Source organism: Dipodomys merriami, unplaced genomic scaffold (genome assembly GCF_024711535.1).
Source record: "Dipodomys merriami isolate MVZ:Mamm:240054 unplaced genomic scaffold, mDipMer1.0.p SCAF_2, whole genome shotgun sequence".
In the NCBI taxonomy this organism is placed as follows: Eukaryota; Metazoa; Chordata; class Mammalia; order Rodentia; family Heteromyidae; genus Dipodomys; species Dipodomys merriami.
In genome coordinates, this window is record NW_027203381.1 from 105,232,573 (window position 1) to 105,520,930 (window position 288,358).

Consider the following 288,358-nt stretch of genomic DNA (forward strand, 5'->3'; position numbering starts at 1 on the left):
TTTCGCTTAACATCATCTTATCTGACCTTTTCTGCTTGTCCCTTCTTTTGATCAAGGCTAGCATTCCTCCACTTGAGCCAGAGCACCACTTGTAAAGTTGTAAAGTTCACTTCCATTATATTGTCCTGTGGTGTCAGTGTTGCAATGGGTCATCCTGTGTCCTTGTTTCAGCATTTTGTTATTCTCCTTCCCCTTCCCAGATTAGACAAATGTATATACAAGATGCAGGGTATCTGAATCAAGTACAGTGTTAACAAGGGATATATCATGAGGGGAAGAACATACAAAGGAGACAAAAAAATCACATAGTACATTTTAAAAAATGACAACAAGGAAAGACCTCTGTGTCCATAGCTTGGGGTTCATTTCATTTAGCATCAACTTATATGGTCATATGAACATAGCTTTTGAGTTTTCCTGCTCATTTGATAAAATTATCCATACATATGCTAATTATTGCAAATGAGGGAAACTATGGGACCTAAATTTCTTTATTTTACTTAATATAATTTTTATTTCACTTAATATAATTTTTTCGAAGTCTTTCCATTTCCTAACAAATGGGACCATGTCATTGTTTTCTGATGGAATCATAGAATTCATACACACACACACACACACACACACACACACACACACACACACACACACACACACACACACAATTTCTTGATCCACTCATCTACTGAGGGTTGGTTCCATATCTTAGCTATGGTGAATATTACTGCAGTAAACATAGTTGTGCTGGTAGCTTTAGTATGGCCTTGTTTGTGATCATTTGGGTAAATGTCCAGAAGTGGGATTGCAGGGTCATATTGGAATTATATGTGGAGTCTTTTGAGGAACCTCCATACTGCTTTCCAGAGTGGTTGAACAAGTTCACACTCCCACTAACAATACAGTAGAGTTCCTTTTGGCCACATCCTCTCCAGCATCTGTTGTTATTAGAGTTCTTGATTTTAGCCATTCTAACTGGGGTGAAGTGGAATCTCAATGTTGTTTTGATTTGCATTCCTTTTATGACCAGTGAAGTTGTAGCTCTCTTTTTTTACAGTGCCAATATATAACACATAGGCATTCGACCATATATGTTTTCCAAAATACTTGGAAAAGAGAAGTCCTGAATAGCTGGAGGTCTGAAAGGCCCAGGCTAGCTTTCAACTTGGGTCCTCAGACCTTAGTTTCCTGAGTATCTAGGATTCTAGGTGTGAGCCACCAGCACCTAGCTCCTTTTTTATTTTAAAAATGACAACTAAGAGGCAAAAAGACTTAGCCGTAATTATATTACCTGAAAACTTGGATTTATATTTCTGCTAGCCAAGTAATCTATCCTGTTCACAATACTACTCAAAGTGGAATCTGTCAACTATAGCTCTAATGAGTAAGACCAGACACTTGAAGCAAAGATAAGTTTAGTTTATGCCATTTTTGATAGACAATCTCAACTTGTTTGGTTATAGTCATGCATATTAAGCCTAGATTTAGTAATTAATAAGCCAAGATTGATGTAACATAGTGAATAGTAAATTGGTAATGATAGCAATTGTGTAGTTTTAGTTTTTGGGTTTTTTTTTGGCAGTACTGTTGTTTGAACTCAGAGCTCTGCACTTGCTAGGTCAGCACTCTATCACTTGACTCACATCTCCAGTCCACATTATTTTAGGTTAATAAAGAAATACTAAAATGAAATTTTAAATTACTTGAGTTGATATTTAAATGTTCACATATACTCATATTTCTTCAGTTCTGATGAATTATGTTTCCATTAATAGAGATCCATAAATATGTATAACTTACCACTTGAATAGTCAGATCTTGCTACACTTAAAACTTCAAATCATAAGAAGGTATACATTTATAGTGTGAGAGTCTTCATTACTTTTGACCATTACTATGAATAATGAAGCTACTCAATCTAGCCCTACAAAAACTAAGCCATCTCCAGGGATTGCAAGAGTGGAACTGGCTCCGGAATTGGGAAGGTCACACATTCTATAGCACACACATTTTCAAATGAACATGTGTATTTCAGGAGAATTTTCCTGTTTTTTTTTTCTCTTGCATTTCAGCCAGTTGATGCTTGCATAGATATAGAGGAAGTCTCTTCTCTAAAAAATTGGGTGTTAAACTGTGCGTTCAATGCTCTCTTTCCTAAAGCAGGCAATAAACATAAGGAAGAGAAAGTTTGCTTTTTTGTTGTTTTGTTTTTGTTTTCATTTTTTGCATTTCCTGGAATAGTTATATATTAATCATTATATTTTCAATCTAAATATTTATTTTGTTAGGTTCCAATGAGGAGAATCATTAACTCTTTAAATAAAGTGTGATAAAATAATACTGGGTTCTGATAACACCTCAGTCATATTAATGTAAAATTACAGTATTTTTATACATTGTATCAAATCTTTGCTATAGACCATATTCATCACCTTCTGATCTGAAATATCTATGCGTAAACCCTGCTGTGATTAAGGCTGAAGCCATGGCCATAAAATTACCCAAGTGAGAAGCCAGCGACTGCAAATCAATGCCTGGAATTTAGGTTGTCTTAAAATATATTAATGGGTAGAGGAAGCAGATGCATATTGGGAATTGCAGACATTTGAAAATGATCAGGGAGAGTGAAGGATGTTATATATTTGGGACGTACAGATTCCATACTATACTATTAAGAGCTCAGATATCACATTTCACAACTTAGGATTTCGCATACTGTATCATACTGAAGTTTCAGAGCTTCTGGGACTTCATTGACTTACTTATTCTTGAGAGTTTTGGGGGACTACTCTTTTTGAGATTATCTTGTTCATTAAAGTTTGGCAATCAAGATAAATTTTGAATGCTGGATCATTGGTGATCTTCTTAGTCTATTCACTTTGAAATTCTCATTTAAAAATTTTATTATTTTACTTTCAAAAATATTAACATAAGAGGGAACAAATGATTGCCACACCCTGTTTCCAGATGATCTGTGTCCAGCTCCACACAGTTACAGACAATTCCTCACATGTCTTGGTCTTCTTCTGGCCCTTCAGGAAGCCTTGGATCTCCTTATGATCCATAGATTTTGTTTGTGTATTTTGGAACTAGATTGTGCTTGTCGTTAGAAAACCATTTACCTACCATGAACTCCTTATTTATATCCACTGTGGATGGAGGAAGGAATGAAAATCATTTGTTAACAAAATTAATTAAAATATCTTTTGCTAACTCCAGTAGCGGTGTAAAATATAGGAATTCAGGCATGTTAAAGATTTTGTTATCACTGTATTTGATTCTGGTGTCCTGCACCTTGTATATACATTTTTCTAATTTAGGGAGGGGAAGGGAAATAACAAAATGCTGAAATAAGAATACAGGATGACTCATTGTAACAATGAGATGTACAAGACAGTATGTTGAAAATGAATTTTACAGCTTTGGGGAGAGGGAGGAGTTGGGGAGGTGGAGAGGAAAGGGATAATAGGAAAAAAACAAGGGAGGGGGTAACAATGCTTGGTAGGAAATGGACTCATTACCTTATTCATGTAACTGTAACTCTTCTGTACAGTATCTTCACAATCAAAAATATACATAAAAATATTTTGTTATGTCCCTTATTATATTTTACACAGTTATAACACATATGTATATATAGACATGAGTATGTCTATGCATATATAGACATCATACATATGTATAGACACACATTTATATATATAACATGCATATATTTCCTGGTGCTCTCCAAAGAGAAAGCATAGTATTTAAGTTCTGTATGTAAAACTACCCAGATCAGGCTACCTAAATTTAGTGATAACCCATCCAGATGACTTTTTTTATTAATTGTACAAAAATGGGCTTCATTTTGACATTTTTGTATTTGTATACTGTTATGATTCAGTCAAGTAGATATTTTTGAGTGACATACACACATCACCCAGTCCTTTTTTAAGTCATCATATTGAAAAGGGGACTATTTTTTCTAAATCCATGAGCTACAAGAATCACTTCTGAGCAGTCTTAGTTAATAAAAATGTGGTTGCCTAAACCAATATAATCCTATCCTAAAGAAAAACGAAACCAATATTTTAGGAAGTCAGCAATATTATTTTGATATCATTTTGACTTACTATCATTTGGATTTTCTGAAGTCTAAATGTTTCTCTGCCAACAATGGTTTCTAGCATTTGCTGACATTTTACACATTACAGACATGCATGACATGGGGTCTACTGGAGGAAATGATTCAGAGGTTATGTATTATTCAACTGATTTTCCTTTTCTGAGATGGACTTTTTCACAATCACTCTGGAATATTCAAGAATCTCCAAGTAGGGTGACAGGAAAGCATCACCCAGAATTCTAGCTCAATAGGCATTTGAGGAAAGCACTCAGGTCATGAGCCAAAGGGAATAAGAACAGTTAACCTTGATGATTGCTGGAGAAATCCCACAAATACACTTCCAGATTAATTCCTTGTTCTACTCTAGTGGGAGTGGAAGACTATTCATTTGTTCTTCCATTGCAGAATTTTATACCTGGTCATGACTTTATTCTGTTTCTTTCTCCACATTGTTCTCTGTGTCGTAGAAAGGAAACTGGACCATGGACACACTCTCACAAACACGGTTTCCTAGATAGAATAACAACCTTCCATCTTCCACTTAAAATCCCTCCAGTGTCTGTGTCTTGTGGACATTTAGCTAGTAATAAAACTCACCAGTCTGCCACTAAATCCAGATTGGTTAATTGTTCAGGACCCTACAATAATGCAAGGAAAATCCTATCTATGATACTAGGAAATAAATACAATGGGAAGGTATAGTTAACTGTAATTCATTTAGAATATTACTACCATGAGTAGGGTCACCTTCATATTGGTTAAAGTCCTTGTGTTAAAATGTCAATTCTTCCACACATACTTACTGTGGCAATATTAATTGCCTTTTTCCCCACAGAAAAATCCAATGAATATTTCAACTATCCTTATGGCTTATGAAAACCAAAGACATGTTAAAAGAAAGTGTGCTACCTAGTAAGACAAAAGGATTGTATTTAAGCAGTCTTGGTGCATTTAAGCAGCAAAGCTAATTCTGCTGAAGATGATGGAAAACATTTTCAGAAGTCATATCATGGTCTAGCTAGAGGAAGAACTCTCTTGAACTTCTTTCCAGTCTTCCAGGAAACTGACGCCAACCGTGTTTGGGTAGATTGTTAGATTAAAGAGCAAATCAGGTTATGAAAAAGTGCCCTTGTCTGTTTAAAAAAAGTTTTGCTTCTAATGTGTACCATAGACTGACTAATGAATACAAAGAAATAATACACTTCATGTCCAAGAAATTATCGAGAATTCGGGGTATTTCTTTTACCTTGATGGTTTTCTGTGGAATTGCAAAAGAAGATTGAAATCCGTTGGGGGAAACCAGGCTTCCAATATTCTCTTCAATTTGCTTCTGTGGCAATTTAGTCAAACAACCTGCTTGGAAATCATCTATTTTCAGAACCTAGGTGGGGGAAAACCTGCCACATTATATAATTCACTGAGCAGGTTTTGGCCCCCATTCTGCCAATCCATCTTCAATAGTGGCTACTGCTCTGCATCTAGCAATACATAATGATCAAGAGAGAGATGGGGGGAGGGAGAGAGCCCCGCAACTTGGCAACCTCGTGGACATTTATCTTGGGGAAAACCAAATGGCGCCAACTTTTGCCAGAGTTTAATAGCAAAGCTGTCACATTTTACACAAATGAGCTCTGAAGTGCGTTGGCGATGGGAAGGTGGGGGTGGGGAGGAGGGCCGGGCGGAGGTGGGACTGCTGACTGGACTGTTTTTCTGTTCTGCAGGGAGGGCTGGATGGCCTTGGCTTGGCAGGAGAAACGAAGTAGTTAACGATTATTGCTAGCGAGGGCCCTGAGCCCGGGGTATATAAGACCGCGCCTCCTGCGCAGAGCGGCTGCCGTCACCTCTAGAGCCTCTACCAGCGCGCCCGCGCTCAGCCCCCAAAGTACCCCGAGGCCAGGGAGAGACGCCCAGGGGCATCCGGGGTGGTGGGGCCAGGTCCTGCTTTAGCTTTGTTGCATGCAGATCGGGATCCCCTCACTTGTGCCCTCTTTCCCGGAGGTTTGCGCGCTGGAGCCGGGCACACCCGCGCGCGGGAGCAGCGCGCTTGGCAGCGGGTGGTTGGTTGAAGGCGATGCGCCCAGAGGAAAGCGGAGCAGCAGGAGTGCGGCCGAGGCCATAGGGGTCCGAGGGGGAGACCGGGAGGCTGCGGGGTTCGGGGAATCGGGGACTGAGCCCCGCGCTCGTGGGAGGAGGCCAGGCCGCCTTCCTCCAGGAGACACCTGCTGCTGACTCCTCTCCTCTCCACCACCATGATCCCCGCGCTCTCCCTGCTGCTGGGCGCGGCGCTGCTCTGTGGCCACGGAGCCTTCTCTCGCCGCGTGGTGAGCGGTGAGTCCGGGGGTGTGGGGTGCCCGGACGAGATCAGCGGGATTGTGGGGTGCTGAGGGGCAGCCTGGCTTGGGGGGGGGGCACTTTCCGTGGTGATTTGGAACCCTATAGGAGTCCAGGGAAGGCAGGGACACTGGTGTGTGTGACTCCTGTCCTACCGAACACTCAGAGAAAAGTTTAATTTTCTTGTTTTTTCTCCGAGTGTCTGGTTAGCTACGGAGCTCTTGGTAAATGCACGGCAGCATAGGCTTTGCCAGGAGTCATTTCACTTTGGAAGACAAGGCAAGGCTGGGCACCTGAAAATAACAATAATTGTTATTTTTATAATTATTATTCATAATAATAAAGGTGGAGGAGGCGGAGGGGCCCAGACATGGAAGCGGCACTGCGGACATGTCACCCACCCCCTGGGGGGGTTGGCTCCGCGTCGGTCCTGGCACCATGTTTGTAGGATGTTTTCTGAGACTAGACCGGTTCACCGTGGGTCGCTGGGCACGGATGCATGCCTTTGTTCTCAGCAGGACTTGGGAAAAGAACGCCAGGGGACGGGTGCCTGTGTGGAATGGTCTTTCCTTGGCATATTCTGTTCCGCTGTCGAGACCTCTCAGAAGATGAAGTCAGCCAGAGCCCGGCTGAGGTGTACTTGGTAAACTCGTGCATACAGAGAGGGCACATAAACAATCCGTGGAATCAATGCAAAGGGAATTGATGAGCATTGGCACGTGTCCCAGCTCTCTCTCCGATTTTTCTTTATGTTCGTTGTCGTATTAGGCAGGAACTTATGGTGTCTCCTTTCTTACATTGTCTCTACCATTCCCCTCTTTTGGAAGTCTCTTAAGGATATCGACTCCCAACCACTAGGATTAATGTGAATATTGGCTCACAAGAACTCTCACAGAGCTCTATTATGCTCACTAAAATGTTCGTGTGTGTGTGTGTGTGTGTGTGTGAATGGACATGCTGGTTAATAGTAAAATGGTTTTCTTTAGATATAAAAGTCCACAGTGTGCTTGTCACATTTTGCACATCTGCACAACAGGTGTCCCTTGAGATAGAGCTAGATGGCAGATGACAGCAACTTAATCAGTTGTGAAGTCAGACCTTTAGAAGCTGAAATCTTAAACTTAATCACTACTGATCTTCCCTTTGGCTGTTGGTGGGATTCCACATCATCAGAATGTCATTCTTAAAGGGGTAGCTGCTAATCACTGTCTAATAACTTTTTTCAAAATTACACAAGTGTAGCTTTGCTAATTTAACTAAGAATGAAAAACAAGTTCTATACACAGCATTGATGGGTGGGTTACATACCTGACTGCCTTGATCAGAATTATCTATACAAATGGACAGCAGACAGCATGATGTTTTCTAAACAAATAGAAACACTCAGGGACCTTTATGATAGATACATTTGTATTTACATGCCTTAAAATTCAAGGGAGAAAAGAAAACCTCACATGAAAACAGAAATTAAGAACATTGTTGATGAAAAGTTTACTCTTTTCTGTTTGTACAATGATTCCAAATCTTTGGCTGTGCTTTCCTTTTAGTAATTTGCAGGCATCTTGACATCTGGAAAATTTCTGATGAACTAAACCTGAAATATTTGATTTAGCAGAAATAATGATGTTTACTTGATATTAAAGTAATTACTTAGTCATGTTTTTTCTTATGAATAATTTGATTGCCTTTAATCATAGAATTCACATTGCAATTCTACTGTTTCTAAAATGATTTGTGATTTTCATACTTTGAAGACTTTTTTTTTTTTGAAAAGATAAACTCCAATTATCTTGGGCTGTGTAGAGACTAGCCTAAAGCCTGACACCTTTGAAGAAATATTTCCTAACAGGTCCAGTGTCAGCTTGGTAGGTGGTAAGTTCCAAGTAGTACATCAAACTTTTTATGCCACTAGGGGCCATTTCCAAATGTCTTCTTAAGTGGCTGAGCAGAACTGAAATAGCATCTTGGATCCACTAGAACATACTACCCATGAAATAAAATGTATATGTATTAAATTTACAACAATTTTTATTTTTTATTTAACTAAAATTAACATTCACTCTCCACCCCAAGGAAAGATAGGCACTTACAAAATAATACAGCATAAGAGTTCTTTTAATTAATACTTAAATATTCAGGAAGACCATTGCTACTACTTTTAAATGCATTGTTTTAACAATCAGAACATGACGTCAAACAAGGTGAAAATATTTTAGCAAAAGGTAGCATTGCCAATATAATCACATGACCCATAAGATTTAATAGCATCTTCTAAATAGACTATCTTTATCTCTATCCTTATCTATCTACGTGCGGATAAAAATCTAAGACAGTTTTTTTTTTTTAGTTTAATTCTAAGTGGGAAACTTCTTTGAGGAACTTGATTTTTACCACATCTGTACGTAGTAAGAAATAAATAAGCCCCATATTGGGGCTGATAATTTAATTCTAGAAATAACTGGTAGGTGGCAACATTTTAAAGATAAAGATAAGTTTTCTTAACCTGTAGTGTATGAGTAAATTTGAAAAAGAAGAATTCAAAATTCAGGTCTCTTAGCTGGGGTGGGGAGAAGTTTGAAGACCAGTTGACATTTTAAACATTTGAATCATTTTAAAGTAATTTCTTTGCTTTTTTTCCTCTTCTGTTTTCTTTTCCTAGTGTATACAATGGTGTACCTGTCTATGCTGGAAATTACATTAAGTATACCTCCTAAATATTTTAATATTTACTAGTTTATCCTTATTACAACATTTTATAACACATATTTGGTAATTTCGAGACCACTCCTTTTATTGTGTAAATGACATAGAATATTGCAAACGGTTGGGCAGCAACTAGGAACCTCTAGATTAACACAACAGAAGGGATACACAAGGAAAATCTGTTTAGAGTATCCAAGCCTATGGAACAATTCCATGACATCATTAAAGTCAGAAAATGATGACAGCACAGACGCAATTACTTTAAGCATCCTTTATGAAAGAAGGGATGCAATTACTTTAAGCATCTCTTAAGAAAGAAGGGAATAAATTAATCCTATTTGCAGGCAGAAATAAACTATATTTGTCAGATAGACATTATTCCTTACTGCTTGCCAACATTTTATAGGGTGTTTTTACAACATTTGCCTGAAGATGGCAATACCTATGCATTGATGTTAGAGAAGATCTATCTGTCTGTCTGTCTGTCTGTCTGTCTGTCTGTCTGTCTGTCTGGATCCAAAGTGGAAAAATAATTGATGATTCACTAATAACTTCTCCTGTTTACAAAGATTTTTCTATCTATCTATATTTCTCTCTTTATTATATACAGATAGGTCTATATCTAAATATTATCTATCTGTATAAATCAATCTATATTTAATCTATCTGTACAGATAGATTTATCTAGCTAGCTATTTTCTATTTCCACAATTCTTATTTACAAATATTTTCTATTTACAAATCTCTCTCTCTCTCTCTCTCTCTCTCTCTCTCTCTCTCTCTCTCTCTCTCTCTCTCTCTCTCTCTCTCTCTCTCTCTCTCTCTCTCTCTCTCTCTCTCTCTCTCTCTCTCTCTCTCTCTCCCAGGAAGGAAATATAATTGATCATTCACAACTACCATTGCCAGGAACTCACACATAGGTAGATAGATGTGCACAAATTGGAGGTGAAGATATTTCTTCATTGTTTTAATGTATTACTGATGATGTAGCACAGCCTGACGACTTGACCACTGTTATAGATCTTGTATTTGGGAAAACATGTAAATGAGACCCCATTTTTCTTATTGGAAAAGTAAAATGGCTAGATTAAAAAAAACCATCAAGGACATATATAAAGGTTTGAAAACCTAATGTAAATGGTGTTCCAGTATTAAATTTGAGCCAGAAAATGTTCAAAGTTGGTTTAGAAACAATTTCTCAATGTATATACTTCTTTTACATATTAACCTCCTCCTAGTCAATAACTGACTGGTGCTTCTGATTGTAATACAGATAACATGATAATTGGATGTATTCATCAGTACCTTTGTTCATGAAGTATTGCTCAACTACAATGCATTGGAGACATATACAGAGGAAGTACAGAAATGAGAGTAAATGAACTACAGAGCCATCAGCCTAGTTCTATATCCTGGCATTGGTATTTGTGGCTTTGGGAGCAATACTAAGCTTTTCTCTGCCTTCTTTTCAATGGAATGAGAGTACCTACGACATGGTATCACTTGGAGGATTCAAAGTTTTGAACTCAGTCAATGTGTAACCTGCACCGAAGTTTTTGCCAAGAGGATGAGAGTGGCGTAGTTCGGCACGCCTATGCCAGTAGCTGAGGCTCCCTAGAGGCAAAAGGAACCTTTTTGAGTCGAATTATCTGGAAGGACTTTTCTTCTCCATCTGTTAGCTGGTCTATTGTTTCATCCTATTTACTCAAAGACATAGGTTTTACTATAAACAAAAGCCCTTCACTTTCTTGATAAATGTCAATCTGTAACCTCTCTCTTTTTAGGTATGGGAAATGAAAAGCAAATTCAAGTTACTTCATGTATCTGCAGTTCAGCTATTGAGTTGACATTAGTTAAACACTTGAACCTTCACGTCACACTATTATTTGGTTTGCTCGCTATTATTTTAAAATATTGAGTCTCACTTCCTTCTCAGAACCCTATGGCATTCCCAGTGCATGTTGTAGGGTAAGTTACACTCGCCATCATCTGTAAGATGTCCCAAGATTACAAGTTTGATTTTATTTCTCTGTACAAGAGAATGGGTTCTAACTATAATGTGCTCTGTAACTTGGTATAAGATTTCTTTCAAAAAAATAAAAGTTTAGCATGACAAATTTTTCTTATTTAAAACCAAATGTCTTTTGAGGGGAAAAAAAGTAAAGAAGTACAGCAAGGGAGCTCACTGGACAGGGATGAAAGTGGATTATATGACTCCTGGGTGGAGATGGGAGGGAGGGACTAGGAGCAGAAGACATTGTACTAAAGGAAAATGTATGGGGCTGGGAAGGTGGCTCAGTGGTAGAGTGCTTGCCTTGAATGCATGAGGCCCTGGTTTGATTCCTCAGCACCACATAAGCAGAAAAAGCCAGAAGTGGCACTGTGGCTTAAGTGGTAGAGCACTAGCTTTGAGCTGAAGAGCTGAGGGACAGCACCCAAACCCAGAGTTCAGGCCCACGACCGACAAAAAATGAAACAAAACAAAACAAAAATAAAAGGAAATGTATTCATTACCTGACTCATGTAATTGTAATCCCTCTGTATATCACCTCTGTAATAAAAACAAAAGGAAATTATTTTTTTAAAAGCAAAATATTTTAAGACGTTATACTATTGAACATTCAAAGCTGAAAATTCAGAATAAAAGCAGTCATTTTATTTTTAATTCCAAATCATTGGCATTGTTCTAAGAGGTCATATTACCATTCATCTTGTCTCAACATAAATTTTACTGTGATTTTTAAAAGAGAGTAAAAGGAATTATGGGAAAAATTCTTTAATAGGATCATAGTAAAGTGCCCAAAGTTTAGCTAATCTGGTTTAGAGAAGATTTGCTATGTAATACTTTCCTACAGAACTTACTTTTGGCAACAAAAGGTAGATCAAAATCTAAAAGTAAAACTGTATAATATATCAAAAGGTATTTAATGTCAGTAATACTGCTAATATATATTAGAGTATGAGGCAAATAAAATCTTTGCCACCTAAATGACATGAATAGTTAGAATATATATTTAATATACATCTGATACATTATATATATATACTAAAATATTGAGAAGAAGAAAGCAAACTGCCATTACTGCATGTGTTTGTCTTGCTTTTACATCATTGCCAAAGTTATTAAAACTCTGCCAATGTCATTGCTACATGGGTTTTTCACAATAAAGAAACAAGCGAAAACAATCCCTTGGGATGTTATCATAATAATAACAGCAATTGATATATTTTAATATTACTAAGAATTATTTCTCAATAAAGGCATATGGGTCTGTAGCTAGGTATATATAGACATACACACATGTATGTATAAAACAAAAATATTGTGAATGTTTCAGAGAAGAAAACTTGAACAGTTAAATGTATTTTATTTTTAAAATTAAGGAATTATGAAAAATAGGTATGAAGATATCTTGGACCTCATGTTCCTCAATGTTTTGAGAATTTTGAGTGGAACGCTTGTAGATACATCAGAAATTGAAGGATATTTTCAACTATTGATGGGTGGTGAGTTATGTATAGCTAGAGAGTATAAATGTAGCTCTAGTCTAATATAAAACATAAAAATATAATATAATATATAAAATGTAAATACATTGCTCTCAAAATTCTTACCTATGGAAGATGCTATTTGTATATGGTATTGTAAAGAACGACACAGGGAAAATCTTCATGTAACCACACAGGACAATGAGGGAGGTAATGAAAATGGCTCTCTAGAAAGATTAGCCTTTACAGAAATGGGAAAGTTGTTTCCAGAAGATCTACATTAACAGAACTTTTCTGGGAATTAGAGCAACATTTGTTTCCCAGCTGTTGGAGTTCCACTGTGACAGAAGCCAAATGGGATGAGCTGAAATGCAGCCAGGGGTTCAATAACTTCTGCTTCTGCTGATTTTGCTGCAACTCAGACCAGATTTGCACAATAAAGGAGAAAGTAGTAGTAAAATAGAATTAGATGTAATAGAATTCAGAGTATCATCAGTTTTAACTCATTATACATAGCCATAAATTCTGTACTATGTATCTATAATTTCCTGGAAACTGCCTTGCTAGATCTGAACTGCTAGTGTCTTCAACTCAAGATCCAAAGACACAGATGATAGTCACTGAATACCCTTTGCAATTAATAGGACTCTTCCAGTTAGTAATCGATTGCTAACCTGATTTGGTTGAGTTCCCACCCACTTCTGTGCAGCCATCACAGTCTACTTTCTTTTACCCAGGCCTTGTGGATCTTTCCACTATTCACCACCAAATATCTTTGGCATGTGCCTATGTCAGTTATTGTCCAGAGCATATACATAATAATTGATACTTATTTTAAGTATGATCTCTGCCTATACATTACTGATATTACTATTACTCTAAAAAACTAAAATAGTTTATGTGAAGAATTTCCACAGAATATTGGAAGCTATTCTATACCTTTTCCTTGCATTCCTGTCTTAATGTAATACATAGTTCATTCTGTCACCATATTTGTGTCCTCACTATGGATAAATCAATGATGAACTTATCATTTAATATATCAAAGATAATGAATAGTGACTTTTAGCACACAAAGCATACAGGCCTTCTCTGAATGAGTGTTGGTTTTTATATAAACAAATACATTTTATCCATTAAAACATCTGACTAATTTTTAACTGACCTCTTCTTTACATGTTGTAAAACAAGCTTGTTGGAAAAAATTATCATTTCAAAAGGGCTGGAAACCAACACAAGGCTGAAAGTTTGTACACATTGAAAACACAGGGGAATGTAATTAAGATATATTTGGAAACTGAGAAATATATGAAGGATATAGTAGATGCAAATGAAATCAGATCCCACTTTTAAAATGCAGAGGTAAAATATAGGCTTTCAGCATTGTCATAATACCACTGGTAACAACCATTTTAAACAATGAAATAATAACATAATAATGCATAAGAATATTTTTTCAATAGTATGTATTATTTGTATTAGAGTCAACCAGTGGGACGTCTGTGGGGAGATGACAAAAGTTCTCCCCCAAATCTCTAACTCATTTTCCATGGCCATTTTTATTAACATGTGATGTTAACCATTAGTTCAGCCACTCTACCAATTTGTTCTGTTTTTGAGGGGGGTTCTGCTCTGAATTCAGATCTCAGTGGATGAGACAAAAGAGACAACTGGCTGGCTGGCTTTCATTTCTTGAATCACCATTTATGTTCTCAGCTTGTGTCAGGATCTTGAGTATCTATCACTTAGGCGTGATGAACAGCCTTCTGCTGCTTTCACTCTCTTATGTGTCACAAAGGGTCTCTAATGACTGGAGGTCAGAAGGGATATGGTACTCTGGCTTAGTGTGACATTCTGTCATTAAAACCACATTTGAATTGTTTACTTTTTCCAGTATTTATCCTATCCTCCCAACCCCCTACCACTGACAATTTTCTTGATAGATCACAAATTAAAACACATAGTCCAAAGAATTTCAAACCCAACAAAGGTGATGTTCATGCAAATGAACTGAAGCAAACCAGTCAAACATCATCTTAATTTCTTACCATTATACAATCTGCTTAACTTTTAATCGAGGATACAGGGTCGCTGTTTTCCAAGATCAATCCTAAGCTAACATTAATGCAAGTCAAAGAGAGTAGTGGCAAGTATATTCATCTATTTGGCGACAAGGATGAGTAAGAGGTGGTGTCCATGGCAGAGAGTTTAGAGTTGAACAAAAGAAGACGCTAAGGAAAAGCAAGACAAGAAAGCATGAACTTTCTGGAAATTGTGTGCAATCTTTGTGTACATGCTTTATACAGAAGGAGGCAGAGGCGGGCTAATATAAACAGAATAATTAGGATTCGGTTGCTGTTAAGTAAATCCTGTCTACAGTGATAGCCTTGCTATAAACACAGCTGTACTATGACACAGTCAGGTCACTCATGTTTGCAATTATGTCACCAAATCATTAGGAGAACTGATTCTGCTTAAAATGTTACTACTCTCATATTATCTATAGTTTAATAGAGCCTATTTTAGATGAAAGTTTAAAAACTTATTATTATTTAGTACATACAATAAACAAATAGATTTTCTAAGGCTGACAGTTTGTGCCCAAGTCTAATTAATATTTATTACCTTATCTGTGTTAAGTTTACCTTTTGATTCGTTGAGGCCAAATTTCAACTTACCTTTCTTTCCATCTAAATGATTACAGAGGCAGTCCTCAGCCAGTACTAGATCTTTATGTCATGATGTTTTCATTCCAACTTCATTCTAGGCCATTAGGTAATTTTTTGGTAACATTTAAGATTCATTCCCTTTTAAGAATTTGATCCTCTAACTATAAATTTGAGAGTTTTTATTAGAAAATTATGACTTATTAGAGTTGCAAAGAAAGGATGTGAACCTTAGTACTAGCTTTCATACCCAGTATGCTTAATAAAAACAGAAAATATTCAGAAAATGACAATGAGATTGTTTTCAGAGATAGTACTTCAGATGTTCAACCTCACACTTCTGAGACAATATTAATTTTTCATTACTGTCCTTACATTTATTCTGGCCTCAGTTATCTTTCAATTCTGATAGGTTTGCACTCATACATAAAGTAAATATTTGCACTGTAAAATTTCCACTTTGAATCTTCTTCAGGATACCTTAAGCAAACCTACTTTGTTTTACTTTATTTGCTTTTCATAATTAGTTTTTTAATAAGGCATTGATCTTCACGAGCTTTGATTTTCTAGCTCACTTGGCTATACATATGTGAAATTTCTTTGGCTACTTTTTTTTTTTTTGCTATGATAATTGTCTTTTGGAGTCTAAGCCAGAAGAATTTTGACTTCCCTTAGCAGTTTCAACATCCCCTTGAACTACTGTGTTTAAAAGTTCACCTTCCCAATTTACCAAAGAAACAGTTTACTTTTACAAGTTGACAGTGATGGGGCAGAAAAACGATACACAATTATCTCATGAGAAAACAATTATTGACAATGTGTTTTCTGTTTTGACTGGTTCTTTTCTTTTCTTGATTAATACTAGAGTTAGGAATACAGTCCTAATAATCAATATATGGGTGTCGGTTCTATTTTTATTCCAGGCCAAAAGGTGTGTTTTGCTGACATAAAGCATCCTTGCTACAAAATGGCCTACTTCCATGAGCTGTCCAGCCGAGTGAGCTTCCAGGAGGCCCGGCTGGCGTGCGAGAGTGAGGGAGGCGTCCTCCTCAGTCTTGAGAATGAAGCAGAACAAAAATTAATAGAGAGCATGTTGCAAAACCTGACAAAACCTGGAACAGGGATTTCAGATGGGGATTTCTGGATTGGTCTTTGGAGAAATGGAGATGGCCAGACATCTGGTGCCTGCCCAGACCTCTATCAGTGGTCTGATGGAAGCAACTCCCAGTACCGGTAAGTGTCGACCTAGAAGAGTCCAGTGTGTGCTCTTGGGATACAGGGAGAGTTCTCTTACCTTCTAGGATGTCAGCATAGAGCAGGCTGCTAAATATATCTGTTGCTCTTTACTTGAAGAAACTGGTACACGGATGAACCTTCTTGTGGAAGTGAAAAGTGTGTTGTGATGTATCATCAACCAACTGCCAATCCTGGCCTTGGGGGGCCTTACCTTTACCAGTGGAATGATGACAGGTGCAATATGAAGCACAACTATATCTGCAAGTATGAGCCAGGTGAGAAATACCATCAGTAACATTAGTAGACTTTGTGTATATTTGTTCATACTAAGGGTTTTTTTCTTTTTATTTTTTATGCTTTAGTATCTTTGGCTCTTTTTATGTCTTTCCTGCTACAGAAGAGTAATTACTTAACAGTGATCCTGTCACTCATTGTTCAGAAGAATATTGTATATAAAAACTTCCCAATGAGCTCAATGGGAGTAAACAGAAACATCTTGAGACAAAATAATCATCATTTCTAAAATTAAGACCAAATTATGTTTTGGTAATAAGAATTTGAGAACATAAATATATACTTTAAAATATCTTAAAAGCTTAGTTAAATGTGTGGGAAGGAGGTATACGTTGCCAAAGAAACATGAAGATGTTCATGTGTCGCATGTGTGCAACAGTTCTTTAGATCATTCCTGGCAAATTCAAAGCAACAACATGATCGTCGTTAGGCATGCCAACATAATAAAAAACACCTGTTCTGCCTATTCGTTAAAGCTCTTTGCACTAGTGGAAACCCTTTGGAGCAGGTGACATATTTCCCTTCTGATTTCCATTCATTGAAACATACCATCTTAGTCACTCTTCTAAAATCTCTAAATATTTGCCAAATGCAGGATATGGGGAAATTTCATTGACCCATTGAAAATAAGGATGTTCAAATGCCTTTTACTAGCACACTTCAACGGAATTGATATTCGACTAAAAGAAGGACTAACCAAAACTATGTAAACTTATAGTTTTGTCTTCTGAGAAAGTCAAGTTAGAGACAGACTAGGAGACTGGGAGGGGGGTGTTTTTCTACTTTACAGTGTTTGAAATTGCCATTATCACACTTATGAAGAGCTGTCTGCTTCACCTCATAATCTGTGTTCATGGAAGGCAATTATAACTAAGTACCACTGCTTCCATTATACTCTTAAAATTACACCATTCCTTTTCTCTTAAGACTGTACCTCACAAGTATTATTTGGATTAGATTTACCTTTGTCTTATGTTTATCTTGCTCTTGAGTATATTAGCCAACTTTTTATATTCCTGGTGAGTTTGTTCTTTAATCTCTTTGGTTGGTAAATCCATCATTACCGTCCTGAAACCCTGGCAAAGCAATGCCTGTTACACAGTTATGTTCTTTCTTCTTTTTCTCTTAGAAAAATACAAACTTGATATCCTCTGATATTTTAAAGTTTCAGCACTCTTTGTCTGCTATAGACAGTATTTCAATCTCCTTAATAGTTTTCAGATAGCTGTTTGATCTTTCATTTTTATTATTTTATTAATTTATTTAATTTACATCCAAGCTTACACACTATTGAACACATGGTCAGCATTAAAACATCCTTTAATATTTTGTATTATTTTCTAGGCTTCTATTACTTATGTGAGGGCATTTGCTTTATTTTCTACATTCTACACTAGTCTACAAATTCTCTGTATTTATTAAATGATATATCATGTACATGTTGTGTGTGAATGAGTAAATGTGTGTGTGTGTGTGTGTGTGTGTGTGTGTGTGTGTGTGTGTGTGTGTGTGTGTGTGTGTGTGTTTGTATGGTGCCTATTCTGGAACTTATGGTCTGGACCTGGGCACTATTCCTGAACTTTTGGGCTTAAGGCTAGCATTCTGGCACTTGAGTCAAAGCTCCACCTTCAGTTTTTTGTTGTTTAGTTGGAGATAAGAGTCTTATGCACTTTTCTGCCAGGACTGACTTTGAACTGTAATTCTCTGATCTCAGCCTCCTGAACAGATAGGATTACAGGCGTGAGCATGCTTTTTTTTTTTTTTATCTTGCTTGCATAAGCTTGTATTTACCTATCTTAAAATAACCCTGAATGTTTGGTCTTTATTTTACTTGTTAGTTTTTGATCTTCAACTATTTCCTTAAGTTTATTTCTACTTTGAAAATGTAAATGACATAGATTTAATTAAATTTCCTGGTTCTGTGGTGAATGCTTGACTTTGACTGGTAAGATAAACTAGATTCCTGATTATTTTCATCCATCTCCAGCTTTACTGGAGCTAGCCTATGATGAGAACACCTACATCTCATCTAATAAAGAGTACAACCAATGACATCAGATGTATTAACACAGAAACATTAGCCTGGCAATGCAGACACTTAAGAATTGACCTTCATTTTCATCCTTTCCTCTTCTCCTTGTTCGGTTCCTGGCCTAGGAGCTGCATACCTTTTCTTTGGATCTACCACTCTTGTTTTTCATGGGGGTACTTCCTTTTTTTTTTGTTGCTGTTAAAATTGCCTTATACATTCTTAGATAGTAAAAACAGCCTGTGTAGAATTAGGTGTCTAAATTTTTATTTAATTGGTAATCACTTAAAGATTTTAAATATTATTGTTACAGTAACCATTTCAATGTTGATTTTTGTTGTATTTATAGTATTTATTCATATATTACTTAGTCATAGAATAAGTAAGTTCTGCAGAAGCACAGGCATATGTTAGGACTGAAGCTTAAGCCTATGAGAAGGTGTTAAATTGTCAAGGTTAATTTTGTATATAAAAATATTAATAAACATTATTATAGAATTGGTGTATGATTATATTTTCAATGAACTGAAATTCTATGACATATTAATAGGAAATATAAGATGTTACACATTATTTTTTTAACCTATGAGGTGACAAAAGTAAACTGTTATTTTTTGGAACAAATTAAAACAATCAACATACCCAGGGCCTTACTCAGCAGGGGCTCTACCATTTGATTCATACTCAAGTTCTTTTTGCTTTAGTTATTATTCAAAAGGACTTCTTTTGACCTAGCCCAGCTGGCCAAAACCCCATGATATTAATATATCTCTCTCCCACATACTGATGCCTGGCTTATTTGTTGAGCTGTGGTCTCAGTAATGTTTGGTCTGACTTGAACCCAAATCCTCCTATCCCTCCCCGCTCCAGTAGCTGAAATTATAGGCACTGGTAAATACAACTGGCCCACTTTTTTTTTCTTAATAACACAATTACTAACATAACAAATAGTTCCATAGGGGGAAATATGAGGTATGGTACTACCAGATTATTGTACAAAATTTGTCGGTCTTTTAAGGAGTTGTCATTTGAAGTGGTCTAATCTCATAAAACCAAAAAAGAAAAGGAGTTGCAAACTTTATTTTAATTATATAAAGTGATAACCAGTACTGAAAAGCAAGTCTAACAATGACATGTATTTTATAATATTGTTATGTCACTTGTTGATTAATATTACAAGGAGAAAATTACCTTCATCATCTTTCTCATCTGTGAATTGAATTGAACATCTCAGATTCTTATTTTCACAAATTTTTATCTTTCTCCAACTTGGGGTCTGTTTTTGTCATTCATGCTGATAATAAGCTTCTGTGGATTGTTAAATGAAGAAGGAATTCCTGACTTGTTAAATTCAAACATAATTAAAGATTGACTTTATAATTAGGTAACTTTGTGCAAAGTTAATTCAGTTTTTTGTGTAAGTTTCTTCAAAAAAATCACAAGTAGCATATCTTATTGTTGACATTTTTCATATTTAATCAATTGTTTATGTATTTATTTATGTATTTATGTATATATGTATGTATTTATTTATTGTCAGTCATGAGGCTTGAACTTGGAGCTTGGGTGTTGTCCCTCAGCTCTTCAGCTCAAGGGAAGCGCTCTACCACTTGAGCCACAGTGCCACTTCCTCATATTTAATCCTTATTTATGATCTAATTATTTACAGAGATTAGTCCAACAGATCCTGTAGAAAAGCCTTACCTTACAAATCAACCAGGAGACACCCCTGAGAATGTGGTTGTTACAGAAGCAGGTAATTCTTTCACTTTTCTTAGCTCTGCTGAATATAAAACTCTATTTTGAAACACTTATTTGTGTCAAACTCAATGAAATATTTCTTGTGGTATGTGGAAGTGGTGTTCTAAAAACCACCCAATAGAAATTCACTGTTGAATAGAACTATGCTATTTTTAAGTAGAAGAATCTGCTCTTTTAGATTTTTTAAACTTCAAATTGGTGTATCTGATACTAAACTAACCAATCCACATTAAACCCTGAATCGAGGTCCCTCAACAACTTTTAGGTGTCATCATTTTAGTTGTCATAGTTAGTATTGTTCTGCAAACACCAGTGTCCTGAAGAATGTTTAGAAATTGGCTGCCATAAAGGTTAAGACCAAATAAAAAACCTGTTTGTTAGCCTTGATTGATTTCCATAGTATAAACACTCTTTCTAACTAATTTCAGGCTACCTAAGTGACATTATTGCAGAACAATTTGGAAGATGCATAGTATGAGCTCTTGGTCTAGCTGTCCTTATAGCATACTACTGCCTACAAAAGGAAACAAAATGCAATCTCCAGTGCAAGTCAGATAATAGTTAGAAAACATCACCATTCTCACCCGTTCGGTTAAAGAGTATTTACAGCATGACCCTACATTGGCTGGATAGAGATGTTTATTTATCTTAGTTGCTTTGTAAAGACTGGGCCAAAAGACTTGCTATTTCAAAATTAGCAAATGATTTAAAAAATCTACAAAAGCATAGGAAACATTTTCTGTTTTTCTTCATTAATTAAAAATGGTAGCAGAAATTTTGAAAGGAATTATTGCATACACTCTAAAATGATTCAACAAAGCTCAAAAGAATAGGTAAAAATAGAAATATTCACAAATTACTAACTCTGTAACACACCCTCTCTTAACCAAGGCCGGGGTACTTGGGTAAGTGAATTATTGACCTGTATCTGGCTCACTTCGACCACAGATAATTAGATCAGATATAATCACAACTTTCAAGCTCTGTGCATAGCTCTTCAATATTCTTTTCTCATATATACAGAACAATAATAAGATTGTTTTCCAAGTTTGGTAGCTGATTTGAATATCATTCATAATATCTAACTTAATTAAAGATATCTGTAAAAAATTACATTAGGAATATTTTTCCTCCAATTACATTGAAAAATATTTAATAAAGTCATTTAGGATTTAAATGTTGCAGTGATATTTTTAAATTTTACTAAAAATATATTATTATCAAGTTTGATGGATCAGGATTAAGACATGATTCATTTTAGAATTTAATTAAGATCATGTCTTTGTGTCTCTGGAGTCTTATACCTCTGGGTTATTACTGCACCATCAGTTAATATTTACATATTGTGGATTAATCCCAAAGACTCGAATATCTTCATGACACTGAGATTTCTGACTAGGATAATTATTTATCCAACAAGTCAATAATGAGTTTAGTGCTCACTATTCTTAATTAATAAATACTTAGTTTTCAAAATAATAATGAGAGGGATTAATGAAATGAGATTGCTAAAATGATTAACATAATATAACATTTCTAATTTGCAAGTTTATTAGCACCATTAAACATGTGCATATTGAATTAAGCATGACCACCAGTGAAGTAAAAGTTGGTTTTAATTTCTTATTGAATCATGGATCTACTATTTCATTAGTCATTGGTATGTTGACACTACCTTTGACATCTAACAATTACTTATAATTCTGTTTTACTTTATATTTGGCCAAGTTCTTATGTAAATTTTGTGTTGGAATTCTCCTTCAGCTATCTTTATACACTATGACTGTTCTAATTTATAGGAATCATTCCCAATCTAATTTATGTTATTATACCAACGATCCCACTACTCCTACTGATACTGGTTGCTTTTGGGACCTGCTGCTTCCAGATGCTACATAAAAGGTAAATAATTTATTTCTGTCACACTAATTTGAAACATCTCAAATAGGATTTCAGAAATCTGAAACATATTATTATGCAAATAACTATATTTTAATTTGTCTCTAAAAAGTTCCTGTCTATCAGTGAAAATCTAGTATATGCAATCTCACAAAACCATCCATTTATTATACGTGTTGTATAGTACCAAGTAGGTGTCCTGTTTCTCTTTCTCAGCTGAGAAAATAGTGGCTAAGATGTGGTACTTCATTTGTCCAGCTATAGCTAACATAAGTGATAGATTTGGATCCAAATGCTCATAAACTTACTACAGAGGTCTGTACAATACTGACCTTTGTTGTATGTATATATATGTATGTATATAACATTTTTTAATCTGAAAATTAAGCTGAATGCAATACTTCATTTTTATAGATACATCCTGTAGTACCTTTTCAAGATTAAGTTGCTGGCTTCTGTTTTATTTCACAAAAATCTCTTAAGAACAGTAAATAAGGTACAGTGGTAAAAGTCAGTCATTACTTATTTAGTGTATACTTTGAAATAAAATGGTGTATCTTAACAACAAGATATCTAGGGAATATTGTCAGCTTTTATGCTGATTACTCATACTCTTCAGTCAGAGAAGTAAAAGTTTTTTTTTACGTGTATGTCAATTGCATCTTAAAAACAAAAAATAAATGTATGTCAAAAGAAAAACAGAAGATATTAAATTAAAGCAAGGGTATTTGTAAGAATAAATTTTACATCTTTTCTATAGTGCTTTTAGTAAGAATTATTATAGCAAGGAAGAATCTCTTTTAAGTTTAGCTTCTTTTCAGAAATAAATCCTAATCTAACAAAACCCCCAGAAAAATAGTTATATATAGTTTTAGAGACAAAAATAGCCTGGCAAATTGATATAGTTAAGAAATCTCTTGGCTTTCTAATAAATATGCAATATTGTCAAAAATTATTTTTCAATATTTTGTACAGAATTAATACTTCACTGAATAATTTCTTATCCTTTCCTTTTCAAAAGTCATTTTTATTTACTTATTCTTTTTTTTTTTTTTTGGTCAAGCATGGGGCTTGAACACTGTTTCTGAACTCTTACTCAAAGCTAGTGCTCTACCATTTTGACCTACGGCTCCTTTTCCTTCTTATCCTTTTTTTAAGGATAAGATGATTGTTTTCTCATTGTGAAATCAGTAATATAGAAGGAGAATTGGATGGTAATTCCCTGTTAGGTAAGCCCTGTAAGTAGCAAATCAACTTGATAAAAATGATTTGAAAATATGATTTAAAATAGGTATCATGGTTAATGCCTATTATGCCAGTCACTTTGGAAAAAAGAGATCAGGGAAAAGTGCCCAGGGAAAAATGTAAGTGAGACTCCAAAGATCAAAACAAAATGTCTGAGTATAGGCATTTCTTCCTGAAATCCCAGCTACATAGGAGATGTAGGCAGAACATCCTCTTTGAAGCTAACTGTGGACAAGATTTGATACCTTATCTGAAAAATAACTAAAGCAAATGGGGCTTGGCTTGTGTTGAGACCTATTTCATAAAAATCCCCCAAACACTAAAAAATAAAAATATAAGATGAAGACATTCTCATTTGTGAAGTAAAATGTGCTAAACTACTTAGTAACTATTTTCTCTAAAGCTTCTTTGGTTTTTGCAAAGCCATATGTTTCTCCCCGCCCTCCTTCCCCCCACCGCCGTGATTTGTACTTGCTCTAATATACCATGAGAATCTGAAAATTTCAGTGAGAAAAATCAGCCTGGAGCACTTCCAGATGCCAGATTTAGCTGTAGTACTTCATTCATCATTCTTAGCTCCTCCCCTTTTCCTTTCTTCCAGGAAAGCAAGGAGAAACTTCACCAAAGATTCAACTTCATTATCATCTGAGTGCCTTGCAGAAAGTTTAAATTCCAATCTGGTACACACGATGGTTTCTATCATTCTGGGTCATGTTCAAAATGACTTTTATTCCCTTAACTAGTAGTCACTCTTAAATCAATATTAATTTTATACACAAGCCACATTAATCATGTAATCCATTTTTCCCAGTTTTAAAAAGAGATGGGGCTTTTAATCAACTTTACTTGATTTATTTTCTATTCATGTTGGATAACTGTTGCATAAGGATATGTTGGTCTATTTATTGGAGGACATCTGCAAAGCTATAAAATCTGGATTTTATGGTCCAAAGACAGTGAAGTTGGAGTACATGAGATAACCTTGAAAATGTAATCTCCGGGTGTGTTTAGAAATCGCTCTTCTGCTTTGAAGGAGTCCTGAAGGTCTGCAGAAAGTCAGGATGGGAAGTGGAGGCATGTCCTCAGGGACTGGGACACTGATGGAGATGAAGAGATGTTCTGGACAAAAGTAAACTCAGAACACAGTGAATGAGGATAGACACAGAGAAGTCATCTAGGTGATAGATTGGCCTCAGAAAACTAGAACAAAGACATCTAGACCTTGCTATGTAATCTGGTACAAAATGACTTGGGTAAAATTTCAAATAGATTCTTCCACAACTTGCTCAAAACAGAAGCAGAACCTCAGGAACAGGCTAGAAATGTGGGTGGGAATTCCAGGTCTGACAAAACTAAAATTGTTTCTCAGTCTTGAGGGAGAAAATGATGTTCTTATATTACCAAAACCTGAATCAGCAGTTACTCTACATTGGTTTCAGAGACTGACATAATTGAGTCACTTCGTTCAGGTAACTTACATAAAGGGCAGGGAAGCATCGTACATAAATTTAGTATTACAGCATTTGTATTGATGATTTGAAATTAAATTCAAGATGGATTGCAATAGGATTCTCAAAAAGTATGCTTCCAAATATTTCTGTCAGAGAAATGGACAATTTTAGTATGGTATCTGTGTATTTGAACTCTAAACTAAGAAGCATCAAATAGAGAAAGATACATCTTTGTTTCTTGTCACTCCTAAGAATTTTTGTTATTTACATATGCTGAAATAATTTATAATTTCTTTTTATAGGAATGGAAAAGTAGTCTATCAAAGAAGGACTCTTTTATAAAAAAATGTCTGAATTACCTCCACTTATACCAAGAAATGAACAGTGTGACAAGAAAGATTTCACTACTGAACTTGTTTTTATGTTTTTCAGTAAAGGGAGAACCAAAACCAGCCCAAACCAGTCTACATTGTGGATTTCCAAGAGCACCAGAAAGGAAAGTGGCATGGAAGTATAATAATTCATTGACTTTGTCCCAAAAGTAAAAGTAGTTTTGTAATTCTGGATCAGTATAAGGAATGGCATCAGAACATAAGCTTGGAATGGCTTGAAATCTCAAAGGATTTGCAAGATGAACTGTCAGCTCCCCCTTGAGGGAAATATTAAAATAACTTTTGTATGTTTATTATTTCATTTACAAACTATGCTGTGCTATTAATGGAGTGAGACATGCTTATTTTGCTAGAGGTTGCACCCAAACGTCAAGTAAATGGAATGGACCATGCAGACAAAACTGCTGTCAACACATCAGAAGTATGTGTGTTAGAAGCAGTTGTTTTAATTGCTTTCACCTTTCATAATTTATGTCGTTAATGTAATGTAAATTGTATTGATATCTACAGTGTGCAGAAGTATTTTACCTTTGCATAAGTGTTTGATAAAAATGGACTCTTCTAATATTTATTTTTATGGCATTTCATTTTTCAATACATCTGTTTTGATTAAAGAAATATAATCACTATTGTCAACTAAATTCATACACACAGATATATTACCATAGGAAACATTTTTTTCTTTTCTATAATGGTTCAACTTCCCTCACTTTTTCTGCTTTTGGTAGGATAATGTTTAGGAACTTTCTTCAGAAATAAGAAGCTATTTCATTAACTGTGGTATAAATCTCCTGAAACATTTTACTTAGAGGCAAGAACTGTCTAATTTCAATTGTGCAAGACATGTGCCTTACTATGATTTTTAGTTTAAAAACCAAACTGATTTTGTAATAAAAGAACTTTACTAGTAGCTGTAATAGTTATTCAATAAATCTTGAACAAAATGTGGTATACACAGCATAAATTGTTATGTCTTCACATGTGGCCTATATAACTAACTACAAGTCGCTCTTGGAGGGTTGTAGACTCATTGTGGTCCCTCCCTTTCCAACCAAACAATGGGATTGTCAATGGATATAGATACTTGGAATTTTTCTCAGATTTCCCTACCTGACTTTAGCCAAGTTCTTACAGGAGGGACAAGGTGAATGGTTCCATCAGCATGGATCTAAACACAGCACAATGACATTTTAGGATGAGAAAAGAACTATGAATGACATGAATTGATATGACATGGGCCTGGAGGTCATCGATTATGGAACATTCATCGATGAGGGTTTGTTTGTGGCAGCAAACTTGGCTCCTTTCTGCCTAGATTCTTGAAGCTTTGGACTTGCTCTTCACAAGTTGTCAAATGTCCCTGTGTTCCTTGTAACCAAATAAAGAGTTCTTGTTTCTGAAGAATGGTTCCTGGTGTTGTCTAAGTCTCTTATGTAAACACCATATAGATAAGTGCATGATGACATGGCGATGAAAATATCGCTATTTAAGTATGGTGAGCATTGACATTATGGAGTGAACAGAGCAATTTAACCTGTCAATCCTCAGTGGCACAATGAAATGCTTTCATTAAGGCAATTAACTAAAATTGGTTGTCAAAGCTAAGAGGCAAAAGAGACATTAGTGGGCCTTAGAGCTAAAGACTCGGAAAAAGGGGCAGCAATATAACTAGTATTTGCAATAATCTTAACTTTGTCTGTAAAGCACACCTCCTACTTTGCTGCTCATCTTTCTGGGTTGAAGAGACCAGCTGCTGGGGATCTCCTCTGCCCTACCAGCTCCCACCATGCACAGCTTCTGCTATGCATTTCTTCTTTTAGTCAGGGTGGAGTGGAAGGAAGATTAAGTTGTTTGTTTGGTCTGTGCCACCCAGGACTATGACAGCTGCAAGACAGAAGCAGCCAAGGGATGGTGGGAGGCCTTTCATTTATTTATTATTATTACACAGGTCCGAATAGATTTTCTGGTACTAATGACAAACCCCTAAGTAACAAATGATGGAAAATCAAATAATTGTTCTTCTATTAGAGGATGGTTAGGATGCTGCTCCAGAGGTTTCTTCAAATTTCAGCAGATCTTTGGTAAATAAACTTCTGTATAGGGTCCATCTGTTGTGTTTTTATTCTCAGGACAAAGTTTTAATCTGCAATGATGATGAGATGTGGATTACTGTACTAATATTAAACACACACACACACACACACACACACACACACACACACACACACACACACACACCACCTGCTGCGTTATCCTCTTGTTGGGATAAGGTGATTAGAAAAGGATCTCCCATGTTTGTCTCAAGAGTACATTCCCAATTTTTAGTCTTCCATCATCTAGATGTACCTTCTTTACCTGAGGTTTTCACTTTGTCTGTTTCGATTGGGAATCTTTTCATACCATAACACAGGATTCTAAATCAACCCTTGCCCCTGAACTTCCAGAATACCTGCCATGTGTGTGTTTGTCCTCAATGCCCCACTTCCAGGCACAAACAGTCATCAGTACTTTCAGGATGAGCTCAGGCCTCCTTTATTCCATAGGCAAATTTGTACTGGTTGTCCATTCTTTCAATTCCACTAAACCTCACTCTTCTGCCATATTAGCTCCTGTAAGTGTGTGTGTGTGTGTGTGTGTGTGTGTGTGTGTGTGTGTGTGTGTGTGTGTGTATGCATTATATTTAGTATAAATGAGGTTTTGTTTCCCCAAGCAAATCAACAGATACTGTATTACAATCAGAATTGAAGCTGGCAATTTCTCTGGAAATGATTCAAGAGATTAAAGGAGTGAAGCAAATTCATTTATTACACATTTTTGGGCTCTAGTGGATAATCCAACTATACCCACGTAAGTATTTCACATTTTAGAAATACCCAGTATAACATATAAGAGAGCCAATAAAAACATGCTCAATGATTGAACTGTTTTTTTAATATGTGGGTGTTTCATTATGAGACTAAAAAATACTAGCTTGGAATAAGTGGGAAATGTGAATAGTGGAAGTAAACAGGATATTTACAGAAAGACCATATCTTTAGGTGAAATACACACCTGTGTGTTTGTTGTTTAGCTTTATTAAAGGGGAACAGAAAAACCAATCTGTTTACAATGGTTGGAAATAAAAGCTTATAATATGTTTATGAGTCATGAAAATGTTAAGTTTTCGTTTACATTGAAATAGCAATGCATTTTGATACAAAGTAAGGAAACAATTGAGCTTTATAAAATAGAAAGCTAAACTAAATCCACACAATTAATAGCATTTTATTTAAACAATTTCACATTTTTTCCTACTTTGATTCTATATTTCTTAACTATATGGTGTATGTCTTAAAGCAATATCTCTTTAAATAACAGAAAATGTTTAAAAAAAAGAAACGTTTTTAAATGAAGGAAAAATAATACCTGTGAAAGACAGTGGAGAAGGAAATAAAAATATAAAGTTATTTGAATTACAAAAATTAATTTTATTCGTTTTATCTCTCTATAACACTCCATTCCAGCATTTCAGTGACTTAGGCAAGAATAAAGGTTTTGAGTACTTTATGTCTCAGAAATCTGTTTCCATGATCCTGAGAGGGAAATAGGGAAATGTGACCAACCTTCACATTACATTTGATGTAGTGCTTAGTGTAGGAAACTCTGTATCCATTCGGTGAAGCCTGGGACCCGGGTGTAGACCCCTGGGCGATGAGGCCTGGCACACTGGTACCCAAATGAGGTCACACCAGCAAGGACCCAGCTGTTGTCATCTTGGCACATTAAAGGTCCTCCCGAATCTCCCTAAGAGTCAATAAAAAAGAAAGCTGTGGGTAGCTGGTCAGCTATATAAATATGTAGGATGGTTATGAGTTAACCGATCAAAGTTTAAAATAGAGATATGCACATCATTATATATAAACATTTATTAGCCTTCCATATATATACATATATACTTATGTGTATGTATATTCTCTTACTATTACTCTATACCATGACTGGCCGCTCATAAGTAGGACACGGGGCAAACCAATGACAGATTAGACACAATTTGTAATTTTTCTCGCACTTTTTAGCCATTGTTTCTTCACTTTTATGGGTAGGAAGAAGTTCTCTGAAGCATACAATGCAACATATCATAACTAAAATAAGATAATCATTCTGTTAAAGAAGATATGCTGGAGGTACTATGAAGGACCTCACAGAAAAGGCAAAATTATCTGCATGATGGCTTTACAACAAGTGAAGAACTGATGGATGAGGTTGATTTTATTCCTTGTGGGTAGCACTGAATGTTTGGCAACAATCGGATTGGAAAACCTTAACATTTCAGTGGAAGTAAGCAAATCTTTGGCATATTTTCTAATGATGAAGCTATGTGTTCAAAGATTTCATCTGGTTAGTTTGCACAAATATTAGTTATAGCTTATCATAGTAGATGGATTGTATTTGTGCATAGTGATAATGCAAATAAGGTCATGTAAATAGTGTCACTATTTACTAATGTAAAGTTGGCAAATATTTCTTCATATTAATCATGCAAATACTTTTTACACTTATTTGTGTTATTGAATTTGACCTTGTATGACTTTGCATTTGCTAAGCAGGCACTGTACCACTTGAGCCATATGTTGCCAAACTTTCAGCTGTTTTTCAGTAGACTCTCATAGTTTCGTCCAGAGCTAATCTTAGAACACTATTCTCCTTAGTAGCTGGGTTTATAATTGCAGATCACTATACCCAACTTATTTGTTGTGTTGGGATCTCTAATATTTTTTCTCTGCTAACCTTGAATGATGATCATCTACACCCATTCTCTGCCTCTTGAGTAGACAATATATATTTTTCATACATTATGAAATAATGTATACTGCATTTGGAATCACTGGTGTAAGGGAATATTTCACCCTCAGCTTAATGCTAGGAAATATCCTGAGAGACATTTGGCCTGATTCTTTATCATCTTTCAGTCATATTTTTAAAGGAAAAAATGTGGCCTATCAAAGCACATTTTTTTTCTTTTGAGTGGAGAGGAACATAAATTGCATTGGCAACTACAGCCCACCTTTATTCTAGCAAAAAATGTGCTCAAGCTGTTCAAAGGTAGGGATTGTGATTTGTATTTTTGTAGCCTAAGTCACTAGTAGTCTTCACACAAGTGTTTATGTTTATGGAACTGAATATATATATATATATATATATAAAATATACATATATGTGTCTCCAAATATTTTAGGTATGATTTAGAAATTATTAAAAGTAAACTTTAACAGCTCTGGTAATTTTAAAAGATTCACTGGGCTCTTGCTCTCAAAGCTAATTTACTTTTAAATAATAGATAAGACGTTGATTATATTGATCCAGACATTTTTATTATATGTACAAGGATTTTAATTTACTCACTCAACAACCGTGAGCAAAGCTTATTGCTTCTCTGCGGAGAGACCTAACTCTGTTTCTTCCACATCAGTTCTTTACATCTTGCCACAAGACTCTACTTTAATTAAGTAATCACCTTGATTTACTTTCTAGATTGTTCAATAAAAATACTCCTTCTACTATTTCAGAGATGAGTATGTACTTAAAAATATGAATGAATGGCCCATACCTAAAAGATCAACTAAAGAATATGGTTCACTTGGATCATATATTGATAAAGAAACCTTTGTCTCCTTAGAGTAAAAATGTAAAGGCTGGTGATCATTGTCCTCTCTGTGTATCACAATCTCCTGATTAGCAAAATAAAGCACACATCACTAGGCTCCAACTTCACATCTGAGATGTGTATTTCCAACTAGTTCTCAAGTGGTGCTAATCCGTCTGCTAGACTGGAGGCCATGCTTTGAAAGTCACTGGTAAAGAACCAATTTTGAATCATTAGGAGAATATCCATCCCTCAGTCTTATAAAGAGAAAATGTGTGCACAACTGGCTCAATACTGTGAGCCTATGGTAGGGCACCGGAATTTAATTATTTAATTATGAAGACCCAGAATGGCAAGTGTTGTCATTGAGGTTGACCATGTCCAAAAAAGAAATGTACTCATAATCTGAATTAGGAAATTAAAACCCCTCTGTAAAACTCCTTAATAATAATAATAATAAAGCTTTTAAAACAGCTTCACTGGGCACTGGTGGATTGCACCTGTAATCTTAGTGACTCAGAAGACAGATTTGGTCATCATGGTTGAAAGCCAGCCCAGGCAGGAAAGTCTGTGAAACTTTTATCTCCAATTAACTACAAATGGAAATGGAGCTGTGGTTCCAAGTGGTACAGTGCTAGTCTTAAATAGAAAAGTTGAGGGACAGCACCCTGATAAAAATAAAAATAAAATAATAGTAATAATTCTTCTAAGAAGAATAATATAATGCCTCTAAGAACGCATTCAAGAAGTGCATCAGTAAAAACAGCTTCATTATTGGTACTATTTCTTGATCCAAGAAATCATGTGACAATATAGAGAACTGATTTCTCAATTATAATATATTCTATTACACAACATATTTTGTTGTATGAGACATTTTTACTAGTGAATAACCTATTTGGGTTCTATAGAAAGCAGAGCCAACTGAGATTTTAGAGGTGTGGAATGAGTTATTGGCTGAATGTAACACTAAAATAAATGATATTAGCCATCATATTTTGTGCTTAGTGTGTGAGTATCTGCCACACAATCCCCATTAGCTATAATTGAAGTTGTACAGCTGATTTCCTTCTTGTGCAATAATCCTATAAATCTCCAGAAATGGCAGTATATCTACCTTTACCACACTTTTAGTTTTAAAAGGGAGTATAAAAATCTGGAGGTAAATTCTAAGCAAGTAGAAAGTTATTTGATTTGTCGTGAATTTGCCAGTTTTCATTAAAGCAGAAAAAGAATAATCTGAAAGTTGAACAAAACTGAAGATATTGAGTTAACTAAAAATTCATACACAGATTTATTTGCAGAAGTATTTGCTATTAAATTTTCAAATATATATCTATTTCAATATATATTTTTCTATTCATTTAAATATATGTATATATGAAACAAGTTGTTATTCTTAAACCATTTTCTCAAGATATAACTTCTTATGCCCATGCATAAATTTTTCATTTGATTTTTAATGCTAATAAGTTTAATTTAATGCAGGAGATGATGATGAATTAATATTTTATTAATTTTCATACACAGAAGTATATTTATGAAGTCTCATGATACAAATTAATATTGGAGGGGCTGAGAAAGTGGCTCAGTGGTAGAGTGCTTGCCTTGCATGCCAGATGCCCTGGGTTCGATTCCTCAGCATCACATAAGCACAAAGAAAAAAGCCAGAAGTGGTGCTGTGGTTCAAGTGGTAGAACGCTAGCCTTGAGATGAAGAGCTGAGGGACAGCACCCAGGCCCAGAGTTTAGGCCCCACGACCGGACCACCCAAAAAAATTAATATTGGAGAATATTTACTTGTTGCCTTACATGTATTTTCTCATGTATGCCTCTCCACAAATCCCGTTACTTGTCCAAACTCAGTTATTCCCACCAAGACTTATTCTTATCAGGAAGACCATGAAACTGGCTCTTCAGGAATATGAATTATCAGAATATTAAAACCACTCATGACTACAGCAAGACTTAATATATGAATTCAGTCAAGGTAACCATTAATGAATGGACAATGTGAGAAAAAGAGTAAGTCATTCACGAACCACAGACAGATCTAGAGTGCCACTGTGTTAAGCAAAATAAGCCAGACTGAGAAAAACCAATATCGCATGTTCTCTTTCACATGTGGAATTTAGTCCTTAAAACGTGCAAAAAAAGTCTCAACATGGAATTCAGGCTCTTAATGACTACTCCACCAATAATTATGATTCAAAAATTAGAGAAGTTCTATATGTTGAATAAATGTGTCTTTCATGGAGCTCATAGTTGGTTCCATTATTTCTAGAAGGTAAGATGCTGTTTTGGAAGGATAGTACACAGATAAGATTTCATTCAGGCCAAAGATTATTGACACTTCAAATGTGGTGCAGTGTTGGTATTCCTATTATAGTGAGCCCATCTCATTACATCTCTAAAATAACATTTAAAAATTAATAAAAATTTTTCAGTATAGAAAATTTATAGTTCTCAGAGTTATGCTAGGCTACACTCCCTTGATCACTAAGAAAAACTGGCACTATTAAGCTATTCAGAGTTTTTAATCTAGAGATTGTTTCAAGTCATTTGACATGGGGACATACTTTAAGTTCAGGATTGACAATTTTGGGGGTCTACAGATCAAATTAGCCCTCAGGCTTGTTTGATTTGTTTTCCATTGATAGTCTAAAAGTAATTAGAACATTGGCAACAAGGAAAAGGCAGTGTGGCTCAAAGTGGTAGAGCACTAGCCTTGAGCACAAAAGCTCAGGGACAGTTCCCAGGATCTGAGTTCAAGCCCCAGTTCCAGTACAAAAACAACAACAATAACTAAAGAAAAAGACAAAAGATATTTGAAATCAGATCTCTCAGCTGAGTTGCATATTCAGGCTCAAACCAAATCCATCACTCTTCTCTTCATTTTACCTTACCACCTCACACACTCTCTTATCATACCAACTCTTAAAACACATTTCTGCTTCTTTGTCATAAAACTTAATTTTGTCCATTTAGGAGTACTATGAAAATAGGTAGAAAAAATTCTTTTATAAAAGAAGAGCTGAAGTTCAAGGTTGATTTCTTTACTCAAATGAAATAATTAAATTGCAACGCTCCCTGAAAATGCAAGATAACCATATTTACATATTCACCTGACAAGAATCAATTCCTCCTTCCTCATAACCTGCGCATATCATATTTTCCGTAATGTTATATTCCGGCATCTGTTGCTGGCATTTCTCATTTGATAGAAGAGGAACATTAGCTTCTTGCAATATGTTTGCAGTTGGACCTGTTCAAAATGGATGAAGCAGACAGCCAGTGAGAAGTGATGTGCTCTCTTGAATGAAGCACCATCAGTCTTATTTATTCCAACATTTTCCTCTCATGATTGAGCACTGTGTGGATAGAAAAATGGAACTAACTACTAACCTTGCACTCCTAAGCACATACTAAATAAAACCCATCTGTGGATTTCAGCACACACAGAGCAGTGATGCACTTATTTCTTTCCCAAGGGCTATTCAGAATGGTCCATTGGACTAGAGTAGTCTTTAGGTATTTTCAATAATTTTAAACAGTTACATTATTTCTCATGGAAATAAAGCCCACTTACACAAAGAGTTTCATTCATGGAAATTAGCCCTGACTCAGAAATCCAGAAATGCTTTCATTTGGCACCTGAGGAGCCCCTCCCACGTCCCTCCCTCTTTCCTTCCCTCCCTTTCTCCCTCTAGTGTAAAGTTGTTCAGCTTCTCTGTGGTACTATGTGAGTGAGCAGGTGCACACTACAAGCTCCCATGAACTGTGCTTTGGTCCAGGGGCAATCAGTGTGCCATTCACATGTTGGTAAAGAGAAAAGAAGCATTTATTATCACAGTGTATTTACATTCTCCCTTTCAAGTGACTCATCTCCTGAAGTATGAATCTGTTTACTAAACTATGAACCCCAAGAGGGCTATGAAACAAACAGGTGCCAGGAACCCAGGATAGGTAAAGCATAAGCACTTTCTAATAATCAGCCTCGTCGACTTGCTTCCTCAAGAGAAGAAGAAAGTTAAAGAGAATTTCATGCCTTTGTCATCCAGTGCCACAGAAATGTACAAGATCATGTTTTTGATCTATGTTTCATTGATATACTAAAAATAATTAAGAAGAAAAATGTGCATATACAGAGAGAGAGAGTGATTTAGGTGGAATGAATACAGCATATCTATGACTCATTGGTGTGTTGATAAATGTGTAGCAACTGGTTCTCAGACATAAATAAAAGCCCAAAGCCTATTCTTTGCCTGTTGTAAATGGACTATCACAGCCGATTTAAAGGTAGTATCTCAAGAGTGCGGTTAGTGTTGGGAAGAGCACTTCCTGTGAATTGAGTAGTAAACCACCTACAATATTCAAAGTGTGATAACAGACAGTAAGATAGTGAGTTGGGCAGATTGAAATGGAAGAGAAAACTTCGAACCTCACTGTCATCTAGTCTATGATGACAGGTTGGTGGACATGCTTTACAATAAAAAGCAAAGCAATTTTTTTCCTTGTCAATGAGTATTTTGTTTGAGTAGATATGAAATTGTCTTGCTGTAGGAAAATATAAGCAACATACTTAGTTTTAATATTTATTTGCTAAGATGAGTTGCCTTGAGGATAACCTAGAAAACTCCACACAACAGATTTACCTACCTTAGAGACATATATAAAAATTTCAGGAAGTTATCTAGTATGTACATATAGGCTTAATTTAAACAACAAATATCACATCATGTCTTTGTAATGAAATAGAATATTCCTGGATTTCTTAGCTAAAAATGGTCAGGACAATATTCTCACAGAATGGAAAATTCAGATTCTATGAAATTAGATATGTAGAAATTATAAGACAAAGTTCATAAAGTTACAATTAAAATTTCAATTATCCAAGAAGCATAATATAGTCATGTATTTCTAAATCAATTTGATCTCAGATATAACTTTTGTTTCTGGCTCCATTCTTCTATTGGAGACTTTCTTAAGTCAATTAAACATGTTTCTGACTAACAATAAGTGAATGTGTGCTAAATTTCCACAGCTCAATTTTCCCCCCTATGGAATAGAGTCTCAAATTTCATTAGTACATAATTTGTTTTTGAAGAGTCTACACTGTGCCTGAAAATGTCTTTTAGATTGAAGCCTGAAAGAAAATATATCTACTTAGAAGTCATTTTTACTCTTTATATTTCCAATTTAATAAATCATGACATGTTTCAAATGGAGAAATATAAGAATATACAGTGTTTGACCTTAATATATTTTAGGGAGAACTGACATGAAAGTATTTTGAGCAATATAATGTAATTTCTGAGCAGAATCTTTGTTGGGATCACTCAGGCAAACATCTGACTCAGACCTTCCTGCTTTCTCTTATGAAATTAGGGTATTTTTCACTAGTTCTTGTATTCACAGACCCCCCCCCAAATCTCAGACTCTTAAGCATGATGGACATCATTTGTTTGTGGGAAAGAGGTAGGGGTTTTTACAATACTTAGGTAGGTTTCCGTTCTGCTTGGCATGCTTCTTGGATGGAGGCCTCCTGTTAGGAATTCTGTTAGGATGCTTGTTGTTAGCCAATGAGCATCGAGATTTTTATTGAAGGCCTTCAAAGTATGAGAATACATTAAAACTTCATTAAGTGAAATCATATGTATATACCTTTGAGAAACTATGTCACCATGTCATCTTTTGGTGCACTGTGTAACATTAATTGAGTTTAAGCAAATCATACCTTATGGTAAAAGAAAATAATTTCATATAGCTTTTTAAAACGTAATGCACAGAAAACTATCATTGCATCTAGGTACCCTACTGGACACTAATGCACACCAGAGCATCTTGTTTTGTTGGAATTGTAGCTTAGAACCTATGGATGGAGCTTCCCACATTTCTACTCTCCTTTGCCTCTATTAATCACCCCCTTTCCCCAGTCTTTAGTAGTTCAGCTTCTCCAGAGGCCACATGTAAGTGGGATTGTGTTTTCCTGTGCCTGATATGTTATCCTTAAGAAGGAGATAACCATGTTATCTCAAAAGACAAAATGGCAGTGTGTTCTCAGCTGCAGAGTGATTCATTGTGAAACATTTATCACATTTTTCTTACCTATTAATCACTGATTGATACTCAACTTTGTTTCCATTTCCTGACTCTTGTGATTAATACTGCAATGAACTTAAGAACAAGATGCCTCTTGGACATACTGATTCCATTTCCTGTCGGTTTAGAACTTGTAGTGAGGTTGCTAAATTGTATGGTAGTTCTATTTGTAATTTATTTGGGGCTGCCTTCCATGGTGAACCTTACAATGGTTGTATTAATTTACATCCCAACAAAAAATATGAAGCATTTTCTTTCCTCCTCATCTTCACCAGAACTTTTTTTAATTTTTTTAATTGTGAAAATACTATACAGAGAGGTTACAATTACATGGGCATGGTAATGAGTACATTTCTTATCAAGCATTGTTGCCTCCTCCTTTGTTTCCCCTTCCCATCCCTTCCCATCCCTTCCCATCCCCAGCCGCTCCCCCACCCACCGCCAAAGTTGTAAAGTACGTTTTTCTTTTTTCTTTTATTGTGAGAATACTGTACAGAGGAGTTACAATTACATGGACAAGGTAATGAGTACATTTCTTATCAAGCATTGTTGCCTCCTCTTTGTTTCCCCTTTCCATTCCTTCCCATATTCTCCCCCCCCACCTGATCCCCCCCCCCGCCCCCCACCAAAGTTGTAAAGTTCGTTTTTCGACATAATAACTTGTACATCTCCTGGATTGGAAGGATCAACATCATGAAAATGACAATACTTCCCAAAGTTATCTACAAATTCAATGTGATACCTATCAATATTCCAACCTCATTCTTCAAGGAAATAGAAGAGGCAATCCAAAAATTCATATGGAACAATAAAAGACCCCGAATAGCAAAAATGATCCTTAACAGAAAAACAATGGTGGAGGAATATCAATACCAAATTTCAAACTCTACTACAAAGCCATAGTAATCAAAACAGCTTGCTACTGGCACAAGAGCAGACCTCAGGACAAATGGAATAGAATTGAAAACCCAGAAATGAACCTACAGACCTATAGCCATCTAATCTTTGATAAGGGAGCTAAAAAAATAGAATGGAAGAAAGACAGCCTCTTCAGTAAATGGTGCTGGCAAAATTGGTTAATCACTTGTAGAAAACTAAAACTAGATCCTTATATCTCACCCTGCACCAGAATAGATCCAAATGGATCAAAGACCTTGGAGTCAAAACAGACACTGAAACTATTACAGGATGGAATAGGAGAAACCCTAGATTCACCAGAACTTTTTTTTTTGAGGGGGGGGGACGGTGTCCAGTCCTGAGGCCTGAACTCTGGGCCTGGGTGCTGTCCCTCAACTCTTCAGCTCAAGGCTAGTGCTCTACCACTTGAGCCACAGCGCCACTTCCGGCTTGTTTCTTTTTGCTTGTGTGGTGCTGAGGAATCAAACCCAGGGCATCAGGCATGCAAGGCAAGCTCTCTACCACTGAGCCACCTTCCCAGCCCTCACCAGAACTTTTTATTTGTTGTTTTTTGGGATCATTCATTCCTACTGCAGTGAAGCAAACTTGACTTTTGATAAGACTTAACCCATGTATTTTGTAAAATTAATTTTGGTAACTTTGAGTTAGATTCATTTCAACAGATACATCTTTTCTATTTCTCAGAATGCTTATATGTACTTACAATTAAATATTCAATTTGGGGGATACTTGAGATCTTTTCAATGGTTATACTTTTATAATATTTTCTATGTAATCTAGGAATGCTTATAAAATAAAATATTAATCTAAACCTGGCAAAGGTTTTGGGAAGTATGGCAAAATTGTTAGAGTATAAGTTGCCAAAATGTTAAAAATATTTCCAGGATTTCCAATATCATGTGTCCCACCAGCATGCATTTTCCCTTCTTTCAAATCCAATCATTTACCTTGATGTATAACTGTTCCCCAGCCAGCAATAGAACAATTTCTTCCTGGAAGAAAAACTTGATTTTCTTCTGGTAAACAAATAGGTTGTATATAATCTGGAAAAAAGCAAGGTGAATTAACAAAAACAATTACATACACATATGCATTTTAACCCATTTTAAAAGTCAATCACTTCAAAATTTAATCTATAAAGCTTGTACTTTTATATTTCATCTTAATGCAAACACCTTTTAGATATCAAGAAACAAAGGTATTTTAGAGCAACCCTTCTTTGACCATTTTTTGGATGTCACTGATGTCTTTTATTAATACTATACATTGTGCCTTTTGTGATGTGGAGTTTCTTGGGTCAGGAGTTATTCACTTATATTAGACTTTTAAATCATGATAATCATAAGTAGAGTCAATACTGTGAACTCTTGGTTAGGCTTTTTTCAGTATTAAAATACATTAAGACATTCTTAACATTTGTCTCCAATTATCTCCACATTAAAAAAAGTTATCTTACAGGTCTTGTATAGTGGCATTGACATTGCCCACTGCCCTTAAAGGCCCTTTGTATCAATTTATAAGTGGCTTGGAGTTCAGTAAGTACCCACTACCATAAAAACATAGAGAAGACACAAAAATTAGGATACCATGATAATCCTCAAAGTCTGGGCTATACTAGTAACCAAAGCAATAGTCTATTTTGATAAGTTCTGTAATACATGTACAAAGAAACTCCAGGCAAACAAAGAGGGCAGCACTCTCTTCGAACTGGGCATTGGAAAACATTTCAAAGTAAACCCTAGGATTGAGCAGAATCTTTTGGGACAAAGTTGACTTTCTCAAGTGAATTCTTGCACATTTTCCAAGAATTTAGAGGAAGTCATTCTTTTACTGTTCTGGTAGTATTATAAGTTCTCCCATAAGGTTCACTTAAATCAATCTTTATACTGTTCTCTCCGTTTATGTCTTACCATATCCTTCCTGGTAGATAGACTCACCTTACTATTGTGTAAAAAATGGAGAGGACATGTGTAATATTATGACATCTTTCTTTGTGCTAATATGGAGAGATCTAAGAGTTTTATTCTACACGTCCTTTCCAGATGTCTAGATTTAAATACTTCCATGAAGGTAATTTAATGCTCTGCATACACCAATTCCATATAAGTTACAAAGAGTTCTATAACAGATCATCCAATTTTATGAAGTAGTAATGAACTCATACTGATAATATTTCTACTCTTCTTTTGGAGCAATTTATGCAAATAAGATGATGAAAATGATTTTATTTTTACCTGTGTAATTCACCTTAAATTCAAGATGCATCATGGCAATATCATTGTTCTTTGTCCGTTTATTGTAATGAGGGTTTATGACAATTTGATCTATCAACCGGGTTACTATATGAGGAGAAGTCAGATTTGATTTCATATGCAGGCCTAGGAATGCTGTCCACCGCGATGGATCTACATTTCTCCTGCAGTTGGTAAATAAGGAAAGATGAGAAACTCTGTGGTTAAAACAGCTAGTTATCTGATCACATCTTATATGCAAATTTAAAACTATGCTTGCCTGTTCTATGATATTCTTATATTTGTACTAAGAATTCTTCAAAATATTTGTTTATTATTTTTAACTGACAATAAAATAGGACAAATTTATGGAAAAAGTCTTAACTAATGATAATCTTTAACATGTCAATCTCTTGATCTCCAATTTTAGCATGTGATTCTCTACTCTGGCTTTATCTCAGAACCAACTGGAATAATTTCAGATAGAAAAGATACCTGCTTTCATTATCCTGCCCATGTAATTGTAGCCCCTCTGTACAGTATGTTCTCAAATAAAATAAAATTAAATTTAAAAAAAAAGATATCTAAGAAGACACAAAAAAGTCAACAGTAAATGTAAATAACTTTTTCTTGAAATTTTTGACTTTGAGTGAATTTTAAGACAATTCAGTGCTCATTATCTTGCCCATGTAATTGTAACCCCTCTGTACAGTATTTTCACAATAAAAAAAGACAATTCAGAATGTCTATAATAAAAAAAAAAGAAAAGATACCTGCTTTCTCTTCTTCCTCACTGTGGTCTGATGTCTTTCTGGACTGGACCACCAGGCAATTATAAAAATATTTTCCAATTAAGACACTACACTTATAGCAATATACAGTGTAGTTTGAAAACCTTTATATTTGATTACATCTTACTCTTTTGATTATAGTCTAAGTTTTTTATCAGGCTTCTGCTGTATTTAAAATAATACTCAAAGGAAGTTCAGGTGAGTTTTTCTATTTAGAGGGCTAACCCTATCATGGTACTTACTTGAATAATTTCCTTACTCAATGTTGGCCTATGGATAATATACTTGTAATGGATAGCATAGGTGTTGTAAGACAGAACTTGGGTAATATATTATAATTTGAAAATGCACAAAGACACCCAGGTATATTATTGGCCCACAATAGCTTCATGCTAAGGAATTACCAGTGAACAACTGGAATTAAGCCAATTAAATCATATCTGCAAAGAAATCAAAATCCAATGTCTGCAATTATAGTGAGAAGCATTGATGATTTTGAGTCTTAGCAGTGGCAGACGTTTAGTTTAATGTGGTGTTTAGAATGTTAAAGTTCAGGGTACCTACAAATGCATGAAGTTACTTTCCATCTGTTTATCTTTTAATCCCCCTTTTGTTTTCTTTCCTGTATTGGATATTTGTCAAATAACAGTTATCAGTTAAGCTAATGAATATCTCAATACTCAGTGAACATCCACTAACAACCATACTACCTGCGCTGGTACTGGTTTGCTTTCATTGGCGTGGGCAGACATGGGTAGGCAGGGGCTAAGCCTGACTAACAAGCCTGCACTTGGGCCAGATCTGGGGCCCATACTGTGTTGGACAGGGTTCAGTGGGAGAAAGTGAAAACTGAGTGAAAAGACTGAGAGGGTGGGTAAGATCCCAGGTGTGTGTGTAGGAGTGTGTGTGTGTGTGTGGGGGGGTGTCTCATAACAGTTCTAGGCAGGGTTCCCTGGGAGGAAGTGAGAATTGACAAGAGGGAATTGAGGAAGTGGCAAAAAGAAGGGAGCACCATGCCTGGTTTTGGTTATCTGGGCCCAGTTAGGGCATGACATCCTGCTCCTAGCTCTTGCTGGCAGCTCTGGTGGTGTCCCGGATGCTAGGGGGAGAGTATTATGGTATAGCACAAGGCCTGTTTGCTTCTCAAGAGGCCTTGCTTTCCCAGTTCTAGGACAGAGGATTCAGTATTTCAGTCACACTCGAAACCCTGATAATTGCAGTTAACCTGACTACACTCTGTCCTCCCTATTCCCAGGTATTCCATATCTACCAGGGCCTTCTTTAAATAAAGTGAAATCTTTCCCTTTTTGTGCTACCTCTGAATTTCCTTCTCTGCCTATCATGTAATCATTTCATTTTCTAAATCTCAGCTGTCTTAATTTCACTTGATTACCTGCCTGTGATGACAGATAAATAACATGTACTTACACTATTTCAAAGACTGGTGTTTTAATTCAATATTTAATTCATAATTTGCTTGGTATTTGCAGTAAACTATTCCTAAAATTACTACCTCATGCGTTTCTTACTTTGTACTTAATTTTATTTATTTATAATTATATAACTCACGTATCACATTATATATATTTGTATTTCTGCACAGAAATTTTTATGAGAGTAAATTTTTTCTCTCAGTAATATTAGCCAATATTTGTTGAAGGGATAGAAGACCTTTATACAGATTGTGCTTTGGAATTAAGAGAATGTATATATCTCTATATACACATATATTATATAATATCTATTATTAAGAAAAATAAGTAAAATTTCTGCTTACATGTTTTTATACTTAATTTTCTTCAGAATCCGTCCTTTAGTTTAGATGGGCATGTGTGTTTTACTTGCTATAGATTTAAATCATTGTTGGATTAAAACAACTCAAAAGAAAGAACAGATAAGCTCCCAAATTCTTAACTAAATTTGTAAGTACTATATTTCATCTGAGATTTAATCATTATAATTACTGCTATGAGAGAGCCTGTAGGTAACACAGAGTGAAGAAATCACCACTGCCTCACATTATTTTAAAGTCTTCATTAGAATACAATACACAAATCATGAACTGTGAAGATTAAGTACAAAGGCTTCAAGCTACTGGCCTAATTAAATATAATTTACAAGGTTAATTTGACATATTCTTAAAGATTGTTATGATGCTGCTTGGAAAATAACATCTCTTTTATGTGTCTCTTGCTTCAGCACCAGTTTAAGTAGTACATGGTTAGGAAAATCACTATTCACATTTCTCCTCCAAATATTGCTGACAGTTTTCTGTGTCTGAACTTCCTCCACTCTGTATTTACTGCCTCTTGTCATTCCTGAGTCTTTTCTGAGTGGATGTAAGTGGAGAATACAAAGGTTATAGTCAATGTTTCTCAGATTTATGAACCACTGAAGACAAAATATTTAAATTCATAATCTTCATTTCGCTCTCGAGAACTGGTATTTAATCATGATGTGGTTACTGGACACAGGGAAATCTTTGATCAATTACCGAAAACTGAGAAACAGGGGAAAAAACCTTCAAGGATACGATTTTTGATGAAGGAAAGAGACTCAATAAGTTTAAAACATCTTGTCTGAAAGAATGTACATTCTAGTAAAGAAGACCCACAGGACAGATGGGTGTGGGGAAAATGTGGGCATATATGGGTAGGCATGCTGGATAGCCTGATGATAAATACAGCAGATATAGAGTATCTTTTGGTATAGAAAAAAGTCGCTTGAATATTGCTACATTCCACCTGTATCTTCCCTTTGCTAGCAAAAAAAAAAAAAAAAAAAAAAGGATCCTAATATGTAGAGAAAGAGAAAGAAGCTGTGAGGAAGAAGATATGTGGAAAAGACAAATGACTCTGAAATAAAACCACTCAACTATCATCTGTCAACTACCATTTTGACAGTGGAGCCAATACATTTACTACAGAAAAGACAACCTCTTCAACGAATGGAGAAGATCCCCCCCCCCCCCAGGGCTCCCATCACTCTCCTACTGTTTATACTAATTTCATGCTTCATTTTTTGTACTTATCTTTCCCTCAACTACTTATTTGAAGCTTTTCTGCCTTAACCTGTAATCTAAACATTATCAAGAAAAGGATTCAGCTGGTATGGGCGGTATCATAATTCTGAAAACGTAGATTAATGTTTAGCACAGGTTAAGCACTTAGGAAGTATCACTTGACTTCATGCAGGGTACAACCCAAGTTCAGGAAGGACTGAGGAGACCTATGGCCATGCACACTGCCTTGGAGCTGTGTGATAAGTTACACTATCACATGTGGTTATGCGAAGTTAAGAAAAGAGGGCTCAGCAGTGTGATTCCAGATGGTGAGATACTTCATAGATCTGATACTGAAACATCTAGAAAAGGAAAGTGAAGTAGATTGGTTATTTTATCTGCTTTTTTAAAAAAGTGTGTTGTGAAAATAGTTGTTAGAATGTGTCAGGGAAATAGACCAAAGGAGACTTTCAGAACACATCTGAATATATTTGAAGAGAAAACCAAGGTTGCAAATTGATTAAACATCTATCAGAAAGACATAAATTCTGAAAGTCTATCCTTCAAAAGGAGACTTTTAGAGGAAAGTGCTGAGGATCCAATCCAGGGGCTCACGCATATCAGCCATGGCCTCTACCACTGAGTGCTATTCTCAGCTGCTCATCTTTTAAATCTGAAAAATGTACTATAAACTTAGAATACTACTGTAGTATTACTATAAGCAGAAGGACATAATCTTCATCATCTTAATTCCTTAAAATCATAGACTAGGTTGATAAGAAACAGAGAAATGACATTGCACACATGATTTTATACTTTATATACAAGTACATATTATATTTATATAAATAAATATATACTATATGTTTATATTTTATATATAAGCAAATATATTAAAATTATCTTCTAATGTTGAGGCATTCAGAAGAATCTCAAATTTTCAACTGTTAGTGTAGTATCAGCTATGTAAGACTATTTTATAATCCGTGTTGAATTGCTTAAAAAGTTATTTTCTGAAGTTATATTAGATGCATCAGCTTATTTTAGTACTAAGCTATAAATAGCAGTGTGAATCTCTTACTGTATCTCAGCTATAACACATATAAGATTATATATTTCAGCATTTTACTTTTCTTACATTTTTTTTATTTTTATTTTTTGGGTCCGGTCGTGGGGCCTGAACTCTGGGCCTGGGCGCTGTCCCTCAGCTCTTCAGCTCAAGGCTAGCGCTCTACCACTTGAGCCACAGCGCCACTTCCGGCTTTTTTTCTTTTTGCTTATGTGGTGCTGAGGAATCAAACCCAGGGCCTCATGCATGCAAGGCAAGCGCTCTACCACTGAGCCACCTTCCCAGCCCCTTTTCTTACATTTTTATATCAGTGGTAGTGGATCAATATAAAATAAATCTGTTGACACTTTATTGAACAACACAGATTTTTTTTCTCCTGCTCTCCTATGTAAGAATGGAAATAACATTTTATTTCATACTTACATCATTCATAATACTCAAAGGCATCTTAGTTTTGTTGGGATAATCATCCTATAGGGTATATATCTTCCTGGTCCCTCTATCGATCAAGAGATTGAGACTTGATACTAAATTGCCTAGTCTGTAATCTCATGTGAACTCCTGTGAACTCAGTCATGTTTATGGGATCAAAAATTTGACCTTTGGCTCAACATCACCTTTGCACTTGAAGTCACAGGAAAGTTGCCCTGTAATTTTCTAAATTCTTCTTTCAAGATTTTAAAGGGGGCAACTAGGGGAATAGAAGAACAAAGTAAGGAGTTTAAAAAAAATATCATCTAGAATCACAGCTCTTAAGGTGCAAACAGGACTCCAAACACTAAGATCTGAGATAAGAGGACAATGCAACGATCTGCTAGTTAAAACTCTAGAATATGTTTGTCATGAAGACAAACCCTGTGTGTTGTACATGTCACAAAATGATTGATGGGGGCTATTCTTTTTATCAGGAAATTAAAGTTTTTACTATACAATTAGGTTTTCAGATGACAAATAACAGTATTCTAATACTAGTTAAAATATTTTAAAATCAAAGTGTGTAAACATTTTATCAGAATTTTTTTCTTTGCTAAAGACAGGAAGTCAATGCACAAAACATTGGGTAAATAGAGAAAAGTTATAATTCTATGAGTAGTAAAGGATCATCAAGTTCAATGTAAGGATAATTTTGAACTCATAATTTTAATATAGCTTACCTTTGTTCATTTATGTTTGTACTGAAGTTATTTGAAGATGTTTTATGTGTTACATGATTGGACACTTGTTTTAATTAAACTGCCTCTGTTTCCTTCATGAATGTATAGTTTAAAAAGATTTGATATCAGTATCACTGACTTATAAAAAATACATTTGTAGGCAGCTAATTAAAGGATTTCATTAGTATTGCTACAAGTATGGCTGGCATTCAGATAATAGATGTTCTGGAAGAACATCAAACATCAAAGAGTTTACCAGGTTCAAGATTAATTTAATTGACTAATGCCTACCTATGTACACTAGAAAAGACTAACTCTGTAGCTAGAAATATCTTTTACTTATAGCACAGAAATGATACTGATGTTACCCAGTGTGAGGATATGGGTAGATAAGCAATATAATCCTCGTTAACAGGGGAGGAGAAGATGCCTTGTGTCGGTATTTCTTATGGTATGACTAAAAACAGATAGCAGATACTTTTCAGGAGGCAGCAAAGTCAAGAGGGTGCATATTTACTATGAGAGACTATAATTCAATCACTGAGCTATAGCACCTAATATATAATATCAGAGAATGATATCATGGAATGAAACCTGGGATAGCTCCATTGATCAGTGTATTGACCAACATGATATCTGGCCAAGGATGCTGTCTCACCAGAGTCCTAGGATTTGGTTTTTGGCTTTATTCTCATTCTGTTCTATTAGATGTTTAGGTGTCAATTCAACCCTTCCATGCTCATTCTCTGTGTTTTTCCCTATCTTCTCTAAAACGATGACAACTCTTTGGGTCTAATGATTACTTGTCTTTACATGTATTGTCACCTTCTTTGTCTATATTAGTTGGAAGAGTTAAAATTTTGTCACTTGGTTGACTGCAGCTGTCTGCCCTACGTCTGAGCACACACAAGTCTTTAGAGACTGGCTTCTGGCTTCAAGCTTGGAGGCAAAACTAAACTGCACAGGCAAAAGTCTCTAGGGCATTACTTGCTAAATCAGAAGCAGGAATTAAGTCCTCCTTACACTCATAAACACCGAATGAGGAAGCTTGTATTTCTTGAAATGACTTAGAAATAACGGAATGTTCTATGTCATATGAAAGGAGATACTGACCATATTTCTGAGCCCATGACAATTTCTCCCTTTGCTTTGCTCTTCTTCATGTTCTCTATTCCTCCATGTGGCACTGAGTGAAGACAGGCTGATTTTAAAACGGAGAATGAAGTCCTAGGATTCTGTATGCATTTGGCCCTATTTCATTATGAAAATGAACTGTAATACATTTTATTTAACAAGTCTAACCTGAGATGTAGTTAAGTATTTCGATTCACAAAAAATGTACTTAAACTTCTAGAATGCACAAAATTGTTAACAAGGAGGCTTCCTATGCATGCTTTTCAGTGTTAAAAGTTTGTCAACAATAAACATTAGCCTAATTAAGTGGTAACAAGCATAATTTGTGTGATAAATATTAATTCTGAGGTTTAAAAACTGTTCTGAAATTCCAGCAGTTGGAGTGACCAGTGTAGGAAGATGATGAGTGCCAAGACCGACTGCGCAGTCTTCAGTCAACTAGAGCTACACGGTTAGATCATTTCTCAGAAAAGCAGACAAACAAAAGTAACACAAATATTCACTTTGTTACATGGTAAAATTTCCAATGCTGTGTGGGTACGAGAGTTGGTATATGTGATACTTGATACATACTTGATATAGGTAACAAATGAAGAATAATTTTTGATAGTGCTCATTTTTATCGGTGACTGTAGGGAAAAGTTATTGAAACTTTATCATTAGAATGTAGAAATATTTCCCTGATCAGGTATGAGGCTGAGAAATGAGAAAGGCATAGCAGTGTCTTCGATGGCAACCTTGATGGAGAAACGACCTCTGACCCCACACTCACCCATATACGCAGTGTGCGGCAGACACCAACCACTCTCTGCTTACAAGAGACGCGCCACAGACAAGCTGGTCTCTGTAATACAGGGCAGTGAGCCACGGCCAGGCTCCTGCTTCTGCGTTGCTTCCTCCAACGACTTTTGGGCTGACTTCTGGAGTCACCAGCTTTCTACCACATGCTATTAATATAATTGAAGAAAGAATATCTGTTTTACTTGGAGGATATTTCTTTGGATCATGAGAATTGAATGATGATAAAAGAAAAGTGCAGGTGACAAAAATCTCTATATAGGATTTTAAATTGAAGGCTTAAAGGGAAGGTGACCAAAAAAAAAAAGAGAGAGAGAGAAGGTGATCAAAAGGTTTACTTACATTTATGATTACATTGCAAGTAAATCAACGAATCTTGAAAGCACTGTTGACTATAAAAGAAAAACAATTACATTTCAAAATTTGTGCACTTGATATTTAATGTAATATATAGTGCAAATTATATTATTTATCTTTAGTTAAAGGGACCTTAATGGTATATATCAAAATATCTATTTGATACATGACAATACATAAAATATAAGTAAGCTAACATGCATAGAAGAAAATGCCATACTGTAATGATAAGTAGCAATGATTTTACATTCTTACTACCACTTACTTTTCCTGTGGTTTAGGATAAGTTCCTCAGTATTCTTGAAACTCAGTTTCCTAATCCACAAAATGGAGGTAATAGTACATAATGTATTTAAATTTTATGAAGATTGAAAGTAGTATTTATAATGCAATGATTATAGTGCCTTACACATAGTTAACATTTGGTCAGTGATAGATATTTTGCTATATTTGCTATTTTGCTTGAACTAACATTGCATGTCTTATTTTCTGATCTAATAGATCCTGCTTAATGGGAAATAGGTTCTAAGATGTCTAACTTATGCCTGAAAACCACACATCATATTAAACCCTACATTTAATGCCATTAAACCCTACATTTTAATGTTGCAATGGAGTATCTATTGCACATTGTAGTCATATATATATATATATATATATATATATATATATATATATATATATATATATATATAGTTAGGACTGTTTCAGAAAAATAACACTTTTATTGTTTACAATTCATGGATTAAAAACTTTATGATGAGTGTAGATCACAGATTTTAGGACCTAACTATATGACAGTTTTTTCTTTGCTTATTGTGACTTTCTGCTTTTCACATATAGGAAATACTGCATAACTACTACTTTCTTTGAGGGGCATTTATTAAGTGAAATAAGGCATGCTAACAATCATTAAAATATTGTAGTCAATGTCACCGAAGCAGAGATTCACTGTGAATGTGGGGCACAAAGAACAACTCATTCCTCTAAGAGATAAAATGAGGTCTGAGTCTCTGTTTAGACTGGGACCTAATTTAATAGTTATGACTTGCCTATTTTTGGAATTTCCATTGAATACTTTTAGACTGTGTTTGAGTCTAGGTATCTGAAACAGTGGAAAGTGAAACGAGTAAGAAAATACACCTCCAGAATATGTCTTGATATTCCTTCTGGCAAAGTATTCTCCGAGGAGCACTAGGAATGAGGCTCTGTGTTTCATTCTGGGAATGATGAATGATGAATAAATCACAAGTCCTGCTCAACATAGCACTTATAAAATAAGCGACTAACAAACTCATTATTTGTTAAAAATGTGAATACTATTTCTTTTCAAAACTACCCATTCTGTTTTGAATGAAAAAAGCCATTTTCATAATGTGTTATACCATCTAACCACTAGAGATCAGTGTAACATAAGAAATTATAGTACTTGACCATACCATTTCCTAACACAGCTACAGCACATTGTGGGCATATTAAAACACACTTATAACATATATCCATAACTTCAATGATTTACACCTATTTACTTACAACCATTTCTTTTTTCTCATTTTTTAGGTGCTTTAACTTTGAGAAAAGTAAGACAATAAAAACCAAACAATATAGGCTCAGTCCAAAAGATTCATTGATGCAGGAACATGAAATGACAAAGTATTTGAAATCGTATGCATCAGTTTTGTCTGGTTTCTTTAATGATTTCAATAGACATAAAAAGACATGTACTCATATTTTATTGACCACAAGAACACATATAGACATAGATATAGATATATCATTATATATCCATAGTATCCATAGGTGTGTAAATTAATTTCACTGCTGATACACACTTGTATTTGAGTAAGAAGTCATTTCTTGATGCTTCCTAGTCTATTTTGAAGTTTCATAGAAACTGCATTTAGAGTATTCTTTAATGAAAATCTATATTCAAAATGGTTCATCTTTAAGACATTTTCAATATTCTGGGACTAAACAGTGTTTCCTTTGGTATCAAGCTCAGAAATAGTTAATTATTAGTAACTAGAAAATTCAATGCAAGTTAACAATTTCACAGTGTGTTGTACACCATCTTATGCCTTCAGTGACTCAGGAATATAGAGAATTATGGTGCTTACTCTCTAGGCAGATTGAGGAGTAGAACTTATTTTGCCAAGATTTATTTATGGGGTGGATTCTGTAGTCAGAGTAAGGTTACCCCTAGTACCCAGAATGGCAACACCATGATTTTGTGTCTTTCTCTTGGCCCAATGGTATAAAAAAGTGTGATATAAAAGTGTGATATAAATGGATGGGTTACTCTGTCATTTAGTCTGGCTGGAAAATTCATACATCTTGATTTATTTCCTTTATAGAATTACTATTTATTTTATTTTATTTTTTTGTTGGTTGTAGGGCTAGGGCTTTAACTCTGGGCCTGGCACTGTCATTCAGCTCTTCAGCTCAAGGTAGCGCTTGAGCCAAGCACCACTTCCAGTTTTCTGCTGGTTTACTGGAGATAATAGTTCCACGAAGTTTCCTTCCTGGGTTGGCTTTGAACCACGATACTCAAATGTCACGCTCTTAAGTAGCTCAGATTACAGGCGTGAGCCACCAGCACCTGGCTTATAAAACTACTATTTAAAGTGAACTATTACCTTAAGGAAATTAAAAGGGGACATGTTAGAGAAAAGAAATAGAATGTTTTGGGTAGAATTAGACGGGGTTAAATGTATAATTTGGCTATAAGCTTTGAGAACTTGTAGAAGTCACTTATCAAATTCAGGCTTTCCTTTCCTCATATTTGTGGTGTATCAGTATTATCTAAGTTGTAGAACTTTTAATAGATTTCAAATTAATACTAAAATGTTCTTATCACAGTGTCTGTCATGTGATAGAAATTCAACAAAATATTCAATAAGTATTTCATTTTCCTTATCTAGTACTACATTTAAAACACAATATTGATCATATAATATTAAGTCTGATTACCAGTGATTTCTAGACTCTTACTGAAAACATCCAAAGATGTAATAAAGAAATCTTAGCACTGTTAGCTATTGTGTAACATTCTAAGTATTTGAGGTCAGATGGGTAATTTCTGATTGGGTTGCCATTATCCAGTGTTGGCAAGTGGAGAATTTAGTCTTTTAAATGCCTCAGAATAGTATAAATATGGGAATTGTGAGTCATTAGATTTTCACAGTTAAAAGATTCTTTTACTTATTTTTATTGAAACCAGGAGTGCAAAAGAACTAGTTTTCACAGAAAATAGAACCTAAAAATTATCTCTGCAATAATTATAATAGTGACATCAGTTTAAGCTGGCTTTATTTCTGTTGTTGTTGTTGTTGAGATTTTTGGAGTAATTTAATTGAACTTTCATTGAATTCAATTGAATAGTTTTAAATTTTTTCTTTTATAATTCTTATAGTTCTATAAAATATGAACATATAAAAATCCTTACAGTCTATGTGTTCATACCTAGTCTAAGAACAGATTTTAGGACTCACCTGGGAGTTAGTATTAAACCGCTATTAGGTGCTTTGCTTAATTTTACAAATGGTCCACCTCTGGTAGAGAATATAGGCATTGATGAGTTTCCACTCCTGGAAGTGGGGGAAGACATATAAGTAAAAAAGAAAATACAGTTAAAGACTCACAAACTATGTTGTTTTTTGTCATACTGTAGACACAGAAAGAAATGAAATTTCATATAGGCAGATGAACATTGTAGTATCTGTTTTCAAACGTTTTGCCACCTAAAAAGATGGTGCAGATTTTATATATATATATATATATATATATATATATATATATATATATACATATATATATATATCGTTAAAATAGGGATACTGGTGGACCCATTGCAACAAAGAGATGTACAAGTCGTTATGTCGAAAAACGAACTTTACAACTTTGGTCAAGGGTGGGGGGGTGGGGGAGAGAAATGGGAAGGGATGGGAAGGGGAAACAAAGGAGGAGGCAACAATGCTTGATAAGAAATGTACTCATTATCTTGCCCATGTAATTGTAACCCCTCTTTATGGTATTTTCACAATTAAAAAAATACATAACTACATATTTTGTGTTTATTTTTCAAAAATTGCTTGGTATTTCATTCAATTTCAGTCTAATTCCAAACTCTAATTTTAAAAGGTGGAAACTGTATGATTGCTCTTAGGAACATATCCTCTGGACCTGGAAGTATCAATGAGAATAATGGGATGAAGAAGGCCCTTGCTACTGACCAAGGGTATGAAATCGCCTATGCAAAAATCTGATATGTCCACATTCTCAGGTGTGAATCCTAATAGAAGGTCCATTTTCTTAAACTTAGACCGAGACTTTCTTCTACTGTTAAATAGTAAGATTATGAAGCTCTTATTTTTTGAAGCACCCATATGTTGCCTTTTCAAAAGAAGACCCAATGATTTCAGCTCTCAGTAAAGTGTGGACAATGTTAGTGTCAACATAGATGCTTTGTTATTTGTGTATAGAAAAATTTCAAGGAAAACTAAATGACTATGATCAATAAGAAGAAAAGAGCAGGGAGGAGCATTTTCAATGCCTGCCTGCCTGCCTTCCTTGCTTTCCTTCTTTCCTTCCTTCCTAGCAAATATATGTAATATATTTGCTAATGCTTAGAAAACATATTAGTCTGGAAGTCCTTAAAGGGCAGAAGGATATTTAGAAGTGCAAGGATGTTTCACTGAGGTCATGAGGAATTTACCAATGTTGTCCTTGCGATACCTAACGATACATACATTATAGAAGAAACAATGAGCCGCAAACAGGTTTTAAGGCACTTTGAATTGGTACAACTTGTGGTTATCACACAAATCTTGTCTTAAAAAAGTATGGGAATTCTAAAACTAGAAATAATCCCAGTTATTTTGGAGGAAAAGATGAGAGGTTCATGGATTGAGACCCTCCTTGGCAAAAAGGTTGATGAGATGGTAGCTCAAAAGTGAATACGGATGTTGTTGCATACACATTTGTAAAACAAGGTATGCACAGGCAGGGATAAGAGGATTACAGTTTGAGGCCAGCCCTGGCCAAATATATGAGACCCTTATATGAAAATTTAAAACAAAAGGGACTAGACATCTAGCTTAAGTGGAAGACCATTTGGTTAGTAATTGGGAGATTCTAGTTCAAATATGTTACTACCACATTTATATATGATGTGTGTGTGTGTGTGTGTGTGTGTGTGTGTGTGTGTGTGTGTGTGTGTCCTGTAGTTGGAACTGAGAATTATCCTTTGTTACTGTGGGGGCAAAGCTGGTGGGCTACAGTCACTTTTCAATCTCCATTTTAGACAATGCTTCTTGTTGATGTGTTTGATCACATTCCCAGTATCCATATTCTACTGAATATCTGCCATAAAGTAAACATTCTTCTAGGTAGTTTTCTATGTCCTGCTTGTCCATCCCACATTCTTACAGAATTAGCTATATCAGTGACTGCACTCAACATTCTCCAACCTTCTCAGACCACTAGAGTCAGAAACTCTGGGAGAGGGTCCAGAAATCTGTGTTTCAACAAGCTTTCTGGGTGGTTCTGGTGTCTACTATTATCAGAAAACTGCCATCCTAGCTAAATACAAGATTTTCTTTTCTACTTGTCTAAGGCACCAGACATTTTTATTCTGTAGTGATTTCTAGTTATCTGATCATCTGTTCTACAGCACTTGAGACTAAATGGGGAACATCTTCAAGATGCTCCTTTATTAAAATTTTCCATTAAAGATATATTTCTGGCATGTTGATTTAAGCATCATACATCTACTACTGGTGTGCAGTATGAAAGGATGGTTATTAGTGATTTTATATGATTAGTCTAGATGAAATCAACATATTTATGAACAATAGATATTCAGCAAATTGAAGAGAGGCTATTTTACATAAAGTTCTGTAATTATTCAGTTGATGTCCTTTTGGCTCCCATTTTCATTTCTTCAAAGAGAATTGTTACTAGATTTTAGAGAGGCATTCTGCAAAGAATACAGCTAAAGTGTCCATTTTCTAAATTAAAAAAAATGGCAAGATCTGAAGGTTTATCTAATGCTATTGTCCACTTACATAACTATCTAAATCGGTAAAAATTTAGTATAGCATAGAAACAACACATAGTATTACCTTGTTAACATATTAAAGCCTCCTGGAACTTGTCTTAAACCCTGATTACCATGTTTATGGGTAATATATCCTCAAAGGGTTCTTCTGACTTCAGAAAAACTTTATTCTATATGAAAAAAGGAGACTATATAGACAGACATGATTATTTTTAGGTCATAGTTGGAATATAAAAATATAAATGAATTCTACAGAGAGCACAAATGATAGCCTAAGGCTCCTTGCATGGTGTTAAATCTTCTGCCTCTCTTCTGAGGTCATTCTCAGGTTTTCTCTCCTTTGTCTAGTCACTCAGACTGCATTTGCTTGATAAGAATTCTTCCCTGAAGCAAAAGCTTAGGTAGAAATGTTTTAAGCCATTGGATACACTAAAAGCTAAAAGGAATAATGTGAATACTGCAGCCAGGCACTATAGGCTCATTTCACACCCCAAAAGGTTTAAGTAATGAATAGTTCCAGGTGGGATTAGCCTAAAAGGTTTTTGGAGAGGGATGGACCTTTCTTTTCAGATTGGAGAGAAAGAAGAGGATTGATTTTGTGGGACATTGGAGGAACCTTTTTATTGACAGGGGGAGGGTGGATTGAAGGAATTCCATAGCAAATCATCCCATTAGGAGATCCACTGTAAAGGGGAGTTGTAGAAATATCATTATTGAACCGACCACATCTCATCTACACCTGCTTGTTCATTTAGCACATTTGTGGGAGTACACTTACCATTTATTAGCCATAAAGTAACTCTTAGCAGATAAGATTCATTAAATTTAGATTTTTCTGACTTCAGACCTCAAAAGTTTGAGATAGTTACATAAAAATAAAGAAATGTCCATAGATTAGTTATCTTAACCTAATCAATGTCTTCCTTTGTAGAAGCTACTGTATTAAGGATAATACAGAAATCAGCTGATCTTTTTATCTATTATTTCATACTGAAATTCTAAGTATTGACGAAGCAATCCTATGGATTAAGTTAATTTTGGTAGAGTATTTAGATCTGTTTGGTTTGTTTGGTGTTTCTTTGTCTTGCTTCTATGAACAAGTGAAATCAAACCACCAACTCTATGCTTGTAGCAAAACAAACATGAAGTATTATGAAGATTATGAATTCCTTAAATGTGAAAGAGTTCCCTGTGAGGTATAGCTGGCTCTCATGGAGACAAAGACCTCAGTTTCACATTGCAACCAAAGACCTTATATCTTAGCCTGGATTCAATAGAGTCTCTGGTAGCCTATTATAACAGATACATTATTTCTTTTTATTTATTTGAAAAACTTAAAACAATATTTTACTCTCTCCAAGTATTTTCAAAACACCCTGAAATGAACAAGCATTGAAGTAATTTCATTTTTTTTAAATTTGGGTTTGTGAACAAGATCAAATTGATATATTTTATATATAAAGTAATATGGTGCAGAAGTATATTGGAATTTAAAAATTAACCCCAATTTCCTATAGGATTAGGAGGATTCAAATAATTACTTATTTTAGTACATTAGTATTTTTGAAACTTTGTGAAGTTTTTAAATAGCTGCTGACCTCCTAATTTTTAAATGGAAAATCAAGTAAGTTTCTCCTATGCTGGGTTAGGAACAGTACAGTGTTCTTTCCTAGAAAATATCGTGTAAAAATCACCACTCTAAGTTTCTGTGCCTTTATTTTTCCATCAGATTAAATTTTTTTCATACTTTGATAAAAGACATAAAATGTTATTCAAAATACTTTTTACTTATGCATGCTATAAATGGGATGGAATTAAATGCTTAATAGATAAGAAAAAGAAAGACTGATGAAATCTGCCTCATATGATTTATGAGAATCTGCAGGGAATTGCAGCTCATACTTCATCTGCATAAATAATCTTGAGAGACTACAATGCCTTTATAATAAGTTAACTCCTAAATTACTTTCCACTATGCTAAACACATATAATTTAAACTCATTGAGTTTTCTTTCAGTTAGCATCTACCAGTCTAGACCAATTCTCATTAAGGTTATAACTTTCTTTCCTTTATTAGAGCACTAAGGAGACTTTAATAAGCAAGCACACGGACAAAGATTGAAGGTCTTGGCATAAATTACCCTGACTCGTTTGAGAAGAAAACAAATACCTGGCCTTCACCAAAACCACTGTATGTAAGGCAGTGGGGAGTGCACTAGTTGTTTTATACACACTAAGAGACCTAGCTCTCATCCCTGTCTTCAGCTCGAAGGACTGTGATCCACAGAAAATGAGGTCAGTGAAACTCACTAGCTGGGAAAAAGAAAAACCTGTAAATAAACAGTACACGGTTGTATAGAGTCGATTTTCATCTACTCAGCTTATATTCAGCTTCCCTGATATGCCCATATTGAATTAGGTTCTCCTACCATCTTTTATTTATCTCAACACATTTTAATTCCCTATTTGTCTATATGCAGATATGGGTAAGTCAAATATTGCGTTTTTTTCATCCATGGATGAGACAAAATATCATGGCTAATCTTTATGTTTCTGACTCTGCTGTAATGAAAATGATATATTTACATTATGTACTGTTAAAATATAATAAAGATTTATACTTCCGTTCTAGTAAATTCTGGCATGCAACTGCAGGAATCAGCATTTTAACATCATCCCATATACTTCTTTCATACTCACTAAAAAAAACTATTTTCAAAGAAAAGTCTTGACCAATTTTTGTTTTGTGAACAATGAATTCCTCTGAATACCATACATCCTTCAGAAAGCAATTGAGTAAGAATTCACAAATCTCAATGGAACAACAATAAAAAAAAAACAAAAAAATTCTTCTGCTTAGTAATGTGGTAAACTGGAACACAAATTTCCAGGTTATTTGGGTGCACCTATTTAGAAATATAGTCAAAGTACCAATCTGTTCAGCTTCATCTTTAAACTGAGTCTATAAATCAGCTCCTGGGACATAATGACAATTTTGACAGTGGAACCACAGGACTTCCTAGAACCCTACTCCTCTGAAGTCACTATTCCAGTAAAATTATTATGGAAATAGGAACCTGGAGTCAATACCAGTTCACCAGAGTTTTACTTGATATGACAGATTAGCATCTGACAGTTTCCTTGTTTTGCTGATTACTCAAAACCATTATTCTTCCTACCACTCACTCTCTTTCACACTTTTGTCTGAAATGTTCCCAAATGTGAAAAACACTTTTAATTAAAACCTATAAAGTATTATTAGAAAGGATGATGTAAATGCAAACATATTAACAAATATGTACATATATCTAAAGGACAGGAAGTTTCTGACTAAGTTACATAGCCAAATTGATGGGTATTTACATAAAGTGCGTTAGGACTCACTTCCTTCTTTCATTCTTGATGAGAATAATGTTGATGAGTCTGACATTGGGTCTGTTTTGGGGACTTCCAATAATGAATCCACAGAATTTTGAAAAATAAGAAAAACTGGAAAGTTTCAGCCCAATTGCAGTAAGTTATGGAAGATTTCTAACACTGCTTGTGAGACTTTAGACCATTTTCTTATGGTAAAAAAATATCTTTATGTCGTGGTTGAGTATTATTTTGGCTCTAGTATATAGTACAGCTCTCTCAGTCTGCCAGAAGTTAACAGCTTGTGGACTAAGTACCCAAATACTGCAAACAATGTTATTTCTAGTGAAAAATACGTTTTAGGGTCTAAATGAAAATAAACAGGAAGCCATTTTGAAAATCTGTGCGTTAAGATTGTTTTATGAACTACTAGTTGGTTTGAGGAGCCTTGTATGTTAAAGGCAATCAACTGCATTTGATTTTGATGAATTACGAATATTTGGTGTTAGCTAAAATGTTGATGTATGCATATGAGAGTACATGGATTATTTTTCCTTTTTGACCTTGTAACTTTATGTTAGAAAATCAGGTACTAGTTCAGAACAGAGAAAAAATGATAATGCTTTCTAGTTAAATGACTCTTGGCATGCTTTTAGATAGCTAGATATATCCATATTTATATGTACGTATGCATGAAAACAATGAATAATTTATTTCCTCCATGAATATGTATTTTGTGCGTATATTCTTTTCAGACAAGGATTACTTTAGATGTGAGCAATAATATATAAAATAAAGAAGTGCTGTAGGTTGGACTTTAAATGTCTTCTAAATGTCTGCAAATTTTGAATCTTGGTGCTGTTGAAAGGTAATGAAAACTTTGAGGAACTATACAACCTACTCTTGCTTTCTCATATGTCCAAAGTGCCAGGAACAATTGATCATTGACTGGAAACTCCAAGACTGCAACAAAATGATCCTTACATATTTATAAGCTAGTTACCACAGATACATATTATAGTGATGGAAAATCAACATGCATCTCTTGCATTTAGAGAACTCATAGTTTAATATGACAAACAGTGAGAAGCACAATCATGTCAATGGTTAAAAAATAACTATATGTGAATATAATTGTGAATCTTCAGTCATAGAAGGCTGTGTCAGAATTGAGAAGAATTGCCTGGCATCAGTGGCTCAGGCCTGTAGCTACTCTGGAGGCTGACATCTGATGACTGTGGTTCAAAGCCAGCGTAGGCATTAAAGTCCATGAGACTCTTATCTCCAATAAACCAGCAGAAAACTAAAAGTGGTGCAGTGGCTCAAGTGATAGAGTGCTAGCCTTGAGTCGAAGAGTTGAGGGACAGCATCCAGGCCCAGAGTTCAAGCCCCGCAATCAACAAACAAACAAACAAAAAAGAAAACATTGAGAAGAATTGTAGAAGAATCAAATTATGCATATTCATTGTTTTCTATTTTTTGCTCATTTTTGTCTAGAAATATGAGGAAGTAAGGAATGAATAATGTGAACTTAGATGTCCATGTAACATATTATTACATTAGACTGTGAAGTATAATTAATTTTTGGTGATTCATTAATTATAAGTTTTACTTGTATTATCTTTCTTGGGTAAGTCTTAAACCTTCTCATGTGTAGTTCACATTGTACTTTAACAAATTTTCTCAAGCAACTATTGTGAATATTTTGAAAATATTTAGTAAAATAAATTTCTCTGAAGTACTATTGTGTTTTGTTATGCTTCTTATGGAAATGGAATATAATCAGTGCTCTGTTTCTGTAATTTCTATATCTTTACATATAAGCCATCTATCTCTCTAATCTATCTATCTTTCTTTCTATCTATCTATCTATCTATCTATCTATCTATCTATCTATCTATCTATCTATCTATCTATCCACACACAGAAATTACACCTATACTGGCTATTTACAATTTTTTTCTAGTTATGATTCCCTAGAATCACAAGTACTCATGTGCTATTTATATTTTAATGGCTCTTATAATAAATCTAGAGATGATGTAATATAAATGGGCAGAAATGCAGATTACTTGCAAATATTGTGCAGGTTTTTTTGTGTGTATGTGTTTGTCTAGGGCTTGAATCAGGGCATAAAGGCTGTGTCTGAGATTTTTGCTCAAGGTTAGCACTCTACCACTTGAGTCACAGCTTCACTTCTGTCTTTTTGTGGTTAATTGGAGAGAAGATCTCACAGCCTTTCTTGCACTGCCTGGCTTTCAACCACATTTCTTAGATCTCAGTCTCTTGAGTTGATAGGATTATAAGCATGAGCCATCAGTACCTAGCTATGCCATTTTTTAAATAAGGACTTGAGCATGCATGGATTTTATTACCCATTTAGGTCTAGGAACAAATTCTCCACAGACCACAACAGATGACTGTACTTTATTTTCTTTAAAAGGCATATGTACAACTATAAAAAATGCTTACATGTACAGCATATTTTATCTTGTATAATATTTGCATAGAAATATATTTCTAAAATAATTTTAGTCATAATTGCTACTATAGAAATGAGGTAATCAAAATTTTACTTTCTTCTTTTGTGCTCATACATTTTCTAAGTTCATATCTGCTTTCTAAACTCACAAATTATACATTTTAAATAAATTCAATGGAATATTGTTTAAAAAGTTAATTTCTTTAAAAAAATTACTTACCCCAGTCCTAGAAGGTGACAAACATCATTTGAAATTTCTGTGGTCCAGTTCTCAGCACAGGCTACATGCCATTTGGCCTGGATTCTGAACTGCACCAGCCCATTGTTGCTCATTGTGCCATTGGAAAGACGCACTGTAGATTCAGAGAACAGTGGTAGTTTCTAAAGACTGGAAGGTGAATACATTGATGTGTGGTCAATCAGAAGATACACTATTTCCATCAGTTGATAGGAATGAGATCTGTTGAAGAATATGCTGACTATACTCACTACTGTATACAATAATAGTGCATTGTATATTTCAAAAAATGCTATGGAAGTAAGTTTCAAAGATTCTTACTGCAAAGGAAATCATAAATATCTGAAGTGACTGATAGGTCAATTAGTTTATTCGTTACTGTTGTATACATATATCATAAAATCTCTATACTCTTTCAGTATTTACAATTATGCTTATTTATAATAAAAAATTTAAAATAATTAATCAACATCAGGACATGTATTAAAAATATCAGATTACACATGGGATCATTTTGACATAAGTTGGTAAAAGTAAATGAAGGCCTTAGGGTAACAGCAATGTTCTTAGTATTTAGAGTGTAGAAACTGATTATGCTTTCAATGTATGCACTTATTTGATTAGATATTGACTAATATAATATGTAACATACCGTATCATATATCATATAATATCTATTATATATACACTTATATATATACATTAAATAACATATATACATTAAATATTTCCTAGAAGTAAAAATGAGATTTAGTAAAGAATGAATTCTCAAATTGTTATGGAAACCCTGAAGGGGGGTAGGAGGCTAGACTAAAAAATAAGTAAGACAGAAGGAGTAAAATATATTAAAGAACCAAGAAAGACAAGGGCCAAGTCTCTGGAAGTCAGCACCTGATGTCTACTTACATTCTATAATAAGCACAACACAGTCAATGGCTAATCTGAGTTGTACAAAAATGGCTACTTTGGGCTCTTGCATCTTGTGTTATTTCGGTGATCAACCTGATGTTGGTTGTCCTAGACTTTTTGTTATTAAATGTATCTCCGTTTAAACAAACAAAGAAATGAGCAGAAACACATGTTAAATTTTCTTCTAACTAAGTAGCACAGAACTGTTGGGATCACTGTGAGATGTTCACATTCCAAAATTTCAGATGCATTGTAATAAAGACACACTTAGAATCTAAGAAATGGTGGTTAAAATAATATAAACATAAAAATAAGATTTACCACAATGTGCTTCATCTGAGCCATCCTTACAATGTGGCTGACCATCACAGAGATTCACAAGTGGAACACATTCTCCATTTTCACACTGAAAAGTGTCATCTTTGCAGGGATCTAGGGGGAAAGAAGATTATTTTATAGGATAAAGAAATAATGGTTTGGGAGTGTTCATTCCATTTCATTCCATTTGAACATCAGCCCTTTCTAAGGTACATGGTTGAACTGTCTTTGATATTGAAAACTGTGCTCTTGGTTACTCAGAAGGCTTCAGAAACAGAATCAAAGTCAGACATATAGCTTTAAAAAATTGTAGATAGAACTTCAGTCATATTCTTTGCAGAAGGATTCAAGGAAGTTCCAAGATGCCTATTGGTCTTTGAGTACATATATCCTCAATTTTTTTGTTACTGCCTCTTCAGCAAATTACCCCACTTCAAATGAACAAGCAAGTCACAGCCACTATAATGCTCCTCAAGCATCATCATCCAACTGATGCTTCCAGATGTTTATTAGATAACAATGTGGATGCTGTCTTTTGTGGAAGCAGTCAGGTCATGTAGGAAATAGTGCATTCAGCTGAAGCAGGGTCAGGCAATGCTGAGTAATCACATAGTAATGGAAACTACAGTAGAAGGTATGCGAAAGCAAGTCAAGGATGGAACTCTGAATAAGTAAAGTACTGTCGGAACATGAGAATGTAATTTTTTTGTTAAACATTAAGTATGAATGCATGTTAAATCATTGAAATGCTTCAAAAATAGGCATAAAACTTAATTACAGATTTGACAGAATAAAAAAGCACTTTTTAAAAAAGCATTATTTCAAAAAATATTTTAAAATATAAATTTATTAGTTGATGGGAATTTTAGTGATTATAAAATAACTTTTGATCCAGGTGCTGGTGAATCCCGCCTGTAATCCTAGCCACTCAGGATACTAAGATTTGAGGATTGTGGTTCAAAGCCAGCCTGGGTAGGAAAGTCCATAAGAATCTTATCTCCAATTAACTACCAGAAAACTAGAAGTGGCACTGTGGCTCAAGTGGTAGAACTCTAGTCTTGAGCTGAAGAGCTCAGGGACAGTGCCCAGGCTCAGAGTTCAAACCCCACAACTTTCAAAAAAGGCCAAAAACCAAACAAAACCCCACCTTTTAAAAATTTTATTTTACTTGAAATCATACTTTAGTTTTATGAACTATAAGACAAATTTTACTCATGTAAATTTAAACAGTGGTTGAATACTCTAGCACCATTTGCCTTTTATCTAAGCCATTTTGGACATTTTGTAATTTTTTTGTACAAATAAATTGGTCTGAGTTTAAATACTCAGTGCGCTTTACTGTTAAATGAAAGTAAGTACTTCTTTTTCATCTTAAGTGTATCAAAGTTGGTTTTTCTCTGTAAACTTTTATAATACCATGAGACAAATAAGTTACATATCTCTATAATATTGTTAGGGAAGTACTTGTAAATGTAATTATTTGGTTCATGAACACATTTTGAATCAGATTACTGAGATGACAAATGGACAGAGATAATTATATTTTGTTTCTCAGTCAAGAATTAATATTTTAATGGAAAGAATTATTCTGTCTTTAGAAATATTCCTTTTATTTTCTACTAGGAAATAAGAAGATTTAAAAATAGCAACACATAAAATCTATTTACAATTCTATCATAAATCTATATTTTAACACATATATATTTATTTTAAAACCTCACAGCACTAATTCTATGACCATAATTATATATTTTAATATTATCATAGAATATTAGTCATCATAGTTTGAAAATATCCATGATTTCATAGTTTATTAAAATCATTGGGTAAAATTAGGTCTAGACAATAATTTAATCATAGATAAAGTTATCGATAATCTTATTCTTGTTAATGTAGTCAGGCTATGTTTAATTAGAAAATCATAAGTTAGAAAAAATGGATAACCATATATACATTACTGAAACTAGATCTTTGTCTCTTGCTCTGTGTTGATATCAATTTCAAATAGATTAGAGACTGGACTATGAGACCTGTAAATCTGAAACTACTACAGGAAAACACTGGAACATATAGACATAGGCAATAACTTCTTAAACAGAATTTGAATAGTCCAGCAAATGAGAAGAGAAGGGATTGACAAATGTCTTGCATCCAACTAAATAACCTCTATACAGCAGAGGAAATAGTTTCAGGACTGAAGATACAGCCTTCAGAATGGCATAAAAATCTTTGCCAGCTATACATTTGACAAGGGATTAATAACCAGGATAAAGAGAGAGCTCAAAAAAATCATCTCCCCAAATCCTAGCAACTTATCTTAAGCAAGGGGCAAATGAACACAAAAAATTCCAAAAGGAATTTGAATAGCCGATAAATGTTTGAAGAAGTAACATTTTGCCCTGAAGGGTAATGAAAATCAAATGACATGGAGATTTTATACCATTCTGGTTAGAATGGCTATCATCAAGAACAGCAAATGCTGGAAAAGTGTGTGTGTGTGTGTGTGTGTGTGTGTGTGTGTGTGTGTGTGTGTGCGAGGTGTGCACACATGTGTGTATGTCTCTGTGTGTGTGTGAGAGAGAGAGAGAGGGGAGAGAGAGAGAGAGAGAGTATCCTTATACACAGCTGATGGCAATGTGAGTGAACATAACTACTATGAAAAGCTGTATGTATGCATCTTGGAAATATGAAAATAGAACTATTATGCAATCCACCCACCAATACCACTCTTAGACATATATCTGAGAAAAATGTAAGCCATGATACAAAAGTATTCACAAAAGCTAAGCAATATGAAAACAGCTAGACTCTGTTCTTCTGATGAATAGATAAATAAAATGTGTATATGTGTGTATGACTACAAGGAATGACTACAAGGAAATAGTTCAGATACAGTGCCCAAGTTCTAAGTTCAAGCCCCAAGAATGCCCTACCTCTCCAAATAGTACAGTTTCAGGAAAGTGGGTGAAACTGGATATTATCACTTTGAGTGAAGCCATGTTCAGCAGGATAAAGATTGAATGTTTTTCATCTATCTATCTATCTATCTATCTATCTATCTATCTATCTATCTATCTATCTATCTATCTATCTATCTATCTATCTATCTATCTATCTATCTATCTATCTATCTATCCATCTATCTATCTATCTACTTACCTACCTATATTAATTGAGGTAATTTGTATTTGGGGGGAGAGGACAAGAGAATGAGAGAGTGATGGATAAAAAGCATTGCTTCTAAGTAAAAATGTATTGCTTCTAAAATAAGTTATGCAATAAACAGGTAAAGGGGATGGGAGAAAACAATAAAGATGGATAATATGATTAGTTACAATGTATGCACATGAGACAAAGAACTTCATATCTCTGAGCGATAGCATGTACTTTACCAAGAAATGAGAGAAATGAAAGTAGATCCTGCTTAAAGGTAGGTGTCTTTGAAAGGAGGAAGAGTGATTAGAGAGAGTGAGGAAAGAGAAATAGAGTATGGACAAAGTACTTGACATACATGTACAAAAATTGAACCATGGAGTCTGTTGAAATTGTTTTAAGAAAAGGATAGGTGGAAAGAGGGAGGGTGATGGAGGAGGGTTTGACCAAATATATTTGGAAACTCATAATGAAACCCTCTTATACAATGGATATATGCCAGTACAGATGTTAGAAAGAAAGAAAATCACATATTAATTAAATATGATAAGTTTAAATATGAAAATTATAAACCACTGTTTGGCTTTAGCCAAAAGTATTAGGATTATACCCTAATATCTCATACTAATAAGTCCAGAAAATATAAACTGTTTCGAAAGATTGATGAATTAGAGAAAATCATGTTCAATGTGGCAAAGTGATCATTACTGCTCAATAGAAATTATAAGATCTAAGTAAATGCATAAATAAGCTGTTTTTAAATTTTCTTTCAATGCATAGACTTGATTTGGCTTCCATGGAATTTAAAATCCATCAAGAAAGGTTTAACACAACTGTCTCTCTCTGGACTCTTAAATATAATTTCTGATAGTTTTATGCCAACGGTAAGCAAGAGAAAAAGAAATATTGCTAAGAAGTGAATTTCTCTTTCTTCTTTTTATGAAGTCTCTGGTAGCTGTGCTTCATGTAGTCAACATAAAAAGCTTGGTTTTAAATAGACCTGGATTTGTCTCTGAGGCACAGGCCTGGAGGAGGGCTCAAAACCCTTAAGTGTATTCAGCTGCTACTTCCGAGTTAGCTCATACTACTGAGCTCAATGTATCAGAAAAGAGCAATGAGATTACATTTGTAGATACCTCTTAATAAATACTTATTATAACTTCTATTTCAATGAAAATGGGATCAAATGAAATGGGGTAAAGGAATATATAAAAGTATGCTACATAATTATATTTTAGTTGAATACTTTCAAAGCTGTCCCTACAGTATATCAGATACATCTATCTCAAGTAAAAGAGATAAATGCTAAAACCAGTGTATGATGTCCCTTTTGCACATGCTTTCTATAAGTGTCTCCGAAGTAGAGCACCAACATAAACAAATCTATGGGTCCAGCCTCACTTCCCAGTGCCAGCTCAGTTCTCCCCTGAAGTCCAAGTCTGTTTTCAAACTTTTAGTCTAAGAAATTTTGACAAGGACAGTGCTGGTGGAAGTTGGTTCTGTTTATTTGCCACTATTCAGCCACTTCTACACCAGGTCCAGGAAGAATGTGAACTCATACTGCCAGCAGATTCATCGCACAGTGATGATGCATCACACAGTGACGCTCATGGAGACTCCATCCCTGCTGCAATCAACGATTTCTTCTCAAATTACTGAAGGGGATTGGGTTACAGAAGGTGAAAGAGAATGAATAGGGTTGAAATAGATAACTGGAAAGTATGGCAACAGGGTAAGGAAATGTTAAAAATGTCTTTGGAAAAGGTGGTGGTCAAGGAAAGTGATAGGGAATGATTGATTGAAATACATGTATGCATGCATGAAAATATCAAAGTGAAATCTTCCTTGTATAGCTAATGTAAGATAATTTATTATATTCTACAAGTATTATAAAATGATTATTTTAAATCAAATGGTGAAACAAAATAAAAATGTCTCAAAGAGGAGACCCTAAAACAACAGATAAAATGTTCATAGAAAATGTTTGTTATTATGAAATAAGCAATCACAAAATTACTAAGGGATGAGATTATTGACTAAACTCCAGATTTAACTCGAGTTAAATTTTAACACACACACATACATATGTGAATATGTACACACTTGTGTGCATGTACACAGAACAGACCATAATTTTGTTCTTGTTAATGGATAAAGTAAAAAATACAAGTAAGGAGGGTGAGTGTCCAGTGAATATCAGCATTACATTCCTTCATTGTAGTTGTTTTATCCCAGATGTTTCTAATAAGTTGGTCATTTCATGACATTAAACTCTTTGATAGGATATTATTGGCATTCCCACAGATCACCTGCCTGTCTCCCAGCTGTCCCCTGAATGTGACCTTGGTGATAGAACGGGTTCTTCCTTACATGCTTGAAGTAGCCAAGTGACCATCTTTAAAGTGAGCATAATTCAAGGCCCTTTGAACACCAGAGAGGTGCAAGTAGATCTATGAAGAAGCATGCTGGATCAATACTTACTCTGACAAAAACTCAGGTCACAATTACCCAGATATAAAGCAGAAAAATCTTTAAGATGAGGAAGAATGGATATAATAGAAGCCCAGTATATATTTATATTTCTGTTTTTTTTTGTTTTCTCTAAATTGATGATGTGATCTGTAACGTTCTTACCTGGCATCCCCAAATGATACCCTGTAGTGAAGTTTGCTTTAAATCCTTTTCTGGTCAAACTGTTGTCAGTGATGAACAAGACAGCCATCTTATTTGAAGTGGAGAACACATCCTTCACTGGCCCTGGCCCTGTATACACGGCTGCTCCAAAGGAAAATTAATTCTCAGTAAGACCTTTAAATCTAGAAGACCAACATAGCCTTTAGCTCATATCCATTCTCTAGGAAAAGCATGTTCATCATGAAGCAGCCATAAGAAATGTTCATAGTTGCTTGGATTTTAGATGCTACTTCTACGAAGCCAACTTGTTTATTGAGCTCTTCAATATTAGTCAAGGTTCTGCAGCTCTATAACTTAATAAAGTGTTAATCATAATATTATCTGGATTAGCACTTCTACTGTGCAAGGTTCATGTTATTTCAAAGAAATGACTGCTTCCTTTTAAAGACCTTTAAGAATAAATGTGGGTAAGAATTTTTCTTACTCTTTTTTCCAAATGTATTAATTGATGTGTTATTAATTAATGTACTAATTAATTTTCCAAATGCATTAATGTTGCTTTCAAGTGAAATCATCAAACCAATTTGAAGAATGGATTAGAGACAGATAGTACAAACCGTAATAGTAACTTTTAAACTATTTTTCATGAATTCTCTTCTTGTGGGGATTGCATAGACACTCTTTACTGATAACACTTCAGCTAATTAAAGTATACTGTCATGTTTTAATTGCTTTGTATATTACAAGCAATGAAAATAATTCAATTTTGAAAGGAATTCATATCCACAAGAGCTCAAGGAAAATGGTATTTGTCACCAATGCCAACAAACTGACTATTTGCTAGTTGTAGAAGTGTTCAATCTCTGGTCTTGTATTCTATCCACCCATGTCTTGAGCTAGCCAGTCTTCACAGTAGGAAGACTACAGACTTACCTAGGAGTGAAGACTCATCTTCTCCACCATCTCTGATTTCAACTACATCTACCACATTTTCTAAGTCAAACTCTTGAAAATGGACTTGTATGTTCTTTCCTTTTTGTGCATTTAAATTCCAGACACCTTAGAGATAATCAGTAGTAAACTTAATTTGCAATACATTTCTTTGTATCTCATTTAAGTCTTCACTTTCTGAAGAACTTCAAATTACTTTTAAACATTTTTTTTCCATTTCATGAAAAATCAAGATTTGAAACAGGTGTTTTTTGTTTTTGTTTTGCTTTGTAAGAAAGTTATTTGTTTGGCCAAGAATATGTTTAGAAAGTAAAAGTTCAAACTTGAAATAATTTACCATGGGTGCATACTTTTATATAAGATATAATACTAGAATAAAATATCACAACTTTCAATTGAATCCAACAGCATAAAACTTATGAATAACAAAAAAGCTAATATTCTATTTCAATACAGTTAATTAGAGAATCAAGACATAGTTCTGGGCTCCTTGTTTACACATTAAGGACCCTCCATGAATTCCTGAATGAATGTCTTTGTCTTTATTTTAATGGCTTAAATATTTTTGTAATCCCGACAATTTATCTGAATCCTTGTTAAATTATGACCTTTAACATTTATTTCAGTGCCTAAAAATGTTTAGCATTTGAGCAAATTAACTAATTAACAAATTTCTCTGAATTGCTGGTATTTATTTATTTATTTATTTTTGGTTGGTCATGGGGCCTGACCTCTGGGCCTGGGCGCTGTCCCTCAGCTCTTCAGCTACCCCTTGAGACATAGTACCACTTCTGGCTTTTTCTGCTTACTCGTGGTGGTGAGGAATCAAACCTATGCATTCAAGGCAAGCACTCTACTGCTGAGCTACCTTCCCAGCCCCTGAATTTCTGTTTTGATATCATACTGTTGTATGAATTCCTACTTAATTCACATGACATTCTTTTTAAAATGTCCAAAGAAGTAGAGATAATAATCTGTTTCTCCATAAAAGTGGAATTTGATGAATGATTGCTTATTTATTTATTAGATCAGGTAAATCCCTATAATGGTCATCTATTTGCCTTTGAAAGTGGGACTTGCTCATCTCTAGATCACTGCAAGAAGAAAAGTTGGCATTTTCTTTTTGTTGTTGTTGTTTGTCATGGGGTTTGAACTCCAGGCTTGGGTGCTGTCCTTGAGCTCTTCAGCTCAAGACTAGCACTCTTAACACTTGAGCCACAGCGCCACTTCCGGTTTTTCTAGTGGTTTATTGAACATTAGAGTCTCACGGACTTTCCTGCCTGGGCTAGCTTTGAACCATGATCCTCAGATCTCAGCCTCCTGAGTAGCTAGGATTATAGGCATGAACCATTATAGGCCCGGCTAAAAGTTGACATTTTCTAACTCATTTTTTACAACCATTGGGGTGTTTCTTACACTGATAGAATTCCCTATCTGGGTTAGTAACCTTAACCAGGTAATGGTGATGGGAAGGACTTGTTTCTATACAAGTCTACTGATGTGCAAGCTTAGTAGGATGGACAAGACACTTGCTTTGCACCTTTAATACAATCTCTATAGTGAGTTTCTCATGTTAGTCAGGTTGGTGGAGACACAGCATTTGTACAGTCTTTGCTAACTAGTCTTTCTCAGTGTAGGTATTATAACATTCCTTTTGTTATTTTCTTCTTCATAGTTGGCCTAAAAATAACATCACTGTGGTATCTGCGTTATTGACTGCTATATTTGCAAAAGGAATACTAACTGACTTTTTACATTTTAAGCTTTCCATTCACTTTGTTCTATAAATTACAGACTATGTATAAACACCATAACACTGTATACATAAGCTAGAGGAGTATGACATAAATTGGCTGTCTTATGATTATAATCAATTATTTCATTTGGAATCATAATAATAGCAATTACCTTAAAGAACTATTAAATTGTGAGAATTGGCAGAAATAATATATTTTGAGGAATTACTTTGCCTAGTGTAATATTTTTATTGCTAACAAGTTAGCAATAATTTTGATTCTTGTTATATTAAAAATATTACAGGTATATACAGTAAATGTGTTCATGTTTGACAAATTTGTTCTCTACTTTGATATTTTATGGGAGGACATATTCTTGATATGTACATTCGGGGGGTAGCAACTGGGAAATGAATGACTTACAGAAAGCCTGATTAGGATAGTTGTTTGGAAAGTTTGGAGAACTGAATGTTGTGTTTGGTTCCCACAGTTCAAAAGGTCCACCACAGTCCGCTGAAAAGGAAAGATTGTTTAGAGACCCAATGTTTATTTTAGAGACATAATATCATATGCCAGCAAATTTGTCACTTGTAATTATAGTGGTTAGAATGCTAGGTTTTCACAGTGAGTGTGTTTGTGAGTATGTATATATATATTTCGAATTTGGATGAATACTCGACTGAGGTTTGAACTCAGGGTCACGTGCTTACAATGCATGCTTCTACCACTTGAGCTATGTTCCCAGCACCTTTGTCTCTGGTTATTTTTGACATACGGTCTCATTTTATGACTAAGCCGTCATGGACCACAATCATCCTGTTTACACTTCCTTCCATAGCTAGTATTACAGATGCCTGTCACCACATCCAACTTTTTCTATTGAGATAAAGTCTTACAGACTTTTAGCCTAGGTAGCCTTGGAATTCTGTCTACTGAGTAGCTAGGACTATACGTAAGAGCTGTTGACTCCAGGCTGGAATACTAGTTTTGACAGATCAATGTTAGGCTTTGTATAAGAAAAAATTCCACAACTTAAGATTGGAACAAATAAAAGCTAATGAATCACTTTACTCAAGAGCTTTTTAAAATACTTAGATTTTTTTTTATTGCTTTTGTGACTCTCGAAGGAAGCCTGATAGTGTGTAGCACTAATGAAAGTTATTTGAGTGAACATCTTTTATAAGTATGCGTCATGAAATAAATATTGAATCTATGCTGGAGATAAACTTATTTATAGAAGAAATTGTAGACCAAACACTTTTCTTTCAGAGGTGCTAGTAAGACACTAATCCAGAATTGTTCTTTTTCTTTACCCTCTCTTCTTTCTGAAGTATTAGGGGAAACTTCATTGGTCTTCATAGTGAAGCATTCCATAGTCAGATAAAGGAGACTAACTGAATCTCCCTCTACTTACTTACCAATTCCCCTGGACTGACTGGCAACTGGAATTTCCAGGAATCAAGTTAGGACTGTCAGAGCTTAATGAAAATATATTACCAAAATAATCATAAATCTTCTAATAAAGGCTATTATACTGTAGGTACATTAACTCCATGATATTTTAATATATTATAACTTTCTCCTTTATTATAAATTTTAAAGTAACATGAATTTATCACTACTTTAAATATCTTTATTCTAAGTGTTTACTGTTAACATATTAAAATCGTATCACATTAAAATAATCTAATCTGAAAAATACATGCAGATATTTTTTCCTGTTAGTAAAAGCAGATGATATTGAAATATCATCTGGTAGAGTTGCTGTGAAATTATGGGAAGGGTAATTATGTATCTATATTCATGAGAATGCCTTCAGTCTTGCTCCTTTCCTAAAGTACCATCTACTTTATTTACTCCGATTACTAAAATCCATGCTACTAGGCTAACTTTGTATTATAGGACTTACAAAATTGGATTTTGTGATGTTTATAATAGGACACTTGAGAGATCATTATTCTGACTTACTCATACTGGCCTGCTCCGTAAGGTGTTAAAGTGTACTCTTATACTCCTTTCTCAAATAAGCCAGTCCAGACCCAGATGAACTTATACAACTTATACAATAAATACACTTAAGATGTACCATCATTTAGAGAGGATTTCCATGTGAATTGTTTTTATCTGGGGAGAAATAGACTCAAATTATATAAAGGGCTGGTTGAGTACTTAGGATTTGTTTGTCCTGTACAGAGCATAGATGTTAAGAAGTTTTTTTGAGTTCTAAAAACTAAAGATAACCTGTAAAAAGTACCTATGCATTACCTAGAATTGTCAGTACTAGTTCTCTAAAAAATCCTTGTAGATTAGAATACTGGTATCATTGCTCTTTTGAATTCAGATAATCTGAAGTTTGGAGATATTCAGTTATTTGATTATGCCATTGATATTTACCTAAGACCAAGGGCAATGACCTCACACAGTTGATCCCAAGCTCTCCAAAGTACTGTACTGACTCACATTGACCTGATTAAACCAAAGCATTGTCTCTATTGGGACTAAGCTAATGGAGGTTTTGGACTGAGTCTTAGTAAGTGGTACTTAATAGAAGTATGGCAAAAACAAGGAAGGCAGGAAGAAACATGGGTGAAAATATTGGCAAGTAAGGTAAATGAGAGATCAATCTGAAATGAAGAAGTTAATGTCTCCAGAATGCTGCAGAAAGTACTTGAAATAATAGTTATTTAGGAACACAGGAAACTTCTCTACAAAAGACTAAGGATCTGGTTTATTACATGAATAAATGCAGTGTGAAATATGAAGAAGGATTGGTTATAATACTCAAACTTGAAGTACATATGATGCAGTTAATTTGAGTAATTCCCAGCTGCCAATTAGTGTTCCCATCAGAATACTGAGGAAGGTGAAGTGTGATTGGAAGGGGAAAAGCAAGACTGAAGAGTGAGGACTGGGCAAAGCCAAATTGACTCTTCCACAAATTTAGCCATGATAAACTAAGTGTGTGTGTGCTGTGTGTATGTGTGTGTGCACGTGTACGTGCATGCATGCATGAGTGTATGTGGGTGCGTATGTATGAGACAATGATTCTCAATATTCAAATAGGGAAATATAAAAATTTTAGACTGCCAAATGGTGTTTTGAGGATGCATCAAATTTTCACCTATCTGAGCACTTCATGTGATATAAAGAAGGATCAAGGATAAGACTTTAATAATATAACTCACACCCAAAACGAAAAGATTGCTAAGTGGTACTGTTAAGTCTGTTTAGGAGGACAGTTTACTTAAGATCTCTCTTCTAAGCAGAGATCTTGGGAAATTCATTCCTTTTAAATGCTTAAGAAGTGCATTGTAAAGTGCATTTGAATGATAAGTTCATATCAAATAACTGTCCCATAAGATAAAATATTTCGTTTACTCTCTAGGTGTAAATGACTGTAAGGAGTGAAATTAGAAGCCCTTTCCACCATTCTAAACAGGATGACACTATTTATATTAACGATGACATTGCTCTTCTTGAGATTTAGCACGTTTCTTAGCAGAAGGCCCAAAGACTCATGCAAAGGGATGGCAGAAATCACAGTCACGCTGTGTCATCAGATAAGTCAGGACCACTCAGGAAAAGAAAGTAAGTAGCTTGTCTACTGAAAAGAATTCTACCCATTCAGAGTGGTAAGTGCTTATGTTTTTCTTTTTCTGAGAGCTAGTCTCTCAAAAGCTTGTCCTCCAGTTAATTTCTGACTATGCCAATAGGGATTTTCACAGCATACACTATGCAAATAATATGCAGCGGTTTGCAAAATAGCTGTCAAGGATGAATAATTTTCTTCAAGCGTGTCATTTTAAATCCATGATTAAGCTGCTGAAGACCAGGACACACATGTCAGTGAGATGCCTTTAGTGTGGGGTGGAATAAAGAAGTATTGTATTCACTTACAGAGAGAGGGCTTAAGTTAAAAATACCCAGGGCAAAGCACAAAAATTGCGCATATAGTTACAAGCAAAAATAGGTTTGGGATTGGTGCTCTCATGTAAATGCAATAATAATGGAATCTGAGAAATGGCTGAGTATGTTAAAATGGTTAGCTTCAAAATATGCAATTAATGTTTAATATCCTAGTAATAAATGACAAATCATTTTTATATTAGAGATACATTAAAAGTTTAGGTTATAATATAAAGTGAAATCATCTATGAAGAGTATTGCATTCAGCTTGTGAAAAAGATTTTAATTGTGAAAATAGTTTATGAAAATTTGTATTTCCACTAAAAAGTTATTGTAACCACTCATGATGTAACTAACCATTTTGCATTACAATTTTGATACTTTTTATTCTTTGTGGCCTGAATTTCATTATTATTTGTAGAAATCAAACCAATGATAACTAAAAAAGTTAGGCTTCATGATGTAAAGATAAAATAAGTTAAATTTAAATAAAATAGTTAAAAATTGTTAATTAAGGAATTTAAGAATATAGTTGATATGGAAGTTATATTTGACTATTAATTCAAATAAGTGGTACAGAATGATGATATTGCAGGAGACAGCAAGGTCTTACCTTATTTCTGTGTAAAAAATTTGTTACTGAGTTCTCAGTATAATGTCATATATATTATACTTTTCAAGTTAACTTTATTTTGTATTTGGAAGTAGAAAATGGCTGAAATTATGACTAGATTGAGAAAAAAAGACATGTATATAGCGAATGTGGGAATGATTAAATATATATCTTTATCTAACCTACTTTTTCTTAATTCATTTTAACAGCCTCAGAAATAAGTTCAAGACCCCAAAATGTGGATTTCCTTTTGTACATGCCTCTACTTTTTAGTAGTTATCTCATTGTTAGAAGGTAAAATCAAATGAGGTCTGTGTAACAGAATGTATGCTTTCATAAAGCGTTTTCAGCATAGCCTCCATATTTAAATAAATGCATTCCAATGTCATGGGCAGACAGTGGCAGAAGCAGCAAGTGATTCATGTCACAGAACAGAATTCCTTTAGCTATGAAACTGAACTTACATTCCTTCAAACTAGTCACAGTGTTTATTCCTAAAAATGATGCTAGAGACTAAACTGTATTATTCATTTACTTGTCAGGGATTATTTTCTTACTTAAATGTTCTCTAAAGAGTGGAAATAAGGCTATTACCCAGTCAACCATGGTTTTATTTTTGCTTAAACAAATCAGTGATTTGGAACTAAAAAAACAAAACAAAAAACAACTCTGTTCGAATAAGACTGTCACTGAACCAATAGCAAATAGCATTAGAATAAAATTATTCAGGATGTGTTTGATGGTAATTAACATTTTCTACTGTGCTAAATATTGCCTTGAAGTGTATCATTTGGCAAGTGGAACAAATTTACTCTGGGTAGATTCTATGTCTGTATTCTAAAATCAGATCAGTTATTATACCATTATAATTTTTCTAATGCTAAAATATGCAGGCATACTACACTTCTATGACATCAGGGAATTAATTATCCTTTTTCCTTCTGGCTAGAATTGATATAATGTTAATATAGGTCATGTAGATAAATATGTAACATGGAAATCATATTTAAAGTTTATTTGTGTATATGATACTATATTCAAAAGTCATCTCAAATATTTTATTTTAGATTATCAGATTTTGCTATGTTTTAAACATAGAGCATATAAAGTTACATTATTTAACCTTAAGAATAGACTAATTGTTGACAAATACAGTGACAGACAAAAAAAAGCATTGAGAGAATCTATTTTTTGGTATGACCATAATATTTTTTTATTTTTTTGCCAGTTGTGGGGATTGAACTCTGGGCCTGGGCGTTGTCCCTCAGCTCTTCAGCTCAAGGTCAGTGCTCTACCACTTGAGCCACAGAGCCACTTCCAACTTTTTCTGCTTATGTGATACTGAGGAACTGAACTCAACGCAGGGCCTCATGCATGCAAGGCAAGGACTCTCAGCCCCCATAATATTGAATTAGGAAAATATTGTTACTATTTTGTCTGTAGAGAGTATTTTTCAATTGGCATTGATTGTTAAGGGCTTTGAATATGTATTTTTTGTAAAAAATATTGTGTATAATAAACATATAGTGCATCTACACAGAATGAAGGGAGCCAATTATTTTTCAATATGACAAAGCACAAACTATTGAATCCATATTAGCATTTTCTTCTACTTCTACTCATCATCATTTTTAAACTTTCGGGTGCCAAAATTGTGTTTGCCAAAGATAGCTGTGTCAGCAAAAATATATAGGCCAAAATAATAGAAGAGTTAAAGAGAGACTATTTAATCCATAGTAAATAATAACTATTACTTTTATGTGATATTAGGAACCAGCCAAACCCTAGTGGAGCAAACATGAAGACTAAGTTTGATCTCAGGAAACTAACTTCGTATTCTTGTCTAGCATGAACAAAGCTCTGGGTTCAATATCCAGCACACAAAAAAGAAAAATATCACATCCTATTAGAATGCTATAGCCAGACTTATCACACAAGGATTCTTGGTTCTAGTCCACTTTTTTTTTTTAACTTTCTGAATGTCATTATGTCTTCTATCTTGCTGTCTCCTTAATATTTTCTCCAATTCACGTTTTTGTTGTTTATGACTTTTTCACATAGTAGGCACAGATTATCTATTGATTTAGATGCTTATCTATTACTACTTTGTACATCAAATTTTATTACTACATTTCATTTTTGTTCTGCAGTGCTCTACACATAGTAGATATTTATAAGATATTTTTGCTTAATGATGATGCTAGTGAGAGACAGTGGCAATTTAATATATCATATCATTGTTGATGTTTTCTTCTTCTCTTTTTCTTCTGTTAATTCCCATTAATCTGAAAGTAATGTGAAGTGGCTGTCTCCTTTGACCCGGATATGATGAACAGTAATGAGTTTTCTTTGAAATGTCAGATTTCCAATTTGACTTGAGAGCATAGATAGACTTAGGCTGTACTTCGTATTTTTGAGGTAAAAATATCCCCTAAGGCTAAAAATCCTAATTAATACTCAGCTCCAAAATATTAGCGGCTTCATAAAGAAAATATATTGTAAAAACTTAGAAAGACATCATTTCAGAACAAAAATCTATTGTGTGAAGTAAATGTGTATGCTAAAATTTGAGACTCCATCCTTATTATTAAGTTATCCTCTAAGCAAGTTCAGGGGCTGAAGGCTTAATAGAACCATGAGATCTTAAAATCACTCCTTGAGCAAGTCATCGTAGCTAACTCAATAGGTTAGATCTGAAGATTATGGTTTCAAACTAATCTTGGAAGAAAAGTCTGTCCAAATTTTATCTCCAATTAACCAGCCTAAAGCTGAAAGTGAAGCTGTAGGTTAAGTGGTGTGGCACCACACTTGAATGAAAAAAATCAAGCGAGGACAGGAGACCCTAACTTCCAGTTCCAGTACCAGAAAAATAAATAAATAAAGGGAAGCTGAGAAGTATAAGGCCCTTCTTTATGACCACCAGCCATTTACCATGGTCAGTAGAATATTATTTCATATTTTAGGGAAACTAAAATGCAACTCAGCTACTTCATTTTATAACTGAGAAGGATATTTATGTGATTAAAACTATTATCCACAACTGAGGCATTGAAGATTTTTTTCTGAATTTATATGTAATGTCATAGTTTTTGAGTCTCCATTTTACTTACGGCTCTTCTTTATTCTTAAAATTTAGCCTTTGATGTTCATTGACAAAACAATTGTGTTTGGATAGCAAAGTAACCCAAAGCAAAAGCTATCTTGTATTATTAATGTTTTAATTGAAGGTACTTACTAGGGAGCTCTGGTGGAGAAGTTGGGACCAAAGTTGGTTCTGGATGAAGACTCTCATTGCATATCCCATATGTTAGGTTAATGTCATCCAAAGCTATATCACTCAGAAATGGATTTTTAATAGCATTAAAAGCAACCTGAAATTCAGAGATATGTGTAAAATAATTCCATTCTAGTCTTTTGTGTTCTAATAACCTCTCACATGTCAATACGACAATCTGCAAATATGTCATGATCAATAACTAGATTCTGAAATATTTATGGATCATGCTTTTTAAAATTCTTATGAGCAATCTAGCTTTCTTCTACTGTGTACTGATTCATATACTTAAATCATATCTACTTTCAGAGTTAGACTATATTGTTCTGGTTTCTGTTTCTCTTCCTTTCCATTTAATAATATTGTTATTCTACCATATTCTGTCATGTCATCTGGCAGTAGACAGAATTCTCACTGATTTCTTCCCCTAAAAATAGTAAAGATTCAGGTAGCTCTTTTTGTTTTTAAGGCATACCAGCTAAAAAGGGAAGAAACACTGATGAGATTATTATGAGAGGGAAAATAAGAGGACAAGCGATAACTATTGTCCTAAGATGACCATGCATAGCCAGTTGGTCCTACCTAGCCACTGCTCAGCTAAGGTAATCGGATGGGGATTTGTATGAGGTGCTGATGCTGGGGCACAGAACCAGACTTGGGAAATCTCATCTGTGTAAGAGGTTGCAAAGTAGGCTCAAAGAAACAATGGGTAGTTTTGGTCACCCTTTTCTGCAATCTCCCTTTTGTAGAAGAGACACATGAGCAGAATGATTGCTGAATGCACTACCTGCTATATTAGCAACATGGTATCATTGTCTTACCTGACTTTTCAATACTAGAGTACATCGTACATCTGCTTGTCCATTCATTCACTCTATCTATCTCTGGGGCATTTTCCAAATAAGTCCTATTCCTTTGTGTCATTAGATTCCAAAATGAGAATAATAATTATTGAAGATTTCACAATATTGTTCCAAATGTAAAGTACAAATACATAGTCCTCACTAACCATTAGGTAATCCATTATAAAACCAAAGGGTACCTGAAGAAATTGTAGATAATGTGGAGACAATGTGTATTATAATTTCCCCATATTGTGTAAATTAACCTATGAGGAAGTTTATGAAGTTTGGCACAGTAACTGATTAACGATAATAATATAATAAAGTAGAAAAATTGCAAGACTATAGTTCATAAAATTATCTAAAGCTTACAAATTATTGTTTCTGGAATTTTCCATGAATACTTTATGACTGACGTTGAACATGTATAATTGAAACATGGAAAATGAAAGTTGGCATAAGATGGGTCTACTGCAGTGTTTGTAGAACTTGGTGCTTATTCTGCTTATTGAGCTAACTACACAATAATTGAATCAAGTTCAAGTAGTTTACAAAAGGTGTTCAGTGAACTGAACCAAATTTGGCTACTGAAGTTCTTGTTTCTTTGTTTCTGCCATTGTACTGTTCCCACACTCTTACTTGAACTATCAATGGGCAAACAAAATTGGAAGAGTTTATGTAAAAATATAAATTCAAAAGGAAGAGAATTTTTTTAAAAAGAGGAAATAAAGGGAAATACACAGACAGAAAGAATAGAAATGTGAGCCCTTTCGAATATTACCTAGCTTACTTACAACTTGCCACAAAGAAAACAGAAGCCTTTGATACTGACAGTGTCTATCTAAACATACTTCTTGTTTGAAATTATGCAATTAGAGCCCTGTTGATTTGATTAAACAGATAACCTATATAATCCTATATTTTAATTTCGAAAACCCTCCAGGAAGCAAATATAATAAGCTGTTAGCTGAAAAACTAATTGATCTTAATGTGAAATAAATGATCAGAGACTTCCCAATAATACAGCTCATAGAACCTGTTTTTTAAGGAAATGTATGGAGTCGAAGCCAGAATGGGGTAAGTTGGTGTGTATAGATGGCCTTGGATGTTTTTGTAGGAAAAGATGACTCACAGGAAAAGTACAGGGGACTTGTGGAAAGTAGCAAGCCCCAGTTTTGATGTGAAGATGAGAAGATGTAGTTGACCAGTGTCAGAAAGATGCTGAACAAGTCCATGAGTAAATTTAAGTAAAAGTGCCAGTCATTAAAAAAGTAAGTAGATTAGGAAGATGCAGAAAGAGGTTTGTCTATTCTCAGAAATATATAATTTTTTTCACCCTATCCCTGCAAATTGTGTATGTAAAATGACCAGAAGGAAGAATATATCACAAAGTATTTTACAAACCTTAAATTCTATTGTTTCATTTAATGTTACTTGTCCATAATTCCAGTTTTCACCATAATTCCCCTCTTTTTGGAAAATGGTCTTCTCCAGGTTTTCGCCACTGGTGATATTAATGCTTAATCTATACACATTTACACCATACATAAAATACCTAGTTTGGAAATAAGCAGAAATGTTTGGAGTTCTATTTCATTATAGCTAATGCATTTTAATTTCTTCTAAATCCTGTACTGACTTTGAAACTTGCCCCTTGGGAAGTTATTGAAATGGGGAAGAGAGCATATAAGTACTTTACTGCTTTATCAAATAAAAAATTCATATTGCAGGAATTAAAATATTGTGCAACATCTTAATGAAATATGAGCCTAAAACATTGAGAAAGCTAATACTACCATTAAATAAAGCCACATTTAAAATGAGTTACACCAGAAATGAACAGAAACCCACCAGAAACTAAGGCAGACTGGTTCCAAGTTAGGCTTCAAGGGGAGGCTTAAAAGTCCAACTCGTTCTCTTCTCCCTCCTTGAAAAGTTGGTGTCGAAATATAAAATCCTATTTTAAAAAAGAGAAAGTTGTCATGGCGTAAGTCTTATTAAAATTTTTTGTTGTGTGAGCAATATTATTTGACGGGAAAATAATACATATGGTAGGAAGATTAGCAAACATTTGTATACAGTGTAGAAGACAATAGAATTGAATTCGGAAAGCATTAAGTAGGTTTTTTTGGTTATTTCTTAAATTGCTTTTAAGTCATTGTAAAAGAGTTGCCATTTACCAAAGCAGGTTCTGAATACAGTATTTCTTGATCAATGTCAGCCCCTTTCAATATTCTCACCCTTCCCTCCTGTACTTATCTTTTCCTTCACTCTTTAGGAAAATCATTTCACAAACCTTCCCCTCCCATTTTAGTTTCTTTTTCCTGAGTTCAAGACCTTTTACTTTTTTTTTGTATATATTTTTATGGTAAAAATACTGTACAGAGGGGTTACAGCTACATGAGTAAGGTCATGAGTACATTTCCTCTCCAGCATTGTTACCTCCTCCTTTTATTTTCCCTTACCATGCCTTCTCACCTCCCCAACTCCTCCTCCCCTTCCCTGCCCCTGTAAAGTTCATTTTCAGCATAGTATTTTGTACATCTCATTGTTACAATGGATCAACCAATATCCTTATTGTTATTTCCCTTCCCCTCCCCAAATTGGAAAATGTATATACTGGAATCAAACACTGAAAACAGGGGTTATGCCATGGGGGAAGAACATAAAAAAGAAACAAAAAAATCACATGGTACATTACAAGTACACTAAAAACAACAGCAAAAAAGATAAAACCTCCTGTGTCTCTATCTTGGGGTTCATTTCACTTAACATTATATTAAATGGCTGTATGGATATAGCTTTTGACCTTTTCTACGTGTTGTAGACATATACCAGTTATTGCAAATAAGGGAAACCATGGGAACTATGTTTCTTTGGGCCTGGCTTACTTCACTTAATATAATTTTTTCCAAGTCTTTCCATTTCCTAACAAATGTGCGCCTCCCATTTTAATCCAGTTTGTTATATACTTAGATGATTCCATGTCTTTATAGAACACAGTATTTAAATACACATGTGAAGGCAAGGTAAGCAGTTTCAAAGATCCTCAGTTTAATAGTCCATGGACTATACTGCACACTTTTAAATAAAATAAGTTACTTAATTTGATAAAAGTCTCGGGCTGGGAAGGTGGCTCAGTGGTACAGCGCTTGCCTTGCATGCATGAGGCCCTGGGTTCGATTCCTCAGCACCACATAAGCAAAAAGAAAAAAGCCAGAAGTGGCGCTGTGGCTCAGGTGGTAGAGTGCTAGCCTTGAGCTGAAGAACTGAGGGACAGCACCCAGGCCCAGAGTTCAGGCCCCACGACTGGACCAAAAAAAAAAAAAAAAAAAAAAAAGTCTCATCTTTCTATGTTTCTTTGAATGATAACTAATAAGATCACAGAGAAGCAAGCAACATACAAATCCCTATAAAAGTTTTCAAAATGGCCCAAGTGAATGCATAAAGTACTTTTTGGTCTAGAATTCATTATTCCAGCCAATGATTGAGTCATTTGATATGCAAAGTACTGTTAGGTAAAACATGCTGAACATTTTTTTTTGGAGAATTTTAATTTAATCTTAGTTTGTTACTCATATACTTATAGCAAGAAGTAGAAATCATACAATGAAACTGATATAAAATGAATGAAATATTGGATTAATCCAATTCAATTGCAATGCCTGTTTTTATGAAATTCCAAAATATAATGTTGGCTTGAAATCTCTCCTGTGACATCTAACAGAAAAAATATAGGTAATGTGGTATATAAAATTCAAAACCATTCATTTGTAATATTTAGAGTAAGATCAAGGAATGAATTATTAGCGCTGCCTATATATACACCAATGTATATATAATCAAGGTGAAGTAATGGCCAAAAGCCTTCATAAATATAGTATTTGTACATTTATAAGAAAATATTAAGTGTAAAATTATATGTGGTAATATTTTGTTTTGTTTAAGTATTGCTCATATTTTACATATGCTAGAATACTTCATAAATGCTCATGTTAACTTTTGATTTAGAGTTCAGTTACACAACCAAATAAATAAAAGTATCATAGTTATGGAAGTGAGGCTTCAGAATCCAACTCTAAATTCATGTTGAATTCACCTTAAGTTCTGTTATGACATAGATAGGGATAAAATAACTAAAATACCACTGAACACCATGGAAAAGTAGTAAAATGATTGAATTACTCAAACACATTTGTAATAAGCAGCAACTCTATCATACTAACACATAGCACATTTCCATTTATGTTTGACCATGTTCATAGTCAATTAATTACATTCTGAAACATATTGATTCTGTTATTCTTTATGTGGTAATATATTTGGAGATATTTTTAGTAAAATCAACACATGGATTCATGTCCACAATAAACAAAATTAATTAGATTATAGTTCCTTATGAATTTTGTAAAAATAAATAAAATACACAATCACTATAATAAATATCAGGTATAACTACACATGACTGAATATAGTAAAATGACATTTTGTATTAAATGATATATTAAATTATTATCTGTGATATTCATTAAATTCTTTAGCTAACAAATTTAAGTATGGAGAGCATTCTTTATGAAATTGTGAATTCTAACAGTAAACAATTTCAGTGCACCTGTAATTGGAGGCATGACTAAGTCTAGGCATCTAATTCTTTTAAATGTATCTATGACATTTTGCCTGTACAGGTCACTTGATTTATGCAAAACATGCCAAATGCAATGAGAATCATTTCATTTGAACAAAACTCATTTCATTTTAACATGACTATAATTCATTTTTTTCTTTTTAAAATTGAACTATTATGCACTCATTGTTAATCATTTTAATTTCTAGGATCATATAGTTAAGATGTATTTGCTAGCTCTACTCATGTTTAAAGTTTCTATGATGTCCTCTCCTAAGTCTTCTCAAGATTTGGTATCTTTTTTGATCTTCAATAATTCTAATGTAACACAATTCCAGTTGGTATCTTCTGAAAAACTCTGTTGCATTCAGAGTAATACATCCGAACTCCAAACTGGATTTTCATAGAGTATCTCATCAGTGGAAGAGAGATTTAGGTGAGAGCACTGTTGTTAATATTTTTTTTTGGGGGGGGTCTAGTCGTGGGGCCTGAACTCTGGGCCTGGGCGCTGTCCCTCAGCTCTTCAGCTCAGGGCTGGCGCTCTACCACTTGAGCCACAACACCACTTCTGGCTTTTTTCTTTTTGCTTATGTGGTGCTGAGGAATTGAACCCAGGGCCTCAGGCATGCAAGGCAAGCGCTCTACCACTGAGCCACCTTCCCAGCCCCTTGTTAATATTTATTTATAAGTATGGCACTCTAAGCTCCTACCTCAGAAACTATGCCTCATATTTACATTTCTTGATAATAATTTTTGTGTGCCATCAAATGAGTCCTTAATTCATCATCTTTATCTCTTGTTTTCCTATTCAAGAAACAGAAATTCAATCTGAGATTTGCATCCTGCATACTCTAATGAGAATATCTTCCACCTTTGGTTCTTATAATTCATCTATTTACGCAGACCACTTCACTGATTTAGAAGAAGATCTGCAACGTTATGACTCTTACGTTGTTTTATATTTTCTTGACTTTCTACTTTTTCCAATTGTGTTTTGTTAAAATCTTACTTATCTCTGTGAAAAAAAATGTTATCAAAATGTCTGCATCTTCAGAAAGTTTTCCAGTTAGTTATATTTATCTACCTAGTAGTGTGCTTTTGAATTTTCTGTGATACATTTTCCTTCTCTGCTGTTGCATTGTATATTAAATTATTTGATATAAGTGAACTTTCTAGAACCTTGGAAAATAAAATTGTATTGTATTTTCTATAAATATTATCAAAATATTTGCTTGGCATATTATCATTACATTGCTTTCATATTTATTAGAACTCTACACCAGTGTAATGATTAGGTATTTTCTATAAACCTATGGAATGTATATGGTCAAATAATAATAATAATGTCTTTTAAGAAAGCTTCAATTTTCTTGAAATATCTTCTAGAACTATTGCGATTCACCTAAGAGTAAATTTAAACTTAGCAAAGTTGAATACATTTCATTAATTTAAGCTGCCCATAAACCTCTTTGGGGGGGGAGGGTTCTTACAACTCTCTTCTGTCACTTTTTAAATTCTGCATGAACTGAACTCAATCTCTCCCTAACAAAGAGAAGAAAATGCTGGACATGCACTGATGTTGATGCAAACAATTGCACCTGGAGAGACAGTTCAAATCTAGAGACATTTCTCTAGAAGAAAATAGGAACATGGCCAAGTGGCTTATGTCTGTATTCCTAGCGACTCAAGAAGCAGAGATCAAGAGGCTTATGGAGTGAAACCAGACCAAGTAAAACAATTGAGAGATCCCCATCTCCACCAATAAAAAGCTGGGCATGATGGTACACACTTGTTATCTCAGCCACATAAGAATTATAATAAGTAAGAGGGTCATGGTTCAGGTTGTCCAGGTCATAAATGAGAGACTTGTCAAAAATACTAAAAAGTAAAAGCATAGTGGACATGGTTCAAAGGGTAAAGCACCTGCCAAACAAATGGAAGAAAGAAAAGGAGAAAGAAAAGAAAATAGGCTCATACATATGGCTTTATGAATTGTTTGTAGGTAAAATGATATGGACTTAGTACATAAACATTTTTTAAAGTAATACATTGGACAATGGGCAAAGTTCAATCTATCAATATTACACAGTGTATTACTTTCTCAAATCAATACTTCAAGAAAGATAAATTTAAGATGATAGTTTTTTTAACACTATAAGTATACCAATACAAAGTTTATATGCTTAATTGAAATGCTGATATCTAAAAGTTATAAACATTTAAAAGTTGAGTCAAATATCTATTTTACTCTTCAGGATACTACTTAGAACAGAATCATAGACAATTTGTAGCATGAAAAGAATATAGTTATGAAACCTAACAGTTAAGTATTACTATTTTTCATGAGTCAGGAATTTTTGAAGTTTTCTTTAAACATGGTTATCAGTTTGGTATTTTGAACATGCTTTTAAAACTAGATCCTTCTGTCTTTAACTTTACTTTCTAGAAAAGGGAACTAAAGCACAAAATAGCCTGCCTAAATAGAAGGTCTTAACAAAGGTTAAACTTGGACTACATTTTAGTGATCTTTTGTTCTATACTGTGCTACCTTCTAAAGCATCAAACACATCTTGAAAGGGGTGTGGACTAATCTTTGCACTAACTTGACCTATTGTGACTCTTCCTGAAGTTGGCATATAACTCACATTAATTTCCCTGAATAAACTGGCCCTTTCAGAGCATCCCAAGATGGTAACTCTGCTTTTCCCCCAGTTCTCTTTGTCTCCAAGAGGAAGAGAGAATCTCTGAACAATGACAATGCAAAGATTTAGTAGCTATGACTCCACCAAGAGAGGGCTCTTTAGAAGGTATGGAAAGGGGAAATGGCTCAGATGGTCTTCCTTAAAGCAATGCTAATTCAGGCTGTTGAATTTAGGCTTCCTTTCATTTAAGGTGAATGCAAAAGAACAAGAAAAGCTTACATGAGTAGGAACAGCAGGAGAGATTTAATTCTCTTCCATTCTGAAGGTAGGATGTTCTGATGCATTAAAAAGCCAGTTGGAAGAAAAATGTCCCTGGGGTGAATGGCTGGTGATTATGAATCACAGGTATGAGAGTTGAAGAGGCCTTATTAAGCTTTCCCATGAACCTTATTACTTTTCTGCCTCTGGTGAGCTCTGACCTACTCTGCCTCTTTAATTTTAAATAACTTCTGGTATATGACTTTCTCCTGAGTTGTCCCTATCCCACCCAACTACTTAAAAATCTCCACCTGACATTCAAGCTGTTTCACTTTGGTCAGGTTCATTGCATTTGCGTAGTTATTAACCTGTTGTCAAACTGAAAGCATTTTTCCCCCTCTTGTAATGTACTTACACTCTTCAAATAGCAATGGAACTGTTTTTTTTCTTTTATTATGATGACATAAAAGCCGAGAAATGATCGTTTGAATGTCAAAGATTTCAACTATATAAAAGGTGTCTGTCACAGTCAATAGATATAAACGCTTCCTGCCCTTTCATCTCACTTCTCTATCCAACTTTGGAAAAGACTTCCTTTGTACACTGTAGGAAAAATAATGATTAGATTACTTGACTGTTTCAGGTTATCTTTAGAGGTCTAGGATGATGATCATTTAAGGGAATGAGCATACTAATTCATGAATGTGGGGGTCAAGCTCTGGGAAATAGCTTACTCAAAAGAAGATTAATTATGTAGGAGAATAATTGCTTTTGATCTTATGCAATCAGTCTCTATTCAGGGCACATTTTTATTCATAGGTCTATATACTGCTAACTAGTTTTGCATTAACAAAGAATATCAGTTGACTATTAATAACTAATAATAATTATTGTCTTTCCTTCTTACTATATCCGCAGCTCTCCGACATCTTTCCATTACATCTGCTGGTGATTTTTTTCCCCCTATGATCTTTTTGTTCTGCAGAAAGCCTTGTAATGATCTCGCTACCTTCTAAAGCATTAAAAACATTTTTGCCTTCCACCAGTTTTTCCCTGCCTACCAGCCAGGATGAATCTTACCACTTCTGTACTCCAAAACCTCAGCTAGCCCCTTCGAGTGCTCAGAAAACCAGTCAGAGGAGAGGCATTGTTATCTAGATCTCACTGCCTTCCTTACTCCACGCCAGGAACACTGCCATCCTGGCTTTTTTTTAGTCAAGTTAAATATACTCCTTTTAGACTCTTTGCATCTTCTTTCCTCTGCCTGAAACAATCTGGATGACTAATTCCTTTAATTCCAAAAGAATTGGATACATATATTACATATATCCCTTTTCCAGTGACATCAAGACTAATTAGCACATACCATCCTGATTTTTCTTCTACCATCCCGGACAATTCATATATGACTTTTCATGCATTTTATTTATTGTCTTTAACTTGGATAGAATATGTGATTTATGAAAGCAAAAAGAGTGTCGTTTATTTGATTACACATGTTCTCTGAGTGTTTGAGATAGGGTCTGGTTCATAACAAATTCTGTAAACAAACCAAAAGAAGGAAAACCACTTCCTTAAATGAAGAAATAAAAGAACAAATGAAAAAGTACTTTCGTTATGACAATACAAATTGATGAGAATAGTCATTTTTTAGTAAAGATATTTTGAACAAATGGAAATAATAAGATGGACTGTGTTTTATTATTCTTTGGATGGTATTATCTACAAATACTGGGTTAGATACATTTCTCTCTTGAAGATAATGGCTTAATGTTTCGTAACTATTTTAGTCATAGTTAACATTACATCAACCATTTACTTTTTCAGGTCATAAAAATGAAAATATTTATTTGTGTAACAGAAGTACTCATTAACAATAAATTTCAAAGCACGTGTGCTTCAATTTTTTATGTTACATTCTATGCCATTTAGTCAACAAGTTATTAAGATATTATTTAGAGTCAGAGTTAGAGACATAGATTTATATATTCAAAATGTTGATTAGCTTTAGGTACTGTCAATGCCATTGGAATTGTAAGATAAAAAAGACTAGTTTCTTCTTTCTGAAAGGAATACTTAAGTAAGAAGAAATCAATTAATAATATAAGTCCTTCAGATATATTTAAGAAAGGAACACCAGAGAAGAATGGAAGATTTCAAATTATAGGTTCTGACAGACCTCTGTGTCTTTGATATCTAGAATTATGTCTTGCTAATTGCATCTTTTAATATATAATTATAATTGCATAGTATTTGCATCAGTAATTATGAACAAGTCCCATTTGAGGATGATATAAATGCACAAATTTCTACTGTGTTCTTTCTGTGATCTTCCTCATTTGAAGACCCCCTTTCCTTTCACATTTAAGACCTGGTTCAGTAATTATATTTGGTAATTACATTGGTGTTTGCTTCTAGGTCTCTCAGGAGCCTCATCTTCTGATGCTTCTCTAAGAAGCAAATGAGAACAGTCATTTTTTATTGTCTCCAATGTTAATGTTTTGACCTGCAATCATATTCTAGTATCTCATTCTATGAAAAAAATGTACTTACACATCATAGTTCTTCCTTTAGAAGGCTCTAAACACCAGTTTATCATTTATTATATAGATTCTCAGAAGTAAGCCTGTCCTATCTCAAAAAATAATGATATTATATATTGAGAAATATTTTTTAAAGGAGAAATCTGAACTAAAACTTTCTCAATGTTTCCAGGTACCATATCAATTTTCAAAAACTGTGTTTCTATGCACTAGCAATGAAAAATCAGATAGTGGCATGAAGGCAAAGCAAAACAATACTTAGGGAAGCTCATTGTCTTGTTTAAGTCCACAAACAACTAAATGGTGAATCCATACAAACATCTTAGCCTTCTTGTTTGTACTGTTCATAACACTCTTTTCAATATCTCATGAATGATTACAGAACAAAAGAATATATTTTTCCTAAATATGTATTGACTAGCCTATTTGAAATCATTTTTATTTAAATGTATTCATTAATTCATTACCAAAAAGAAAATCTGAAAATATATTTTATTCATTTAGCAGGACCCTTAACTACAGAACAATGGGCCCCAGCGTCCTTCTGAGTCATGAATTAAATACCACTGTACCTGAATTATTGCCAAAAGTGTGGTCGAAATTTGGACCAGTAGTAGGAGGAAAAGTGCCTCCCTGAATCCTTTCCCATTCATTATCATCATTTAGATCCTGGATCCAGTAACAAAAGCCATCCTCAAAATGACAATTAATCTTCTCATAATCTGTGAAATACAAATATAAAAAGTCACATTAAATTCACTCTACAATGCAGAAGTTTGATTACATTGAAAACAGTCTAACTTTTTGTACTTATAACTGAATGTTAATCTTAACTCTTTTTCATTTTAAATAGTTAAAATTCATTTTTGACTTCCAACTGTGTTAAACTAATGTGTTTCTTATTTCAGCAAACACAAGCTTTCATTATTTTTCTATTTCAGCTCCATTGGTCTACTCACAAGCTTTGTTACATATGTTCTGTCTTCCATTGTTATTAAAGTTATTACTTTGGCCATCATTAAACATATAGGGAAATTCTCCAATTTTATAATAACAATTTTACTATATTATTCATGTGAAATTTTAACTTAATTTCATCAACATCTATTTTTAAATTGGTTATTTGATTTCAATTAAGAATGTGAACTGTTTTCTAATTTATTGCTTCTTTCTAGAGTGAGCTAGAGAGATACACATAAGCAATACTTAGTAAAGAACTTGAAAACTAAAAATTTTGTTATACTATTTTAAAAATTACGTTAAGATATTAAGGCATCTGGAAGAATAAATAAATAATACTTACTATTAAGTTCACTGCTGTTAAATGTAGTATATGTTGCACTAAAGCCAATATAGTCATTTTCATCAGATTGTATAACAAAGGTAGCAGTAACGTGGTTGGAAAATATTCTGATTATGCCAGGATCAGTTTCCCAAAGTGAAGCTATAAAGGAAAATGAATGGCTATTATAGGTCAATATCTATTCATCATCCATCTACTAATTTCAATTTATTGAACAACCTATTACTCTGTCTGACTCCACTCAGTTAGAATTCATTACTCTTATGATTAATTCATTTTAATTAGAATAGCTCCTCTTCTAAGTATTAGAAAGCCTCAGATTACTGTATATATGTGTGATTTTTCAGTGTGTATTTTCATTTTAACCAATAGGTACATGAACTGTACATAGAAGAAAAAGAAAAAAGATGCTTTATCTCACTGAAAAACGTCTTCTAAGAACAAAAATTAAGCAATTATAAGACTAAAGGTTACTTTTACTCTATCATGTATGTTCTATCAGGAAATTAACAGGGTTACAATAGTAGAAAGAAATGTGTGTTTCTTTGGCTCTTTACTCATATATCTGTAGGACCTCCAATAACAGTAGGTGACTTAATGATTGCTTCTATACATTTTATATTGATTTCATCACTACCCTAACAACACTAAGTTATCTAATGGATACATTTCCATTTTTGATCCTCAAGCATTGATACAATGCTTGGGATATAAAGTCTTTTATATGATATCCAATAAATATAATTGTTCTTTGATATTTGTTTTTATAAAATTAACATTCTCAAAGGGGTACTACAGCTCTAAGAAGGATAAAACTGGTTAGTAGAGGCCAAAGGCTTAATTTGTAAAACCATAAGGCCCACATATACAGGCAATTACAAAATTCATGAAATATTAAAATGATATAGCGAACAATAGGGAAAAGGTAGTAAAATTGTTCTTATTGGTAATTATAGTGAAATGGAATTTATGAAGAATGTTTATTTCACCTATTTTAAAACATCAATTAGAAGAGGGTCATATAAAATAATATTGTTATGAAGTATACATAGAATACTTATTTCCTGATTTACATAGAAGTTTTTCTTTTTCCATTCAGTAACTTAAAATTTAAGTTCATCTTCAGTTCAAATATGAAAGGCTACCTATCTCACTCCAAATATCTCCCTCACATGTATTTTACTTTAATAAACAGACCACTTATTGGTTCAAACTTACCTCTTAGAATTTTGCTTGGTCCTACTCCTTCATAAATATTTAACACATCTGAATAATATGTATTAAAAGAGTCAAAGCTCAGTTGAATGGAAAGTCCTTGCTTTACACTAAATTGAAAGGATGTAAAGGAAAAAAAACCCATGAAACACTTGTTAATGCACTTAATACATTATAGAGTTTGATTCATATTACATGTATATTAAAGACAATAATATGAGATCTACTTCCTTAAAACATTGTATAAGTATTCAATTCAATATATTAATTAACAGCATTGTATGACATAGCTCCAGAATTTATGCATCTAATACTAGTGAAATTGAATAGTCATTAAGCAAAAAATCCTCATTTTCTTCTTCCTTCACTCCCTGGATCCAACATCCATGTCACTTCTTTGAGTCTGACGAGTTAAGTCACTTTACATAAGTAAAATCATGCAAAATTTACCATGTATGACTTGCTAACTTCATTTAATATAATGTTTTTGAGTTCAGTGTTCTATTATTGATATGAATTCCTTTCTTAAAGGGGAAGAAAGAATGTTGCACTGCATATATATATACACAAATATATATTAGAATGTATATTAGAATTTTTAAATGTCTTCTACTAATGAATATTCACCTCTTGCATATTGTGAATAATTCTAATATGAACTGTGGATTATATATATCACTTTGACATCCTAATGTCTATTTTTTTATAAATACTCAAAACTAGGACTGCTGGGTTCTATATTTTCAAGAAATTGCATGGGGGGCTGGGAAGGTGGCTCAGTGGTAAGAGCACTTGCCTTGCATGCATGAGGCCCTGGGTTCAATTCCTCAGCACCACATAAGCAAAAAGAAAAAAAAGCTGGAAGTGGCGCTGTGGCTCAAGTGGTAGAGTGCTAGCCTTGAGCTGAAGAGTTGAGGGATAGCACCCAGGCCCAGAGTTCAGGCCCCACGACCAGACCCCACCCCCCCCCCAAAAAAAAAAAGAAATTGCATGGTGTTTGTATAGCAATAACATCTTGTTACTTTCTTACTAACCGGGTACAGGGTTCTAATTTCTTTGCATTCTTACCAACACTTGTGACTTTGATTTTTGTTGCAACGGGCCATCAAAAAGTTTTAGGTAATGTTTCATGTTCTATTTGTATTTTCCTAACGATTTTGGAAAGTGAGTACTTCTTTTTTCATGTGTTTTTTTTTTTAACTTCTATGCCTTTGGAAAAATGTTTATTAAAATCTTTCTTTGTATAAACCAGTGTTGGGGATTGAACTCAGGGCCTGGACTTCTTGCTTGGCTTTTTTGCTCAATGCTGGTACTCTACCACTTGAGCATACCTCCAGTTACACGGATTTTTGCAGGTTAACTGGTGATAAGGGTCTCATGGATTTTTCTCCTTGGACTACCTTTGAAACAAGATCCTCAGATCTCAGTCTCCTGAATAGCTAGAAATACAAACATGAAGCATCTGCACCAAACTTACTAAAATTTTCACGTTTTCTATTCAGTTGTAGAAACGGCTTACATATTTATTTATTTACCCACAGTAGATATTTTATTAGCAAATATTTTCTCTTATTACTCACACTGCTTTTTCATTCTATTGATTTTATTCAGTGGTGTGTAGAACATTACAGTTTGATGTAGTTCTCCTTATGCTATTCATATTGTATCCAGGAAATCATTACTAAGAGAAACGTTGAAAAAATTTCTTTGATGTTTGGTTGGGTTTCTTTACTATTTTAGGTTTTGCAGTGAAGTTTTTTTAATTCACTCTGGGTAAATTTTTATGAAAATTTTAAGACAAGATTCTGATCGCATTCTTCTTCATTCTTTACTTTTAACTTTCATTTTGTTGCATTCATTTCGGGTTTTCTCAACAATGTTTAGTGGAGAAATTATTCTTTTCTTTTTGTCTTGCCCTGATGGTGTAGCTGAAGAACACTAGAACACACTTGCAGAACTTTCATCTGAGTCCATTATTCTGTCATTGCTGTTTTGATTATTGTAGCTTCATAATACATTTTGAGACTCGAAAATGTGAAATCTCTCACTTTGTTCTTCAATATCAAGATCATTTGGGCTGCTCAGGTTTCTCTGTGGCTGCATATGAATTTAAGTATTTCTTTTATTTTAAAAACATGCCAGGTGGGCCTTGACCTGCATGTAATGTTGAGTGGTAGGGACATCTAAACAGCATTAATTTCCCTAATCTATGTACATTTTTTTCTGACCCTGATCATGTTCTGCATATCTTACTATTTCATCACCTTGCCAATCATACCTTGTCTGCCTCGAATATAAGGATTAAATTTACTTATGCTTTTACCCCTCAGAGTTTATAGAGGCTATTACATTAAAAAAAATATCTATGAAACTTCCAGGATGTGTGTAGAAAGAATGTAGGGCAATTTATCAGAAGATGTGAAGTTGACTGTGATTTTAAGGAGCTCACAACTTTGAGATCCTTTAATTAAGAAAGTAGTCCTGGGAGCTTCTGTTGTCATGGTCTATATTCATAGGTGTGGGTATATCCACAGGACTTTGGTCAATAAAGGAGAAACAGGCTTCTCTTCCCTGCCTGAAAAAGGGAGAACAAAACTATTGATGGCAGCTGGATTATTTTTGTTCAGCCTCTAACGTCAGCTCAGGGAAAGTGGAATTAGCTTGTTTTTAAGACATATAGGGAATCCAGCGTGAAAGGTGAAGAGACAAGAGGCTGAAGAAATAAAGGAGAAAAGGAATGGGTTCTGCTGTTTTAAATACAGTTCTAATATCTCTAGGCAAGAAAGTAGCGATTTTGCATAATAAGGCTTTCAAGCTATAAGACCCATGAGCCTTTGCATCCAGAGACTTCTGCCTATTCCTAATAGATAGCTGGGCATGGAAGAGAGAAAGACACCTGTGTGATGTTTTCGGCTTTCTAGTGACTCAGGAAAGGAATAAACCTGTGGATTTAAATATATATATATATATATATATATATATATAAATATAATTTATTGTTATTATTAAGGTGCCATACAAAAAAGTTACCATTTCAAAATTCAAATGATGAGTACCTTTCTCTTTTAGACAATGTCACCCCTTCCTTTGCATTCCCCAGTTTCCCTCTCTGAACCCTACTCATAAGTTGCATAATTCACTTTCCACAGTGTCTCCTTGATACCACGATTATAATCCTGTGGTTTTAGAGTACAAAACTTTGTTTCCTTTTGAATTTTTAAAAGGTACGGATACTTTGCTAAATTTAATGCATGCAGTTCATAATTGTGCATTATTAGTTAGTATTTTATAGCATACCTTTATTGAGTACTTAATGTGTTCTAAACATTTGATATTTTTATTACATTTTATAATTACTTTGAACTCTATAGTTAGAGATGCTGAACTCTATAAAGGCAGAAACTTTGGGTCAAAGAGGCTTTTCATTTGTGAGGAATCATATATTTGAATCCGAAAAAGCTAGGTTTGAGTCTTCAAGGTTGTCTCTCATATCCATATGCTTAAAACACTGGTGTTTTACCAACTTTAATCATAATGTCAAGTGTAGTAACTCTAACCCCAAATACATTTTAATTATATATTAAACATTTTGCTCTGTTTTAATTTAATCATTGTCTTTTCACTTGTTTTGGTCAACACTGAGCAAAAACTATATGGAATAAAGCATTTCTAATATAGAAACCAGTTTTGGGGAAGAAAAGGTAGATTCTTTGACTAATAAAATAATAATTTCACCACAAAGTAGAATATTTGCTTGAAGAAAATATTATAGGAAAATTCCTTAGATAACTAAAAAGGCAACAAAAATAATAAATTGAAAAATGAAGCTTGCTTCAGAACCTAATAAGATGACATTATTTATTAGACAAAACATTGTACATTATATATAAATGAGTGATATAGCTTGTGGTAGGGACAGGAGGGAGAAAATGTGGAATCAGGAAGGAAAGTGGTTTTGTCCAGAAGCATTACACACATATTCAGTCTTAGGGAATTATAACTCTTTTATACAAGTACATAATAATCACAATATAAAATAAATTTTTAAAAAAGATTAAAAATGGGACTAATGCTTTGGAAAGTTTGTCAGTTTGTTACCTTAGAGCTAATAAAAACAATGATAATTTTTTAAATATACTATTCAATGTGGTATATCTTTATATCAGGATAGACTTGAATTCTGAAGACTAGGGCATCGAAATGGGCATCATACCGTATGATCCACTGGCAAACGATACTTGATGATGTAGCTAGTGGTGGGTAATGCACAGCCTGGAAAGACCCTGAAGATCCAGTCAGCAAAAATCTGCCATCACAAGATGTGGCTGCAGAAAAATTCCAGTTAGAAGAAATCCTGGGATTTAGGGAGCTTAAGTAATTACCACAAAAAATCTCCCAGTTTGTAAGCAAGAATTCAAAGCTAAGCATTCTTTCAGATCTTACTGTGCCATATTTCCTAATAATGCAGTAGAGGAGTTAACAAGAGATGACATCATTCACTCTGAGCAGGCAAGCAGAAGAGTGGGAGAGGGTGTAAATGAACACTGGAGCAGGGAACTTTATAATGCCCCACCTGTGCCCATGATGTGAAAATAGGATATAGGTCACATAGCTCTCCATAAGAATAAGCAGAAAGTTAAATATTGTATGTATATATATAATAAGTTAGAACAAACAAGACAAGGCTAAGAATTTGCATATATTATCCTGAGCATAGTATTTGCAAAGGATAATTCAAATGGCTTAGTTCCTTCAAAAAATGAACTCACAATACAACCAAATGGCACTTGAAAGTTGTGATTGAGATCAGAAGTAATAGGGTAGAGCAGAGTGGCCGGTGGCTCAAGCCTGTAAATCTAGTGACTCAGGAGTCCGAGATCTGAGGATCAAGGTTAAAAGCCAGCCAGGCCGGGAAAGTCCATGAGACTCCTGTGGCCAATAAACCCTGAAAACTAGAAGTGGCATTGTGCTCAAATGGTAGAGTGCTAGCGTTGAGCTGAGGAGCTAAGGGACAGCGCCCAGGCCCATAGTTCAAGCCCCACAACCAACCCCTCCCCCCACAAATACATACTTAAATATACTATTTAACTATAAGTTAGAGAATAATTTACAAAATAACAAAACTGATGAATTTTCAAAACAATTCTTCTAACCTATTTACTACATACATAAATGTAGTTTCTAAAAAGACATTCTGGAATATTCTTTAGTTGTCCATGAGCAGTTTGGAAAGAGATGGTGTGAAGAATTTGGGGTAAAGTAGATGGCAGAAAGGGAACTCGTTTCCTGACTGTAAAGTTATAACCAGTACTCAGTCATATCTCTTGAATGACAATATAGATGCTAAATAGAAAAGGTGATAAATGTAGGTGAAACACGACTAAGATTATTATGCCAGTCTGTTCTAAAGAATATGATCAATTTGTCCAGTTCTCTATGAAGTTGCAACTTTTTTGTGAATTCATAATGAAAGCTCTAATTGTTCTCATTGTCCTGTGGTAATTCCTTCAAACAAATCAAGATAGAGAGAATATTATTACCTTAGGAATTTAAAAGTAAAATTGTATCAGTATTAAATTACTTACAATAGAAATGCACAGAATGCCAAAATATAATTTCATGATATAATGTTCTGTAAATATCTTTCGTATGTATGTATGTATGTATGTATATATATATATATGTATATATAACTGAAGGATATTTCTAGAGAAATTAAATTTATATATGACAATGAAATAAATAATATTTCAGGCTTAAAGTGTGTAACACAAGAATTAGTATTTGTGGGGACTCAAGATTATTACTATGTAGACTTTTTAGTGTTTTCTAGCACAGCATTAAAAACAACATTCTGACTAGGAGACAAAGGAATTTGTCCATACCAACCATTCCACAGCATGTTGTGAAATGTTTCTGTATCCTAAGGGCCTGAATTTTAAGCAGGATTCACCAATTGCTCCCTCTGCTGGTTCACTGTTTGCTGTCTGTTCAGCACACTGAATTCTCTAGATACACAAATAAAAACTTCCCACCAGCATCAGGTCTGTTAGGCACACACATTTGAGACATGCAAATGAAGAGGACACTTGCCAACTGAAAGATAGCCCTGTACCTTGGCCTAAAGGCTGTGAGTCAGCATCTTTTCTTTTTATAGGTCAGCTAAAAAGTGAATTTTCTTGCTGATGCTATTCTAATCAGAGGAGAAAAACAATTTAAAGAAATCTTGTTTTAGCTATAGTCAGCTATACGTTATTCAAATTTAAATATCCAAACACTAAAATAGGAAGCCATGAGAGGAAGTCAACATTAATGCACTCTATTAATAACATAGCCAGAATTAGACCTCACAGCTGGAGCAAAGTAAATACATAAGAGAGATCAAAGGTCAATTAAATGTGCTGTATGGATCATTCTGTGAATATAGATTGGTAAGTAAAATCTTTGAGGTAGAAATTTTCTTACCAAAAGTTTAGGTTTTAGGCTTTTAAGCTCATTATTATGAATGATTAACATGAATTACTTAAAATTTACAAAAAGAAAACCCCTTGTATTCTTACACTTTCATTGGATAATAATAATGTATGTGAGTTTTTCATTGTCTTTTCTCACAAAGGACTTAAAATATTTCCCACAAACAGATAAAATACTAACTTTAAAGTAAAACAATGAAAAAAATAGAGAATAAAGCCCAGAATAAAGATAATGGAATAAAGAAAATGGAAAATGAGGACAAATAGGCTTAAGAGAGCAAGTGACATGAACTGCTTGGTGCTAGTGAAGTTTAAAGCATAAACCCATTCTAACACAGGTAAGTCATGGTGTAATTTGATATATGCATTTAAAACGGATGTAGTAATTTAATTCATCTGTAATGTGGAAACATATTGCTCAGAAAAATAATCCTTTCCTTTCCTTTCCTTTCCTTTCCGTTCCTTTCTTTCTTTTCCTATTTATTGTGCTAGTCCTAGGGCTTGAATTCAGGCCCTGGGCTTGGTCCCTGAGCCTATTGCTCAAAGCTAGTCTCTGTCATATGAGTCACAGCTAGACTTCTAGTTCTTTGATAGTGAATTGGAAATAAGTTTCTCTCTGATTTTCTTGCCTAGATTTGTTTTAAACTGTAGTCCTCTGATTACAGGAACGAGTCACCAGAGCCCAGCTAATTCTTTGTTTTGAAATTTATTTTGAGATAAAATGATGATCCTTATATAACATTTATGACTAATTTTTTTATTTACGTAGATATTTCCTTATGAAATTTGAGAAATTCATAGTATAGAGAGCAAATAATAGTTATGTCAAAATTTCTGATTCTTCTAATGTATTTTTTCCTGCATTTCCAATTATTGTATTGCCTTAGTGCTCTATGTCAAAATTTCTGATTCTTCTAATGTATTTTTTCCTGCATTTCCAATGATTGTATTGCCTTAGTGCTATGTTTCTTACTTGGCTACATATTGGTATTTTTGAAACTGCAATCAGCACATCTTTGTTACCTCATGATGGCACACTTGTATCATATTCTTTCTGCAAGGAGTTAAGAAAATGCCTGAAAACCATAACATAAAAGATCACTTTGTTCCTCTGTGAGTAACTTCGTTATATAAAATAGATTAGAAATATTCCATAGTCTGCACTTTCTTCCAATATATTCTGAGTGCACTTCAGAGTAAGTAGTTAAACTTTGTAGGCTTGAATTATATCCAAGAACATTTGGATCAGGAGTGCTGAGTGGAGGTCTCTTTAGGAAAGAAGGCTTCTGTTGAGTTGCTACTGGGAAGTGGACCAACTGCCCATCTTACAAAATTTGCACTGAGTGGATAGATTGTGCTTTAAATGTTGATTCTTATTGGAACTTTCATTTTCATTGTACATCACACGGAAAACTGTATTGAATAATAGAAGGGGAAGGGGAGCAAACAATGACTCCAGTACTTAACATTTCAGGCATAGTCAATTTTTAAATGGATTATAAACCACACCCCCTAAATGTGCAACTCATGCTTTCTGTTAAATTTTTTTCAAAAGGAATTATAGGCTACACTTACCAAATTGTTCTCCCCATTGCTTCCTAATCTGTATTTATAATTCTGTGGTAATCATGCTTAGCTACCTTTGACACGGAAATAAATTATACAGCTACTGATTTCTAGTGAATGTTTCTAAATGGATCCCAGTTCCAAATGAAGAAATAAACAAAAAGAAAACATATATAAAGTATATAATCATGCTTGATTGCATACAATTCACTGTTGAGGTGTTTAATTTTTTTTTTTTTAAATTGCAGTTCGAAGCCAGCCCTGCAGGAAAGCCTGTGAGACTCTTAACTATAATGAAACACAGAAAAAGCCGGAATTGGCTCTGTGGCTCAAGTAGTAGAGCACTATCCTTGAGTAAAATGGAACTTATTGCTGTAATCCTAGCCCCCAAACAGTAACACTCTCCACAGGAATTACAAGCACTGCCAATCAGAGAATACATTGTCATCAAATGAAATTCTGTAACATTAATTAGCATGTCCAATACTATGTAATAAAATTTAGGTCAGTAGTATAAGCAGTTCTGAGAGATTGTATTTAATGATCCATGTGGCTAGGAGGAAAGCTTATTCTTCAGTGGTTTCTGCTAGCTGAGATCTTGGTGTACCTGTGTGTATGTTGAACCTTGAGGGGAGAAAGAGAGCTTGGGAGTGACCTTACCACAGAGTTCCTTATCTTCATCAGCACCATCTGGACAGTTTATCTCCCCATCACAAAATAAATTGATGGCTATACACTTTGGAACATCAGCACCACAAGGTCTTGAACCAGCTGGGCACTCGATAGAGACATTTCCTTAAAACCAAAAAAACATTTAAGTTGTAAGCTTCTTTCCTAGTAGACAACTGGTAAGGTCTGAATATTTGTTTTGTGTTGTTTGTTTATTAGGTCCTTACAAGAATGTACTTTAATTTCCAATACAAATATTTACTTCAGTTGATGAATCATTCATTGTTAAGCTTACATAGGATTTTAAATTTTGAAAAAAAACCTTGTATTTCTTCATAGATCTTCACTGTAAATGTTTACTTTATCTTAACTTTGATAAATTACTACCATAGGTTACACATTTTGTTCCTACTATTTGTAGCTCCTAGCATTGTTGTGGTATATGGGGCAATTTATTAGCAATCGCATCGTATTTTCTATGGCAGCTAGTAGCCAGTTTCATCTAGTCACAATTTATTGTTTGAAAATAAAGTAACTTCAGTAGAGACATGTATTGTGAAGAGTCAACTATGCCAGGGAAAGTCATTTTAAAGTAAGATAAAGCACTTAAAATTCTAAGTGCATTTAAGTGCTTTGGAGCAGTGGAGAAATACAATGGCTATTCCTGTCCCTCATCTCTTTTTTGATTCCTGACATACAGGTTCTTAGAAGATTCCATCCAAATACTCCCTGCAGGGTTCTCTGTCATACTCTGCCAGGACCTGCTCAATTTTCAATTATCTTATCTTTCAACTATCCAATTGTACATATGTAGATATAGCAAAGCACCAAGAAGGAGAGCTTACTTCCACAAATCTCCTTAGACATTTTGCTTTTATGTTGGAATTAGCATATATTTGTAGCTCAAGATGGTTTCATAGTAATACTTCCATATTCACTCATAGTATACTTTGAACAAATCCATCTTCTCTAACTCAGAAACTTCAAGAGTAATTAAAAAATAAGACATTAAAAGATAAGACATTGTTTCTGTTTTGCAGAACTATGGGAGAACTTAGTATTTTTTTTTCTGTGACTAGAATAATAATGGCTTAAAGGGTTTGATTTTTTTTTAATTCAATAGCATTTTTTTCTTAACCTTAAAGCCAGAACTGTACTGCCATCTGCTGGGTTTTTAAAAAAATTAAAATATTCTGAAATTTATGCTCCCCCAAATTAGTTAGAAAAAAGTAAAGTATTTGTATCAATGACTCTACCAAGAATACAGCTGATTAAAAATGTTTATATGCAGCATTGCTTCATATATGGACAACTAAATTAGATGCTGATAACTGGGTCTCCTTCAAATGAGTAACCATTTGAGACTTCTTGGAACACAGAACTCCTAAAATAAGACATAAAGATCTGATTTAGTCTCAAGTGGCAGAATATCCTCATTTAGCTGACTAAAAATGAATGATGAAAATACTACTTAATAAATTTAAATGTATATTGCAATTGTTGATATGTATGATCTATTCATCCAGAGGTGCTAATCACTGAGTTCCAATCCAGAAAATGTATAATATTTGATAGTATTTCATCAGTGCTTAATAAATAGATGAGTAACAGCATTCTACTTGACTGCCTTAGTTTAACAGTAGCTAATAAAATTCTATGTATTCAGCACTTGAAAGACGAGGCTTAGGGACTTACCCAGGAAAATGCATAATTTTTGAGTGTCCGAATGCTTCTCATGAGAGCTTTGCCTCCTCATGCTTCAGCTCTTTCTCTTGTCTAATAATGCCAACAGCACATTAAGGGAGAAAACTATGGGTCCTTTGGTCTCACAAATAGTGATTTATTCTCTTCACAAATATTTATGGTCAACTTATTTGTATTGTGCCATTTTAAGAGATGGTGATAAAAAGATGTGTAAGGCACTATGCTTATGGAGTTAACTATTTTCTTAATACGTTAAAAAAGTGTTATGGGAGCACCATAGGTTAGAGAATTCATTTCCATCTGAGGTAGGGATTTAAATAATACTCCTAAAGTAAGTCTTCTTTCAGCTCAATTTTGAAGGATGCCCATAAGTGCCACATAGGAGAAAGTATATGAAGTGTTTGTGACAGGGTGACAGGAACACTTTAATACATGAAACATACACAGATTAACATATCTATATGGAAGGGTGATTCTGGGAGTCATCATCGAAGGGAGTTTGGTGACAGTTTTGTGAGGACCCTCCATTCTAACAATTAAAATTGTTAGAAACAATTTTACTATACCCAATGGCATTGAAAATTTTCCTGTATGAATGTGATAAGACATATATAAGATATGTCTTATAAAAGCAATTTCTGGACACCTGTGGAGACTCATGTGATGAATTTAGAATAGATCAATAGAGAAGCTAGTTAATATTCCAGATAAAAACAGATGCAGGCTGATTTCCTCACTGATGGTCCATGGAATGAATTATCATTATACAGAAGTGAAGAGTTTATGTGATCCAATGTAGCCCTGATCAAGACCAGAGAAGGCAGGAAAATGGGGGCAAAGTGATGGGAAGTTGAACTACTGCTGCTTTTTAGTCACAATGGTGTTTATCGGCTGAAAAGAGTTGAGGTGACCTCAAACATTAACCCTCTCTGCTTCTCATGAGTAGCTGGAATTACATGTATGTACCACAAAGTCCAGCACCATAGCTGTATTTCTAAAAAGAGAAAAGATTAAGAAAAAATGAATTTTAGCCCAATAAAAGTACAGAAAGAGAGTAATATCTGGGTTAGCTTGTTAGAGGCTTAGAATATTAGACACTTTTAGTGTAAAAACAAAAGACTTTTACATATTTTTATATCTGTTTGGTATTTTTCTTCAAGCTAATTGATTTTTTGCCTCTTATGAAAGCACACAGTAAATCAGTATTATCTTGATAAAAAGATTTAACAATCTATTTATAGTTTATCAGGAGAGATTCATGGTACACTCAAATGTGGTTACCAAAGAGTAATGCAAAGTCAAACCAATGTCTAGTGATGTGGGATGGGGAACTTTCTGGAAATATTTTGTACCAAACCTGTGCAGGCTTTATGGGAGATAAAAAGTCTAAAATCCAGTGTTTAATATCTTATCACTGACAAGAAATGTAATACAAAAGAGAACAAATTAAAAATGATATTTTGGAAATCTTAGGTATTTATTTTCTCTTTCCTTCAAGTGGGGATAATAGCACTTGGTGATCAAAATTATTTGGGAAAAAATAACCTCAAGATTCTAGAAGCTTCCTTGAATTGCAAGCAGACCCCGGATGTCTGCCTTAGAGACCGATTTCATTTTGCCACACTGTACTGGAAAATTGATAGTTCCTTCTAAAAATTCTCATTTACTTTGATAGAACAAATGAAGTCTTATTAGCAAGACTATTACATTTCAATCCAAATGAAATTACAGTGGCAAGCTTCTTTTGCAGTCCTGATATCCTGTCAGTAGGAGTGTCTTAAATTAGAAGAGATGGCTTAGCAATATATAAACATAGTTTCCTCCAATGCCCCATCACAGTACATTTGTTAGTAGATAAAGTCCCTGCTTGTCAGTCCTGGTACAATTAAACTAAGGGTCATAATTCTTCCTTAGGTTCTTTTGGTCTAACAATATGCTCTTCAGAAACAGCCAATTACTCTTCCTTCCATCTCCAAACTCTTCCACATAGTCGAATTGCAGCAAGATTGCATTTTGTATGAAATGGAGAAAGCCTATGACAGCGAAACTTCTGTGTTTTCTGCAATCCTTGTTTGCCCAGTCAGCAACAAAGGGCTAGAACAAGCTACAGACTAGAAACCCTTCAGGCATATGAGCAATTGCCCCAAACGGCCCCTCCTGGCGCTCGGCAGCAGCCAAGAAATCAATCTGTATAATGCGACCTTAGCTCCTACCTCTCTCCTCAGGCATTCCAGTGGGTTAGTAAAACTTTACAATAATTGGCAACAAAGGCATCTGAACAACAGAACACAATCCTCATGGACTTTGTACCTGTTATCACATAAAAATACTCTTCGGCAGAATTTATAGTAGAACGGATGCCAGGTATATGATGCATGCGTTTGTTGATTTTTCTCAAACTCTATCTTCCAGGCATATAAAAATGAGTATAAACTTAACATCCCTGAAAGGCATATTCATAATAAATTACTGCTTGGAAACTGCAGTTTTCAAGTTTAATTGCCTCATTCGCCTCTATAAATCTACAGTATCTTACTGCATTCAGAGGGATAAATGAGAGACATATAATTCAGGACTCATGTAGAACTTGGATTTAGCTAAAACAGGACTATGATACCTTTCATCTTCTTACCTTGAGAACTCTCTGAGAATCGATTATAGTTAATTCAGTATATTCTCCAATAGCAGGGAATGCTGAGAAACTAATACTTTTTAGTTTAATTAATTGATTTGATTTAAAGAAGCATTACAAAATACGGTCATCATCTTAAACTTAGTTACTCAATTCCTTTTTTAAGCAGCATGTTATTATTTTTGATATTTTACTTTTATGATTCGGAGTCCTATTATTTGTTAGAAGTTAGTAGTGATTAATGTTCATACATTATGTCTTTCCTGTTTGCTGACCAGAATTTGTATTATCTATCTTTTAATTTTCAGTCACTGTCTTGGACATATATATTAATCTTGATTTTCCCCATAGTTAATATACAGTTCAAAGACACCAAACAGCTTGCTAAACGTATGTGCAGGAATTTGTAAAAAGAAGAAATGGGAGGGTTTACTCATGCCTTGTCAATGATAGAGAATTTTATGCTACCTTTATTTTTTTTCTCTAAAGCTTGCCAAGGCCTGTGTGCTCGATTTATGCTATACCACCAATTGATGGAATTAGTCACTATCAATCCTTAAAGGATTTTTTGAAAATGTATTAAAGATAATGTAAGAAATTTTTTATATTGGAGAGGGACATGTAGGTTCAATGAGCTTTTCAGTGTGGTAAGGTTCTCTGTGGATGTATTTCAATACAAGTCAGGTAGGGTTCCTCCTGCCCTGTAGACGTCTGTGGGCTTTAGAGTTGTGAGGAATTGCTTCATAAAGCATTTTGATCAATGATTCACGTAACTGCTTTGAATCACACCAGCCTGTCTTTCACAGGAATCATTCCTTCTTACAAAGAGGGGGCATGTACTGTGTGCTGTACATTTTAACACTATACAAATAGGATTGCTGTAGTAGCCATGTATATGTGGTTTCATTTTCTAGGTTTTTCAGTAACTATGTCCTGAACATTTGAAATAGAAAACTCCAGAAAAAAAAATCCCCATGTTTTAAATTGCATGCCATGGTAAGAAGTATGCTGCCATGTTGCGCCTGGCCACTCCGCGTCAGGAGAGCTGTGATTTGTCCTTCTCCATGTGTCCGTGGTACCTGTAGCGTCACTTGAGACTCGACTCCATTACCAAACTATTTCAGTATTACTGTAGTTGTAGTCAGGTGACGTTGACCCTGGGAATTGAATCCAGAGTCTAATGGTGGGCACTATTCTACTTCAACCATGTTCCCATCCCAAGTAACTCTTCAATATTGGTTTCCAAACACAAGAGTACTGATACTAGCAACTTCAGTATGCCAAAGAGAGATTGTAAAGTGCTTTTTAAAAAATATTATAAAAGAAGTTATAGATTTCTCATAGGTTTGTACATACGAGAATATATATATATATATATATGCTTCCTCAATTACAATAAATTTATACCCTGATCAACCCATCATTACTTACAAATACTTTAAGTCAAAATGCATTCACTATACCTAATATACCAATATTATAGTTTAACTCAACCAAATATGCTCAGAACATTGACATAAGCCTACAGTTAGGAGACATCTAACACAACCCCGTTTTATAATAATATGTTAGATATTTTGTAAATAGATTGTATTGAAAGTAAAAAAAATAATAGCTACATAGGTATATTTTCATACCATCATAAAGTAAAAAAGCTTGTACTACCTAACATTTCAGGAATCTCCACTGGAGTATGTCCCTCATGAATTTGGGCACCATTGTATTATTGTTGGGAGTTTATTGAAGGTCTAAACAGTGCTGCCTGGCTGAGTTTGCTTGACAGGTTTCGGGCGACACATAGGCTATTTAACACAAAGTTTAAATCAAGACCAGAGAAAGCATTTTAGTTGACTGGCAGATAGACAAAAACATGTAGGACAAATTACTAGAAGTTCAGAGAAATTGGCACATCAAAGATATTTAATGGGAGCTGGCACAAGTAAACACCTAGTTACAGAAACGTTGACTGAATGAACCCAGACCTAGTTTGGCAGTGGTTTTGTCAACAGTAGCTCCTTAGCAAGAGAGAGTAATCATATCTAACATACACAAAGGGAATAACAGAGAGAACAAAATCTTTTATATCTGATGATGCTGAATCATTGTCAGAAAACATTTTGGCGCTATTGATGGCATTTTGAAAAATTGAATATAACCATGATTCTAAAACTCAGAGGGCTAGAATGAAGTAACATAACCTAGGCATTAACCCATAACATAATTTCACTTTTAGTAAATATGAGCCTCGAAGCCTCAGTTCTCTAGAGAATATTGATAGTATTGAACTTCTTTGCTCTCAGATGATTTTTAAGGAGCCTAAAATAAAACGAGAATGAAGAATTTTAAAACACGGAGAATCGCATTATTGAAACTTACCTGGAGTTGCTAGTGGATGGCTGGTTGTCAACTTAACTGTGAAGACAGCAAAATGAAATTCACTGAAATCTACTGAATAATACAACAAAATTCATTCAAAATTATTGAATATTATGGATAGCAAGGATGGAGAAAGTGAAGGAAAAGTCATGGAGGGGGCCCAATCTGATTAAAGAACCATTTGCATATGTGAAATCCCACACCAAGGCTACATCTGAACCCAGCACTCACTCAAAAATAAATGAAAGACTGCAATGTAAAACAGGTCCTGTCTTTGATTTGGTAGTAGAGGGAGGAGGGAGGAAGAATGGAGAAGTTGAAGGAGGGAAAAGATGGTGAAAATAACTTTTGCACCTGTGAAAATGGAATAATTATTGAGATGGTTTGGGGAAAAGTGAGAGTGAAGGAAGATTGATTCTGATTTAAGGTATATTGAACACAAATATAAACATGTCAAAACCCCTGGAACAACTAGCTGATGCTTAAAATGTGGAAACAAGTAAAAACTAAAGAGGCAAAATAGGAAAAAGATCAAGAGTTACCTGGAGTTGCAGGGGGATGGTTGGTTATTGGCCTGTCTGTAAGAATAAATAATATTAAAACAATGATTTCATACTTTAAAGATTTTCTTGGGAAATTATTACTTTCTATTTAATATTTTAACTACTTTTAACCATGTTACCTATTTTTTATTTTTTATTGTAAATATATTGTATGGAGGGGTTACAGTTACATGAGCTAGGTAATGAGTCCATTTCCTATCGAGCATTGTTACCCCCTCCTTTATTTTTCCCCTATCATCTTTCATGTTACCTATTTTTAAGATATTGTGAATTATTGTGATTTGTGTGTATAGTGCATTTGTCTAACACAGATTATTTGTATCTAGATTTTAAAAATAAGCCTTCTGTTTGCTTTTAATTTTTTACAATTTTATTTTCAATTAATAAATAATTGTAAGTACTTAATTGTGTGTCACATGAAGTTTTGATGCATGTTTTTAAATTGGAATGAATATATCTAACTAATAAGCCTACCAGTTCACATATTTATTACCCATTGATTTTATTTATAACCAATGTAAAATAGAGGTTTTAAAATGTTTTACTTCAACTTTTATTTTCTAAATAGAGAAGATATCATATATGACCCTTAAGTTAATCTTCAGACTCATTGATTTTATAATGGCTTTGAATGTAAAGTCTCTAGTTTAAACAGGAGTTGGGGAGATGGGAAAGGAAGAGATGGTAGGGGAAAAACAAAGGAGGAGGTAACAATGCTCGATAGGAAACGTACTCATTACCTTACTCATGTAGCTGTAACCCCTCTGTACAGTATTTTTAGAATAAAAATGTATTAAAAAAGAAGCATTGTAAGTAGAAGTATGTGGTATGCTTAGACCTTGGACACTATCAGAAGGAATTACTTTTTATTCATGAGAATAACACTTGATAGTTTGGAACAGCTTGTGACCTTAGATATGTCACAGAATCCTTCTTCATTTTTTTTTTTACTAGTCCTGGGGCTTGAATTCAGGACCTGGGAGCTTTCCCTAAGCTTTTGTCTTCAAGGCTAGCACTCCACCACTAGAAATACATCTCAAAGCTGGGTGCCAGTGGCTCACACCTGTAATCCTAGCTATTCAGGGGGCTGAGATCTGAGGATCATGGTTCAAAGCCAGCCTGGGCAGGAATGTTCCTGAGACTCTTATCTCCAATAAACCACTAGAAAACCGGAAGTGGCACTGTGGCTTAAGTAGTAGAGCACTCTCCTTGAGCTGAAGAGCTGAGGGATAATGCCTAAGCCCAGAGTTCAAGCCCCACGACCGACCAAAAAAAAAAACAAAAAAAAAAAAAAACAAAAAAAAAGAAAAGAAAAGAAAATGAAAAACATCTCCATTTCCAGTTTTTGGTGGTTAATTGGATATAAAAGTTTTGTGGGTCGTGCTTCAAATTGTGATTCTCAGATCTCAATCTCCTGAGGAGGTAGGATTACAGGCATTAGCCACTGGCACACAGCATTCTTTATATATTTTAAGTTGGTAAATATGTCACTTTCACAAAGAGTCAGTATGAACATCATGATTAAATGTTCACAAAATATATTACCTAGATTAGGTGGACATTAAAAAAAAGCTTTTCAAACACTATATTATAGTTTTTGAAAATATGGTCACAATGATTGATTCCAAAAGTATTATCTTGGTTATTTCATAACCATTTGAATTTTAAAACAATTATATGTGAAGCTGCTATTCAGGATGACACCAGAAATATTTGGAAAACTGTCTATATTTTCATAATTCCTGTGATGTTGAATTTTAGAGGGATGAAATGACATAACAACTAATTTTTATCATTGTCAGAAACAGGATTGGTATTTGTGCTTTCCTATTGCAGAAACAATTTACATACAAGGTAACGTAGGCAAATTCTAAAAACATTGGATAAATTTTGAAGGAGAACTCTTTGAGTAGTGGTGAAGGATTGATGACACCTAGTGAAGTCCTAAGTATTAGTAAACCTTGAAGTTAGAGAGATCCAGTGAAGAGACATTGACATTGAGCTTTGAATTCTCCTTTCCAGAGACTGCAATACAATTTTGTTGTTGTTGGTGGTGGGGGTCGGGGTGGTAGTGGTGATTGTGGGTCTTGAACTTGGCCTGGGCGTTGTCCCTCAGCTCTTCAGCTCAAGGAAAGCACTCTACCACTTGAGCCACAGCACCACTTCTGGTTTTATGGTGGTTAATTGGAGATAAGAGTCTCACAGACTTTCTTGCCCAGGCTGGCTTTGAACCGCCATCCTCAGATCTCAGCCTCATGAGTAGCTAGGATTACAGGCGTGAGCCACTGGTGCCTGGCTAATACATTTTGAATGTCATCATTAGAAAAGCTTTTGGACAATTTCTCATTCCTAGTGATCTTATAAATGCCATTGATTCACCTATACGGCCATATGTCTGAGTCATATTTTGAGATGCTACGCATACACACACATGCATGTACTCCTCCTGCCTGCAAAATGAAAATTAGAAATACAAGAGTAGTAATGAAATTAGAACTGCATATCCTGGGCTTATGTAATTTTATAGTCTGTGATATTATTAGCTTATTATATTATTCCGAAGCAAGTAGCTGATTTTTGTATTTAAATATAGAGACTATCAGAAAATGGTACAGAAATAAAGCAAATCTGATCTTAGTAGGAAGCTTAATGATCACCATGTAATAACTGTAATAAAATCAGTGCAATACACGTAGTAAGAAATGCTGTAAATACTGACCTGAAGTTGTTGTAGGGATTATAGTAGGGAAGTTCCCTGAAGATTCTAGAATAATGTAAAATTGAATTAACACTGGTTTTAAAGGATGCTACAAAACATTGGGTTCAGCTAGAATGTTTGTTCAAAGGACCTGTTTGATTTTTGATATACTAGTTCTGTCTGCTCCTTATGTCATTTCTATTCATTCTATTGTAGTGACACACTGGAGAATGAGAGAGAGAGAGAGAGAGAGAGAGAGAGAGAGAGAGAGAGAGAGAGAGAGAGAGAGAGAGAGAGAGAGAGAGAGAGAGAGAGAGAGAGAGAGAGAGAGGACAAAAAGAGTGATGAGAGAGGTTGTACTCTTCAAAGACATGCCCCGACGGATCTAGTGTTTCCAGTTTAGTTCTACTTCTTATTGGACCAGTCAGCTATGAAAGAATTCATCAATGGTCTAAACCATTGACGAAGCCAGTGCTCTCATGATTCAATCATGGCTCTATAGAGCTAAAAGCTGTGTGTTAAGTTCTGAAGACATAAGTCTTTTGGGAGGACACTTCATAGCAAAACCACAATCACATCAAGGATATTACTTTTGATACTTTAATCCTCTTCTGCTTTAGTATATTCTCTTTACAAAAATGATCTGCCATTTTAAAAATAAAAATTTTTTTTTTTATAAGCAAAGAGGTTGGATGAGCCTACCTGATGAGACCTTTCTTGTTTTTCTTTTATCTTTTCAACTGGGTTAACCCCTGAATTTGTAACCTAATGAGGTCTATGAATTGCTTAGAATGTCGTAAGTATTGCTTTCTGAAAGAAGTCTCCTTAAAAGTTGGGGTATTCTTGACCCAATCCCAAGCCAGGACCAGACTCACAAATATTTATACATGCCATCATTCTCAGAACCATTTTTGATATTTGCTATTTTACAAACTTATTCCCTGTAATATTTTTCTTCAAATACAGTTTCTCCAATTTCTACTTTTCTCATGTAAATGTGTTACCTCAGGCAATAAGATATGCTCCTGAAGCCAAAGATGATCACACCACTTCTCAGGTACACTGCTAGAATCTTAATTTCATAGTTTAATGATTCAAGGAAATCAAATAATGTTCCCAGATACCTGTGATATCAATGCTGTTCAAATCAATATGGAAAGTGACCAGTTGGCTGGATTTATTTGCTTCAATGCCTTGAATCAGTTCTTCTTTTACATTTTCATCTGACACTTGCTGAACAAAAAAAAGGTCAAATAGGACTATAATGCTGCCATTTCTGCAAAGCAAAAGATGATATAAGAGGAAAAAGTCAGCCATCTTCAAGTGATTTGTGCTCAGTTCATGTAAAATGTCTTCGAAAATTTTGTTATCACCTTGTTAACCCTCATTACACAAGTATAAAGTGGTTATAACCCTTGATCTATAATGTACATTTTATACAGTGGTTTCATTTGCAATTTAAAGAAAGATGAAAGTGAATATGCTAGATAATGTATATTGTCTTTATTTCACTTGGGAAGTTAAAGGAGTGAAACATGAAATACTTTCAAGAGCACAAACTCCAAAGAAACTCTGCAATCCGTGTTTTCTAAGATCCACATGGGCTGTGCTGTTCCCAAGATTCACTTGTGCCCAATTAAACCAGTCAAATTATGTAATGGGATTTGTTTAGAGTGTAATGACAGAAGGAGCAAGGGCTCTGAATTTGTGGTTTCTCTGCTAATTTAAAAATAGTGAGGAATATAAGATACGGTCAATGAACAGAGTTTTGCTTTCCTGTCTTTATTTCTATTATTTTTTAAAATTTAATTAATTATGATTGTAAAGGGGATGTACAGAGGGGTTACAGTTACATAAGTCAGGTAATGAGTATATGACTCTCTACCAGTTTTTCCCATCCTTACCCACAAGTTGTATAGTTCACTTTCAACATAGGGTCTAGTGACAACACTACTGCATTTGTTCTCTCTTTGTCCTACCATTCTCTTGCTCCCCCTTATCCTCCCAAAGACAGAAGCAAGCTGTTTTGTTATTTTCTGTTGTCGTTTTTGTTTTCATTTGCTTTTGTCTTGTTTGTTCATTTCTATTAATTTTATACTATCCTTCTAAGTTACACCGCTTGGAAGGCCAACTCTAGCTCTGATCTTCATTGTATACCTGCATGAAGCAAGCAATATTCAGGTTGTACTTGTTCCTTTGTAGATTAACCAAAGACAGTCAAATATTGCATTATATAATTGCTGGTTCCAAAATACAGGTATTAATATTCTATGATGTAGGGTAGCTAGGTAAATGACAAGGAAATTAGGAAACAAGTGTTAAATTAAATACAATGTCCCTAGATAAGTAATTGAGATAAGTAAGTGCATGGATTTTGTATATATTGAACTACAAAAAAAAAAGCACCCAAACAAGACCCAAAATAACAGTCATGTCACAGGATAATTGGAAAGTTGCCACATGAGCATAAATCAAGATGACCTATTTTGAAATACAAATTCAAGTTAGAAGACATAAATATTCCTGAGTTAAAGATGGTTCATTGACTTATATCCCACCTTATGACCTTGAGAGTCACCTTCTTGAAGTATTACCATATAATTATGCTGTTAGTCCAAAGACTTATCGTCTTGATAGGTGGTTAGAAAACTGAGAGTTCCTTTCTTCTCTCAGAGAAATCTCCTTTTCCAAATATCACCTTGATGACAGTGACACTTGAAAGGTAATGAGCTTCTCAAATAAAGGATTTTGTAAGCTCTAAAATATTTCTTCCATGTGCATTGATAGAATCTACAGCAAATGTGTTTTTGTTCCTTCATTTATGTACTGGATAACAATGCTACTGAAAGGCCAAAGTAGTTCAGCATTTCCACTAGACAGGATATGCTTTATTTATGCTGTGTCACAATGATTAAGATTCCTGATTTAATAGGTATTATTCCTTTATATACAGTTGATTTAAAGAAAATAATGAGCTGTGTATTGGATATAATGATTTTATACTTCATATCCATCAACTTTGTAAAGTAGTGATTAGAATTTAGTTTATGTAATTATTTGCTTAGAGCTTAGTAACCATGTCCTGTAAATGATAAAGCTCTTAGACATTCACATGAATGGATTCCCTGTCCTCAGTAAGAACACATTTTGTCACAGACAGTTTTTCATGTGGTCTTTCACACTTGTTCACTTTTCCATATGTCTGTCATGAATTTTATCTGAGAATATCTCTCCATTTTTTAAGGAAAGTTGACATTTTTAGGCATTCCTTATGTCAATCATGGTTTTATTCACAAACAAGTGACAGTCTGATCAATGAAATAATAAGACTGACAGAAACTTCTGGGAAGTGTTTTCACATTCAATAAAAGACAGGCTACAGAGAATCACTTATTTTCTTATTGTTGAATTTTATTGTGTGTACATATGATTGACATAACTTGGGACTATAGTTCTTCTTGGGACTATGAAGGGAGAAACGATCGACAAGCCACAGAGAAAAGAATGGAAGGAAGAGGACACCAGGATTCCACTCTGATCATGTCCTGTCATTGTCCCATGGAAACCTCCTGATTTCTTGTGATATCAGAAAACAAACACCCATTAGTTAAGGCACTGGTGGGTCATATTTATGTTAACTGATATTTAAAAAAAGACAATAGTTAACTGGCTTTCAACTTTCAGGCTTCATCCCATCACTGCTGAAATAGTTGGCCAACATTTTCATGTTAGTGATAATAACATTGAGACCCAGAATAAATTAGAGCTATACACTTTATTAATGTCAGGGATAAAACACCTATTCCTATTCCTTTCAGAGAAAGTTTTACATAATTCCCAACCTCTTACATACAATTTCATTTCTTTCAACACTATCATGAACCATTAGTCCAAAGCAAAAGATACTATAGCACTTTAGAGACAAGTCTAGATTTTATTCTGATGAACTCTTATAAGATTTTTATATCCAAAAATATAGCTCAAATAACTACTAAGACATTTTCATGAGAGAGAGGGAAGATATTGTTTCCCTGCTTTCCTTCAAGATTTATAGTCTCTTCCATCTCCATTTTATCTTTTCCTCTTCCTCTCTTTCTTTTCATTTACATTATATCCATAATCAATATCATTACTCAAAATACAAATGATTAAATACAGAAACAATTATGGTTAAAATGGAGTAACAGTGCATAATCTCTATTTTTGTTCTCAATTTTCAGTTCAAAAATTTTACTTCTTCTATATTGTACAATAGATAGTTTTAATTCTAATTAAATACATGAGTCTTCTCTATTCATTTTCTACATGTTCAATTTGACTCAACAGTTAATTTTAGTTTACTTAAGGTAGGAAGTAAAAGAGGTAAGTTATTTGGGTCAGAGAAAGGGAAAATCTGGAATTTTTTTTACTTAGTTGAAAGTAACTAGATTGCTCATCCTCAGGCTTAAAACATATTTGTATGAAAGATATGTTCTCTTAGTTGTAAATTATGTATAACTTTTAATAATTTATATTTTGCAAGGTCAGAAGTTATATAGCTTATATCCAAATATATAGTTTTGTTCTTTAGAGCTTCTTTTCTAAGTGTTAAGATATGAGAAATATATTGAAGATATCATGAAAAACATAATAAACATTTGTGTTTCACCTTATGAGAAAACTGAAACTGTTATTTTTTGTAGTTTAACTATAACCTCTACAACTGCTGTGAGATTGATGTTGTTTATTAAGGCAAATGAGAATTATACCTTTAAGGGAAAAAATGATCATTTCCAATTACTTGTTCCAGCAAAATTGCTGTATTTCCCCTTTTCTCTGTCTCCTTCTCTCTCTGTCTGTTCTCTCTCTTTGTGACTCTCTCTGCTTTCTTCTCTTTTTTTTCTCTCTCCCTCTAAGCAAATAAACCCTATCATTGTACACAGAGCCTGAGTATAAGAGATCAAAATGCTTATCTTCATTTTTCCTTAATGCTATTGATAACCTTTAAGTTTGCTGAATAAACAAAAGTCTTTCTTCTCCTAACTTTGTGACTTATCTGTGTTCAAAGGGCAAGCAAAAGTGCATGTTGCCACAGAGGGTAAACTGTACTTTATATTAAAAGAGTCAACTGCTAATGCTATCTGAATCACATGTTACTTAAAGCGGAACAGATAGTATTCCCAAAGGAAAGCAAATCACTTGCTTGTCCTGCAGAATAGCTACACACATATATACACACCCACAAATTAGCAAGTGGCAAGGGTTGGTATTAAATATTTGTTAAAATCCAGAAAAAAAATAGCTTGGTGATTAAGTTTAAAATACTGAGAACTATAATTTGGGTATATACACTTGTGAATTTACTTATATTGATAAAAATAAGAAAAAGGCATATAATATATAAAATGTATAATATGCATAACATGTATAATGCTATATATAATACATATATTCAGTTACTTTTGTTCTTTGATTTTATAAATTGAGATTTTAAATAAAATTATAAGGCTTTATATGAATGGGCCACCTTTTACTGAGTATTTTTATTCATGTGTGATTATTTAAAATAATCCTAAATATTACTCCTTCACTCTTGCTCCTAATTCTGAATTTCTTTTCCTGCCTTTGGAAAAGGTCCCTCAAAGCACTAAGCTGTAATTTGTCATGCAGATGTTTTCGTGAAATTCTTTTATATTCAACTTTTCAAAAACTCACTTCCAACTTAAAAGTAGTTCAGCCACCACCTGGGAAAAATATCTCTACACTGTTGACATGTAGAATGTATTTTGGAATTATTATAAGGTATTTATTAAGGTTTGGGCATTATACTGATTTCTTAGGTGTCTATAAAGGAAAGAAGTAATTCCTAAGCTCAAATAAATTTCAATTTCAAACGATGATTTTATGATCTAGAGAAATAAAATATTACTTATTAAATATTAAAATTAGTCTGGGGTTCTCAACACACCAGGCATATCTATTGAAAAAAAAAATTGAAGATATTCTAAATTTACTTAACAAACATGCTCTAAATAATAGAATAGGAAAGATATAAATGAGGTTAATCAATTAATACATATAGGCAGAAACCAATCAAAACCCGTCCTCTATTCTTGGTTGCTTGGGAAAACATTGACTTAAATCCTCTGAAGACCATCAGAACCTCAAGCAATATCAGCTCCCTGTATATATACAGTCTTTCTGGATTACAAACTCCAATCAATTTTGAAGCATAAAGTTCCCCTCCTATTGGACATAGTTCCTCTCCTCAAATTTCCTGCACTTCAAGGTCTCCCCCCCATCTATAGCCACTGTATGTTCCAAGTTTACTGTTATCTATTTATGTTTTTTCTAAGTTTACTGTTATCAATTTATGTTTTTTTCTGTTTCATATTCACAAAGGGTTACTGTGATATAAACAAATAACTGTATAAACTAAGCTTTAGTGCCAAAGTTTATGATTTTACAAAATTGATAGATAACTGTGAACTTATCATATCAAAATACAATGTTCATCTTGTTAAAAGTAGATAGAAAGGAATTACTCCTGGTGATCCGTGAACCTTCATGACTTTGGCAAAGGCATTACAAAAGTATATCCTGTCTAGTGGAAATGTTGAACTACTTCGCTCTTTCAGGAGTATTGTGGTCCTTTGTACAAGAAAGATGGAAAAAACCAACATTTGCTATAGACAGGAAGGTGGAAGAAATATTTTGGAGTTGACCAAGTCCTTTCTTTGAGGAGCTTATTAGCTTACATTTATCACTGCCATCAAGATGGTATTTGGAAAACAGATTTCTCTGGTAGGAGATAGGAGCTTTCTATTCAATTTTCTAATCATCCACCAAGTCCATAGGGTCTTGAACTAACAGCAAAAAAATGACATTAACAGTTGGAGTAATTCATTCAGGAGGCTCAAAAGTTCATAAGGGGAGATCTGAAGCTCAGGGGAGCAATCTTCAACCCAGGAGTATTTATGTCTTCTACTGGGAATTCCAGTTAAAAACAAGCCTCAGGTCAGGCCTAAAGCAAAGAGACTCCAATATGAAACCTCTGAAACCAGAAGCCAAAATAATCATTCCTCCTTTAAGTTATTCCTCACATGAATTTATTCCATCGACAAGAGCTGTCTAACATACTCTGCTGTCTGGAGCTGCAGAATTTATCTGAAGGCAGAGTACCTCTCTCCATAACATCAGTATTGGTACAACAAAACTCTTTTAGGCAAAGAGCATTAAGTCTCAAGAGTCTTAATCTCACAATGTAAGAGTCCATATTTGTTGAATTTTCAACCTAGTAAAAATGAAGGTATCCAAAATGTTGTATACATATGAACTTGAAGGGCTTCACAAAAAAACAAACAAGAAATAAGCACACTGATAAATTCTGCAGGACAAAATCCACTTTGCCCAGTATAGATGCCACTGGGCCACAAACCAATGAAGGAGAGAGTTATCTGGGATATCTTCCTAAGTAAAGATAAATCTTTTCAAAAAGAAATCTGATTGATGTTTTAATGTAGCTCTACAGACTCAATCCTTGACACATCTACAAAAGAAAAATTGGTTCGATTCATTCCACTATCGGAAATAGCTCAAAGTGGGCCAAAAAAAGGCAACAAAAAACAACCTTGTGTGTATGATTTTATACTCATAGAATTACTATTGACTGAATGCTTTTTAAATAGCATTTTGAAAAAAGGCAAAAAATAAATCAATCTCAATGGTGTTCTTTATGTCTCCTTCAAGTCTTGATATGGGAACAATTTGTTATCAAGGATAACAAATACTGGAAAAAGATATAAGATATTTGGGCTATAAATTATAGAAGAAGGGAAGACAGTAGATATTTGTAGGGCCAGCTAGTAAGATTAAGGTTCCAAGAATATGGAGGTATAAAGAATATTAAAATAGTTGGTCGATGAATAGGCATGGGGGGAGAGAATGTGTAAATTCACATTTTTGTACAAAAAGCTAAAACTTTCCACTCTCTTCATTATGTTTCCCATTGAACAATGGGTGTGTAAAAACCATCCGTCATTTCACAGATCTTAATAGAGCAAATACTCTGAGGCAAACATTGTTCAGGTTCAGAAAACACGGATGCTGCCGACACCTTCCCCTGCAGTGTAGAAGAGAGACAACTGCACAGGTGCATTACATTTTGAGTATTTTACCTTCTATGTTTGTGTGATGTGCTAAAAGAATAAAGGAGCGAAGGTCTAATTCAGAGTAGAATGTCAGCTAAGCATCATTTGAGAGGTGACATGGACTGTGTCTTAGGAGACTAAGGGTGGAATGAATGATAGATATCCTGCAGAGGGAGGGGAAACAGAAGGCAGAGAGCAGGATCACACATGAGTTTAGAATGACAGCTTACAAGCAGGTGTCTAATACTGAATGAGTGAGATATGAAGCTGGAGAAAAACCTGTTCTCAAAACTTAATTCTATTCCTACTTAATCGCTTTAATTTTAAAATGTATTCCCTAAAACTTTAATTACTACAACGAGGATCAGTAGGTGAGAAACAAAGACTTGATAGAGAACGATGAAGCATTATTTTCCCCCTAGTGATTAGAATGAATTCATAAAAAAAAAGCATGGCAGTACCTATGATTACTAAGAAGTAGTGTTCAGGACATTCATAAAAACATGGAAAATAGATGCCTATTTTGTTGTCAGATATTTATGAGAGAATGCATTTCAAACATTATGACTCTATTCTTGCAGAAGTTAAATTATCTTCCTTTTGAGGCTATCAATGTTGCTGCCCAACTCAGTTGAGCAAATTCCAGACTACATCACCCTGAATAATGTTTTGTCCTTGCACTGTTACATAACCTGTTTATACAATAAGTAGTACACTGCTTTTGTATCTCTCTAATAGTATTTTAAGCTATACACAGCAGGAATTTTAGACCTTTGCCATGATAGGTTCAGTATAGCTTAACATTATTATTATTTTAAAAATATTTTTCATTTAACTCTTAGGTAGTCTTTGTAGGTTATTGATCAAAACTTTATGGACTATCTAAAATAAAAACTACCCACCAAACTAACAACAAAAAATCAAAGAAAGGAAAGAAAATAAAATGGTTCTAAATATATCAGCCCAAGAAAGAATATCTGAATAATTGTGATTATGTAAGCTCCGTAATATTCTTTTTTAGTGTGTATTCTCAAAACTTATTTAATTATCTGGTTTCAAGCAAGCATGTCTGTGTAATAAAGAAATGAGAGAATGAATGCATGACTAAATTAACATTTATCTAATTCTGTGTTGAGAGGACAAATATTTGAGGCAATTTTCAGAGCCAATCTAAGACACATTTTGCTGACTTTGTAAATACACTACCTACTTTTGCTTCATCTTTAGGTGAGTCAATTTTCTACTTTAGAAGATATAGGAAGATATTTCAAATTCAGATGGCTCTAATTATTATGCAATGGTTTTGACTTTGTCTTCTACATTCTTTTAATGTATGTAATTTTTATAGGACTTTAAGGTTATCAAAGAGCTGAATATCATTTTCAGAAGATAAAAGAAAATCTGACTTCTGGAGTCTACAGAAACTGCAAGGAAATAGCTTGCATCAAATCAAAATTGAGATAATTCTTAAAGGACTCAGCTGCAGCAATCATGACGAAATGTGTCATTGTAGTAGAAGAGAAAGGAAATCATGCTCACAATGTTCATTCTAACAAAATTGACATTTAAATCTTGGTCTATGGCATTCTGCCACACACATACATACTTTCAAAATTTAGATATATGTCTAGCACATGAATTGTATGATCACTGTAGACTCTTCACTTCATCTTTAACTTGTTTGTAGCTTGTCCTAAAGCAACGATTAGGCTGTTTTCTTTGTAACTTTTTTATTTTTTAATTTTATTGTCAAGGTGATGTACCAAGGGGTTACAGTTACATAAGTAAGGTAGTGAATACATTTATTTTTGAACTTGTTACCTCCTTCCTTATTTTTCTCCCTTTTTTCCTCTCCCCAACCTCTCCCCCTCCACAGTTGTACAGACCATTTCCAACATATTGTTGAGTGGGTATCGCTGATACATTGGTTTCCCCTTTGTCCTACTGTTAAAACAGTCAATTCCTACCAAATTTGGACAGAAATGCCATCTTAATGACTGGAAAAAATTAGGTGTAAATAAGACACTTTCCACTCTTCAATGAATAAATTCTCCAAAAGTTTTCTGTCAGAGTTAATTTTATGAAGGTTAAAAGCAAGAGTTAGAAAACAAAGTGATAGAAAGGATGGGATTTTCCTGCTATGAAAGCTTAAGAAAGTTTAGGAAATAAGTAGAGTAAGACACACATAGGGGATGATAATCACTAGGAAACCGTCATCAAACACCAGTGTGACAATTTCTGAACTCTAGGCTTGAATTCACTGCTCTGATATCTAAACAAACATGCACACACACAGAGTCATACTCAAACGTTTAAAATACGCATAAAACATACTTGCAGGTACATTGCAGAGTCAAGTATCCATTGTGAAATTATATCAGTATTCTACTAATCTAAGACTGATTCAAATCTGAACACTGTTTTCAAGCACAACTTTATGCCTCGAAGGTCTAAAAGTGAATAAGTACCTTTTCTTGTGTGTACAATAAAGCTAGAAGACACTGTATTATTTTATTAATAATGAACAACCTTCTTCTATGTATTTATAACAAATTAAACAATATATCTCTGTGGCAAAGTTTTCAACTTCAATACCTTTCATGAGTCTATTCAAGGTTCCTTCTTAAAAGAAACGTGAACATATTATCAGTTACCGAAATTACTATTATTTGCCACTGAAATAAACGTTTATCTGTATTATTTTTCTCAGTTCTCACAACTTGTTCACAATATGAGGAAGAATTTCTTTTCTTCCTGCACACAGTGAGTCTACTTTTTACATTTAGACAAAAAAATACTAGTTCATAAGTCTAACAAAAATCAGTGATGTTTTAAATCATACTCACTCAAATCGTAAAACTCTAGAGCTTTTATACTGATCCTTCAGATTGCTTGATTGAAAGATATCGTCTATCTAAAAGAGATTTAAAAGTGTTAAATGTGAAAGTTCCAATTTTGTTCAAAAAGTTATAGAAAGTTCAGACAATCTTAATGTTTTCCTTAGAAGTGGGGAATTTTCTTCATAGTGTTGGGACTTCACATATTTAAAAATCTTAATCATGTTACATTTATTTAGTGTATTTTTCATAGTGAGAAAATGGAATCTATATATCTTTTGGTAATAAGTTAATAAAAAATCATACAATTTTAAGCCCCCTGAAGGAAGAGAATCCCTACCATTTGCTGAAGGTCAAAAGCAAGGACTTTGAAATCCACTGAGAGTTCATCTTGCAAATTAGGATTATATGTAGCTCCAGATGTTATTTTAAATGTCCCTTTTGTTTTATGACTTTTCCCCAATTCTTCACCTGGAGGAATGAATTAGAAATCAAACAGTGAAATACAAATAAGAGATAATAGGTAAATTCTGTCTTGAAACACAGAAATAAAATTCTTGCTTGATAGGTTGATTTTTATAGTAGCTGTTGGCTTTCTTTGTAGTGTTCCCATTTTGAAATCAGTTGTCTGCCCATCCGTCACTGTTTGCTTTTTTTTTTTTAACCTATTTGTCTTAAAAGATTTAAGAAAATATACTTAATTTCTTTTCCATTATTTCCTTCTCTTTTCTTTGAAGTCTAACCCACACTACAAACTTCCCCCTAGTTTTTTAAAATTGAGATTCCTGTTGGATGACACAGGGACTAATCAGATTCTCCCAATGACAGGAACTGATTCAGAAAAACATGGGGAGAAATTGGCCATTAAAAGTTGTGTAGTTTCTTTTAGATACTTCTTTAGCCCCAAGTATCCAGAAGCACAGCTGGTTTTCTACATGTGATTGCTGTGAAGATTTCAGTATGTGTGTTACTTTGAAACCTCGCTTTGAAGCTACTTCTGACATTCTAGGAATTATAAAATTGGCATGCATGATTTTTGGCATGAGATGGTGACTGTCTTTATTGAAGGAATTACTGAGAGCACTGCAGAAAATATATTATTTGAATAAGAAAAAAGTAATTGTATAATCTTTTTCAGAATATTTTGTTTGTGATATATCAAAAACGAATAGCTTCCACTGAAATTCACATCATGGTGAAATCACTAGTAAATGTAATAAATGACACACAATACCCTTACAGGAACATGATATGAGAAGATGATAATTTTTCTATTCCACAATGGGGAAATAGTTAGAATGACTAAGAGAATTTCCACAAATATTAATTGCTTTAGCTGAGAGATTTGGAATTTGAACATCATGATTCCATAACCCCAGGTCTATCATGGTCGCCAAGTTCTAAAGGTCAGAAGTACATTCATACTAATGGGACAAATAATGAACTTGGATTTGAGTTACTGTTATTTAATTGATGTAAGTTTTTAAAATTCATATCATTTATTCAAAAACTCAGATTGCATTTCAAGTTCCACACTTAAATATAGAACACGAAGAGCTGTCATTAACTGGAGGAAAAGGGAATTAACTGAGCAAATCCTATGTAGGAGACTGCCTTGCTTCCTGAGCAGTACTACAAGAAACAACTAGCTCAAAAGCTTTTCATAGCAAGGTATTGAATTTGAATGTCTTTGAAAAGCAGTTGACACAACTGAAATTAGTTTTAAATAGTGCCGGCTTACTTTTTTTTTTTTTTATCACTATATGCCACTCAGAATGAGATTTTTGTACATCTACATTCCCATTAATTTACAGAGCCACAATAAAAACTGAACTAACAAGAAAATAAAGATATTATCCTATATAAATAAGCAATAAGGTTTCATTAACTTTCATCCTTACAAGTAAACAACTTGTCTAGTTTAAATGGCTTAAATATATTTATGATTTCAAATGTAAGAGAATAAACCTACAGGTATGAAACTTACAGTGTTATTTGCTGAAGTGAAACACAACACGTTTCACTTAAAACAATTAAAAACAATCTCATGCTCAAATTCAAATTCAAAATTCCCTACCGTTATTCTATGGGGAGAAGCACAGAGAGGCATCTAATGAAATAAAAACACCTTGCGATGAAGCCCCACCAACGAATACAGTGATTCACAGGACCTCTGAGATGAAACAACACACCTCAGTAAAGCAAGTGCTGACTTACCTTTTCCTGATTCTTCAATTGTGACCCAGGATATTGCAATTAATCCTACACAGATGACCATTAGTATGGCAAAGAGAGCAGCAAACATGATTTCGTAGGAGCTGAGGGGATGATTCTGGCAAGATACACTTCTTTTTGATGCCATTTTTGGTTTTGAAGCCTTGCGCTACTAGTACAGACACATCAGCAAAGTGGCACTGAAGATACAATTCTTTCAAATTTTGAGGTCTCATAAGAAAAAAAAATCACTAAATTCACAGTCTTTCTGGTCGGTGTTCATGTGATGTCTATATCCCTTTGGCAACATTATGTCTCTGTACATTAAGTAGCTTAAAAGAGTAGTTAATCTTTAAAAAGATATGAATGAGTAAAGATACCTACAGTTGTAAATGGTAATTACATAGACAGGCCATTTGATGATGTAAATAAAATTAAAGTCATGCTGTAAATAGGGAATGACTAACGTTTTGAGGACTACTGAGAAAAACATAAAATCCATGATCGATTACAGTCATTAGGTGCAAGCACTTCATTTTTACAGTGATTTCCTTACCTGTACAACCTTGTCATTATTAAATAATCTGATTTGTGCATAGATGTAGTAATCCAGAAATAAATTTGGCACAGATAATACTATATATATATGTGTATATATAGTATTGTCTCTAATATATTCTCTCTCTCTGATTATAACAACTAAAAGTTTTATAGGCCTAACATGTCAGTAGTGAAGTTATGCAATGGACCATTATGCAATGGGAATTGATTTATCTTAAAGTCAAGTCCACTTAAAGAAGGTATCATATAGCCAATCACAATTATACATATACGGAAGTAGCTTCCTTAAAAGGAATAGGCTATTAGTTTCTATTTTAAGAACATTTTCCAAGTGAGTAAGATGTTGCTCATTTGTCCCAGGCTTATCTCCTTAAATATTCAAATTATAACAAGAATACAAGTTAAGATAACCATATTAATGATTTTCGACATATGCTTTATATGAAAAGCAAAAACTCTTTTCTGGTAAATAAAATTCAAGCTTTCATTGAACTTTCACACCTACAATAAAAATGAGTGCAGGATTAGATGTAAATACATACATAAACCAAATATAGTGTAAGGTAAACTATTTTGCTTTAGATCCATTAGTAAAATTGGACAGCAATAGAAAGTCCTAGATTTGAAATCCTTAACACACTGAAATTATGAAGTTATAATAAGCTAAGAATAGCAATAACTAGTTTTTCTTTTTTACCATTGATAAAAAGTAGGATATAAATAAGTATCACTGAAAATATTTGTTCATTTTTTAAATTGAATTATTTGCTGTTAAATATTCTAATGTATGCATTGAAATCAGAGGCACCACTGCAGTCCCTGGAAATATAATTCATTTTATTTATATGATAAATGATATTTCTAACAATAGGCCAGACCCTCTTATTGAACTAGAGTTTAGAAAAGATGATCCTTGGATTTTGAAATCCAAGGAAGTCAAACACAATAATGACTGTTTTCTTTGCATAGCTAATCTAGAAGCAAAACAGTTCAGAATATCAAAGAGAGCTGGGCACTGGTGGCTCACGTCTGTAATCCTAACTAGTCAGGAGACAGATCTGAGGATCACAGTTCAAAGTCAGCCCAGGCAGGAATATCCTGAGACTCTTATAAAATTAACCACTAGAAAACTGAAGTGGCGCTGTGGCTCAAGAGGTAGAGCGCTAGCCTTGAGCTGAAGAGCTGAGGGACAGCGCCCAGGCCCAGAGTTCAATTCCCACAACTGACAAAAAAAAAAAAAAAAAAGAAAGAAAAGAAAGAAAATCAAAGAGAATTTGAGGGTTTTTTTGTTTTGTTTTGTTTTTCTGTTCTTTTTGACTTCTAAGGGCAGAAGATGGAAGAGTGAATTCACATGCTGTTACAAGCAAGAAACTCACATGTAAAACATATTATTAATAACCTAAAATAATTTACATTTTTCAGAAACAAAGCTTTGTTTAATTGATTAGTTCAATCAATCATCCTTGCATTTTTGTTAGTACCGATTAGGTTGTACAAAGGGATTTCATTTTGACATGTTGATATATGCATGCAAGGTACTTTGATCAGACTCGCCTCTTCCATTTTCAAATGAAATAGCTACACTCAGTATATTTAAATGTAAGTAGAAGAATAAATTCTATTACTTTATGAATAAAAGATTGGAATGAATATATCATGTGTGGAGTGTTTTTTTCAAAAGTGTTACTCTGTCAGGTAACAAAACTCTGCAGAATGGCAAGAGCAAAGAGAATTTGGTATACGTTTAGGAGCAGAAATATGTCTGAAGAAAACTGAGTAAACAAATTGACAGGTAGAAAATAACAAATAAAAGCATACATTACCATGAATAAGTGAAGAAAGACGTGCTCATTCAAGAATGGTGTGAGTTGATTCATCATCCATCAACAGACTAGTAAAATTAGAACATTATCCATCAGCATTGAGGAAAAGAAATTCTAAACAGATTCAATACACATATTATTATCAAATTTATTAAAACTACAGAAGAATGTCTTTATGAGAGTAAGATTTTCAAATAATTTTTGAAAGTGTAAACAATAAAAAGGTAAACTAGAAAGAATGTTGATACATGTACCCAATAATAACATTCACTATTTTTTTAAGCATAGAATGTCAAAAGGAAAGTAAAATCTAAAGACACTGATTAGACCTTTTTATTATTCAAGTGCATTTATTTGGTATCACAACAGAAAAGAGACAAATAACTTCATATGTGGTCCTGAAATTTATTTGAAATTTATTTTCATATGCACAAAGAAAGCACATAAGAGGGAATTAAAATTACAGAGAGGGACGGAACGTAATAGTCAAGTCAGCTGCCACTTGGGTTAAGCATCTGAAAAGCAGATATCCTGCCTGGGCAGATGTGGCAGGGAAACAGGCTCTAGAGATTCCCCTCAAAGGGGTGAGTGAGCAGAGATAAGTATTTTCCTGAGTAGTCATGCTCATTGATTGGGGGTTTCTTTGGGATTTTCTCCCTCTGGTGTGTTCATCTTGCCCTCCGTGTGGGTCTTGCCCTCCGTGGAAGTTGACATTAACAGGCAGAGAAGATAGAAGAGTACACGTGGACAGAGGAGTTTTATAGTGGCTCAATGAAAAACAGGATTCAGAATTCATAAAAGACTTCCACTAATTAGGGAAAGAGTGGCAGAGAGCAGGTAATTAAGAAAATAAATGTAAAAATTAAACACAAAGGAAACACAACACACACATAAATGTCGTTGGTAGTGCCCAGCTTTAGTAGATGAACAGTAATTTAGTAGTCATTGCTGAATATCAATTAATTTTTTTTAAAAACAGAAATTTATTTCATCAAGTGGTTCTTCAAAAATTAAAAACCTGCATGTTACTAAAAGTGGCATTTATTGCTTGGGAGTGTGAAAATCAAAATAATCATGCAGAAGAACAGTTTCATAATGTAAAGCGAAACTAAATACACTCAAACCAATCATCCCCCAAATTCCTCTTCTAATTATATGTCTTGGGGAATCTAGCACATTTGAATAATGAGTTAGTGCTCACTTTAAATCTATTTTAAGCTTGAAAACACTGTAGGAGAAGTTTTAAGTATTTATCAACAGGGGAATAAAAAAAGCAAAATTTTCTTACTTTTTATTGGTATATGTGTGTATGTTTAGTGAAAGTCATTGTGATATTTTTATATATGCACATACTAAACTTTAATTATATAGTGTTTTCATATGCTTAAATATTATATGCAAATTAAAAATGTACAAACTTGACCTGCCTGGAAATAAAATGAAATGTTATACAAGAATCATTTTCATAAGGATCTATGCAGTGGTAAACTATTTTAAGGTTAAAAAATGGAAATTAATTTGTTAAGTGTTAGTTATGTGTAATAAAAGTACTCCTGGAAGTAATACATAGAAAATTCAGTTTGATGGTCACTAGTATATAGAAAGGGAGAGCGTCAAATAGGGGTAGAACAGAAATGTGTATTTGTGTTGTGTTAGTTCTGCTAATATTTTTAAAGTAAATCAATGAACCATGTTAACTTTCCTAGAAATGCACGTTTAGGACATAAATTTAACAGTACTCTGAATTGTTTTGTAGACATATACATGAATATATAATTAAAAGGGAAGCAAGTGATTGATACCTTTGTGATATTCATAATAACTTTCCTTATTAAACAATCAAAAAATATTAAACTTTATGCAATGAACATTCTAATTTTTTTTATGTGTGTGTACGTGTTGGTTCTGGAGTTTGAACTCAGGGCTTGGGACTATAACCAGGCCTTTTGCTAGTGCTTTGCCACTTGACCTATGCCTCCATTTCCATTTTCTGATGGTAAATTACAGATAGGTATCTTGCTGAGCTGGCACCAAACCACAGCACTCATCTCAGTCTCTTGAGAGAAGTATAGATTTGCACCACCACTGCCCATCAGAACTTTCTATTTTATGAAATATATCCGTGAATTCTTGAAAGCCTAGATGGTACAGAATCCTGTGTTTCTGTGTAGTATTTTCTTACACATACATATTGAAGGTAAAATTTAATGTATAAATTAAACACAGCGAGAGACTAGAAACATAACTAATATTAAATAGAAATCGAAACAAATACACTGTATACCTTGATATATTGGATGTTGGATATAAAACATACTGAATACATGAATATGCTAGGCAAAAGAATTCATTGTATCATGGTTAGAATGGGACAGGACAGTGCAAGTTTTCATCATATTGCTATGAATCATGTGCAATTTAATATTCTGGGCTTCTTAATTTCTGGATTACCATTTGATATTTTCAGACACAGATAGGGAAAACTATAAAAAGGAAAAAAAAATTCATGGGAAAGAACTAGTGTTACATGTTTGAGATGGTGAATAGATAAACATAGTTAACACACTTAATGAAGTGTTAAGGGAGTAAATGAATCTTGCCCTGGATTCAAAACCCTAGTGCTTACAAAACTTTAGGGCTTACAAAAATTTCATTAAAATTATACATATATTTAAAATCTTTTTTTAATTAAGTTTTTTACTGTGAAAATACTGTACGGTTACATGAGCAAGGTAATGAGTACATTTCTTATCCAGCATCATTGCCTCCTCCTTTGTTTTTCCCCTACCATCCCTGCCCTCCCACCTCCTCAGCTACACCCTGCTTCCTCCTGTCCCCTCCTCCCTGCCTAAATTGTGAAGTTTGGTTTTCGACATAGTTTTGTACATCTCATCGTTGCAATGGGTCCACCTGTATCCCTATTTAAACAATTTGTTTTTTCCTTTCCCCTCCCCAAATTACCAACACCAAATACAGTGAAAACAGGGACTATACCATGGGGGAGGGACATGCAAAGCAACCAAAAAATCACATGGTACCTTATAAATATATTAGAAACAATCGCAAGGAAGAAAAACCACTTGTGTCCCTATCTTGGGGTTCATTTCGCTTAACATCATCTTAGCTGACCTTTTCTGCTTGTCCCAGATATATACTAGTTATTGCAAATAAGGGAAACCATGGGACCTATGTTTTTTTGGGCCTGGCTTACTTCACTTAATATAATTTTTTCCAAATCCTTCCATTTCCTAACAAATGGGCAATGTCATTCTTTCTGATGGAGGCATAGAATTCCATTGTGTATATATACCACATTTTGTTTAAAATCTTTAAAGGAATATTGTTTACAGTCCCATTAAACACATATTTAACGGTAAAGAAAGCCCTTAAGGCCGGGCACCAGTGGCTCATACTTGTAATCCTAGCTACTCAGGAGGCTGAGAACTAAGGATTGAGGTTCAAAGCCAGCCCGGGCAGGAAAAGCCATGAAACTCTTATCTCCAATGAACCACCAGAAAACCGGAAATGGCGCTGTGGCTCAAGCGGTAGAGAGCTTGCTTTGAGCTGAAGAGCTGAGGGACAAGGCCCAGGCTGAGTTCATGCCCCATGACTGACCCCTCCTTCCCTCCACCCCCAATAAGAAATCCCTTAAATATGCTATACAGTAGAATATTCTGTTTAAGATTGCAAAAATACACTCTTTAACTGGTTCACTAGGTATAAACATATTTGCCATTTAGAAAGTAGTGTGATATATTCTTAATTTTTTTTCAAAAGCACTATACATTTGTCTCAAGCCCCATCTTTCCACACAGACGTTGACTTTTACTAGGCAACTTTGGGTATGTGACTAAAACCCTTCCAGTGGTTCAGCTTTCGTATCTTCAGAGCAAAGCTATTGTTCTTGTGCTCATTGTCATTTCTGAAACTCACAGCTTTATAATTTTTAGTGTTCTGTCAAAAGAAACTGTGTGATTTTTGTCTCTGCACACTAAAAATAAAAGACTTTTATCCTAGATTTATTTCAGACATTCCCCTGAAAATCATGTAGTCAAATATGAGATAGTGTCTCTTAAAACATTCATTACATCTTTCCCTTCCTATCTCCCACTGACCTCCCATTCTCTTGGCAATTTCTCTCATCCACCCTTGTCCTGACCATAGGGAAGTCATATTTACTTTTCTTTTGCTAATGCAAATTCTGCTTCCTGGCTCTTCAATCTTTTGTTCCTGCTCCACATGGGCTTTCTTAGCTTGCCTTATGAAAGTCTCTCTCGCCAAGCATATCTCCCTAATCTACTTTTATCTGTAAAGTGGATTATGAAAGTTTTGAATAAAAGGTATTATACCAGAACATGCTGAACTGCATAGCACTTAACTGTTCTGAAGGAAAGAACTCTATTCACCACAGTATTCAAAAATAGACCCGTATTGCAGGAGAGAAAAATGAACTAGGCTGGGAGAGATTGTTTTTTCCTAGTAGGGGTTACCGCACTTTTTATAGCATCTTAGTTGGTTAGTAGGGAGCTTTGAAAAAATATCAGCATGTTCTTCCCTATCAGCTGCTAGTTTAGGTCATTTTCAAAGAAACCCCCTGTGTATTCAGAATCCTAACCAATTCTCAACCCCGTGATTTTATATTGTTGTGCCAGCCACATCTGTAGCTCAAGCAAGATTTATCGGCTCACCATGATACTTTTTAACTTTAATCATCTTACTGCCTGGAGGTCAAAAGATTTTTTTTTGATATTGAAAGAGAGTGAGCCTACTTGTCAAATTTGCTCACTGTTCTTTTATCTAATTGCCCTGCCACCATCACCAGAATTATAGCAAGCTTTACTTTTTCATAGAATAAGTTTTCCACTTAAGCTTGCTAAGTATTTACTGTCTTGTTATTAAAACATGCCCAGGGAGATGGTCTTTTTGTTGTTGTTGTTGTTTTCAATGAAAGAATAAGATCCAATTAAAAGATCATTAAGTGAAGAATAGTAAAATTTCCTGGCTTGGTTTGGACTCAAAAGTCCTAAGTAATATGTTACATATCCTTCCTTTAACTATTTTTTTTAAAGTGTAGTCAAAAAGACTATCTCCCTGGGCATGCTTTAATAACAAAATAGTCATTTAAGTTTTCCTATGATTCTTCTACACTCAGCAAACTCATCTCTAACAATAATTAGGGTGCCATTGTTTTACTTTGGAACCTATTATATGTCGCCAAACTGTGAAACCCTTTGACAGATTCACAAAGTGTTTGGAGCACCTCCTACACCATTTGAAAACAAACCAACAAACAAAAATGGCCAATCCTCTCTCTTTACAAATGGCATACAGACATGCAAATTTCCATTTTGAATAATAATATTAACATTTCATATAAAGTAATAATGTTAACTTAAAATGAGTATAAAGCAAGCTATCATAGAAAAAGTGATGCTAATTGTTATTGCATTATTTTAGACATCTTTTTAAATCTACATTTATTTAAAAAAAAGTAACCTGAAGATTTTTGGGATAAATTTAAATATAATCATTTATTTGCCAATTCTAATTTTAAATGTTTTTTTTTACTCTTTCTCTTCCAAGATATGTGACTAAAAAATTCAACAAAAAATGTCCACATACTGCACCTAATACAAACAATAAAGCATCTTCCATTCTACATAATTCTTCCATTTTCTCTTGTTCTCATATAAAATTTCTGCTATCCCAAACAGGCAGGTGCAGTGACAGCCACCTTCAGATCTCTAGAGACAACAAATGGAAAACAAAGATTCTGTGCAGATATTCCAAAGCACAATTATGCAATTAAAATGTGCAATTAAAACAGTTAATGAATCTCCTTCTTATGGCAGGAGACTGCAAAATAAAAGAAGTTATTTTGGAAACATTTTAAGATTCCTACTTCATGAGGTAGTATCTATTCTGAACAAGATTTGTTTGGTGTGTTCACAATTTAATTAAATTCAAGCTCTCAATACCCTGTGAAAAAACAGAGCCCAAGCCTCTCAGATGTCTGCATGTACTGGTTTTTTCTGATCTAGAAAATAAAATTAACTCTTCAGTGAAATGAACAGAATAGATTTTCAGAAGCTAATCTTCTTCCATGGGAATCAATCAATATTAGGAAAATAATGAGGAGAATGTCTTTATCACATGCAGCCATCTATGTCAATGAGAACAATATTCCATATGCCTACATGAACAAATACATAAATATGCACTTCCACACAGACTCACGTATATATATCTATATATATATGCATTCATGCATAAATGTATCTATTTTGTTACAGAAATACATATAATTGAAATATTCACAAGGAATGCTTAAAATATATAAGGAAAAACATAAATCCATATATACATTCCATGTATATATTCCATGTATATATTTAATATAACTATATATGTACATATACACGTGTGTGTGTGTGTGTGCATGTGGAAAGTTCTCCAGCAATAATTGGGATTTTCCTAGTGATTTAAGAAAAACCCACCACTTTGCATCCCAAACTCTTTCTTCAGTAGCTAAAGATATTGTCCTCGTATTCTGTTAATCATGATCAAATTAACACAAGATAAATGATTTCTTTTCTCACTTCCAAAAATGCCCTCTCCTCTAGTTTCAACTCATGAGTTACTTAATGCTTGATACTAGCTAGGAGTATCTAAAGTGTGGGACTAAAATAGAGTAATGCTCCCTGGGCTATGGATGAGGAAGATACAAAACTAATTTTATGATTTTCTGCACTTCTAATCATGGTTAGCTGTTGTGGCAATGGGCAAGTTGCTATCTTGTAGCCTGTTATTAAGAATCCTAATGATTTTATAGTCACAAAAGCAGAGGTGATATTAGCCAAATTTTGTGTCAGTGATGTGATTAGCTCTAAACTTGTAAGGATCCCCCTCTTCCTTGCGAAGTGCTCTTGGCTTCTTGCTGCTACTGTGGGTATGGTGCCATTCCAATCATTCCTTATTCTCACATTTCTGTCATGGATTTCTATGATTTGATCTTTGTACCATTTTGCACTTTACTCAACCATAAAACAATACAGCTGCTACTTCGAGTTGCATTCTTAGTCACAGATGAGAGTATGCATTAATTACTTCAAAGTAAGCTTGAACAGTCTGTTTGAAAATAGGGTGAAAATTGGAATCACTATAGAAGGAGCAAAGGCACTCAATTGTAGCAATCTGATTTTTACTGAGAATGTGTTGTAAGTTCTAAATCTACACCAAAACAATGGTTCCTAGCATTTGTAATTGTGGAAGGTATTCTTTACAATTTTCTATATGACGTACTGACCTTATTGGTACCTCCTACATATGGAAAACAACTCATGCTCTCTAATTTTTTTGTTTTTTTGTCGGTTGTGGGGCTTGAACTCTGGGCTTGCATGCTGTCCCTGCGCTCTTCAGCTCAAGGCAAGCGCTCTACTGTTTGAGCCACACCACTTCCAGTTTTATAGTGGTTTATTGGAGATAAGAGTTTCACGGACTTTCCTGCCCATGCTGTCTTTGAACCGTGATCCTCAGATTTCAGCCTCCTGAGTAGCTAGGATTATAGGCATGAGCCACCAGCGACCGGCTTTCTTATATAAATTTTTATTTGTTGGTTTGATTTTTTGTTGTAGTTTCAGAGAATGTGAATAGAGCAGTAGGGCTCCCTTCTGTCCACATCCTCTCCAGCATCTGTTGTTATTAGAGTTCTTGATTATAGCCATTCTAACTGGGGTGAGGTGGTATTTCAATGTTGTTTTGATTTGCATTTCTTTTATGGCTAGGGAGGTTGAGCATTTCTTCATGTGTCTATTGCCCATCTTTCTTTCCTCTTCAGAGAAGTTTCTCTTTAAGTCTTTAGCCCACTTATTTATTGGGCAGTTGTTTCTTTGAGGATTTGTTGTTGGGGGATTTAACTTTTTGAGTTCCAGGTATATTTTAGATATGAGACCCTTGTCTGTTGTATGGTTAGTGAAGATCTTCTCCCAATCCATGGGCTTTCTATTGATCTTGCTATTTGCAATTACTAGTATATGTCTGAGTCAAGCAAAAAAAGGTCAGATAAGTTGATGTTAGGTGAAATGAACTCCAAGATAAGGACTCAAATATTTTTTTCTTTCTTGTGATTGTTTCTAACATGATATTTTTGTTCCTTTGCATGTCTCTCCCCTACGGTATAACCCTGGTTTTCACTATATTTGATGTTGGTATAATTTGTGGAAGGGAAGGGAAAAACAAATTGTTTAAATATAGGTGGACCCATTGCAACAATGAGATGTACAAGACGTTAGGTAGAAAAACGAACTTTACAACTTTGGCCGGGGGAGGGGGGATTGGGGAGGTGGGGGGGTGGAGATGGGAAGGGGTGGGAAGGGGAAACAAAGGAGGAGGCAACAATGCTTGATAAGAAATGAACTCATTACGTTGCCTATGTAATTGTAACCCCTCTGTTTGGCATTTTCACAATAAAAAAAAGGAATGTGAATAGAGCAAGTCAGCATTAGAATTAAAAGGATTATAATTACTTAACTTTTTCATCTTCTTAATAACAATGCAGTGGACATTTAGTGAATTCTATTTGTACTTGGATAGTTCAGGAAGACCCTGTTAGCCAACATTGAATCTATGAGTAGAGTAATGCTAAATAACATTGTAAACATCACTATCATCTAGCTTGAAGGAATCTCCTTGTTTACCTTACTTCTTTATTAGGCATTGGGAGGTAAAATAGAAGTAAAATTAAATTATGGTCCCCCAAATAATGCCGTCAATATTTAGGGAGTTAACAAAAATAGGGTTTGTAGTACAGATCAGATTAATCTCTAGTAGTATTTTGCACAGTGTAAAACATATACATTATTTTAAATAGTATTTTAATGTAGAGATAGTACTATTTTTAATGCCATCATCTTAAATCAGTAGGTAATAGGAACATTTGGTCTTGCTTCTGTATAAATGAAACTTTGAAGTTTTGACTCTTTGTTAAGTTCTTTGAAGGAAGAACTACAAACATGTGTTCTAAGCTTTGGCAATGAGCATGACACCAAGAGTAGGGTTCTCCAAGTGAATGCTACTTTGGGTCTTGGTCAGATTAGAAACGTCACTACAGTGATTCCAGCAATACCTCAACATGGTTTCATGGTATCAGGATTGATCTATCTCATCTCTAAGAATAATCCAGAGATGTTCTGAAGAGAATATTGTTTTGTCTCTTAAAACATGGTCCCTGGACATCATTGGCACTTGTAAGAATGCAAATTGTCCCCCAGAATTAGTAGGTAACAAGCTCTATTTTAATAAGGACCTAGGTAATGTATATGCACAGTAATGTTCTTAAAGCTTGGGAAGCTTGAAGTGAAAGTCAAAAATTCTTCTCTGTTGCTCTTATTTTAAATATTTTTCTTGGGAGTACCACTAAACAATATACCACAAATGCTGAGAATCAACACTGATGAAGGACCAATTAAGGGTAGAGGATGAGCATCTCAACAAAAGTATGTTAAGCATGTCAAGGAGGCACTCATTCTGAATGTCCTGTAACAAGCTGACATTTGAATGAATTCCAAGACTTAGGCTTTCAAACTTGAATCTTGATTATAAAGGGAAGGTGGTTTGTGTAGAATTTAAAATTGTTGGCTTTTGAATATTGATTCCTGAATACAAATTTTGGACTTAATCAAAAAGACTGTGAGTGAGCCTAAAACTGTAGGTGACTTTTATTTAATTTCCCACAGCTTCAATTTTTCCCACCAATTGGGTGCAATTAATCATTGTCTAATCATTAAGAAACTCTTGGGAAAAGTTTTCTTTGAGAGCTAGATGATCCTATCACTAGTCAGTTAACCATTTTTCCATTCAGAGGGTTTCGGTCCTAAAATTCTAGTCACTGTTTTAAATTTAGGCATGCCAGAGATCATTGTATTGGATTTTTTTGTAAGATAACCATGTGGTTTCATAAAAGAAAAGTAGATGACATATGCAATTTCTGTACTTTTGTTTGGAAATTGTACTCAAGGTCTTTTGAATATACTCTTAATCTATTTATGGAGTGGTTTTACTCTTTTGTTTAAGGTCTGAATAGGAATTTTTTGATATGAAACGTTTTGCAGGAAGATAATGGATTCAGTTCCTGGATACTCTAAGTAGATTTTATCATCTGCTTTACCTTCAGCCTTTGCTGCTCTGAGAAAAATGATTGCTGGCACAACCCTTCGGTTAACTCCACTGAAATTACAATGCCAGCTTCAGGCATAGAAGTGCTCAGCCTACTGGAGTGTCTGCCTTTGGGCAGAGGCCTGAGAGCAGTGTTTTACCCTTAACAGAGAAGAGAGGGAAGGTGAAAATCTTGTGGTACTGACATTTTGCCTTATTATGATTTTAAAAAGCAATTCATAGCATACTCTAACTCTGGGCAAAAAAAGCATGAAATTTAAGAGAACTCCAAACAGCATTACATAAGATTACTTACTCTTGGGGACTGAATCCAGGGCCTCACAAATTCCATGCAGGTTTTCTGCCACAGAACTAGATACTCAGCCCATTTTTGCAAAGAGGATAAAATGAAGTAAAACACACAATGATAACATTTCTGTGTATTGGTTACTGAATATGCCCTCTGTGTAACCGTGGAAGTAGATACACACACACACACATATGTATATATATGCATCATTTATTTCTTTGCACACTTATTACAATAACTCCATGGGTCAGGTGTTAATACTACTCTCACTTTAAATATGTCAAAACTAAGTGTTTACATAGCTAACTTATGGTATCAAGGATAATAAATGTCAGACTTAAGAAATAAATTCAGGTGCACTGAATGTAGACGCTACATTCAATAGCTTTGTACTTGTCAACTTTGTTGACTTCCAATGTTATTCTTCAAATGTTGCCTTTGTATGAGTCTGGGGTAGATATGCCACGAGAGAAAGTGGTGAGTTTTGGAAGATGGATGTGAAATGGCAGCTAGGAAACTGGGAGATGGATGTCAGAGCTCCAGGTATCACTGCGGGTCTCTTCTGAGTTGCTGAGCTGGCAGCTCCTCTTATGCATTTGCAACTACATCAGCCAGAGTCCCAAAGGTTCTCTATGCAAGTGCCAGGCTTTTGCAGTGTCAAGGTGGAGGACCTCCGCTGCCTCTGAAGGTCACCCGAGGTCATGGAGATGTGGAATTATAAATGATGAAAAATTATGAATGGTGAGCATATTTTCTTGTTTATCCTGCTGTGTTTTAACTTCGTCTTTATAGAATTGCTCCGTATTTTAAAAGTTTCTCTTACTTAAGGTACATATTTTATTCACAATGAGTTGTGCTGCTGATCTTCAGTGACCACATTAGCACCCTAAATGTAGAGGCCAAACCTTCTACAAGCATTGCTAACATTCACTCTAGATTCCTTGTTTGTGACTTTTTCTGACTCTCTAACCAGCCCTTTTCTGATCCCTGCTCTTGTGAGCAAAAACTCACTATTGTGTGGGTCCTAATCTCTGGAATACGGTACTACTTCATACTCCTTATTTCTTTAATTGGCTCATGGATAGATTTTATAGAGAAGATATTTATAAAATAAGGGTTTTCTAATGTTCTATTAAGAGATAACAGCTTAATGAATTCACAAAATACCAGGGTCATTTTAATAACTTAGTGATATTTTCTTCTTGCTCTTTAAAAAATTTCTGAATTTCTTACTACCAAGCAAAATAAGAAGACTATGTGCAAGTAAGGTTTATTTATAGTCAGGGTTGTTTGACACAGACTTTCAGTTTGATATAGAATATGTCACTAAATATTCTAACTGAGGGCAAGTTCTTCTCAATATCTCAGAAGGTGAACCATTGTATTTTGACCTCAAAGGCCAATGCTTTAAATGTTTTGTTGCAGTTGATTCTTGGTGTTACTTGAAGTCATGTATTTATTCTTTAGGCTTCCATTTACTTCTATGATAATATTCAACCAACAGAACTTCCGTTAACTTGAAAGACGATTCTATTTTCCAACCATTTAGGACTCTTTTATAGTCTCTTCAAATCTAAACATTTTGCTAAAACGCCAGTGCCCAGACTGCTCCCAATTGTCTAATAAAGCTCCAAGCCCAGGAAAACATTGTGGAGAAACTATACAGCAATTCTTTTATGCACACCCTTGTTTTGACATCTCAGTGAGTCTATTTACATGTAGTAATTTCCCAGCACCAGTTAAAGTCAGAAAAAAATGATTCACTGTGGCATTCTTATAAAAATATGACAGATGGGCTCATTAGTCTTTTGATTCATAAAATTCATGATGTTGTTTTGCTTAAAATAAGAAGCAAAAAATAAGCCAGCCTCTGATAGGTTTAATTCAGAGTCAGAGCAAAGTAATGCCAACTGTGCAGATTCATGGAAAGGACTGACAAAAGGAGCATCAAGGAGACAAGAAAACAAAAAGGTTATGCAAATCAAGACACTATGCTTTGTGAAAAGTTATGAACTATTAAGTGATGGTTAACAAAAAGCCAAGGATTCCAAAGAGCTGTGCACAGGAAGGAGAGAAAAGCAACTGAAAGGTAGATGCTGCCATTTGTTTGGCTCTCTCTATGCAAATACTGTGATAGAAAAAGAAAATAAATAAGTAAATAAGCTTTCAGAGCATATGTTAAAAAATGTCAGAGAGACTTTAAGGACAAAAAAATCCCTGTCAATAGAAGAGTGATGGAGGACAGAATCTCATTTATTCACCCAGAAGCCAAAATGTAACTGAGATATTCATTGGAGTGTTAACACCAAAGATTCTTTGAGAGAGCGTTGGTAGAGTTGCACACTTATTGTCATTGAAGTTGTCATTCGTATTGATTAACTATTCATGTTTTGTTGCAATCAGCAAAAGTGCCTGCTCTAAGGAATCCACAGTCAAATCTGAATTTAAAATTACAGATGGTAGGTTTTCAAATCTTATCTGCCATCTTGCCTTTGAAAACTGGCTAAGGGGCTTGTGGTACTTTTCACAGTCTTTGAAAAAAAGGACAAACTGGCAAGATTAGTGAAAAGAAATCTCATAGCATAAGTCATCTCAGGCAAAAGGCTTTTGTGAGTAAATTAAATACATCACAATTAGAGTTGCAATGGTTTTTGGTTGTTTGTTTTGTGATTGCCTTCAATGATTAAGTTATTTCATAAATGGAAATTTATGCACTTACCTAAAAAATAATTGAAATATTTTAAACATGTAGAAGAATTTTTTAAGGTTTCAAGATGAATAGTTTCTTCACAGAAACTATTGCTTTATTCACATTCAAGAAAATATAAAATCACCTCAAACAGAGGTGATACCCATCTGCAATCCCAGCTACTCAGGAGGTGAAGATTGGTAGGATTATGGTTTGAAGTCAGTCTGGTCAAAAAGTTATGAAGACCTCATCTTCACAAATAAGATGGACATTGTGGTATGTGATCGAAGTCACATGGAAAACTGTCCACCACCACTTAACAAGGAAATTGTAGACTGGAATTCAAGTTGAGACAGATATTCTGGATGTAGAAGACAAAGTATTATATGTCTGCAGAATGTTCATGGAAAATTTACCTCAGTGACTCCTGTATATTGTTTAGAAAACTGTTTCTTCATTTTCCATAAACCATCTTATTGACAAATGAACAATCTCAAAAGATTTTGCTCCACTATTTAATTCTGTCGGATCTCAGTCTATACAATTTCTGGATTAGCAAAGAACACTTTCATTACAAAAGTATGTATTTTCATTGATGACATTTGGAAAAGAAAGAGGTAGAAAAACGTGTTGCCACATGGATTGGCAAATCATAAAATTTTAATCATATATTTCAGCTCCTCATAGCTCACTCCCTTATCATAATCAAACTGACTTCTGCTTGTCCTAGACTTTAGAAAGCACAACCACAGCAAAAGCAATCCAATGTCATGAAGGCAAAGACAGAAAGTACAGGAATGCACCTGGGCTGCCTTTTCCCTCTGCCCACCCTTCACCACCCCTGGTCTAGAGGTATTGATTTCTTTTAAGATGTCATTGGGACCTCAGTGAATTGTAATTTAGCGTTGCTATCATTTAGATATGGTTTGAGTATGTCACCCCCAAAGGTTTGTGCAATGAAATGTAATCTGTATTGCGAGGGACACACTAATAGACCCAGAGACAAGAAATAATGCAAAAAACAAGACTTTCATGGCCTTCGTGAAAGGTCAGGTGTCTGGTAGGCAGATGTGCCCTGGGTAGATGTGTCAAGTAGTATGTCCATCATGTGCAAAGTCTCTCCCTAAATTCTGTATTCTGTCGTGTATGTTCTTGAGCAGAATTTCTTCTTATTGCGTAATTCAAATACATATGACTCTGAGAATTGGTTAAATTTTAGAAGTGGGTCTTGGCTATCTCCACGCCCTTCCTTTGTTCTCCTGTGATGGGAAAGCATTCTTTTTTTTTAATTTTATTTTTTTTATATTTTATTTTATTTTATTTGAGAACATACTGTACAGAGGGGTTACAATTACATGGGCAGGATAATGCATACATTTCTTACCAAGCATTGCAGCCTCCGAAAGCATTCTGAGGTACGTAATCTATGACTCATGCACGCTTTCTCCCTATATCCTCCTTTTACTGTGTTCCACTTTCCCCTTCTGCTAGGTGACTCCCTTCTCATGACCACTTTCTGTATCCTCTTTGTCTAGCTACTTTCCAGTGCATGAACTTTGCCAAGTCTGCAAGTTGCTTTGCAAGCAAGCTACCAGTAATTCATTCAGGGTCAAGTGCTTTGTCTTGAAAGTAGACCATTGCTGATTTTGTTTCTAAAAAAAAAAAAAAAAACCAACCAACCAGCTGGGTTTCTTTGTTCCATCTAGGCAGAAACCATGAGTAGGTGAGAAGCAATTATTTTGTTACCTTGGGAGGTATTTGCTGGCAGCTTAATGAATGACAACAGGCAGTCACAGTCAGGCCCCGGACCTCTTTGACAGATAAGACCGGAGAAAGGAAGGCCAAGGTCATTAACAACCAAGGGAATTAACAACAGCAGGGAATTCAGGCTTTGAGTTTCTAGCTTTAGGCCTCTGATGGTTAGAGCCGTTCAGCTCTTGCTTCACATGAAGCTCTCGCTGAGTGTGGCAGCTGAGTAGCGAGCTGATGTGGGAGTCAGTCGCTCTTCTGGCCAGTGTCAGTTTTCCCGTATCCCTTTCACCTTGACTGCAGATGTCAACTTTACTTTTGGCACTTCTAGCTCCCCTGATGCGATGGTCACTTCCACCACGATCACATGGACAGACACCCTCTGCTCCTAGTGACTGCTTGCCCCCACTTTTCCTGTCCATTTCTAGAGGTTGATCCATTGTGATTGGCCCAAGGCTGTGCTTCTTGGCTCCTGCTGCGGGAATCTTGCCAGCCTTCTTGCCACCCTGCTAATGCTACGGGTCCAAGATACTCTTCCTGTTACCACTGCCAATTTGAGGCTTCTTCTATTGCTGCTCTCTGAGGTCTGGTTAGTTTTTATCTTGGGCGCTGAGGTGTGATTGCTACAGGCTTGCTGGTCCAGCCTGGCCCTGCTCTTCTCTCTTCTTTTCCTTCACATCATTAGCTCAGCAAAGGTAGTTAAGAGCAGTTAGAGGGAAGTTGTTTCATTGAGATCTGGCAGGGTGCAGGTGGTGTTGGAGTAGCCCTGAAGGATGTCTATTTGCTACTCACAAAGAGTGGAGCAGCTCACTTATGTAGCCCGCCTAGAAGGAAAGGGGAGGGAGAAAAAGATAGGAGTGTTGGTACCAGTCACAGTAATCCAAATGAAAAATATCTTGATTTACACTCATCAACAAAGCAGGTTTTGTTTTTCTCTCTTGGGCCACCAGGAAAATGATCTCCTACTGTTCTGGTAGGAATGGATGCGGAATCATAGAGCATTTTCTGTGATTCGTCAGAGAAACATTTCTGGGAAGCTGTTGGAACAGTGATTTAAGAGCCATAAATTAGATCTGGTGCATAACTGCCTCAGTGTTTCTGGGGAGTGTTCAAAGAGTGATAGGCTGGTATGATAGGGTGTCACTCTTGATTGCCAAGGTCCCTGTGAAGGATCTAGGAGGTGTCAATTGGATAGTCAAATTGCGTCTAGTACAATTACAGGAAAAATAAACATTCAAGTGGCTATGAATACTACAGGCTTATATAAACCATAGCAGTGCCTCCATAGTATTTTATAGCGCCCTTACAACACTTGGCTCCTACCATCTCTTTCAAGCTTAGGAGAAACAATCCTATCACTGTTTAGAGATGAGGCTTTGGGGAGGTGACCATATGAGTGAATATAAAATCATTCTTGCTTAAATTCTATATATGATTCCTCTTAGAAAACACAGATCTATTCCTATTATAAACATTTGATACATGTGATTTTTAGTTCCTCCTCAATACTTTCTCAGATTGAGCTTCTACAAGACAGAAATATTTATATTTACTTGTTAGTCCTTAAAACACGCAACTAAGTTACTTTTATTTTAGAAGAATAAGTGAAAAATATTTGAAAGAAGATGCAAAGAATTTGTTGAAGTATTCTTAATTTGATCTTCAGCATCATTTCCTGTCACTTATTGAACACTTCAATTCAGAATGATTTGCAGATTTCTAAATATACATTACATTTTCAATATCAAATCTTCTAGTACAAAGTATTTTAATGGTTCACCAACACTCTACTTGGAGCATAGTCTAAAAATTATTCTAAGAATTTTTGCATAAGGATCATCTGAACCTTTAATTAATTAGAAACACTGTGTTTAGAGCAGCATCTAGTTTCATTATTGAATATTTAATAGAATCCAAATGATGTTAGTTTTGTGCCATGTTAAGTGTTGAGCCATGTGCTCAACATGACCTTATTTGAATAAAATCACTGATGCTTCAATTAAAGAATCTCTCTCTCTCTCTCTCTCTCTCTCTCTCTCTCTCTCTCTCTCACACACACACACACACACACACACACACACTTACACAAAACCACTAAGTAAGAGTGGCCTCCTAATTCAGTATATTTGGTGTCCTTAGAAGAATTAAAGCCTTTGAGAACACATAGATACAGGAAAAAGAAGATATGAAGAAGAAAATAGAGTCTGAATTAACATTGTGTCCAACTAGTCATTGCTCAGGCCCACAGGATGCTGTAGTCAAGGAATTCTCTCTTCCAGGTTTCAATGAGGACAGGAAAACATCTGGTTTATGGACTTGTGACCTCCAGAAGAAGGAAAGAAAAATTTTTTATAGTCCCTTTTGAAATAACTTCGGTTGGTGACATAAGTGCTAAGATTTTTGGTGTTGTGGGAAATGGTGAAATTCCTTTCTAATATTGAACTCATCGATTATTAATTATGTTTTCTCAGAAAAGTGTTAGGAGCAGTTATTTATGACACAACTATTTTTGTTCTGTTGAGGATGTAGTATATTATTCAGATCATTAGATAAACATATTAAGCTAATGTTTAGAAATATTTGAAGTGGAGATGAAACATGTGAAGATGGCCATTAAAAGAAACTGTAAAAAACTCAGTATACATGGGTTAGAAAGGGAACAAACTTGAGGGGAAAAAAGTCTCAAATTCTCAGAATGCAAACAGTTACATATTCTAAAATTACTCAACCTTAATGTAGCACATATACATATTAATGTCCCTCAAATTACTCTTGCACACATTAATATTGCTCAAGTAAAACTGGATCCTGAATGCTACAGATGCTTTAGTCATTTTCTCCATAATGACTCTCAACTTCTGGTAAAGACTTTCTGTCTTTCCATAAATCTAAACTTTCCTCATTATTATTTAAATTAAGTGCATTATGTGTCCTTTCTGGCTTGGAGGTTTATTGTAAGTTCTTACTCTGGGGGCACCAATTACTTTTAGAGAGGAATGTTTTCACAGATAAGGGCGGGGAAACACTCAGATCCCATGATTTAAACATCCAATGATAATGCAACAATGATTGAGAACTTCACCTGTGAAAATGAAACAGCTTTATGAAATAATACATTTTAAAATGTATTAGTAGTTTTAAATCATGGGTGGACAAATTGGGATAAGTGAAATCTTGAGTAAGGTGAGCTTTCTCTGTTAGTGTTGGTCTAGACTAGGGAGTAGAGATGAGAAGAATTGCAGTTCAAGGCTAGCCCCAGATGGAAGGATGATGAGACCTCCTTTCTTTGTGTGTGTGTGTGTGTGTGTGTGTGTGTGTGTGTGTGCGCGCGCGCCAGTCCTAGGGCCTGGGTACTGTCCTTGAGCTTCTTTTGTTCAAGGCTTGTGTTTTTACACTTGACTCACAGCTCCATTTCTGGTTATTTGGGGGGTAGTTTATTAGAGATGAGAGTCTCGTCAGCATTCCTGCCTGGGCTGGCCTAGAACCAAGATCCTCAGATTGCAGCCTCTTGAGTAGCTAGGGGGCTAGCCATCCTGTCCTTTGAAAGGAGCATTTTTAACAAGCAAAATGGGCTGGACATCACATGTGTATTCCAAGATACATAGAAGACTATACGTAGAAGGAATGTGAGTCTGAGCCTAGTCTTGAGAAATACTAGTGACATTTCACTTAAAAGCAAAAGGAAAGGGGAAGGATTAGAGATATGGCTTACATGGTAAAGAAAGCTTGAGTTTAAAGCCACTATAACTCCCCTAAGAATATTTCATTAGACATATTTAGAATAAATATATTTCACAAGTCATTTATCTATAATTTATGAATGGAAAATAATGGCGTGTTTTATATAGAATTAATGGAATTTATTTCAAGAAATTTCTAAGGAAAGTGTGGTCAGCTGCTGACATTCAACATGCTTCTTAAAGAAAGCAGTCCATGGTAGAAGAACCCTGATCTCATCTTTATAACCCATCATTTTATTCTACCTTTCTCACATAAAATTTACAACAAAGCATGTAATTACTACAAGAAAGGTAGACATTATGAGTTTATTTCTCTTATATTACCAAGCGTAGAGATGCACAAAATGTTCTATTAACAAAGATAAAAAACATTTGACATTTGGATATTGCTTTTTTGCTTTCGTTCTCAACGACCTTCTTGTCACTTCACACACCAAATAACTTCCAGCTCTATAAACTGCACCTGTTCCTGAGTTATAGAAGGCAAAGCAACAGCAAGATAAATCACTTAATAAAAACAAATCAAACTTTGCTTTGATTATATGCAAAGTCTGGGAATGTATATTTATTGTGGAAATTTTGATGATATGGTTTTGAAAACTGATACAATGTGAGCATTGCTCTAGAAAATAAATCTAAGGTAGAAAACCTCCGTGTCAGAAAAGGCAGCTTATCTGCTTTTGAAGCCACCTTTTAATGAAATTTGCAATTTCACTGGGAGAACACTGAGATAGTTTTAATTAATGACTTCAGTTTATTGTTGAATGCTCTCATGCTGAATGCTGTAGTACTCATTTGTTCTTCTTGATGTCAACAAGCTTGGTAATCCATATGGTTTTCTCTGAAATCTTTTAATTAATCTAGGCTCTACATTCTTGCCTACAAAATCTTTATTATAGTTAAATAATGTTGAAAACAATCAACTCTAAAAGTCGATTCTCCTTTTCTATCCAATTCCAGATGAAATCTCTAGTATATGATCCTCAGGAATTACTTTGGCCATTTGAGATTTATAGCTGCTCATCTCTGAAAATCTTTTTCTAATTTATCCATATCAGATGGCCATTTCTCACAGTACTCTGCATTCATTGCATTTAAAGTTATCAATAAAGTCCGCTAATACCTTTACATTGAACATAAATTTCTATGATCATATTATCTGATGAAAAAGTGTAGCTTAGAGAAATTGAAAGGTTTACTTGGAGATAGATAAACATCAAGGTCAGAGTTTAGTTGATGCAACAATGCATGTTGCCTATTTTGAAACAATTTTCATTTTTCCCTTCAAACTGTCTTTTTAAGTATATAAAATGGAGTTTAGGAGAAATTTCAAAGTAACATTAGTGAATATGTTTTTATTTTAATGTGAAACAGTTTAAATGCTATTATTATCTCAGGACCATTTCCACTTACTGAATTATTTTGAATTCAAACAGAGCCCATCATTTTTTCCATAGAGAAATAGAGTTTGAAAGTAGGAATGTAATTCCAAATATTATGGCTACAAAAGTTTCGTCATCAAAGTAGCAACAATCAGTAACAGGAGGTAAGGTTAAGGAAAGGTACCACACTGGATTTATAAATGGAGAAGAGACTAGTCAGATTTAGAAACAGAAATTATGGCTCAATAAGAAAATAGATAGTATCTCATTTCAATAACTCCTAATGTAGAAAGAGTATCCAGAAGTCAGAGAGGAAAAATCTTAAGAAATCAGAGGTCTGGGATAATAGTTTGAGACATATGTAATGTTCTCATGAAGAACAATTGTATATGTGGCAAGGGTTCTGACTGAACACTAAAATCAAAAAACACAATGGAATCAACAGTCCTTGGCAGCATTTAGACCTCCTCCCACCCTGAAAAAAAATTAAAGTCTCTAGTGATGTATCTTTCAACAGGCATCATCAGGAAGAATCCATGCAACCCCCAAAGCCAAAGCAATGAGCTTCAAGTGTTGACATCACATTTCTTTCACATTGCATAGATCTGGTATATATCAGACTCTTAGTCACATGGGATGAATTGAGACAAATTGCAAAATCACATGTCTATATTTCATATGTATTATTTTAATACCTAATATAATAGATAGTAAAATTTAATAATATAACAATGCATATTTCACATGAAATATGCATTGTTATTATTCTGTGTTGAAAGTGGTCCTTAGTCTTAAAACCTGAAGTTTAATGTTATAATCAACTAAAAGTGCTAAAAAGTTACGTGCTTTATGCATTTTGGATCATTATACTTTTGAATAAACGTGTCTTTAACTAACAATGTTTGGTTTAGTGCTGGCCATGACTAATTCATATAAAGCTTGGCTAGAAACACATCATATTATTTTTGTTACATTCCCAAGATCTGATGCAAGAAATATGATAGTAATTTTCTGTTTACATATACCTCAGTATTTCAAAATGAATAACTGATTAGATGAACTATTGGATGACAAGCTTCAATGGATGCATTGATCAAATAAATGATCAGTGAGAAAGTCTTTGCAGAGAAGCAGGATAATAAAATTTGATAATATTAGACTGCATTAATTTTATAAATCCTCTTCTGTGCTGTGAATAGTTTTTCCTTAGTTGTTTCTAGCAGTGTCCTGTTAAGTTTCTCCTTCTCTCCCTGCTTTCTGACTTCTCTGTAATTTTCTTTCTGCCCTTGGTTTTCTGATCACTCCTGTTGATACAGTTTTAACTTAGTATCAATGAACTTACTTTCTCAGTCATCTAGAGTCTTGTTTTGATAAACTTCATGATTAAACACATTATTTCTGAATTTTCTCTCCACTCTCTCATTTAAATAGAGTTGTCTCCTAAGTATCATGTTTATCATTCTTTGTCCCTCATTAGTTCTTGGGATGGATACACTTGATGTATTTGCCAGCAGATGATCCTCTTTGAGCCATAAAACATTCTGGCACCACATGACTATTTATCTAAGCCAAATAAATTTTCTCAGTGCTTTTTTCCCTCCTTACGTTCATTTTTCATTTACTCTTGCCAACTTTTGCTTCAACTATGAATTAAGCCATAAAGGACTCATTTGTATTTGAAAGGAAGCTATTGAAAGTAATCAATGTCTGATTTTGTTAATGAAACACAATATCTTAGATGTTCTTGGGGAAAAAAGTCATTTTCCTCATATAAGGCCAACACACAATAACATCATCAAAATTTATATGAGAGTAAGTTGTGACAGCTTATCTGTCTCCTTCACAGTCATATAGAGCTAAAATATTACTTTAACTTTGTGCTTTTCTTACATGTTGTCAGTGGAAATATCTTCAAAAAGGAAATCATGCTATTTAATCCAAAATTTATCCTGACTCTTGTATTCTGGAGTTAAAATAAAGGTTTGAATGAATACAATAAGGGCAAAACAGGTGAAGTTCAACACACTTCTAATTTATCAATGTGTCAATGCTATTTGGAAGCATAAACTCTATTCATTTTAGATACAGAATAAAAGAATGTATTTGATTCATTGAAATGAAAGAATTCTCTGTTTTAGGGAAACAGATGGAAGAATGTGTATTAATAAGAATAATATCCAAATTAAAGCTTTACGGAGTCTTCCCAATGATTATTCATTAGTCTTTGGCTTGTATATATTCAAAAATTAAAAATTAATGGAGGAGCTAGCCTAATTAAATAATTGTAGAGAGGTAAAACTAAAGAGAAGCAACAAAAAGGGCAAAATAATATAGGTTAATAGAAGTCTAGAATGGCTATAAGAAAATTACTATCAAATTTGTAAAATTAGAGTCCACACAGTTAAGATTTCACTGTAACTTTCTTCTAACATTTTGTTTAGGAATCTCTTACTTCTGTTAGGAATAGAAGAAGAGTCTCAACTTGTCCCCTGAGTCTCCTCTCATGGCTAATTGCTTCATACTGCTAACTGCTAGTGTTACCCTCACCTCAGTCTTAATGAGAGGATCTGCTTATTTACTTACCACTACATTCCAGAAATTGAAGCCAGAACATTTAAATAAGTTATTCAATAATGGTCACTAACGTATTGCAGGTTAAAAAATTTTTGTAAGTATCTGTTTTGACAATTTTTTAAGTTTATATTCTAGTAAAGACATGTTTTTGTACCAGTCTCTGCTCTGCTCATATAGAGAGAGAACAGCCATCAGTACCATCTGGATACAACTGGATGTTCAGAGCCATTAACTAGAGAAACTGTGATTGTCCTTTCAAATCTGGGCTTCCAACTGGAGGACCTTCCTATCTTTACAACATCCCTAATAAACATTTACCCAAATCACTTTAGAACACACCACAGGTAGTAGGTTTAGATGTGAGAACTTTCCTAAGGACTATTTCAACAGAACACTATAAACTCAACATGTATCTAAAACAAGACAGACACATTCCACCTATGTAGTTTTAAACATCACATTGTTTTGTGGTCCCTATATAACAGGCAGAACACAGAAAGCATCATATTTGCATTTGTTTCATAAATTTTACTTTCAAATTTCAAAGACCATTGTTTTGATTAATCATTTCAACTGTTTCTACCATTGCTTCTTACTATGCAATAATAGTCATAGCAATAATCATCTGATATATATATTTACACATATAAAATATTCTTTTCAATGATTTGAAGACATTCTGACATTTTGTTATATGATCAACTATGCTTTCTTTTCTCTCTTTTTTTTTGTCTGTCATGGGGATTGAACTCCGGGCTTGGGTGCTGTCCCTCAGCTCTTCAGCTCTAGGCGATCATCCATGATCCTCAGATCTCAGCCTCCTGAGTAGCTAGGATTACAGACATGAGCCCCCAGTGCCAGGCAATTTTTATTCTTTTTAAAAAGAAAATTAGTTCCCAAAACAAATGTGATAATTATAATGTCCTGGCCAGGGAGTTACAGGAATCAACAGTGAATGAGGAACAAATACTCTCCCAATCAAAATGCATGAAGTTAATTTGTTTCTCTCCTTTAAGGAGAGAAGTGGTTTGCTTTCTCCCTTCACTTGAGAAGAGAGAAGGCAATGTTTCTCAGAGGAATCATGAATTTATTTCAGGAGAGTTATAGAAAATACAGTATTACATAGACAGTGTTTCTGTATAAAACCCAGTACTAGTAGCTCATTGAACAACTGTGCACATATTCAGTGTGCATGGTAACATGTGAGATCGGGGCTAATTAAGTTTACAGAACGGAAATAGCCTAGAGTTGGGGTGAATCCCTCTTTGCACATGTCTTCTGACATGAAGACCACTAGCATGTGTCCTGTCAATAGGAAGAGAGTGTTTTCTTAGTTTCCTTTTCATTGTATAAATCAAGAATTAACTCTCTTGAGTTTAATTTCTGACAGTGTGTCTATTGATTAGGTGATTTGGTTCAAATTACTAAACTTTTCTACTTTTTTTTTCTTTCACAGTGCTAAGGTTCATTGAATCTTCAGTGTCTTGAGCATGCTAAACAAGCACTCTATAAATGAGCTATATTCCCAGCTTCTGCTTTTATTGGACAGGGTCTTATTATGTGGTTAAGACTGCCCTCAATTGCATAATCCTTCTGCCTCAGCTTCTTGAGTGCTGGGATTATAGGTGCATAAATAGCAGCACACCAGGCAAATTATTGAACATTTTGTGACAATTTCTTTCTGTTAAAGATAGAGATATTAATGGATCCTTTTTACATAGGTGGCTGGGAGTTGAATGAATTCATGTGAACTGTTTAGAAGAATACCTGGCATAATTAGCACTAAATATCTACCATTTCTTGATGCCATTCTTTATTAAGAATGGTGAGTTTTTTAGCAATGAAAAACTTCCAGCCCTTCACATAAACTCTTCAAATAGTCTCAAATCATTTCATGCAGAACTTAATGGCAATTGTCTTCTCTATGAAACAAGTAGGAAATTTACCATATTTTCTCTATAGAACAAATACACAAAACCCTCTTCAAGACTATACACAAAACAAGACTAACCTTTCCCTTAGAATATAAAAAAGACATGTTATCCTTTATAGTAATTTAGCCTTGCTTTTCTTCCATTCATTTATTAATTATTTTTGGCTTGATGGAGATTGAAACCAAGTTTTGTTCATGCTAGGCAATTGCTTTATTCTTGAGTCATACCCTCATCCTTTTTGTCTACATTTTGTCTTTGAGATAGGATGGTCCAGGCCTATGTCAAATTTATGATGCTCTTCTTTCATTCTTCCAATAGCTGTGATTACAGACACATGATGATCTGTTTTTCTTCCAAACATCTGTAGGTCTCTTTTGCTTGACTATCAATTTGGTGTGTTATTTTCAACATACAGAAGCAATTAATTGAATGAAATGGCCAAAAGAATAAATAACCACAAAATACAACTCATTGAAAGTTATATTCTCTTACATAAAATGTCTTGTCTTTCCAAGCTAATGGAATTAATCAAGATCATATATTTACAGTTTGTGAGAATTATAAGTCCAAGTGAAATTAAATTTACACTATAAAATTTTAGCTGCCATTTTTAGCAAAAATTTCACCTGGAATGCATCATGGAAAAATGTCTTTTCTTTTTCTGAAAAAGCTGGTGTCCTAACACCATCCACATGTTTTAGTTTCACATGATTATTCCCTATGAGTTCTCAAAACTTAACACAATACATCTTCTAAAAAGTCTGCTTGAAGATTTTAAATCCTCTTACTTCATTCTATGACTATACCATTCTTGGACAATGGTTTTGCTAAAAGAGTTTCAAAAGCTGACTTCTATGAGTAGAGACAGGCTTCAACTTCGAATGCTATTTTCTGATCAATTGGAGCTTCTTAATCCTTTTCTTCCTTTACTTGACTGTGTGCTAGTAAATCGCTGTCAGCAAGGGAAGAAGTTCAATACCTCTGGGCCATGACCCACTTAAACACTCTATCTGCTTGGGAAAAAAACTCCACAGCAGCCTTAAATGTCAGAGTTATCCCAAAATCCCCTGGGGACAGGCTCAAGGGTTAGATTGCCCTGTGTGTGTGTGTGTGTGTGTGTGTGTGTGTGTGTGTGTGTGTGTGTGTGTGTGTGTGTGTGTGTGTGTGTATGTATATAAATTCCCAATAAAATACAAGAAGTTGAAAACTATATATGTCAGGTGAAAAGGAAGTAAATACGATCCTGGAATACAAAGATTTCAACCCCATACCTATTATAAACAATAACAAAAGCCAGAGAAGCCTTCTAATAATTGAGCTTCCATGATACAATCTACAATTGTGGGTCGATCCATTGAAAATTGATTTTGGAGGTTTGGTTGGAGATTGAACCCAGGTTCCTATGTATGCTAAGTCGCCCTATATCACCGAGCTCCATCCCCAATTGGATTGATTATTTTTTCTTTTTTTATACGTTTTTATTGTAAAAATACAATACAGAGGGGTTACAGTTACACGAGTATGGTAATGAGTACATTTTCTATCCAGCATGGTTATCTCCTCTTTTGTTTTTCCCCTACCATCCCTTTACTCCTCACCTCCCTAACTCCCAACCCCCCCTCAGAAGTTGTAAAGTTCGTTTTTGACATAATGTCTTATATATCTCATTGTTACACTGGGTCAACCTGTATCCTTATTTCAGCATTTTGTTATTTCCCTTCCTCTCCCCAAATTAGAAAAATGTATATACAAGATGCAGGGCATCAGAATCAAATACAGTGAAAACCAGAGTTATGTTGTAGGGAAGAACATACAAAAGAAACAAAAAAATCACATAGTACATTATAAATACGTTAAAAACAATAGCAAGAAAAAACCCCACTCGTGTCCCTATCTTGGGCTTCATTTGGCTTAACATCATCTTATATGGTCATATGTGTATAGATTTTGACCTCTTCTGCTTGTCTTAGACCTATACTAGTTGCTGCAAATAAGGGAAACCATGGGACCTATATTTTTCTGGGTCTGGCTTACTTCATTTAATATAATTTTTTCCATCTTTCCATTTCCTAACAAATGAGGCAATGTCATTCTTTCTGATGGAGGCCATAGAATTCCATTGTGTGTGTGTGTGTGTGTGTATCACATTTTCTTGCTCCATTCATCTACTGAGGGCCATCTGGCTTGGTTCCATATCTTAGCTATGGTAAATAATGCTGTGAACAACATAGTTGTGCTGGTAGCTTTAGTATGGTCTTGTTTGTAATCGTTTGGGTGAATGACCAAAAGTGAGATTGCTGGGTCATAGGGGAGCTCTGTGTGGAGTCTTAAGAGGAACCTCCATACTGCTTTCCAAAATGGTTGAACAAGTTTACATTTCCACCAACAATGTAGTAGAGTTCCCTTTGGCCACATCTCCTCCAGCATCTGTTGTTATTAGAGTTCTTGATTATAACCATTCTAACTGGGGTGAGGTGGAATCTCAATGTTATTTTGATTTGCATTTCTTTTATAAGTAGAGAAGTTGAGCATTTCTTCATGTGTCTATTGGCCATTCTTATTTCCTCTTCAGAGAAGTTTATCTTTAAGTCTTTAGACCACTTATTTATTGGGCAGTTGTTTCTTTGAGGATTTGTTGTTGGAGGATTCAATTTTTTGAGTTCTAAGTACATTTTAGATATGAGACCCTTGTCCATTGTATGGCTAGTGAAGATCTTACCACAGTCCATGGGCTTTCTATTGATCTTGCCAGCGATGTCCTTTGCCATGCAGAAGCTCTACAATTTCATGCAATCCCATTTGTCCACCCTTTCTTTGATTTGTTTTGTTTCTGAGTTTCTATTAAGAAAATTTCAGCCTGTACCAAGGAGCCCCAGAGTTTTTTTCTATTCCTTCCGGTAATGTTTTCAGGGTGTCTGCTTTGACTCCGAGGTCTTTGATCCATTTGGAGTTGATTTTGGTACAGGGTGATATATAAGGATCTAGCTTTAGGTTTCTACAGGTGTTTAACAAATTTTGTCATCACCATTTACAGACGAGGCTGTCTTTCTTCCATTCTATTTTTTTTTAGCTCCCTTGTCGAAAATTAGGTGGGTATAAGTCTGTGGATTCATTTTTGGGTCTTTGGTTCCATTCCATTGGTCCTCTGTTCTTGTGCCAGTACCAAGCTGTTTTGTTGCTGTGGCTTTGTAGTAGACTTCCAAATGATTAGGGTTGGTAAACCCAACATCTGCATGGTGGATTAGCGTTCCAGAGGAATCAGAATTTCTTCTTACTTGGTAAGGTTTGTTGCTTGAATTGTTTTGGCTTTCCACCGATTGAACAAGATTCCCCCATATTTATGCAGGGCAGTCTCCTTATCCAAATTCCCTAGTTTTTACATATCAATCAATACTCAATACTCTGATAGAAACATCCAGAATATGTTGACTACACGTCTGGACTCTGTGGTCTACTAAAGTTGGCCCATAAAATATCTCACACTATTAGTTGTTTTCTTTCTTGGCTGTGTGTACTTTTAAAGTAGGTTTTATTAGTCAAGCATATTTTTATGCTTTAAAATATTTTAAGTGAACAATTATGTATTTTATTTTTCTTGTATGAATAACTGTGGAATTAGGAGGAACTCAAATTTCTACCTCTTGACTAAATTTACTCAAAAAAGAAAAAAATGAAAATCTCATGGGTATGGTTTACATGCTGAAAATAATACATATGGTATTTTATGAGTTTTGAAGATTATTTTTCTCAAAATATTTATTCAGGCATAACTCCCTCTTCATTTTAACTTTTCAGTATGTAATTTCGGCTGTAAAATAAAATACATTTAAGTTTAGGGTATTTTTCAAAGTTATCAATTTCTGGCATTATAATTGTACTGAGTTCAATTTCATGAGATAGAAAACACATACTTCTTTCTAGGAGAGAGAGGTTATTTCTGTGTGTATTAAAATTATGTGTATAAAACTATAAATCTTCTATGCAAAACTGCTTGAATTGTTAAAGGTAAAGTTTTTGCACATTATGAGAAAGTAGTTTTTTTAATAGTTTTTTTGCCAATAATTATGGAGTGATTTTAATGGATTTTTCCTAATGCTATTATGAAGTAATGAGAAGGAGTAAAAGCTAAAACCACTATGCTTCATTGACAACATAAAGAAAATATGTTCCAATTATAAAAAGAAGGATATTCCTAGCACTTAAAGTCATTAGTTGTAGACAGGTAATTGGGCTTTTGAGAAAAGAAATTTTATAAGATTAAAAATTATATTTAACTATCACTCACAGTTGTATATAATAGCAATTCAAATCACAATGTGGCAATTACAATAAATTATAAACATTTGTTCCTAAAAAACCTTGGGTGCATATAAGAAAGTGTGTTACAGCATCATGATTTCTACAGGGGCTCTATTGCACACACCTCCTTCAATGTAATTCTTTCTTCTAAATGGAGCCCATTACACCTTAAGGACAGTCTATTGAGGTAAATCTGTATTAGACATAATCTAGCAATTATTATTTCTGCATGATTATATATGAGGACAGGACACCTAGGTCTTTGAATATTGTACAACAAAAGTAAAATGGAATAAAAATTTTGACAGAATATTTTAAAGATACTGACAACTAGATTTTGAATAATGGAAAAAAGTGAGAAATGTGGACAAGTAAAATAATTGGTATAAACATGTACCTTTCAGCTAATAAAAAACAAACCCAACATCTACCTAAATAACTTGGTTTGTCGAGCATTAAAAACTAAGTTATACACTGAAAATAATGAATGACAGGGATCTGAAACAGGTTCTGTATAAGGTCAGATATGAGTGTAAGGGGGAGAAATGGGGGCAGAGAGGGTAAAGGAAGTGATTATGGCCCAAGTGTTAAAATGGAACTATTTTTCTTACTGAAGTTGGTTGTGATGATGGAAGGATGGATGCAGAGAAATGATGGAAGGATGGTGAATCAGGTCAAGACACATTGTTGCCTACATAGACCCATCAAAATGAAACAACTAATACAACTAATGATGCCAATAGAAATTTTAAAAATAACTAAGACCTCATTTGCCTATTATGAAGCTCTAATTTGGGGACAAAAGTGTATTTTGTTGGATAAACTGTCTTAGTGAAGTTAATATTAAATGTAAATACAAGACTAGTTTAACTTTAATTATCTTATAAAATAAACAATACACACATATAACTTTTGAATGCTTTTTTATGTTTGTGATTTATTTTTATTTTTTCTTCATGATTTTTAAAATTGTCCCCCCCTTACACCGAAGTTCATTTTTCAACATCAAGTTTTGTACATCTCATTATTGCAATGGGACCACCTGTATCCCTATTTGTTTTTTCCCTTCCCCTCCACAAATTATACCAACATCAAATACAGTGAAAAGAGGGGTTATACCATGGGGGAGGGACATACAAAGCAACAAAGAAATAGAATGGCTATAATCAAGAACTCTAATAACAACAGATGCTGGAGGGGATGTGGACAGAAGGGAACCTTACTGCATTGCTGGTGGGAGTGTAAACTTGTTCAACCACTTTGGAAAACTGTATGGAGGGAGGTTCCTCAAAAGACTCCACATAGAGCTCCCCTATGACCCAGCAATCCCACTTTTGGACATTTACTCAAGGATCACAAACAAGACCATACTAAAGCTACCAGCACAACTATGTTTACTGCAGCATTATTTACCATAGCTAAGATATGGAACCAACCCAGATGCCCCTCAGTAGATGAATGGATCAAGAAAATGTGGTATATATACACAATGGAATTCTATGCCTCTATCAGAAAGAATGACATTGACCCATTTGTTAGGAAATGGAAAGACTTGGAAAAAAATATATTAAGTGATGTAAGCCAGGCCCAAAGAAGCATAGGTCCGATGGTTTCCCTTATTTGCAATAACTAGTAAATGTCTGAGACAAGCAGAAACGGTCAGATAAGTTGATGTTAGGCAAAATGAACCCCAAGATAAGGATTCAAATGTTTTTTTTCTTGCTATTGTTTCCAACATATTTATAAGACTTTTAAATTATTTTGTTATATGAAAAAGCAGGTGCTTGTGGCTCATGCCTATAATTGTAGCTTCTCAGGAGGTTGAAATTTGAGGATTATGTTTCAAGCTAGCCCAGCAAGAAAGTCCATGACACTCCAATGTACTACTCTGAAAAAGCCATAAGTGGAGCTGTGGTGCAAGTGGTAGAGCAATAGCCTTGAGTACAAACAGGCTCACAGTGTCCAGACTCTGAGTTTGAGACCAGGGACCAGCAAATTAAAAAAAAAAAAAAGTATTTTCCAAGAGAGAGGAAAGAGATGACACAGGGTACACATTGTAGGTCTGAAAACACAGGTCCAAAGTGTGGTGATTTATTTTTCTGGGATGTTGTCAGGACAATTAATTGCTAGGCCAGAGCACAAAGGCTGACACAGGCTGACAATAAGATGCTGTTATTACTTCAGAATATTACCATGTGATGTGTCTAATAAATGAAGCTCAGAACTTAATAATACACACACACAAAGAAAGATTAAAGTTCAATAATATATAAAACTAAAGCTAAAATAATTTCAGTTTCTGTAGTTTTATTCTTTTTTTTTGGTGGTAGTGGCATTAAAATCCAGGTTTTCATGTTTGCTAGGCAGATGGTCTATCTCTTTCAATTACATATCTTGTTCTTTCTGTTCTTATTATTTATGGCCAGGGTTGGCCTGTACTGTTATTCTATTAGTTATATTCCCCACTATCTGTGTTGACAGGTATGTATTGCCAGAAAAGCTATTCGTTGAGATGGGATCTCCAGCACATTTTCCCTGGGCTGGACTCAAAGTACAATCTTCCTGATCTCTGCTTCTGGTCTCAGATAGGTTTAGTCTTTTTAAGACAGAAAGAAAAAAGATGATAAAGGAGAAGCAGCAAGACATAAAGGTAGCTGGAAATACAGAGATGATATAGCTAGAGAGAGAGAGAGAGAAAAAAAAAGTCTTCTGAGGATTCCATGAGGCTAAGAAGTCTATATTACATTTATATAAAACTATAGAATACACACTTGATTCAACAGTTTCTACCCATTTCTGTTTTCTGGATATTTACAGTATTGAGATCTTGTTCCTGTGCATAGCTCCTTGGAGATTTTGAATGCATATGTGGACAATCAATCTTCCTATTCCATCTCACTCATTTTCACACAGGGGACAGAGGCGTTCCCTGCCCAAGGCGAGTTACCTTCTTCCCCTGCCTCCTATCAGTGCATTGAAAAAATAAAAGCAATTGCTTGATTTCTATTATGAAAACAGGTGAGCCAGTTGAGTTTCATCTATTATTTATGTGCAGTGGCTGATAAATGAAAAAGGGCATGAGAGGCTGAGGAAAAAGAATGTTAGAGAGTGAATAATACCAAAATACAAAATACCAAAATATGTGAATGACTGTGGCAGGCCTGGAAGCTGTTATGTAATAGGGAGAAGGAGAAGATGAGGAAGTGAGGGTCAATTGGGATTAAGGACAACTGGATGTGCATATCTGAAACACCACTGTAAAATCCCTTTGAAGCAGGGTGCCAGTGGCTTACACCTGTGATCCTAGCTACCCTGGAGGCTGAGGTCTGAAGATCAGTTTGAGAACAGCCAGGCCAGAAAAGGCTGTGAAACACGTATGTCCAGGAAACTCCTCAGAAAAAGCCGAAAATGGGTCTGTGACTCAAGAGGTAGAGTGCTAGCATTGAACACAAAGAAGCTCATGAAAATCACTCAGGCCCTGAGTTCAAGCCCCAAGACTGGCAAAATGAATGAACAAGCAAACAAAACACTTGAGCAATTAAGCGACAGAGGAAAAAATGGTTGTCAGGAATGTAAACTAGGTTCTGTTCATGTGAGCTATGGGTATTAGTAGGAAGACAGAGGGTGAACAGAGGGAATGAAGGAAAGTAAATTGAAGTATATGTACATTGGTGAAAATGGAACAACATTTTGGTGCTGAGGGAGAATGATGGAGGGGTTCGGGAAGATGGTATGTGTAAAGCATGTGACAGAATCAGATCACCTTGTATGACTGATTGGTGCTAATAAAAAAAGTGTGATAAGGAAAAAAAATGAAATCAAAGAATGAATTTCTCTGTTCATTTATTTGCATGTCTTCCATGAGTGTGGCCTTCTTCAAATTATCTGAAAATTAATTATGGCTGCATGCATAGAACAGGCCTAACCTGTGAAACATCCTTCAAAATAAAGAAGAATCAGTAAGAGTTTACTTTGTGTTTTTTCACTGTCTATTAATTCTAAGAATTTTTTTCATAAAGTACCTCTATGTCTTATGCTTGAGGTTCTAATTGAGAAATGGGACAAAACAGGAAAATAAAATACACAAAAGCTACTTCTGAAGAGAATAATTGCTCCCTCTCCCCATACCTAGTGTTCCATTTTATTTCATTAAACAACAAATGACTGCACTTCATCTGTACACTTTGTCCCCTGCCATGTAATTTACTTTCTCTAAGACCTCCAGTTGGTGCCATATGTAATTCTTCCATTCACAGGGTAAGCTGCACCCGGCTAGGTTTCAATAAATGTGTTCTGGAAATAACTTTCAGTTTGGAAAAGCAACACAAAATGTGAAGTATAGTCATAAATTATGACTTCCTTTAAGTGAAAGAGAAATCATCCTGGTGCTAATAAAATTTGCATGTGTATCATAAAGCAGAAAATCACATGCTTTAATGTAAATGCTAGAGGGGAAGCAATTGCCACTAACTGTTGAAACCCTGGTCTCTCACGTCCACCTGGCTAATGAACCCAGGACTCAAAGACAGCTGTATCTCCAGCAGTTTCTCTTTATTTTCCAATTACAGTTTGGAGGCAAGAGGAGGGTACACATGATTATAAGAATTCTTCTGGATGTAAACGAATGTTTGTAATAAAACAAGGGAGTCATTTCCTTCTTAACTGTTTGAATGAGTCAGATTTCTTTTGGAAGTTATGGTTTGTGTTTCTTATCGAAACTTAATTATACATTTTGCTATCTTAAAATTGCACATTTCCCTGGAAGTCAGTCTATTATGGTTCTTGCCTTTCAGACAGCACTTTGTTTTTATTGTGGTAGTAGTATTTGAATATGTTATTAATATTTACTGTTTGTGAGAATGTTCAAAGGGATGGCATTGACCAAGATATATTGTATCCAGAAGCTGTTTTGTTAAATGGTAACTCCTTTGTACAACTATGTACAGATAAAAAATAATAATCTAAAACAATTTAAAAGGTAAATTTAAGACATTGTAAACGTTTTTGGGAAAAGTTAAGAATCTGTCTAGTAAATCATCAGATAATCCCAAATGAGTACATTTTCTTGTTATGTAAGTAAACTATTGATACAATAACTATCTCAACAATTATAAATTTTGGTGTGAGGAAGGGAATAAATAATACCAACCCTATATTGTGATAGTGGGAATTTAATGTAATGAATAGGAAAATTATTTTGAGATTGTCCAATGTACTCTTTACTGTACCCTAGTATGAAAGGTAGAAGATTATGGAAGACAAATATATATTGTTTTCTGTGGAGGGCGGGAATGATGTATTTCAGCAGAATTTTAAGAATCTTCTAAAGGAAGGAATGACATTTCTTAGCAAGATCATGTAAGAGTCTTCTAAAGTAAGTAAGCAAATTCTGAAGAGGAAGGAACATTCAGTTTGTCGCTTTACTTTCCTGTTCCTTCCCCTACATTTTTGTTTCCATCAGTTAATTGTTCAAAAGGGATTAATTTCGACCTGTTTCTTGATTAGACTCATACATGATGTCACTCTCTCTCCTCCTCGCCCTTTCCCCCATGAATCTGAGTAAGTTTCACTGTTCCATTTTTATATTTTATATGTGAGGTATTTTGACAATATTTGCCCTCCTTCACCCTTTCTGTTAGTCCTTCCCTGACTTCTAACAGAAGTATCTATGTTACTATTTTTTTAGATCTATAATTGTTTCTGAACTTAACCTCTACTCTTTTGGTTATTTTAACTGTCATGATTATGACATTATGTACAACCTTGAATCATATTTCAAATAATAAAGGATATACGGTAGTGGCAAGCATTTAAAGTTTAAAGAGGAATATACACAAGTTCCATTATCTTCAAGTAAACCAGTCAAAATCGTTTCAGAAATCACTACAATAAACAATGTATTGGATGACTTTAAATAAATTTTACATGCACAAAAGATGTAAGAGATGAGACTAATAATGAAATGGTCTATGACAGAACATACAATTAAGAAGAAAAAATAAGCCCATTGATGCAATAGTCTTAATGACTCAGTGGGAAAGGAAAAAATGAATTGTATAAATGTTGAGATCAATAAATGAGAATGTATGAGGACAAATCTATCAGAAATACTACTGCAAGATGAGTGCAGTTGTATTTCTTATACTATTATATTATTATAAATCTATCTATGATAGGATTATCTAAAATCAGACCGTGGTTCAAAGCCAGTTCTGGCAGGAAAATTGAGACTATTACCTACAATTAATCACCAAAAAAGGTGGAAGTGGAGCTGTGGCTCAAGTGATAGAGCTCTAGCCTTGTGCACAAAAGCCCAGAGACAGTACCCAGTCCCTGAGTTAAAGCCCCATGACTGACACACAAAAAAGAGAGAGATAATAAAAAAAAATACTACACATGATACTAGAGTGTTAGTGTGGCCTCTATTTAGTCATTTTAATAAGGCAGTCTCCCAAAACCATGAGCAACTGTTAAGTTTGGTCTTAAAAAAAAAACCCATCTTCAAGAATGTCAACTGTTATAAAATGAAAGAACTGAAGAAGTTAAGTAAGAATCAATATTTTCTTCAATATGTAATATATATTTTCCCCAGACCTTGGAGGCTTACACCTGTAATCCTAGCTAGTCAGGAGACTGAGATCTAAGGTTTGTGGTTCGAAGCCGGCCCAGGCAGGAAAGTACGTGAGACTCTTATCTCCAATAAACTACTCAAAAAACTAGGAAATGGCACTGTTGCTCAAGTGGTAGATCACTAACCTCGAGCAAAATAAAGCTCAGGGACAGTGCCCAGGTCCAGAATTGAAACCTCAGGACAAGCATAATAACAATGATGATAATAATAATAATAAAACACACACACACACACACACACACACACACACACACGCATGCACATATACATCTATATATCCTCCCAGCACTTTAAAAATGAGTGAGATGAAATACATTTATATTAGTACATTGTTGATTATTTTTCTTCAGTAAAATTTGAATTATAATGATAATAGGTTTGTTGGCTGAAAAATGCTCTTTATTCTGTTATTAGCAATTTCCAGGAATTACTATGATTTAGAGAAAAGGTCCAAGTACAACATAAAGGAAACAATGAAATTGAATTAAAGCTTATAGTAGTTTGGACTTCTGGCTTTTCTTTGCTAAGATCACATTTGGACTTTGTACATATTTTAGGTGCTCACATAAAATTATGAGGCTTATCTACATCTATTAAATATAAGATCTAATTTTATTGACAGATGTGTAGAAACAGTACCTTAATTGCCCTGGCTTGATGTGGAGTATTAAGTATTAATGAGAATTATATTTTATTGTGTTCCAAAAAAGCTGAGGATGAATTTGATGTAATATGCACAAGTCTAAATTATAGGAACATTGAAACAACATTAAGAAATTATATAGGAATAAATAAATTATATGCCATAAAACTACTTTATCTGAATAATATTTCTTGATATGTATCCCTATTAAATAGCTGAGTCAAGACTTCAGCTATCCTGAGATATAATGTTTATCTATGTGGGAATTATAAATATTCCTTGACAAGAAATTATACATTTACTCCATATTTTTAGCCTGCATAAAAAACAAAATTTCCCCCTTATTGAGCTATTTTTAGATTTGTGATAGAAAAGTGTACTTTAATCTTTGTATAAGAACAATATTTCTTAAAAGCAAAATATGAAATCAAAGCTACTCGTGGCTCTTAATTTTTCCTCTCAGTTTTTACAAACTACTTAGCTAATGGAGGAGAATAAAAGCAATGGAAAATCTTTTACATGATAAAACTAACCCAACCATTTTATGCTGACAAAACCACTGCTATCATGAATTATTAAATCCAGAAATATTTATTGAATATGAATCATGTTTAAGAAATGCTTATGACCTAAAGTTTGCTGTCTCTATCAGTCATACTACACATTTTGCATTTCTAATCACAATATTTACCTGAAAGCAGCACCATATCTGACTATTATTACATAATAACAACAAGGTCGATTTGCTTTTTGTACTCATGAAATTGTAGTCATGAAGTCAAGTCAGTTTTACAGTTTACCAAGGAATTGTTATTTCAGCTTTTCCATTCCTTGTCTTTTTGTTTTTGAATTTTACATTGAGTCACATGTGACTGTACCAAGTACCACATACTCTCATGATAATGTCCAATTCTGGGGAGGAAAAGAACAGGGAAAGGCAATTTCATTGCTTTTTGACTTTTTTTAAAGCAGTGAACAATGGCTTTAGAATGGTCTTCCTTGTGTATCAGAGAATAGTGAAGGCTCAAAATGAATAATGTACGTCTTGCTCAATGGTTCTCAAGGGTCACATTGAAGAGTTTGTTAGAAATCCAAATTCTCTAGTTGCAAATGAATTGGACTGAATTATATAACTCCAGTAGTGAAGTTTCTGGCAACTAAGATGCTATTCAAATAACTGGTTTGCTCTAATATTTGAGGATTTGCTCCCAGAAGCTAATACATATTAGAAGGTGTCTAATCACATATTTCAGAATTCTTATTAAATCCTATGCTGTTTTTTAGTTTCTCCTGTGATTTCAATTAAGAAACAGAAGTCACCAGAGGACATCAATGCAATCTTTCTATACAAAGTGAATAGAGTCCATCTCTGTCCCCACACAAGTTTTCATTTAGGACTTCTGGTTGCAAATGCAAAAAGTTATTAAACTTGATCAAGCAGGAAAGGTTGGGAAAAATTTTTCAAGCAATGAAGATTATGTAGGGAATGATTTCTCAATGTAAATAAACATTGTTGGTAGTTTCTACTAGACTTTTGTCTTTCATCATGGCATTTGATTTTCAGGGGAAACAAAAACACATTTATTAAAGTAAAGGGATCATATAAGTTTAAGTTCTCTTCCCTAAGAATATGGTTGAAAATCATATGCCATTTTAACATCACATGTTTATCTTGAGTTAACCATCTTAAAACATGGCAATGTTTTAAAACTGCTTAGCCCCAAGTTCTATGTCTATTGTTCAATTGGGAAATAGAGTTTGAGATCACTGCCTCAAATTAGAAACTAATTATAGATAAATGAATGAATGTTGGTAGCCAAAGTAAATAACATCTAATCTTGTCTACAACTTTGGCATGAGGAATGGAATGTAAAGGGTTAAGTATTATATCTTACCTTGGTTTTATAAATGTAACTGTATGCATTAATACAAGAAATCTCCTAAATGTGGTTCTTTAAATGGTCATTTTTTTTTTTCCGGAGTTAAATGTAACATACATTTACCACTAGATTCAGACAATTTGTTTAGCCTTGGAATTTTTTTTAGTACTTATTCTTTTATTTATTTATTTATTTATTATTTTATTTATTTTTTTTTTGTGAACACACTGTACAGAGGGGTTACAATTACATGGGCAGGATAATGCGTACATTTCTTATCAAGCATTGCAGCCTCCTCCTTTGTTTACCCTTCACATCCCTTCTATTCTTTTTAACATTAATTATTTTAGTTATTTCTATCCCTCCATTTACTCTGATGTCCTTCCCAATTTTATTGTTTCTTTCTTTCTTTATGTTATACTTACTCTGCTTTATATTTAAATTCCTTAGTCCAAATTCACTTAAGATAGAAAGGGAAGAAAATCTACCAAATAGTTTTACACTCATTCCAAAACCCCATAACAATACAACCAAAAGAGTATATAGACATATCTTTTTGATGAACATAATGCAAAAATCTTCAAAAAAATACTTGCAAACCAAACTCAACAACATATATAAAAGATCTGGATACAATGATGAGTTTACATATGTAAATCAATAACATAGATCATAAACTGTAGCAAAGGCAAAAGTCACATGATTATCTCAAATGATGTAAGTTTTTAAAAATGTTAAGAAATTAGTCATTGAAGGAATGTTCCTGACCACAATAAAAATGATATCTGACAAACTTACCAACAACATACTAAACAGGGAAAAAACCTGAAAAAGTGAAATCACATATACTAAAATTGGAACGATACAGAGAAGATTAGCATGGCCCCTGCTCAAGGATGACACGCAAATTCGTGAAAAGTTCCATATTTTTTATAGCTAAGATATGGAACCAACCCAGATGCCACTCAGTAGATGAATGGATCAAGAAAATTTGGTATATATACACAATGGAATTCTATGCCTCCATCAGAAAGAATGACATTGCCCCATTTGTTAGGAAATGGAAATGCTTGGAAAAATTATATTAAGTGAAGTAAGCCAGGCCCAAAGAAACACAGGTCCCATGGATTCCCTTATTTGCAATATCTAGTATATGTCTGAGTCAATCAGAAAAGGTCAGATAAGTTGATGTTAGGGAAATGAACCCTAAGATATGTATTCAAATGTTTTTTTTTCTTTCATGAGATAGTTTCTAACGCATTTATAAGATAATTTCTTTGTTGCTTTGTATGTCCCTCCCCCACAGTATAACCCCTGCTTTCACTGTATTTGATGTCGGTATAATTTGTGGCGGGGAAGGGGAAAAACAAATCGTTTAAATAGGGATACAGGTGGACCCATTGCAACAATGAGAAGTACAAGTCGTTATGTCGAAAACGAACTTTACAACTTTGGTGGGGGGTGGGCGGGGAGGTTTGGGTGGGGGGGCGGGGAGGAGGATGGGAAGGGATAGGAAGGAAGGGGAAACAAAGGAGGAGGCTACAATGCTTGATAAGAAATGTATTCATTATCTTGCCCATGTAATTGTAGCCCCTCTGTACAGTATTTTCACAATAAAAATAAATTAAAATAAAAAAATCAGGAATGATGCAAGATTTTCCATTCTCTCCAATCTTTTCAGTACAGTACCATTATTCCTATCCAAAGAAAATGAAAAGGGATTTAGACTGGAATGAAGGCAAATTATTTACATTTGCTGATGATATGATCAAAAGAGTATAGACATTACAGCAGAAATCTCTAAAAGTTAAGAAAAATATTCAAAAATATATCAGTAGCTTTTGTGGGTACTAACAATGAATAGACTGGAAAGAAAATCAGGAAAATAATTATATTTGCATGTGCTTCAAAAAACAATCTTAACCAAAGGATTTAAATACTTCTACAGAAAAAACAATAAAACCTTAAAGAAAAGACATTGAAGAAGATAGAAAAAGATGGAAAAGCTGTTGATAATCATAGACTGATAGAATTGATATTGTGAAAACGGCTGTATTATTACAACCAAACTACAGATTCACTTTAAATTCCATCAAAATGCTGATGTTATTATACAGAAAAATAGAAAAATCAATCCAAAAGTTCAATTCTTGAAGTTCACAAAACCATAAAGACACTTCATAGCAAAAGGGAGCAACATGGGTGGAACCACATTGCAAGACTTCAAATTACACAGCAAAACCGAGTAGCAAAATAGATACTGGCAGGAAAACAGACATGGACAGAAATGGAACAGAAGACTCAAGAAAAAACCAAATAGCTACAACCATTTAATTATTGACAAAAGAGCCCCCCAAAATCATGTTCTGAACAAAAGGCAACCTGTTTGATAAATTGTGTGAGGGAAAATGGCTATGTACATCCAGGAGACTAAAGTTACACTTCTATCTCTCTCTACAATAATCTACCCAAGAGATCAGAGATATAACTGAAACATTTATCTACCCGTCTGTCTCACTGTCTGTCCATCCATCTCTTTATCTTTATCTACATACACATATCTTTTCTGTTTAGAAAATGTATTTTAAGCTTTAAAGCTTCTAAATTTAGGGGGGAGGGAGGATGGGAAGGGATGGGAAGGGTAAACAAAGGAGGAGGCTACAATGCTTGATAAGAAATGTACTCACTATCTTGCCCATATAACTGTAACCCCTCTGTACAGTATTTTCACAATAAAAAATAAAAAATAAAAAATAGCTTCTAAATTTAGTTTTTATGTTTTAGTATAATATATATTCATATATATATATATATATATATATATATATATATACATACAGTCAGACAGATAGAGACAAACATAGATAGGTAGGTAGATAGATAGATAGCAGACAAACAGATGATAGATAGATAGGTAGATTTTTCTTAAAATGTACACAGTACTTTTTCTATGGAAAAGTAGCACCTGTCCAAAGAGAACAGGGTTGATGCTCTACATTGTCAGAATTTCCTGTTAGCAGCAGTTCAGTTTCAACTTGTCTAGAGAACTGTATCTGTGGGATTATTTGTGTTTTATTCTACATTTCCTTTTGCTCAAAACAAAAAATAGTTTCCAAAACCCAAACTGCAAATCCGGTTTATAAGTAAAGATGGAATGACTGAACCCCATTAATGAAGGCCCTGGGTTGTTTTGCCACTGCAAAGTAATGATGCAAGCTCGCCTCCTTGTCAGACAAAATGACTCACTTATGCATGTAGAGATGATGACTAGTTTTCAAGCAGAAAATGTATGTGATTCAAGCAGGATATACATTCACGACCCTATCTTTTTGTGAAATACTAAAGGTTAGAAGAGATTGTCCATCCAATTATTACTCTAAAAATGAGACTGACATTCATCAAGGTGATGGTAAAAAGACAGAACAAAGGGAACCACAGTTCATCTTGATTAACTCTGTGTGTAAGCAATAGAAGCCACTAAGTGAACTCAACCAAGTCTGAAGTACCATGATCTTTCCATCCACACTTCAAACTAGATGTCGCAGAAAAAATGATTAGTTAAGTAAAATCTGGATTTAGATATAGGGATTTGTATCCTGGTTCTTCAAATGGTAACGATTGCTTTTCCCACATTTCCTGATCAGTTAGACTTTGCTTTATTACTTATAAAGTGGTTTTACTAATGATTTCTCCTTCACCTGATCATTAGTTGGCTGATGTCTCTATTTTAGCTGCTCAGCCTTTCCTGTTTCCCATTTGTAAAGTACTACCTTTGGCTATTTTAATTAACTCTTGTGAGGATAAGATAAAATTATATATGTAAAGACTTCAAACAACCCTATAATTATTACTCACTATATTATATAGGCATTATGCAAAACATAAGTCAAAGAATGAGGATATGCTTTCTTAGGCCTACATTCCGAATTTTCATTTGTCAAACAATCTATGTGGCTGATCTTCTGTTGATGTCTGCCTGACATCAGGTTCAAGGGTATAACTAGAAAAACTTTGCCCACAAATGGTCATTAGGTTAAATAAAAGCAACTGCAGAATGTGGATTCAAAAAAATATTTCTTTTTAGAATTTTTTTATTTTTAGAGATTCTTGCTTATTTATTTATTTATTTATAATGTGAAAATGCCGTATTGAGGGGTTACAATTACATGGGCAAGATAATGAGTACATTTCTTATCAAGCATTGTTGCCTCCTATTTTGTTTCCCCTTCCCATCCTTTCCCATTTCACCGCCCAACCCCCACCCCCAGCCAAACATTTCAACAATAAGATGTACAAGTCATTATATCAAAAAACAAACTTTGGCGGGGTGGGGGCGGAGGGGAAAGATGAGGGGCTGGGAGGAATGGGGGGAGATGGGAAGGGATGGGAAGGGGAAACAAAGGAGGAGGAAACAATGCTTGATAAGAAATGTACTTGTTATTTTGCCCATGTGATTGTAACCCCTCTGTACTATATTTTCACAAAAAAAAAAGACAAAAAAAAAGTGAACTTTACAAAAAATATTTCTTACCTTCAGGTAAATGCACAAGTGTTAATTGTAAAAATTCCCTGCCCTAAATAGGCATTACAAATTAATATTATGAATAATGTTTTGTCTCTATATCTCCATCTTCTATGTTGTTCCTTTATTGTAAGTTACATTCCTCTTTCCTAAAGTTTGATTTCAAAAGAACAAACCTCATTTAATCAAGAGTCTATTTCAAGGCTTTATAACCACAAGACAGATTTGTTTTCCATAAGAATTAATCTCAATTTATGTTCTCACAAGCAATGGCAAAGGAATGAAAACATGAGAGCAACCCCTGAGAAAATATTGGTTTAATAAATTAAGAAGCACATTAAGTAGCTACCATTTTTGTCTTATATACCTTTAATTCTTTATTGTTTATTTAACAATTATATTAGTGATCTAATTATATCCATGAGTGATTATTTCAATTGTCTTTTATGTTTATACTTCTATTTATTCTAACTGTATTTACACTAGCATAGTTTGTTTCATATTATCTTATTCATTTTCTCTTGTGTGTGTTTAATCAATATAATGGCTTTGAACTTGGATAATCCAGTTATTCATTTTCAAGGGAATTTTTGTAACATTTCTGGGAATTAAAAGATCAAGAAATTATAAATTTTAGTGAGTGATTCATGCTTTTGTCTGTTTTCAAACAAGGATGTAATGGTGAGAATAATTATATCAACACTTCTCCTAATTTTACTAAATATTGTATTACTCTTCCGTAGCTGTTCGTTTAGTTGGAATGATGTAATTACAAACTAGGAGTACCATATTTTCTGTGAAGACTTTTTGAATCAAGGAATAATGTTTTATCTTGGGTTTCAATATGTTTTTACCTCTATCATACCCATGAATTCCGGACGCCAGTAAACAAAATATAAATGAAGTAAGTATTCCCAAATACATTTTGAAATATACTTTAAAAATCTGGTCTGGAGTTTCTTAAATCATAATCAGTTTTTTTCCAGTAGGAACCTTTTCTCCATTAGACCAACCTGATAGGCCATGATTCAGCCGTCATCTAGGAAGTGATTCTCTTCTAAATTAAGAAAAATATCTTCCTTTTCGACTATTTTATTATTATATTTTATTTCCAATATTCTGAAGCGTGCTAATATATACTCATTTCTTTACTGAAAGTCAAGGCAAATGGGGTTTGACAAGAACCCCACTTTCTGCCTTTTCTCCATAGTTAGCGATGATTGCTAGTCTTGGGATGCAGATCGTGAAGTTCTTTTCAAATATGATCAGAACTATTAGGATATATTATGCAGATAGTCTTCAATCACAGAAATCTCAATTGTTCTCATTTGAATATTATATAAAACTTTTGTATTATTTAATATACATATCAATGGTTTGCTTACAACATTTAATTTCCTTAGGAATTAATATAAGAATGTTTATGCATTTTTTAAACTACTTTATTTTGATCAAAGTACACCGCAGTTTAGCAAAAGAAAGTGCTTTTTAAGCAGGGAAATGGCATAAGAAACCTTCTTTGTCATTGTTATTTATTATTTTTCCAAACACCATTAAGTTTCCTATACCTTGGGCTATTTCTCAAATAATATAGATTGTACTCTCATGTTTAGCAACTGCTGGTGATTTAGCCCTTTTGTTCTAACATTACAGTTTATATTTTAACACTTTCTACATCATAGTACTTTTGAGACCTAAGGCAAATATTTAAAAGTACTGTATCTAATTTTTAATGTTTTGTCTTGTTCACATATCATAGCATTTTTTGCTAGCAAATCTATACAATATTAGAAAGTTCCAAGTTTTCTTTAATAGTTGTGTGAGTTTTCTAATGTGATATATATTATATGTGTTATTCATACATGTATATATAACCAAAATAGTAAAACCTAGATCTTATTCCAGTTTTGTCTTGTAAAGCAATTGTATGATCATTGCAAATCAAGTGACTTATCCAGACCTTGTTTGTTTTTAATACAACTTTTAGTTGAATGTTTATCTCATGCTCTCATATAAATCAGCATTCATAACTGTGAATTTCCACAAAGTGATCATATGTATTTAATCAAAATAAAATAAAATAATATTAAAAAAATTCAATAAAGTAAGTATTACCAACATCCTAAATAGCTCATATTGGGTCCCCATCAAGTAAGTAAACCTAAAGAATAACCATTATCCTGGCATCTAAACTCTAGTACCAAATTAGTGTGAACTAAGAAACTTAATGAATTAGAACAATCGATATCATAAAGATATCAATTTTCCCCAATCAGATAAGTAATTTAAGTAAATCTTATTTTATTTTATTTTTTTATTTTACTTTTTTCATTTATTTATTTTTAAGTTTTTTTTTAATTGTGAAAATACTGTACAGAGCGGTTACAATTACATGAGCATTGTTGTTTCCTCCTTTGTTTCCCCTTACTATCCCTGCCCTCCCATCCCCCCCAAAGTTGTAAAGTTCATTTTTTGACATAACATTTTGTACATCTCATTGATTTTAAATGCTATGTAACATCACTCACATTGTATACTATATACTATCTTGTGTCTCTCCTGTTTTTTGCTCAAGAAATCTGTATTACAATATTTCCTCAAATTATTACATATAATTGTAGCAAGTCTGGAATTAATCTTCATATTATTACATTCTTCAAGTTTACCATAATGCCTTAGTATAATTTTTTTTTTTTGTCGGTCATGGGGCTTGAACTCTGGGCTTGGGCACTGTCCCTCAGCTCTTCAGCTCAAGGCAAGCGCTCTACCACTTGAGCTACAGCACCATTTCTGGTTTTCTGGTGGTTTATTGGAGATAGGAGTCTCACAGTCTTTCCTGCCCGGGCTGGCTTTGAACCTCAATCCTCAGATCTCAGCCTCCTGTGTAGTTAGGATTATAGGCGTGAACCACCAGTGCCTGGCTCCTTAGTATAATCTTAAAAGTAGATTAACATATGTTGAACTAAGAAAGCTCTGCCTATAAATTATGCAGATAAGATGCAATACAATTATTTTTTTATTCCTTACCAAATAGAATAAGAATTGAGGGATTACAGAAAAAAATATCAATACTCTTAGAGAAGCTTAAGGTTTTCAGTGACACCTCTAATGCTTTTTGTTTCCTACATTATCATGTTCTAGTATGAATTTACATAAGAAATGTAAGCAATGTATGCACCATTATGTCTACTTAGTATTAAATTACATAGGTGTTTTATTTTTCTTATGTTCCAATTAAAGTGATTCTATAAGCTACAAAAAATTTTCTAACCTCAGTAAGTTCCTTTCCATAATGATGTAGTTATTCATTCACTTGTTTTTAGACTTCATATGTATACACTTGTATAGTGTATATATCGTATGATGTAGGAATTAAGATGTTGCTTTCTCAATTATGTTTTCAACTCAAAGAACCACTTTGGTCCTTTGTCATAAATAAGGTGACGATATATCATTGGATTTGTGTCTGTGCTCTGTGCTGTTTCCCCTCTATTCTACTTGCTACCATATTTATGTGGTTCCATTATCACACAGACTTAACTTACATAGTTTTATCAGATTTATGTCAGTGTCATTTTCTTCTTTAGAATTATAAAACTATTTTCAGCTCCTGACCTTCAATTGAAGTTTCAAAATCAATTATTTTACTCATAAACAAAATATTTTATCAGATTGGGAAGACTTGAGTATGATATTGATCTGTTCAACTTATTGAATTATTTAAGTGATTGATTTTTATGCTTTTTATAAATTTAATATACAGTTTTTAATATTTTACTAAATTTATAAGTTTAGTGTTTTATTGATATTAGAAATAGTATTTTAAATTTGATTTTCATGTGTTTTAGTTAGTAAACAAGATCAATACAACAGCTGGATATACATTGCTTTGTATACAATACACTTGCTAAATCAATGGATTTTCTTTGTATACATATTTCATTTGTGAATAATAATTATCATGTTTTCCATTTGTTTGCTTGAATACACTTTTTAGGAACACAGTACAATATGAAAGAGAGGAGGTGATTATGGAGCTTTTTTTTTTTTTTGTCGGTTGTGGGGCTTGAACTCTGGTCTTGGGCTCTGTCCCTGTGCTCTTCAGGTCAAGGCGAGTACTCTATCACTTGAGCTACAATGCCACTTCAGGTTTTCTAGTGATTTATTGGAGATAAGAGTCTCACAGACTTTCCTGACCCGGCTGGCTTTGAACAGTGATACTCAGATCTCAGCCTCCTGAGTAGCTGGGATTACAGGCATGAGCCACCAATGCCCGACTTATGGAGTTTTTTTAAGTCTCAATGTTAACAGAAGCAAATTTTAATATTTAAATCAAGTATCATGGTAAACCTTGTACAGATGGCCTATTTTAGGTTAAAGAAATTCTACATCTTTTTATGTTAAGTAATTTTATTTTTGTTTTTTTCTTTTATTTTGACAAGGTATAGAATTTATCAACTGGTTGTTTTTAGCATGAACAAAATACATAATGTCTATCATAAAAACAATATACACTGACTAATGAGTAATAATTTCCTTTAAGTTGTATAATAAAACATATTTGTCCAAATTATTATTATTATTATTATTATTATTATTGTAAATACAGTTGGGCTATATTTGATAATATTTTGTCTAGGACAGAAATTTATAACTTTGCTTTCCAGTCACAGATTTTCTTTAGCTAATGATTTCAAGATTATAACTAGATTCAGATTTCTGAAAATGCTTTCAAAACCATTGGAAAATGTGCGTATTTATGTTATATTTTATTTAGATACTTTAAGCTATCACGAGGGTAGCCAACAGATAGTAGGATTTGGTTCAAGTCTTTAAAGTACTATTACTGTTAGTGTTATATGTGACAGGTTAATGTACATGGACTCTTGCATGTCCAAGGAAAAGTCCTGGAGTAGATAGCTTCATTTTATTCTTAGAGAAAAATCTCTATTCTTATTATCAAGATTTTTGAAACAAAAGGCAAATTGCCCAGAGTTACACAGGTAGCAAATAAAAGGATCAGGGCCACATTCATATAAATACTTCCTCTTCACCTATCAACAGATTTGCTGATTCCCTTCTTTGCTCTATGATTCAAAGACAGGTACCAGCCTCATTTTATTTGCCTTCCACTGAGCAAGAAAAGGCAAGTCAAACCCTTTTACTACACTTTGTACTGTCCTTTCTCCTCTCCACCCTCACACTTCCATTACTCCTAGTAACTCCTGTAATACAGATTTTTCTTAAAAATACAACAGTGCAACAAATGTCAACATACAGCCAAATACCCCTATTTCTTCACAAAACCCCACTGACCTCCCAAGAATACCATTTCCCTCAAGCCTATTCCATTGCAACTATTCACTGACCTACCTTCATTAGAGAGATGGACTCTGCATATCCATTACCCTCTGGCCTCCATTTACACTTATTTTTTTTCTTTCAGTCGTATAGCCTGAGCTGTGGGCCTGGGCGCTATCCCCCAGCTCTTCAGCTCAAGGCTATCGCTCTACCACTTGAGCCACGGCACCACTTCTGGCTTTTCCTGTTATGTGGTGCTGAGGAATTGAACCCAAGACCTCATGCATGGAAGGCAAGCACTCTACCACTGAGCCACCTTCCCAGTCCCTCCATTTACACTTTTATACTACTTTATTTTTAACATCTTATAAAGAAACTCTGTTGGAGGCTCACATTCTTTAGCTATAACAACCTCTGTTATTTGTAGTTATGACATGTTATCTATTCTTCTAAGTAGAGAAAGACCTGTCATGTTTACATACGATTCCTGCTTACTTTTCCTTTGTCTTAATTCATGTTGAATACTTCAATGCACTTAAATAGGATTTATTAAATTCCCTATTGGCACAGCTCTTTGGAACGACCCATTTCCACTTGTTTAACTGAGCATCTAAAATGGTCCCAGGTAGCACTCTGGTACTTTATCTGAGGCTCTCACATTTCTTTTTCTTAAATTTAATTTTATTTTAGTGTAAGGGTCTGACATTTCTTATATCAATTTTGAACATCCTACTCTTTGAACATACCCACCCACTGCCCCTTCACCTGTCATTTGTTCCTTAATCCAGTGTAGATTTTCTTTGACAATACTGTAACCTTCAGTGTCAAGGCCATGCAAACCTTTTCAGCAGAGCTTCTGCATCCTTTGATTTCCATGACATGAGAAAGTCAGAGCCCTGAGTTTTTGTTGAGAGTCAGATTGTCTGCCTTTTCATCTGCTAACTCTGGATGGGTGCTTTCACGTCAGAAAACACTAAAGAGCTTTTTGAACATGTACCTCCTCTATATTCATCTTGTGCGATTTGCTCAGTTGTTCTTATATGAGATTCAATACCTACTGAACTTTGCTTTCTATTTCCTCAGTGGCTATTTCAACTTTTCACAATTTCTTCCAAGGAAAGGTTATATTCCATCAGGTTTCAACTCTCACTTTCAGCTGATGTGACTGCTCAAGAACTTCACTGAGAAGAAATAGGGGAAACAGCATAATGGTGATTATCAGAAGCTGTGGAAAGTAGGAGGGAGAAAAGGATGGGGAAACATTTATCAATGCACACTAAGATATCCTACCTAAGAGGAAGAATTTCCTGTGTGTTACTTTACGGATGGGCCACTAGAGGTAACAAAAAGATACAAGATAGGATTTGGTGAGTTTTTACCATGAAGAATTGATAGATATTGAAAGATATGTGTGTATACCTATAATGCACACATAGATGGAAACTTCATATTACCTCATTGATACATCAGATATTTTGTTTTTTTAAGTCTCAAGTATGGTTTGGCTTCATTACCTTCCAACATACCATAGCCTAAAGGCTTGGTTGTCAATCTGTGGTGTTACCAGGATTGGTAGATTATTTAGGAGATGCCTAGTGCGAGGAGATTGGACTATCAAGGGGCATGTTCTTAACGTGACATTAAGACCTTTGCCCCTTCTTTTCTCTTCTGTTTCCTGGACACCATGAGGTGAGCCATTTCCTTTGTCACAAGATCTTCACCATTACCTTTGCCCTGCCTCCAAAACAAAGGCAACTGGGCCAATGAACTACAGACTAGACTAAAACCTCTAAAACCATCAGTTAAAAAAAGTAAGCTTTTCTTTTTGTTGTTTATCTCAGGCGTTTTGTGTAAATCTTGTGAAAAAAGATGTTTTAAAGCCTCAGATGCTGAACCCTATAACCTATGCTTCACTTTAAAAAAAATTACATTGTAGCTATTTTTGTCCTTCCATCTTCATTTATTTTAGTTCTCTAATTTTTGTTTACATATCTACTAAGGGGTTTCAGGTACCCCTAAATGATGGATAGGATGTTTTAAATACACCAGACAAGTCTGTCCTTACATGGAGCTCATATTTTAAATACATTAGCAAGAACATTTTAAGTGATGCTGGTTACTGACTTAATTAAATGGTGTGTTATTGACAGCTCACTTTAGTCTCTACTTTGGTCATTTTGCATCTCTGTTTCTTCTGCTCTCTCTTATTTCTTTCTCTTCTCTCAAATTTAATTATGCACAGTATGTAATTCAGCTATGGAGAACATGTAATTTTGTATTTTGATTGTAATTCTCCTTGGTATATTAACTATGACTTGTTCAGTATAACCTCCCTGACACTGAAAACATCTTGTTTGTGCGAATGTTTAAGGACGGAGCTCCAGAAATGGGAATAAGACCCGAATCTTCTATTTCTGCCTCTCTATGAATTCACTCTTAGTCCCCAGGAAAGGAACTTCAGTTACTTCTTGAGCGGAATAATGTGATTGAGAGATCTCTGGGGTTTTAAAATTTATCAAATCTCTCCCTAAGTGATACCAAACTAAAAATAATGTAGAAGAACATTCTAGTTTACTCTTAGGAATATTTTCAAAATCTTAGTAACAATACGATATTTTCTGTGTCTGACATTTATTTCACAAGTCATTTCTAGTAACAGGGACAAGCATTTAACAAGAAATTCCTAGAGGAAAATAACCTTCTGAGACTAAAACTCAAGAGGGCCCCAAATAGGGATGTGAAATGGTCTGATTTTCCAGTATGGGACCTCTTTCATGCATATCATGCAGACCCAGTGTGGAAGTTTAATACAAACGCATTTATCATTCTAGAGATCATTATTGTACTCCCTCTGAGAAGCAACATCTTAGATATTGGATAATCCATCTTGTAAAGATGAATTTTATTTCTCTCTTCTTCTTGTAGTTCGGTGTCTTAATTGCCGAGTCCGTTGTATTTTTTTTTTTCTCTTGCAGTAGAGCAGATATGTCACAGAACTGTGACTACAACTTCTACCATAATTGATGGGAACAAATTCTTCTGGGATGTATTAATACAGCTTCAGGCAGAGAGGCAAGCAGTGAACAGAAAGTAAATGGGTTCAGGAGCTCTAGAGACGTGGGTGTTGCTGGAGGCAGAGAAGTAGGCGACCACTAATAACTACAGCTACACAGTGGGAAGAAGGTATGCGCTAGGTTTGCTTCACCAATCACCACACATCATTTGCACTTGGTGGCTGTGATCAAATGTTGACTCCCCAAACCAATTAGCCTTCAGGTGCATTCCTAACTAGAACTTACTCCTCTGCTCCTTAGAGTGATTACTGGCCTTTGAACTGTAATATCCGTGTGAAAGGCACAGTGTTTCTTTGGAGTTTAGATAAATGAAGTATCTCTCTCTTGATCTTGAATATTTGTCGATTCAGTGTATAAATAAGACTGTTTTTATCGTTGTAAATCAGATGCTATAAATTTGTAACTTGTTAGGGACAAATTTAGTTCTGAATAAAATATTTAATTTGGGGCTAGGGGTAAGGTTTAGTTTGCCCAGAGTACTTTATGAATGCATAAGACTCTGGGATCAATCTCCAGTACCCCGAGAGTAAAGTAAAACAAAACAAAGTAAAAAATAGCATTTATTTCAGTTGATGAAGAGCTTAATCTTGGAAGAATAAATTACTTGCTTAAGATCTAAACATTTCATGTGTCTCTTGTTTTATTACAAAGCAACAATAAGGTTCACCATGGTTAGAATTGTGAACTATTAGGTAAAGGGTATTAATCACTTATGCAGTACTTGGTTTGGGTTAATAAGGCAGCAATGCACTGAGTCAATACTTGGAAATAAACAATGGAAACAAGTTATAGGTAAATATTATTTACTAATGACAGAAACAAAGTGTATGTATGGGAACAATAAAGCAGAAATGGTTTTTTTGCCTGAGAGCTGAAGAATGATCAGAGAAATACAAAAACACAATCGGTAGCTGGCATTTTTAGGAGGAAAAGCAAACAACCTGGCGCAATGTCTTTGCCGGTGAGGTGGCATTTCATGAAGGAATCTGTGTTCTGTGTGTCACGAATATGTAAAGCTACAATTTCTCTAGCTAGGATTTGTGCTGGGCTCACAGAACAGAGCAGGGGACGCCTGAAAACAGGTAGCTTGTATAGAATTCTTAGACTGTTACACACACCTTATTTCATTCCTTCAGAAAGAAATGAATCCTATGTATTTATATTCTCTTACTAAATGATAGCAAAAGAGAAACGCACATAGTCCCGTCCGTGCTTTTTTACCCTTGACTTGTCAGTGAATTGGTGCGTCTCGCGCAGTCCACACAGAGTTGGTTTTGACTCTAAAGGCAGCATCCATCGCTGTTAAAACAGACATGATTGTCTATAAAGGTCTTTGTGTTTCCAAATCTTCATGAATAATTCCTTAAACAGACATATTTCTTTGTAAATAAGATATTGGGCATGATGTTAACTTGCCTGTCCAGTTGGGAAGAATTTAATGACTCCAGCACCATATGGCGTCTTCCTCGTAAGCAAGTCACACTAAGCATAAAAATTCACTGCACTGGCATGTCTGCCGTGGCTTGCAGTCTCCTGCTGAAATACTCAAGGAGCATTCAATATTTTTGTCAGCTTTCGGCAGGCATTTTGATGAATATGAATGTAATAGAAATGTCTGAATCTGTGTATGAATCAAATATAAAGCAAAATATTAACTGCTCCAGAGAGCAAATGCTTTGATTTCTTTGTGTATTTTTTTTCTTCCTGCCTGGTCATTTCTACAGGCACCAGGCATAAAACTGGCTCAGTCCTAGAGTTAAATTCTCCTGGGGAGGAATGGCTGATTCAAGGCACACATACAAGTAAACTAAAAATAAAAATGTCTTACATCTTTTTTTTTTTTGTAAAGACCAACATCAAATTGACTATCTTCAAAAGAAATAATCAAATTGATAAAGCTTACGTCATTTGAAAGAACTATAATTATGTGTAGTCACCAAGTCATGAAATAATACTAAGTATTCCTCTCATATATCTGTCAAATCTATTACTCTTTCAAAACAATTGTAATGTAACTCACTCGCCTGCCTGATTGAGATATTAAAGCATCATCAACTCACTCACGTGAACTAAAACATTTTAGGGGCTAGAAAATAACATAATCTTCACTCTATTTGGGGAAATGAAGGAATTAAGTAGGGCATACTATTGTAGAGAAAGAGAGAATCAAAATAAGGCAAGAATGCTCTACAGTTATTATTTTCCCATCATAAACAACGTAGAACCAGAATTCTTATTAACTGGTAATTGGTGTACAATGGGTTCATTAAGTGTAATGATCAGATTTGGCCATGGTATATCTTTACAAGAAAGAGGTTGTCTGTAAACTTCATAGAATCCTTTTAGAATACAAGCCCTTAGTGGGAAACGTTTCTTTCCAAAGAATAATATGTGGAATCTATCTCAGGATAAATTTCTCTGGCCAAAATTGACCAGCCACAGTTTTAGGAGATCAATTTCTTGTGTGTTTTTATTGACCTTTGTAGATGTTGTCCAGTTTTATAGAAAGAGTAAAGTAGGCAGTGTTCCTCCTCCCCCACGCCTGACTTCCCAAAATGAAATCATGAAGTTGTGAAAGGCTTAGTGTGATGTGGAATTTGAGATGAATTTGATGAATACAGGTTTGATTTTGCCAGGTGGAACATGGATGACATGAAATACCTTTCTGGATTTTATGTTGTGCTGCTTTTTGATTCTCAATATTAACATTTAGTGATGATTACTCTTTTTTATTAGTCTTCTTTGTTGCTTTTTAACAAAACAATGTCTTAGGGAATGAGCTGGCAGATTGCTCTTCTTAAATAATTGTTGGTTTCCTCCAGACTTGCAGTATTTGAGCATGTTTAGTTAAGTGTTATTTTGTTGTTGTTTTACTCTCCAGTGAGGATTGAACTCAGTGCTTTGTACTCCTGCTTGGATTTTTTACTCAGGGTTGGTGCTCTACTCACTTGAACCGCATCTCTACTTCTGGTTTTTTGCTGGTGAATTGGATACAAGAGGCTCAGAAATTTTCTGCAGAGATTGGCTTCGAACCATGATCCTCAGATCTTTGTCTTTTGAGTAGATAGGATTACATGTGTGAGAAACCAGTGCCCAGTTTAGTGGATTTTTTTTTACACACACTAAATGCTCTTGTATTTTATGATGAGTTAGAAAGGAAAGTTATGAACATAGTTACTCTCTATTTTGCATTATTTTTATGCAATTCTGCATTTTCCTTTCCTTTAAAAAGTATTTTTTCTGGTTCTGGGGATTGAACTCAGAGTGCTAGGCACCAATTGAGCTTTGGTCCCTAACTCCTTTGTCTATATTTTGGTTTTTGATATAGGGTCTCACGAACTATGCCTAATCTGGCCTCAGATTTAAAATATTCCTTCCTTTACCTCCTGAACATCTGGGATCATCATTATGTGCCACCAGGCTTGCCTCTGGCTTCTCTAATAGTTATACATATCTTTATCATTTTATCTTAGTAGAGAGGTACCAAATTGACATAAGGCCATTGGAAAGTCCATTTAATTCACTGTTTTTTCAATATTTTAGATATAATTATTGGAATACAAAGATTCCTCAAGGTACAGTGTTTGAGTCAAATGTGATTATATTAAATATATGGTTCTGGTTTTTGTTTGCTTGCTTGTTTGTTTGTCGACCATGAGGCTTGAACTCTGGGCCTGGGCGCTGTCCCTGAGCTCTTCAGCTCCAGGCTAGTGTTCTACCACTTAAGCCACAGCGCCACTTCCAGTTTTCTGGTAATTTATTAGAGATAAGAGTTGCAGAGACTTTCCTGCCTGGGCTGGCTTTGAACCACCATCCTCAGATCTCAGCCTCTCGAGTAGCTAGAATTACAGGTGTGAGCCACCAACACTCACTCTGTGCACAGTCTTTTAAAACTCTACAAGTTATCTCATCAGGTGATATGCTACTCCTCTACTGATGCAAATACTGGTTGTTTACTTTTTATTTTTTTCTTTTCTTTTTTTGACCCTGTCGTGGTCTATATGTGCCTTTCTTGGGGATCCAGTGTCTCTACTCAGATATTTACCAATCTTTTGACTTTTCCTCAAAGAACAAGTCTTTGTGCTTTTTGAAAAAATTCTATGAGAACTTCCCTTACAATGAATCTTCTAGTCTACCTATACCTACTAAAACTATGGTATAGTCCAGTAAGATTTAGTTCTAAAAATATAAACAAGAGGATGGAACTTGGAGAACATCTTCATTCAACAAATATTGATTTCTAAGAGAGCACCATGAGGGTAGAATCTGAAGTTCTATTTTTGAACTCTAATCATGAGCCCTGTCCCTCTCTTTCTTCTGCACATCTGCTTTAAAATCCCTCTCTTTCTTCTGCACATCTGCTTTAAAATCTTAATTTATCTTCCAATCAATCAGAGGTTTCTGGCTGCTCAGGCGGTAGAGAAGGGAAAGATCAAAATGTATTTGGATATTCTGAAATCTTTATTTCAGCTACCCTCTAACTTTGTGGTCTAATTTGAAAAAGAAAAGATCTTTATAATAATTCTTTCCATAAAAGAACTTGAGCTACAGTGCCATTTTAGGCTCTCTGGAGATAAGAATCTCATGGACTTTTCTGCCTGGGCTGGCTTTGTACACAGTGGTCCTCAGATCTCTGCTTCCTGACTAGCTAAGGTTATAGACCACCACTAATATATTTTTTAAGTTTAAAACAAAGCTAGCACTCTTCCACTTGGATCCACAGCACCACTTGTGGCTTCTTTGGTGCTTCAATTGGAGATAAGAGTCTAAGGTTTATTTTTCTATCTCTTGTATGTTAAGTGGTCCTGTAAATGTTTTTCCATCTGGAAAATGAAAAAAGTGTCTTTAGAAATATAATTAAACAAGTATCTCTAGATGGAAATCTTGTAACTTGATGGAACGGATGCACTGTCCAATGGCTAGTGTCTGAGAAAGGGAAAGAAGGAAGAAGACCCAAGGAGAGGACCTTGTAACATGGAAGCAGAGACAGGGGTGGGGAAGCCTTCGTCAGAAGCTGAACTCGGCCAAGAAGGAATTGTACTGAGAGCTCCAAGTGAGAAGAAGTCCGCTGCGGTATAGATTTCAGACTTCTTCCCATCAGAGCTGGGAAAGAACACAATTACATTTCTCTAAGCCATCGGGTTATGGTTCATTCAGAAACAATCATTACCACTAATTTTTTGTACAAACCAGAATTAATTCTGAAAGAGGACACAGTGAAAAACTACATAATACTTGCAAGTTGGCCAACTCGGCAGAACGTAAGAGACTGACTGCGAAGCTGTGTGAGAAATAAGGAAGTGGTGGATACCAGCAGGTATTGGTGTCCCTCTACGTTGCTCCATTGGCTTATGGCTGTCCATCTCTCCATGAATCCTCATGATTTTTTCTCTTTGTGCACACATCCTTGTTCTGTCTCAGGTGTTTTCTGATCTCCTCTTGGTGTAAGGACTCTGGTCACATTGGTTAGAAATTCAGGCTACAAGTTTCATTAGCAAGATTTACTATTTTAGAGGTTCAGTCTCCAAATATAATCATCATTCTCAGTTACTGGGGTGCCAGTTTCATCATATAAATTTTAGGAGGATGCAATTCAGTCTGTAGCTCTTATCTAGGGAACCTCTGAAACTCAATGAAAAGACCGGCTATAAGAGCCAGGAGACAGAGTAGACTGTGGAAAGGTGGAAATTGAAGAGTAATTGTCCAGTAGAACACAACCAAGGTTACAGTAAGGCCACCACAATGTTCATTGCAGCACTATTCACCAATAGCAAGATATGGAATTAGCTTCAATGCCCCTCAATTGATGCCCCTCAATGGATGAATCATGAAAATGTGGTATACATACACAATAGAATTTTATTCATTCATTTGAGAAAGTCATATTGTACCATTTGTAAGGAAACGGAACAACTTAGACAAATGTATATTAAGTGAAATAAGCCAAACCCAGAGAAATAAAGGTCGCATGGTTTCTCTCATTTGTAGTGGCTAGAATATACCTATAAATCTATAAATAAACACATTGGGTGGTACAAGTGGGTACCAGTGAATTAATTGAAATACAGTAGATTGTATGGAGAGTTCAAATAGTATAATTTTTGAGAAAAAACTAGGTCAAAACTCAACAAAATCAGCACCAGGAAATGGGTATATGCAAGAAGGAGGGGTATGACCAAGGGGAGAGGGGTAGATGGATGCAGGGGTGAGGGAAGAGAAGACTGTGAGGGAAGGGGTGGGTTGAGGGGGGCTGAGAATGTTGAAGGAGGTGACCCTGATCAAGAGGTGTTGTATTCATAAACGCCTTTGTGAAATGGAACTTCCTTTGTACAACTACTTATAGATAATGAAATTTTTAAGGGGATTATGATCAATGTTGTAGGGAAAATGAAAATTATTGGGAGAAAGGAGGTTGAGAAGTGTATTTGCCCCTTCCTTCCTTCTTCTCTGGAAGCAACAGGAGAGCAATGAGACAGGTTCTGTATACACACATTACTTTTTCAAAGCACAGAGCCAGGATGGAAAGGATAGGGAGGGATCTGAAGGGTGACTGGAGTAAAAGTAAAAGTAATCTCACACAGGCCATTTGTAGCCAAATCTACAGCTTGATTGCTTTGGCCAACTGAGGCTAGAAGAAACCTATTTCTTAACTCTTATTGTAATCAATGAGTTAATGTAAACAGCATTTGTATATATTCTCCAATTTAAGACATACTTTGGGAATGAAAACAAATTTATTCATTATGAAGTATTTTCCTCATTTCCAATTAAAATGTGGATGCTCAAGTCTGAAAGGACTGTGTGCAGTTTGAAACATCCCACAAGTAGATAAGTAGTTTATGATTTAAGCATTGAATGTTCCGTGGTGTTTTTGATACTTAAAATGCACATAAATGCATTTCAAACATTTTCTGTCTTATTTGTAAAATGGAAAGGTTATTAATATTCAAAAATGGAATGAAATAGGATATTATTTTAACAATTCCTAGAAAAGCTTTTTGTAAATGTAGCATATTAATGTATCTTCATCTCCCAGCACTAAATGGTATTTGATAAATATTTACTTAGCTGAATTAAACTGCAAATAGACAGGGGCTCACTTTCCTAGGTATATAAAGAATCTACAAAAAAATAACTATTATTTGAACATCTTTATGTATTCTATGCATCTATGTAATAGAAGGTAGATATTTAGGTTTATCACCATCCTGCTTCTTTTCCTTATGGACTCTTTAGGCATTTAATATTAATATTTTTCATAGATAAAGTAAATGAAAGGATTGTTTAACAAACTAACTCATATTAATATGTACATTGAATCTAATAATAGTTGGCAAGGAAATGAAACTCATTTTAATAGCTGTCAGAAGTATCCTAGATACTTTATGTTAAAATTTTTCTATCACTTGTAGAATTCTTGAAAAATAATTAACTTAGTCATCGTATATATTTTGACATGGTTTTCCAGGAATAGATGATGTGGTAAATTCTGCGTTGGTTCCATCAATTAAAATTAGCTGACTGTATTTCTAGAGTACTTCATTTTGTCTGATAGGAAGGCTGTCTTATCTTGTCGAAACTGTTCTTCTGAATTCAAGCAGAACCCTTCCAGTATCCCGTTTCAATGACATATTCCTGGAAAGGATTGTGCAAGCTGACAGTGAACCACCTAGGCAGAAAAACTCTGAAGAACTGACCAATCCAGAAACCATTTGGAACAGCAAACCAAGCTATAAACAAAATGCTAGCAGAAAATTCCTTCTAAATTTCACATTGCCTATGGCATCTGCTTCCTTCTGTTGGAAAAGGAGTTAACGTTCGCTCCCTGGCAGGCCATTTCTGCCTTTCGGTGAATTCTTTCTTGCTCCATGTCCCAACCAAAACTCCCAGATACAGCGGGGAGGCGGGGGGGGGGGGGGGGGGGGGTAGAAAAAAGGAAACAAAGAAACATTTACAAGAATCAAAAGGGTACTTGAACTCCAAGGAAAAGTGTGAAAAAAAATCTATCTAGGGCGCCATAAGAAAGTTGCCACAAGAGGGCACTGCTGCTCTTTATCAAACATGCTTAGAGCCACAATAAATACTGAAGATTTAAAATGGGCTCAAGGTGGTAAATTTGGATTGTGATATGAAAAGCTCTAAAAGAGGAAAAATAAAATTATTACATTTAATATAATTTATCACACGGCTTAAAAACTCTGAGCACTTAAGTTGGCATTTCCATCAAAGTAATTTTGCTAGTCTTTGAGATATACATTTGGGGAAAAGAACACATAAAGGAAAAGATTTTATTGGCACTCCACAGTAACATTTTGTAGATAAATCCTCTGATATATTCACTGTAAATGTTTCTACTTATCATAATGTCAAATAATAATGGCATTAGTAACATAGATATGCAGCCTAACTTTCCTTGAGGTTCAGTGGTATGTTTTCACAAGCAGCTAATATTTGCAACTCAGTGTGCCTTCATGGTTCATATCCACAGTGAGAAGAGACAAGCTTTTGCCAGGCAGAAAATGAGGTGCAGAATAGCATCACTTTTCTAAATAACAGAGGAGTTGGGGTTTAAATTCACAAGTGTGCATGTGTGTACATGAGAACAAAAATGAGAATGATTAGTTTTTCTGTAAAATTGGTACAAGGAAATATTCATGATTAAATATTCTGTCTACATACACACAGAGCGTCCATATGTTGGAGAAGGAAAATAAAAATTATTTATCCTGCTTTATTAATAGCATTATTATCTTCATTTAAAGGCGACTTAACGTAAAACACAGTTAAACACTGGTGGTTCATGTTCAAATTCCTAGATACTCAGGTTGCTGTCTTCTGAGAATCATAGCTAGCCTGGGTAGGAAAATCTGTCAGATTGTTATTTCTAATTAACCACTAGTAAGCTGGACATAAAGCTGTGACTCAAATAGTAGAGTTCTATCCTTGAGCAAAAGAGGTCAGGGACAGCACCCAGGTTCTGAGTTCAAGCCTCAGAACTGGCACCATAAAGACAAAATAAATAAATAAATAAATAAAACATAAAACAAAAAAATCCACCAATGGTTCAAGTGGTAAAACACTAGCTTTCAGCAAAAGTGTCAGGCCGCAGAACCAGCACCAAAATATAATTTTTTAAAAAAGGAAAAAAATTACTAATACAGAAATATAAGATATATATTTGGAGGTAGAACAATGGAAGTAGAGTTAAGGGGATAAAAATCCTAGACCAGGATAACACGTTTTGTACAATTTCATTTGAACTTGGTTTTGAAATATGATAAAAACTCAGATTAGTGGAGGAAGTGTCATACATGAAGAGACTAGGAGGTCTCCATGGTGCTGGCCGATATTATGACTTTCATCATCTAGACCTGGCTATTTTAAAAAGAAAAGATAGAGATAAACAGAAGAATTTTAAAAGGCAGATTTTGGATGATCATGTGGTTCTTGTCCTTGCTTCTGTTGATGTGTTGTATTACATTTATTGACGTATGTATATTGAACCAGTTTTGCATCCCTGGAATGAATCCTGTTTGATCATAGTGTATGATTTTTTTTTGATTAGTTGTTGAAATTGGTTGGCCAGAATTTTATTGAGAAATTTTGCATCAATGTACATCAAAGATATGGGTCTATAGTTTGCTTTCTCTGATGAGTCCTTATCTGATTTTGGGATGAGGGTTATGCTGGCTTCATAGAATGAGTTTGGTAGTGATCTTTAGCTTTCAATTTTATTGAAGAGTTTGAGGAGTGTTGGAGTGAGTTCACCTTTGAAGGCCTTATAGAATTCAGCTGTGAATCCATCTGGTCCTGGGCTTTTCTTGGACAGGAGGTCTTTTATTGCTATTTTAGTTTCATTATTTGTTATGGATCTATTTAGTTGGTTTAAATTTTCTTGATTTAGTTTAAGTGTATCAATGCTCTCAAGGAATGCTTCCATTTCTCAAAGATTCTCCAATTTGTTTGCAAAGTATTCCCTTGTAATTTTCTGACTTTTGCTTATTTCTGTTGTGATAATTTCATTTTCAACTCTAATTTTATTTATTTGGATGATTTCTCTTCTTAGTCAGATTTGCTAAGAATCTGTCAGATTGTGTATATTTAAACTATAGACTGAATAGCTAAAATTTTAAACAAAGTCTTTAAACAAATGTGAGCCATGATTAAAGTAGCATTGATAAAGAATGTTTGTATGATAAGCAACTAGGTAAAGAAACGCTGTGAAAAATCTGTTGCATAACACAAACTTGAACTTACGGATAAGAGCTTTAATTAGTACAGAGGTGGAATCAAAGTGTGGCTCAGTGTTAGAGTGTTTGTGTAGCAACTAAGAGACACTGAATTTAAATCCCAGTACCATGAATACAACAAATAAACAAGGATAAGGTTGATGAATAAGCAAACTAATACTACTACTGCACAAGTCATTTAGAAAAACAACAGTGTAGATTTTTGATTGATTAGATGTGGAGTCCTCAAAATAGAAAGATTAAAATAAAAATCAAGTGAATTTAATCCCATAGGGCATAAAACAAAAATTGGAGAAAATTTTGGTACAAAAGAGAAAAGACACAAAATCTGTTCAGTTTTAGTCATACTAGTATGTTTTAAATATAATTTAAATATCTAACTTTTTAGTCTCAGAGATGCAAGACAAGAATACAGAAAAAAGTTTGATTTTTAATATAAAATTAAATTAATTAAATTTATGCTAATCAAAATAGTCAAAGGTAAATTTCTATCTAAACAAAAATAACTCGGAAAAATATGTTAAAGCTGAAATGTAAGGTAATCCCTATTTTAGAGTTAGAATAATTATCACTGAGATATTCCAAACAGTTATCTTAGATATGTACAGAAAATATGAAACCAATTCATTTGAACAATGAATTAGAGATTTCCTGAAATAAAACATTAAAATAAGTTAAGATACAGTGGTAAAAATATCACAGAACAAGGTATTTAGGAAAGAATAAATTCTATCAGAAAATGATATTTGCTCATGGTATAGAAAATAGAAGTAAGATGAAAGGGGCCTTCAATGGTGGTGAGATGGAGCAGATGGTAACAAAATTAATTGCTTGAGAATATACGCTGTGAAATTAAATCATATAAGAAATTTGGGTCAAAGAATTAACTACTCAGGTTACATATGACATTACAGCATTTAGAAATAGAGATTATTACAAGTAGCCAAACAGGAATAAAGGAGAAGGCAGAGAAATGAAAGATTCAAAACACAGAGAACACGGAAGCATAGAGTGTCAGAAGAGATAGAAAATGGGATGGAAGACTCAGCAGAAGCAATACTTTGAAAATCTGTGCTAATGCACCTTCTCATAAGGTCAAAGAGATAGGTTACACTATGGATTTAGATGGTGATATTATCTGCTATCTCAAATCCAACTTGAAATGATTTTTGAGACAAGTCAATCAATGAAAACCAGGAAGACTTCAATCACCTTTGTGCTGTAAAGAATAAGAACACACACACACACACACACACACACACACACACACACACACACACAAAACACACACACACACACACACACACACACACACACATCAAGCACCTACATAGCAGACACATATAAAAAACAGAAGGTAACTTTTGTTATCTCATGCTTTTTTCCCCTTAATACTAACATGAAATCAGAATCCCAGTTACAATGTGTGAATCACAACTCACCTTGAGATTTTTGCTAATGTTCACATTTAAATCAAATAACAAAATGAGAAAAAGAAACCCACAGTAATATTTGTGCATGTTTACCAATATTCTAAAACTACCTATGTTGCCTTTTAGCCAAAGGGGTTTCTGTATTTTAATGGATATTTCCTGAAGCCAGACATCAAAAGTTTGCGACAAGCAAGCATTCCCCAGAAAGTCAGCGTGAGGAGGAAGGTTGTATTTGGTTGTGGTGAGGTGAAGAAGGTGTGGAGGATGTAGCTCAGCTCTGCTCTTTATTTCTTTCCTGATTCCTGACTATGTGCTCGCCCTTTCACTCAACCAGCATCTTTTCCAGGAGCTGCCCACCTCCCTGTATTTGGTCTTCTTGTCTGTCTAGCTGATTGACTAGCATGCTCTGATCTCTCATACCAATACAGCTGTTGCTGAAATACTATTCACTTTAAGTGCTAAATTACCTCCTTCAGCTTGATGGAGGCTGTGTGGATGGCTTTCTGAACTCTTATAAACTACCTTCCTCTCCAAACACTTTTTTTCCTAATCCTCACTCACAGTCTTCTTTCAGAAAAACAAACAATTTCCCCAAGTCCTAACAGATAGCATTTAATGAGGGTGACAAGATTTTCAACCTAAGGTTTTCAGGGATGGTATTAACAGTGTAGGATACATTAAAACATTCAATGGGTTTCAGTGTGAGGCTTTAGTTTATCTATAATAAATGTATAATGACATGTTTTTTATGCGAAGGATGTGTGCTCAGAGATAGGCCATTAGGTTTTTTCCCCTTATTTTATCCATTATACAGTGTAATCCCACAAGTTAAGTTGCCTACAACATGAGCAGGTGATTTAATCTTACAGGCCTATTTTCTCTTATGTAGCCGTACATTGAACAAAATTTGGTTATTCCTCTGAGTATAGTATTCAACTTGATCATTAAGAAACTTTAAAACACATTTGGTATTATTTTACTATTCAGAGTGAACTATGTCACTTGCTCTACTGTATTAAATATTATTCATGAGAAATTTCTTGCAAGGTCCTCGTTGTGGAATGTTAGAATTGAATGGTCTTGTGGATGTCTACAGTGGAAGTTTCTAAAGACAAAATCACTTTGGAGGTAGGTAGGAATGATCCTCAAACTCACGTGAATTTTACCAAGGTGAGCTCCTAAGTGTATGAGCTACCATTAAAATTTGTTTTTTGAAAGATATGTGGCATGATGGTTGGGAAACTATTAATTGTTCTTAATAAATTCTCCATAATGTTTCTTCCCAACCCATTCACCTGCCACAGGATTCACAGGAAATGAACATGGAAGACCTGTTAGCAGAAGTCTCTGGAGGTTCTTGGCACGAGGGGTGAGCTATGGAGGCGTACATTTACCCTGCCTTGATAATCATGGTGAGGTCTTAGGGGAATACAACCTCTGTGAAGCTCTGATCTGTGTACCTTCTCCATCAAAACACAGAATACTATTTTTGATCTCTTTCTCCTCATTATGCCTTGTTTTCCTGTCCTAGTTCAGATAACGTCGTCTCCTAAAATGTTTGCCCTTTCTTGATTCATGTGTGTGTTTATACAGTCATTATTGCTGTAGTTGTATTTGGGGTTGGAACTTAAGTTTGGGCTGGCCTCTATCACCTGAGCCAATGCCAAGCCCTTTTATTTTCTTATTATTTTGAAGGATCTTGCTTTTTGCCTACTGCAGCCCAGACCGTGATTTGACTTTTGCTTCACTCATGGCTAAGATGACAGGTGAAGGACCTATGACTGGCCTTTTATTTGATGAAATCATTCTGGTAAATTTTTTTATCTTGACCTCAGTCTCCCACATATCTAGTATTACAGATATGAGACACAATACTCAACTCTGGCTATACCTACTTACCTGGTTGTCTTGGTTGTAGGATTTATTCTCATTTTCTGCTGTGGGTCACATGGCCTCTCTCTGGGAGTGTCTGTTCAGGAACAATTAGAGAGCTTAAAATCTCTATTGATGACTTCTCTTTGAAGCCCCTCTCTGAGGGGAGGGTCTCATTACTTTCCTTCTATGGCTTTCTTTTCTCTTGCAAAATAACTTATTCTGTTTACCTTTAAAAAGAATCTCAATTTAAGGAATTCACCTCAAGGGTCACCTCAAGCTGACTTTCTCATTATTCTTATCTCCATATCACCTTGGCACTGCTGACAGTCAGTTCTGTACAACCCTGTCTACATCTGTCATCATAATCATTCAGTCATGTTACTGGGAATACTTTACCAACTAAACTCAAAGCTCAGTGAGAGCAAAGAACATAGGACACTCAGCCTAAAGCTTACTGTAGAGGGTGCACTCAATACATGTTCCTAAATAAATATATTTAATTTCCATGGCAAAGCAAGAGCTTTTCTTTTATGCTACATTTGGTGGAGTAACAAAGAGGTGGCAGGAAATGAATAAATACTTGTTTGACCGCTGTGACAGTAAGGTAGTTTTTCATCTTTTGTTTTTCAAGGCCTGCTGTGAGAACGGTTTTCCATATGGATCTTCCTAATAATTAATACCTTGTCATAAAAATCTAGGGGAATTGTATGTCGAATAAAAGAAGTAGTAGAGATAATTTTAAAAAATAATGTAGATTATTTGGGAGATTTTTAAACATGTCTAGATTGTAGAAATGTTTCTAGAAAAGCTTGCTTTAAATGCACTAGGATCACTGTAAAATCTATACAACATTCCCATTATCTCCCTAATTGTTAATGCTGTCTACTATGATGGCATAGTACATAGTAATTAATATCATAAAACATATGACTTACATTGTATAATATAATGCATTGAAATCTCCTTTTGGATGGAGAGATATTTATGAGGAGCTTGGTATGAGTCAGTAAAGAGACTGATAAATTGCCTCTGTACCTCTGGTCATCATTTTCTATTCTGAGAACCTAGAGTTAATAGTAATTGAGGAAGTGGGCAGATGGGATTATTTCAATTCAATTTGATGTTTGCCTCATTTTCTTTGCATGCTGCTGCAATTATACTCATTGTATTCATAATGTGCCTGTCACCTCACCAAAACTCTGAATTCCTCATGTCCAGTTCCAATCCTCAGACACATAGCACAGCTGCCAAACCTGTGTAAGTTTCAATAAATATATTTTATAACATTGACCAACAATGTTTAAATAACTGTTGCAAATAAATGCTAACAAGTGTGCATGTATAAGAGAATAAGAGATATCTGTTCTCTGGAGTTCAGTAGAAGGGAAGATGAGAATACTTGGGGCATGTATCACACAGGTTTAAACTTGACAAATGCCAGAGGAATATATGTAATAGTCCAATGAGGACCATGGACATATTTGTGATTTTATATAGCCTTCTTATTAATACTGACAGGCAAACCCTAAAATTAATGCAGAGTTACTTTTTTCAGGAGGCCATGGGCCACTAAACTTTAGCTTCTGGATTAAACGTCAAGTTCCAAAAGTAATTTGATATGTTGGATCTGTAAGGTGAATAAAAAATGTAGCATTCAATGGATAAGTAGCAAGTTGTTGGGTATGCAATCAAAGTATGGTTAAAAATACTAACAATATTTTTAATCCTAAATATTATAAAATCTATAATAACTTGATTTCTAAAATGGGTTGTGTCTCCAACTTCATTGAAATCATGGTATCTGTGATACAACTATGTGAATGTTGGAATTATTTTTTCACTAGTGCATTATTTGCTTAATTTGTGTCTCACATAATTTGCAGCTGCCTTAGCCATTCTTTTTCTAATACAAGTTCCAGACAAAGCTGAATAAAGAAAACTCCAAAGAACCAAATCTGATGACCAGCCAAACTCAAAGCTACATTAAGTGAGTATTAACAATTTTCTATATGTTTATAAATGATTCACAAAAGTTCATTGAGCAAATAGCTTTTGAGTGCCTACCATATACTATAGGTAATTCTGGAGATGGGAGGTTAAAGAAAAATTAACCAGGAAAATCTATTCTTATGTGTTCTAGATGAGGAAACAGACCAACCAATAATCACAGGAATAAGTGTATAGTTGTAACTGTGCTAAATTATGAGAAGGTGCATGTATTGTCATTAATAAGAAGCAGGGGATATGTCTTAGAAATCACCAGGATAGCCTAAGAACGTGAAAGTTGGGTAGAGAATTGGTTGACAAACGCAATGTGGATAAGTACATATCCTTTTTTTTTTTTTTTGGACTGGTCGTGGGACTTGAACTCTGGTCTGGGCGCTGTACCTGCGCTCTTCAGCTCAAGGCTAGCACTCTACCTTTTGAGCCACAGCGCCACTTCTGGTTTTCTAGTGGTTTTTTGAAGATAAGAATCTCACAGACTTTCCTGTGCTGGCTAACCGTGATCCTCAGATCTCAGCCTCCTGAGTAGCTAGGATTACAGGCGTGAGTCACTGGCGCCGGGCTGATAAATACATATCCTTTAATCCACCCTTTGTAGATTTAGAATTTAGCTGTGCATTTCCTGTGACCAAAGCTTTCATCAGTGAATGTAGAGGAAAGGAAGGAAGGGAAGGGAAGGGAAGGGGAAGAAAGGAAAGGACTATAAGAATCCAAACTGACTAACATAGGTAGAAAATGAATTTCTGTGGATTTGACTAAAACTTCAATCCTGTATATAGGGTATTGGTACTAAGATCTTTTCTTTGTGTCACTACTTTTGTAGTACAACTTCTAGTCAACTCAGTCATAATACAGCCTATCCTTACCATTAGTCATAAAAATAATAGTATATCTTTGGGTGCAATGTTGAATTCAATTTCTTAACTTTCTAAGAATTTTGAATTTATATTTATGAATGACATGAAAATGTAATTTTGTTTTCTTATGATGTCTGTCCTGTTTTCATCATGGCAGAGTTTTGTTGCCTTTGCAGTGAGTTGTGCAATTTTTGGCTATGTTCCATTTTTCCAAACAAACCTAAGATTGAAAATTCTTGCAAGGCATTGTTGTTTCACATTTATAATGCTGGGTACTCAGGAAGCCTGGAGTCCTGAAGGAAAAAGGCTTGAAGTCAGCTCTGACAGTCAAGTCTATAAAACACAATCTCCAATTAAGTAGCAAAATGCTTGACTAGAATTTGTAGAGTGTCAGGAGTGAGCAAGAAAGCTGAACAATGCTCAAATCAAAGGATTCAAGCCCCCGAGTCCAATCTCCAGAGTTCAAGCTTCAGTGCCAAAACAAAAATAGACAGACAGACAGATAGATAGGTAGATAGATAGATAGATAGATAGATAGATAGACAGACAGACAGACAGACAGACAGACAAGTAAATAGATAGATAAAATAGGTTCACATAACTCACATAAAAACTCTACAGACTGGGTCTTCTTGACTTTACCATTATTAGTGTACACAAGAATAATAGTGTAAATCATGGTAAACAATGTTTTAAAAATTATTTACTTTCTAAATATATGTTTTACAAGTTGAAAGCACATAGGATTGCAAGGATGACTATATGACAAAGAGAAAATTAAACAAATTTGTCAATAAGAGCACTGTAGCAGATGGTTTTAGTACCCTGTCTTAGAGTTCTATTGACCAGGTTCTGATTTCAGTTGTTCTAGAGGCTGTGAATGATGACCCCAAATTGTCCAATTGATCTCACTGTGTATGTATCTCAGGCCTTTGTTGAGAGCTGCAGAGCTTGCTAAGCCTAGAAACAAGGTATTCCTGAATTGAATTAACACTAGTCCTCAAAAGATCTTCAACTGGAGGCACTTCAATTGCCAAAATGGTAACCAGAACCACAACTGACCAGTTTTGCTCTTTTTTCCATTATTGCCTCATTCTTCTTACTCCACCTTTCTAGACTGTAGGGTCACTTGTCAAATGTCCATTGAAGCTTTTTGTTTCAGGGTCTATATTTAGGAGGCATCATAATAAAAGAAGAACCAAGGTAAAGCACAGAAAAGTATGGATGTGTTCTGAATAAAGGGTTGGGATCTATTTAATTTGTGTTCAACATTTCCTCTAGGAAAAAAATATTCTTCATACCATATTTAATGGAAAAATTAATGCACACAATGTGTTATTAATTAACTGAATAGTAATACAAACCCAAACTACATATAAAGTGCACATAAAACCCTAAAAGGAAAACACAAGTCCGAAAGAGAAATTCTCAAAATTATCTGCTCAATATTGGTGATTGACATTTGAAAATAACAAATACAGAAATGCATCTGAATATTAATTTAACCAAAGGTTTACACTAAAACGAATTGTTTTTAGTCCCCATCCGTCCTTATAGTTAATAATACAACAGATCAGATTGTCTTAAGAGTGGGCAACTCCTGGCCAGGTGTAGTTGGCTCCTGTCTGGAAAGCCTACCTACATAGGAGTTAATATCCAATTAACCAGCTAAAAACAAGGCTGAGCCAATTTTGACAGGAAGCCCTTGAGTTCATGTTGAAGGTACAATCGTCAATAAACACTCCAAGAGTTGGAAACTGCATCCAAACAGGAAACCCCTAATGCTATCAGATATTGGCTGCTGGGGGTCAGGCAACTTGTGTGTGCATGAAGATTTCCCAAGTTAAGGAGTTTCTATGGTGGACATAGGTACTCCAAATTTGTATCTACCAGGCTTAACACTCAATAGATTAGTAGATCTAGTAAAAATCATCTGTCAAAGATGAAGCCTGCCCTCAAATGATTACTGCATTTATAATATTATATCAGTTCTTTGAATTCATTTATCTATCTCCAGTTCCATGATTAAAGATTACATAACAGCCTGAATTTGGCATCCTTTTGACTATGTTACAGTGGTGTCAATTTGCTACTCATGACCTTTGTTATTCTATCACAATATAATTTATGTGTTATGGAATAATATATTAAAAATAATGCTGTGACAAAACTGTAGAAGCTAGGTTTCTAGTCTTGCTTCTGTCTTTAAGTAAGTAGTTAATTTCTTGGTACTCATTTTACTGATCTCTAGAGCTTTTACTGCTGAGTTGATGTTTCATTCATTTTTAATGTTCTTCTAGATTCTACCTCCTGCTTTATAAACTCCTTAATAAATTGTGAAAGGAAAAAAGTCAGCAAAAATATATTTCAACCTCTATCTATCTATCTATCTATCTATCTATCTATCCTAGATTTTAGACAATTGAAATAATAAAATGTTGAAAATAATATGTAATTAATAAAATCATAACAAATAAGTTATAAAAATCTGTACCCTTTCAGTAACTGTATGGTTTAAAACTAACATTAGGTTTAAATGTTCTGTAACTTCTTTTTCTGAATTATATACATAATGACTAAAAGACTGAGTTTTTAAAATGACCCATCCTAAGAGAAATAATCTCAAAAACTATGAACAGTGAGTAAAACTAACCTGGGCAAGCAACTATGACTTACAGACTAATTTTAAAATTACACTGGTTTAATAAAATCTAAATTGAATCACCATGACAAGTTGTCAGTAGCACAGTAGCATCTCAAAAAAGTGGAAAAAACATAATTTTCAGTAATCAAATCTAGATTCCAGAAAAATAAGTAACACAGTCTCCAAGATAATAATATTAAAATGGCATGTATTTTTTCTTCATCAGTGTTCTCACATGAATGGGCAAATGTAAATGATGACCTTCTTCACCAAATTGTTTTTCTTGTCCCTGAAATATAGTCACTTCCTTGTTGTTATACTCATTTGGAAATACAGATGTAGAAGGCTTGAATGAATAGTTAGTTTACAATCTAAAACACTAAACCAGTTCAGCACTGTTTCTTATCTGTTTTGAGCTTCATATGTGTTTCCAGGAAGTGATTCTAAAGTAGTTGCATTTCTTTTTGCTTTTGCTATCACTAGAAAAATTGTAAATTTGTGGCTATTAACCTCTTTTGGCTCATTGTCCTTTCTGTAATCCAGAGTGCACTGCAATATATTGGGAGTTTAGCAAGGTCATAGCACATTTCCTTGGTCTTCAACCTCTATATCATATTAAGGAGAGTAAGTTGCGAGATTGGAATCTAAGCACCATAACTCACGCAAACTAATAACAGCACAGTGCCAATAACTGTAAAAGTGAATTTATGATATAACAAAACACCATGCCATTTAAACATGCACCTCTCATTTTTCACTTTTTGGTACCTTACAGTGCACTTATTTTTCAGATATTTTAATTTTCTGCAAATGTCTTATTAAACCAGAAGTAAAAATTGCAAAATCATAAGTATTAAATTGATAGGTTTTACAATAGTGAGTCCTAACAGAAATTACATTTAAATTTTCTCTTTTGCATCTAAAGTAACATTCTAAAGGCAATTTAGAGCAGCATGTTTTCATAACTCACTGAGAAGTATCTTTTCATTATTTATTTATTTATTTATTTATTTATTTATTTATTTATTTATTTATTTATTTATTGGGTCATGGGTCTGAACTCTGGGCCTGGGCTCTGTTCCTCAGATCTTCAGCTCAAGGTTAGTGTTCTACCACATGAGCCACTGCACTACTTCTGGCTTTTTCTTCTTATGTGTTGCTGAGGAATGGAACCCAGGGCCTCATGCATGCAAGGCAAGCACTCTACCATTGAGCTACTTTCCCAGCCCTGAGAAGTATCATTTTTACAAACAAAATCTCTTATAACCTAGCACTAAAATCAGTTTTAGTAGACTAAATACTGCATGCTATATAGCCCAGATTGCAATTTTTTTATTGTGAAAATACTGTACAGAGGAGTTACAATTCCATGGGCAAGGTAATGAGTATATTTCTTATCAAGCATTGTTGGCTTCTCCTTTGTTTCCCCTTCCCATCCCTCCCCCCACAAAGTGGTAAAGTTCCTTTTTCCACATAATGACTTGTACATCTCATTATTGCAATGGGTCCACCTGTATCCCTATTTAAATGATTTGTCTTTTCCCTTCCCCTCCACAAATTATACCAACATCAACTATAGTGAAAGCAGGGGTTATACTGTGGTGGAGGGACACATAAAGCAACAAAGAAATCATCTTATAAACATGTTAAAAATAATCGCAAGAAAGAAAAACCATTTGAGTCCTTATCTTGGGGTTCATTTCACCTAACATCAACTCATCTTCTTGTCTCAGACATGCACTAGTTATTGCAAATAAGAGAAACCATGGGACCTATGTTTCTTTGGGCCTGGCTTACTTCACTTAATATAATTTTTTCCAAGTCTTTCCATTTCCTAACAAATGGGGCAATGCCATTCTTTCTGATGGAGGCTTAGAATTCCATTGTGTATATATACCACATTTTCTTGATCCATTCATCTACTGAGGGGCATCTGGCTTGGTTTCATATCTTAGCTATGGTAAATAATGCTGCAATAAACATAGCCGTGCTGGTAGCTTTAGTATGGTCTTGTTTGTGATCATTTGGGTAAATTCCCAAAAGTGGGATTGCTGGGTCATAGGGAAGCTCTATGTGGAGTCTTTTGAGGAACCTCCATACTACTTTCCAAAGTGGTTGAACAAGTTTACACTCCCAACAATGCAGTAAGATTCCCCTCTGTCCACATCTCCTCCAGCATCTGTTGTTTTTAGCGTTCTTGATTATAGCCATTCTAACTGGGGTGAGGTGGTATCTCAATGTTGTTTTGATTTGCATTTCTTCTATAGCTAGGGAGGTTGAGCATTTCTTCATGTGTCTACTGGCCATCCTTCTTTCCTCTTCAGAGAAGTTTCTCTTTAAGTCTTTAGCCCACTTATTTATTGGGCAGTTGTTTCTTTGAGGATTTGTTGGGGGATTTAATTTTTTGAGTTCCGAGTATATTTTAGATATGAGACCCTTGTCTGTTGTATGGCTAGTGAAGATCTCCCAATCCGTGGGCTTTCTATTGATCTTGCTAGCTATGTCCTTTGCCATGCAGAATCTCTGCAATTTCACGCAGAGATTGCAAAATTTTTATACAGTGAGAGTTTAGTTTATCTACAAGTTTGAAAAAAGAAACTAGATCTATCAAAGAGGTCAAAATTCCTCAAGTGACTTGAATTACTAAACTGGTAGCAATGGGATGGCATCAAATAAGAAAGTAAATACCATATAGAGAAGCTTGTAGTTGATTCCATTGAGGATCCTTTTCATTCTAGCTTTTTGAGTTTTCTTTCAGTTCAAAAGTAGAGGGAAGTTGGGATTCTATATGAAGTTTTTCAATTTCTTACAAAGCTATATCACTTACTGAATCAAAGATCATACAATGAATCTGCAGACTAGTTTAGCCCTTGGAACCACTACTGCGAACACAGTTGAGGTAATTGAAGTGGGGGAAATTCAGACACTGGAGTCCTTCAGTTGAATGATGCAGAACAGAGCCAAGTTACTGTGGATTATAATCAACTCCAGAAAGAAGTAAAGACATCCAGACAGAGCCATGCTAATCAAGTTACAGAACAGACCTTCACAATCATTCTTGCTATGCTGTTGATAAGATTACTGTCCGTTACACTGAAAATTAATATCATTTTCTTATAATTTTACAGTAATATCTTTTTAAATCTAAACCTTCTACATGTAGGTATACAGCTACACAGACATACCATATACACACAACCGCCGATAGTATCTCATCTTATTCTTTAAGATCTTTCATCATGTAATAGTCTCTGTTTCTTCCTCCATGGTTTCCTGAAGATCTGAGTTGATTGTGGAAGAGTGAAAGTCATGTAAACCTCGTACCATTTTTTCCTAACTGAATAGTATAATCCATAGCCAGTTGTAAAATGTTATTTTGTGTACAGAACAATAAATCCAGTTTACATCATAGCAGGTGTTATAAATAAAGAGTGAATTTAAGTGACATCCATCTTTTTAGCTTCTGTAGGCTTAGCCAGGGGTGCACAGTGATCTGCTAGTGCTTAAATTGTTCTTTACACGCCCCATTTTGAAATAAACCTTGAAAGAAGAAACCAAATGCATGCTCACTAGCATTCACTAATTGTCCCCAGGCTCATCAGAATGTACCTTATTTTCCCCTACAGTCAGAGCATCCTAACCTACCTTCTTGGTGGTTCCACTTCACAGTAATGCAAAGTGAGGTCTTTCTGTCATTAATGCCCATAGCAATAGCCAGCTAATGAGTACTGCCAGGACAAAGTTTGTCTTTAAAAATTGATCTTAAACCTATTCTCGTTTGCTTTTTTTTATGTTTCTAGTAACTGGTGTTCCAATTCTTCGTTGTCAATTGCAGATTAGAGGCCAGACAACACCGGCTCCAGAGAAAGGATGCACTATGTGAAACCTGCAATTAGGAGCAAGCATAGCTGACAGAACAGAGTCTCTGGCACTTGCAGAGAGTGTGTCAGGGACACATTGCCACTGGAAAAGTTAGGAAGCCAACACTTAGCTGACACTGCAGTAGCAGCAAATGTACACGGATCCCTCCTCTCTCCCTCAACCATCTCATCCTTTATCCGAACGATCAAATTAGCCAGTGTGTTAGCGTGAGCACCATGCTCCTGGGAAGGGGCAATGATTTTCTTCTCCTCTTACTCAAATTCCCGGCTGACTGTTCCCTAGGGGGACAGCAGAAGTAAATTTAGACCTGCCCCGATGGAGGCGAGTCAGCTCATTAGTAGCTGCCATCACAGCGCTTTACCTTCAGCTCACAGATGGAGACAAGGGCTCTTTGAAGGCGAGTCTGAGGCAGCTTGGCATGGAACACACTAAGTAGGGATTCTGTAAAGTGTCGTTTCCCTGGAAACCAAGTGCAACAAATACCCCGTTGTCATCGGTTCAGGATGCGTCTAGCTCACACATAAATGCAGGGCTTGTGGAGAAATGTGGAGAAATCTATAACACAGCGATGTCTGTGTTATAGATACATGTAAAGGAGAGGTCTTAAGCACTATCAATCAGCTCTTTAGAGTCTTGGAGCTCCTTTGAAAGAGAAATGTGTTTTAAAAGAGATAATAATTACTCCCATATGATGTATGTGATAGTGTATTTCCCTCTGCAAATCTGAAATAGTTATTCATTTTAATTGGATTAGATCTTGTTTGGACCAAAGCAAAGATCTATCTTCTTTAAATCCCCAGATTTTGAATATGGAATCATCAGTAGTGGAATTCTTTTTTATTTTGTCATACTTGGTTCAAGTTGAGTCATACTCATTTGATACAACCTACAAGGGAAAGAGGGGGCATCATTTTCTGCAGTCATTTTTTTAAAAGTTCAGTTAGCTCTCTAGTTCTGCAGGCTCTGTATCTGAAAATTTAACCACCCATGGATTGAACATATTTGAAAAAAATATTTCTGTACTAAACTTAGATGTTTACATTTCCCCTAAGCAGCACAACTATTTATGACAAATTTGAATTTTATTTGATGATACAAATACTTTAAAGATTACTTATTTTACACAGTAAGATATGTATAAGCTATATGCAAATGATATTCCAAGTAATCTAACAGAATGCATATCCACAGACTTTGATGTCTACAGGAGGCAATTCCATGTAAAGACCTAAGAACAACTGTGTGTGAATTAAAAAGGAAAAGGAAAATATATGTGTTATATTTTCCAAAGTGTCTGCATTGAAGCTGAATTCGCTTTTAACATTGTGGGTAGCTAACCTTGGACTCCAGTGAGAAAAAAAAATAAATTTAATGATAGTAGCTTAACTGATTCTTTTGATGTCTCTTAGTACCAACACTGAAGCTTAACCTATTTTTTTTAGTTCTTAATGGTTTCATGTTTTAACTAAAGATCATTGGTGCCTAGTAAACATTCTGGTATTTTTGAAAACATGTCTGCGATACCATCATTTTTATGTTGTTTGTAGAGTTATTTTCCCTCATATTTCTTACTCCAGCCTTCACTCATTTAGGTGATATTTGAGTGACACAATCTTTGCTAAAAGTGGATTCAAGCTATGGGATTCAATGCAGATATGCACTTGGTATTATTCAAAGAGAAATGGACATATAAATAATCTAAGTAATTAATCCACATTCCTATGGTGAACTATTAATAGACTGGTTTCCAAATATAGCTTCTTACCACTTAATCACCATTTTATGATAGGCTACAATTCAACTTTACCTAATTAGTCTATATCATTGTAATGGTTGATTAGTTAATACAGACACAGGTATTTAGCAGTAATTTGATCTACTTAAGTTTGAAATATGGTCTTTCACAGTCTAGACTGTCAAGAGAATGAAATCCTTTCTTTATTTCCTGCATATGAAATGTCCTCTTGATTCCAGCATTACTGGACATAGCAGAGTCCAGCCTATAGATTGTCTGTGCAGCTTAAGTCTTCATTTTTTAGCCTTTAGTCATATACTTCTAAGTACATTACAAAAATGCTGAAGAGGATTGTTCTTTATTCCACTCTGTGTTACTAATGGGATTTTACCAAAGAGCATGACCTCTAATCATATTAATATTTAATCAAGCAATAAACATGCTTTGCTGTGAAGCTCAAAGCCAAAGAAATTCTCCCTAGTGATAATTTTTCTATTAAATTGACAAGGGTTTCTTTTGCTTTATCTCATTATTGTAAAACTGGAGTAAATGTTTCATAGTCCAATTCCCTGTAAGTGCCCTAAGGGCCTCTTCGTAACTCTCCTACCTAAATAAGTGAACTATTCCAAATTGAAATTTGATATATTTCCCAAAGCTTTATTTCTTTAGAATTGACCTCAACAAAAGAGATCTATTATATCAAGGTTTTGAGATGAGAAGAAAAAGGAGTGATAATAAGTTTTTACAGTTAAGTGTTAGCATGATAAAATATTGCATTTTAAAGAAACCATGTCAAGGAAAGCTAGCATAGGTTTTATAGAAAAGTATCCCTCAAGTGAACTCATTGTTCTTAGATTATACTTTGGTATGTATCCTAAGGAAAATTGAGCAAGGGCTAGTTTGAAGAGTCACTGAATGGTTTGTAAATAGAACGAAGAAATTTCTACTCCTTAAAAACCTCCTACAATATCCTTCTGACTTCTCTTCTTCAACCGTATTGACTTTGAATCCCAGAGACCCAGAAGTAGCCTGGGTTCCTGTAGCTTAGAAAGTTTTACAGTGTAAATACTTAAGGGTCTCAGCCAAAACCTTGAAACCTCTTAAAAGTTAGATTAATGTCAGCAATTATAGTAAAATCATCTCAAACATAATTATTTCTAATCATCATTTGGAAGGTGATTTAAATACATTTTATTTGTAGCCGAGGCTCAACTCCTACTATTTATCAGCCTTTGTGTCTTTTGTGTTTGACTTTGCTTCTTACAAAAGCAAACTGAATTTCCCCTCAAACTAAAACATACTTCAATATCTGGCATATTGGTGTGTGTGTGTGTGTGTGTGTGTGTGTGTGTGTGTGTGTGTGTGTGTGTGTGTGTGTGTGTGTGTGTGTGTGTGTGTGTTCTTCTAAATGCTTGTAAAGTGAGATGAATGTTCTTCCAGTGAAAGCCTCTGTGGTGAATTTACAGTACTGACCCCTGTAAAAAGACTCTAACACCCTGGTCCACCACCAGTTCTGACCAGGGGTAATCCAGAAGAATTTAGCACCCATGGTGTATATCATGTTTAATACCTTCTCAGAACTAGGGATATTATCATCCTTCTCCTACATTTTGGAAAACATGGTGTTTTTGTTTAGCACCTGTTACTACAACAATAATATGCACTCACAACAACGAGATTTATTTTGGTCAAAATTTTGGATCTTCTTTGCTGGTCTTGATTGATATCTATTGACTAATATTGTCTAAGACTGACTCTTGAACATGAGAGAGAAATCAATTCCAAAAGAATTCATGTGGACATTGCTCATTTCTTTGATTACTCTAGTAATGATTCTTTTTGTCCATTTCAAATAGTTTTCAAAATGAATACATATGACAAGAGTTGGTTCATTGCTATGCCTTGTTGATTTTCTAACCTCTGCTCATCTCTTAAAAGAGTTGAGAAATATATTAATGAATGAGAAACCAAAAATATTGCTGTAGATTTGTTGTGTTCCAGTTGCAAACAAATGATGTGTAGTAGAGTAACTGCCAGCATTTAAGCTCTTAACTCAATTTCTTTCAGAAATAACAGAAGAAAGAGAAACTATTGAAAATCACATTTTTCAAAATAGCATTTTTCAAAAACCTTTCATCAAACAATGGAAGGTACAGGTTGATGTGTACTGGGGTGAGTGTTGGACTGGCACTGATGTTTTACTTCTTCACTTAAATGATTAAAACATTGCTAAGTTAGATCAAGTATTTAATTCCTTTTCAAGCCTTTATGAATTTTCTCTAATACAGAAATGATCCTAGTCATAACACTCAAGAAAATTAAGCAAGACAACAGTTTTTAAAAGTCAGCCTTGCACCCTGTGGAGGGCACTCACGGACCACCAAAAACATAGCTTAGAGTTTTTTTTTAAAAGCTAAATCTAGATTTTTTTCAAGGTACATGCTGACATATTTTCTATATGTTCACGAAGTATTCATGAAGAAGAGTTGGATGGCCAAGCTAATATTAAAATGGAAGTAACTACTCTTTCTTAAGGTCTGAAAAGCACATTATCTGCTGACAACCAAGGCAGAGTTTTAGTCAGGAAATTTAACACAAATAATTTTTTAATCTATATCTGACATGCACAGAACTTAAACCATGATGGAAAAATTGAGAATGAAACCGTCATATTTCAGCATAGGTCATACTGCTAGTGAAAAATAAAAAAAAGGTCTTGGGACCATATACTATCTTTCAGATCAGTCAAAGGCAGATGTCCTTGTATAAATGAAGCAGGCAGGACTTTTGTTGGAAGGCCAGAGTGGAAACATCATTTCCTGTCCATGAAACAAACATGAGGAAGCCACAGGTCACCATAATTATAGACAGCCTGAAGTACTTATGTAGTGAAGAAACCAAGGGATACCTTCTTAAAAGATTCCAGATCTTTCCAGGAAAGTGCATTATCTCAATTAGTCTTAAAAGAAATTGCTGGAGGAAAAAGAATCCTATTGTACTGTTGGTGGGAATGTATATTAATATAACTATTGTGGATGGCCGTCTGGAGGTTGCTCAAAAAACTAAAAACAGATCTTTTGTATGACACAGCCATACCACACTGGGTCATCTACCTGGCATCTCTCACAAGTCAAGATACCACAAAGACACTTGCACAACCATGTCCATTGCTGCACTAGTTATGGAAACAGCCCAGTTGTCCTACAATAGATGAGTCGATAAAAACCCAAAACAAACATGTAGCACAGAAATACAATGGAATTTTGGAAATAATAGCATAATGTCATTTATAGGGAAATGAATGGCCTAGAACAAATCGTAAGTGCGGTAAGTCAAGTTCAAAGAGACAAACAGTGCATATCTTGTCTCATAGGTGAAAGCTAGTTATAAAATACACCAGGAAATGATAACCCATACAAGACTCTAGGCATTCACACACAGAGAGACTAAAGTGAGATACACTTAGAAAAGGAAACCAATGATATAACTGTTCTGACCATCTAAAATAATATTTCTCCAAATGAATTCCCCAAAATAGAAACAGGGGATTTTTGTTACTGCTGTTGTAATTGTTGTTAGTGGTATTTTTTCTTTCATTTGTCAAAACATAGACACAGAAATGGACGTAGGAAGGTTGAACAAATACAGTCAAGATAATCAATATGCACGATGTAAAAAGTGAATTATGCAATTTGTAGACAAAGACAGGTATGGGAAACTGGGGAAAGCAAATGAAAGGGTGACATTGTACAAAAAAAGAAATGTTTATATTATGTGACTTATAGAAAGCTAACCCCTCTGTGCAACACTTAAATAATGTATACAAATATAAATAAATATAATAATGTTTTACTTTCAAAAAAGTTGCCAAGTGTTTGGTCTGAATGTTGTTTTGGATTACTTAAATAAATATGCTACCTAAAGAATAAAGGAGGCAAAGTACATACATAGTAACACGAATGAGAAAATTCTTTACAAAATAAGTGCCCTCAAAGTTCATCCTATTTCCATGAAAACTGTCCAGTCACATCCTTCCAGTAACAGTATTGGATATCATATAATCAACAAGAGGAAAAGGTATAAGTTCTTAAGGAAAGAAAAGAGAAAAAATAAGAATAGACCAAGTATCTGACCCTTTTAAGCATGATTATAAAATGTACAGACATTTGCAAGTTCTCAAAGGACTTATCTTTGAAGATGGAGAGGAAGGTGACATTGTCTAGGTAATACAGATTTAATTGCATATGACAACTTAAAAATAAAATACTAATTAAATGAAACTCTACCAAGTTGATAAAACAAGGAAAAACAAGAAAGGCAATCAGAATTACATTTTCCACAAAGACTTGAAAACTATAGAACTTAGGTTGTCTTTGATTAGATAGATATAATAATTGTAGTGTGCTGGCCTTACTTGTATCTAGTGAATACTGAGATTATGTTTGTATTTTCAATTATCAAATTCTTTTAGTTATAAAGAATTAACCAAAAACATAGTACTTTTTTTGTAAAATGCTAAACAAAATTGTACTTCAAGAGCTATCATACCAGCATTTTTGAAACTTACCTTCATAATGGCTGGGACTGTTTAAATGTGAATGGACAATCTCTTACAACTGAGTGTTATATTCTAATATCCTCAGCACAGATAGTATATTATGATAAATAATAATAATCCTAATCATCACTTATTTATTAAAATGTTTTTGTAGTGGGTATTGTTGAAAGATTAGTGGAAAACGTTTGACTCCCAGTATTGATACTAAAGAGTTTAATAACTGAGAGTACAGAGAGGAAAGTAATGGATCCAGCATTGTTTGCCATTTTATTGTTGGTGAGATTGAAGTACAGTCATCTCTCGCTATATCACAGTTCACTTATTCTGGCTTCTCTGTATTGTAGAGTTTTTTGTTTGTTTGTTTGTTTTTCAAACATAAATAGTGACCCCTCATCTACTGCAGGAGTTAGGTTTCAGAGACTCCTGAGATAGGTAAAAATCTGCAAAATAGCAATAAGTAAACCATGATATAATGATGTACAACCATTTAATGCTGCTACTTTGAGGATTCTCCTCTATCGCGGGGGTCTCTGGAACTTCACTCTTGACAGGAGAGGAACCACTGTATATTATATTTGTTGGTTGCTTAAACTGTCATCAGAGAAAAGGCTACACTTTCGCAATTTCTAAAAATTACATGAGAGACATTGATGACAGTGAACTATACAACTCCTGGGTGGAGATGGGGGGGAGGGAATGGGAGAGAATGAGGGAATGGGTGACACCATTCAAAAAAGAAATGTACTTATTGCCTGACATATGTGAAGGTAACGCCACTGTATGTCCCCTTTAAAACACCAATAAATTAAAGACAATTGTATGAGATAATGTGTTAAGATATTTCCTCTGTCATTAGTGTCTCTAAGTGAAGTTAAAACATAATTTCAAAGTCAATATTGCCATTATAGGACATAGTGTTACATCTTTATCTACATTACAAAATGCCAAATGCTTGTCATAGTGTTTCACTCTATTTGTTGAGATGAAGGAGTCTGAGAAGAAGCAGGAAAATGGGGCAAAAAATTGCTTTTTTATAGTTCCAGCATGAGCTCAAGAAAGAGAGGAGAGAAACAGAGACAGAGGACAGAAAAAAAGAGAGACAGAGTTCCCTAAGCAGGAGAACTGTGGAATCATGATATGTATTGTGCTGCAGCCACTGGGCTTAGCTCTCTAGATGAAAGCAACACAGACCTTCCTCAAGCATTGAGACATATGTATATATAATATGTATAATATGTTATATATATTAGAACAACTACCGCTTCTAAACACCAAAACTACACAGAAGGGTTGCATTCAGAAGTCGCTATCAACTTCAGTGTTCAGCTCAAGAACGTTTAACTTTGATTTCACTTAGTGCTGCTTACACATTAGATGAGGGCTGTTTTACGTGATGCTTAATTAGGTTGAGGCCACTAGGGGCTGGTTTGCATCAGTACTCCTTTCCTCTAGAACCCCAGTGAGGCAGGGCACCTTGAAGCATTCTCAGTTAATGATACTTGCCAAACGAGAATTTCCTTAGTAGAATATTCGGTAGGCAAATGACCGAAGCTGCCATCAGGCTGTCCATGCCACTTTTAGTAACGCATCTTTCCATAGGTCCTTGAATTAGAAACTCATTAGAACTGTTTGATTACAGTGAGAGGTCAATGTTCTCAACCATTTGCTCACTGCATAAATTGTTGCTGACTTTCATACTATCACAATATTTAAAGCCTTTGGCTTTTATCAAAATAATACATTGAGTTAAATGGCAAGAAGTTCAATGCAAAAGTCTGAAATTTTGTGGTTAAAAATTAAGAAGATAAAAATGGTGGAGTATAATATGTAATTATTTGAGACAGAGCAAATAAAATCTGTTGATAGACACAATTGCAAAAATAGGCTTGCTTTCATATTTTAATGGAATTGCAGTTTGATGTGTGTTTTGCCTACTTTATTCAAATACTATATAACATATATATGTATGTATATATGTATATATATTTGCAAAGTATGGCATATGTGTATATATATATATATATATTTCCTTAAATTGGTATGTTTGTTGTAGTATATTTTTACATTTTGTCAGCTATAGTGTTCCTATCACAGTTCATAGAAATTTTAAATAAAATACAAATATGAAATGGTGTTATTATTCTATTTCAATAAATGTTATTCTCTAGAAGCTTATAGCACTTACCTCGTTTGATTGGATGAATTCAATCCTATACTCCTCAATAGATGTAGCGTTGATGATGACATTTACCTAATTGTTTTAAGGCCTCAGCCATATCTGTCTCTTGCACCAATAATATTTATTTCTTTAAAACTTATGGAACTATTGTTTTAAAAACAAAAAAAATGTTTTAAAGTGAAAATTGGGGTCATTTATAAATGAAAGAGAATGGATTTGGGGAAATAGACAAAAGATACCAATAAAGTAACAATTAAGTACACAATTACCAATTATGGGTACAGCATTATCAATTCAAGTCTACATTTTATTCAAATTTCTTTAACTTTGGTAAGATTTTTTTCCTCTGTTCCTGGATAGTATATTTACCTGTCTCCTTCTAACTTCCTCCAGTTCTCTTGGTCCTCACAATTTCATAGATTCTCCTTTTTGGGGAGATGATCAAAGAACTTTGAATATTCAAGTGTTTTTTAGAATGTTCTAATTGTTTAATCTCATTCTTTAACTAAAGCTGTGGTTTGGGTGAGGAAGTTCACACAAGCAAAGTGCATTTCATCTCATTGTATCAATGGACATAAGGTCAAACATCACATGTAGTATGAGCATTGATTTGATGTAAGTGGTATTTTTCAGATCAGTTCACTGTAAGTTTATTCCTTACTCCTTTTTATACTTTTTATACACTGTATTCTGAAAGCCACTATAACCAGTTATTGCACTCCAACTAGGAGAAATTATTTGCTTATTTAATCATTCATATCAGTATGAACTAATCAATATTTTATTATTTGTGTAAGTCTGTTTGTGACCCTTAAATGGGAAAATTTTATTATCAGTGTTCTAAAATCTCAAGAGAAAAAGGAAAAGAATACTCAGAGAGAGATAACTGAAGGACAAAATGAATGAATGATTTACATGTAGGCATCTAGCAAAAGAAATTGCTGCCATATAGTCTGTAGACATAAACATAATCAATATTCTAAGATACTTCTATTTTAAGGATTCTTTCTTTCAATATTAATTCAATTATCTGATTTTTTTAGAAGGAGATTTTCATTTTTATTCATTACTATCATCATTAGTTTCTCTAAATGGTCATTTTAATCAATATATTTTTTAACCAAAAATTTAATATTAATATTACCAGAAACATGTTAAGAGCTATTTAGCTTTGAATATGGATTAAAGAAAAATACTAACTTTTAGAAATGTTCTCATTACCTGACTTGTATAACTGTTGCATACCCCTCTGTACATCATCTTTGCAATAAAAATGAAATTATAAGTAACCAAAAAAATAAAAATATTAACTTTTAGTAAATGCTTTTAATTTCAAGGCATGATCTAATATACTCATACAATTTTTCTAATATTTATCTCAATTTCTTATAGTACCATTTTCTGAAGGAACAATTATTTTGTGGATAAGATATTATTATTGGTGTCTTCAGTAGCTTCTTTTAGATTTTGAAATATTAATATGTAAAATTATAGGAGGAATTTTGAATGATATTTATTTAAGGTGAAATCTGTTCTTCTGTATGTAGAGAGAAACCTCAAATCTGTGTTATCTGCTACTTCTACAAAGAGTATTATTAATGTGCCATTGGACCAAAAATAATAAATATAAATTTATAAAATTATATAATAAGTTAGGAGTTTTGAAAACACTGAATTTGTCATTTTCCTATAATTACCATATTTCCCTCATATTTATATGTTAAATTATAAAGCAAGAAATAACGATATCATAAGAGATTTGTAATTCTGCAGAGAAAAATTTGGTGGAATTTTGTTAAAACTTCCAGTTTCCTAATATGTACATTGACTAGTTTTGATAGATAGATAATCTATATGAATGTAGACATGCCTAAACAAGTGGAATTCTAATACATATTTCAAAATGCATCATTTAGTTGAAATCTCTAAAATATGTAAACAATAGTTTATAAGAGGATCCTGATATTGATAGCCTTATTTTCTGAATGATAATTCCCACCACAAAGCATTCTACATGGAGATACATGTGTCATTGACAAGGACTTTTCTTCTACTTTTAGGCTGGAAGAGATCTGCCTGCCAAAGTAATACATCAGTCATTGCAAGTGTGACTCATAGCTCCCCATCTTGGCCAGGATGTGTATACTGCTAACAATAGTATCTTTGGAAACCTCCAGGTATTAGTTCATTCCTATTTTCATTTCATCCAAAACTTCTAGTCAAAGGAAAAGTGTTAACTTTACTTACAGCTTTACAATAAATCCTGAGATATTTTTTAAGGTTAAAATAAGAAGGGAAATTTTATTATGCAATCTGTACATGTTGCAGGATGATTTCTGATCATAATGTGCATCACGATGTGAATTTGTGTTCCAATACGTGTGAATTCTATTAATAGATCAAGAATTTGTACCATTTTTCTTTTGCCATAACAAAACACCTGGCACTGGAAATTTTAGTAAGAGAACAGGCTGGCTCCAGCGCTGAAAAGAGCTTTGTGGCTAGGTGACATACAGTAGATGGAGTTATGGTATGAGAGTATTCAAGGAAAAATCCATAAACAAATAGGAATCCAGGGTGGGAAGGAGTGAGTCTTGCTTTAGTTCAACAGTTTACTTTTGCAAAACTGCTGTGATCAGAAGAATTACTTATTTCTCAAAACCATGCCTTAGATGAACCTGCCACCTTGTATTAGGCCTTAACTTCTAATTTCTCCACTACCTCATAACATCACCACACTGGGGACCAAGATTCTAACATATAAGCATTAGAACACAATTAAGACACATGAAAATCCTATTATTTAAGTCCTTGTCTGTTTCTGCTCATGTTTATCTCACAATGCAAAACGCTAACATTCCATCTCCAATAGTCCCAAAGTCTTAACCCATCCCATCCTTCCCGAAATCCAAGTCCCACATCTTATCTGGGACTAACGACAATACCTTTCAACTGTGATACATAAACTGCAAAAGTCAGATGATCAATTTACATGAGACAGAGTCTGACAGAAATGGAATGAATTACAGAAGTAGAACGGAGTAACTGAATAAAACCCTGAAACCAAGCAGAGCAGATAGTAAATGGTAGTAAATAGTAAATCAGGCTATTCTAAATACTACAGTGGGCATTTTGATTCCAAGTCCTCAAGCAGTCCCTTTTTCACTGTACCTCTTGGTGGGTCACAATTCATATAGTTTCTCACTCTGGCTTTAGGTTGATATTAGTGGAGTTAAGTGGATGTTCCACATTGCTGGTGTTGGTTGACATTTGGTAGTCTGCCCTTCTAGATGGAGTTCTCCTACGTTTCCACTCCTGTGTTGCCATTTGTTTGGAATCTGCACTGGTTTTACCACTCTGAATGGCTATCCAGCTTCTTAAGCTTTTCTTTGCAATCCAAGCGGAAGCCTCCGTGACTGAATAAACCACAGCTATAGGAGCTATAGGAGCTATAGAGATTGCTTCACCAACACATGGGAAGTAGAATGGAGGCATAGACCTGAGCACTGAGACCAGCACAAATGTCTCTGGCTCAACCTTATAATAAATTTGTGTTTGTAGACCTCTGAGCCTGTGAGGAGAGAGGCAGCCTTGCAGTTTCTGAGACACCCTCTGGGCCTCTTTTTCATTGTCCTGATAGAACACAACTGGTTCCCTTTTATCAGTGTCAATCTCTTTAGCTGAGTTATTTTATTCTGCTGAGCACTTTTTTTTTTCTCTTTGTCTAGATAGATTGAAAATTTCCTCAATCTTCCCACTGTGTTTCTTTGTTTTCCCAAATTGAACTGAAGTCTGGCAAAATTACAAGAACTCCACTCTCCATTTTGTTTAAATATTTTACCTTATTTTTCAAATAACCTAAATTTTGGTCCTGGACCTAATCAAGTTCCAACATTGACAATAAGATGATAAGAATGATCATTACCAGTTTCCACTTGGATCTTGATTTCCATCTACCACAAAGTTCCAAGTCTCTTTGTATTTTGATTTCTCATCAGAATTTCCCATAACTCTATGGTTACAAGCATTCAGAGCTTTTCATGTGAACTTTTCTAAAGCTCTTTCAAACTGCCTTTCAGTTCCAAAACCACTTCCATATTTTCAAGCATACTTAGATTAACAATGAATTCTCCATACCAGCTTTTTAATATTAGTTTTCCATGGATATAACAAAATATTAAGACTTGGTATTTTATAAAGGTAAAGGGATTATTGAGCTTAGTTTTGGAGGCTGAAAAGCTCAAATTATGTTGAGTGATGTGTTCAATCTCTGTGTGATAAAGAGAGTGACTAGAAGTAGAAAACTGAATGTGGCTAGTCTTATTCTTTTATAACAGTCCTCTCAGGAGAACTAACTGTACCCCATCAAAATCATGACAGCCCCTCCCACGAACACGACCAAAGTGAGCTGAATGCACATCAGGCCTTGACTTTTAGAGGTTCCCCCCACATCTTAACTGTGACAAATCAAAGACCAAGTTTCCAACATTTCTATCCTTGGAGGAACAAAACACTTTAATTTGAATAATTTAAAAATTATGAAAATAATTTTAAAATATTCATGTTTATAGGAAATCAGCACTTAGAAACTAGAAGTTTTAAAGAGATTTTTGTCCAGCAGATATTTTCTATTTAACAAAATTTTATAATTAAAATAAGATTAGAAATAGGACTTGTTACATCATAGTTTTGCATATTCAATTAAATGTTGATCTGTGTTACATGCTTTTCATATTTAGGTTGTGATTTGTTTTTCAAATGCAGGATGGAAATCTTTTCAAAATTAGTGATTTATACAACTCCTAAAATTATATAACCTTATGCTAACTATAATAGCTATATTTTGTGTTAGATTTCAAAATCATTATTCTTTTTAAAATATATAATATTTAATTTATCTCTTTAAGAACTTGAAATATTTTTTCCTGGTAAAATGGAAATTTTTAGAATATATCAATTAATCATGGAAGGGCACTTAATAGCTCATCTCATTAGATAAAAACTTAATTAGTAGTTAATAATGAGTTCAAATTATTAAGTAAATGTTAATGCCTAAAACCAAAATAATGGTATTCCTTTCTTAGCAGTTACTGCTCAATCTATTGGATAATACTTAAATTGATGAGCTATGTGCTATCTTTTGAGTGTACACACATTGACACAAGCATTCACAGTCTGAAATTCTACAAGAGTATAAGCTTGATCTTCTTAGTTGTTAACATACACAAATCTTTTGAATAATCACTGTGAAAAGACACATGTATAGAAAGAACAAAAGATTATTAACAAAATCGAACAAAAATAGCTATGGTACGTAATGCTGCAATAAACATAGTTGTGCTGGTAGCTTTAGTATGGTCTTGTTTGTGATCATTTGGGTAAATGCCCAAAAGTGGGATTGCTGGGTCATAGGGGAGCTCTATGTGGAGTCTTCTGAGAAACCACCATACTGCTTTCCAAAGTGGTTGAACAAGTTTACACTCGCACTAACAATGCAATAAGGTTCCCTTCTATCCACATCCCCTCCAGCATCTGTTGTTATTAGAGTTTTTTTTATTATAGACATTCTAACTGGGGTGAGGTGGTATCTCAATGTTGTTTTGATTTGCATTTCTTTTATGGCTAGAGAGGTTGTGCATTTCTTCATGTATCTATTGCCCATTCTTTCCTCTTCAGAGAAGTTTCTCTTTAAGTCTTTAGCCCACTTACTTATTGGGCAGTAGTTTCTTTGAGGATTTGTTGTTGGGGGATTGAATTTTTTGAGTTCCAGATATATTTTAGATATGAGCCCTTTGTCTGTTGTATGGCTAGTGAAGATCTCCCAGTCCATGGGCTTTCTATTGATCTTGCCAGCTATGTCCTTTGCCATGCAGAAGCTCTGTAATTTCATGCAATCCCATTTGTCCAACCTCTCATTGATTTGTTGTGTTTCTGGGTCTCTATTAAGAAAATTTTGACCTAGGGTTTCTTCTATTCCATCCTGTAATGTTTTCAGTGTCTGCTTTGACTCCAAGGTCTTTGGTCCATTTGGAGTTGATTCTGGTGCAGGGTGATATATAAGGATCTAGCTTTAATTTTCTACAAGTGATTAACCAATTTTACCAGCACTATTTACTGAAGAGGCTGTCTTTCTTCCATTCTACATTTTTAGCTCCCTTATTGAAGATTAGATGGCTATAGGTCTGTTGGTTCATTTCTGGGTTTTCAATTCTCCATTGGTCCTGAGGTCTGTTCTTGTGCCAGTACCAAGCTGTTTTGATTACTATGGCTTTGTAGTAGAGTTTGAAATTTGGTATTGATATTCCTCCAGCACTGTTCTTTCTGTTAAGGATCATTTTTGCTATTCGGGGTCTTTTTTTGTTCTATATGAATTTTTGGATTGCCTCTTCTATGTCCTTGAAGAATAAGTTTGGAATATTGATAGGTATCACATTGAATTTGTAGATAGCCTTGGGAAGTATTGCCATTTTCATGATGTTGATCTTTCCAATCCAGGAGCATGGGAGGTTTTGCCACTTTCTAAGTTCTGTTTTGATTTCCTTTTTCAGGTTTTTAAAGTTTTCATCATAGAGGTCCTTCACTGCTTTGGTTAAATTAATTCCTAGGTATTTTATTTTTTTTGTGGGGCTATTACGAATGGAGTTGCTTTCCTGATTTCAACCATGCTTTTCTCATTCTTGGCATCCTTGTACATTTCTTTAGAAAGTAAGAAAACAATTGAGTCTACAGTGTGATTTTTACATTGAAATAAAAATTAGAGCATTGGATACTTCATTGGAAGAAGAAGATGAAAGTAATATAAAACTTTTCTCAATGATTGATTTCCCATACAATTATTAATTTGAACTTCTTCTCCTGTACAAAAATAAATTCAGAAGAGCTAAGGAAACTACATGATAGATCACAATATCTAGTATGGGCAGAATAATAAGAAAAAAAACACACCCTGAAAAAGGATGTAAGGAAATGGTTGCTAATATTGTCCTTCCTTAACTCTAAGCAATACAAGGTGGATGAGTCAGGAGAACTCTCAAAACCAGTCTAGCACTGATTAAACACATCCACAATACATTATAGAAATATATAATTATTATCTATCATTTTTCTTTCCTTCTCTCTTTCTCTCTTTCTTCCTCCTTTCATTTTCTTACTTTACTTATTTATTATATGCAATTCTGGCTTTTGAACTTAGGGATTCCTACTTACTCAATAAGTGCTCTACCACAGCTGCATTATATCCCACCCTTTTTTCCTTTAATTAAATTTCAGAAATCTCTTATGTATTTCCAGAGTTCCTTGGACCCACTATCCTCTTGCCTACAACTTTTTACTTAGCTTGGTTACAGACCTGTACCACCCTGCGTAGCTTATTGGATGAGAAGGATTTTTAACTTTCCCCCTTTCAAACCATAACCCTCCTCATCTCCATCATCTGAGTAACTGGGAATACAGGAACATACCACTCCTTCTGACTTTTACCTTCTTCTCTGTGCTCTTGGCAATTTCTATTCTTGTTAATGAACAACAAATGTGTATCATTTACACTGTTTTTTTTCTTTTTAATGGGAGTGGGACTTAAGATTTTGAGCTTATTTCATTTGGGATTCAGACATTTACAAATATATATATGTATATGTATATATATATATATATTTATTTTAAGACTGAAGAAGTTCTAATAGAATCAATTCTACAGGAAGGAAAACAGGGATTTTGAAACATACAGACATGGGCTGCTGTAAGGCAGGAGAGCAAGGGGGCCCTGGTTCTAGGGATAGCATGAGTGTTTTTCTACCATGTCACAACCCCATCATAACTCTCAAGTTCATGAAGAACCTTTACTTTCCTCATATTGAAATATCTCTCTATGCATTTTCTCAATGCTTTAATGTTAGAAATGGTTTGTTAATTTTAGAAGACAGCATCCACATTGGGCTAAACTCCATTGCTTAATGCAAGTACACATCCTCATTTATAGGAGCGATTAGAAAGTGGGCTGGATTGATCTAATGGTTTTATTCTCATGATTGCAGTACACAGAAGTTACTAAAATAATTTTACACTGTAAATCTCAAACACAAAATGTTTATCTACACCTTATCATTGAATCTACCCTTAAGAACCTTACATCTTTCTGAGAGTATTTATTGTCTTTAGCCCAGAATAACTCCTTAGGCCATTTGCCCCCCGACTTCACAAATTACATAATACTAGACCTTTAATGAGTTAAGTGGACAGTAATTTTCTTTTCCCAGTTAAATTGTTAACTATTGAATTACTTTTATTATCAGTGTGTTTTATCAGGATGTTTAACTATGCTTTCAACTGTTTTTATATCTCTGTTGAAGATATTTCCTGTAAGTTTGAACTGCAAAAAAGAAAAAGAAAAGAAAAAAGAACAAAAAGTTAAAGAAATAAAACTTTCCTATATTATTGTCTATCAATTTAGATTGGCAAATTTTTACTGCCTATATACCGGAAAGAATTTTCTCACCTGTAGCACAATGAAAATTTCTGTCCTTTGCTAAAACATCATATCCTGCCAATAGCTCAATTATACATACTTTTACTGTTCATTACCCAAACCATCTCTCTCCCTGAGAAATCCAGAAATTTAGCTATGCCTCATTGATTCACAGTAGATACACCAGTATGGAGTTTTTGGTGTTTTTTTTTTTTTTTTTTGTAAAGAAGAAAAATTATAGAATTAAAAACAGCTATACTCATTTGCATATGTATTACAGTGAGATCTTGTCTACTACTTTATGGCAGCAGAGCATCTGTTAGCCCATCTAATGATGTACTATATTTGTTTAAAGAAGTTTTTAAAGCCAAGTTCAGAAACTGATCTTTGCATCCAACAATTGCCCTTTCTCAAAGCTAGTTTATTCAAGTCTCCAATCTCTTCAGCAGACAGAGCTATAAATTCACAGCAAGTTTCATATACATTAGAATAATCTTATTTTCAACTGTGTAACCTTGTCCTTGAGAAGACTGTGTGGGTGTAACAGAACATAATGGTTATTAACATAGGATACTATCACATTATCCCAACAGCAAAGGTTCCTCTAGAGTCCTTCATGCAAGGAGGGACAAATATTGTTTTTAATGTTCCTATAATTACTATGACAAAAGTTGTACTCGCCTGCAAGCTCGAAGAACGTTTTTAACTTCTTTAACACTGATTACAGTCAAGCCTCTAATAGCTTATCTTAAATGATCTTAGTTAAAATTGCATCACATACATTCCATGTTGTTTGACTTATGATCACAAATCAAAATGAAGTGTATATGATAAGAAGGTAAAAGTATTTTGTAGATATTATTAATATTCCTGCACCACATGGGCATTTCCCATTGGTTTAATAAGAAGTTAATCATTGGTTATCACAGTAACTAGTTACCTGAGACATTATCTCTGTTTTAATCTCAGCTGCATGCTGTATACATTTAAAATGGTTATGAGCCTTTCAGGAAATCCACACAGACTCTTTCCTAAATGACTGCTAGTTGATTTTAACAAAAATCATTTTAAGAAAAGTAATTTAATAAAAATTCCAGTAATCATTTTTTTTTTGTCAGTTGTGGGGCTTGAACTCTCCCTCAGCTCTTCAGCTCAAGGTGAGTGCTCTACCACTTGGGCCACAGCACCACTTCTGGTTTTCTGGTGGTTAACAGGAGATAAGAGTCTCACAGAGTTTCCTGCCCTGGCTGGCTTTGAAACGCAATCCTCAGATCTCAGCCTCCAGAGTAGCTAGGATTACAGGAGCCTGGCTTAAAAATTCCAGTAACTTTTCAATACTCATTTCACTTCTTTTCTTCTATTCAAAATCATATTAAGAAAACCTTAAATTTAGTGAAAACAGGGGTTATACCATGAAAGAAGCATCTTCTAATTTGGGGAGGGGAAGGGAAATAACAAAATGCTGAAAGAAGGATACAGGATGACCATTATAACAATGAGATGTACAAGACACTATGTTGAAAAACAAACTTTACAACTGGGTGGGGGGGAGTTGGAGAGCTGGGGAGGGAAGGAATGATAGCGGAGAGCAAAGGAGCAGGTAACAATGGTTGTTAGGAAATGTACTCATTACCTTACTCATGTAACTGTAACCCCTTTGTACAGAATTTTTACAATAAAAAACTAAAAAGCAAAACCTTAATTTTTTCAGTTTTTTCAAATTGAGCAAAGTAATTAATAGATTCTGATAAAGATGAATTGTGTTAAATTTTCAATTAAATGAGTAATGTTATTAAAATGGTCCCAAATTTCTTATAAAGGTATAATGAAGTCATTTGTCAATTTTGCTTATAAAAATAAAGTTTGCCCAATTTCTACTTTCACTACATGTATCTGAATAACACCATGAATCTCTCCATTTTGTCAAATTGAATGTAATTAATTTAAACACTAACATCAATAATTTTAATGTTAAACTATACAACAGAAATTGCAATATACCATATGTTTCTTCTTTCTTATCCAGAATTCTTGATGTTTATCTGTTTAATAACCATTATTCATTTCAATGTTTTAGAATAATAATAAAAATTCATATGTATTATTTTACAATTTGTTGTTTTATTTAAATCTTTCAAAAAAATGTACAATCTACTAAAATAATTTAAACCCAAATTATCAATTAAAATGAAATTTATTCAGAATCTGTTAAAATTTAAATCTATTAAAATTAAGCCTTCTCAATAGAACATCAAGGGTATATGAATATTAGTGTACAGAAACAGAAAACATAAGAAACAGAAACCAATTTCCCTTGAAGGAAATTAGTACTTTACCCAATCTTAAGTCTGAATAATCAAGAAAGTTCACTAATCAGCAGATTGGAACAAGCTAAAACAGAAATCTTTTCAGAACTGTCAGTGCCAAATGATATCTCTCAGGATCATAATAAAAGATACAGAAAGTTCTCGGTAGTAGGTTAATTACCTTTCTCAGTAGGACATAGCCCAGTTCTCATTGGAAACAATTAAGAATAAAAATGTTCATTGCAAGTTCCTATTTTTATACTCATATGTGTGATGTATTTAAATGAACATTGTCTAAACAACCACTTTTAATACATGTATATGAAGACATACTTATGGGAAAAATGGAAAATGCATATTTTCACTAGAAATAAAAACATATATTCGTATATATACCTATATATATTTACTTTCCTTCTACCTTCCACTTCGTGAAGTTCAGTGTACCAAGGTTTGTTTATCCTACTGAATGCTGTCATTTTATCAGCCTGTAAGCTTAAAAATAAAATTGAGAATCATTTTACGACAGTCACCTAATTTTCTACTAACTGTTGCATGTTTTGAAAGCTCAATCACTTGATATCCTTCGATGCAATGAGTAAGCACCATTTCAAATCATTTTCTTTCCTATTTGTCTTTTTGTTAACTTTATAATTTGTTTATAAGAAACATATAAGTAGACATACCCATTCCTGTTAAATATATATTAAATATAATCAATAAATAATGCTGAATAATGTTAAAAATAACGTGGTTTCTTATGAAAGAATTGGAGTTTGAGAAATCAAAACTAGGGCTATCGTTAGAAAACAGTGATTGTATTCCTGAAAGAAGATAGTTTCAGCACTCACATTTTATGTGTGTGCTACACTGAAAGCCAGATAGATCATTTGTGAACAATCTGACTTGAGAAGCAACAAGATAGTGTACAAATAGTGGCACTAAGCAATACATCCTAAATCCATCCTGTTATAGAAAACAGAGTAACAACATAGACAAAAATGTATTACCTTTCTAGAAAGTATTGCTTTATTATTTTTCTTTTTTGTTTCTTATACTTGGAGTAAAAAATTGGTATATTAATATTGCTTTAGTACAAAGATGTGCAGGTTTATTGTCTGGAAATTATATATGCAGTTTCAATTCATTTTATAAAACATCTGTGTATGTGTGATATACAAAGAATTTACAGTTAGCCCTAATCCAGCCAATGAAAATCCCATGTAAAATTATTTTTTTTCTTTACTATATAACCCACCATTAATTTTATTAGTGAGCTTAATCTTCAAATAGTACAAAATCCTTGGATAATGACAAAGGTCAAAGCCTCTATGAGCTGGTCATTTAAACATATTTTTCAAAGGTCATACTAATATAGAACACTTGTTATTCCATTCAGCTGCTTTGAATCACAACTATTTATACTTCTGTTTGCCCTAGTGTAGAGTATGTTCTCTAATAAAAGACGAAAAGCAGAGTAGTGACGGTCACTGCCAGAGGCCAGCGCTGAAAAGATTTTTGAAAGTTCTATTAATAAAATTAAATGAATCTGAATTTAGTAAATGCTGACAGGCAGTACTTTGTCAACCACTCTTGGAACACCTACTACTTTTGACGATTTGATTTCTGTGACAGAATAGCATTGCTGAGAGTGCAATACTATATTGTGCCATATCTAATGTGATATTTCAAATAAGATGACAGAGTTCCTGACTTCCAAATAGATCTAGACTGATGGGAAATCCCTCCTAAACACCAGCATGACAGTATCCTAATTTGACTAATTTTAATATACGACTTGAAATATTAGGTAGGATATGCTGAATAGTGTTAGAATTGAAATGTATTATTAATGTGTGAATTGGAATATTAAGCTGGATATGCTAAATAAATAAACTGAATAATAACTCGCTGTGCTAAGGAATTACCATAAAATTCTCCTTAAAAATAAGCTTGTGATAGCACCCTGAATATGTGATTTTATGAAAGTTCAAGCATACTAAATTTTTCAGTGATGTATATATATATTTAAATATATATTTAATATATATCAATATGTATTTAAATATATATTTTGTATATATATGTACATGAAGACATAACCACATGAAGTTTCACTTTTTGGTAATGTTGTATGAATTTTATTATGCATGGATACAGAAAAGAAAGCAAAAAATTTTAAACTCTTTATGTTTTAGAGATACTTTATTGAGAGTGTTTCTTTCTCAAACTTTTCTTTTAACCAAGAGTACATTTCCAGCTTTCCCTTTCTTTTAAAATCAATGTAATATAATCACAAAATTTTAGCTGAAGTTTTAAAAAACGTCCTCTTAAAATTGCTTCTTGTTTGCACCACAGTTGAATGGGTTACATTTCTATCTTTTAAAAATGTGATGAATATGTGAAGTCTTTTGAGGAACCTCCATACTGCTTTCCAAAGTGGTTGAACAAGTTTACATTCCCACCAACAATGAAGTAAGGTTCCTTTCTGTCCACATCCCCTCCAGCATCTGTTGTTGTTAGAGTTCTTGATTTTTGCTGTTCTAACTGGAGTGAGGTGATATCTCAATGTTGTTTTGATTTGCATTTCTTTTATGGCTAGGGATGTTGAACATTTCTTCATGTGTCTATTGGCCATCCTTCTTTCTTCTTCAGAGAAGCTTCTCTTTAAGTCTTTCGCCCACTTATTTATTGGGCAGTTGTTTCTTTGAGGATTTGTTGTTGGGTGGTTTAATTTTTTGAGTTCCAAGTATATTTTAGATATGAGACCCTTGTCCGTTGTATGGCTAGTAAAGATCTTCTCCCAATCGGTGGGCTTTCTATTGATCTTGCTAGCTATGTCATTTGCCCTGCAGAAGCTCTGCAACCGTATGCAATCCCATTTGTCCAACCTTTCTTTGATTTGTTGTGCTTCCGGGTCTCTATTCAGAAAATTTCGGCCTGAGCCAAGGAGACCTAAGGTTTCTCCTATTCCATCCTGTAATGTTTTCAGAGTGTCTGCTTTGAGTTCAAGGTCTTTGATCCATTTGGAGTTGATTCTGGTGCAGGGTGATATATAAGGATCTAGCTTTAGTTTTCTACATGTAGTTAACCAATTTTGCCAGCACCATTTACTGAAGAGGCTGTCTTTCTTCTATGATCCAGCAATCCCACTTTTGGGCATTACCCAAATGTTTACAAACAAGACCACACTAAAGCTACCAGCACAACTATGTTTATTGCAGCATTATTTACCATAGCTAAGATATGGAACCAACCCAGATGCCCCTCAGTAGATGAATGGATCAAGAAAATGTGGTATATATACACAATGGAATTCTATGCCTCCATCAGAAAGAATGACATTTCCCCATTTGTTAGGAAATGGAAAGGCTTGGAAAAAATTATATTAAGTGAAGTAAGCCAGGCCCAAAGAAGCATAGGTCCCATGGTTTCCCTTATTTGCAATATCTAGTATAGGTATGAGTCAAGCAGAAAAGGTCAGATAATGTGATGTTAGGAAAATGAACCCTTAAATATGTATTTTAATGTTTTCGTTTCTTTCTTGCATATGTTTCTAACGCATTTATAAGATTATTTCTTTGTTGCTATGTATGTCCCTCCCCCACAGTGTAACCCCCGCTTTCACTATATTTGATGTCAGTATAACATGTGGAGGAGATCGGGGCAAACAAGTCGTTTAAGGATTCAGGTGGACCTGTTGCAACAATGAGAAGTACAAAATGTCATGTCAAAACCAGCTTTACAATGTCGGTGTGGGGGGGAGGGCGGTATAATTGGGTGGGGGGAGGGGGGAGGCTGGGAAGGGAGGTGAAGGGTAAACAAAGGAGGAGGCTGCAATGCTTGGTAAGAAATGTATGCATTATCCTGCCCATGTAATTGTAGCCCCTCTGTACAGTATGTTCTCAAATAAAATAAAATAATATTAAAAAAATGTGATGAATAGCAAATAGAGTCATTTAAAACTATACAGCACATAGGAAATTCATAGACAGGAATCTAAAGGCAAGTAGTTCATTTAGTGATAATCTACAACCGTTAATAGGTGAAGGATGGAATAGCTTCACAATAAGAGAGAAAATGCTCCATCCCCACATGTAGTTATAGAATACCAATAACACTAGCACTTACATTTTAACAAAAGATTAAATAAATTCTTCTGAGGAGATACTTAATCCACAGTCCAGGACAATAAAGGCATTGAGTGTTACTCTGCATTACTCAGAGAAAAGAGTAGGCTACTGGGATCCTGGCAAAGAAAATAACTGGCAGAGACAGCCCTGCTATGAGGCAATCTCGACACAACATTTGTACTTACAAACTATAACATGGCCCCAGTTCCTGTTCAATAAATCCCTGTAAGGTGTAAAGATTTCTGAGGCCAAAGAGAGTTTGAAGGATTTATTCCCATAGTCAATGGCCACAATTCACAGATGTAGTTAGAAAGAGTGAACCCTTGTCTTTACAAAATTAACTAGGAAGTAACTAGGACTTTACATTTTTTATAAACTCCTGTGTTTTGATACATTTATATGATTCATTTATGGGGATTGGTCATTGGGTCTCTAACAGTGTCTCAGCATATTGAGCATTTGACTTAGTGTCTTACTGAGTTCTTGTTGATGTATATAAATGCTGGTGATCAAATTGGAATGATTTCAAGAAAAATCATTTCAAAATATTAAATGCTAGCTCTTGTGCATTAGTACAGTTCTCCAAAGAAACAGACCCAATAGTACATTACTCAGCATTAGTAGGTTTCTTTATTACCTCATTAGCACATGTAATAAAGGAGCAAAGTTACTAAACAGACATCAGATAAAGAAGTACATATGTCAGATAAATACATGAAGAAATGCTCAACAACCCTGGCCATGAAGGAAATGCAAATCCAAACAACACTGAGATTCTATCTCACTCCATTAGGAATGGCCATCATCAAAAACAAGAACAACAAATACTGATATATACAGAAAAAGTCATACTTAAACACTGTTGGTGGGAATGTAAAGTAGTGCAATCTCTGGAAATCAATGGATTCCTCATCTAAACATAGGATTACCCTGGATCCAGTTCTACCCCTCTTGGGTATTTATCAGACAGATTACACATCACAATACAACAAAGGCACCTCTACACACATGTTCATTGTAACACAGTTTTCTCTTATAGCCTTCATGATAACAGCAAATAATTAAACTCTTACAAGGAAACTCAGTTGTGAAAAGCAGAGAAGCTACCCCTTAAGAGGACAAATTTTGAGTCTTTATTGGAGAGCTAGGACTGCTGGTGAATTCTTTTTAAATTTTATTTTATGGTAAATAAGAAGATGCTGTACAGAGGATTTACATGAGTAAGTAATGAGTACATTTCTTGTTGAGCATTGTTACCCCCTCCTTGTTTTTCTCCTACTATCCCTTCCTTTCCCTTCCCTACCTCCCCCACTCCCTTTCTTTCCCTGAAGTTGTAAAGTTCATTTCCAACATAGTATCTTGTAAGTCTCATTATTGCAATGGGTCATCCAGGGTTCTTGTTTCAGCATTTTGTTATTCCTCTTCCCCTCCCCAAATTAGATAAATGTATATACAAGATGCAAGGTACCAAAATCAAATACAGTGACAACAGGGATATACCATAGGAGGAAGTCTGAAAGACCAGCCAGCCCTTGTCTGTTGCATAACTAGTGAAGATATTCTCCCAATCTGTGGGCTTCCTATTTATCTTGCTAGCGATGTCCTTTGCCATGCACAAGCTCTGCATTTTAATGCAATCCCATTTACCCAACCTTTCTTTGATTTATTGTTTTTCTGGATCTCAGCCCAGATGTCCCCAGTAGATGAATGGATCAAGAAAATATGGTATATATACACAATGGAATTCTATGCTTCTGTCAGAAAGAATGACATTGCCCCCATTCATAAGGAAATGAAAAGATTTGGAAAAAAATCATATTAAGTGAAGTAAGCCAGACCCAAAGAAACATAGGCTCCATGGTTTCCCTCATTTGTAATAATTAGTATATGTCTAGGATAGTACTAGGAGAGGATCATAATGGCTCAACAGCTATGAACATATGACCATTTGAGATGTTGCTAATCAAAATGAACTCGAAGATATGAAAATAAGAGGGGGTTTTTTGTTGTTGTTAGTGTACTGTGTAAAGTTATTTCTTTTTTCCTTCAGTTTTTTTCTTTGTTTTTTTTTTAATTTAATTTTATTTTATTTGAGAGCATACTGTACAGAGGGGTTACAATTACATTGGCAGGATAATGCATACATTTCTTACCAAGCATTGCAGCCTCCTCCTTTGTTTACCCTTCACCTCCCTTCCCAGCCTCCCCCCTCCCCCCACCCAATCATACCCCCTCCCCCACACACACCGACATTGTAAAGCTTGCTTTGACATGACATTTTGTAATTCTCCTTGTTGCAACAGGTCCATCCTCTGTTGTTACTTTTTTTTATTTTGGTAGCCTTTGTCACACACACACACACACACACACACACACACACACACACACACACACATATATGCATTTATCTGATTTGGGGAAGGGAAGAGCATAACATAATGGTGAAGACAAAGGACAAAGGGTGAACCCATGCAAAAGCAATACTCAAGACACTATATTGTAAATGAACTTTATGATTTTTTGGGTGGTGGAGTTGGGGGGGGAAGGGAAAGTGAGAGGGGGTAATAATGTTTAGCAAGGAATGTACCTTACTTATGTAACTGTAACTCCTCCGTACAACACCTTTACAGTAAAATTAAAAAAAAAAAAAGACCAGCTAGCTTTCAATGAAAAAGCTCAGGGACAGTGCCAAGACCAAAAAAAGAAAGGAAGGAAGAAAGAAAGAAAGAAAAAGAAAGAAATAAGAAAGAAAGAAAGAAAGAAAGAAAGAAAGAAAGAAAGAAAGAAAGAAAGAAAGAAAGAAAGAAGAGAGAGAAAGTTAGTTTATAGGAAGCAATTGTTAGCCATGTACAAATTTGTTAGTGAGCTTACACAAAAGTACATTTCAGAACTCTTGAGTATAATAGGGGCACCAGTTGTGCAGATTTACCATTATCCTGTGTCAGAAGAACAAATGGAAGGCATCAGTGGCTTCAATTGTTGCCATATGTAAGAAATTTTTCTGGGGTGAAGAAGCCTTGCAAGATGATGAAATGCTCAGGAACCAGTGGGTATAAGGAAGACCACAGGAAGTAATCAGGAAGGGATATGACCCTTTTTCCTACTCCAGAACCATAATTAGAAATTAAGTCTGCTATGTACCAACCCCAACATCACAAAAGGCAGAGATGATATTACAAACCAGAAAAGAAATAATTGAAAGTCAACGACAACAAAAGTAGCCCACTTTGTCCTCCAGTTCTCTTCACTGTTTTTCGACATGTTTTCCTTCTTATCTTCTTTCTTTCTTCCTTTGCTCCTTTCTTCTGCTCTTTTTAGATATTAAACTTACAAGTTTTGAAAGTCATATTAATTTTTTAAAGTAGACTCATGAAATGAACAGAAGAATGAAAATTATACTTATGAGTTCAGGGAGATTGCATATTCATTTAAATAAGATTTCAGAGTGCTGGGCATTTTACAAGGTCTTACTCATATTATTAAATTTTCTGAAAGACAGGGCTAATGGCAGATTTGAGATTTGAACCTAGCTTGTTCATACTTTAGTTTTCATGTTTAGTTTTTCCCTGTCTCTTAGATCTCATTTCTCTCGGATAATTAAGAATGAATAATTCAGTCACCACCATTCAAAGCAAGTAAACCTCAAAGGAAGATGATAATGCTAATAAATTGGAAATGGGAAGAATTTTATAACACTACCAATTTTATAAGCAAATTGAGAATAAAGCAAAAACAAGTGCTCCATAATGACAATGAACTGAAAAATACATAAATGCACACCTAACACTAATGACCATAATTAGTTGGAATGGAGAAAGAATGCTTTACTCTTTGTGTGAGTGTGTATATGTATTTGTTATGTATATAGGTGTATATGTATGCATGTATGTGTATATGTGTATATTTGTGCATAGCTATATGTATGAGTGTGAAACAAAGAGAATATTGAGAATAAATGTAAAATTACACTATGTATGCATCCCAGGATATAGACTGGAAACTAACTAAACTGTACTGAGCTATAAAACATTAAGATATTTTTCTATGGATATTAGATTGTTCTTTAACTGCCCTGCTGATGGCAGTTTTAAAAGTACAGTTTGTTATCTAGTATGGGAAGACTAACATCAACTCATGTATGTTCCAGTAAATAACATAAAGTAAATTCAGCAACATAATCATAATTACGATGACTGTTTATGAAAACAAATTATATACCTTTAACATTAGGAAGTTTCTGAAATAGTCCATCTTTTATAATAGTGCCTTACTTTTTAAAAAAGGTTTAGATTCCATATGTGTGAATCATTTCCTCTTCTTCCAAAGTTTCTTTGTCTTCCTGTTCCTCCTACATGAATGGGAACATTTTCTCTAGAATTCAGGAGAAAGTCATGACTTAGACATCTGAGAATTGGTCATTGTTCAAAAGTACTTCCTACGATGGTGTTGGTTTCCAGTGCAGGCTAAGTATTTAATTACTATCAGTGAATTGTAAGGTATTATTTCATCCTGCATGTCTTAAGGAGACAGATGATACATTCTGGCAAGTATAGAGCACAAGTCAGCCCCATTAAAAGACTTGGAAAAAATTACATTAAGTGAAGTAAGCCAGGCCCAAAGAAACATAGGTCTCATGGTTTCCCTTATTTGCAATAAGCAGTATATGTCTAGGACAGCAAAAAAGGTCAAAAGCTATGTACATATGACCATATAAGATGATGTTAAGTTAAATGAACCCCAACATAGGCAACCGAGGTTTTATCTTTGTTGCTGTTGGTTTTAATTTACTTATAATGTGCTACATGATTTTTTGTTTCTTTTGTATGTTCTTCCCTCATGGTATAGCACCTGTTTTCACTGAATTTGATGTTGGTGCCCTGCATCTTGTATCTACATTTTTCTAATTTGGGGAGAAAAAGGGAAATAACAAAATGCTGAAACAAGGATACAGGTTGACCCATTGTAACACTGATATGTACAAGACAGTCTGTGGAAAACAAACTTTACAACTTTGGGCAGGGAGGGAGTAGGGAAGGGAACAAAGGCTAGGGGAAAAACAAAGGAGGGGATAACAATGTTCAATAGGAAACGTACTCATTACCTTACTCATGTAACTGTAACCCCGCTGTACCGTATCTTTACAATAAAAAAATATATATTAAAACAAGAAAAAAATTAACCCATTACCCTCACCACCTAAACTTCTTGTATCATGGTCTCTACCCTAATTCATATCTTCACCTTATGTCTAGCTATGCTCAATCTTATTTAATTTATTTCTGTATTTATTTATTTGTGTTTTTGGTAGTAGTGGGATTTGAAGTCAGCCTCATGTTTGCTAGGATGGTACTCTATTACTTGTGTCACACTTCTAATCCTTTTTTTTTAATTTGGCTTTAACAATGTTTTTGAATGGGGTATTATATTTTTTCAAACGCTGGCCTCACTCCATTATATTTGCCTCCTTTATTGCTAGGATTTCAGGTACTTGCTACCATACCTGGTTCATTGGTTGAGATGTCCCTGTGCTCATCAGCTCAAGGTGAGTGCTCCACCGCTTGAGCCACAGAGACACTTCCGGTTTTCTAGTGGTTTATTGGAGATAAGAGTCTCACGGACTTTCCTGCCCGGGCTGGCTTTGAACCGAGATCCTCAGATCTCAGCCTACTGAGTAGCTAGGATTACAGGCATGAGCCACTGGTGCCTGGTTTATGTAGCTGATATAACTGATGTGTGCTACCACTCTTAGATCTAGATTAAGTAGCCTTGATAGTGCATAGAGATAAAAGGAAATAATCTAAGAAGCTCATGATTGGAATAGCAGGTCATATAATTTAGGGAAATCCTGCCTTTAGGTAGTTGCAGCTTGTTTTTTTCTTGGCTGTAAACCCAGAATCCTAGAAAATGGAAAATTGGGAAATAATTTTGGAAACAAGTTGCCTGTTAATGGTCACAAAATATGTGTTTGTGATTCATGTTAATGGTAGCTAGTATGGAAGTTTAAAACCAGATGAATTCAATAACTCATGAATTCAATAACTCTTCCATTAGTGGAGTCACTAATTCAGTAGTCATAGTGACAGGAATGGAAACTATTAATGTGTAATGTCCCACAGCATGACCTCCCACTTACCAGCAGATTGAACTGATGTCAGAACTAAATACCTGATCCTCAACAGCTGAGGACAACTTTGATTCACTGTTTCAATCTGTTGCCTTCCCTTAAAGATAACCAATAATTCTACTGTGAAGAGATTATATCGCATCTGTTCTTGATGAGGATAGTAATTTAACCTTATTAGAACTGAGAATGGTGTATGCTTCTTTTCCTATCCTTAATGACTATGCCTATACTCTGCAGGTACACAGTATGCCTAATTTTCCTGGCAAGGAGCTTTAACACATAGACCTAGATCAAGGGCCACATTGAAGGCAAAGCATGTAACAACAAATGTAAGACCAGAAATAGTCACAGGTCAAATGCATTATCACCCAGACGTTACTAGAAAGTCAGAATGACACTTGTGTGTGTAAGTATTATTCTGGGGTTTGAAGTCAGGGTCCACCACTTATTAGGCTACTCACATTTTACCACTTGATACATGTTTTCTAAATTACCTACTTTTCCCATAACAATGTTGCTAATGTCTGGAACAGGTAAACCCTGAACCATAAACATCCTACCTGTACCTTTCAAGTATCTGGGATTACATATATGTGCTACCAGTCCCTGAAATTATTTATTTATTTTTTTTGTGGGTCTGGTCGTGGGGCCTGAACTCTGGGCCTGGGCGCTGTCCCACAACTCTTCAGCTCGAGGCTAGTGCTCTATCACTTGAGCCATAGCACCACTTCTGGCTTTATTCTTTTTGCTTATATGGTGCTGAGGAATCCAATCCAGGGCCTCAGGCATGCAAGGCAAGTGATCTACCACTGAGCCACCTTCCCAGCCCTGAAATGATTTCTTAAGGCTAGAGTTTAAAAAAGATACTCTATGGTATTTAGGCACTTTCCTTTAGAACTGAACTTATCCATCACTCTCAGAGTCACTTGCAGAATTTGTATGACAAATTTGCAATTTGCAATTTTGGTTTACAATTTCAGGTACATTTGTTTGAACCTCTAGTTCTTGAAAGAACATGGTGCTTCTATAAGAGAACACAGTAATACATTCTTCTGAATGTAATCCTGTTTCATGTTAGTAAACTAGTTTTAGGCTTGAACAAGTGTTTGACTAAGAATTGGAATAAGCTTTGAATAAGGGTTACTATTATTCCTAGCATTTTGAAAGTTTGATAATTATGGGGAAGTAGCAAACACAGTCTGTGTCTGAGATCCAGGGCCTTCCCTTGGATGCTTTGGGTCTTTCCTAGATCAGAGAAGATAACAAACAGGAAATTACTAAAAACAAGGCTTGATAGGGGTATGGTTATCTTGGATTCGGGACTTTCTATTGACTCATCTGTTGAAGATCTATATCAGGATACTACAAATCTAGATTATTAATAGTGTTTTGCAAATATGAAGTGTCTTTAAAAGAGTAAAAGAAGCCTTAATTATGTGAGTTGTACTTGTAATATTAAATAAAAATGGTTGAAATTCTAGTATAACTAACTAGTTTGCTGTAGTCTTATTTAATTTGGGATTGTGACAATCCATTCCATTCAAGAATCTTTGAAGGTGATCAGCAGAATGACTTTAATTTCATACAAACATCACCATGGGGCAAGACATAGACTTCAGGTGATATACACAGAGATCTGCTCAATTTCCTTTAGCCCATGGCAGAGGAAAGCTGAAATCATGGTGTGGTTTAATGAAGTGTATACACTAGGCAGTTATCTCTCTGACTTAATGACCTTTTTGGATGCATGAGAAAGCCTGTCTGTAAGGAAATGTGGAAGTGCCATGGGGTTAATGATTGTGAACATGAATACTGGTTAATAGTCATCTAACTCATCCCTAGGGTCAAAATGTTGAGATATTTCCCACATGGTATCTCACTGGCATTGAATTCCAGTTCGAATAGTGATTAATGGCTCTTTATTTTTAATTTTTCTTGGCTTATCTAACTTTGATCTCTCTTACCATACTTTGAACCCCTTCCACAAATAAAAAAGAAAGAGAGAAAAAATCCACAAACTCCCAAACATTTATTTTAGAACTATATAAATGTTCATGTATCTTATATAACTTATTACTGGACTTGTGTATCTACTGAAATTCTAGCCAAAAGTATAAGGATGGAATAATAAATTATGATATAAATAGTATATCTGTATATAAGACATAAGGAATTAATAAGGAAGGAAAAATAGCCACATATAACTATAGACTGATTATCAGACTCATGGAGGAGGTCAAATCAGTAAGGTCATGAAATGACTGAAATAAGCATTTGATAAAGAAAATGAGCTGTTTAAATGGACACAGAAATGGTAGGATTCTATAAATGCTCAGTCCTTTAAAGGCACTGAGAGGAGTTTGAGGTCACAGAGCCAACTAAACATGAAGAGAGCTTGCTCTTTGAGTTACATCTTCAATGGATTTGGTACATTTACATTGTGTATGAAGCTGGATCTCTGGAGGGAAGGGAACAGCTTGCTGTGGATAGAATGGAAAGCTGGTTCCCATGGAGATCAGGGCTAACAACTTAAACTTTTTCTTTGGCTTTAGCACCTGGTATGTCTGCTTTTGTTACTTGACCTTTGTCCACAGGCTCAGTTCTGCCCACAGTTCAAGATCAAACAGAACTTCTAGTCCGGACAGATTTAGACCCTTAATTCAGTTGCACAAGATGGTCAGTAGGAAAAGCAGACTCGCTGTAAGTCTTTTGTCTGAGAATGGCTTAATTCTGTCTCATGGCAATGACCTTTCCCTGACCAGTGCACTAAAATTGCTCTCCTAGGGACTAATGACTCCTAGTTAAAGCCCCACGTTCTCTTCTCAGTTCTCCTCTGCCATGTTCCCATGGCAGTTGTCCACTCTATTTTTTTTTTGAAACTTATCCTTTTCTGTATTGCTCTAAATCTTGGTCCTTCTACCACATCAAAGAAAGACTATTCCACCTTTGGTTCCTCAAAAGACTCCACATAGAGCTCCCCTATGACCCAGCAATCCCACTTTTGGGCATTTACCTAAATGATCACAAACAAGACCATACTAAAGCTACCAGCACAACTATGTTTATTGCAGCATTATTTACCATAGCTAAGACATGGAACCCATCCAGATGCCCCTCAGTAGATGAATGGATCAAGAAAATGTGATATATATGTATATATGCATATATATATAAATGGAATTCTATGCCTCCATCAGAAAGAATGACGTTGCCCCATTTGTTAGAAAATGGAAAGACTTGGAAAAAAAATTATATTAAGTGAAGTAAGCTAGGCCCAAAGAAACATAGCTCCCATGGTTTCCCTTATTTGCAATAAATAGTATATGTCTGAGACAAGCAGAAAAGGTCAGATAAGTTGACGTTAGGTGAAATGAACCCCAAGATAAGTATCCAAATGTTCTTTCTTTCATGCGATTGTTTCTAACATATTTATAAGATGATTTCTTTGTTGCTTTGTATGTCCTTCCCCCATGGTATAACTCCTGCTTTCATTGTATTTAATATTGGTATAATTTGTGGAGGGGAAAGGCAAAAAAAACTCTTTTAAATAGGGATACAGGACCCATTTCAACAATGAGATGTACAAGTCGTTATGTAGAAAAACGAACTTTCCAACTTTGGCTGGGAGGTCAGGGGGGTGGGGAGATGGGAAGGGATGGGAAGGGGAAACAAAGGAAGAGGCAATAATGCTTGATAATAAATGTACTCATTACCTTGCCCATGTAATTGTAACCCTTCTGTATGGTATTTTCACAATAAAAAATTTTAAAAAATACCCTACATGGACTAGAAATGTCAAGCAATAAGAAAAAAAATACAACTACTAGTAACCATTAAAAGAATGATAAAACAAAATAATGTACAAATAGACCATATAGCAGTGAAAAACAAAACAAAATAATCCAAGCCATGATGTATGTGGGAGCATTCAGTGGTCTTAAGGATGCTATGATTTTATCTATCCAGGCATCTCCATCAGTTACTTATCCATAATTTACAGGTTGGGGTAGTAGGCCTCTGGGAAGGGAGCTATAATGCTTTACCTCCTCATTTTTTAGCAGACTCCATGATTTATGTGAGGTTTCCTGGTCCCATCAACCACCTAATAGTCAGCCAGTCCCCCCTATACTTGTCCTTGATAAATCCTGTTCCTGAACCATCTGCTGACAGAGAGAAACATATTGACCAATATACCATGAGAGCTTAGAATCTGTAAATTCCTGAACAGTTGCTATTAACACCCTTATTTTATTCTCTCACATAGTCCATCATACACATGCTCCCATTAGTTTCATTTCATACATGATGGCACTGAATCGAGACATTCTAAAAAATTTCACCACAGTATGGTAGCCAGGAAACTTCTTACTTAGAACCCAATCATAGAACACTTTATTTGGTAAGCCATGAAGTTAGGCATTATATCCAAGTGTGTTGGACAATGCCCAAACCTCAAACATCAGTGTGAGATAAGGCTAGGATCTTTTCTGTAAAGAGGCTCATACTGCTGACACTAAGAGCCAAAATGGGGGCACTTTGTGATTCCTACACCTCAAATCAGATCTTTACTGTCTGGATCAGCTTACATAAGCCAAAGTGGCTGCTGAGAACCTGACCATGTCTGATTTTCTTTCAGGCTCTATTCTTTACACTGATTCCTTCAATGCTGCTTATTCAGGAATAATTAAACAAGACCTGTAAAAGCCTTTTTTTGAAGCCTGTCACTCTAGTGAATCAGAGTCCAGATGGTTGTTTTGCTTATTACTGGTCACCATTCTGAAAGAGAACACCTAAGAAGAAGTTGCCTTGGGACCATGTGCAGCAAGGGTAAGTTTCTGCCCAGTAGGACTCGATACATTCTGAGGCTTGGACACCAAAGAGCATGCTGGAGACTTGCTGGGTGAGCCAAGGTGTAATTTGACTAGTGCAGTTATGTTAGCAGGCCATTTGGATTACATTCTCAGCTCTTGGTCTAACATAGGCCATTTCATCTCATTCTGCCTCAGATAGCATCTATTACCTTAATTCCAACTTCACAACTCCCTGACCCTGAGCAGAGAGAAAAATTCCCTCATTGTGTTCAGGGTATCAGTGCTACTGAGATGCTATTACCAATTAGTAATCTATCCCTCAAATCTGTATTTCAGAATCAATTGGCTCGTCAGAGATGGACATCTTCGGGAATTTAACTGTGATAGAATGATCAGCCTTTTTTTGAAGGTCCTTGACATGCAGAAATAATATTTTCTTTTAAAATCCTGTAGAGAAACTGAGTGCTGGGGGTCCATTCCTGTAATCCCAGTTCTCAGCAGATTGAGATCTGAGTAACATGGTTTGAATACAGCCTGGACAAGGAAGTCCATGAGACTCTTCTCTCCAATTAACTACCAAAATGCTAGAAGTAGAACTTATGAGTGAGTGTTAGTCTTGAGTTAAAAAGCTCAGAAACAGGACCCATATCTAGGGTCTAAGCACACATGCGCACGTGCACACGCATGTGTGCATGCACATGTGCACACACACTAGAGGGTGAAAAGGAAATACATTGCAGTATGGCTTCCCTTCCATGCTTCCTATTATCTTGGAGGCCCTCACATTACCTCTAGTACATGGTCATGGGTTAGAAGTATAAGTGGCTGAAAGTATTTGGCTGAGATCATAATTAAGATTCAAATGCAGTTCAGAACAATTTTGTAATCAATAGATTTGTTACCCTTAGGAAACAGAGTTGTTTTGGTTGATTTTTTGGAAATATATTTATAAGAAATTGTTCTCATTAATTGTAACCCCCTTGTATAGGATCTTTACAATAAAATAAAATTTAAAAAATAGAAAAATATGGGAATACATGAGAGTGAAAAAAAATGTCTTCTCTTCAGAGTTCTTTAAAACCCAATGAGCAAAAATTTACTCAGGGGAAAATAATCACCAAAACAATTTCTGAATAGTTTTCTAAGCCTTATAAAATGGAAACAATCCTATATGTTAGTAAAATATTCAAAATGTAAGTCCATCATGCTTTTTTTTCCTTTTTGGTCAGTTGTGGGGGTTGAACTCTGGCCCTGGGCACTGTCCCTGAGCTCCTTAGCTCAAGGCTAGTGCTCTATCACTTGAGCCACAGAGCCACTTCTGGTTTTCTGGTGGTTTATTAGAGGTAAGAGTCTCATGGACTTTCATGCTCCAGCTGGCTTTGAACCTCAATCTTCATATCTCAGCTTCCTGAGTAGCTAGATTACAGGTGTGAGCCACTGGCACCTGGCAAGTCCATCATTCTTGAAGTTTGACTCAAGTTGGAAATAAAGGGTGTTGAGATGCCAGTATTTGAAGAGAAGAAGCCATGTTAGCAGGAAAAACAGTGCTTAAGAAGATCTACAGAAGCATGGAACAGGTGGCTCACCATTGCCATTCTACCTACTTAGGAGGCTGAGATCTGAGAACTGTGGTTCAAAGCTAGCCTGGGCAGTAAAGTCCATTAGACTCATCGCCAATTAACTCCTGAAGTGGAGCTGTGGCTCAAAGTGCTAGGGTGATAGCCTGGAGCAAAAATCCCTCAGAGACAGCACCTAGGCCCTAAGTTCAAGCCCTGTGACTAAACAAACACACAAAAAGAATATCTACAGGGCAGGAAGCTTGGTATATTTGAAAATGGTGAGGTCATACTAGTAAAATATTCAGAACCTCTTCAGTTGGAGTTGCCCTAGTTGGATAACAGTGAGGATTTTGAAAAATCTCCCCTACTTGCATTCTTTGCTTATCCAAATGAAGCTGTTTACTATATTGAGGTCAGGTTCTTTTTCGACTGGGAAGATATTAGCAAGTCCGTATGCATATCCCAAAGCACAGTAATGGTTTAGGTCTCAGGAAGCAGTGAGAAGCCTGTAAAGTTAGGAAGCAAAGAATGAAAATGAAAAATGGGGAAAAGCTTTCAATCATGGGGAAGCACAGACCATCTAACAGAAGTGTGTTGAAAGTTAGTAATTTTAAAGTTGTTAGGTCTAAAAGTCAAACTTTGAACAGAGTCAGGCTTAACCTGGAGTGATTATGCTTCTAATGAAGTCCTGGTCCAGACCTGCTCCCCATCCACTTCTAAAATCCCTGGACTCCCATTAGAGGTGAAAGTAGTTACAGCCTCAGGTAAAAATCTGACCTCTGGAAATTGAACCTGGGACTTGGGTTTTGATATTGCTGTTCTCCTAATGGCACCAATGTTCTCTAATTCCCAAACTAGGAACTTTGCTTCAATGACTTTTGCTTTTTCTATGTATATATAATTATCAGCTATGTTTCAACCTCAGGATGTCTCTTGCATGCCTTTTATTTTGTGTACCACCTACTCTATTGAGTTAATGTTTATGGTGCATTCATCTCAATATATTGAATGAAATAAGTAGAATACAACTGTAATTCTATTGGAATAATGGAAAAAACTAAAAGGGGAGTGAACAGATTTCTAATTCCTAATTATTGCCATTGATTACTGAATTTTTACCTGGAAAACATATATAAATGTCATTGCCTAATAAATATCTGTATCTAAATATATTATATACAGATATATATATATATAGAGAGAGAGAGAGAGAGAGAGATGTATATCTCTCTCTATACATATCTATGTCTCTCTATATAGATATGTACATGCATAGCTATATATATATATGTATATATATATATATTGTTTTCTCCATTTCCTTGCTTTTTACTTTCTGTTTCTGTTCCATTACTCATGTTGCTTATATCATTTACTCTGTGACATACACCCATAGTGTCTGCAGCTCATGTGGACTATGGCTGCCCTCAGGGCCCTCAGATATCTCTGCCAAGCATGCCAAACCCTGGAAAACAAAACTCATTAAGATTGTCACCAGAAGGCATTGTGCCACCAATCAAGGTCCAGACTATTTTTCAATTAACTTTGTTAATATTGTTTGATAAAGGTAGGTACCTTATAGTTGGTCACGGTCAACCTTTTTCAAGCTTACCATATAAATATTTACCTTCTGCTATGGGATAGAGAAACCCATCCGTTTTACTGCACCCTTGCCCCAGACATATCTTTGTCAAGCTCTAATAAATTGCCATTTGTCAGTTGTTGATCTCTCCCCTTCCATCTTCTGTCTCTCTGCCCCTTCTACCATTGTCAATTAGTTCACAAGATTAGGCCTTTCCAAAGCATGCAATGGACACGATGAACCCATGGTGCAGTTTATTCAGTTTAGAACCTGTGATGGATCACTTGGAGTCTAGTCAGGTATAAATAACTTATTCTTTCTTTCAACATTTTTCCCCACTTGGGAGTTGCACTATAGACAGCTCTCAGACATCACTCAGCTTTAAGGATTACTTCAGCAGAAAGTGAAGCTTTGCCCAACGGTTCATCTCATTCCCTATTGCCAGCACTTGGGATTGATTAATGTGAGGATATGAACAACCAATCTTGTTACTCCAAAGACAGCTAAGTCTTAAGTGTCATCTGAGCTTAAGAGCTCCTTTTAGACCAATTTCTTAGCCCTTTTATTGAAAGTGTAGCAGAGCACAATTCTTCTAATTTTCAAAGGCTGCTGACTCCCTTCTTCTTCCACTGATGTCAATCCCCCAAATTTTCTCATCCTCTGTGAGGTTTCTTTATCTTCTACATGCGTCCAGAGGAATCCAAACTGCATTGTCATTTATTTATTCGAACCATTCTAGTGAAAATTGTAATGAAAATATTTGGTATTTTACATGGAATTCATAGTTCTAAATGAGGCTGAAAGAAACAAACAAACAAAAAAGAATTTTCTCCTGTTGAACAATCTTAGATGAAAGAGCAGCGTAATGTATTTGGAAAAGACACTAAATGACAAGGAAGAGTACAAATAAATGGCAGAAGAGTTTCTAATCTCTAAAATAGTGTTTATTATGTCCAAAACTGGATTTTTTTTAGCTTCCCTAAATGGAATGTGCTTTTGTAGACTACTCTCTACCTTTCAATCTTCAGTAACTTGAACCAAACACAAACATTGTGTGTGATTTTTGTTGACTTGATAACGTGTTAAGATTGTTCTTGGGACTTAAAGGGAAACTTCTCTGAAGAAGAAAGAAGGATGGCCAATAGACACATGAAGAAATGTTCAACATCCCTAGCCATAAAAGAAATGCAAATCAAAACAACATTGAGATATCACCTCACTCCAGTTAGAATGGCAAAAATCAAGAACTCTAACAACAACAGATGCTGGAGGGGATGTGGACAGAAAGGAACTTTACTTCATTGTTGGTGGGAATGTAAACTTGTTCAACCACTTTGGAAAGCAGTATGGAGGTTCCTCAAAAGACTTCACATAGAACTCCCCTATGACCCAGCAATCCCACTTTTGGGCATTTACCCAAATGTTTACAAACAAGACCACACTAAAGCTACCAGCACAATTATGTTTATTGCAGCATTATTTACCATAGCTAAGATATGGAACCAAGCCAGATGCCCCTCAGTAGATGAATGGATCAAGAAAATGTGGTATATATACACAATGGAATTCTATGCCTCCATCAGAAAGAATGACATTGCCCCATTTGTTAAGAAATGGAAAAACTTGGAAAAAATTATATTAAGTGAAGTAAGCCAGGCCCAAAGAAACATAGGTCCCATGGTTTCCCTTATTTGTAATATCTAGTATATGTATGAGTCAAGCAGAAAAGGTCAGATAATGTGATGTCAGGAAAATGAACCCTTAGATGTGTATTTTAATGTTTTTTTCTTTCATGCATGTGTTTCTAACGCATTTATAAGATTATCTCTTTGTTGCTTTGTATGTCCCTCCCCCACAGTATAACCCCTGCTTTCACTATATTTGATGTCAGTATAACTAGTGGAGGAGATGGGGAAAAACCAGTTCTATAAGGATACAGGTGGACCTGTTGCAACAATGAGAAGCACAAGTTGTCATGTCCAAAATGAGCTTTACAATGTTGGTGCAGGGGGGGGTGTGTGGGGGGAAGGAATAGGATTGGGATGGGGGGAGGGGGGAGGCTGGGAAGGGATGTGAAGGGTAAACAAAGGAGGAGGCTGTAATGCTTGGTAAGAAATGTACGCATTATCCTGCCCATGTAATTGTAACTCCTCTGTACAGTATGTTCACAAATAAAATTAAATTAAATTAAAAAAAAAAAAGATTGTTCTTGGGGAAAAAAATCCCCAGGAAACATTCAGCAACGGCTCCTTCACACAATGACTTAAAATAACTACAAATTAATTTGCATTGGCAGGGAGTCATTTTATCCCAGGAGTTGGTTTATTACTGAGAATAAGAATTATAGTTAAATAACTATGAAGTAGGAATGTCAGTTCTGAAACTCTGTAAAAGTGCTGACTTTCACACTGAAAGTAGCATCATTGGTAATTTGAAAGACTCTGATTGATTGGCTCAGCTTGCTAGACAGGTAGGGACTGCCCTCATTCGCAGTCATGCAGAAGCTAATATATTTTGTATTTTTCCAATTCTAATTTGGTTCATCTCAAATGTAACCTTTCTGCAAGGCTAATGCACAAGACCATTATTTATCTTTTTTTTTCTCCCTTCTTTACAGCAAGTTGTTTAAGCAATTTGAAGATGGTTATATGGGTCACTAAGTGCTTTGTCAGCAGGAAAGAGAGTTGTGTGCCCATGTTCTGCAGCATTGTATTTTTGAACTTCACACAATTCTTATTTTAGAAGAAACAAAAGTATAATAATCTAATGATCAACATAGGGAAATAAAGAACTAATCACAAATGTATTGCTTCTTACCTAGTTTTTAGTATTTTAGAAAAAAATTGAATAACAAAAGTAATTTTATTACTATCAATTTATCAAAAATTTGATTTCACTAACTATTGGTATTTCCTAAGGACACACTATTTTCTCATTTGGCTCTATGTACTAATGTGACAATGAGAATATGAAGGTATTTATTTATGGAAGCTAATACTTTTATTTCAAACTAGATACAAAGAAAGTACTGGTGATTACTATGATTTTTCAGAAAATTATATGCAGTCATAAAAGGGAGCAATTAAATAATTAAAGTAAGTTTTGACTCTCCTTGTGTGAAAGGCTGATTTTGTAAATTCACATTTAGACCTAACACTTCATAAACACTTGAATTTTACTCTCACCTTTACCATCCATAAATGATTGAGGATAGATCGATGTGAGGCTTTGTTTCTATTTCCTGCCATCTCGTCAGTTGCTTTTCTAATTCCTTAATTAAAGAACAGTTGATTAATCACTCATAAGCAATTTATATTTCAAAAAAAATGTCAAAACACATCATTACAAAGAGAAGTTTTTTTTTTTAATCAGCTTAGATACAACGCCTACGTTTCTGTTTCCTTCAGAGAGACTTGGCAGACACTTTGTTAAGTTTTTCTTCCTTTGATCTCAGATGAAGACATCAAAAGCTCAGTGTTCCAAAAGTGTAAATAATTATCACAAAGAAACTATGTTACATAGCTACTTAACATTTTGTTCTGGAATTTAAGATTTTGAACAGGAAACACTACTTGTAAATTTCTTTTATATTACCTCTAAGTAGTTATGCCAATTGATACTTACAATATATGTTGATCCATGTTTCCCCTTCCATTGTTCCTCCTTATCTATCCAAACCCCACTTAGCCCTTTAAGTTATTTAGTTCTATATTCACATAAGAACATTGAATATTATGACTCTATTTGCTCCCCCGACTATATTTGCCACCTCCTCCCCACCCTGAGATACCATGATCACCTGTTTGCTTTAAGTCCTGTCAATGTTAAGACAAAAATAGGAGTAAGTAGAAAAATCTCTGTGCTTTAGTATCAAAAGCCTTATAATGAGAGAAAAACAAATTTTGTTCTTTACTGTAGACAGACTTTTCTCATTTTCTATTGCTTTGAATCTCAGGTTACCTGATTATTTGAGCCAATAGCTTCCTTCCTTCCTTCTTTCTTTCCTTCCTTCTTTCCTTCCTTCCTTCCTTCTTTCCTTCCTTCCTTCCTTCCTTCCTTCCTTCCTTCCTTCCTTCCTTCCTTCCTTCCTTCTTTCCTTCCTTCCTTCCTTCCTTCCTTCCTTCCTTTCCCCTTTTTCTTCTTTTATTGTGCTCACTCTTCCATTACCTAGTCACAACTTTTCTTTTTACATTTTTTAAAAATTTACTTCAATTTTGTTGCAAGGGTGATGTACATAAGACTTAGTTACATAAGTAAGGTAATGAGTACATTTCTTGTGTGTTTTTTTTGGGTGGGGGGAGTCCGGTCCTGGGGCCTGAACTCTGGGCCTGGGCGCTATCCCTCAGCTCTTCAGCTAAAGGCTAGCACTCTACCACTTGAGCCACAGTGTCACTTCTGGCTCTTTTCTTTTTGCTTATATAGTGCTGAGGAATCGAACCCAGGGCCTCATGCATGCAAGGCAAGCGCTCTACCTCTGAGCCACCTTCCCAGCCCATGAGTACATTTCTTGTTGAATATTATTACCCATTCCCTCATTTTTCTCTCACTATCCCTCCTCCCTGATTCCCCTTCCCCTGCAAGTTGTAAACTTCATTTATAACCTAGTGTCTTGTGAGTATCACTGTTGTATTGGTTCATCCTTTGTCCTAGGCACAACTTTTCTCAGCACTACAAACACAGCTTATTCTCTCGTGAAGATATTCATTCTCAAATCACTCAGTACTCCTATTGGTAATATTCTGGTTTTACCATTAGCATTATTAGTGATGCTTTAGTTATTAGGGACACTCAAAGTTTTTAATTTTGCCCTTCAGGAATCTTGTTCCCTATACTGGGTAATCTAGACGATCTATCAGTCTATCCTAATTTCTTTCACTGTCCTAAAATGTTACTTTAAATCATTGAAACCTTTTCTCCACCCCAGGATCAAATATTTATTCACCCTCTCAATACCATCTCCTATATTTCCAGAAAAATTTCTATAATACCAAATCTTTCAGTCTCCCTAGAACCTACAGTTCAGTGATTCAGCTAAATTTGCATGCAGATTTTTAAACTTCATAGATGGAAATATATTTATATATTTAAACCTCATAGATCTAAATGTATTTATATCATCTCTTTTATATTACTTATTGGATAAAAATAAATCATTTCATTTCTATTATGGATAGAGAATATTACCAAGCCAGGAGGTCTGCTATCACATTCCATTCATGATGGTTCATATCAAATCATTCACCTTGGTTTCTGGCTATGGTTCTTTCTGTCTCAGATCCAGTCATTCTTATGATGTACTAGATGGCTATGGCACTGCCTTGCTTACTACTGTAATATATATATAGTGATTTTATTCCCTTATACATGGAGAGGAAAAATACAAACATTACTGTTAAAAATGTATTATTATCTTTAAGAAGTTGTACAAAGGAGTTGCCATTTAACAAAGCAGCTTAGGAATACAAGGCATCTTTTGTTTTCTTTTTTCATATATGTCATTGTTGTTGGAGAGGGGTTACAGTTACATTTCAGTACATTTCTTTTGGAACTATGTCTTTCCTTCTCTTGTTTTCTCCCAGTGTTTCCCTCCCAGCCCCACCTATGTATTGCTCATTTTCCATACAGTATCTAGTGTTCACCCTTTGTTCCATCTTTTCTGTGCTCCCCCTTATACTCCCAAAGACAAACTAAAAGAAGACAAAAGGAAAAGACAACAAAAGCAGAGCAGCAACAACAAAACGTCTCTTGTTTCCATTTCTTGGAGTTTATTTTGAGAGGTATTATTTTATATGATCATATGCTCATAGCTATTGAGCCTTTGGGATCTGTTCCTATGAATATCCTCTTTTGGATCAGTGTCACCCCCTTCCATGTTCTCTTCCACCTTTCCCCTACCCACCCTCTTCTTCACTCTTCTTAATTTTGTAGGATATACATGGGATTCTTGTCAACATTTTCTCTTCAAGTCTTTTCCCCTTTTCCCCTTGACCCCACACCACCCTTTCAAATATCTGCTTCTTGGTGTTTTATTTTGCTGAATTTGATGCTGCCTTTCTAAGGAATTTTACTTTTGGAGTTCTCCCTCAAATCTACCATATTTCAGTTAATACATTTGTATATACTGGCATATCACCCAATATATTTACTTACAAATTTGTAAGCTAATTCTAACCAAACAGGAACTTTAAAAGCTAGAACAGGGGCTGGGAAGGTGGCTCAATGGTAGAGTGCTTGCCTTGCATGCATGAGGCCCTTGGTTTGATTCCTCAGCACCACAGAAACAGAAAAAGCTGGAAGTGGCACTGTGGCTCAAGTGGTAGAGCACTCGCCTTGAGCTGAAGAGCTGAGGGACAGCGCACAGGCCAAGTTCAGCCCCCACGACCAACGAAGAAAAAAAAACTAGAACAAATATTGCATTGTTGTACCTTCTTTGCTTCTATATAAGATAATATCCCTTTTATGTGCATATTTATTTTTTCATACTATCAAGGGTATCATTGTTCTCGAAACAGTTTCACTCTTCTCTATTTCATTCCATATTCAAGAAGTATACCAAGTGGGACACAGTAAAAAATGAAAATAGGTATTTACATCCTGGATCTGCCAAGTCAACTATAATAGAGCATATTACCTTCCTAAGGAAGCAAGTAGTGAATGTTCATTGTTTCTATGGGTACAATTTGTTCATCTGTATATCAGTTCATATATAAGGGTAAGCTTTCATGGACTGGTGAGAAGTTTATAATTTGTGATTTCACTTTAAGATACTCTTGGAATGTTTAAGTTGTTCATACAGGATAGGTTATGAAACATCAAAGCCAGTTTAGGAAAAGTTCAAAAAAACTTGGCAAAAGACCCATACATCACTTCTAGATGAATCCAAAGGATAAAGCTGCCATTGACTGGCATGCATAATCCTAGCTACTTAGGAGGTGGAAATTGGGAGGATCAAGATTCAGGGCCAGCCTGTCTGCAGAGAAGACTGAGATGCCTCTTCTCATTCAGAGCTGGGTCCAATGGCCCACACCTGACTTTCAAACTCTATCAGAGGCGGAGGACCACCTTTCCAGCGCAGCTATGCAGGTAACTCTGAAGGAGTTACTGAGGGAGGAGGGAAGATGTCAGAGTAGCATGCTTCTGAACGCCCAGCAACTCTCGTACCCTTAATCGGTCCCACTTTCCAACTAATTTGTTCGATTTCCTTTAACGATTTACTAAGTCTTTTCTTGGGTTAGTTATAGTGAACTCAGTTCTTTTGTTTGAAATCTGAGCATAAAATTTACTAGTGAGTCTTAGGAAAGAACCAACTAAAAATAGTTCGAAGCAGCTGTTGCTACAGATGGGTTGTGGGGTTATATGGAGCATAATATGGTTGATTATTTTATAGGCAAGTTTATTATTTTCTAGGCAAGTTTAACCAACTTTAACATATAAGATGAATACATTGCTTTGATAAGAGAATAAAATTATTTAAATATAAGAAAACTAGTATTTTTAGTTTTTGAGCTATTTTGTCTTTTTAATATTCAGATTGGGTTGGGCAACAAATGTTTTTTAAGCAATATGCTGAATGTATCAAATAATTCCCTAATATTGATTTTTCTAGATAATCAGTTTAAAATCAAATTTCTATAAGGTTCAAGGGAGGTTTAGCAGAAGAATGGGTTCATAGTGCTCACCAAATTGTGACTATAACTTATATGTGGAATTTATCATAGACAATGCTTATAGATTCAAGTATTTCTATAAGTTATTAGATATTTATACACAGAAAGATTTAAAATAGGAGTCCAAATCCATCTTTTCCAGAGTAATTTTAAAAGTATGTGTGTATATACATATATAACATACATATTTATATAGGTGTGTATGTATATACATAAACATATCATATACATATGTCTATGTATATATAGTGTTTATTGAAAATTTACAACTCATTGCATATTCATGTTTTTGACAAATGAGCTTTTGTGTTTTTCCCTAATGTGAAGATATGATTTATGAAAATTAAATGATTGATTCTACTATTAAGATCTTAGTATGACATATCTTAGAGATTGCTAGTCAGACACAGTCACATCCAAATACATTCAAATGTGCAAGAGGTTTTGAGAATCATCACCTGCTCAACAAATCAATGAGCCAACCAACCAACCAACCAATAAATCAAGCAATGTGTAGGTATGTGGTAGTATTGCAACAGTACAATTCCACTCTGGCATCATCAAACTACACCCTTGGATTAGCCAGAATAAAATACTGACTTCTAATGTAATATGTAATAAATATGAACAAGTTTCACATTTTTCTTTATTTGCTGTTTCTTTTCTTTTTACTTTCTTCCATTCATCACTGCCCACTTTTGCTATTTCGTGGGCACATCAGAACCATTAGGGCACCTGTTTTCTTTTTAGCAAAATGAAAACTAACAGTCCCTAATTGAAAACTTGATCAAATAGGCAGCCCAAATTACCAAGTCTGGTCCTCAAATGTGAGAGTACCTTGCCAGTATTCTAACATATCCACTTTTTTGTAGAAAGATGAAATGTTAATTCAATCAGGAAGGTTGTGGTTATTTTAATATGCATACAATTTAACCTCAGTGAAATACAGGTTAGCTCCGTTCTTGTGAAATATATGAGTGCATTTTTATATGCAAATATATATATGAGAGATTTCTGTGAATTTTATCTGCTACTTTTTAGTGGTGAAATTATGATAATTTAAAAAAATTTTGAAGAGATTCAGGAAAATTTTAGCTTCAGAATAAAAAAAGGATATTTTCACTCAAATTTTGAGAAAGATGTCATTTAAAATGAATAATTTAAGATATTGGTGTCTCCTCACAGACCTCATATTTATGACTAGTATTTAGACAATCTTAACATAAATAGAAAAATAAACCTTTTTAAAATGTAATTCAGTTTTCTAACTTTAGATTTTGAAAACCTATACATCTCCAAATCAAATGTAATTTTATATTACTATCTATAATCATAAAGTACATATTGTGTTTAGAACTTATGAAACTTTATTCTATGTACTTGAAAGTTTAGTTTGATATTGATTTTATTCTACATAAAAATTACCATTATATGTGTTCTTCTCAACAATCTCTGATTTCCAGATTATTTTTAAGGTAAACATTTCATGTAAAAATTCATTACTTGTATTGATAGACATAGTTGATACAGTGAGAATGGTTCACATCTTTTTTTTTTTTTTTTTGGGTCCGGTCGTGGGGCCTGAACTCTGGGCCTGGGCGCTGTCCCTCAGCTCTTCAGCTCAAGGCTAGCACTCTACCACTTGAGCCACAGTGCCACTTCCAGCTTTTTTATTTTTGCTTATGTGGTGCGGAGGAATTGAACCCAGGGCCTCATGCATACAAAGCAAGAATTCTACCACTGAGCCACCTTCCCAGCCCTGGTTCACATCTTAAATATATCTTTGACCAATGTTTTTGGCCAAAATTTTGAGAGCGTTATTTAGACATATTCCAGGTGCTCCGATTTTGGAAAACACAACTCAGTGTTCTTAGAAAAGGCAGTAAAAGAGAAAAAATAGTTTTACAAATATTTTCATTAATTCTGAGATAGATTCACTATTCCTTAAATATATATGTATATATATATATATATATATATATATATATATATATGCAAAGAGAGATTGTGGATTATTATGTTTGTTTCAAGATATTGACTTCTTTGTTATGAAATTTAGTTTCAACTACTCAATCCTCAGCAATGTCAATAAAGCATTTGAAAACTCTGAATAATATATTTAGCATAAATGTGTCTATTGTTTTTTGTTGACTTGATGGCTGTAATTTTAAGGGTCAGATGGTGTAATAGACTCTAATGTGGTTTACTGCTCACACTATCTCTGGAGTTTTAAGTTCCAATTGCACCTATAAAAAGGGGCAATTACTTCTTCCTACTTTATAGCTGTTAAGGGAAAGAAAGCTGTTTCAGTTAACTGCCAAATAGATCCTATTCTAGATTAAAATTTCAGGTATCAGTTAATTTATTCTCATTTTAAAATTACAAGTCAAGAGTTCAAAACATGTGAGAAATGTCACCTTCATAAATATGGTAGGCTATTAATTATGACACATCAGTGAAGTCTATTGATGCAATTATCAATGGGTAGGAATATCATTCTTCATAAACTTATATGTGGCAGGAAGAAGGTTACTATTAATTTAATATGCATTAATGACATGATCAAGGGCCATGATGAAAGAGCTGTGATCTTAGTGAATATGTCATGATCTCCTTTTTTTTAAAAGTTTGAAAATACAATTGCACATAGAAAGTTTTTCTTCACTAGTTCCATACTGTTGGCAAGATGAAAATGGGCAATGATAATTATTTTCTACTTAGATATGCATCATTTTGACAGCAACATCTGAGTCATCCCAAATATAATTCCCTCACACTAAGAAATAATTTCAGTTTTTCCCAACTACACGTTCAGGTATAATATAAAAGAATAAATATTTTAGAATAAATATTTTACTTTAATCAAATGCACAAAGCAAGTATTCTTAGTTTCTAAGACAATGTTTAAACACAAGAAGGAAATGAATTTCAGGATTTACTTTAATTATTTAAGGTTTTATCTTTGGAGCCTTATAGGCAATGTAGTTTAATTCACAAAAGCTTAATGGTATTGCTCCAGAATCTTTCCCATTTTAGAAATATGAACACTGAGAAATCCAAGGAAGATACATACATTGAAATGATCAGCATGCCTCATAAACCAGTGATCGCTTTAGCATTTGTTTATGGATTAATTATATTAATGCTTATAATTAAGATAATTTAAGCTTTCGCATTAATATAATGGTAGTGTCTTTGTAAGATTTTAGTTTCTTTTAATTCCATCAACTGTGAAATGGAGGAAAATGTCAATAATCAGAACAAAGCAGAATTTGCATAGGAATAGGAATAGCTACATCATGACAAACAGATTTTGAATTAGCTCAGGAGCCGAATACTGTCATGAGTTTTTGTGCTCCACGATTTATTTTTTAAATCTGTATATGACATGAAAGATTGATTAAAGCAGCTGGATTTTTTAATTCAAATAAGATCAGCTGTTTGGCAGAGGAGGCAGAGCTAAAAAAATTGCAACCACAATTTAAGTGAAGTGAGAAAATCAAAGACAAAGTTAAGCAGAGTAAAATCATCTTGCAAAATACACATTCAATGGAACTTCATTTCTGAAACTTGCTTAATTGCTTTTCAGAGTTTCCAGTTTATTTTCTTTAAATAAAACCTTTCTTAAATATCACTCTTTGATGTGATAAGAAAATGAAAGGTAATTGCTTTTCAATTTCCTATTTAAGGAATCTTTGTTCTTTCATTGCATTGGTCAGCATTAGGCTGTTATCCCAATGTATTTGAAGCTATGAGTTCTCATTTCATGTTTCATGACAAAATTTCCACTGGTATATAAATTCCTACCATGTTTCTCTGTGCTTCATTTCCCTTCTGTGAATGCTATACCAGAAATCTACACTGACTATTAAGAGGTGCTGGGTACTGGATTTTATCTACTTTCTGTTCAGAGTTGCAATCAATAACTTCTCTGCTTAGTCACCAGTGTGAAAGTTGGGTACTGCTTGTGGATCGCTGGCTTGTCCACAAACTCAAGTACATCTAAAGAGCTGCCTATCAAACCATCCTATTTAGACAACTCTCCTAGGTTTTTTCTTGCTTTCTCAGTTCTAGTGGGTTTTCATTTTCTCTTTCATTGGTTACCCCACTCATTGCTTAATAAACTCAATTCTATCTTTAGGATTCCTTCATTTAAAAAATAGTTTGGGTGTTCTTTTTAGTCAGTGTTTGGTAGTAATTATACAATGCCAAGCAAAGCAAATGTCAAAGTTATTGATCTGGTTCTTAGAATTTGTGTAAATCATACATTTAGAAATAGCTAAATGCATATACACATATGATTTTATATGATAAAAAGATCACAATCAGGATTTTGTGATTTAGGCTAAGAGAAAGAATCTAATATTAGAAGAGAATTTCTGAAACATACTAAGTTTTTTGGAGCCAATTTTCTCTGCACACACCTATAATTCCAACTACGTGTGATGCAGAGATTGGAAGAGTCAGAGTTCTAGGCCCAGCCAAGCTGATACCTATCTCAACAAGTAAGCTGACTGTGGTAGAGATGTTACAGAAGAAGAAAGATTGTGATTGTGAGGCAGGCTTTAGGGAAAAGTGAGATTCTATCTGAAAAATAACTCAATGCAAAAATGGTTTGGCATAGATCAAGTGCCAAGATGAGGTTAATGAACCTCAGCTCATTAATAAATTAATTCAGTACTACAAAGAAACAAACAGCAGGAAGAATAAAGGAGTAAGCTGAGATTTGAATAAAAATATAGGAAAATACAATGTATTTGTGATAATTGTTAGCATAAGAATTTACTTTAATGAGGTTTAAACAGGTACAGACTTTTGAAAGTAGCAACTTGAAAGTCTTTGGAAACAATTCTTTCTGTTGCATTATTGAAAATGATAATGAGGAGGTGGAGGAGGAAGAGGAAGAGTGGGAAGAGAAAAAAAAGGAGGAAGAAGGAGAAGGGGAAGAGGAAGCAGATAACAGACTGTTGTATAAATGGGAGAAATTGTAAGAAATATCAGACTAGCCAGGCAACACATTGCAAAATGAATGAAGAATTGAATCAAGTTAACTTTGAAAATATACTAACAGAATAAGCACCAATTAGTGTGAAGAATTGAAACTTAAGGGCAAATAACTATATTTTATGACCACAGGTAATGAATTCTGAGTAAATAGGCTTATATTTCATTAGTGAAGGTCAATAGTAACTGAAAGAGCTTAGTAGAAATGCAGCTATTTCAGAAGCAGAGAAAATATAATTTAATCTGAAGTATTTAATGATAAGTTTTGACCCATAAAATAACCGTCTAGTGTCACTTGTGAATGTTATATACATCTTATTTATAGTAATAATGGAAAATTACTCAAAGTATGTGGAGATAAAATTAACAGTGTCATAATTTTTTCTTTCATTTACTATATCACTAGTAATTGATTCAATTTATCTTTTAGTATATTAGGAAAAAATTCATACAAACATATACATAAAGTCCTTCTGTTCACTGACGTAAACATGTACATATAATCTGACAAATTAAATTTTATTCCTGCTTTATGATAAGCAATATAAATGAAGATTTGTAGTTAATTGATTAGCAAATCCTCTTAAGGCCTTGAGCAAACACAAACCTTTCACTGCAATCGCAAACTTATCAAACCCTATTTTTCCTCTCTCCTTTGAAGAATAATGCCAGAGCAGGTGCTACATTATAATCATTGGAAAGCCATTTTGTTTAACATGAATAATGTCACGCAGAGGGTTAGCCATCTGTTGGCTGAGTGCTTGTCAGACTTACACCCACAGCAGCGTAGAAAGCAATGCACACGGGTTCCACATTCATGGATCTCTTAAAAAGCTTTGCTTCTTGCAAAAATAAAGTGAAATGATTCTACAACTCATTTATATTAGAAAGAAAGTCAATCAAATGCCACAGTTTTGCCACTAGGATATATATGGATATATATCTCCTAGATATGGAAATAAAACAGAATTTAAGTTTCTGCATAAAGTGAGTTCAAATAGAAGATGTTGAGCAAATCAATTTTAGTTAAAATTGTGTTATTGAAATGCATACAATTGTGCTTATACTACTTAGACTTTATGTCCAATTTTAGAGTGTGATTTTTCTAGAATTGCTTTATAAATTTCATATTACCTGCTAAAAATGAAGTCAAGATTATCTCTTCAGATACAGTAAGTAAGACATTCTCAGAATGTTTTCCCAAGAAAGAAGTCAAAATGGAAGCTTAATTAAAGAATTAAATAAAATCAAAAATTGAGAATAAGAAACAAATCTTTAAGTCTTTTTTGTAAAGGTGATATACAGAGGGATTACAGTTATTTAAATAAAGCAATGAGTACATTTCCTTTCCAATAGCGTTACCCTCTTGTTTTCTCCCGCTTTGGCTCACTCCCTTTCCCCTATTTGTAAAGTTCATTTCCAACAAAGTATCTAATGTGTATTGCTATTGCATCAGTTCACCCTTTGTCCTTTGTCTCATCATTTCTGTGATTCCTCTTCCCTTCCCCCACCGAAATCAGAAACAGTGAGCATGGGGAATACACCAGAGGAGAAAAAAATTGAAAGACAAAATAAATGACTGCTAACAGTACACACAGAAAGAAAGAAAGAAAGAAAGAAAGAAAGAAAGAAAGAAAGAAAGAAAGAAAGAAAGAAAGAAAGAAAGAAAGAAAGAAAGAAAGAAAGAAAGAAGGAAAGAAAGAAAGAAAGAAAGAAAGAAAGGAAGGAAGGAAGGAAGGAAGGAAGGAAGGAAGGGAGGGAGGGAGGGAGGGAGGGAGGGAGGGAGGGAGGGAGGAAGGGAGGGAGGAAAGAAGGAAGGAAGGAAAAGCAAAACAAAACAACCACAAAAAAAATCTTGTTTCTATATCATGGAGATCATTTCAATTAACATCATTTATGGGTCTTGAACGAGGTCTGCAAAGCAAGTCCAAAACATTGAGGAAGTGTTTGAGTGTGAGGTATGCAAAGGGATTTTGGCAGCTAATAAAGAACTTTAAGGTGGCTGGGAAGGTGGTAGAGTGGTAAAGTGCTTGCCTTGCATACATAAGGCACTGGGTTCGATTCCTCAGCACCACATAAGCAGAAAAAGCCAGAAGTGGTGTTATGGCTCAAGTGGTAGAGTACTAGCCTTGAGCTGAAGAGCTGAGGGACAGTGTCCAGGCCCAACATTCAGGCCCCACGACCAACAAAAACAAAAACAAACAAACAAAAAAAACTTTAATGAAATGACCTACTCTTTTAGATTGACTTTTACTGGAGAGAATTATAAATGAAGATTACTCACACATTATTAAAAATTCATTTTATTGACTGTAAGAATGTGTTTTCTGCAGAGAGAGGAAGAAATTCTGTAGCTATACATGTCATAGATTCAAGTGGTATTTAGAAATCGGCTCTTTGTAGAGTAGAAGTAGTTTGAAGATTTTGTGAGAGTGGAATAACAGGCCGATGATCACAACAAACCATTTGAGAGATTGCATGGATAGAGAAGACAATATTTCTTGGAATATCAAGCTCATGTTGAATAATTAGTGAATTAGTATTCAATTTTTAGAAGATAGTTGTATTATTTAAGTGCAGATTGTGGAAATTTTCTTATTTATATTTTAAGCCTAATTTTTTGTGGATGCTGGCCTTAAAGTAATGCCTCATGAACTTCACTCACCTTGCATGCTCCTGGGTGGTGTTCTATCACTTAAACAATACCTCCAGTCTTGCTTTTTGATCGTTCATTTGAAATGCAATCTCTCTGACTCTTTTTCTTAGATTGGATTCAAACTGAGATGCCTCAGCTCCATAAGATTACACATGTTGGCAACTTGTGCCTGGATAAAGTGTGACTTTATATATGTATGACTTATATATGAGTAGATTGTAGATAACTAAGCCATATTCTGCTATTTTTAATAAATACAAAATCATTTCTTCATTTTGAAAGAATCTGACATAAAACAATTTTGCTGCATAAATGACAGCAAAATTATCCCAAATTAGTTGTTTGTGAAACATGATGAACTACACATAGGTATATATGTTCATATCTACACACATATGTATATATGATAAATAATAAAACTATTACTTCTATATTTTTTTTTTATTTCTACTATGTTCTTCCTCAGGTCTGGAAGGACAAGATATAAAACAGCATACTCTTAATCCAGTAGTGCTTTGATTTTAAGAGCAAAAACAAAAACAAAATGAAAATAAAAACAACATTTATTTTCTTTATTTCACTGGAAAAGAAGTCACAGGGAAAGGAAAGGGAATGATAGGCTTTCTTGGAAATGTGAGGTCTGATCTGGGTCACTAGAATCACTAGATTTCAGGCTCAGTGATGTTTCATAAAAGCATTTTATCAGGTTCAAATTTTCAAAGATGTAATGCCCACCCCTTCCCCCAAACTGGAAACTCACAAAAAGGTAGTAATGACAAAGTCTACATTTATGGAGTGGTTTGGGTAACATCCTGACACAGATTGGAAATGAGGTTTAAAGATTTCTGATTCTAGAGTCCTAATTCCTTACAGTCTCATAATCCTCATTAAATATTTTGTTTATTTCTGTTTCTGTTTCATAATTTCATTTATACTTGATGAACGGTTGGGCTATTAGAAATTATTCCTTCCCTGCATCATCTAATATGGGGTTTGGAACTTATAATTAAATTGTGAAATTTAAAACAAAAACCTTGTAATTAATGACAGGTAGAGGTAGATGGAAAATGAAAAATAATGTGGTGTCCTAGTTTGAAATATATAATTTTAAGAGACCAAGAGAAGTTAGTATTGTAGTACGCACACAGACTGTTCATTTGCTACTAAGATTTCTTTGGTAGCTTTTTATAAAATCTCAGATTGCTCTATAATTAGAGATTAATCTAATATTTCCACTAGAAAATTATATCAAAGTATAAAGGATTTTGTATATACTAGACATGTCTCATCATTTCTGTTTAGCAGTGCTAGCCAAAGCAAAGATTTTTTTGAAATAAATATAGCCCCTGCTTTCACTGTATTTGATGTTGGTATAATTTGTGGAGGGGAAGGTTAAAAACAAATCATTTAAATAGGGATACAGGTGGACCCATTGCAACAATGAGATGTACAAGTCGTTATGTAGAAAAACGACCTTTACAACTTTGGCTGGGGGATGGGAGTAAGGGGGTTGGGGGGGGGGGTAGGGGAGAGATTGGAAAGGATGGGAAGGGGAAACAAAGGAGGAGGCAACAACGCTTGATAAGAAATGTACTCATTACCTTGCCATGTAATTGTAACCTCTGTATTGTATTTTCACAATAAAAAAAGATTTAACAAGACTAAAAAATCAAGATGTTTTCTTTTTAAAAGGTGCTTATCAACTCTTCAGCATTAAAACCAGTGCCAATGATGTGATGAATTTGAGTGTTGGTGTTACATTTTTATAATCCTCTTAGTAGCAGATCTAAGGATCTCAGTTCAAAGCCAGCTGAAGTAGAAAAGTCAGAGAGACTCTACCTCCAATTAATCAACAGCAAATTGACTTGAAGTCTGGCTCAAGTGGTAGAACAACAACTTGAGTGAAAAAAATTTTTCAGTTAAGAGCATGAAGTGCTGGATTGAAGACCCAGTATAAGAAATTGTAATTGTAGGACTGTCTAGAAGAATGAAAATGAAACATAAAGTATCAAGAAATGGGAATTAAGTCAGCTGGTCAGGAAAATCTTAGAATTTGAGATGGTCTTCAGAGACAGCCTGAGGGTCCAGACAGAAAGTAATGAGAAAGTTTCTACTGCAAGAAAGAAAGTACAGACTCAAATTGGCATTATTTGACAGAATCTTGGTGAAGGTAAAAATATCCTGGATGACCCTTAGGCCAAGGAATTGGAAAACAAAACATTAGTAAAAAGCCACGTGTTCATTTACTACTTCTTGGAAACATGTCCATACGAAATAATCTCCTTGGAAATAGAGAGCCCCCTTATAAGCAAAATAAGAAGAAATACTAAGTTTCCCGAGGGATCTGAGATTATATGGTACTTGTGAGCAAAATGGCTGGATCTCTTCGTAGGGGTAAGTGCTGGCTGAAAACACTGACCAGAAGCAAATGAATGGAAATAACAGTGGCCAGCGAGGCAGCAGGTTTTCCAGTTCCTTGAGCGCCGATTGCAATGTGTCCAAGAGAAGAAAGAAAAATGGTGCCATCTGCTCCTGGGATGGCTTGCATGACAAGACAGGAAGTCCGAAGTTAAGGAACACAAATATTTTATGAGGAGAGTAAACATGTCTACTCTTTGCTCTAGCAGGACATTTTGTCTTCATTATCATGGACACTAAGCATGTATATGTTTTGCTCCACAGGGAAAACACTGAATATTTCAATACTGCTTGCTTATACGAATACCCTTGAAAAGATAAAAGAAGGAATTAAGACAATCGATTTATTGTGTGCACAGTGTACAGATAGAGCCAGATGGATTGAAGATAGGGCCCCCAAACTCAAAGACAATGAAGGTCAGAGGAGGCAATTCCTTGACCAATTGAAAATACTGGTGAGGATCTGATGAGAGATGGCGTCATGGTGCCCAGTGAGCAGGCGCAAGAGATTGCAGGGAGGTAAGAAGGGTTTCCAGGACAGAGCTTGTTCCTTCATAAAGCATCACAATGTGGGGCCTAACCAGGGTTCCTTGAGAACTTCATTAATTCTCTGCAAGGGCAGCTCCCTGCCTTTCCCCCAACCATACCCAAGGTGCTCAATTCCTTGCATAAGTCCAGCTTCTTAAGGGTTCTCAGGGCTCTGTTAGCTTTCATTATCATCACACTGAGATCCAAACTTGTGGTACATGAACCCTTGAGGCACACACTCATACTACGTGCAAACCGCAATACTGGGTAGATTTACCTGAATCCAGAGCAGAGTGTTAAGTGTGCCCTTGTGTCAAGAGGAGCAAAAAGTCTGTATCATCTGTTAAAAATACCTTCTCCTTTTTCCTATACTTTCATTTTCCTCAGCTGACCCACTGATATCACATATGGTAGAGTACTTGTTTCACTCATGGAAATGAAAAGAATAACTGTGTGTCAGCTCTGCACAAAAGCTTTATGAGCAGTGAATTCTCTGACACTACTTTTTCTCTTCAGCCCGGGTGAGTGGCAAGTTCTAACGAGAAGCTCTTCTATCATACTGAATCTCCAAGAAAGCAGTATCAGACAGAGATGCCTCAGAGTCACTTTTATGTTTGACTTTCCCAGACCACATCTTTATTGATTTAAACATCTGACATTTGGGGCACAGTGTAACAGAGCAGTTATAATGTGTCAATTTACCTCTGCTGACACTATAATTGTTCATGCATTCTTCCCTACATGACTCTGAGTTAGAACTGAACATAAGAGAAATTTACATAAGTTTGGAAAGACAATTAAAAGCAATGGTCACACTTGCTGATGGTCACACTAGAGCACTAGGCACTATGGCAGCGCATGTACATGGCTTTCTTTATTGGAGTCATATGCCACTGGTCCAGAGCTCCTCCAATGCTGACCAGCTCTTCCATGTCTTAAAAATCCTAAGACAAAGATGTACAGCTTCTTGGTAAAATGTGTCATATTGGTTCAAAGTGTTGATGAATGAGTTGAAAGTCTAATTTATTCTGTGATTGGGCCCATTGTTTCTTTTTATTCTCTGGCTGAATTTTTAGTGTTCCCAATCTTAGGTTAATAGCTGGCATATTATATGCATCTTTCCTATTTCCACAATTGCTAAGGTCCAATTCTCAAAACAAATCCATTGTTCTATAGAAAGGCTAGGATGCCTCTCTGCCTCTCTGACTGAAGCCTCCATAATAAGCCTGTTAGATTCTTCCTGGCACTAACTTAACTGTCAGATGGTATGTGTCAAAGGCTTTAAATTCATCGTTTCTAATTACTACAAAGATTCTCCAGGAGGAACTCTAACATTTACAATTTAGAGATAATGTAATTTAGAGATAATCAACTTGGTGCAGAAACTTTGCTTTTGAAGTAGAAAATACTTAGTGAGCTGTTTGGAGCAATGGACTCTGGTCTTATGGACTGGAGTGAGCATTTGTACATGTGTTCGGACTATGTTCTTTCAAATATACCAGGTTTCTCATTACAAAAAAAATAGAAATTTACTGATATACAGCACTTTCATGTGGAAAAAAGTCATCTTGCAGATTTTTTACTGCCAATCTTGAACCATCTTTTTAAACATGGCATACAGAAGTGAGCTCATACAGAAAAATTGTGCACCCATTTCAGAGGCCAAATAATGACAGGAGAGAGTATGACCCACAGAATATTACTTTGCATGCTGCAGTGCATTTACATCCAGTAATGAAGGCTTTAATATCAGCAGGAGAGAGGAAAGTGACAATGAACATTAACGCCACACTCCTGCATTCTCTCTCAATGGAGCATGAAATAAGGCATGTCATCATGTCACCACACGCAAGGAAAGATTTGCTTAGCCCTCATCCTCTCAACGCACTCAGTCGGCTTCAAAACTGTGGCTTTCCTGCACTTCCTCGTTTCTTTCCATTTCTAGCCTCTCCTTTTGCAGATCTACTATAAGACTAAATTACTACCTTGCTAGGTATATGGTCTAGGCTTTTAAGTTTCTCATGTGGCAGGGACAGTTTTGGGGAGGCAGATAATTCTAATGCTGCAAAAATATCATTTCCAAAGAGAGGGAAGAATGAAACCATGGGATAGATGCATGTAATTCATTAGCATTATACATCTCATCATATAAACAATAGCAGTGCTACTTTAATAGTAATCCTACATGTAACCTCAGATTATAGTAAAGGCATAACTACAAACTGCTAAAATGAGTATTTCAAAAATACTTAACACATATTTAATTTACAAAATGAGTATGTTACTATAAGCAGTTAGTAGAAATATGAATTCACTTTTTCTTTTGCATGTATTAGTATCTGAACTCAGGGCTTCATAGCTGCTTGGCTCGCTTGCTCAGCTGGAACTGTATTTCACAAAGGATAACTTTCTGTGGGGTATTTTGGAGATGGGTCTCATAGACTTTCCTGCATGTGCTGGGCTCCAAACATCATCTTCTGAATTTCAGCCTCCTGAGTAACTAGGATTCTAATAAAGAGCTATGGGTGCTCAGCTATAATTTACTTTTAAAATAAAGAAGCACATCTGGATAATCTCAAGAACACTTTCCAGCTGAATATAATTTTTCCAAGTCTTTCCATTTCCTTATGAATGGTACAGTATCAATCTTTCTTATGGACATTTAGCTAATAGACCACAAACAAGGCCATATTAAAGCTAACAGCACAACCATTCACTGCAGTATTGTTTACCATAGCCAAGATATGGAATCAACCCAGATACCTCTCAGTAGAAGAGTGGATAAAGAAAATGTGATATGTATACACAATGAAATTCTATTCTTCCATTTTTTAATTTATGTTAAGCTCTTTCCCAGACTGTCTCAGTTCTTAGGCTAAAATCTCAAAATTATTCAATATTGCCATATTGAATAATTAGGAAAAGATTGTATTTACACTAATCATTTGGATTTCATCACACAATAAGTTTACACAGATCTTTTGAAACTGTTTCCTTTCATTTTGTTATTCACAAATTTCCAATATCTTTAACTAATACTTTGCAACTTACACTTAAGGGATTTAAAACTGCTCATCTTATTCAATGTCAGGTGTCAGACTTTACCATACAGTTATAATTGAGTAAGGAAAGTGACTTCACTAAGCTGACTGGATCTCCAGTATTGAGGGGAAAGGGGCAGATACTGTCTCAATCACAGGTCTTAACTGAGAAAAATTACTTTTGTGGCTGGCCTAGAGTCTTTGTTTTTGAGTCAGCACATCTTCACATCACAGATGGGAGTCATAGCTATCTGCTCATTACAGGTAGATCTTTTGCCTTTTCTGCTTTCCACAGAGAAACTATTGATCAGAACCCAACATGTTTACCAGCAGTTGACCTTTAAAAGAGGAAGCATCCTTGGAGGCAATAGATAAGAAAGTTGTATGATTTGTTTTCTTTCTTTGAAGTAAACCACTGGCTTTAAGAAAATGTGATTACATTGAGGGGCATTAAATATACTATGTGAGGTTCCCCTTAGGTTTATCCTCTGTTTTCACTGTTTGTTATTTTGGTATCCTGTACTTATATTTATCTGATTTGGGGAAGGGAAGAAGGATAAAATGATGAGACAAAGGACTAAAGGTGAATCAAAGCAATGGTGATACAAGACACTGTGTTGGAAATGAGCTTTACAACTTGGGGTGAGGAGGGAGAATCGAGGGGGAGGGAAAGTATGAGAAAATAAGGGAGGTAGTAACAATCTTTGACAAGGAATGTACTTATTAACTTACTTATGTAACTGTAACCCCTCTGTACATCATGGTTACAATAAAAAAAGGCCAATTTTGGAATTCTTAATTAAGCCAGATAACCCTATCAGTGTTAAAATCACTAAATAAAATAAAATTTAGAACACTGGTATATGTATTTTACCCTCTAAATAACATTACTCACAAAAAAGTCCACATTAATAGTCACATATTTGTTTATATTGCCCAGGTTGGGTTTGATGTCATGCTGCATCAGCCTCCAAGGGTTGGGATTAAAGGTGGACATCAGAATTAATTATAAAATGTGAATGTAAGCAGCAATATAATGGATTTACTGTTTCAAACCAGAGTTTCTTTCACCTTTTCAATGGTGAGAAGATGAGGAAGGTTTATTTTGGTAGCTAGTGCTATATTCTGCTTCTTTTATTAGTTAGCTATGGTTAAAGAGCATAGTCCTGAGTTACACCAGAAATTTGAAGTGAAGGAGAATGAATTCCTTAAAATTCTGTCTTCTTTTCTTTCTCTGAACCAAGGACCTGGAAATTTCAACTTCCTGGAAAGCTAAACTCCTTGGTAATCTATCTTTTATGGAAATCTAAACTTTTCTGGGCTTCCTATTTTAAGATTGGTCATATCTGATTGAGTGGGAATTTCTAGTAGGCCATACTTACTTGAGTCCAGAAGGCTATATCTATAATTCAGTTTCTCCTAACGTATTATTTGTAGGGACTTGGACAGTGCTTAAAGATGTCTCAGGCCCTTGGCAGAAAAGTGTAGCTAACATAATTCAAAATAGATATGGATGCTTTAAAATAATGGATTTATCTTCATTTTATCCTCAAAAAATATATAAAAATTATTTCACTCACGATTTCACTCTCCATCTGTCCATGTTGACTTGCTGGATTAGAATGCTCTCTCTGTTGCTACATTAGCAATAATTTTGTTGAAAATTAAAAATATGATGTGCTAAATTATTTTCTTTCATTCTTTATATTGTCTAAGCCCATGATAGCCATTATAATTTTTGAGTAAAAAGAGAATAATATTTGTCTCTGTTCGAAAAAACACAATCATATTTTCCTCTCAAATTCACACAGGCAAGATCTTTTAAAGCCTCACTGAGAGTTTCAGAAAAACAGACAACCAAACACTTGAGAGAAAGCTAAGATTTGTGGACATTGAAAGCATCTCCTGAGCACCATGTTGGATATGCTTCTCTGATGTAGAATAAATAGGTCTCTAAAATACTTCATAGAGTCCCTCACACAGCTGGAAGAAATCTCTTCCTGTTATTATCTAGAGACTTATGTTCCTTAGGTGGCATTTTCTAACAAGCTTTAGCTCACAGTTCCTGACTGCCAGTTGCTATATATATATATATATATATATATATATATATATATATATATATATATATATATATATATATATATATTCTTATCCAGGTCCAGTTCATTGAGGTCTTTGCAGATACACAATTATTTGCAATATTAGACCATGCTCCCAGAATAAGAAATATAATTTTCTGCACCAATATGGAAATAATGGTAAGTAAATTTGAATATATATATAACTAAAAGGAAAAGTACCAATGAGATTACTAAAGAAGCATGTTTTGATATTTATACACTGAGAAGCTACCTGTTTATTAAGACATGTATTCATTCATTTTTAAACCTCACCATATAATACGGTGTTCAGGGCAGTTCAAGAATTTGGACTTTGCCCTATGGGACATGTCTTATGGACCATCAAATGGTCCTACAATATCAACCATTAAGAAAATAAAATACATTCTTGTGATAATCAAAAAATTGCTAATATCTGGGCTGGGAAGGTGGCTCAGTGGTAGAGCGCTTGCCTTACACATGAGGCCCTGGGTTCGATTTCTTAGCACCATCTAAGCAGAAAAATCCAGAAGTGGTGCTGTGGCTTAAGTGGTAGAGTGCTAGCCTTGAGCTGAAGAGCTGAAGGACAGTGTCCAGGCCCACAGTTCTGGTCCCATGACTGGCAAAAATTAAATAAATAAACAAAAATAAGTAAATTATTAAAAAAATCAAGGAGGACAAATGCACATAGCTTTTGACATTTTCTGATAAGCCAAGACATATATTAGCTATTGAAAATAAGGGAAACCATGGGATCTATGTTTCTTTGGACCTGGCTTACTTCATTTAGTAAAATTTTTTCCAAGTCTTTCCATTTCCTAACAAATTGGGTGATGCCATTTTTTTTGTCTGATGGAGGCATAGAATGCCATTGTATATATTTACCACGTTTTCTTGATCCATTCATCTACTGAAGGGCATTGGGTTTGGTTCCATATCTTAACTGTGGTATATAATGCTTCAATAAATATAGCTGTGCTGGTAGCTTTAGTGTGGTCTTGTTTGTAATCACTTGTGTAAATGCCCCAAAGTGGGATTGCTGGATCACAGGGGAGCTTTATGTGGAGTCTTTTGAGGAACCTCCATACTGCTTTCCAAAGTGGTTAAAGAAGTTTACACTCCCACCAAGAATGCAGTAGGGTTCCCTTGTGACCAAAGCCCCTCCAGCATCTGTTGTAAAAATATGGATCGCTCACGAATTTGGGTGTCATCCTTGTGCAGGGGCCATGCTAATCTTCTCTATATTGTTCCAATGTTAGTATATGGGCTGCAGGATTAAGCACAGAACATTAAGCTAAATGAACCCCAAGATAAGGACACAAGTTTTTTTTTTTCTGTCTTGGTATTATTTCTAACATACTTATACCGTATGATGTGATTTTTTTGTTTCTTTATATGTTTCTCCCCAATGTTATAACTCCTGTTTTCACTGTATTTGAAGCTGGTGCGCCTACATCTTGTATATACGTTTCTCTAATTCGGGGAGGGGAAGGCAAAAACAAAATGTTTAAATAAGAATATGGGTTAACCCATTGTAACAATGAGATGCACAAGACACTATGTTGAGAAATTAATTTTACAATTTAGGTGGGGGAGGAGGGGTAGTGTACTTGCAGAGCTGGGAGGGAAAGGGGGGAAATAAAGGAAGAGGTAACAATGCTTGTGAGGAAATGTACTCATTACCTTTCTCATGTAAATGTAATCCATCTTTACAGTATTTTAAAATAAAAAATGTATAAAAATGAAAAAAAATCAAGAAGGAGCCAACAATGCTTGATAAGAAATATACTCATTACCTTGCTCATGTAACTGTAACCCCTCTGTACAGTATTTTCACAATAAAAAACTTATTTAAAAACAAATAAAAAATGCTAAAATCTTAATTAAAACACCAGGTAACAAAAAAGACTACATTAATGCAAGTATTTTGTGGAATTCATGGATTAGAGGAAGTAATCTAGAACCACTGGAAAGTAAGATCAGCAATAAAAGGGGGGGAACAAAAAGATGACAATAAGTACTATATTTTCCAGCAAGTTATTCTTGCTAGAGATCAGTCCTACTGGGAAACCTGAGAGAGAGAATAGAACCCACAAGGTACAACTTTCAGATCTGAGTGAAGAAAAAACTAAATGTTTATTAGCCAGCTACCATTTGTCTTGAGGGCTATTCCTGGGGGTTTTAGAGCTCCAAATTGTCAGCCTGCCCTATATACATGGCACAGATATGGTGAGCTCTGATGGCAGTAGTAATACCTCAAGCAAATATTTTAAAGAATGGTTGGGGTGCTCTAAAATGGGGTGTTCTGAAATGGTAAATGTTGACCAATATCAAAACAGCAACTTGTGTATAGGATTTATGATATTTATTTGTGTCTTTTCCTTGGAATAAATTATTATAGAAGGACAGAAAATATACTGATAATGTCACTAAAACCCACCTTTCACCCTCTCTATTACAAATAGAGAACCTTATGTGTATGAAGTAGGTTGAGAGACAAAGAGGTTGTGATGTTTATAGAAATTTTAATAACCTTGATTATAGTTAACTGTATTGTACTATGCTAGCTTGCATCATTGTATTTCCAATTTCCTGAATCTTTAAAAAAATCTATTTAAAATCTCCCTCTATGGCTTTAAACAAGGGGAATTGCTGTGATTATAATCAGCCCCTAATTTGCAAATATAATTCTATACCACATTTTGGGTAAGAATGGATTTCTGCAAAATAAATATTGCTGTAAACATAATCAGCTGAGCTTTAGTAATACCAAGGAGTTATTAGCCTTTACTGTTCCCAACACCATAAGCAAAATTCTAGCACTCTGTTTCACTACCAAGATATGGTATTTTAGTCTTAGGTTTATGATGTTCTGTAGTCACTTTGGTTTTGATTTGTATTTCTTTGGTAATTAAGGGATATATATGACTGGTAGCTCATGTTCTATTCTATGACAAAACTAAAATTTTGTTCATATATTAATTTTATTTTAATAATCATATTTTACTTACTTCTGTCATGTTTCCATGTCAGTTTATTTCAATTTGTGGGAAGTGGGAACATCCATTTTCTCTAAATTATTTTACTGACTTTCCTATGCCATTTTTGATTGGACATTCTTATTTCCTTAATTTAAAACAGTTCAGTTAGTTTTATCACTGTCTTTACAGTTGATAATTTGGAGTCTATCAGTGATTTCTAACCAATGACATAAGGTTATTTTCCTGTAAGAGGATCCAGAGATTGCAATGTTTCATCTTCCCATTGGAAATATTTTTTTCAGGGCTTAGGCAGTACATGGAGTAAGTTGAGAGTGACTCTGGGTTTCATTTCTTTGCAAACATGGAGCAACACTTTTGCCTATTTATTCCCTTGATGGCTGAATTCATTATGTTACCAATACCAGATTTTCTCTTTTGAATAAATATATAGGTATATTTTTATAAGCAATATAATTCCAATAAATAATTTAAAGGAAATACTTTTTAACAAACTTTTGCTTAGGGAAAATAGCTCACTTCACATACTGGATGCCAATGCTCTTCAGAGCTGAAAAATTCTTTCTTTTAAATTCTGTTAGGTCTATATGTTCTTATTATTTCTTTCTTAGTTTACAATTATCCTATTTTCTTTTTCAGTGACCTATAATAAAATTATTTACAAGAAGTTCTATTTTCCTACTGAATTTTAGCAATTAAAGTTTTAGATTGTTTTTCTGAAAACAGGGAGGCATTCTAAGATACTAATTTTTATTTCACATGGAATTTTTTGTCCTAAGAAAATTAATGTATGCATTCTTGCTGCTTTTCAAAATTTTGTTTCTGATATTCATGCTATAAGTTAATATCTTCATGATCTGATAAAATATATTATCTTATATATTGATGACTGATTAAACAGAAGTTCTGCAAAAGAAGCAAGGATATTCTAAATGTTATTGATTTACACATTTGAAGACACACAAAAGTCTTTTTAATAACTTTAATAGCTGTTTTGAGACATTTATACCTAAGGAATTTAGAGCCAATATGTAGCCAATATATTGCCAATGCATCACTAAGTCTTCCATGATAATTTCCATAAATTATATAACTTTCACAATTATCATTTTAGTAGCAGATTGGAAAAAATAAAAGTAAATTTAGAAGCAATATATGGCTTTTCTTAATGTCTTTTCTCAAAATTCTTTGAGACATATCATTCATTTATACACAAAGACAAATATTTATTGAGGCATGATTGTGGTAGATATTGAATTAAATGAGTGAATCTATACTCAGTGCATACTGAATCTGTTCAACTTACACTGGCTGGGGACAGTGAACGGTGAGTTGCCCTCATTCTCCTTCCTTGAGGTAACTTTTAGTTGTTCATTAGCAGTCTCGTGTCATTGCTGCTGTTTGAAATAAAGACAAATATTGCATCATTTCTCCTCCTTTATGGCCATACTTGATGAATTACATAATATCAATGATCTATGTTAAACCAGATTATTAAAAAGTTTATTAGACTGAATACTTAAAATCTGTCCTTATCCTGACAGAACCATATCATTTGTCACTATCACTGAGACATTTCTAAATGTCATATCATTCCTAATTATCTATTTAATCACCTCTTCGATTAGGTTACCGTGTTCATCAAGTAAGTTGATAATTTCGGAATATTTAATAGTTATTATGTTCTAGTCACTGTTCTCAAAGGTGGGGATATTATTTATTATTGAATACAAAACCATCTGGACATCCATATCCACACAAATGGAGTTTCTATACACAGGACATGCAACCCTGGCATAACACATAGAAAGTTATGGGAGGGAAAACTTGAAAAACTAAAAGTGATAGAGTACATATAGTCACTGAAGCCTTCATCATTGCACAGTGTAAAGCAAACTCAGATGCTCCATGTTTTGACCAAAGGTTTAGTAGAAAAATAAAACCCCGCATGAATACATAGCTAAATTTACTCTGTAAGTAGGATCAAATTGGTTTACTACAAGTGGATTGCATATTATATCTATATGACTATATAATAGCACTTGTATATACACTGTATATACAAATGTATATACACCATATATACACTGTATATACACACAAACACACACATGCACACATGCACACACACTTACACATGGACTGTAAATGAGTCCCCTGAATTATTTTGGATTCTTACACTTTTCACCCAGCTGGGAAATTCTTGTTTTAGGATAGAACACAATCTGAGCAAAAGAATTATATGTTGAAGTGATGAAATGGATTTGGGAACAAAATGTATTTAGACAACGAGAAGTTTCTATAAATGCATAGTCAAAAGCCAAAGATAACATTGATCAAAGATTACCAAGAAAGCTAGAACTTTGGAAAGCAAATAAGTTATCTGTGGCACAGATTGCTGGAGAGTTCATAGCAGGAATCACGTGAATTGTACTAAACCTCTGTCAACTGCAAAGCATATTAAAGGAGGTATATGAGCAGCTGTAAGGTAGGAATCATCAGGTTTCTTTTTGAATTTAACGGAGTGCATGACAAAGGGGTCTGCACTCAGACCACTGTACTCAGATCCACTGTGGGGGAAAGAATGTCCACTGTGGATGTCCAGAGACTTTTATCATGTTCCTCACTTCTGATGGCATGTTTGTGACTCAAACTGAGGAGATAGCATGAATTTCAGAGCTATTTTAAAGGAATGTTGAAAAATATAACTTATTTCCAATTCAATTTGTTTTGTTCAAAATATAGGTAATGGTTTATATAACAATAATGTTTAGCCATGCACCGGTAGCTCATGCCTGTAATCTTAGCTATACAGGAGGCTGAGATCTGAGTATTGTGGTTCAAAGCCAAACCTGGGCAGGAACATCTGTGAGACTCTTATCTCTAATTAGCCACCAGAAAATGAGAATGGCACTGTGGCTCAAGTGGTAGAGCACTAGCCTTGAGCTGAAGAGCTCAGGTACAACACCAAGGCCCAGAGTTCAAATCCCCCACCAATAAATAAATAAATAATGAAACAATAGATAATAAATAAGTAAAGCTTAAAAGCTAAACATGACTGTTGAATTAGATTGGGATCTGTGTAGAAAAATCTATTTCTCTTTAATTTTACTCATATAAATATTTTTGGAGTCTGTGAACATGCAACTGAATAGATTAGAAAATAGAATTCATTATGGATTCTCTAGTTGAAAAGTTAGATATGCTTAGAACATGAGTAAATCTCTGCACCTACAAGAAAAGGAAAGCCAGCAGCATCAGTAGTGGTCATTAAACTTATTCCCCAAATCAAAATATTTCTTTTTTATGTTTAATGTATTTTTATTGAAGATACTGTACAGATGGGTTACAGATGAGTAAGGTAATGAATATATTTCCTCTCGATCACTGTTACCGTCTCCTTTTATTTCCCCTAACATCCCTTCCCTTCCCACCTCCCAACTCCTCCCTCTGCCCCCCAGAAGTTGTAAAGTTTGTTTTCAACAGTATCTTGTATATCTCATTGTTACAATGGGTTAACCAGTATCCTTGTTTCAGCATTTTGTTATTTCCCTTCCCTTCCCCAAATTAGAAAAAAATGTATATACCAGATGCAGGATATCAGAATCAACTACAGAGAAAACAGAAGTTATACCATGGGGGAAGGTCAAACAAAAGAAACAAAATCACACAGTACTTTATAAGTACATTCAAAACAACAGCAACAAAGATAAAACCTCTTATGTCCCTATCTTGGGGTTCATTTAGCTTAGCACCATCATATGTACATAGCTTTTGACCTTTTCTGCTTGCCCTAGACCTATACTAGTTATTGCAAATAAAGGAAAAGGTCTGACTTCACTTAATATAATTTTTCCAAGTCTTTCCATTTCCTAACAAATGGGCCAGTGTCATTCTGTCTGATGGAGGCATAGAATTCCATTATATATATATATATATATATGTATATGTATGTATATATATATATATATATATATATCACATTTTCTTGATATGTTCATCTACTGAGGGACATCTGGGTTGGTTCCATATCTTAGCTATGGTGAATAATGCTGCAATAAACATAGTTGTGTTGGTAGCTTTAGTGTGGCCTTCTTTGGGTAAATGCCCAAAAAGTGGAGCTCTAGGTATAGTCTTTTGAGGAACCTGAATACTGCTTTCCAAAGTGGTTGAACAAGTTTACACTCCCACCAACAATGCAGTAGGATTCCCTTTTGGCCACATTCCCTCCAGCATCTGTTGTTATTAGATTTCTTGATTATAGCCATTCTAACTGAAGTGAGGTGGGATCTCAAAAAATATTTCTTAGAGTAGAAGGTAGAGATGAGTGATGATTATGTATGTAGACTAAATCTGACTCAAAGCAAACAATAGGAACCTATTGTCATCTCAGTTAGCAAGTGTTGTCTGTAATTTCTCATAGCTAAATAATTGTGTGACAACTGAGACATTGAAGATCTTTTCCCAGATTAGTCTCTATCTCAAATATGCTATTATTGTTGTGGTTATTATTTATTCAGTGAGAATAGTAAATGAATACACTTATGTTCTATTCATATGAGTCTAGAATTAAAGTGATTATTAGCTCTGTAAAAAGACAGAGTACTTTAGAATGATTTAATATCAGACTTTTCAGGTTAATTGTATAAATAGTACTTTGAAAACAGAACTTATTTTAAATGATTGAATCTTCTAAAGCATTATAATTTTATAGCAAACTGATAATATAACATATCTAAGTGAGTAAATGTGACAAAAGAATTAAATGTGATAAAATAATTAAAGTCAATTATAAGGGGCTTTGAAATCACTATATGAGTAAATTTATTGTGATGTTTCATTATTTACTAATGCCCAGAAATCAAGGGAATATCAGCTTATAAGAAAGTTACCTTCCTTATTACTCAGCTTAGTTATTCTGTTTAAATTGATGCTTTAAAAGATAATATCTTTCCTGATAAGTGAGACTGAAAGCAATATGTTATACAGTAAATTAGAGACACATTTTTTAAAATCTGCTATTTTAGTATGGAAATTCAATCAAATCATTTTCTGAGAATATATAACAAATTATACAAGCTTGCCACTGTATTTTATATGATAGTAATTTCACGGCTTCACATAGAGGTTTCAAAGAAAAGAGACTAGCTGATCACCACCCACCAGAGCATGACATGACATGGAGTATCTTTCCAGAAAATAAATGACTTCTATTAAAATAAATATTTTAGATTTTAAAAATGAAAATTTCTCAATAAAAATACACTTGACTGGAGCTACACAATAATTTTCATTAAAAGCCCCCATTTTCTTAAACTTATAAAATACCCCTTTATAAACTAAAAATTGAAATATGGAAAACAATATAACTTCCTTTAGATCCTAGCATGGATGTAAAATCAGCCATCGAATACCTTTTACTGTGAAAAATTGTATTTGTCCTTCCCCAATTCATGTCTCATCATGTCATCTCCTGCGGAAGTAAGGTCCTTGCAAATGCAGGTAGTTAAAATGAGATCATACCAGATTAGAATGGGCCTGAATTCCAATGACTGTTCCTTTCTGGAAGGCAAGCAGATGACACGCATGTAGAGAAAAGGTCAGGTAAAGACAGGAAGAGGTGGAGTGATGCATCTGCAAGTGATGGTTGACTACAAGAACAAAAAATTGGATGAGAAAGACATAGGGGAGTTGTTAGAGTATTAAGAAAGCAGTTATCTGGTTAATAGCATGAAAATACATTTCTGTGAATTCAAGCCAGCCAGTATTTGGTAATTAAAAATAAACATTTATTATCTTTAATTAGTTGTGCAAAGAAGTTACTATTCAACAGATCAGTTCCTCTTGATTGATGCCACCCCTTTCATCATTCTCCCCCAGTCCTCCCAATACAGCCTCTTCTCTCAAGTTTCTTAGTTTTGTGCCATAAGCATTGAATATTCTGATTGCATCCCCTCCACTTCTCCTCATCATCTACTCTCTTCCCCTGACCTCCTTCCCCACGTCCATTCACATAGAAAACCTGTATTAAACACAGTACACTGTATTATCCCATTATTACACAAGATGAATATTATAAAGAAAGAATAATACAACCTAAAAATACAAAAATAGAGCAATACAAGCATACATAGATATAATATTACACATAATCCCATGTATGTTAATACTTAGGGTTTAGATACATAAAATAGAGTTTACCCATGTTTGGGAATATTTTATACATTTTTTTAAACCTGCACTTTGTGCTTTAAATGTTAAACGTCTTTGTGGATATTGCACCCAATGCCCCAGAGCCTTTTCATCTCCAGTAAAGTTACTTTGTGTGAGTGCATAGTCCTTTTTGTCATCCACGCTGCCTGCAGCACTAGCTAGTGTCAGACTGACATATAAAAGCATATGCGCCTACGTAGAAAGCTGCCCTTCCTTCTCCGGAATGCCCAGTGTGAATGGAAACACAAAGGCTTCTATAACAAGCAACTGTCGGGGTGTCCATCATCAGACCCAGGAAATGTTTTATTTAACAGTGCAACAGTAGAAGGGCGGGATTTATCTTCTATTTTACACAGTTTGTACTCAGGAAATGTTGAGCAGGTAAATTTTCTGTAATTCTCCAGACCATGGAGGCATGCACCAGTTGCAAGAGCTAAGTAAAAAATAATGAACTAGAACACCAGGACAAAGAGGAGGAGGGGGAGGGGGAGGGGGAGGGGGAGGGGGAGGGGGAGGGGGAGGGGGAGAGGGAGGGGGAGGGGGAGAGGGAGGGGATAATGAATAATCATAAAAAAAACTTTGAGAGAAAGCACTCAGCTATGTGCATCTTTCACTCTGGTTTGAGCTCAGATATTTACCAACATGTGCAAGCTCTGGGAATTTCTTAAGTTTACAGCTCTTGCTATTTTCCCAGCTTTGTGGAGCTGGAAAATAATTGTTCTACAGACCAATAACTGCCTGTGGGCAGAATTCAGGATTTATTGAAGTCTTCTTACTGGTTTTTCTCTTTCAGTAACTCCAGTCTTCTGATGCTATTGTATAATTTCTGAAACCAATTGCTTTATATAATTTCACTTTTTTTAAGTAACAAGAAGCTGTGTTTAATTCTTCTTAATGCATGTAGCTATTTGTAGAAATCCATGATTTTTCTCATATCAAATGCTGGATATTTTCCTAACAAGTTGATCTTAATCACCTGAAGTGGTTGCTAAGTTTCTCCCTATATGTACCTTCCAAAAGATAATTTATTACTAAATGTATTTTCTTACATATCATTATTGATTTCCAGTACGCAAATGAAATTGAAAATTTATTACATTGAATAAAAATAAGTAACTGGAATACATTAAATGTTATTTCTATTGCAAAGATAAATGTTGATTTGGAGTTCAAAAATAATTTTCTGGGTAAAATGATTGGATCATACCATACAAACTGAATGCTCAAATTCTTTTATCCTTAACTTTGTATCTTAGATTTTTATTTTAAAGATAATACACTTATCTAGCTTAAAAGGTCAGATACAGTATTCTTTATATCTCTGAGACTTCCAAGAGAGGAAGGGTGGGTGGGTGAATGCAGTCATAATATTCAATCTATATTTAAAAAAACAACAACTGAAAACAGAAAATTGAGAAGATGGGTAGGATTTGAAGGATGGAGAATTATGAAGGAGATAACATTGATCAAGATTCATTGTGCTTATAGGTTTTACAACTGCTTAAAGATAATAAAAAATAAGAAAACTGAAAAATGGGTAATTTTTCCAAGATAATTCCATCCTCTCTCAGATTCAATGCTCATATTTTGGATATTATCTTCATATCACCCTTTTTGTTCACAATTTAAACACAGCAGCCCTCTCGTGAGAGCTGGTAGAATGAACTCATGCCGATGTCACTGGCACTTTGCACACTGCAAGGTTGTTCAACATCATGTTAGCTGTGTTAGTTTATCTGACATTATAGGTGGCGTTGAATAATAGCTTGTCATCTCTTCTTCTTCTTCTTCTTCTTCTTCTTCTTCTTCTTCTTCTTCTTCTTCTTCTTCTTCTTCTTCTTCTTCTTCTTCTTCTTCTTCTTCTTCTTCTTCCTCCTCCTCCTCCTCCTCCTCCTCCTCCTCCTCCTCCTCCTCCTCCTCCTCCTTCTTCTTCTCTTCTTTTCCTTCTCCTTCTCCTTCTTCTCCTTCTCCTTCTCCCTCTTCCTCTTCTTCTCCTTCTCCTTCTTCCTCTTCCTCTTCCGTTTATTCTTATTTTTTTTATCAGCACTATTTGAAATCAGGTCCTCAATTCTTAGACAACTGCTGTACTGTAGAGCCACGGACTTAGCTAATGTCTATTTTTCCAATATAATTAATGAATAAAGACATTTTAGTTACTCTTCCTACATCTTACCTTAAGTTTGAGTGAAGCTTGGTTACTTGGACTTAGAAACATCTTACATATATGGTAGACACTGCTTATTGAAACCTAAATGTCAGTTGACTTGTCAGTGTAAAAACCTGTCTATTGTATCTTCCTGTGACCTGAGCTTTTTTTACACAGTACAGTGGATACAGGACCTATGTGACTTCCTCTGGGACAACTCAGGGTCACAGCTTTAAATATTGTAAAAAAGGAATTTAATGGTCTCATCTTGAATGAAACTGAGTACTATTTCTGCCACTTCTTTTCTTGCTCACAAGCAATCCATGAACACATACACACTAAAGGGAAATGGAATTAACCTGTAATAGTTTTGTGACATACCTGTAATGGTTTTGTGAAAATATGTTCTAAATTGCCTTATTCACTGGGATGTTCTGTGATGGTCTTTAGGAATATGATCTGGAAGTGGTGCTGTGGTTCAAGTGACACAGCACTCACTTTGAGCTGAAGAGCTCAGGGACAGTGCCCAGTCCCACAGTTCAACCCCATAATGGGCAAAAAAAAATATCTCACATCTCTTGTTTAAAAAAGAAAAACTAAATTATGCCAAACAGATGGAATAATTGCGTGTGTGTAAAACAATTCCTATAATATGCTGTAGGGATTATATATAATCCCTTGTTGGCTTTGTTATACAGAAGAGATTATAATGTGTGAAAATACCCTGTAGCTTTGATATTTCTTAACTTTCATATGTCTGTTCATATAATCCTACATAAAATCCTATTGTTTTTGCTTTTCCTAAAATATTGCAGTTTTTTTCTCAGACTATTTTTAGCTGCAGGGTTTATATATGACAGTAATTGATCTATTAGTACCTGTTATTTTAATATTGGAAACCTTATATTCAACTGTTTAAGACTGATAAATGTAAAATTTAAAGTGGCAACTGATACAGCTTAAAAAAAGTGATGGAGATAACTTCTTTCTTCCCCGGGGCATGTTCCCTAATGTTAGTTTATGCTTTCTGAAAGGTATGCCAATTTCTTACACAGCTTTATGAATAAGAATATAGAACATGCTATTGATCACTGTACAATGCACTTATTTAGTGTTATAGTATATATTAGTTTCAAATTTTAACAGGCAATATGGTGATAATTGTAATTATGAGATCAGTCTAATAGGACCAATTCAAACATTCACAAATAGGTAGTAGATAAAAGTATATGCACTGATGAAAATTTTCTTTTTATGTTTCACATAATCCTTTAAAACACAAAATGACAATATGACATATTTCGTACTGTATGCTCAGTATTATTATTAATTTTTATTTCTTCTCAAAGTATTCTGTCCCAAGAATACTGGTTCTTCTTAAAGTGATGTCTCTTTAGTTCATGACTACAATTTTCTGTTGACTTTCACATTTTTATTTATCCCCCAGAGTATTAGAAAAATAATCTTAAAACATGAGTTTGAATGTAACCAAAATGGTTTTATTTAATGATCATATATTCAGAAAACCCACAACAAGGTAGTATCAACCATAGCAAAATCTTCAGATTATTCAGATAGGTCTAGAAATGCAAGATTATTAGCGTCCAAAAGTTGTCCTCATCTTCCTTCCTGACAAACATGTCTATCTCCATCACACATGAATCACTAAATCAGTAGCACCATGATGTAGCCTTTCAAATGAGTGTTGTTGTGTTGCTATTATATGGCAAGTTTCTTTTGAGCAGAATTTTACATTATTTGTTCACATAATTGGTTTTCATTTTGTTTCCCCCTCATTGTTTAATAGAGCAAATACAAAAATAGATACAAATGCACCCCATTCTTTTTATGCACAAAATAATGGGTTTCATTTTGACATTTTCAAGCATACATATTTTGTACTTTAGTCTTATTCGCCCCATTATCCTTATATTTTCTCCTTTATCCCTTTACCTGATCCCCTTTCTCATCCCTTGTATCTCCTTTCTACATTCTATTTACAAGAACTCTTTACTAAACATCATATATAAGACAAAATGTGATATTCCATTGTGAATATTCTACATTGTATTTCTCATTCATCACCTGATGAGCACCCAGGCTGACTATATAACTTGTCTCCTGTGAACAGCACTGAAATATGTGCTGTTAAATTACCAGTATGCTATTGATATTTCTGTTGTTCTCCCATTTACATTTCCTCAGTATATACCTGGGCATAGTATGGCAGGATTATATGATTGTTCTGAACTCTAAAAGATTTCTAAGCAAATTCTATACTGACTTTCATAATGACTGACATTTATTCACAAGCATTTATCAGTGTTTTTTTCTTTCACCTGCCTTAGAGATCATCACATACTAAGCTCATCACATGGTTGTAAAATGAAATCTTGAATAGAATTTTCTAATTTGATGTCACGTTAGTTATCTGCAAAAGCTCAAAAATAATAATTTCTTACCAAACAAAAATACACATGGAATTGCACTGATTGCTTGTAAGAGTTGGACTATTCAGAGCTTAATTACCAAATAAAACAAGATATCAAGATACTTGTGAGAACATGAGTTGATTTAATATTTAATCATAGCTCACTCATGACTGCAATAGAAATCTAACTTATTAGATGCCATCTGCTGCCTAAGCATCTAGAGAGTATTTTTAAGGAATCTTGTGCCAACTTGTTTATCACTTCTCTGGTTGCTGGCATTTAAACCATGAAACAACAAAAATTATAGTTGAGTATATAAGGTAATAAATGAAAACTAAATATGATAAGAGCACAATGAAAATGCAAATGACTATTCCCAAAGATTCATTACTTCTAGTATCATAATAAGCTACATAAATGTGAGACTAGCTGTAGTAACAGTAGTTGAGTGACTGAGAAGGCAATCTTTGTTCAGTACTCATTTGAAAATGAATAAAACTTTAAATAATCAACTCAACCAATGGGAAACCATTGTAATTCTCAGTTTCCCATCATAATTCATGAATCATGATTATTATAACAATTACAATATTGCATTGTTTTATGTATTCTTATCTCACATATATATATATATATATATATATATATATATATATATATATATATATATATATATATACTTCATTACTTTGTTCATGGTCCAAAAATATGGACCAGCTGACCACTTAGAACTAAAGGGATTTAAAACCTGCCAATTTACTATGTACCATGATGAGGTGAGGATTATTTTGAGTCAGAGGCAATTCACCTCTAATAGATATAAAAAGAATTCTTACCTTTCTCATTTCTATTTAAAAACAAGGAACTTTTTTTGCTTTGTGAAGTCGTCCCAGTTCCTTGCTAAGAGTATCCCCTTTGTCATTCAAAGAAGAAGAGAGCAATTCCTCTCTAGGAATGGTGGATCAACACAAGGTAACTCTACAGAAATAAACCTTACTAACATAGTCCTTACCTTCCATTAGTTGTCTTTATAACTTAGTAGTCCTTCCCTCCAAATTTTCAAGTCTAAAATGCCTTTCTTTTGTACCTGCATCAAACTAATAATAATAAATAAACCATTTTTGCCTATGTATTTTCAGCATTCCCAGCACCATTCTTTTGAAGAGTTTGTGCTTTCACTATAGTTCATTTTTATATTTCCCTGATGAATAGTGATGCTGAGGGTTTTTTGTATTTTTGTTGATCATTTGTATTTTTTGTTTGAGAGATGACTACTTTTATCATTTTAATTGCACATTTTCATTGAATTATTGTGTTTTTAGTTTTAACTTTTCAAGCTTGTTATATGTTGTAGATATTCTTTGTTAGACCTATGGTTTGGAAACATTTGCTTCCATTCTATAGGCCCCATCTTCTGTCTATTACTTGCTTTCTTCATTGTGCAGAAGTTGATTAAGTGAATAATTTCACTTGTATATTTTGTTTTGGGAAGCTTATCAATGAAAGTTTCCTTGAACCAATATTTTCAAGTAATTTTCCTGTATTTTCTTCTGGTGGTTTATAACTATAAAATATATTTGTGTCTTGAATTTATTCTTGGTTGATATTTGTAAATAATAAGAAATAGGAAACATAAAAAAAATAGGATTTGTGATTCATTCTTTTGCCTATGTACTTTCAGCTTTCCCAGCACCATTTTATGAAGAGGCTGTCCTTTCTGAAATACATTATTTTTGGGCTTTTCTCAATAACCAGTAGCTTTTGAAAATTAATTTAATATTTAGTTTTTCTATAAATTTCCATTGGTGAGGATTTACACCAAAAGCCAAAGCCATCTTGGCTTTTACAAAGGTAGTATACTTTGGATTCAAGTGTTGTGATGCCTCTAGCTTTGTTCCTGTTGCTTAAGATTTTATGGTTAATGGTAGTATTCAAATTACTTACACAGATTCCTATAAGTTTATTTTTTCTATTTATATACACTGACATTGGAGTATTGGTAGTTATTTCTTGTCATTTAAAATTGCTTTCAATTAAATATACATGTTATTGAATTATTTAATAAGTCAACATGGTTAAAGTCTTTAAATTTCTTTATGTTTCTGAAATTTAATAATATTTTAAATTTTATTGTAGGATAATTCATTAACATGATTGATTTGTAGAATACATACTATAGTGTATAAATGTATGAAAATAATTATATAATATATGTATAATATCTAATATATATGCAGGTGTATATCTATATCTGTATATATTATCAAGGGGGGGAATAGCTGGGTCTGAGGTCAGTGGCTTGGCTTTCTTACTCATGAGCCTACCAAGGTGCTATTAATTAATTAATTAATTTATTTATTTATTATCCATGTAATGAAAATGCAGCTAAATCTTTAGTTAACAGGCCATTTATTTGTCATGGCACTACCAGTGCTAGACACTGCTCCTTGGCATTGTTTATCACCATGCATGGCATGTTTTGGCAGTTATTTGTTCTATGCTTGCACTTTTTTGCTCTCTGGATGTTTTTGATTACCATTATTTTTTTTAACAACTATCACTTTAGGTGACTGGATGTACATAGAAATGCATGGATTACCTATTGTTATTCCTTAAACATTCACAAAATAGAAATTCCAAAACAACCAAAATAAATATGTAGAGATTTTTCAAGATTTGCTCATTCAGTAAACGATATGACATATGCAATGTCTGAATTTTACTTTGAGGCCTATTTTTTCAAATAACCACAACCATGTTCTACATTAGCCAGATGCAATTGCGCTTTCTCCATCTTTGTTATTATAAACAGTAGCTGCATTGTTTAATCTGGTTTTATTGCAATACATTTTCAACCTGGTTATAGTATAATGAATTACTTTAGTTCAATGTAGGACTTTATTCAAGGTTGTAGCCTATGAAATGGACAAGTGTTTGCTAGAAACCATACTGAAAATTTGCAATTTTGATCTTTCATGGACTAGTGATATATATCATTCTTGTAAAATGTTAGGCTGTATCCGTAACATGCAGGTCCCATCATATCAGCATGAAGGTAAACTGAGTCATGCAATACCACATTTTTAAATTGTGATGTTCTGTGGTTTAGATGGATTAAATGCACTCTCAACTCTGGTTATTTTTCCAATCAGAATTGTGTGGTTACCTTTTAGGTATATGCTTGTCATAAGCTAACAGTATCTGCATTTTCTGTCATTTAAATATCAAGATGTCTTTGATTTTTTTGTGGGTGCTATTTTATTGGAAAAATTTTCTATCTTTATCTGTTCTATAATACTGGAAACAAGAAGCAATTTTTAGAACATTGTTATGAAAAAAACCCAAAGATTAATTCTAAGTTCATTTTTTGTTTTTATTTTTTTATGTTTTTTTATTATAAAAATATAGTACAGAAGGGTTACAGTTACATGAGGAAGGTAATGAGTACACTTCCTATGAATCATTGTTGCCTCCTCCTTTGGTTTTCCCCTACCATCCCTTCCCTCCCACCTCCCACAACTACACTTCCCCTCCTATCCCCTCCTCCCCCTACCCTAAATTGTAAAGTTCATTTTTCATCATAGTGTTACAATGGGTCAACCTGTATCCCTATTTAACCATTTTGTTTTTTCCCTTCCCCTACCTAAATTAGACCTGTTTTCACTCTATTTGATGTCGGTCTAAGTCCGTTTTTATTCTTGAATATTTCTTCAACTTCATTGAACAAGAGTAGAGATTAGTATTTAACATGAAGATACTGAAGCTCATTATCACCCTGTTACCGCCAGAATTATTTTAATCATATTTAAATGTTGTAACTTTTCTGTATTTGTTGATATGCAAACAGAGACCCAAAGCCTCTCTGTAGACAAGTAATACAATAAATAGAGCCTTCAGTTTTAGCCAATTATATTGAGAAATCTCATTTGAAACTCTACTTCAAAGAGAACTTGTCTTCCTTTACTTTTTTCTTTGATATTAATTTGGGGAAACTATAACCCTTTGAATTGTACAGAGATAATTCTAGTACTGCATCAGCTGAGCACAGATAATTGAAGAGGAAAAAAGTCACCTTTCAGTTGTTATTGAGCTAATAAAATCCTGTCATGTACACTTGAGAAGAGACCATTAGCTATTTTTATGTAAGTATCAGTACTTGTTAGGACTGAGGTGAAACAGAAGTAATTACATTATGGATGGTGATAGCAGTATTTTGGAAACCTTTGTAAAAATTAATGGAAAATAAATAGCTGCTTCTATTATCAGTCATTTCCATTTCTCCTTAACTCATCTTTTTATTTTAAATATTTGTTATTATTTCCATACTAGGAATTGAATTTAGAGCCTTGCAAGGGCAAGTTTCCAGTCCACGTTTGCCTTAGTTATTTTCTTTCTTTTTTGGTCGGCTGTGGGGCTTGAACTCTGGGACTGGGCGCTGTCCCTCAGCTCTTCAGCTCAAGGCGAGTGCTCTACCACTTGAGCTACAGCGCCACTTCCGGTTTTCTGGTGGTTTATTGCAGATGGGAGTCTCAAGGTCTCTCCTGCCCAGGCTGGCTTTGAACTGCGATCCTCAGATCCTAGCCTCCTGAGTAGCTAGGATTACAGGCGTGAGCCACCAGCACCCTGCTGCCTTAGTTATTTTCAAGGTAACCTCTTGTTTTCCCCAGGGCCAATCTGTATTGAGATCCTTGTATTTGTACTTCCCAATGTCACTGGGGATGACATGCACTTCCCACTGTGTTCAGCCACTGCTTTTCCTACAGCTAGGGTAACAAGCACCTAGCTATTGGTGGAGCCTGGATTAAATCTCAAACTGCAGTCCTCCATTTCTGCATCCTTAATAGCTAAGATTCCAGATTTGAGGCAGTTGCCTAGTTTGACTCATTTTTAATGTGGCAGTATAAAACAGTGCAGCTAAAAGTTTTTATAGGAACTGGGATCTAATTTCAATGGTTGAGTGTGAACATGCACAATGACTTGAGTTTAATTCTTAACTTGAGAGAGAAGGAGGAGAGAACCAGAGACAGAGAAACAGAGACACTGAGAAAGATACATAGAGACAGAGAGACAGAAATAGAGACAGACAGATTGAGAAACAGAGGCAGAGACAGAGATACTGAGAGAGGAATATGGAGAAAAAGAAAGTATCTTTTAAACCTTCATTAATGTGAGGTATTAGCCATGGACACAACTGTGAAATTGTTTTCCTTTCATAACTCCCTCCCACATCTTGTCTTCATAAAACTCTTATTTTATTTTATTATTGTAAAGGTGATGAACAGGGAGCTACAGTCACAAAAGTAAAAAGAAATGTATTCATAAAACACTTAATATGAAATGGACATTTTGATGACTTCTATTTAGAATGCATAATGGTGTTTATTAGCTCTAGGTAGAATATTTCAAAAAGTCAATTTGAATAATTTGTCATTATGAGTCTTATATTTTTGTCCTAATTCTAACACCTGCCTACCAGAGGAAGGGTATGTTATGTATTTCTCTATTTTCTTTGTTAAATTTTGACTTATGACTAAGAGAAACCAAATTTCTTTCATCATTATTTATTTATGTTGAAGTAAAACTGCACTGGACCTTAAACATTTCTTCTTATATTACTATACATGATTTAAAGAGTGAGAAACTTTGTAGTTTTGGCCAAAAGAATATTTTATAAAATAGATAAAAACCTATCAAACTGTCTCTTCATATTTTATGCTATATAAATTGATCTGCCTTTATAATTATTCATAGAAGTATGATTTATTTATACAGTATCAACTACAGGGTTGAACATATTTTTCCTACTTCTAGAATTTAAGATTACTATATCAGACACCCTTGGTTTGTATATTTTGGCATCACTGAATAAACATCATTTATGTTTATGTCTTGTGTAGTTTATATCAAAATGTTTTATGCCAAGTTTCTTGGCATTATTTCTAGTATAATATGTGAAAAGCTTAGTATTAATTTAAATATAGCATATTTCTCATGACTGCTTTGTTTTTCTCTCACATATATACTTATAATTGCCTTAGAAACATATTTTAAAATTATGTTTTTCAAACACACATAATATTTTAAGAGCTGAAAATGTACTAATATTGCCCATTTCAAACTTATCTTTACCAATAATTTAACAATGAACATGAAAGTTCTGGACTCTTTGCAGCATCTATTATCTGTGAAACAATTTATATGACCTATCTTTCTATGTCTGTTTGTCTGTCTATCAAGGTAGGTAAGGTATATTTATTTTTGGTGTCAATACCAACGCTTGAACTCAGGGCCTTGACTTTTTATTTTAATTGTAAGATGATGTACTGATGGATTACGGTTTCACACATAAGTCAAGTAACATGAGTATATTTGTTTTTGAACAATGTCACGTCTTCCCTAGTTTTCTCCCAGATTTTCTCCTAGCAACTCCTCTCCTCAACAAGTTCTATAGTTCATTTTCAGCATAATGTCTAGTGAGTATCACTGCTATGTTTGTTGACCCTTGGTCCCACTATTTCTGTGTTCCTCCTTACTCCTCACAAAGCACATAAACTTAGGTACAAGATAAAAGTACAAAATCAAAAACAGTGACAAAGGAGAAACAAAACAAAAACAGAACATAAAATAAAAACTCTTGTTTCCATTTCTTGGAGTTCACTTCAATAAATATCATAAATATCATATGTACATACTTTGAACCTCTGTGATCCTTTCCTAAGAATATCCTCCTTTAGTCTCATTACGTGCAAGTTTAGAGTTCTGTTTAATTTATCATGTCCAAGTGTGATTTTTTGTCTCTTACCATCCATTGTGTTCCCTTATAGATTTATAGACACATTCTAATCACTACTAACGAGGGAAACCATGCAACCTATGTACTTGCTTGACTTTTAAACACTTTTCAACTGAAGCCATGCTTCCAGTCTAGAATTTAATGACAGTTCCTTAAGTCATTCAAAGCTTAATGCTGATATAAAAGCGGCTTGCAAGTTTGGATTGACTTCGCAGTCTTTCTGACAAATGAAGATTCAATAAGCAGGTTCTCATGGTCAAGGCTCCTTTGCCAATACCTTGGACTTCATATCTTCTAGATTTCTGAGAAAGGAATGCCCACTCTGTGCAAACTACCTAGTGCTATTTTATTACAATAGCATAAATACAAGTGATCAAGACACCATCTACTGTTTCACAAGACAAGAATCCCCAAATTTTGTAAATCCCAGGTTCTAAGATTCATTGTTAATATTCTAAAATATTTTGCTGATTGGCTTGCCCATAACTATCTATACATTTCTCTTTTGTGGCATGATCAGCTTAGCACAATTATTCTTCCACTTCATTCTTTTTGATCTCTTGGTCTCAATCACCATCTTGTTCAAGGTCATGCTCAGTCACACACATATATGTGTATACCTATGTACACATTCATGTATACATATACATACATGTAGCCTGTGCTGACAAGGCAGGTACTCTGCTACTGAGCTACAATCTTTATTGGCTTAGTGACTTTTCAAGTCTTATATATTTCCAGTTCTGGATACATTAATGTATCAAAGCTTAGAGTATGGTTATGACATTAATAAGGTTATGTCATCCCATTGCCACTTCCCCTATTTTACTTTGACATGTAGGATAGAAATTTACAACTCCATCCAGGCTTTACAGTTCCCTCATGAACTATCTGTCTTTTGAATTTTCTCCTCCTCTCCTCTTCTTCTTTCCACACAAGTAATGCAACAGAATTCTTCATCCTTGACAATACTGGGCTTTAGAAAATCTCTGTCAAATTTTGCTGTGTTCCCTGGATATCATATATTTACTAGCTTGTTTAGGAGACAATTCTTCATCTTTTGATTTTACGTCAAACTATCTAATTTCTGTTAATCCCACTGATACCTCCAGAAAAATCCTCTATTGGACTGTATACATAATGAAAATATATATTGCATATAAGTTACACATGAACCTCTAGTTTGCATTCCCGCAAATGTATATTTCATTTATTAGATGGTTTTGGATGTCATTACGAAGAGGGTTCCTCCTAATATTGATTTTCTATATTTTCTTGGTATAATTCAAACTTTTATGTAGCTAACGTAACTCTAGGTGATGAAAATGAAATCCATAGCACAATAAAACCTCATCATCACTATGAGGGGTAGCATTAATTTAAGTACTTACCTGTTCGTTACAATATCAAAAATTTTGATGGGAATTTTTCTTTAAATACATGTGCTATATTTTGTGGCAGTGAATAATATCTTCCTCATTTTATAGATCTATGCAGGTTGCTTCCAGGATCTAATTTTTCTCTCTTTTCTTTTCTTTTCTTTCTCCTTCCTTCCTTCCTTCCTTCCTTCTTTCCTTCCTTCCTTCCCTCCTTCCCTCCTTCCCTCCTTTCCTCCTTCCCTCCTTTCCTCCTTCCCTCCTTTCTTTCTTTCTTTCTTTCTTTCTTTCTTTCTTTCTTTCTTTCTTTCTTTCTTTCTTTCTTTCTTTCTTTCTTTCTTTTTCTTTCTTCTTTCTTTCTTTCTCTTTCTTTCTTTCTTTCTTTCTTTCTTTCTTTCTTTCTTTCTTTCTTTCTTTCTTTCTTTCTTTCTTTCTTTCTTTCTTTCTTTCTTTCTTTCTTTCTTTCTTTCTTTCTCTTTTTCTTTCTTTCTTTCCCAGTCATGGAGCTTGAACTCAGAGCCTGAGCTGTCCTTGAGCTCTTTTTACTCAAGGCTAATACTCTACCACTTTTAGTCACAACACCCCTTCCTGTTTTTGAACGGTTAATTGAAGATAATAATCTCATGGACTTTTCTGCCAGGGTTGGCTTTGATCTATGATCCTCAGATCTCAGCTTCCTGAGTAGGTAGAATTACAGGCTTGAGCCACTGGTGCCCAACATATATTCTTAATATTAAATGACATTCTATGAGGCCAAGGACGCTTTACTGATTAATTCAAAATGTATAATATGCAGTTTATTTACTATTTTTCATGAAAATGACAACTATTTGCTTTTCTACTTCACTTTATAATGTCAATCACATGGTTGTCTAGTGTCATAAATGTTGCATTCTGAATCTCAAGTGAAAAATATCTAAGGATTTTATTGGATAAAATAATTTATCATATACAAGCTAAACACAGTTTTTATGATACAGAAAATCATAACATTGTGGAAGGCAATTTTTCTACTTCTAAATAATGCTTTTTAAATTAGATACCACATAGAGGATTGCGCGAAGCAATGAATACAATAGGTTCAAATATATACACACACATGAATCTATACACCTATCAATATTTTTATATATAGTTACATATTTATTTGTATATTATATCCAAAGAAAGCTACATGCAAATACTTTAAATATCCCAAATTTACAATGTAAACATGATATTTCATTGTAGTGTAAGAATAGATTTTTTTCTCTAATATTTGAACTCACTTGTGAAATAGAAACACATCTTTTCATTTGGATTTTATGGCTCTATGGAGGCTTCCTGGCTGATACAAGGCTGACTTATGCTGAAACGATTCACTGTTTCCACTCTAGGTGCCAGTAATCATGCATGTTCCTAATGACTAGGTAATGTGGATTTTATGTAGTTTCATTTTGGAAGTATAATTTATATAGACTAAATTTATTTTTCTATAGCAATAATATCATATTTTTGTACACTTGTTAATTATAAAGTTTACACCAAGTTTTAAGAGTTTGTATTATCTAAAGCTATGAACATGTTTCCTTACTCTGAGGAAGCTTTGGTAAGTGCAAAATAACATCACAATGTACCATCGCATCCCTACTTTAATGTCAAAACTTGATCGATTGTGAGGCCAAAAGAATTGTTATTCAGAGAAGTGGAAAATGTATTTAAGACTGTTCTCATAAATCTGGTGCCAGACTGCAGTTCACATCAGACCCAAAACATTTAGAATGATGGAAAGTAAACATTGTAAAATAATCAACAATTATACTGAATCTATCAGAAGACTCTTCCATGATGTAATGTAAAATGGACATATTTCCACAGCACTGACAAGTTGAAACTGGTTAAACAAAATCAAACAATATTATTTGGCCATATTTTCACACTAATAAATAACTTTATATAAGCAAACAGCATTTAAAAATGAAAATAACATGATCAAATTATTTTAAAATTCAGAAGACAGTTTTTAATGTAAGAATGCTATAAAACCAAATGAAAGTAGCCATGTAACACAAAGACTTTGGTAAGTTTTTAACTATTAAATTATGTTGTGAATAGAAATTTTAATTACAACTAACAACATTGAAATAAAATTTAAATTTATTAAGTTATTTTGAACATTAGCATAGGTTAATTATTAGTAAAATTATGTAAAATTATATGCAATTTATTGTTTTCATCTGATTCAGGCTAGTATCATTTTTACATTAAGTACATACACACATCTATGTATACCGGTATCTATATTTGCATATCTATCTAAGTATCTATCTATAGGTGTGTGTGTGTGTGTGTGTGTGTGTGTGTGTGTGTGTGTGTATATAGTTACATGAAATAGGTAAAAAAAGTATAGATTTGCATCCCCATAAATATATATATATATATATATATATATATATATATATATATATATATATAATTAGAGGAGTTTAAGTTTTGAAATACTACTATGTGGAAACTTAGAAATGCTTTTATATCACCCAAAGAAAATATTTAAGTGATATATACAGTAAAAAATGATAAAAATAATATATTTACCTCTTACTCAAGTAATTTAAACTGCAACATCAAAGTAGAAATCATTAAATCCTTCTCTACTATATTGGAAAGATATCTAGTTACTGCTGAGAAACAATTATATTTAGTTTAGTTACTAAATCCTCCTGGTTCTTCTGACTCCCAATGGAGCTGCTCAAACAGCTCCACTTTAATATTTGACACTGAATATTGCACTCAGAGTAGTTTATAGAAAAAATATACTATTAAAATTTTGGAATATGACAACAAACAAATTGAGAAATGAATGAACATCATACACAGACTATGAACCAAATGCCCATCATCGCTGCATGACCACTTCCCTCTTCACTAGCAAAGTGGCCACTGTGGCTACATTATCCTTCTGAAGACCCTATACTGGTGATTTCTACTGATTTATTGGAGTTAATCCAAAAGAGGAAGTCTATTACCTACCTCAGCTCTAAAAGATAGTGTTTAATGCAGGATAAGTAGAACAGATAATAATACTTCAAAATAAATAAAGAGATTACTATAGAATAATATAGCAAGTACTCAATTTTTAATATCAAAATTCATATTTTGTCTAGTAAAAATAGATTTTAAGGCACATGCTAAGGATTTAGAAAGTTTTTCATTTTTTGTGGTAATAATTTGCCACTCACAAAATACTTGAGATGAACACTAAAAACATGTGTATAAGCATCTGAAGTAAAAGATATAGAGAGTTCCTGACCAATTAAGTCATACAATACATACATTAGGAAAGTATAGACTAAACAATAAGCAAGTAAAGAAATACAAAGCCCTTCTGAAAACTGTATATTTGATAACAATAAAATACTCAAGTAGTAAAACATTTTATATACTAGAGCTGAGATCCACTTAAGAGAATACTTGTAAAATAAACAATATGCTTTCCTCAAAACACCTTTGAATCTAACAAAATTTATTATGATTTGGAGCAACATTCTCATGTACAGGTATAAAAGTATGGTTGTATTATACCTCAGAGGGTGAACTGAGTCCTGTATAAATGTAAGAATTTTCCTCAATCAAATTATACTACTTTATATCGACATTTTTATCCTCTGAATACACTGATTATCTTAACTAGTGTAGTCTTCAGTCTTTGGTCAAAATTTTTGGTAATTTGCGTTTGAGTGTCTGATATTTTTAATGATTATGTTTGTCAGCACAATTTGGCAAAATTTAGACTGTAGATGTAAAATACTTATGAGAAATTCTCTTCATTTTAAGATGATTGGCTTGTAAATGTATTTGCATTAGATATACACATATTTTTGTTGGTTAGGTGAGATAAATTATGTATGTTTGCTTTTCTAAGATTGGAAACCAAATATCTATATTTAGTTGTTAGAATGTTAAAATACTTCCTCAAATGATATATGCACTTTAATTCTACCCATAACTCAAGAAACAATGAATTTTCAAGCTATGTCCAGTGTATGAAAATGACTAATTTGAAATGTCCCTTTGCTCAAATAAATTTAATTCATTACACTAAAACTGTAACTTAAAAGCATTCCGTAGGGTCCCACTGACCTTGTAAAGATGACTCTCATTTTCTACTAAAATAGTCGAGAATAGAATAGGACACTCTAATATTCTTTGCTGTTCTCATGGTTCACTGGAGATTTCAGCCAAGGAAATGAGAGACTCTTCCAAGTGTCATCATCCGCTGCCTCCTGACTTCATAAAAGCATGAAGAGATATTCAAAACACCAAAGTATAAAAAAACATATTTTCCCATAACCAAAATTCTACTCCAGATAGAAAATGCTTTCACTGCTTGTATTTCATTCAAGATCACATGGAGACATTTTACTTACCAAATCGGAACTTTAGCTACCATTCACTACAAAATTTATATCAGCTTGATGAAGAAGCAATTGATATCTACTAAATTGAATTTACATAAAGTATCTTCTTGAGGGCATTGAAGATACAACAGTATGACAATAATGAATGTTCTTTATTCCTCTTTGCAAACATATCCTTATTTGTTGAAGTGATTGCTCTTGCCTATATCCACTCTACTCTTGAACTCATATAAACATTGACCAAATGACTATCATTTTAGGGCAATATGGGTTTTCTACAATTTTATCTAAATGGAAATTAAGCTGTATATATTTTCTGGCCTGCCTTTTCTTCACTAGGTAGATTTTTTTTTTGAGATCTATGATTTTGGTGGATGTGTATGTACTATTACATCGCTTAAATATGTTACAGTATGTTTTTAATTCATCTGTAAATTTATGTCTAAATTTGAAAAAAATAAACACCATTATTTATAATAGCCAAAGTTAGAGCATATGTTTTCATTTTTGGTGAGTAAATCTCAGGGAACAGCATGGTTGGATCATATGAGAGACATATGTATAACTTTTAAAGAAGATGTTAAAGTGCAGTTCAAAATGGCTGTGCTATTTTCTTTATTCCATCAGCAGTAGAAAGTTACAATTCTTTCATATCCTTGATACCTGTTGGGGTCATCTATTTTAATTTTAACTATTCTAATTTGTCTCTATTCATATTTCATTGTGGTACAAATTGGCATTTTCTTTTAACATGTTTTTTTCATATATTTTGTCCATCTATGTTGTTATTTCAGGCAAGAAGATGAATGTGTTTAGTTCTCTCTTTTTATTCAGAAGTAGAATGCTCAATCACAGGGAATTTTAAAGGAAAGAAGACAGGCAAGGTAGAATAAAAGTGAAAGAAAAGCAACAAAATAAACAATAAAACAGCTAGCTTGAGATGACACTTGAATAGTACCTGAAAATATTATCAAAACTGAAATTACAAAAAGTAATGAACAAAACCCAATAAACGTAGTTCCAGAAGTTATATTGTTTGTTTTCTTTAAGAGGATTGTTATTGAAACTATTGATTGAATACCACACCCTCCTGAAGAGAAAGATTAAAGGAAATCAGTGTACTTTGCTGTGCACTTTACCTTGAATATGCTTTCTTCCCTGATATCCTAATGACATTATTCATAGAATTCTTAGATTTATGTTTTAGTCAGATTTTCTGCTTTGTGACACCAAA

General features: G+C 34.5%; 2 protein-coding genes, 1 non-coding gene and 1 pseudogene across 3 annotated transcripts; 2 read left to right on the forward strand and 2 right to left on the reverse strand.

Annotated features, from left to right (window-relative positions):
• The first annotated feature begins 6,354 nt into the window (after positions 1–6,354).
• On the forward strand, positions 6,355–26,980 carry Chodl (chondrolectin). Its single transcript, XM_070028777.1, has 6 exons — positions 6,355–6,433; positions 16,218–16,527; positions 16,648–16,805; positions 20,523–20,609; positions 22,414–22,516; positions 25,642–26,980. Exons 1-6 carry the CDS (start codon positions 6,355–6,357, stop codon positions 25,724–25,726), a joined length of 822 nt encoding a protein of 273 aa, XP_069884878.1. The 3' UTR covers positions 25,727–26,980.
• A 2,248-nt stretch (positions 26,981–29,228) lies between these two features.
• Positions 29,229–123,840, reverse strand: Tmprss15 (transmembrane serine protease 15). The gene is made up of 25 exons (XM_070028778.1): positions 123,696–123,840; positions 121,819–121,949; positions 121,488–121,555; positions 111,637–111,788; positions 107,252–107,287; positions 100,531–100,665; positions 96,045–96,156; positions 91,835–91,941; positions 90,617–90,757; positions 89,886–90,035; positions 81,098–81,203; positions 80,651–80,801; positions 78,366–78,501; positions 71,035–71,124; positions 68,858–68,983; positions 67,925–68,065; positions 62,141–62,251; positions 60,893–61,025; positions 52,270–52,365; positions 48,764–48,813; positions 48,396–48,570; positions 40,478–40,659; positions 39,191–39,286; positions 34,349–34,488; positions 29,229–29,384 (listed from the first exon to the last, which is right to left on the reverse strand). The coding sequence occupies exons 1-25, from the start codon at positions 123,838–123,840 to the stop codon at positions 29,229–29,231; spliced, it is 3,066 nt and encodes a 1,021-aa protein (XP_069884879.1).
• A 41,052-nt stretch (positions 123,841–164,892) lies between these two features.
• LOC138832738 (U6 spliceosomal RNA) lies at positions 164,893–164,990 on the forward strand (annotated as a pseudogene).
• A 96,955-nt stretch (positions 164,991–261,945) lies between these two features.
• On the reverse strand, positions 261,946–262,051 carry LOC138832762 (U6 spliceosomal RNA). Its single transcript, XR_011373690.1, has one exon. It is a non-coding gene; the product is annotated as a U6 spliceosomal RNA (small nuclear RNA).
• Positions 262,052–288,358: the final 26,307 nt, after the last annotated feature.

Excerpts from the sequence above, each read along its gene's own strand:
- Chodl (XM_070028777.1), top strand. The coding sequence starts at position 6,355 with ATGATCCCCGCGCTCTCCCTGCTGCTGGGCGCGGCGCTGCTCTGTGGC. Across the intron at positions 16,528-16,647 it reads GGAAGCAACTCCCAGTACCG|AAACTGGTACACGGATGAAC; the intron begins GTAAGTGTCGAC and ends CTTTACTTGAAG. Across the intron at positions 22,517-25,641 it reads TTCCAGATGCTACATAAAAG|TAAAGGGAGAACCAAAACCA; the intron begins GTAAATAATTTA and ends TATGTTTTTCAG.
- Tmprss15 (XM_070028778.1), bottom strand. The coding sequence starts at position 123,840 with ATGGCATCAAAAAGAAGTGTATCTTGCCAGAATCATCCCCTCAGCTCC. Across the intron at positions 107,288-111,636 it reads GAACAGCATTGATATCACAG|TTAAGTTGACAACCAGCCAT; the intron begins GTATCTGGGAAC and ends CTGTCTTCACAG. Across the intron at positions 29,385-34,348 it reads GAGGAATTGATTCTTGTCAG|GGAGATTCGGGAGGACCTTT; the intron begins GTGAATATGTAA and ends ATTGACTCTTAG.